The following is a 212524-nucleotide window of genomic DNA, read 5'->3' on the forward strand; positions in this document are numbered from 1 at the left end:
GTTTTAACAAAGTGTTTTAAAAGCTCATAATATTGAACAGGCACAATGTTCTGAAGGCACAGAAATTTCCACGGGTTTCTGAACATCCTCACCCCCACCGTCCCCATCCATTTACAAATGCAGCAAAAACTAGGTGTTCAGAGGGGGTTTTGTGTGTTCCCTTTCCTTGTTCTAAGCGGCTAAGTTAAGCAAGTATACGGAAGGCAAAGTAAACATGTGTCACGGCGGAAAGGCAAGATGAACTGTAAGCTATGATTCCCCTGCAGGACACTTCACAAACCCGGGTTCGTCCAGACTCACGGGAAGCCTCACCGCCCTCTGCCAGCACGGATGTCCGGCCGCAGCCGCACCTGCCCAGACCCGTCTGCATGGTCCCAGGGTGCCTGGCAGATGCTCGGTGCGGGCAGCCCGTTCTCATCAGGGAGCTTTTACCTGTGACTTTTCCTGGTTCTGGTCATGAGGTGTAGAGACATTACTCTGCTGTGAAGCACACACGAGCATAGTTTATCACACGATGGTCACCCCGTGTGCCAAACGAATTTTAAAACGTGCACCACCTGACTGTGCAGCCCAGGCACTGACCGCTTCTCCCGGAGACGGCCGAATAAAACGACGACAACAGCCAACACAACAGTCACCCAGCGTGAATGGACCAAAATTACACCTATTCTTTTTCTGGTCAAATTGTCAAGAAGCATGTTGTTTTTTGGTGTGCCGCAGAATTTTAGCAGTTGGTTTGTGCCACATGATGAAAAGGTTGAAGTCGCTGATCTATCACGATGCTGTGGACCGACCTGTGGCTTCAAAGAGCCGGTCCCTCCTGTCCCATGGACTCACTCCTCCCTGCCCTTAGCTCGTCCGAGCGACAGGATGTTCTGCACATTTCTGAGCCGTTGCCAGCTGGCCCGCTCCTGCGAGGGAGGAGGCGATCCTGTTCCGTCCGTGCACCCAGGCTCTGCTGCTCCCACTGGCCTCCTGGGCCTCGCCGACCCTGCGGGCGCCCTGGGAGCACGGTGGTGCGCGCCGGAGGTCACCCACGCATGGGGTAGAACTGGAAAGCGCCCGAAAGGGGCACGAGTCACCCTGTATCTTGATTGAACTGGGATTCAATACGTTGCACAGCACCTTCCCTCTTTACTCAAATAAAACCCTCAAGATCTCAGAATTTCATCAAGTTTTGTGGTAGAAGGTACTTGAAACACATAATTTAACCTCCCAATGCTTTAAGTAAGGACTCCCAAAAAAACCTGGACTTCCACATCTAAATTCTTTTGTTGATGTCTTATCAAGAGACACACGGATATAAATCTGCATTTAACTCCAGTGGAAGGTCTGTTAGCTTTTACAAAAATAACATCTGCAAACAAACTACTGCACATCGTTGGGTTGTAAAGTCAGAACTGTATCAGAAACCCAGCCTCGTGGCTCTGTAAGCCTGCACACTGATCGGCTGTGCAGCAGTGATCCGAGGGGACAGGGCCCGGCCGGCCGCCCCACAGAGAGGGGTCCCCGGCCACAGCCCTGCAGCCGCTTCCTCATTCATTCCACGTGGTCTCATCACTCACATGGCAACAGCCGTCACCCGTGGTGCTCCCCAAGCCAGACGCGGCCAGAGCAGCGTGCCCACACCCTCGCACCCTCTTTTTAAGGTACGCCCCCCTTCATTGTATTCAGAGCACACTCTGCCGGGGTGGGAGGGAGGGTCACGCGGGTGAACAGCCCACCGTCGCCCCACCAGAGCGACAGAAGCTCCTCGCCCTGGTAAGCACCGTGACAGTGCTCAGCTGGGGGCAGTTTGCTCTTCCCAGAGACGAGGCGGCCTGCCCGGGAGAGGGGGACGAGGAGCCAGCGGGCCTGGCAGCCGTGGCGGGGCACAGCCACGCCGAGGAGCCGAGACTAGAGGCAGAGGGAACCGTCTTTGAGGGAGACAGGAGGTGGGGGGCAGGCTCTGTGGGGCGTGGAGAGGCCAGGAGCTTGCTGGCCAGCTGCTCCCAACCTCCCAGCACAGCGGCCTCGGGGCGCAGGTCCGGGGAGGAAGGGGAGGGGGGGGGGGGGCTGCACACCGCTGGAACTGTGCCCGCAGGTGAGCACACCCCGTCTGCAGGCGTCACCTCAGTGGTCCCCTCCACTCCCAGAATGCTATGCTCTCTCCCCCCAGCAGCGAGCATGCCAGGCAGGGGAGCAGGAAGAGCCCTACCGCCCCGGGTCTGAAACCCCAATTCCCCACGCCCGTCTCTCCCACCCACTGGGCTGCTGTACACCAGCGGTTGCTTGGTAACGGTGCTCAGCAGATTTGAAATGGACCTCTTCCTCCCACAAAAACAAGTCTGAAGCAAACAGAACAGGCAGCGGCAGGAGAAACGCAGGGTTCCGGAAGGTCCTGGAAGGCAGGGCCACGCCCACGCTGCCCAAGGTCCTGACAGAAGTCGGAGCAAACTGGCCGCGGCCACAGAGGCGGGCAAAGCAGCTTTTCTGCGAGCGCCGCCGCCCCCTCCTGGTGGGATCCGCACAGACCCGAGGCCGGTCCGTGAACAATGCAGACGAGACCACCCCCGGGCGAGGCACTGTGACTATTAAATGACATCCGCATGCAACACCTGCAGGGCAGGCCCGTTGTACGGGGGGCCCGGCTTTTAGGTACGTGAATGGCCAGAGACATGCACCCTGTCACCTTCCACGGCCATCGGCGATTTCTGGGATTAAATAACGTTTACTGCGACCCACCACCACGCTGGACCCTGTCCTGCCACAGCCGGTGCGGATTTATTCCCGTTGGTTAAACGTGAGCAATCTGAGGGCCAGAGGTTAGGTGACTGGTTCGACATGGCATGGGACAGAGCCGCAATCCCACCCCGACGGGTCTGACATCAACGCCCACGCTCACTACCACCGTCTACACACCCTGGGGCAGCGTAAGGCAGTGCCGCGCCCTTCAGAGACCTGGACTCTCTCCAAGAGGCACCGGGACCCATAAAAGCCAGAGGGCATCGCTCAATGTCCCTTCCCGGCTGAAAGCAGGTTCGGCACCGCAGCCTCGTTCGGTCCTGTTAGGACCTCCCAGCGCAGAAGGCAAGGCTGGCCGGTCTGGGTCTCAGTGGCAGAGAGAGTCCGGCAACAGCCACAGCCGGGGACCACCACGGCCTCGGTGTGGAGGTGCCGAGCAAGGGCCCGCGTGGGCGGCTGGAGCTGGGCAAGGACAGAAAGCCCAGCAAGACTGCCAAGGTCCTTCAGGACGTTCTGATGGTCAGGCGGCCATGGCTCAAGGACACAGAGAACAGAGAGGCCACAGGTCAGGGCGCCTCCCAAAGGGGACAGGGCCAGAGCCACCGCAGTGGCAGAGATCGGCCTGCGGAGGGAAGCAGGGACCCAGGCCCAGGAGCACCCAGGGCCACCCCGGGAAACACGGGGTCCTGAGCGAGGCTGAGGCTGGGCGCCCGCTCTGGCTCGGCTCTGCCACCAGCCGTAGCTTTGGGTAGAACTGGTGACCTCTCTGACCCTCGGTTTCCTCAACTGCTCAGCCACGAGGCTTGTGAGGCCCAGACAAGGCCAGGGACACGAGAGCACGTGGGGGTGGCCATCCGGCTGGGCGGGGCCCGCCTGCAGCCCACGGCGCCTTCTCCAGCGTCTCCAGCGCGGCTCAAGCGCCAACGCTGGGAACGCCTGCCGGTCAGGGGCCCTAGGCTGTCTTCCCACCTTCTCCCCCCCCCCCCCCCCCCCCGGCTCCACTCCAGAGCGGAAATGAAGGAAGGAAAAATACAGCAGAGGACAGCAGACATGTTCACCTCCCGTCGGCTCTCCCAGAGGAAAAGCAGCGTTTTCTCCGGGGCCTTGTTCTCCATCTAGTTCCAGGAGGTCATGAGGAAAGGAAGCCAGAAACCCCAAGGGAAAAAGGCGTGCGCCGACGTTACAACCCATCCCAGCCGGGGCGGCCTCTGCAAGGGCCGACGTTCAGATTCAGAAACACCGCCTGTCACCAGAGGGCGAGGAAGACACAGAGCCCCCTCCCGCTGCGCTGCAGACACGGGGCTGGGACCCAGCTGCCTCCCAGCGCGTCCGTACACGGTCCGGTCGCGGGAACCCGCTGCCGCGGGAGGAAAGGCGGTGTCCGTGAGCGGGAGGTGCGCAGGTATTTACAAAGCGTCTGCGGCTTCCTTCCGCCGCGCTGTCCGAAGCTCTGGGAAGCTGGCCGCCTGTTACTCAAGACACGCAGAAAAACACTTCTTCACCGCGTCCCTAGGAGGAAAACACACAGGTGAAGGGAGATGGTCACCCGGCTCCTGTCCACCTCCTGGCACCCAGAGTAGCACCGTGCAGAGCAGCAAGCACCAGACTGGGGGGTCAGACCCCTTAGGCAGGTCGCTTGCCAAGTTTGAGTTGCAAATGTCTCATCTGTGAAAAGGGGTGTCCCCACTCACACTCCTGACCAGCGGTGGGGATGAGGGCGTGGAATGGAGTAGGAATTTGCTGAATGACAGCCAGCGATCATGACGATCAAAGGAAAAGACAGGAAGGAGGTAGAGACCATCAGGAACCAAGGGACACGCCAGGAGGGTGCCCTTTCTAGCACCCAGAATCACAGAATGCAGTCTGCCTTCAGCGAAACAGCCGCTCGGGTTCTTCGTTCTAAGCAAGCAGCCGACGCACCAAGGGACACCCGCCAGGGGCTCCTAGCACAGGGCGCCCTGCAGCGGGCGCTCCTCGATGCTCCCGGGACGCAGTGCGAGCCGCACCGGGAGACGGCACTCAACCAACCGACACTCAACCAACCGCCGCCCTCCTCGGCCGGCCGCGCGGGCTCGGGCTTCCCCAGCCCCGCCCGTTCCCAGCGGCACCTGCCCCGGCCCTGGGCGCCCGCTGCAGGGCGGTCAGGGCGTGGACTCCTGTGCGCTTTAACAGCAAGATGGTTCTAGAAGAACGTTTCCTAAGCTCTGCTCTGCCCTGTGGCCCCAGGAGGTGCTCTGTGTGAGAGAGGGCCCCTCACGGAAGCTCACGGGCACACGTCACATTGGGGATCTGGAAGGCAGAGCCCTTCTCAAAGCCACCACCGCCGTGAACACGGGGGGCTTCGAAGCTCTCGTCCAATCACTCCCAGCGGCCACATCACCGTCGGCAACAGACCTGGGAGGCGTCAGACTAAGCCTGCTGCCCCTGCTCACGCACCATTTTTCTTTTTCTCAACAGTTTAGGAAACACATGTTGGTTAAGAAGAGAAGAACGGAAATTAAATGGTGACATGAGACCAGAGTCAGAGGCAAAGACCACGGACCTCCAATTAGCTCCAATGTAAGGAGGTTTGGAGTCAGAATCTTGGCGCTGGAAGGGCCAACCCGCTCGAGTTGTCAGCGAGCCCTGAGGCCGGAGGGGCAGCGGGCTGCCAAGGTCGCCAAGGTCGCCCTGCTCCCAGGAACCCCGGCCCTGCTGACTTCCCTTTACAGACTCCTCCCTGAATCGTCCCCAGCTGATGCAGCAGGAAGTTAGCACGAGCTTCGATCCCTCCACCTCTGGCTCAGGGATAAGAGAAAATCTCCAAGCTGCCGGTTAATGGGTCGGCATGTGCACAGACACGACAGATCGCAGCAGAATGTGCAGGTGGCCTGGGCCGATGCCCATCGCTGCTTGTTTGGGGCCGGGGGTGACCTTAGCTCACTAACCTATACATAGGTATACAACACCTGCCTGCTTGTCTCAAAGGGCTCAGGAAAGATGAAAGAACAAGCAATCTCTGAAAACACTTCATACCAACAGTCGTGTGCAAACACATCAACATCCCCAGTGACTGTTACATCCTCATACAGCCGACTTACCTTGCAAACGGTATGAAGGAGAGGCTATACCTACAAGGAGAAACAAACAGAAGATCAAATTAAATGAAGGCGCAGACGATTACCGCGGGACAGGCTTCTGCACTCTAACAGCATCTGCAGTGACTGATGGGGTCCTGGGGTGAAGGGTGCGGCAACACACACACACACACACACACACACACGCACGCACGCACGTGCACACACACACACACACACACACACACACACGCACGCACGCACGTGCACACACACACACACACACACACACACACATAGTACTGTGCATGCACGTACACACGCTATGCCACCGTATACTGGGGAGGGAAGTGTCATCTGTGTCCAAAGGAGGAAGGCAACATGCCCAGGTGGAGACAAGCCGTGTGACCTCAGGCTCATGGGTGACCGATCTGACCAGCTGAGCCAGCAGGGTCACCTCAAACAGGCAGACCCAGAAATCCCGATGGCACAGAGCCCTGTCCGGGGAGAATGCCAAACAAGCCCCAGACCCACTGTCCTCGCATATTTTGTAAATCCTCAACAGAACACCACTTCCACCATTGGGAGGCATTGCCTGCTCTGCTCCAACTACTTCTGAAACAAGAAAGAATGGAAAAAATAAAACCCAGTACCAACTGCTCTATGGATGAAACTATAAACAAGCTCTGATTCTTCAAACCCAAGTCCAAAGACACCTGGTGGCCCCAGGCAGCCCAACGCCCTGCCCACAGGGAGCAGTGCCCGCCACCCTGAGGAAGGCCCGTGAGCGGGCGGGGCAGAAACCACAGCCCTAGGAAAAGCAAACCGTCGGAAAACGTCAGTGCCACGGGGATGGCGCCTGGCCTGAGCCCCTAGGGATGCGGGACCTCTGAAAACTGGCTTCAGAAGCAGTCTACAGCCGCCCTCCCTGCCCCGTGTCCAAAGTTTCGCTTTCCATGGTTTCAGTTATCCCTGGTCAACTGTGGTCCAAAAATACTAAATGGAAAATTCCAGAAATAATTGAGTTTTAAATTGTGTGTTGAGTCACATGATGAAATCTCACGCTGTCCCATTTGGGACATGAATCTTCACGCTGTCCAGCGCCTCCACGCTTCTACCCGACAGTCACTTAGTTACCAGCTCAACCTTCGGAACCACAAGGCTGGTGTTCGGGTCCTCTTACTTCCCTTAGTAACGGCCCGAGTGCAGGGGCAGTGGCCTGCACTTCGGATCTGCCATGGAGAAGCCGGGAAGGCTTCCTTTCAGCGAGGAGGGGCAGCCCCCGTCAGGCCCTTTACCGCCCCCCCACCCGGGGTCACAGGGAGGCCGGCACGGCAGTGAGGTATTTTGTACCCACAGAGAGAGAGACTACATTCACATAACGTTTACTGTACTAAACCGTGTAAGTTGATCTGTTTTATTAGTTACTGTTGTTAACCACTTGCTGTGCCTGATTACTGAGGACACCTCATCACGGGTGGGTATGTGTAGAAAAAGGCCTAGTATATACTGTATAGAGTTTGGTACTATCCCTGGTTTCAGGCATCCACGCGGGTCTTGGAACAAACATGTCCCCCTCGGATAAGGGGGACAACTACATAAGAAAGACATATGTATGTGGGTACACATTTCTGCCCCCAGAAAACAAAAATATAAACATAAGCGGTCACGCCAGGCCCGTGCAGCGCCTGCTACAAAACATGTGTCATGTCAAAACGGGGCCCTCATTCTCCTCCCTACCTGCACTCACCGGCCCGTCTACCCGTGAACACAGTGAGTCCCCGAAGGACCACAAGTACACTCATCCAAAACTGCCCCCGGGAGGGACGGCGCCACGCTTGCCGTCTCAAGGTCCACTCCACCACACCGGGTGGACCTGATCCTCGGGCGCTCGAACAGTCACAGTCCTCTAGTCTTTGCGTCAGAGCAAACATTTCCCCCCAAAGTACATCAGTCACCCCTGCACTGACACTGGCCGGCAAAGACCATCCCTCGGGAAGCCCCGAGTGGCTTACAGAAACGGCAGAAGCTACAGACGCCATACGTGCCCCCCACCCACCTCCCTTCGACGCTGGACCAGACTGAAAGGGCCACGAACCCACAGCCACAGTGGGTCCAGGTAACCACAGCTCCAGCAGCCCTTCCCCCGGCCTTGCCCCGGCCTCCGTGCGGGGGCTGAAACCGCCCACAGCCACGTGGCTGCCCGTCAGCGGCGCTCCTGGTCTCCTGCTGACAGCGCCCTCTTCGTCCTCCTGTTTAATGAGTCATCCCACCCCAAATGCAGTGCTCAGTACTCTTCTTACCACGTTCCTTCTCTTTAATGTCTTTTTGACTCACAGACTATTTTTACCAGCCCATCAGACTTCATTACCCTCCTCTTACTGGACGCGAGTGGTTAGTAACAGTAACATCTCGAAATCAAGCATGAGCCCAGCAGCCTCCCCGGGCCACCCCTGCCACCTGCTGGCAGCGGCCCGTCACGGGCCGCACCGCCCCGTCACAGGCCGCACCGCCCCGTCACAGGCCGCGCCGCCCCGTCACAGGCCGCACGGCCCCGTCACAGGCTGCACCGCATCACCGAGAACGCTGTGCTCTCCCAGCCCTCCTCCCTCTGCGCATTCACCCGAGGCCGTGGGCAGGGACTGCGAGCGAAGGGTACTCACCACGTCAAGGCCAAAGACTGCAAAATGCAGAAGATGAGGGCGAGCCCCTTGTTGTGCCACTGGAAGGAAAGCGACAGGTCCTGTGAACAGGGGTGCCGAGCGCACACAGAGGGGTTCAGGAGAATGCAAACACAAACTTACCCAAAAGGCAGAACACAGGGTGAGCGTGAAACACAGCTGGAGAGAGAAAGGAAACAATGCTGAGTTACTACGGCGACAATGACGACATGGGGGAAAACCATCAAGACTCACTGTTGGCAAACGTACACCAATACTGCCCGAGCTGCAGGATGCAGACCCGAGACGCGCTCGGCAGCAGATGCATCCTTCACGTCAGAGCATTTCACCGCCTGAGCACCCGCTTTTCGCAGAAAAGTTAAAATCGCCAATAAGGTCCCCAGTGGATTAAAAAGAGAAGGATCCTTTTCTAATTTCCCCCAAATCTCTGCCCAGCAAACAAAGATCACATTTCCAGTCCCGACCGTCTTTCCATTCAAACTGTAAAGAGGGCTTCACCCGTACCTGTACCCTAACTCCCGCCAACATCCGTCCTGAGAGTGGAAGAGCCACGTGAGGACAGAGGTTAACACGAGACGCCACGCTCACAGGCGACGAGCCGGGTATCTGTGTCCTTGCCACCTAGCACTTCCTCTAGGCCCCTTCTCAGAAGTTCTTTCTACAAGACACACCGGTCCAGGCCCCTCCACCCTCGACGGCCAAGGACGACGGGTGCTAGAGCGGCCATCACGCCTGTCGCCTCCTCCTTCCGTCACAGTGACTTCCAGAGAGGTAAGTCTAAGTATTTTCTGTGTGTCCGGCACTGGGCCCAGTGCTCTGGAAGGACACGAAGTGAACAGCCACGTGGGCGTGGCCTTAGAAAACTTAGCATCTGAACAAAGGCAAGCAACATAAACGAACCCAACAGCACAAGTGTGCTGCCCAGCTCCCAGTGCTACACGACTGACAATGGGCAGACAGAGTGGTCTGGGGTGATTCTGATGGAAGCGAACGGGCCAAAGAAATGACGGCCATTCTGGGTTAACAGACAGAGAGAGGACGCGACTGAAGGCACTGTCGTCAGAGCAGGAAACAGGGCGATGGCCGCGAGGAAGACCTATGGAAACAAACATGACCCCAAAGTCACAGGACGATGAAAGCCACCCCCGAGACTGAGCCCTCCTTCCCCGCCGGCCCCCCTCAGCCTCCCCGAGAATGAACCTGGTCTCTCCGAGCTATTCCCTCCGTTACCCCCGAGTGCGGCTTCACCCACCACCAGGAAGGAGGGTGTCGAGCTCACTCACTACCCTATCGCTTTGGCTAATTTGACAAGCAGCGCCCTCTGGAGGTGCTTTGCAGAACTGGCAGCACCTTAACACCCACAGAAACACAAAGTGGGGGTGATAATTAGGTGGAGCATGCTCCCTTCTGCCACAGGGTCACCGGCATCGGGAACTAAGTCAAGAGGAAAGGAAAAGGTTTTAGGAAAAAAATGCCCCGGAGCAGAAAGCCCAGCTGAAAGGCGAACTTACCAGCACCATGACGGTTGCGATCAAACGCGTGGGCTCCACCATTCTCTTCAGCTGTTTCATGGGCCCCATGAGGAAGACGGTGCTGCGGACACACACACAAGCATCAGCCCACGACAGTCCGCACCGGGCACCTTCCCACCGCCCCCAGGACGACCGCAACCATGGCAACGACGGCAGCGATGCCTAACGTTTGAAAGCTCTCACTTTGTGCCCAGCACTGCGCGGAAGGGCCTTGCCTGCACTATCCTCATTTAACCCATCAACACGAACGGGGCTGATCACGGAACACGCATCAGACATATTTTACAGATGAAGAAACTGCAGCCCAGGAGGGCTGGATCCGTGCACGCCACCCAACTAGTAGTGGGGAGAGGCTGTAGGTGCAGGCAGGGCTGACTCTGGGGCCACATTCACCTCCGCTGGGGGAGAGGACCCTCTCTGAGAGGTGCCACCTTGCCTCCTTCACCGTCTATCCTGGAAATGACCAACCAACCAAAAACACTCAAGTAATCTAACCATTTGTACGCCGTAAGCGTCTATAGATTGATGCTTTAATTAAATTCAAAATATCGTGGCAGTCCAGTGGTTAAGAAGGAAAAACCACATCTGACAGGCCTAGGTTATTTGTGTTAACAAGGAGAGCAGGTCCTTTTCCTTCCTTCTCTCCAGAGAATACTGCTGCTGCTGGTGGGAGCAGCTCTGAATTGCTGAACGCTCGCGAGACGCCAGCTACCACATACGTGACATCTTTCCCCCCCTCAACAGCTGTGGGAGTCGGGTGTTGGTACAGTTCTGTAGAGATGAGACAATGAAGCTCAGAAAGGTTAACTGACTTACCCACGGCCACACAGCTGGGAGCCCAAGGGGCTGCCATTCAAACCCGTGTGCCTTGTGTGCGAACGGAGCCTGCCTGGCGGCAGGCCAGAGAGAGCGGGCCTCACGCCTACCACACCAGGGCCAGAGCCAGGGCCAGAGCCAGAGCCAGAGCCAGAGCCAGAGCCAGAGCCAGCCTTAACTCATTTCCTGACTCCACAGCTGTGCCCGTGGCATCGCCCGAGGGGTAGCCTGCTGTAGCCAGGCTTCCACACACCGGCCAGCAGACAGCACTCGCCACTGAGTGCTCCATAAAGGCAGACATTCTAGGCCTAAGTCCACCTCTCTTGGAAACGCCATTTAGTTTCAGTGGAATTCAAGGCTGTGCTCTTGGGTCAAATATTTAGCCAACACTGAACAAGAAGCAACAGCCAAGGCTGGCCTTAAAAGTTAAATGCAGCACATACACCAACACCGAAGACTACAGGCAGAGCCACAAACTCCTCGACACAACCGGAAACAGCGACCCGCTCCCCGACTGTCCCCCTGCGCCAGTGATGGGCAACCTTTTGAGCTTGGGGTGTCAAACTTCGCCAAAAAACTGAGCATAACTCGGGTAGTGTGTCACTTTGAGGAAAAAACATTATTTCGCAAATGTTTCATCCTCGGCATGCGGCCGCCTCAGCGGCCGCGTGTCATCAGAAATGGCTACGCGTGTCAGTGCTGACACGCGTGTCATAGGTTCGCCATCACTGCCCTACGCACGGCTGCAGAGCTGGTCCCGATGGGATTTCTAACGGTTCTTCTGGACTAAACACCCGGCCTGCATCTTTTGCTCAGTCTAGACTCTACATTACAACCTGCGCTGTCTGCCCAAAGCAAAACCCCCGGAAGTTAGCACGTGAGGGCTTTGGAGGCACAGGAGACACGGCGCGCAGCGTTCGGGAAGGAAGCTCTGAGAAGGGGCCAGCGGCAGGCACAGCCACTTGTCAGCACTGCAGCTGGAACTGAGCGGGTGTGGGGATGTCAGGGACAAGCAGCCCAGAGGCGTACAGACTGGTGCCGAGGCAGTTAACGACGCACCGTGTGCGCCACCACGTACATACATGCGGGCATGCAGAGCCCGTGAGAAAGAGGGGGTGCTGATCTAGAGGGGAGGAGTCGTCTCTCCGAAGAGGTGACTTTGGAGCCAGGTCTGGCGAGTATCCACCCAATGGGGGGGCGGGGGGGGCGGGGCGGGCATGGAGAGGAGCGGCACGGGGCGGTGTCCCATGCAGGAAGGCGACCTGAGCAGAGGCTCGGAGTCGGGAAAGGCCGAGGCTCAGCCTCAGGCACAGGGGGCGAGGCGCAGGGGAAGGCAGCCCTCGAGGGCCTGGCCTGCACACAGCTGCTGGCTTGGACTCCACCTGCAGAGGGACCAGGAGCCACCGAGGAGCTCAGGGGGCAGTGAGGGGGTGGCCCGCAGGGGGCGATGGAGGAGGCAGAGGACAGGACAAGGGACTCCTGCCGCGTCAGGGGAGCCACAGGGCAGTGGGAGCAGCTGGCGCTCCACCTGCTCCAGGAAGCCTCCCCGGTCCCTGGTCGGGTCAGACCAGGTCAGCTCCCTCCCTGAGCATCTCTCCCCACAGCATCTTCAGTTATCAGTGTCTGTCTGTCTGTCTGTCTGCCTGGCCGGCCAGTGAGCTCCACCGTGGCAGGAACCGAGCCATACTGGCCTCCGAATGCTCACAGCCCAGCAGGGTATGATCAAGGCTCCTTGTATGAGGGGCAATGGCCACAGGGACAAAGGGGACGGAGCCTCTTGATGGGGAAGGGGTGGACCCCCGGATTGTGGGGAAGGCGAGGAGAGAGGACAGAGTCGGGCCAGCGCTCCCCCCGGCTGCAGGCGGGACTGGGGCTGTCAGCCCACGGGTGTGGCTGAGGCGTCAGAGTGAACACACTTGACCCGGAGTGTCTGTGCACGTGGCACGGCCGATGCCCCGCCCTCACGAGCAGGTCTGACAGGGTGTCGCTCTGAGTAACAAGTTTCACGTGTCGTGAAATCACGGCCTCAGCGCTGGCAGCAGGAAGACAAGAACAACGCAGAGGGCTGCGTCGTACCCGCACGGCCATCATTCAGGGCTCTGTGCCACGTCCCCCCACGTGTGAAATCACAGCACAACATGCCTCCTGTCTCCCCCCAGGGGTGTCTCAAAGGTGAACTTTGAAATATAAACGCATCTGGAAGGGACAGGACGTGGGGGATGTACCCTGACTACCTCTTTCCTTCCCCACCCCCCCTTAAGGCACCTCCTCACCCCCCAGGCAGGCACAGCCCTTTCCCACCGAATAACTGGCGGAGGGCAGACTGAAGACTTACCTCCCAATCGAAGCGATGTTACCAAAGGTGTAAAACACTGCAAAGAGGTACAGCCCCTTCCTCGGCACCCAGAGCAGAAGCGTGCCCTGGAAGACAAAGCGAGGTGCCTGCATCTCTGCCACAGCCTCGACCAGGGCCCCCCGAGAAACCTGCCCCCCCCCCCCCCCGCCAGTCCCCTCCCGCTCCCCCCCTCCTCCCGCTCCTCTTACCCATGCATTTCTGTGAAAAGCAACAGAGAAAAGGAGGTGGGTGGCCCAGAAGGACCAAGCTTCGGAGGGCAGGGGCAAAGGCGGGGGGGGGGGGGGAGGGGGGGGGGTCTCACCAGCAGAGAGCAGAGAATTCCTGCAACAAAACACGCAATGAAGCCTTTGATTCTGGTATTCCAGCTCAGTGAGGATGTCTCAGCCACCTGCCGTGTGAAAAACAGGTCACACACAGCCCCGAGACAAAGCACGCACGCCGTGTGGTTGGTGTGTGACTGCACTCAGGGCGCGGGAGCACAGAATCCCACACGCTGTGGCCGAAGAGCCCTCCGGAGCCGTGGGCCCAGCTCCTTCTCCACCCACGAGCCGCCTGTCCTGCGGCGGTGAGGCCGGGCACCTCCAGACGTGGGGCTCTGTCTCCAGCCCCAGCCGCTTCCAACAGCAGCAGGACGGCGGCCCGGGCAGGCGCAGGCCCACACGGGGAAGGCACGTGCCCGGCCAGGCAGGCCCCAGGAGATGGGGAAAAGCAGGGACAGCACCCAGCGGCTGTCACCGGGCACCGTCTCCGGCGTCCATTCAAGCTCAGCAGCTGCTGCTCCGCCAGCACCTCTGAGACTCGGGGCTAAGCCCCCCCCCCCCCCCCTCAGGACGCTCATTAAGTCCTTTGCTGCTGTCGGTGTTGTTGTCCAGGGCTGGCACCAGCCACGTCCCTCAAGTGGGAGGCAGAGCCTAGTTAATTAGTTACCTCGCTCCCCATCCTGACTCTCTGCCACCAAGATTAATCCCTCCCAAGAGCAAAGTCCAGAGGAGGCCACCGTTTCCAGAGCAACTCTGCCCAACAGGGAGCCGGGAGCAGCTCCAGGGTTCCTCCCCGTGCCAAAGGCGTCGGCCAAGCGTCCGCCCAGAGATCGTCCCCGTCCGTCCACCCGACAAGTGGCCCGGCAGCTCCAGGCCGGGCACAGGCGCTGCCACGGAGGCCAAAGGCCCCGCCCACTCAGCCAGGGCGGCCGGGCCGGGTCCGTTCGCCCAGGACCCCGCGTGTGGCCCACAGTCTCCACCTGGCAACGCGGCGGGAGCCGCTGACCACGCTCCCACCGGCTCAGGAGGAAGGGAGGTGGTGGCCGAGGCTGCGGGGTCACTGGACTGGCGACTCCCTCGGCCTTGGGTGTTCCAGCTCAGGGCCTGTTCCCAAACTTGTCTCCAAATTCCTGTCCAACCGGAGCGGGAGGAGAACCTGTGGCTGCCCCGGGGCGGCAGGCCTTGCTCCGGAACAGCGGCCCTCCGCCCAGGACACCGGCACTGAGGGCAGGTTACACAGGGGTCCTGCTTCCCAGGTGTCCACACGTAGTGAAAGCGGGCTAATGACACCACAATTCCACACACACACACACACACACACACACACAGCACCTGCAAGAGCGGGTGGCAACACAGGACCCTGCTCGGGGCTGGTGACATGCAGTGGGAGAAGGGGGTTAGGACCAGGGACACGGCCACCTGGTGCAGTGACAGGAAAACCTCTCCTCCCAAGGAGTCCGGTGATGCTCTGCTATCCGGGTGCACCCGGACAACCTGGCGAGACCCCCTCTGACAACCTGTTCAACTCCCACCAAGAACAGAATAAAATAAAAAACCACGACTCCTCCTACTCATGCAAGCACCAAACAACTTACCTTGCCAACGTCGAAAAAAGCACCGGGCTGCGTGTGGGAGAGAAGTGTGGGACAGGGTTGGGCTGGATCGGTTACCGGAACACTGTTTGCACCAACAGGGATACTTTATTTTATTCTTTAATATTTTTGTTGATTTCAGAGAAGAAGGGAGAAGGAGAGATAGAAAGATCAATGATAAGAGAGAATCACTGATCGGCCGCCTCCTGCACACCCCTCCTCTGGGGATGGATCGCTGACTGAGAATCGAACCGTGGACTCCTGGTTCATAGGTCAACGCTCAACCACTGAGCCACGCCGGCCGGGCCAACAGGGATATTTTAAAAGATTCAAACTTTTCCTTTTTTGTTAAGAGAATAAACCATAAGGTTAAGTATCCAACTTGAACTGACCCTGGCATGGAGGATATGAAATGGTCTCAACGGGCGGACGGCGGGAGGCCAGCCCCGGTAGAAATCAGAAGCACTGGCTCAGGAGGCAGCCGGCCTCCCACCTTCAGAAGGAAAGCGATACGTTGGTTCGACCAGTCTCTCAAGCTGAATTCCACCCACACGCCACCCTGCTCACCACGGCGGGCAGATAACTTTCCACCAGTTTCCACTCTGAGTGGTTGCAAGTTCTCGGTCAAGGGCAGGAGGAAGCCGCGGCCCACGGCTTCTAACTGGGCTCGGAAAACGAAACACGTGTATGAAAATACACTCCGCTGGTGTAAAACGTCTCTCTGAACTCATGGTGGCTGGGAACTGGCTAACACTCTTTGGAGATCAGAGCCGCTAAAACAGCACCCGCTCAGAATCTGGAGGCAATCCGTTCACACTCGGTCTGGCTGGCAGTTACGCACAAAGGTGCCTTTGACTCGGGGATGTGGACAGAAGAGCAGCTCTTGCCAAAAAGAAGTAAAACCAAGAACTGCTGGGGAAACAGGGCTGGTGAGGAGACGGTGAGGAAGGACTGCGGCCTCGTTCCTGCGCTGTCCGGCCAGGTAGCACTCAGCCCGTCCTTGTTCCTGGAACCCTTTGCAGGGACATAAAACCTAACCTTTTGAAAGCAGTCACTGACACCACACACTGACGGTCAGTTAGGAGGACGCGGCGTCAGCGAACCCACCGTGGGACCCCCTGTGTTTGGACATGGCCACACGACGTGTAGAACCCTCGTTTCCTACAGGAGAACAGACCCGGTCATCCTTCTATGGTTTGCGTTAAAAGAAGACGTTTTTAAAAGCACGTGCTGCCCTGGCCAGTGTGGCTCAGTTAGCGGAGCATGGACCCCGGCACCAAAAGGTCGCCTGTTGGATTCCTGGTCAAGGGCACAGGCCTGGGTTGCCAGCTCAATCCCCAGTAGGGGGCGTGCAAGAGGCAGCCCAACGATGTTTCTCCCTCTCCCTTCATCTCTCTTCAAAAACAATAAAAACGTACTTTTAAAAATTAAAAGTAAAAGCACTTGCTTCTGGTGACTTCTGACAGCTTATACGCTGACCTGGCAGAGACTGTAAGGCCACCTGTCCAACTGACCACAGCAGACAGACGTTACCCCACAGGAAACCCTGCAGCCTCGCCAGCCTTCAAGCCCTGGGAAATGCGAGGACAGTCGAGCCAGGACCGATGTTTTAAAGGAGACTCTCCGCTAACAGGAAAGAATAGAGCCAACAATAACTCTGAAGATGATTCGGCCGGCGCTGAAATGCTTCCCAGGAGTTCGGGCTCTGACACGAACCGGAATCTACGCTCCAAAGGAGGAGACTGACAGCGGTATTCTGGAACAAGAGGGCAGCACCTACTCTTTTTTACACTACACTCAACGCACGCCTGAGCTTCCAACTTAAAGCCCTTCACCGTGTCCAACACGCACAGCCACCGTTTTAGGCAAGAACAAACTCAGTCTGTAGTTTTCAATCTGTACTACAGCCCTCCCTCTGGGGGGGGGGGGGGGCTGTCCATTGATTCATGGTGATTTCTAAATATGTAACATTGGCATCATCCCACTGTCAACACTCCTTCCCCAGTCTTCAGGAAGAGAAAAGGTCGCCCTGCAGAAGCCCGCTGCTCACAAAGGCTGTTGACAGTCCACAGGGCATCAAGCTGGACACGCAGGACCTAAGTGTTCTGCCCTGTCCCGTCTGAGGTTTCACGGGAGAGTTCAGAAGAGAAGCCAGAAATCCGGAACAAAGAACTCGGGAAATGACTCCTGAGCCTCCGCCAATTAATAAAGGCAGCAACTTGAAAGGAACCCAGGGAGCTGTTCTGAAATGCCAGCGGGGAGTTAAATCTCAGTTCCTCCAACACTGGATTCCCAGTGTCACTTCAAGGTGGGGTGGGTGTGCCGTTCTGAGATTTCACGGAGGGTGGAGGTACTGGCATCACACAAAACTCAGTAAAGCCAGCAGTGAAAGAAGCGTGGGAGAAATCCATGGGAGACACTGATCAAAGTGAGAGGAAAAACAGGTTTGGCGTTGAAAGGAGATGGGGAAACTGAGGCCCTTGAAATACAGGCCCAAAAGTAAAGACATGATATTTTGTTATCCAGAAAGGAAAACAACAGGAGAAAGCACCCGAGAGAGGAAATCAGCATTCTGGAGGCGCTAGCAGGTGCCCAGCTCAGCCCTCCGGAGGGGTCCGCAGGGCCCGCGTGCGGGCTGCGTGGGCAGAGACAAGCTGTGGTCCCGGCCCCAGGAGCCCACGGTTTCGCGGCGGAGACAGTTACACAACACGCAGGTGTGCACGGGGCCGGGGGGCGTCACATCTACCCCTCTACTGGGCAGGAGGCGGCCGGAGCCCCCGGTGCGGCCACCGCACCCGCCGCGCGGAGCAGGGGGAGCCCCCGCCCGGCCGGTGCTCGGCCCAGCCGGACCCTAATGCCCCAGTCCGGTCTCCAGGGCCGGGCCGACCCACTCCTCTCGCAGACGGTTCTGGGTTCAGCTCCAGCGCCGCCCTCTGCGCGGGGGGATGGGGTGCAGGACCCAAGTAAACAGACGCGGACGGCCAGAGCCCAGCGCCCGGACCAGCCTTGGGGAGCGCGGAGTGGGGAGCAGGGGTCTGCACGGAGCCCGGCCGGAGGGGAGAAGGGGAGGGCGGGGCAGAGCTGCTTTCCAGGACACCCTGGAAGTCCTGCTCCTTCCCACCGCCCGCAGCCCGCACCATCCCCCCCCCCACCCGCCCCCACTCAGGCGCCTGCGAGCCCGCGCCACGGCCGGGCGGGGGGCGCACTCACCTCGGCCAGGCCGCCCCGGTCCTCGGCGTCCTGCCCACTCAGCACCTTCTTCAGCTTGTCCATCCCGGGCCGCTCCGCGCAGCAGCCCCTCGGCCGCCGCCTGTTGCGCTGCTCGGTCCCCGGCTCTTCCGGGTGCGCGCTCCGCCCAGGTGCCCGCCCACCTGGCCGCCACCGGCGCAGGCGCCCGGCGAGCCCCCCGCCCCCCGCCCGCAGCCCGCCTGCGCCCCGCCCGCTTTCACTGGCGTGCTTTGGTCGAGGGCTTCGGGAGGGTCCGGAAGAGTGGGAATTGAGGGCCACCGAGCCTGCCACGCGTCAGTCCACGTCCCCACCTTCCCGCCGCCCTCCCGCCTCGCAGGTTCAGCGAGCTGACGCCGAGTGCCCCGCGTGCGGGGCTGCGGGAACCCACAGGCGAGCCCGGCCCCTGCGCACGTTCCCGAGCCGGTGGGTTCGGGCTTGGGACCACGCTGTGCTCTACCCACGTTCTGATTGCACCTGCAATCGGTTCAGAACCCCGGGGGACCACCTGGAATAAGGTCCGTCTGTAACGAGCTTTGTGGAAACCTTGAAAGACGCCAATTCCAGGTGGAAATGCACCGAGTGTTGTTTTGGGCGAAGTCAGGTAGGACTTGGGTTTGAGGAAGGAATGTTCGTTTGTTGGTTCCTTTCACCGACTTCAAAGCGGAGCCCCGCGCTAATGAATGCATGTCGGAGAATCCCTAACTCAGGACCGGGGCTCACAGACTGCTCGCTGGGTAATGTCTGCAAAGCTAACTTCAAGATTAAATCGCTTTAAAAAACAAATCCACACACCGGTTCCGTGGAGCGTCCACTAGAGTCTCCCGCCGCCTCCGGGACACACGGAGACTGCCTGGACAGACATTGTTACCAATGTCAACAAAAGGTGGCTGCCACCCATCAATGCCAGCCGGAGTCCTCGGTCTGAGGTGCCCTTAAGAGAACCGTTTCCCAGGGAAAGTTTGCTAACCCGGGAGACACAGACCCTGCCAGAAATTCTAAGTGCACTCCTCTGACACCAAAGGGAGGCTGGCTTTTATAAAGTTCCCTCCCTCGTTACTAATTGGTCCATTGTCATGCAAATGAGGGACCCAGATTTACAATCTGATTGGTCTCCATAGTAACTGTCCCAAATGGTTGGTTATAGAGCTGCTCTGATTGGTCAGTATGTAAATGAGGGCAGAGCTGCACAGTTCCGATTGGACAGGGCAGGTCTCCGCCCATTGGCTGAAAGCCGATTCCAGGAACTCCTTTATAAAGGTGGGTTCCCCTGGCAGGAGCGCAGTGCAGGAGGCTCTCAGCCTTGTCTGGCTTTTCCCTGAGAAGCAGGCTGTGTGAGAGGCCTCTGTTGGCAATGGCTGCTAGGCTCTGGTTATGAATTTGTGCCCAGTTAGCCACCAGGAGTGGTTCTTGGTGGATATGTTTCTTCTTGAGGTCTACACCAAGAACTTGGGCCTGTTGGAAATTACTTAAAAACAACCAGGCAGAGGGGGTTACACAGGACCCTATTCAAGTCAGTCAAAAGGTTGTAATTACACTCATGTGACTGACTTCATCTTTATGGATATTCAAACATGTCTTGCTTCTATAATTTTAGTTTACACCTCAGAACTTGAGTAACAAATGCTTTTGCCTGGATGCCCTTGACCCCCCTTGTTCCTCTCAGGTAAATTCCTACACATCTTTCCAATGTGAGAACACAGTGGCAAGTCCACCCACCGTGGAGTTAGGAAGACCGGGGTTTTATAACTCTAGCACCAACTCTTACTGCTAGTTGTGTGGCATTGAGCAAGTTACGTAACCTTTCTGATCCTCAATTTTCCCATCTGTAAAAGGGACAGAAATTACCACCTCTGTAAGTTATTGTGGGAAGGAAACGTAACAGTGTATGGAGAGCCTAGGACATGGCAAGCATTCAGTTAGCATCTAATGGAAGCCAGTGTCACTCTGCTACCTTCTCTGAAGCCTTCCCTAAGCCGGTCCACACTGACATGGCAGGATGCAGCAGAATCTCACAGAACAATATACCATTTCCCATTTGTTCCAAGTGTCTATTTTCTCATTTCTCTACATGCTTTAATTGACTATTGCAGAGGTACTCACAGAATGATGCAGTATTTGCAGTTCACACAGAGGGTGAGGAATATTCTGCAATGTTAAACAATTCATATTACTCTTGATGTGTAAATATGTAGGTCTAGGCATTAAATACATGAAACATGATACTGATTCTAAGATATTGAACATTAGAATCACAAATAGCTTTTTAATAAAAATATTTAATAAGATTTCATTACATTTTCAGAGTCAAGTAGAAAGTTTCAACTTAAAAAATAAATAACCCTGACCACGTTCAATCCCGTTGGGTGCGAATGGAAGGCAACTGATCTGTTTCTCTCTCACATCGATGACTCTCTCTCCCTTCTTCTCTCTGATACCAATAAATAAATAAAGCATGTAATCAAACCCCCCCAAAAAAATTCAACTTTATTCAAATACCTGAAATTTAATTTATAAACATTTGTAAATTAATTATAGATTTCTTCCCTTTAATTTTTGCAGATGATTTTGAATACTTTTAAATAACTGTTGAAAACATAAAAAATTCCATTTATTTTGAAATTGAATTTATATTTTTATATTTTAATTTTGTGATCATTGAATTTAGGTGTTTGAATATCATCTTTTTAAAATTGATTTTAGAGAGAGGGCGAGAGAGAAATATCGATGGGAGAAACATCGATCGGGTGCCTCCCACATGTGCCCTGACCAGGGATCAAACGCGCACCTTGGGTATGTGTCCTGACGGGGAATCAAACCCACCACCTTTGGGTTTATGGGATGACACTCCAACCGAGTCAGACTGTCCAGAGCTGAATATCATCTTTGACATTTGGCCAATTTTCAGTCATATAAAAGCCATAACTACAAGTATTTGTCAATATAGGAGGGCCATACATAATTTAACAATTATTTTGCTTGATGTATAGCTACGAACTATTTAGACGTATGGCTAATGGCCTTCCATTTGCACTTTCCCAGGCCCCACAAATCATAGGGCAACCCTGCCTGTAAGTGGTTAGTCAAAGGCCTAACCGGATGCTAGATGGCTTCAACCTTGTAAGAACACAAGGATTTTCTGTTTTACAATAGGAGAGAAACAAGCTGCTACCAGAGCGTCAGCTCGGGAGCTTCACGTCCAAGTAGCGATGAAGTTACCTAAAGCAGCAGATGGCAAGCATGCAGCCCAGTGTCTACAGCAAGGCCCTTAATGCAGACTCAGCCTGAGCCCAAGGGAGAGGTGTCTGTGTCCAGGGGGATTGGGTTGCCTGGGTCTTCCCCCAGGGACACCTGGTACAGTCTCCTTGCCCTTGAAGGTCTCTAGACCCTCTCCAAGGCAGCATCCCTGCCTCCACTGACTCAGCCTCACAGGCATCCATTTCTTTGAGCACCTATTACACACCGTGCACAATGCCTGGTGCTTGACACAAATGCAGAATTAACCATTATCCCTGCCTTCAAGGAACTTTAGAGACCAAGCTCCTGTCCTGCTGGAAAGAGGGAATACTTCGAGTTGATTGCAGGTCCCTGAAGAAAGAGGGAGTGAGGCAGAGTATTAGAATTTGCACGGAGCCCAATTTCATTAGTTCTATCACTATGCAAGTAGTTATGTAAAGTCTGAGGAATATCTTAGAACTTTCTCCCCCAACACCTTTGTTCTCAGGGTTGCTGATTCATTCTTCTAATCCAGTGGTCGGCAAACTCATTAGTCAACAGAGCCAAATATCAACAGTACAACGATCGAAATTTCTTTTGAGAGCCAAATGTTTTAAACTTAAACTTCTTCTAACGCCACTTCTTCAAAATAGACTCGCCCAGGCCGTGGTATTTTGTGGAAGAGCCACACTCAAGGGGCCAAAGAGCCGCATGTGGCTCACGAGCCGCAGTTTGCCGACCACGGTTCTAATCAATCTCTTATTCACTCTTTTTTTTTTTTTTTTAATCTCTTATTCACTCTAAGCACATGTCTTGAGTACTATGTGCCAGTGAAGAGATACGCAGTTCCTGCTCTCCGAGTGGATCACTTCCGCAGGTCATCACTAAGACTGGTGACCCTTGTTACTTAGTGCGAGGCTGTGGTGGCCCAGGGAGGGCTTCTCAGTTGACTCTGATGCCTCAGTCTAAGGCAGTCTGTGTGCCTGGGCCTTGGAGGGTGGCTCTCTCAACACTCCTGCCCCGTCCCCTGTGGCAGCCAAATTCTGCCTTAAATCTGCTGCTGTTGTGTGTGTGAATTCCATGCCCATCCCTCAGGGGTAGCACATCTGTTATCCCGGTAGGACCCTGGGGCCAGGGTTTTCTGCCCCTGCTCCAAGGTCAAGGGTATTTGCTTGGCTTCCTCGAGCAGTGACTATGTCAGAGCATTTCTGACTTCTGCCCCAGAAGCTAAAGGGTTTTGCCTTTATTTTCCCCCCAGAAATCAAGGGTTTTTCCCTGGGTCTGAGGGTAATGTGATGTGTTGCTCCTCCCCGCCAGCAGCCTAAGACTTGAATCCCTCAAGGAAAGGGTCTGGGGGGAATCAGGCAGGGTTTCATACCTATGCCTCATACCTCCTGCCTGCCTGAGCCACTAACAGGGGTTCCCCCGACCCGCCCCAGCATCTGGTGAGTGCCTGGTGTAGACCCTTGAGAAGAACTGTGTGTTTCAAGTCCCTTATTTGAGACTCTCAGCTCTTCCAAACTGATGGGCTAGCCCAGTGGTCGGCAAACCACGGCTTGCGAGCCACATGCGGCTCTTTGGCCCCTTGAGTGTGGCTCTTCCACAAAATACCACGTACGGACGTGCACGTACAGTGTGATTGAAACTTCATGGCCCATGCGCAGAAGTCGGTTTTCGGCCTGGGCGAGTCTATTTTGAAGAAGTGGCGTTAGAACACTCAAGGGGCCAAAGAGCCGCATGTGGCTCGCGAACCGGTTTGCCGACCAGTGGGCTAGCCCATACTCAGCCTTTAAAAAACCTGTTAACATTTTAGCTTTTTTTTTTCTTACCTGCTTGTATAGTGGCCACCTGTCTCACGTTCTTCTTTAGACAAAGCAATTTGTATGTCGCATCTCGTCAGAGGGCTCATCCCTCTGGGATTCCGTTTACTCTGCCGTTTAACCTCAGCTCTGATAACCCAAAGGACGCTGGCATCCTGTCGCTTACACAGACTTTTCTCCTGGTTAAATTAGAAGTGACATTCTCCTGAGGCTTTCTATATTCTCTTCAGAAGCAGAACCTCTACTAACAGTGATTTGTTCTTCTCTTAAATCAGTGTTATTTCCATCATTGCACTTATTAAAATCTGTAATTATTTTTACTTTGTCTCTTCCATTAGACTTTAATCCCATGAAGACATAAACTCTATCTCTTACTGCAATCCCTTCTAGCACCATATGGGACACTCAAAACTACCTGGGGGTGGGGGGAACTACATGGAAGGAGGACCTATGAAATACTTTCAACAATGAAGATTAAAAAAAGAACTATATGGAAAGATGCACACAACAGGTATTCACATTTCCAAGAACAGAAAACGTTAACCCAACACACAGTCAACACTGGCTAGTTGCAACATCCAGAGAGTACTGGGGTACAGAAGGGAGAGAGAAAGAACCCAAAAGCAAAACTGGGATTATATCAGATTTTCATTTATAATCTGTCTGGAGATTCTGGCCATAATGTTGGCCAATTTCAAAACAAAAAGCACAATCAAGAAAGGTATACCAAACCATTCTTTAATTAAGCTTTAAGAAAAACTTAAGTAAATGAAATAGCAAAACAGATCAATAATTCCTTATTGTTTATTCTCCTCTTACAAAAAGACACTTGGGACAAATGAATGTAGAATGGTATATGTCTTATTTAGCAATGGGCAAATACAGGTTTTCTTGGTATTCTTTGCAGGAATAAACTCATGAATTTTCAGAAGTACATTTTCCTATGCACAACTCACCTTCTATAAACAAGGTCAGTTCTTTTAATTCCCTGCAATGTTTAAAATGAAACAAAATAGGCAATCTAAGAATGACTCAAGGAGCAAGACATCTGAATCAAGTTTTAAAATATATGATACTGCCCAGAAATTTCGACCAGTGAATATTCTTAGAGGTTTTTCATTTCTTACAATTTGTATGAAAAAAGAGGCTGTTCTGTTCAAATCTGCATGGCAAATAAAATAACACAGAAAGCTGAGTACAATGTTTACTTTCCTGGCCGAAGAGAAAACATGAAATTCAGGCATATTTAATACACAGTGAACATGCCATGTGTTTTTGTAAAGTCAACAAAATCTTGATTTCCTATATGTCACAGGTGATGCAATAGATGGCAAACAAATACCAAAACCATTTGAGACCAAAATTAGGTAATACAATTAGTGAAACCACAATACACACAAGAGTGCACCAGAGTTCGACCAATGAATGAATGTTCACTAAAACTTATCATCAGGCTAATAATACCTGAAGAGATTTGCTAATACTTTTATTTAAATGTTCTTATTTAATGATTTATCCATCAAGTGGAAATATGTACAACAGTTATTTCAAACCAGGAAAAAAGGGGATGATGTTTTTTCCCTTGCCCTGTAAAAAAGTCATTTTAAAAATCCATTTTAAGTAAGTCCTTACTTGGTGCTTTATAACCACTTTCCACTTTCGGAAGATCATTTAGAAAGGCAAGAACGGATATACAGTATGTTTAAAAGGTCATCATCAGAATAACCAAATGGACTTTAAATGTACTTGGGAGTACTTTCTGGACTGACTACCCAGGTCTGGTACTAATTACACTTTACTGGATTCCCTGTAATGTTAACAACATGAATCTTAAAACCGAAAAACTGGATTTGATACTTAAAAATTAGCCGCCGCCTCCTCCTCCACAGCTCCCTCTCAAATATTTTAAGCAGAAATTAATCTGGTTGGTAGGGGTTGATGTAATATGTGCTAACCACGATCCATATGGATTCTTTAAACTTTTAGGACTCATACCAACTTCAGAGTTCAGTGGATTCACCCACCGGCGGTGGCGTGGAGGATGAAGTGAAAATGTCAGTACCAGCAGACGCACAGGCAATAGCCCCCGAAGATGGACAGACAGCTCTGCGTTCTGCTGCTAACGCCAACCAGGCTGTGTTTCCAGGGGCAAACAGCTCACACTCTCCAAAAGACCAGGTTACTGGGTTCTATGTCTGAAATGTTTTTAAACTTCAAGAGTCACTTTAAATTTAGAGCGGAAATGTATATTTCTTTAATTTTGGGGTGAAGATCATTAAAGTATGAGGTCAATTTCCTGGGAGGCAAGCCATGACTATGCAGCAGGGGGAAAAAACGCCACCAAGCCCAGGTGGAAGGCTGACAACATGCTGACAGCAGCCCGTGTCGCAGTGCTGCGATCCAGGGATTTAGAGCGACCGCCTCCCAGGGGAAGACAGTGTTCCCCAATGGATACAGAGTATGCCCACTACTCATGAGACATGTACACATCCCTCCTGACGACATCCCACCGGGACAAGTTAGAAATGCAAGTTAACGCCAGGAAACAAATCTGGACTATGAACCTGAAGCTAGACAGTATAAACAGTAGTTGAGTGGAATCTATTTGCAACAATCTTTTTTTCTTTTCCTTTAAAGTCTACAGAAAATCTGCACATAGACAAGGCAATTAATTCTCATAATAAAAAACCCACATCCACATAGCCACGGTCTCCATCAGATTCCACGGTGAGGATCTGGTGTGTCACATTCTATTCCACAGGCGCGTTTGCTTGTGAGTCTGAGGGGTTCTGATCAATTCTTTCTGGAAATATTAGCTTCTCACAGACTGTCTCCTTGATCGGTAAGTACTGTGACATTTCATTAGGTTCCGTGAAGAGAGAAGGCGGGACATGCTGGGAAACACATAAATTATATCAGCAACGATTCGGTTATTGCGCTGACACTCTTTAGAAATGCTTGGATATAAAGCATGCCGGTTTAACGTGAAGTACATAAATGTAGGTAAGGAGCATCACCCAGTACCTGGTAATAACAGGTATCTTTGTTTCTGACTCTTCGACTCTGCTACTTACTGATCGCAGGAATCACAGGGATACGGTATTTACAACGCTGCCATCAATGTCCTAAGAATTCAATACCTCTTTTCTTTCTGCTGAAACCTTTTTATTCCTCTTTGAATTTAGGACCACTTGGCCCAGTCCCCTTTCTCTGTGGCTGCTGTACCGGGAGCCCAGTGTGCGCAGTAACTTCTCTAACCGTGTGCACTCTGTGCCCAGACAGAGGTACGCACAAAGGGTGAAAAAAGAATGTCAAGTCTGCAGGAAGGTATCACGTTTTAAGCAACTTATTGTAGAATTGTAAATCCCAAGGAAGGCCCTTACAAGTCCCAGGGGAGCAAAAATAGAGAGAAATTATGCCAAAAAGAACAAGTCATGGTGTGAAATTACCACACTTGAGGGGAAAGGGTGGCATGTGGAAAGAACATCCAGGTGGTGCCAACCAGCCAGAGGTGTGACTCCAGGTAATTCCCACCTCTGGATCTCAGGTTTTCCAGAATGAAATGTGGAAATTAGATTAGATGATGGCTATAGTACCCAGCAACTCTAACTGTTCTTGTATTTGAGGTAAGCTCAGTTATATAGAGTAGGATCCACCCTATTGAGCCCTTTGGGTGAATGAATAGATTTAAGGATGCAGATCTGGGTGGTTGGAGGGGGGGGGTGGAGGGGGGGGGGAATATGTATCTGGAAAGAAAAAAATTCTACATTTGAAAACTGATATTAAAATGCCATACCATTAAATTAGCAATTCTGCTCTCTCGTGATGTATATTCTCGTAACATGTAGGTCTTGTCGGCCTAGGTTTAAAAACAAAAAAGTTGCAACAAGTTTACTTATATTTATTTTATAATCCTTTCTATCAAACAAAGCTGCTTACATTTTAGTACAGGTTGTGATGGTGGCATGAACTCCAATGAGACTACCTTATTCTCCAGTGAAAGAACTGCTATTTAACTCTCACCAAGAATTCTGAATTGTTAATTCCAATCCCTATAAATCACAGTAACATCAGATACAAAAATACAAGCAGATTTAATAATTACCATGTAAGAGAAACACAAGCAAGGTTTTACCTTGAAAGTAAATATGTATATAAGTGAGATACGCAAGAGATTTTCCTGTCACAATATTATCATTACCTACATAACTGCAGCTACTTTTATGTTCCAGAAAGAAAAAAAACAAACTTCTCCAGTCAGGGCACATACAAGAATCAACCAATGAATGCATAAATAAGTGGGACAACAAATCAAGATATCTCTCTCTCTCTCTCTCTCTCTCTCTCTCTCACCAATCAATCAACAAAAAAGTTTTAAGTTTTTTAAAGTTAGGTTTTAAAACAGCAATTTATCATAATTTGTTTTTAGAGGTACTTTTCAATAAAAGAAAACCACAAGATTAAACTCCGTAAGGTTTCAGTCTTTCATATCAATAAAGACAGATTAGTGTTCATGTAAAACAATCTAATAACAAAGTATGCTATATAATAAAAGCCTAATACGCAAATCGACCGAACAGCGGAACAACCAATCGCTATGATGCGCACTGACCACCAGGGGGCAGACGCTCAACACAGGAGCTGCTCCCAGCCCACAGTCCCCAGGCTAGCCAAGGCGGGTGCCAGCGGGGACCCCCGATCATCCTGCCGATCACTCCACAGATTGGGCCTGATCGCCAGCCAGGCCTAGGGACCCTACCCATACATGAATTTCGTGCACTGGATCTCTAATCCTATATAAGAAAAGGCTAAAATGCAAATCGACCAAATCGCAGAATGACTAGTCGCTATGACACGCACTGACCACCAGGGGGCAGATGCTCAACACAGGAGCTGCCCCCTGGTGGTCAGTTCACTCCCACAGGGGGGGAGCACCGCTTAGCCAGAAGCTGGGCTCATGGCTGGTGAGCACAGCGGAGGTGGCAGGAGCCTCTCCCACCTCTGCGGCAGCACTAAGGATGTCCGACTGATGGCGTGGGCCTGCAGAGCGGGCACAGCCAGGCTGAGGGACACCCCCCCACCCTGAGTGCATGAATTTCATGCACCAGGCCTCTAGTATAAAGTATAAATCATCAGCATCACAGCTCATATAGATAACTATTCTTAACGTTTAGAAATCTCTACACAAAATCTTATGTAAGATTTTATGCACATCTTTCCAAAGCAGTTAAATATAACTCTCCGGCATTAATTTTAATGACTACATATTTTTCTACTATATGGATATAAAGTAAAAAATTTAATCAATGTCCATAAAATGGGAAGTGTCCTCCTTCCCTCCTGTTTGAATTATAAACAACATTGCCATATACATACTTGTGGATTCATATTTGTGGGTTATTGTATATTAAATCTTTTTTAGGGTAATTCCATAAAAACTCAATATTGTTGAGTTAAAACATAAGATTTTTAAATTTAGATTTATTTCACTCTTTCTGAAGGAAAAAAATACAGCCTATTTTTAGTATTTTGTTACCACTTTTAAAAAGAAAAAGGTCATCACAGCCACCGTATTATTTCAAGGGGAAAAAACCTTCCCTACGTGCAGGATTTGGGAAACGACCAATCCAATCCCATCCTGTGGGGCTCAGATCCCAGCTCTGCCACCATTAGCTGTCCGATGTGGTTGATATTAAAGTCAGTCAGTCGTTCTTTACCTCGGCTGCGTCAGCTATGAGACAGAGATCATACAGCCCATGTTTCTTTGGGTTGTTAGGAGAGGTAACCATTACCCAACAGCCCTAACTGATACTGGCAGTCTCTTCTCTAATTCATCACCCCACAAATCTGAAGTTAAAAATTCATTCACAAGGGGCAGGCCATGACGAAGCTACTGGAAGAGTTTCCATGACTCAATTTAAGCCTCCCCCATCCTTTTAAAAATCACTTTATCATTATTGTTTATAAACTTTGTTTGTTAACAGTTCCTTGACCTGGAGCACAAGCTTTCACACTTTAGAAGAACTTTCCAATATTAGGACATGATGAAAACCAGCAGTCGCCAACCTTTCAGACCTCACGGACCACCAGTGATCCACGGATCACCGGTTGGCAACCGCTAATGTAAACAATACATACTATAAACAAAGGTAATAGTTAAAGGACAGTTTTCTTAAACACAGATGAAGTACAAACACAATTTTTTAAGAAGCATCAGACCACAGTAGGGAGTGTCTTATAGAACAAAGTTTCAGCTGCCAAAACTTTTGGAAAAGATGGAATGTTTCAGTAACCATGGTCAACAGTGAATATGAAGCATGCCACCCTATCAAATAAAGAGGTACTATGCAAATTGACCATCACTCCAACACACAAGATGGCCGCCCCAATGTGGACACAAGATGGCCGGCAGGGGAGGGCAGCTGGGGGCGAACAGGCCTGCAGGGGAGGCCAGTTGGGGGCAACCAGGCCTGCAGGAGAGGACAGTTGAGGGAGACCAGGCCTGCAGGGAAGGGCAGTTGGGGGGGATCAGGCCAGCAGGGGAGGGCAATTGGGGGGGACCAGGCCTGCAGGGGAGGGCAGTTGGGGGCAACCAGGCCAACAGGGGAGAACAGTTAGGGGCAACCAGGCCGGCAGGGGAGGGCAGTTAGGGGTGACTGGGCCTGCAGGGGAGGGCAGTTGGGGGGGACCAGGCCAGCAGGGGAGGGCAATTGGGGGCGACCAGGCCAGCAGGGGAGAGCAGGCCGGCAGGGAGGGCAGTTAGAGGTGACCAGGCTGGCAAGGGAGGGCAGTTAGGGGTGACCAGGCCTGGAGGGGAGGGCAGTTAAGGGCATTCGGGCCGGCAGGCAGGCAAACGGTTGGGAACCAGCAGTCCTGGATTGTGAGAGGAATGTCCGTCCGACTGCCCTTGAGGGGTCCCAGATTGGAGAGGGAGCAGGCTGGCCTGAGCGACACACACACCCTATGCACAAATTTTCTGCAACGGGCCTCTAGTAGAATATAAAGCACTGTTCAATTTCAAATTCTCACACAGACATGAAACAACACAAACAGGCCCAATATCAGTTAGTACATTCGTCAAATGAGATTAGATACCTCGTGGTAAAGTCTCGTGTCATTCATTCTGATAAGCACTCCATCAATTCTCAAGAAAAACCGCAACAGCAGAAAAAAGCTGGAAGGCATTACTCTCTGAAAGAAAAAAAGTGCATTAATATTTTAATGAAAATTAAATATTGTTAATTTTTTTCATTTCAAAGAAAATGAATTTGTTAAAGCATGGGAGGAGGGCTGAATTAGCATTATATAGGAATCTCTGAACTAGAGGTTCTTTGTCCTAGCACCAACTAAGGCTCAAAAACTTGTGTATATTATTTAACATCCTGGTTTTAGTTTCGTACAATAGAAATATATTTTTTCTAAGTCAAAAGATATTTATCTTAAAAAGACAACACAGCTCGGGCCAGTGCTCTCAGTGGTCAGGACACCGGCCTGAGCACAGAAGTGTCTCAGGTTCAAGTCCTGGTCAAGGGCATATACCTGGCTTGCAGGTTGCATCCCTGGTCCCAATGTTTCTCTCTCACTCCTACCCAGCTTCCCTCCCTTCTACTCTCTAAAATCAATAGGGAAAAATATCCTCAGATGAGGATTAAAAAAAAAAAATTGGAAAAAAAAAAAGACAGCACATACCTAAATAATGAGAAAATTATAATGTTCACTTTTAAAAAATGGTAGTACAGCCCTAACCGGTTTGGCTCAGTGGATAGAGCATCGGCCTGTGGACTGAAGGGTCCCAGGTTCAATTCCAGTCAAGAGCATGTACCTTGGTTGCGGGCACGTCCCCAGTGGGGGGTATGCAGGAGGCAGCTGATTCATGTTTCTCTCTCATCGATATTTCTAACTCTCTATCCTTCTCCCTTCTTCTCTTTAAAAAAAAAAATCAATAAAATATATTTAAAAAAATAAAAAATGGTAGTACTTATAGTAAATGGTGACACCAGTAATACCAAAATGAAAGAAGAACCTAGCTCTGTTGCTGCTTGTCTTTTATTCACTTTATATAAAATAAAGACGCGAGACCTGAACTAGAATGCTCTAAGCAGCGCAGCCGATTAGGTACTGTGTCCTACTACCAAAGCCAAGTTCATCAGGTCATTATTCACATCCCTGACATCTTCCATCTGTGGCACATCTATAAATGTCTGTTTCCCAAATACAACCGGAAAGCCAGAGTTAGTGGAGAGTGAAAAGGTGGATTCTGGTGGCAAGGGGAGAGGGGTGTGGATCCTCAGGTCTTCAAAAACAATAATTTTGACCATTTACTAAATAGATTCTTACTGCCTACCACGTGTCAAATTCTTACTACAGCAGGTATTAGATTTATATAGATGCAAAGATACAACCCCAGTGTTTAAGGAGTTTATCCAGGAGGAAAACAGACATATCCAATGTGGTGGCTGCTGTACAGAGGTATGCACAAGGTTCAAAAGCACTCAGAGGAGCCCAGAGGGGTGGCTCAGTAGTTCAGCATCAACCCATTAACCAGGAGGCCACAGTTCGATTCCTGGTCAAGGCATATCCCTGGGTTGCAGCTTGATCACCAGTGGGGGGTATGTAGGAGGCAGCCAATCCATGATTCTCTCTTATCAATGACTAGTGGCCCAGTGCACGAAATTTGTGCACGGGGGATGGGGGTGTCCCTCAGCCGGGCCTGCACCCTCTCCAATTTGGGACCCCTCGAAGGATGTCCTACTGCCTGTTTACAGAAATCGGGCCTAAACCGGCAGTCGGACATCCCTCTCGCAATCCGGGACTGCAGGCTCCAAGCTGCTCACCTGCCTGCCTGATTGCCCCTAACCACTCTATCTGCCGGCCTGCTCACCCCCAACTGCCCCCTGCCCCCCGCTGTCCTGATCACCTCCAACTGACCCCTACTGACGTCCTGCTTGCCCCCAACAAGTCCCCCTGCTGGTCTGCTTACCCCCAACAGCCCCGCCCCCCACCAACCTGATCACTCACAACTGCTGTCCCATCCTGTCCTGATCACCCACAACTGCCCTCCCCTCCTGGCCTCTAACCACCTCTACCTCAGCACCGCCACCATGGCTTTGTCTAGAAGAACATCCGGAAGGTCTCCTGGAAGGTCTCCCAGTCTAATTAGTATAGATAGAGGCCTGGTGCACGGCTGGTTTGCCCTGAAGGGTGTCCCGGATCGGGGTGGGGGTTCCCCTGGGGGGTGGGGAGGCCTGGGCGAGGGGCCTGTGGTGGTTTGCACCCCGCTGGGGGGGATGTGGCCAGCCTGGGTGAGGGGCTGAGGGCTGTTTTCAGGCTGGCCACAGCCCCTTCATGGTGGGGGGGTCCCACTGGGGTGCCTAGTCATCCTGGGTGAGGGGCTGAAGGCCATTTTCAGGCTGGCCACACCCCTTTCAGGGTGGAGGTCCCCACTGGGGTGCCTGACCAGCCTGGGTGAGGGGCTGATGGCTGTTTGCAGGCTGGCCAAGCCTCCCAGCAGGGACCCTCACCCCATGGGGGTGTGACCAGCCTGGGTAAGGGGCTGAGGGCTGTTTTCAGGCTGACCACGCCCCATGTGGCCCAGGCTCCCAGCCCTTCCTTTTTGTTTTCAGCACCTCCTTGAGCAGAGGCCAGGGCCGCCTGGAAGCAGGTATCTGGGATTTATTTATCTTGTATAATTGAAACTTTGTAGCCTTGAGTGGAGGCCAGGGCTGGCCAGGGAGGGTGGGGAGCTTGGCTTCCTCCATCGCCGGGGGCAACCCAAGCCTCCTCCTCGCTCCAGCTCCATGGTCGCAGTCATCTTTGTTGGGTTAATTTGCATACTCTCTCCTGACTGGTGTGGTGGAGATACAGTCAATTTGCATGTTTCTCTTTTATTAGTGTAGCTATTTCTATCTCCCTCTCCTTTCCTCTCTGAAATCAATAATATACATACATATATATATATATATATATATATATATATATATATATATATTATATATATTTCTTTTTTTTTTTTAGGTGCTCAGAGGAAGTACCTGAGTCCACTGACAAAAGTCAACAGGAGTGACAGAGTGACACCTGAGCTGCCATGGAAGGAGAGCTGGGCTGGGAGTTCTGGCTGGAGAGAAGGTGGTGTGTATACAAGTACTGAGGCATGAAATAGGAAGCTATATTCAGGGAACTGCCTGGAATTCCATATAAGCACAGGGCAACATTAACCAAGAATAAAGAATAACAAGATAACCCCATGATGATAGTGGCTTAACTGCCTAAGAGTCCCCAGCCACAGGCCAAGCTCTTTCCTGCCCTTGACCTTTTCACACCCTGTTCCCTGACCTGGAGTGTTCTCCTGGCCAGCACTTCCTGTCCTTCAGAGCTCAATGCAAAAGAGACTTCTACATAGGGGCCTTTCCTACACTGCATGTCATTGCAGATTTCCCTTGTTATTCCCTCTCACAGTGCTCATTACGAATGAACAGGTCTATAACTACATCCATTTATGTGTTTACTTGCTTAAAGCCTCTATTTGACTACAGGTTCCACGGTGGTGGGAATACTGGCTTCGTTCAGCACCAGGTCCCCACTGCCTAGAAAAGGAGCCAGCACACAGCAGGTGGCCATTAACTGTGGGCTGAACAAAAGAGGCCAGATGCTCGCTGCTGGAGAAAGAACTGAGTCAGATGCACTGGGGTGGGCTAAGCAGCAAGGGACCCAAAGGAAAACGCAGTAACACAGAGGCAGCACTGACTATGACAATATGCAACAAGTCGATCTGAAAACACATCATTACCCAGCAGAGTGCTAGTTAAAATGTATGGGAAAGAATGACTGACAATATTTCTTCCAATTCAAAATTAGTAAACCTGACACAACGGGGAAGCAAACTAAAGTACCATTTCTGCACAGCACAGTGGGGAGACCAGGAATTAGGGGCCTGTGTTCTAGTCCCAATCCTACCACAATCCACGTATAGTATTTTAAGACAGTGGCTCTCTCCTAAGAGCGTCTGGAATGCTGTGGTGAGCAACAGTGATGAGCAACCAGCACCAACATTCAGAGACGGTCGCTGTTCTGTAGTGCACAGGACGACCTTATACAATGAAGCCCAACCCTGCATCTCACAGACTTCCATATCTCTCACCTGGCATCTGTCTAACCTTAGAACCTAATTCCATTTTACATATAAATAAAAAACCCACTCAATTATCCATAAAGGCAATGGCCTTGTAAATCAAGGAGAGATTATACTTCGTTTTGTTTGGAATTTTGTTATTTCACTACTTTGAAAAATGCATCAATGGAATGCCAACCTGTTATCTGAGTCACTGTCAGCATTTCTGTCAGCCTACATCTGTAACTGTCACACCCACAGTGACTCAATATGCACACATAAGCACCTGACAACTTTATCATGTCACTTAGTGGTCATATTATGCGCTTACCTAGTGAAATACATCTCATTTTATTCCAAGTCAATTTCTTTTTAATTTACAATTAAGACATTATGTTAATTTACTGAAAAGTAGTACCTTATCTATGAATTTCATTTCAGGGTAGTAAATGGAAGGAGGTACTTACAGTATTTGGTAAAAAAAAAAAAAAAAGGAAAAAGAAAAAATGGAGTGATGGGTCTGATGAGATGGCAAACCAGTATCTTAGAGCAAGACACTGAACCACCCAGGTCTCCTCCTCCATCTTAAAAGCGACCTCAGGCTCTCTCTGTAAAGTCCCCATGATGACATTTCTAACAAGGGCCCCTGCACCAGCACTGCGGAGTCCTCGGCGCCCTCCTCCATGAGACGTGTCCTCCCCCCGACTATCGGGCACCACATCCCTGCATTCTCTAGACACCCCTACTTCTCAGCTAGTCTCTGCTTCCATACAAGGGAACGCCATTGGTCCACCCTCATCACCTCCGAGTACACTAAGTGAGAAGAAAAACGTCTCACAATGATGATTACTCTTCAGTTTGAGACTTACTATTTACTCTGGTACACACATGTTCCATTTATGCCCACATCCTCTCCAACACTTTCACCCACACAAACACGTGTGCTCCCCACATGCCTACCCACTTGCATACATCACAGACATATCCACCCACTTGGTTACAAGTGCCCAATCAGATATGCACATCATAATGAACATTCAACACCATCAGCTCTGTGAGTGGGTAGACAAATGGAAAGGTACATGACTGAATGAGTCAGCATGAACAAATCTAAGTGACAAAGATAAATTGAGGGAGAATGATAGGTGAACAGGGAGTGGGGTGCTCAGAAAACAGTGATGTAATGCTAGAATAACAGAGATATTGGTTCAAAGAAAACAGTGCTAATTAGTTACCCCAACTTAGATAAACTAGTCTTTTGGGAAGTCATTTATAAAATACAGAGGCTAAACTAAATGATTCTGTAAAAATTCATCACAATTCCAAAATCCTAGGATTCTACAGAAATCTTGACTTTAAAACAAATTTACTGCTGCTTTTGATTTATTGTTTTCATTCTTAACTAGAAGCCTGATGCATGAATTTGTGCACGGGTGGGGTCTCTCGGCCTGGTCAGCAATCAAGGCTGATTGGAGCCGGTTGGCTTGGGGGAGTGGTGGGGGACCACGGGAGGTTGGCTGGTGGTGGGAGGTTGGCTGTGGGAGCGCACTGACCACCAGGGGGCAGCTCCTGCATTGAGCATCTGTCCCCTGGTGGTCAGTGCGTGTCATAGCTACCAGCCGATCGTCCGGTCCTAACGGTCGCTTAGGCTTTTATATATATAGATTATTGTTTAAACCACAATACTCACTATCATTGTGCTTCGAGAACAATGTTTGATGCTGGGGCCCATCTTTGATAGACCTTATGATAAGTGCTATAATGGAGGGGTTAAAAATAATGTATTTTTGGAGTATGGACAAGGGATATTTAACTCTGCTGTGGAGGACCTCATAGAGGAGCTGACATTTTAGCTAGGTGTTAAAGGATAGGGCATTTAATAAAAAGCTGTGGTTTTTCTGGAAAATGTTAAGAAACCCAATTACAACCTAATAATAAACAAATATGAGTAACTGCTGCAGCCTGTTTGTTTTCTTTTTACGCATGTTTCACCAACAGCATTGGTAATGGAAGCAGTCCATCCTCCAAAGGAACTGATACTTGTCATTCCTGTTTTCACTTGGATGCTAGAAACTGAAGTATAGTTTATGGGGCACTGAGTCCTGACACATGGTCACTTCCTTAAATAGTATCCACCTTGCTGTCTGCTCAGTCTCTCCACATTGTTTTTAATTCAAAATGTGAAAATTAAGTCATAGTTTTCATTCAAATTACATAATAAGCAAACAAAGTACAAAGTGACCAGGCAGGTCTTTAAAAAAAATGCTTTGCTAAAGTCTTAACAATATATTAAGATTTTGTGAATTTTATAACGGATATTAATTAGTAAGAAATACTCTAGAGCAGTGGTTCTCAATCTTTTTAATGCAGCGACCCTTTAATACAGTTCCTCATGTTGTGGTGACTCCCAACCATAAAATTATTTTCATTGCTACTTCATAACTGTAATTTTGCTACTGTTATGAATCGTAATGTAAATATCTGTGTTTTCCGATGGTCTTAGGCGACCCTGCTAGCGGTTCTCAACCTGTAGGTCGCGACCCACAGGTTGAGAACCGCTGCTGTAGAGCCTAAGACCATCGGAAAACACAGATATTTACATTACGATTCATAACAGTAGCAAAATTACAGTTATGAAGTAGCAATGAAAATAATTTTATGGTTGGGAGTCACCACAACATGAGGAACTATATTAAAGGGTCGCTGCATTAAAAAGGTTGAGAACCACTGCTCTAGACTCAAATGAAATTTTACATGATATCATATTAAGATGGTATAATTCAAAGTGAGTCTTATATTTCTGACCAATAGTAGAAACAGAAGAAATTTTAAACAAAAATCACAATACTCACAATTTTCACACTTAGGCTTGAAACTCCATGATCATGAAGTTCATCTTCAAACAGTAGAACTTCTTCAAAAAACTTAATCTGCTCTCTGGCTTTCAATTTCTCTGTATCTATATGATCTGTTGTAGGCACAACCTGAAAGAAAAATGTCCGAAGGAGCACATAAAATCTTTCTGAGGAGCTGGAGACATAGGAAAGTAGCTAATGCTACTCCACAGCCTCCAGGAGGCTTTTCCTAAGTCAGCCCACAGTCATCACCATCATTACTGCATCGGGTTAAAACAAGTTCCCGAAATTTCCTCACTCCTGGCAACCATGTGCCAGAGGGCGCCCCCCCGCCCCCCGCCAATTTACAGAGTTCTTCAATCAGGAGTGAGGAGAGAAGACATGAACCTATGAAGCATTATAAAAGTCAGACGAACCTTGCTTCCCATGAGACTGCAAAGGAGGGATTTTTGTCTGTCCCCTGTGTATCCAGGGTTCCTAGGATTACTGCCCAGCACATAGTAAGAGCTTAAGAATGAATGAATGAATACATGGGTTCTCAAAAACTGTGTTTTTGTCTTGGAAGCAGCACAAAATAGTTAATGCTTGGAATACAGGAATGGCAGCAACTGAAGACAAGAATTAAGTTGCTGCCATGAACTTCCAGCTTCCCAAGATTCTAACAATCTCCTCAGAGACAAGGAGCCCCCACTCCTTACATTTCTGCCTAAACACCCACATATGATATGGGGTCTCCAGTAACTATTATTTTTTAAAATATATTTTATTGATTTTTTACAGGAAGGAAGGGAGAAAGATAGAGAGTTAGAAACATCAATGATAGAGAAACATCAATCAGCTGCCTCCTGCACACTCCCTACTAGGTATGTGCCCGCAACCAAGGTACATGCCCTTGACTGAAATGGAACCTGGGACCCTTGAGTCCGCAGGCTGACACTCTATCCACTGAGCCAAACCGGTTAGGGCTCCAGTAACTACTTTTAATGAAAATAGTTACAGTGAAATACATTTTGTTCTCTATGACAAAGTGTGATATTTAGAAACTGCAACCTAAGCCAAATTTCCCTCATTTCAGTTACACTGGAAGATTTCAAAATAAATAATAAGCAAACAAAGCAAATAAATAATAAGCAGATAAAGCTCCCAATATGAGACCTACCTATTCTGCCTTCCTTGTGTATTTATCATGACGTAATCTACCCTAAGCAGGGCTTACACAGATGCAATTTAACATTCACATAGAGCTTCAGATTCTGTTGGGAGCTTTCCCATTGATGACCTCGTATCAAAACTCTGCTGTGAGGCAGACATTTCTGTTTACCCTATTTACTGATGAGACTAAGACTCAGATAAATAGATTAAGTAACTCCCCTAAGATCATACCAGTTCACACATAGTACAGGCAGGACAGAAGTCCCATCTGCCCACATCTCTATTCAACTGTACAACTGGGAGCTGCTGCTAGCAGGTCTGTCTAAAGCAGCGGTTGCCAACTGGTGGTCCGCAGACTACTGGTGGTCCGTGAGGTCTGAAAGGTTGGCGACCGCTGGTCTAAAGCACACGCCTGAACACCTCTCGACAGTGACAACATTAAGGCAGTAGTTCACGATCAAACCACATGTAATTAAAATCCCTCCACTTTATTTCCTGCTGATAATCAATAAGCAAAATCCCCTCATGTTAGGATCTGAAGCACCCACAACAGAAATAAACAGGTGAAAATAGTAGTAAAAAATAAGCCATTACTAGAAAGTTCTAATGCCAAGACAGTCCAAGATAATTGATGACTCATAAAAGCAAAAAATAACAGTTACCTTTAACTTGAGGGCTTCTCCAAGTAACGTTCCCTTATAGTCTGTTGTAAAGGTCCAATCGTATGGTTTAATGACTTCCTTGGAGTGCTCACCCTCCGTCCTCAAATACCAAAATGAGAAGGACCAGATTTAGTGATGCAGCATGCAGATCATCTGCATTCATTATCACACCAAACTACATTCCACACATCATGTAAAACATCCTACTACATACACTTGTCAGAATTCACTAACACAAGGTCTTTCTTTCTTCCTGCACACTTACTGCGGCTTAACTTGTCATGTGCTGTGTAGTCTTTCCAATTAGTCTCTACACTGCCTGAGGACCTTTGTTAAAGCCCATACTCCTTGTATCCTCCAAGGTACCTAGTACATAACAGGCACCAAGTAAATAATATCTGATTTGACTATCAAAGAAAATAAATTTTTCTTAATTTCAAAGGTCCTCAAATTTTCAATGCAAATCACAGCGTTTTTCTTGAAAAACAGGAACATTCAAGTACACAGTGTACTCTTCACTAAAGAACACTAAACACTCAAAAAAGAAACTCCACAGAGCTCAGCTCAAATGTTACGCAATTAACTCAACAAGCATTTAAGAGGTGGGGTAACTAATCTCCATGTTATAGATGAGAAAGATTAATTTTAGAATAATCCAATTACAAAGTTTAATAATAATACTAGCCCCTCATTCTAATATTGTGACTGAGTATTTCTTTCAACTCTCCTCTCGGTTTTACCCATAACTGCCCGGACTCTCACCTGCTCTCCTGCCACTCCTCCGCACAGGCTACTTTAAGCATTCCTTGGTAGTTGTTCACACATCTTAAAGCATCTGTAGCATTGAACTCAATCCCAAAGCCACAACCATGCTGGATTCTTAAAACGTTGTCTCCAAACATCATTTCGGGGAGGGATGGCATATGCAATTCATCAGCTAACCTACGCACAACCAGAAGTCAGGCAGGATTATTTTATACCACCATTGACACTTTGGTTTCCTTTTCTTCCCTACATTACTGAGTTAATTAACATGATACATTTTGTACAATCGGTAAATGCTTCAATCATCTATTCTCTCTATGTTTATCTTTTTTTTTAACCTTCACCTGAGGGGAGATTTTATATATATTTTAGAGACAGGAAGGGGGCGTAGAGAGAGAGAGAAACATCCATCAGTTGCCTCCCGTGTGTGCCCGTCTGGGGAGAGAACCTAGGTATGTGCCCTGACTGGGAACTGAACCCGAAACCTTTGTGGTGCACAGCACAATGCTCCAACCGACTGAGCCACCCGGCCAGGGCTGCGGACTTGGCAATGGGCTAAAAAACAGATAGTAAACTGAGAAGTAATAATATATTATCCGCTACTGGTAAGTGACATAAAAAATAAAGGAAGGCAATGGTGGGGGCCTATTTTAGGTAGGATGATCAGAGATTGCTTCTGAGATAGAATTTGAGCCTCAAAACTTCCTTGTGAGCTGAGAAACGCTGAGTTTAGGTACCTAATGACAGATTACAGAGCCAGTAAGTAGTAATACCAGGCCTCCTCCATTATGCCAGCTGCTTTATAAATACTTGTGCCTTGCCCTGCCTCACCCAGCCAGCATGGCTTAGTGGTGGAGAGTCAACCTGTGAACCAGGAGGTCACAGTTCAATTCCTAGTCAGGGCACATGCCTGGGTTGCAGGCTCAATCCCCATCTCCAGTGTGGGACATGCAGGAGGCAGCCAATCAATGATTCTCATCATTGATGTTTCTATCTCTCTCTCTTTCCTTCTCCCTTCCTCTCTGAAATCAATAAAAATATATTTAAAATAAATAAATACTTGCCCCTCATTTAGCCAACCTCATTAGAAAAGGAAGTTTTATTTGACACACTATGAAGCCAGGATCACAAATTATTAATCCACAGATGTGTTTTGATTTGCCTGAACAATATTTGAAATAGTTGCCAACAATGACGTGCTCGCTTCGGCAGCACATATACTAAACTTGGAACAATACAGAGAAGATTAGCATGGCCCCTGCGCAAGAATGATATGCAAATTTGTGAAGCATTCCATATTTTAAAAAAAAAACAACACACAGTGATTGAGAGATAGTTGTCAACAAAAATTGAGAGTCTTTTGAGGAATCTGGACTTCTGGTTTCTTCTTTTTTGTTCAAAAAAAAAAAAAAAAAAAGGAAGACTGGCAGTACTGGCCCTGGCAATCCACATAGCACCGACAGGCTGAAGCTGAGTAGAGGCTGCCCCCTTAACGGGGGCCCTGGTGGTGCACCAGTCCCCTTAACCCTTAAGAAAGTTGAGTTTATAAAGGTTTTTAAGTGGAAGCTACTCACTTCTGAAAAAAGCAGCTATATACAGTATATAAATCACTATGCCCATGACCCATCACCTCAGTCAAAACCAGGACTTTCAATTTAGAGATGCAAGTTCGGCTTCTCAACCAAAGGCAATTATCTATGGGCTGGCAGGAGCCCTTCAATTTTAGCCTGAGAACTCTTGCTGAATTGAACCATGGCCAAGGAAGTATACTCTGACCTTTCTTTTCATAAGTCTGAATGACAGCCAAAGGAAGCACAGACCAAAAGAGGTGACAGGAAAGAGCAGCATGAGGTGGAGAGAGTGAAAAGGTTAAACAATAGCAAGAGAAGCAGAGAGCAGAAAGCAGAGATGGAGAAATCCTATATAATAAAAGCCTAATATGCAAATTGTCGAATGGCAGAACGACCGGTCGCTATGATGCACACTGACCACCAGGGGGTAGATGCTCAATGCAGGACGCAGCGCTAAGGAGCAGCGAGCCAGGCTCATGGCTGACGAGCGCAGTGGTGGTGCCAGGAACCTCTCCCACCTCCACCGCAGGTGGGCTGTAAGGAGCGAGGGGTCCCAGACTGCGAGAGCCCCGGACTGCAAGAGGGATGTCTGACTGCCGGCTTAGGCCCGATCCCCCCAGGGGTTCTGGACTGTGAGAGGGTGCAGGCCGGGCTGAGGGACCCCCCCACACACACACACTCCCCAGTGCATGAATCTTGTACACTGGGCCTCTAGTAACAGTAATAAGAGTAGAGACTTGTATATAGTTATTGTTGGGGCCACAAGAACTGCTGCTCATTTTCTGAGATGATTCCTGTGTTTAATTTTCTCCTCACTTAATTTAAGTGATTAAATTCCCATCACTTAAGGCAACTTGGGTCTCTGATCCTTGTAACCTGAAAGCAGAGGTTCTATGGAAGTGAATTTTCCAGTTACCCCATGTACCAAATTTATTTTATGGAAAATTTTCAAAATGTGTTATAGACTTTTCTGTGTTCTTAAACAGAAAACATAAAATATTATTTAACTTTTTCTTGATTATCAGAGATCATCACATTTAAGATTCTTGAAAGATACCATGCTCAAGTTCGATTGAGTGTGCACACCCCTAGTAGTCCTATGAAATACTAGAAGCCCGGTGCACGAAATTCGTGCACGGCGGGGGGTTGTCCCTCAGCCCAGCCTGTACCCTCTCCAATCTGGGACATCCCTCTCACAATCCAGGACTGCTGGCTCCCAACTGCTTGCCTGCCTGCCAGCCTGATCACCCCTTAACCACTCCGCTGCCAGCCTGGTTGATGCTTAACTGCTCCCCTGCCAGCCTGTTTGCCCCCAACTTCCCTCCTCTGCCAGCCTGGTCACCCCTAACTGCCCTCTCCTGAAGGGTTGATCACCTCCAACTGCCCTCCCTTGCAAGCCTGGTCCCGCTCAACTGCCCTCCCTTGCAGGCCGGGTGCCTCCCAACTGCCCTCCCTTGCAGGCCGGGTGCCTCCCAACTGCCCTCTCCTGCTGGCCATCTTGTAGTGGCCATCTTGTGTCCACATGGGGGCAGGATCTTTGACCACATGGGGGCAGCTATATTATGTGTTGCAGTGATGATCAATCTGTATATTACTTTTTTATTAGATAGAATAGAGGCCTGGTGCACGGGTGGGGGCCAGCTGATTTGCCCTAAAGGGTGTCACAGATCAGGGTGGGGGTTCCCTTGGGGTGTGGGGCGGCCTGAGCGAGGGGCCTGTGGTGGTTTGCAGGCCGGTCACGCCCCCTGGCAACCCAAGTGGAGGCCCTGGTATCTGGAATTTATTTTCCTTCTACAATTGAAACTTTGTAGCCTGAAGCAGAGCCAAGCCTGCTGTTCCCTCTGGGGCGGCAGCCATTTCTGTGGCAGTTAATTCACCTTCTACAATTGAAACTTTGTAGCCTTAAGCGGGTGAGCCCGGCCAGGGTGTGAGGAAAGCTTTGCTTCCCCTGTTGCCGCCGGCAACCCTGGCCTGCTCTCTCAAGCTCCATTCTGCTGCCATTTGTTTGAATTTGTTTACCTTCTATAATTGAAACTTTGTAGCTTGAGTGGAGGCTTAGGCCTGCAACGGCTATGGAAAGCTTGGCTTCCTCTGTTACCTGGGAAACCTTGCTCTCTCTGGCTGTAGCCATCTTGGATTGGGGTTAATTTGCATACTCGCCCTGATTGGCTGGTGGGTGTGGCTTATGTAGCGGAGTGATGGTTAATTTGCATATTACCATTTTATTAGAGGATTCCACTCATATACGTAAAAGAATCACTGTCACTAACTTACACTGTCTCAAATGTTCTAAATTCAGACTATCTTAACCACTGGCCAAACATAGTATCTTAACACCATTTCTTTTCTTTTTCTTTTTTTTTTAATTTATTTGTATTGATTTCAGAGAGGAAGGGAGAGAGAAATACCAATGATGAGAGAGAATCATTGCTCGGCTGCCTCCTGCACGCCCCCTACTGGGGAATTGAGACTGAAACTCAGGCATGTGCCCCAACCAGGAATCCAAATATGACCTCCAGGTCATAGGTCGACACTCAAACACTGAGCCACACATGCTGGGTTTAATGCCATTTCTAAGGCCAAGATTCACTCTTAACAAATAGGTATTACCATTAACAAGGCAGGGAAGACAGGAAGCCTCTATGGGATTTAGATGTCTTAAATCATTAAAGAAAGCGTCCTTAATCCAATACTTCCCCTAATCCATTTACTTAGCACCCTAGAGGTTTTAACACCCTGGGTGATGCATCACAGAAAATTTAGAATAGGTGAAGGTCTAGCCTTTCTTTTGTCATAGGGAAGGACTAAGTAGTATACTCTGGCAGATCTATTTTAGAAATAACCAATAAAGAGATTAAAGACCTAGGATTTGAATGCCTTTAAAACTCACCATGCATCCAGCCCCTCTTAGAGAGTCTGGAAGTAAATTACATGTTAAACACCACTGGAAGCTGACTGCTTTATATATGCACAAGTTTACCTCTGTGGTGCGATACGTAACAGAGAACGTGATAGGGAGAGGAAAACCCAGACAGTAAATCAATGTGCGGTGGGATGAAGGGAATTATTTTTCCCTTTCTTTTCTGCATTTTCCTTATTTTTCTTAGTGAATCTGCAAGAATATTATCTTATTTAATGTATTTACATTCTTTTAAGACTCCCTCTCTCCTCCCCGCCGCCCCCCCCCCCACTTCCCTCTACCTCAATCTTAAAAGGCCAGTGCTCCCTAGGGTCCCATATCATGACCTTTTCCTTCTCTCCTAGAAGATGATTTTCACTCACTCTCAAGGCTCCAGGTTTCAATTACAAGGTGATGATTCCCAAACCTAGACCCACGGTCAAGCCTTTTTTTTTTTTTTTTTTAATTGATTTTTAGAGAGAAAGGATTCAGTCACACCGCAGGGCTATTGTTGTGTTGGTTGTTGTCATTTTTTTATTTGACAATCTAAGGGAGTGCCCCTGACTAAATAGTCAGGTATTGCATGTTTTAAAAATTCTTGCGGCACCCTGGTTGAAAATCCCTGTTTCGGAGTCTACAGCTGATAATGTCGCTCCTTTGCATAAAAGTACTCCCTGTGGTGGTCCGATCAAATTCGAAACTCTTTAGCCTGTGGCATAAAAGCTCTCTGGGTGCTGTCTCCCCTTCTCACTCCCGCCCCTCTGGACCTCCACGCTCCAACCACACAGAAGCGGTTCTCCCAACAAATCAGGGCTCTCCCTCTCCCGGACCGACGCTTGGTCAAGATCCAGTGCAGGCACCGCCAGCGCTCACAGCCGGCGCCCTCCCTGCTCTCCAGGAGCCCCCACCCCCGCCTCATCCCAACACCTGGATCAAGATTCGGTGCAGGCATCCCAGCTTCCCGGAGGCCTCGTCCGCCCGCAGGAGCTCACAAAACCTCTGAACCATTATCCACACCGGGTATCACCGTGTCTCTCGAAGACCCTGCATCCCTCAAGGCAGAGGCTCTTTCTCACCTTCCGTAGCTCCCTCCAGGGCCCTGCCCGGCGCAGCACCTGACGTGCCAAAAACCAAGCAAGCACATCATCCCCGTTACTGACGCCAAGAAAACAGGTCAGAACCCCTCAGGAAGGAGAGGTGCAAAGGTGACCGGGGCAGAGACGTGGGGCAGGTGGAGGCCAGGGCAGGCAGAGATCCTCCGAAACAGCCAGGCGCCACTCAAACCGGGTCGAGTGACAGAGTCACGCAGGCGAACCCAACCGAGGGACGGAGGGGTGATGCGAAGATTTACCGCGGCTGTCAGTCAGGGGCCCGGCCTCGGCCCGGCCTCCGCCCCGGGGAAGGGTCGGGGCTGCGCGGGGCCGCCCTGCTCTCGCCCAGCCCAGCCCTCGGCTCCCGACCCCCGACCCGCGCCCCGCGCCCCTATCCGGGCCCGGAGCCTCACTTCTCCACATCCGCCGACTTCATGATGTGGGTCTTGGTGGCCGTCAGCTTCCAGGGCCCGAAGGAGAAGTCCCGGTGGCTGCTCTGGAAGCCGTGGATCATCATGGCCGCGGCGGGGGCGGCGCGGAGCAGGCAGGAGCGGCGGCAGCGGACACCGGTTTCCGCGCCTCTGCGGCCCGGCCCTCTCGGCTTCCGAGCCGTTACCATGCCCCGCCCCGCCCCGCCGCCCACCCCGACGCCCGCCCTTCTTTCCGCCCTCTTCTCCGCCCTGCGCTTTTTGCTTCCGGGAGCAGGCGCCAATGTTGCGTGACCCACGCCTACGTCACGACGCACCGGAAAAGGGGAGGAGGAGAACCAGATGAGGGGCGGGGCTTCGTTTGAGAGGGGCGTGGTCAACGTCGTGCCGCCCCCGGAACTCCTTGGGTGACGTCATCTAGGGGTGTTTACTGAACGGGAGAACTAGGGCTTGGTAGGCGGTGGGAAGGCCAGACTGATGGACCCACTGGATCAAGGCCGGGCTTGGGAGGACCCCAGAGATGGTTGGCGGGAGGAAGCCCAGAGAGACGGGTGGACCCCTCGGGAGAACAGTAGGCAAGCAGAGACACTCCTGCTCCCGCGGGGAAGATAAACGTGAAGAGAGGGCAGGTGCTCTCCAGGCTTGAAGATCCAGCCACAGATCTGAGGACCCAGAGCAGGACTTGGGCAGGAAGAGAGGAAGGCAGAACCCCAGCCGCAGGAAGTTGTTGGGCAGGCAGGGGATGTGTCAAAGCATCAAGCAAAGGCTCGGTCATAGAGGAGCAGGCAAAGAGCTTAGACCCTGAGTTGGGAATGCACTTTCCTTTTTCTCATGCTTATGGTTAGATCAAGTTCCACCTCCACCCCCCCCACCCCCCCCACCCCGTTTAAAAAACCTTGGGGGTGCTCTGGCCGGGGAACTCAGTTGGTTAGACCTTTGTCCTGATACGCCAAGGTTGTGGGTTCGATGCCAGGTCAGGGCACATGCAAGAATCAACCAATGAATGCATAAATGAGTGGAACAACAAGTTGTTGTTTCTCTTTCTCACACACCAATAAATACATTTTTAAAAAGAAAAGAAAAACCTTAGTGGAGTCTCTGTTTGTGGGAAACCACCTATTGTTCTCACTAGCAGAGAGGTGTGGACAAGGAGCCCAGAATGATGGTGACCCTTGAGCCCTGGCAAGGGTCAGAGCTATACACCCACTGTTTAGTTGAAACAATGGTATACACCCACTGTTGAGTTGAAGCAACTTCCCCACCAGATAGTCATGTAAATCCTTACTGATAAGGTAGTCTGTCTGTTACTGGAAATTGCCTGCCTAAGGGCTATAGGTGTATCCCAAATTGAATAAAAGGATGGCAAGGCCTGAGCCCAAGCGGAGTCCTTCCTCTAGGGATGGGCTCCCGCCTGGCCCCCAATTTCCAAATTATTATTTCTTGTCTGGTCTCTTTCATTTGCCTGCAGCCCCTTCTCCAGATCCCGAACCCTGAACCACGTGGGACGTGGGTCCTTCGCATCTGTTCCTTACAATCAAAGAGCTCTGTGGAAACAGTGGGCTGCCTTCAACATCTCCTTGAGTCGCCCTATCCACAACCCTTCATCCCCCAAATATACACATAAAATATATAAGGGAGGCCACGTTCTGTGTGTGTGTGTGTGGGGGGGGGGGGGGGGGGAGGGAGGAGACAGAATAAGAATTCATGCTGTGGGGAACTTAAAAGGGGGAAAGGGCATGCTAGAGATGAGAATATAAATATTTCAGCAGTGTAATAGGGTAGGGAGACAGAGTGTAGAAGACCCATAGGATTTGAAGAGCTGAGAGAAGAGCAGAGTTGATTGCATCCAAATTTATTTTTAAAAAGGAAACATTGCCTACTCTCAACTTGTGGCATGACTTGGAGATGAAAGCAACCCATTAGTAAAGGAGAAATAAAAGCCAGCCATTGCAAACTCTCAGAGACTTCCAGAGAAATATATTAGCTGGCAAGTCCCTGAATAAATATACTTTTATAATATATCATTTTATACACTTCCAAAACATATATTTTTACCCATTGGTATATTTTCTTAACAATATACATGGTGAAAAATCCTTCCAGAGCAGTTTATACCACTTTAATGTTTTTTTGTTGTTGTTAAATCCTCACTCGAGGATATTTTTCCATTGAATTTTTAGAGAGAGTGGAAGAGAGAGGGAGAGAAAGAGAGAGAAAAACATCAATGTGTGAGAGAGCCCCGACGATTGAGCCTACAAGGGCCTGCAACTGAGGTACATGCCTTTGACCGGAATCAAACCCGGGACCCTTCAGGCCATGGGCCAACACTCTATCCACTCAGCCAAACTGGCCTGAGTGAACTCTTTTTATTTAATAATATAATCCCTAGTATGGCTATTCTAGTTTATTCAACCTTTCTTCTGTGGATGTGTGTTCACTTTGCTTATGTTTTTTTGCCACAACAGATAATGTGTCAATAAATATTCTTGTATATGTATAGTCTGTATTGGTGTTTTCCTTTCCATGGGATAGATTCCTGGGAGTAGGAGTTCTGAGTCAAAGGACATAGATTTATTTTAACTTAACAGATATTGTCAGATTGTTTTTTCAAATGGCTATATATATGCAGGATAGGGCAAAGTAGGCTTAGAGTTCTTTGTATGGAAAGAATACAATAATTAATAAATAATAATACAAGGACAAACTGTCTCTAGTACTCACAACTGTAAACCTACTTTTGCCCCACCCTGTATACACTTTTACCAGCAGTAAGTGAGAGTTCAGGACCCTAGTTCCAAATGCTGGTGTGAAGAAAACCCACCTCCGGGAACATTAATTAGCAGGTGTTGGGAGGGACTTGGGAATCTGAATTTTTTCAAGGCTCTCCATGTAATTTGATAGAAAGCAAGATTTGTGAGTCACAGGTTGACCTTGCTGCAGGATTTACCAAGAGGGGGAATAAGGGGCAGGGATCAGGAAAGTCATTTGATGGGACTCCCTTCTACAAATGGCCTCAAATGTAAACTTTCACATGATCACCAAGTAATATTATAAGTAACAGAGACACCCCAACAAGACTGAAAAAAGAAAATATTAATAATTCAACCATAAATGTATGTCTCAGTATCTGTCCATCCCATTGGTAATATTTATCATTTAATAAATTTTTGTTGCTATCACAGTTACATGGTAGAACATTGCCATCTGTGATGGAACATTTTAAATTCAGTTAAGTCTATAGCTTATGGATAGCATATGGCCATCATTCAAACAGTAATTGGAACAATTCTTTCAGCAATATTATTTTCCTGCCAAAATGTTATTTTTATATCAATCAAAAATACTTAAATGTTCTAATTTTTGGGGTAGACAAATTATTGTATTGTGTTGGATAAAGTTATTAGAGGTACTTATTTGCTAAAAGCAACTATTGAATATGCCATGTTTTATAATCCTAGGCTGGCATTTCTTCATTCTTGTCTTTCCTATTCTTCCCTCTCTCCTTCCTAATCTTTCCCAATCCTCTTTCCCTCCCAATCTCCTTCTCCCTCTCTCTCCCTCTCTCTCCCTTCATCCCTCTTCCCTCTCTCCCTCTCCCCCATCTCCCCTCCCTCTTCCCCCCTCTCTTTTGCACCTGATCCACCTCCCAGGCCCATCAAGTCATCCGCTGGGACTGTTGCAGCTCCAACATTGGCCACTAGGGGCCCTCTACTACCCTAGCCTGAGAGGAGAGAAAAAAGTCTTTTATCCAACTTTCTTAACAGAAATACCATTCATTCTCATGGGTATTTTCAAAAGAATATCCCCAAGTAAGCCAAGGGAAAATGAGAAGAAATAAAGAAGAGATGCGCCCAACAGCAAACAGTCGTTTCCAAGGTTAAGAGGAGTAAACCCTCCCAGCTTCTCCCTGAGAAAACTTCAGGGGAGCTAGCTCCCAGCCTGCTAACACCTTCCCCCGTCGCTCCAGCCCTGGGCGAGTCTCCACAGGTCACGGCCCTGGCTCCTTCCCTTAGCGCTGCCCATCCCTTCATTAGAGCCATGGGGAAGCGGATTTGATTCCTGCCAGGATCCAAAGTGTCACATGCCCCTTTGTGACACACTGCAAACAGCTTTTCTCTGTTTATTTGTTTGTTTGTTTTGGATTTTGCTCTGGTGATTTTTCATGAAATTATTATTATTATTTTAATATATTTTATTGATTTTTTTACAGAGAGGAAGAGAGAGGGATAGAGAGTTAGAAACATCGATGAGAGAGAAACATCGATCAGCTGCCTCTTGCACACCCCCTACTGGGGATGTGCCCGCAACCAAGGTACATGCCCTCGTCCGGAATCGAACCCGGGACCCTTGAATCCGCAGGCTGACGCTCTATCCACTGAGCCAAACTGGTTTCGGCGAAATTATTATTTTTTAGTTGTGTACTCAAATTTATCTTTTCTAGTATTGTTACTTCTGGATGTGGTTTCTAGTTAGGAAAAAAATTTCCCACCTTCAGATATAAAGGAATTTAACCTTTTTTTCTTCTAGAATTTATGTGGGTTTCCTTTTGACATTTAGATCTCTGACACATTTGGGATTTGTCTTTTACACAAATTCTTAAATCACCTCCTGGGCACAACTTTTATTGGTTTGGAATACGCCATTTTCTGGGCGGAGTCATAATAATGGTGAAATGATCATAATCACTTATTAGGACAGTACAGTTTAAGACAGATTCTAATAATAGCAATAATACTAAAATCAATAATAATAGCTAACTTTAACTAGAGCTTGCTAAATTCTAGGCATGTGTCAAGCATTATGTCATTTAATCCTCATAATTAATGTTAAAAACAAAATTCAACTGAGTAAGTTTGAAGATCTCATTGGCTTTATTAAGTGACTCATGAACCAGGGTTTGTACACATGGAAGATTTTTATAGAAAGAAGAGCAGGCAAGGGAGCTATTCACAAAGAAAACACAGGTTATGTGGGGACGAGGACGAGGACATCTTTTCTTTGGGGAGAAGAGAACACGAGGGATTTTATCATTCAGATTGCCTCTTCTTTCTATGGGGGATGGAGAGGCCCATGTAACAGATTGTCTTGCTGGTGGTTGGCCAGAGAGAATCCAGACTGGTTGATTAAAACTGTGTTTCTGGGAGAATGAGACAGAGTCCCCTAACTTGGTAAATCTGACACCATGAGTGCCACTGATCACAGTGATGAGATTTTCCAAAAGGATGAACAACTCTTTTTTTGTTTTGTTTTGTTTTTTTGTTAATCCTCACCCGAGAATATTCACTGAATTTTGGGGAGAGTGGAAGACAGAGGGAAAGACAGAGAAACATCAATGTGAGAGAAACACATAGATTGGTTGCCTCCTGCACGAGCCCTGACCAGGGCCCAGGCCGGGGAGGAGCTTGCAACCAAGGTACTTGCCCTTGACCGGAATCAAACCCGGGACCCTTTGGTCCACAGACCGACACTCTATCCACTGAGCCAAACCGGCGAGGGCAAAAAATGATGAACAACTCTTGATGAGCTTTGAACAAATCAAAGCACATGTTTTCCTCAGTTTACACAGGAATGGTATTCCTGGACAAACTGGTCTGTAACAAGACCATGCCAAAGAATTTCAGTTTTGGGGGATCCTTCAAAAGTCATGTGTGTTAATAATATGGATAACTTTCCTAACTCGACACCATGCCCAGAAGTAATAGTAACAGCAGAGTGGAATTGCTTTTAGTCTTGGACTGTCCCCTGCACTGCACAATGTCTGGTATCCGTGTCCCTACCCACTAAATGCCAGGAGTGTCCTCTAATCATTATGACAACCCAAAGCACCCCCAGGCTCCCAGAATGTCATATTCAGAAACACTGAATTAGATACTTTCTGTTCCAAATAACAGAAATAAACCCATATGCGCTTAATAGATAAATATTTATTGGCTTTCGTAACTGATTAGTCCAGGGGTACAACTTCAGGGAAGGTTTCATCCAGGGCCACACCGTTTAGCCTGCATCTAATTTTTCCTATTTCTCACCTCCCTCCCCTTTTTCTGTACTCTGCTTCCTAAATTTTGGTTCCACCCAGTATTCTCGGCAAAATGTCCTCAAGGCTTCGTCTGACCAGTCTCCATCTCTGAATTGACCACATGGCTGAAAAAGATGGGAGATGCCCACAATCAGAGCCCACCCCTGGAACTGGGGGGACGTCACTGCTATGCAAGCCCCATGGCTGACTCCCAGAGGGAAGCAATGTTTTTCCCAAAGGAAACTATGGATGCTGACAGACAGCAGCTACCCCAATTTCTGCAGACAGCGTCTCTGGGAATGGGTCCTGAAACTCAGCATTTTAACAAACTTCCCAAGCGTTTCTTTTCATTGTAAAACAGCTTTTGTGGAGACATCATTTAAATCCCCACAAGGGTTCTAATTTCTCACACCTTCCGCGGTACTTGTCATTGCCCTCTTTATTATGGCCGTCAATGAGGGTGTGAAGTGAAATTGTTTTTGTTTTACTGATTGATTGATTGATTGATTGATCATTAGAGAGAGAGGAAGGGAGAGAGAAAAGGAGTGAATTGTTGTTCCACTTATTTATGCATTCATTGGTTGCTTCTTGCATGTGCCCTGATCAGGGATTGAACCTGCAAACTTGGTGTATCAGGACGATGCTCTCACCAACGCAGCTACCAGGTCAGGGCTAAAAGACATGCATTTCCCTAATGACCAGTGATGTCCAGCAGTTTGTTCTGTGCTTAATGGCCATTGGTACATCTTCTTGGGAGAAACGTCTGCTCAGAGCCTTTGCCCATTTTTAAAGTGGGTTGTTTATCTTTTTATTATTGATTTGTAAGATTTCTTTTTTAAAAAATATTTTTATTGATTTTTTACTGAGAGGAAGGGAGAGGGATAGAGAGCTAGAAACATCGATGAGAGAGAAACATCGACCAGCTGCCTCCTGTACACCCCCTACCGGGGATGTGCCTGCAACCAATGTACATGCCCTTGACCGGAATCGAACCTGGGACCTTTCAGTCCGCAGGCAGACGCTCTATCCACTGAGCCAAACGGGTTTCGGCGAGAGTTCTTCATATATTCTGGATGCAAGTCCCTTATCAGATATGTGAATTGCAAATATTTTATCCCATTTTGTGAGCTGTTTTTTCATTTTCTTCATGGTCTCCTTGGAAGCATTAAAGCTTTTAATTTTAATAAAAATCCAAGATATCCAACTTCTCTTTAATTACTTGTGCCTTTGGTGTTGTATCTCAGAAAGTCCAAGAGATACTCATGTATCCAAAAGTTTGAGAACCAGAGGTCTTTGAAGACATGCTTTTATTTATTTCCATTTTTTCTTTAATTTATTTAAAATGTTTTATTGGTTTAGGCCCTGATTTTGCTTTGATTAGTTTTATGTGGATTGTGGGATTGAAAAGATATTTTATACCAAAGATGTCTCATCATATGTCGATTCCTCGTGAGCATTTAGGGTTCACTTGGGCAAAACCTCTCATTATTTTAGTTCAGAAATCTTTTTTTGGGGGGGGGGGGGGCGCGTTACTCCGAAGGGGAATGGCTTATGAAATTGATCTGGGAAAGGAGAATTATTTTAAATCTTTCCCTAACTTTTTTGAAAAAAAATTTTTTGCTCAAATCAATGTTGTTTTTCACACAACTGTCACCTGTACAGCGATGTATAGTGAAATCATTACTTACATAATTTTTGTTTTCTCTGCATTTGATTGAATATTGTTCATGGCTCAATATTAGCTCTAGAGGAAATAAAAACCAATCTTAAGAGCAACTGAAAAGATGCACTTGTTGGCAGCAATTTCTATCCTAGAATGTACAGCAAGTTCTGAGCTCTTGAGCGATGGGAAGAAAAACCTTTGTGATAAATAATATATTTGATAATGAGCAGCAGGAGAAACAAGTGTTTTCATCTGAAGAGTTCACAATGGAATCAAGTATGGGGTGGGCAGTTTTTGCATCATGGGTGGATATGGAGCCCAAGGAGCCATAATTGTGTTACAGAAAACTGGAGAAGAACCAAGCAATACTTAGAGATGGAGTTACACTTATTATGCGCGGGTCCAGAGGAAAATGTCTCTCAAATTCTGGGTCTCCACATGGAGGAACTTTTTTTATTTATATGTTTTTATCTTCTTTGTCTGCCAAATATGGGGTGTTTCCGGCCCCCTTTGCAAGTTCTTAAAGAGCCCCTATGTGATGGGGCCTTGAGACCTCAACCAAAGGCCTGGCCTGGCGCCAGCACTGATAATTTCATCCTGGGAAGGTTTAATGGCCTCTCTGAAGTGGGAGTAGTCTTATTTTCCTTATTATTTAAGCAAACAAGCATTTACAGAAGCCAAATAGCAGGGTTAAAATTTCAAACAGCCGTTTTTATATAAAATAGATGCTTCAATTGTAGATTTTCATTCTCGCCATGTTAGCTTATGGCATATATTTTCAGACCTTTCTCTAATTCCAATTTTCAAAGGGGCTCAGCTCTCAGGTTCTATGGCACTAGGGGATGTACTTACATTATCTCAATTCATCTTTTAAAGTCTACAGGTAGGCAGGCAGGAGTGTGCCTAGATTGTGTCTGACAAAGCGGAGGTTCAGAAAGGTTCAATAACTTCCCCCAAGGTCCCAAGTCGTTGCCAGTGTTGGAATCAGTGCACATTAAAAAATCATAATAACTAGGGATTTCAGAATAAAAGTACAAACTACTCTGGAGAGCAGACTGCTGGGATCCTTCAGCACCTGGCTCGCTGGTGACCTGGCCTCGGAGGAGGTTCGGCTCGGTTTCTGACCAAATGAAGCAGCTGTCCCACAGGAATGTTAAGCCACCCAGTCACTCTCTCTCTCCCCATTACCCCAGGTGTCCCTGAAGACAAGCGGGGTGCTTGGCAGGTGCTCCATAGTCAATTATCGTTCTAAACGCCGCCTCAGTGGTCTAATAATAACAAGAAAGCAGTTCCCACAGTGCCAGTCTGTAGACAAGGGAATAATCAATGCATTTATCAAAGGTGGATTTCTGGGGAATTTGAATCCTGCTCCAGGGGAAGCATTCATTTTCCCCGGCGTTTGAACTTAACTTCCCACCCGATTCCTTGCTGCCCTGTTGCTCTCTTCTCCCCTCCCCGCCTCCCTCCCTTTTTAAAGCAGTTTCACTGTTCGCTTGCACTTCTCGTCCTCTGGGTAAGTTGGCTGCATAGGAAACGCAGGAGAGGGGACAGAAACCCTCTAAGGGGGCTCCGTTCGGTCCTGCGACCTGGCAGCGCAGCCGGCGCGCATCGCGCTCTTGGCTCAGAGAGACGGGGGAGCAGGCTGGTAAACATCCACCCCGTCACCCCCAAGGGCTGTGGGTCCCCTCCGGCAGGCTTCGCGGCGGCTCCTGTGATACTCCCGGGCCGGGACATGCCTGGCACCAGGCAGACACTCACACTGTGGCCGGATGAATGAAAGGTGAGCAGGGAGGATGCCAGGAGTCCAGGCGAGACTGGAGGAGGCGATGGGGCTGCGCGGAGCCTCCCGGAAGAACCCGAAAGTCTGGGTGTGATGCCGAGAGGAATGGAGAGGGGACGTCCCAGAAGTGGAAGTGGGACGGAGGGACGGAGGGACGGAGGGACGGGCCCGGGAAGGCCGGGGCCTCAGGGGTTTGCGGGCGCCCAGGGGGGCGAGCCGAGAGGTAAGGGCGAGACAAAGAGCCGCCGCCGAGGCCGGTCTGGGGAAGAAATGGAAGAGGGGCGGCGCGGGGAGGGCGGACGCGCAGGAAGGGGCGTGAGGACCTGGAGGGGCAGCGCCGGGGGGAGGGCGCGGGGGGCGGAGGCGCGGGCGGCGCGAAGTTCCCGGCCTGCGCCCTGCGGGTCCGCGTGCTGGCGGCCGGGCGGGAGGAGCGAGCGGGATCGGGGCTGAAACCCGAAACCTCCGGCCCCGCGCGGCCCGGAGGAAGGAAGCGGCGGCGGCCAGGCGGGCGGTGGCCGGTCGGGCCCTGCGCTGCCGCGGCGGCGACCCCTCGGTGAGCAGGCGGGGCGCGGAGCCGGGCGCGGGCGGGATGGAGCGCGGCCGAGGTGGGGGTGCAGGGCGCGGGCGGGGCACGGGCCGGGGGTCTCCGCGCCCCTCCCCACGCCTCCCCGCCCCTCGGAGGTAGGACTGTCCCCTTGGCCGCACCCGCCTGGCTTTGGGAGCCCGAGTTCTTTGTGGAAGATCTGGGGGGCGCGCCCCTCCCGGCAGCCAGGGCTTCCCAGTGGCCCTGCTCGCAGCCTCGCTCCGCATCTCCGGCGCCGCTGAAGCCGCTGCCAGGACCCGGGCGAGAGAGGACGGCGGTGCGTGCCCCGGGACCGGCTAATTGGGGCCGTGCGCCCCCATCCGAGGGGCTCAGGCCCAGCTCGGGGACAGGTGTGCGGGGCAGAGCGGCCTCGCCCCTGCGCTGGAACCCGTGAGGACCAGGTGAGCAGCATCCGCCCGCGGGGTTCGGGGCGCTGTCTCACCGCGCCGGGCGGGGGGCGCGCCCAGAAGGCTCCGGGCTACCCTGGCGCCGCGGGGTGGCGCCTCTGCCCCTCAGATCTGCGAGAGGGCGATCCGGCTAGCTTTGGGGGGACTTGGCCAGCCTGCTGCTCCTCCTGGGTCAGAGCTTAACCCCGTGCCACCTTTGACAAAGGCCTGCGGGGCGAGGAAGCCTGGGGATGAGCGGGCCGCCGTCTGGGTGTGCTGCTCAGACATCTGCGCTCCAGCCCCGCAGCCGGGCGCGGGCACCACTTCGGGCGCAGCTCGGGGCTCAGTCTGTGCCGTGCTCTGCCTTCGGTCAGTGTTTGGGAAGTGCTTTCAAGATCAGGTCATTTGACGGGAGGTGGCGTGGTTTTGGAGGGAAAGGACCTCAATTCCTGGGTGAGCTCAGTGGGGATAAGGGTAAGTTACGTGGGCCAGGGTGTCCTGGGCCAGTGGGTGTCCTGGGCCGGCGGTGCCCTGGGCCGGCTGTGTCCTGGGCCGGGGTGTCCTGGGCCGGCGGTGTGCTGGGCCGGCGGTGCCCTGGGCCGGCGGTGTCCTGGGCCGGGGTGTCCTGGGCCGGCTGTGTCCTGGGCCGGGGTGTCCTGGGCCGGCGGTGTGCTGGGCCGGCGGTGTCCTGGGCCGGGGTGTCCTGGGCCGGCGGTGTGCTGGGCCGGCGGTGTCCTGGGCCGGGGTGTCCTGGGCCGGGGTGTCCTGGGCCGGCGGTGTGCTGGGCCGGCGGTGCCCTGGGCCGGCGGTGTCCTGGGCCAGTGGGTGTCCTGGGCCAGTGGGTGTCCTCGGCCGGGGTGTCCTGGGCCGGGGTGTCCTGGGCCGGCGGTGCCCTGGGCCGGCGGTGTCCTGGGCCAGTGGGTGTCCTGGGCCGGCGGTGTCCTGGGCCAGTGGGTGTCCTGGGCTGGCGGTGTCCTGGGCCGGCGGTGCCCTGGGCCGGCGGTGTCCTGGGCCGGCGGTGTCCTCGGCCGGGGTGTCCTGGGCCGGCGGTGTCCTGGGCTGGGGTGTCCTGGGCCGGCGGTGTCCTGGGCCAGTGGGTGTCCTGGGCCGGCGGTGTCCTGGGCCGGGGTGTCCTTGGCTGGAGGCCGGGAGAACCGGCCACACAGAGCCTCCTCCCATCCAGCCCGTCTCCTCCCCTGCGACCTCGTCCTGGACAGTCCTCGGGAGAGCTTAGCACCTGAGCATCACCTCCCCGCAGCCCCTGAGTGAGACAGGTGGGGAGAGGCCGGAAGCAGAAGGAGGGGGTGGGAGGGACCCAGGTCACAACGTCCAGACTCTTCACCCAACTCTCTTTACCTGGGATCCCCGCCACCCCTTTGGGCACTTCCTCCAGAGCACCCTTCTCTGTCCAGGGCCACACCCGTCTTATTTTACACTTGGAAGACGCTTACCAGCACTTTCATACACTTTTGTTTCTTCACCTGACAGCCCTGTGAAGCGTGTAGCCCCGTTTACAGGCGCGTTCACTGAGACCGGGGAGATGAAGTTCTCTGTCCAGCACACTGGGAGCCCACATGGAAGTCAGGTCTTCTGACGCGGCTCCATCACAGCTGGGGCCCTGGACTCAGGACCCGTCCCTGTCCTGCTCCACCACCGGCAGGGAGATTAGGCCCCTCATATGGAGGCCTGCTGAGCGCTTTAGAAACGAAATCCAAGGCCTCAGGCCCTCACATCCTCCCCTTTTGTTGCAACCCCGTGCAGTGGGAGTCTGAGAGGCGAAGGAGGGCGTGTGGTCAGAGGGGCTGAGGAAGGCAGAAATGGGCTGAACTGAAACTGGCCTAAATGTCAGCCAAAGGAGCTTTGGTTCTGTGTAGTGTAAACTCAGTGCTGGCTGGGGCTGGGCAGGAGGCTGCCTGCGGGAGGAGACCAGGCAGGGGGGCTGTGTGTGTGTGTGTGTGTGTGTGTGTGTGTGTGTTGTGGGGGGTATGCCTTCCCGTAAAGGGACGGGGGCAGGGGCAGGTGCATCAAGGCTCCAGCACAGTGTTGCCTGCCCTCAGGGGGAGCTGTGCATTTTAAAATACATTTTTATTGACTTTAAAGAGGAAGGGAGAGGGAGAGAGAGAGAGAAACATCAATGATGAGCAAGAATCATTTACCAGCTGCCTCCTGCATGCCCCCCACTGGGGATCGAGCCTGCAACCTGGGCAGGTGCCCTTGACCGGAATCGAACCCGGGACACTTCAGATAGAGCAGGCTGATGCGCTATCCAATGAGCCAAACCAGCTAGGGCGGGAGCTGTACATTTTTTATGGGGGAAAAGCTCCACGTTTTTTAAAGCTGACAACTAATTGAAAACACTTTCCCTAAGGTGCAGGCTTGCACCCTCTGCATCGGCCCTGAGGAGGCTCTTGCTGTCCTGGGAGGCACGATCAGACATCCCTGAGGTGAGAAGCGGTGCTTTCTCTTCTCGATGGTTTTCTTTGAGAACAACAACCACAGAAAACCATCCACAAAACTGGGGGTAGCGGTCAGCTCTCTGGAATTTGGAGGAAGGGCTGACTTTCTGACTCAATCACACCATTAAGTTCCCCCCCAGTTTTTCATTGAATTGTTTGCAATTCCATCAATTTGTGAGGCTCTTACTAAATTCTAGAGTTTAATCCTCTTCTTGTTAGTAAGTCAAATATCTTGCCTTTTATGTTTTCTCCATCTTTGTTTATTGTACCTTTGTGCAGGGTATTTATCTTTTAGGTGGTTAAATCTATATTGATTTTATTTTTTTTTAGTGGCTTCACATTTTCTTGATTAGGAAATCCTCTCTGTCTCAATATTAAATTTTCCCTTCTCCATTTTTCTTTGCTATTGTTTATTTAAATAGATTTTAAATTACTGTTTTTCTTATTTCTTTCCGTTTCTTTCCTCCCTGGCACCAGGCTTGACTTGGTCCGTGAGCCCCTTTAGCCAGTGTGGCATGTATAATTTCTTTCATTTTCATAGTGACTTTTTTACCAAGTTGCTTTTTTTTTTTTTAGTTCTGCATCCTTTCTTCAATTTAATGTTTAAAGACATGGCAGAGAGGTTATCTCTTACTACATAAATCACTAAAATGAGCAAAGGAGCAGCTACCCAAGTAACATAGGAAATCCACAGAAAAACCTTGTGATCACAGAAGTAATTACCAGGCCAGGGGGGTGCAATGCAAAGAAAATTCTCGCCTGATTTAAATTCCGGTCTGATGCACCACGTCTTAAGGATGAGCTCTTCTGCAGGTGGGAGAAGGGGCAGGAGGGACATCCGGGTGATGACAGCATCGTCATGTGCAAAGCCATGGACTTGGAGGATGGAGAGTGCCCCGGGGTAGCCGAAGGGGAGGGTCCCGCGAGCGAACACATCCTGCGGGTGCCAGAGAACGACATGGCACCGTCAGGCCTGCGTAGGGCACTGGCAGCCTGGCAGCAGAGTGGAGCGGGGGGCGAGATCAAAGATAAGACGAGATGGGAACGTCTGGCAGTCCTCGGGGGACGATGGGGGTGTTCTGGGCCGGGGCAGTGGCAGGGAGGATGCAGTTTTGAGTGAGAAGTTAGTGATGCACTCAGTGTCCGGGAAAGGAGTGGAACCAACCGACGCCTGACACACGTGACTTACCGAGAAGGTCAGTGTGGGAATCCAGGGCTCATTCATCGACCCGGCCACACGGGGAGTGTCAGTCCGGGCCTTCCACGGCAGGAATTCCTGGCAAGAGGAGTCTGGGGCCGTGGTCGGCAAACTGCGGCTCATGAGCCACATGCGGCTCTTTGGCCCCTTGAGTGTGGCTCTTCCACAAAATGCCACGGCCTGGGCGAGTCTATTTTGAAGAATTGACGTTAGAAGAAGTTTAAGTTTAAAAAATCTGGCTCTCAAAAGAAATTTCAGCCGTTGTCCTGTTGGTATTTGGCTCTGTTGACTAATGAGTTTGCCGACCACTGGTCTGGGGCATCCAAATTTCTGACTTGAGTGATCGAGCGGGCGGTGTTCTTTCGATGGCAGAGAGAAACGTGCAGAACGGCATGTTGAGATGGTCGGGCAGGGATGCTGGATTCCACCTGCACACGCATCCCAGGCGTCTGGGCGTGACATCCGGGAGAAGACATCCCCCAGGAGGTGGCTATGAGGCTGGAGCTCCAAAGAGTTGTCGGGGTTATAGATGGAGATTTGGGGATCATCTTTGTTTAAGTGGGTACAGAGAGGGAGCAGAAGAGAGAGAGATGCCATATCAAATCCGACTCTGTTTTCAGTTACAGTTTGCATTTGGTATTACTTCGTGTTCGTTTTGCGTGTATGCATACATGCATAGTGGTTAGACAATCATGTACTTTACACAGTGGAAATAGGATTCTTTTTTTTTTTTTTTTTTTGCAAGAGATACAAAATCCAGTTGAAATTGACTTAAGCAAAAAGGAAAGCTACTGGCTCATGCCACTGAGGAGCTCGGGGGTCTGTTTGGCTTCAGGCAGGGGTCCAGGTTGAAATCAGTTCATCGGGTCTCCTTTTCTGACGTCCTCTGTCTCAGGCTGTCCCCCGAGGAAGCTGTCTTTCTCCCATCTATCCCCGCAACAGCCTCCTTATATCTCATAAGCGGATGGGGTGGTGGGAGTTGGGATATGATTGAGAAGGCGCTAAGTGGAGTGTCATATCCACGAAGGCACAGGGACTCACACTGTGGCTGTGGTCGGCAAACTGCGGCTCGCAAGCCACATGCGGCTCTTTGGCCCCTTGAGTGTGGCTCTTCCACAAAATACCACGGCCTGGGTGAGTCTATTTTGAAGAAGTGGCATGAGAAGAAGTTTAAGTTTAAAAATGTGGCTCTCAAAAGAAATTTCAATCGTTGTCCTGTTGATATTTGGCTCTGTTGACTAATGAGTTTGCCGACCACTGAGCTATGGAAAGAGGGACCCCACAGAGGAAGCTCAGGCCAGCTACCGGAGCAGGGGGAAGGGATGTAGAGGAGGCAGACGGTTCATTTCCTAGATGAGAAAGGAGATGAGAAGGGAGGGCGTGCCCCAGAAGGGAGACAGTAACACTTACAGGGCGGGACGGTTGCCGGTAAATGGGGCTGGTCAGGAGCGGAGGAGGGAGCTGCCGGAGAGAGCAGGTCAGGGAGCCCAGCGACAGGGAGTCTCCGGCAGAAACGGAAGCAGTCGCAGGCGCCCCGCTGCAGAGAGCTCCAGGAAGGGCCGCTGGATTCGGCTGGGAGGTCACTGGCAGCCTTGCCCAAAGAGGAGATCACCACTTACTATACACTGTGACTGCGACTGTCTTCCAGAGGGGTCCTATCTTACCGCCGTGCGCATGCCCATCCAGCCCTGGGGATGGCCAGGTCAGGGCAGGGATGCAGTGACGGAATCAGGAAACCTGGGCTTTGTCAGTAAGGAGGTGCATGGCTGTAACTAACTCCCCTCCCCTCTTGGGCTTCAGTTCCAGCTGCAACATAGCACGACTAGAATGAATTACTTCTCAAGGTCTCTCTTAGGTTTCGAATGCTGGGGAGTCATGAATATGATCACTTCACACATTTTTAAAAAACGTTTTCCCTATTGAATATCAGATCTAAGTAGATGTTAATGAATAGGGGGATATAAAATATTTATTTTCTCTACATACAAAGTGCTGCTGGGAGGTCAAAGGGGCCACTGAGGAAGGATTTCTAAGCCATCTGCAGGGGAAAGCATCTTCTCCGAAAATAAAAACTCGTGCTAGGGCATGCGTGTCTGAAAGGATAACTAAAACAGAAAAGGAAGACGGTGGCTAGTAAGTGGTGCTCAGGGTCATCCTGGAGGTGGAAGGTTCCAGAAAGGGGTCTTCAGAATTTTGCTTTTAAGGTGGACCTTGAACTAGATGTTATTCCCATGAGCGGCACAGGGAGGTCAGAGGCTTGGGCATGGCTGACGCTGGTGATCGCCAGCTTTCCCAGGCTGTGTGAGTCCGCCTGCCTGTCGGGGTCCCCCCCCCCCCTGGAGAAAATGCTTCATTACAACAAGCAAAGGAGAGAATAACGAGGAGGCTTTTTAATCCAGAGGAGACATGGTGTAGCCTGGACCAGGATGGCGGTGGTGGGGATAGTGAGACATAGTTGAATTCGAGATACATTTCATGCGTATATGCATAGTGGTTAGACCAGTGGTCGGCCAACTGCGGGTCGCGAGCCACATGCAGCTCTTTGGCCCCTTGAGTGTGGCTCTTCTACAAAGTATCATGTGCGGGCGTGCATGTACAGTGTGATTGAAACTTCGTGGCCCCTGCGCAGAAGTCGGTTTTCGGCTCTCAAAAGAAATTTCCATCATTGTGCTGTTGAGATTTGGCTCTGTTGACTAATGAGTTTGCCGACCACTGGGTTAGACAATCAATCAGAGTGGCTGATGGACCAGTTAGGGGATGTGAGAGGAAGTGAGGAGTCAGGAGGCCCCGATGTTGAGGGTCTGTCTGGGCAACGGGAGGGATGGGGTAGCATCACATGAGGTGAAGAAGGGGGTGGAAAGGTTTGAGGCGAAAGATTGGAAGTCGGGTTTGGACACGTTAGGCCTGCGCACAGTGACATCCCAGTGCAGTGCTGAGCAGCTGCTGGATGGGCCGTCGGGAACTCCGGCGTGGCCTTGGCCTCGGCTGCTGCCAGCAGGGGCTCCGCGCCACGCCCTCGGTCCGGCCGCCTGTGAATCACCGCACTGGTGCTGGCAGAGCAGCAGGTGGGCTTGGAAGAGCCTGGGCAGCGCTGACCTGGTCTGACCCAGCTCTGCCTTCGGGATTGCGGGGATCCCGGATCCAGGCCGATGGCCACGGGCCAGTGCGGGAGGCTTTGAGGAGCCTCCTCTGGAGCGCTGGCGTGTCCGCCCTCTCCCACCCGGCAGCAGCCAGGTCAGACGGCCCGGGGCCGGAGTTGTTTCTGTGGGAAGGTCTTGCTGCACCTTCGATGGCTGAAGCCTCCCCCTCGCGCTGTGATCAAGCCGTCACTGGCTTTTCTCCTCTTTCCGGAAGCTTTCCCTCGGGGCCCAAGACTCTGCCTTGGGTGACTTGACTTCACCATGACGTCAGCTGCTGTTTGTGGAGTTTCCGGGAGGCTCGCGGGGACCTCCCCTGTCCGTGTTGGCCGGGAAACAGGAGGGCGATGATGGCAGCTCAGTTGCTGGGGGAGGCCTGGAGAGAGGCCAGTTGCCCTTTGAAGAAGTTCAGCTGACAGCCAGCCCGTGGCTCAGAGTCCAGCTGGGCTTAGTACTGAGTGTTCCTCTCGTTCCCCAGCACAGGAAACACTGCAGCAGAGGCCTTTGGTGACCAGAAAGTTGGGTTTTGGTTCAGTATGTGATCCAGGGGTGTGCAGGCCCATTACGAGCTGTATTCAGGGGCTCGGCCGTGGACTAGTCCCTCGTGAGGAATGATCCTTGCTCCACAAGGCCTGCGCGTCCTACCTGTTCCAGCAGGGGTTACTCTAGGGCCGTGGTCGGCAAACTGCGGCTTCGCGAGCCACATGCGGCTCTTTGGCCCCTTGAGTGTGGCTCTTCCACAAAATACCACGGCCTGGGCGAGTCTATGTTGAAGAAGTGGCGTTAGAAGAAGTTTAAGTTTAAAAAATTGGGCTCTCAAAAGAAATTTCAATTGTTGTGCTGTTGATATTTGGCTCTGTTTGCTAATGAGTTTGCCGACCACTGGGCTAGGGGCTTTCTGTGGTTCATCTCTGTCCGTGGGTGAGAGGCTGTGAGGATCACCCTGCCTTCATCGCATGGCCTTCCAAACCCTGTGGGGGGGGGGGGGAATTAAAGAGCAGGTACCCTGGGACTTTTTTTTTAATTTTAAAATTATGGTAAAATACATATAACATAAAATATAGCATTTTAGCCACTTTTAAGTGCACAGTTCAGTGGTACTTGGTACATTTCATATAGTGCAACCACCCCCACCCTCCGTGTCCAGAGCTTGTTTCATCTTGCAAAACTGAAAAATAGCTCCCCATTCCCTTCTCTGCCCAGCCCCAGGCAGCCGTTCTGCTTTCTCTATGATATCGACTAGTCTAAGTGCCTCGTGATAAGTGGAATCATACAGTATTTGTGTTTTTGTGGCTGGCTTATGTCACTCAGCATAATGTGCTCAGGATTCATCCATGTTGCAGCATGGGTCAGAATGTCTTGCCTTTTTAAGGCTGAATAGTATTCCATTACATGGATAGATCACATTTGGCTAATCCAGTCATTGGTTGATGGACACTTGGGTTGCTTCCACATTTTAGCTCTTGTGAATAATGCTATGAACGTGGGTGGGCAACTATGTCTTCAAGACCTTGCTGTCAGTTATCCGGGGTATATAACCAGAAATCGAATTGCTGAGTCAGATGGAAATTTTGTTTAATTTTTTGAGGACTGACCATGCTGTTTTCTACATTGGCTGCTCCATTTTACATTCCCACCAGCAGTGCACAAAAGCTCCAATTTCTCCACATTCTCACCGATACTTGTCATTTTCTATTTTCTTTATTTCTTCTTCTTCTTCTTCTTCTTCTTCTTCTTCTTCTTCTTCTTCTTCTTCTTCTTCTCCTCCTCCTCCTCCTCCTCCTCCTCCTCCTCCTCCTCCTCCTCCTCCTCCTCCTCCTTCTCCTTCTTTTGATAGTTGCCATCCCAATGGCTGTGAGGTGGTATCTTGTAATTTTGATTTGCTTTTCCTAATGATTAGTGACCTTGAGCATCTTTTCATGTGCTTATCAGCCAAGGGTTGTTGTTGTTTTGTTGTTGAATTTTAGTTCTCGATATGTTCTAAATATTAATTCCTAATTGGACATTTGATTTGCAAATATTTCCTACCATTCTGTGAGTTGCCTTTTTACTCTGTCAATAGTATCTTTTGATGTACAAAATTTTTAAATTTTCATAAAGTTCCATTTATCTATTTTTTTTCTTTGTTTGCTCTCAGTGGCACATCCAAGAACTCATTGCCAAGTCCAGCGTGTGACTTGGTATATTTTGAGTTATTCTCAAGCCCCTTTCTCCCCTCCCCCATTTGTTGGTTTGTTTCTTTCTCTCCTTCCATAAAGTTATTAGACCAACAGATCAATAAAGTAGTTAGACTTACGGCATCTTCATCCATTCTGCAAGCAGGGAGAGGACAGGCAGGAGCGAAGCAAATTAGAAATGGGAGCACGCAGCACCGCTGGCTGGAGCGGAAGGCACATGAAGGGGTTGGCGGTGAGAGTGGAGGAGGCCACAGCGGGCAGAATCTCACCTGCTCTGGGGATGGAGGGGTTGAAGGTGCATGGCAGCCCTCGGCCAGAGGACCAAACTGTGGAACGACTACTAACTGTTCTCTCGAACCAGGCACTCAACCTTTCTGAGCCTCAGTTTCTCCATTTTATTATTTAACAGACACTTGTGCAAATATTAACTCATTGATTCCTCCCACCAACCCTATGAGGAATATTCTCTGAGCGGGAATATTCTCTCCATTCACAAGTGCGAAGCCGACGCCCAGGGAGGTTGAGGAACGTGCCAAGGCCCAGAGCCTGGAAGCAGCGGAGCCAGGATTTGAACCCAGGCCCTTTAGCTCCTGAGTTCATGCTCTCCCTGAAGTGCGGAGAGGAGCCATTCCTACCTCTAACCGTCACGCACTAGGTCAAATGAGACGATGTTTATAAAGGTACGTTGCGTGCTGCACAGTGTTTTGCAAACACGGATAATAGTTACTAATAATTAAGCAGCACTCTGGAAATGGGTACGATTCCCCAAGGTGTGGGGAGAGGAATGGATCACGGGCCGAGCCTTGGGGAGTGTCCGTGCTGAGGAGCAGGAGCTTGTCTTGGGGAGACATTTGACAAGAGTCAGCGCTGACGTCCTTGCGGATGTGGTACCGTCCGTGGCAGGATCTGGGGGAACCTGGCCTCCAGGCTTCCAGCTCCCGCACAGGACGCAGAGCAGCCAGGGGCTCACACTGAGAGTGTCTGTGCAGAGGGACCACTGCCCTGCGTCTCCCACGGGCAAACTGAGAACGCAGACGGACCACAAGGCCCCTGGCCCGGACTCTCGCCTCCTTTCCCTCCTCTGGTGCATGGAGCTCAGGCCTGCTCCCGTCAGAAGTGAGAGGTTTTGAACCAAGACTTTACTGGGTCGGGTGCCTTCATGGGGACAAGAGCAAAGCACTGTGCACTGTCACAGACCCTGGGCTGGCTGGCTGGCCGTCCGTCTTCAGCTCAGCTGTCACGGGAGTGCCAGGGTCGAATGGAGGAGGGCAGAGAGGGGACCCAGGGTCCTGTGATCTCCTTCTGGCACTGAGCGAGCTGTGTGGCCTGGTTTGTGGGTGGAGTGGGGGCAGGGGTTTGCTCTTTATCTTAGTGCAAAAGAGGGTGGTTATTAGAACCTTCTTCCCAACTCTACCCGCCCCCGCAAGCTGGTGAGTGATGTGTATAAAGTGCTTTGAGGTGCTGAGATGAAGAGCCCCCAGAGTGCGACCAAAATAGCATCACAGTGACCTCACCTGGGCCCCTTTGAAGTGGTGCTGAGGAGTATTTCCTCGCCCCAGGGCTGTTTATTCAAACAGCTACGTACCTCCCTGCTGGCCCTGAGCTGGTTCCTCAAACACAGGTCCTTTGGCTTCTACACTTAACCCCCAGGCCTCACTGTGGCTCTGACACATGCAAGCGACGGCTCTGAGCAGAAAAGGAGTCCAGTGTAAGTCAAGGAAATCCAAGAGTTCTAGGTCAGATATGAGGTGAGCCGCAAAATATCAGACTGACACAATTAAATAAGAGGGGGAAAATCCACCCTTATGTTATAGTCATTTTGTCCTCACACACCAGGCTTTTCTAGAATTTTATCTTGGGAATTACCATGCTAACCAATTTATAAAGCAATGAATACCTGTCTCAGTATTCCATAGTGTTGCCTTGCGTTTTGTTTTTTGAACCCACACAATGGTATTAATCTCATTTGAGTGGCAGGTTTGGCTTTGATGACTGGAGGCTACTACCAGTCCTGGCTCCCGCAGACAGCTCACTCCCGGGGATTGGTCAAGAAGACTGGAGGCTTATATGCATGCACACAAGTCCTTTGGTTGATCTCTCCCCCTTACCCCCACCCTCCCCTACCTTCCCTCTGAGGTTTGACAGTCTGATCGATGCTTCCCTGTCTCCGGGTCTGTTTTTGTTCATCGGTTTATGTTGTTCATTATTTCCCATAGATGAGTGAGATCATGTGATACTAGAAATACGCATATAAGAACAGAAAATGAGACAAGCAATAATGGTTATGCTGAGAGGCAAATGAATCAGTCTGTAGTGAGTTTCTTTCTGGGCCAACAGTTCTTTTGAGTCCCAATTTCAATGTCAAACAGTTCCTTATGTGTACATGTCAGCAATGATATTTCAGTTCTGGATGGTGGACAAATGGTGGTAATGCAGGTCCGACCCTCTCTGGTTTGGTCCTGGGCAACCTGCAGTGACGCACAGCTGCTGACTGCTAGTATGGCAAGGCGTCGTCAGCGTCTTCCATCTCTGGACTGTTTCTCCTCCGTCTTCATGGCTGGAGTAGTCCTGTCAATTCCTCTCTGTTGCAGGAATCCACATGGTCTCGGAGTTGTTTTCTGAAAATATACAAACATATTCTTGACCAAAAGTTAATAAAGGAATATTTTCTATAAATTTGACTTGGGATCCTTTTTCATTTTTTGCCCAAACGATTTTCCTTTGGCTTGTTTTGACACCATGTGTGTTTTTCATGGGTGTCTTGCTGTTAGCATTACCAATGAAAGTTAATTTTCTAAAGTAAAAATTTTCTAGATGTAATTTACTTACAGGATATTTTTCCTTACATGATATTCTTCTACTATCCCCCCTTTTTTGATTTATATTAGGAGGCTTTTGGACATTTTATAATGCAGTCTTAATAACTTTTAAATTTTAATTTTTTACACTAAAATATGACTGCTTTAGGTTCATTGCATGTTACGCAATTTTACCATGAGATGAACTACCAATAAAAATTTTAGTTAACACTTTAGGAACAGCTTTTTGTCCAGTACAATTAATTTTTCTAGAATATTCACTTATTTCAATTAGCCAATTTAAATTAGTCTGAAAACTTGACTACTATTTTACTGTCTACCAGTGGTCACAGACAACAGGGGGGTGAGGGCATGCGTGGGGAGGGGTTTGGGATGGGAATGGGGGGATGAGGACAAATATGTAATACCTTATTCAGTAAAGAAATTTAAAAAAGAAAGAAAGAAAAAAAATTGCTGGGCATAATGCAAGGCACGGGAAAGATGCTTCTCCATTTATGGAACCAGAAACAACAAAAATGGCCAAACAGAAGAAAGGGAAATAAAATGTTTTCCTCATCCTCCTGAAAAGAGGTGCTTTTCCCCCTTCCCCCCACCCTCCCCTACCTTCCCTCTGAAGAAAACAAAGTGGAGCACCCAAGAAAGCAAATTTTAGAATTATTACTTTCAATGTAGGTTTATGCTTTGAAAGAGGCTGCATTTCTAATCTAAGAGTCAGCATGACCTCTGAGAGCCAAAACGAGGCCAAGTCACAAATAACAATCTTAATATCCAATCTTTCACTAGCTGCCTCCATTTCCCCAACAATTAGATATTCCAATCTCCACTTTACAATGTAGGTTTTCATAAGCATAAAACTGCTTCTTCACATGAACACAATTCTTATATGTTCCTCAATTTACTCTTTTATAAACTATATATTTACAAATAAAATTTTAATATATCATATTTGTAGTAAAAAAAAGAAGAAGAAGAAGAAGAAGACTGGAGGCAGTTCCAAGAGAGGAGGGGCCACAGTGCGTAGAGCCGGGACAGTGCTGACATGCCTGGCCTTCCTTGGAGGGAAGGAGTTCTGATGTTCGCATTAAACCTCAATCAAGTTCCAATCATGTTGTTTCTCCAAGCTGGAGCTGGGGGGGGGGGGGGGGGGGGAAGGGAGATTATCTGTTCAGGGCAGGACGGAGTGAGTGTGGGAGTGGAACACCCTTGTGTCTGGCAACAGAACTGGCCAGGAGAGGGGAAATGTGAGTCACTCTAGAGTTTGCTTCATTCGATGGGCCCTGGCTTGTCAGGCCCCTGGTACGCTGGCTGCCTGCCTGGGCGCCTTCATGGGCTGGGGCATTCCAAACCCGCTCTTGTTCGTTAAAAGTACACCCCCGAGGATTTGCTGGGGCTTGTGCCCTCCCCTCTCCAGGCTCCTGGCAGAGGCTGGGGTGTGGGTTTCCCTGGTGGGCAGGTCTTTGTCCCACCTCCCTCTCTGCCTCCTGCGAGGAGCCTAGGACTGCAGCCAGCCCGCGGCTGGGATTTCACAGTTCGGTGTGCCTGCTAATACGGCCCCCGGAGAGCAGCCGGGCCCAGGAGGACTTCATTCCTTCTTTAAAATAAAGGTTTGCACCCAATTTTTATTCCTTTCGTGTTTACTTTATAATGTTAACCATCATGTTTGACTTAACAATGACATGGTTTTGAAGGTTAGTCATTCATCAACTGGTAATTCTTGAGTTACACGTTGTGTGCCAGGCACTTGCCCAGGTGCTGGGGAAACAGCCATGGCCAAGGCTTCTGGACCAAGACTAACTTAGGATATTTTTACTGTAATCACACCTCTAAGGGCTCCCATCTTTCTTAGTGTTTTAATCTCATTTTGCTTTAAAAGCTCCTGTCAGTTTTTTGTTCCACCTTTTCATGCGTTCATTGGTTGATTCTTGTATGTGCCCTGACGGGGATCAAACCTGCAACCTTGGCACATGATGATGATGCTCCAACCATGTGAGCTACCCAGCCAGGGCTCTCAAAGTCTGTTTTCTTAGCCACTGTGTTATCACGTGTGCAGTTAAGAGTAACAGGCTTGTGTAGGGCCTTGTTTTGAGACAGCGATGAATAATTTACAGGTAAGAGTTAACAAAATCTACAACTCACAAAATAAAGACAAAACCCACAATGACCTCCCAAAGACAGATGTAGACATCCGAGGCTCATTTCTAAAGCGCAGTCGAGGCACGAAGCTGGAGGAACCTAGCACATTGCATCACTGAATCAAAAGTCAGAATGCTTTGGCAGCCCGGACATACGGGCCGAAGTGGACAAAATAAAATGTAATAGAAATAACTTTTTTAAATTTAGGCTTAAAAACATTAATTTCATAGGTTCACCATACCTTCCTTCACAGAAATTCGTATGTGTGTGAACGTTGGCTTTTAGTTGAGCTCACACTTATATGAGCTCATTAAAGCCCAACAGGCTGATACACTTGCTTAAGAAAACACTTCTTCCAGATTATCCTGATCGTGGAGGAAATTGCCCCTGTGTCCTCCACCCTCACCCGCCACATCCAGAATGGTGTGTGCAGGTTTGGGGACCACCAGTCGAGAGGGTCACAGACATCCATGAGCAGGTCCCCAGCAGGGAGTCTGAGGTAGGGGCGGCCTGGCCGGCATCTCACGATCGGGGAGACTTTATCTGGAGAAGGGAAGGAAGTAACTTGTGAAGTATTTCGAGGCTGTCAAATGCAGGAGAGACTAGAATTACTGGGTCCTGCTCAAGCGAGCGGGCCTAGGACCCGGGGTCATGACCCCCAGGGTGGGCTCCCTCTGCAGGGAATCTTGTCTTGAGGAGTGCCGGGGAGGCCAGGGCTGCCTCCCGTGCCAGCTGCTCCCTGTGGCCAGAGGTGTTTGGTGGAGGTGTGGGAGAGCCGAGGGGCCGCGGCCGTGCGAGGCACCGGCTCTTCCTGTCTGGCTCGTGCAAAGCAATCTCTCCTTCCTTTCTGGTGTCTTCTGTTTGTGGGGAGCCAGAGCAGGTGGGAAAGTGATTGTGGGATTTTTTGGCTGATCGTAGCAGACAGAAATTTTTGGAGAGACATTCATCGGCAGCATTTAATGCTAACATGTGTCAATGTTGAGTTTCAGCCAAGATCCCGAGCCAGTTTCCCGAGAGCAGGAACTGTGCCTCCCAGAGAATGGGGCCTGTGGGCCCAGACCCCTAACTGGTCCTCCACCTCCCACTGGTGATCAGTGCTGGGGGCCTTGTCCGGCCGGAGCGATAGGAACGTCCCCGTGGGAAGTGCATTGCTTCTGCCCTGCTCAGGGGCCTCAGAATAGCGCCCCCGGGAGTCCTGCTGCCGCCTCAGTGCACCCGGGTCAGCGGGGCGGGAGCAGCACCCAGGCCTGGCTCCTAGGGTCACAGGTGGAGCCTGAGAGGCTGCCTGTCGGGTAAGCTCCAGGGGCCGAGGCTGCTGCGGGTTCAGGGACCACCTGGAGTGGCACGAGCCGCCCGCAGTGTGCCCCCGGAAACCACTTGTTCCAGAACCACCTGCTCCAGCCCGTTTCACATGCAGATTCCTAGGCCGCGCCTCTGGTCTCTGGGGCCAGAATCTAGCAGGTGACCCTTGGAGCTGACGCTCAGGGTGACTCGTTGGTGCATTCAAGGTCGGAACTGCCGGCCTGGCGGAATGGATGGTCGTTTAGAACGGAGGAGGCCCCGTTCACGGGGCACAATGAGTGAGTGGCGCACAGCGTGGGCTGTAGAAAACAGGCCGTGTGTGCAGAGCTTGGCAGGGAGGCTGGCTGAGTCTCTGGACGAGCCTGGGGCTGCTCTCTGTGGAGGTCGGGTGGTCTGACCCGATGACCTCCTCCTGTCCCCCCGTCTTGCCCTGTCCCTCCAGTCATCCAGCATGCTGCGCCCACCCCACGCCCAGGCGCACTGACCATGAGCCTCAACTCCTCTCTGGGCCACTGGAAGGAGCTGAGCAACCGCACGGGGGCGGCCGCCGGTGAAGGGGGCGCCATCGTCACCGAGTTCATCGCCATCGTGGTCATCACCATTTTCGTCTGCCTGGGCAACCTGGTCATCGTGGTCACCTTGTACAAGAAGTCCTACCTCCTCACCCTCAGCAACAAGTTCGTCTTCAGCCTGACGCTGTCCAACTTCCTGCTGTCGGTGCTGGTGCTGCCCTTCGTGGTGACCAGCTCCATTCGGCGGGAATGGATCTTCGGGGTGGTCTGGTGCAACTTCTCCGCCCTCCTGTACCTGCTCATCAGCTCGGCCAGCATGCTCACCCTCGGGGTCATTGCCATCGACCGGTAAGCTTGCCGCAGGTCGGGGAACGGAGGAGGTAGGAAGGTGTGCAGAGGGACCTGGCAGGGTCACCTGGCCCTGGGATTGTCACGCTGCGTTTGCTGTTGCATTTTGTTTAGTGTCATGGAACATTGGAGCCCTTTCCAGCATTACGTCCCTGCCCCTGCCCAGGCCGAGAGAGAGGCTGCATCCTGGGAGGGCTGGCAGTGGGCATTTGAGCCCAGTGCCAGGTGTATGTAATCTGTAATGTTTGTATATGTTTGTATATCATTCTCGCTGTAGTTTTTTTTTTAAAAAAAGAGGTTCCAGGGCTTTTAAAAAGCATTCATAGACCCGTGATTCTTAGTGTATAGATGAGAAACAGCAGCTGCGGAAGCTGACGTGGCAGAGGAGGGATTAGACCCGCTGTCCACTGCCTGTTGCTTTGACCTGGGCCAGAGCTGGGCTCGGGGTGGGGACGCAAAGAGGAAACCCTGTCCCCGTCCACAGTGCAGGGACCTCTCCAACCTCCCCTCCGGGTGGAAGGAGAGCCGGGGAAGGAGGACAACCCCGGGACGAAGACGCGGGCGCCCGAGAGACGCAGCGCTCTCAGCAGGCTGGCTGCCCCGCGTGGTGTAGTGGCTCCGTGAGGAGGGCCCTGCGGTGCCCCTCGCTGCGTCCGACCGGCGCCCTCCGGTTCCCGCTGTGTGCTGTCCCGGGGGCTCGTGGCTTTGGCGGAGAGCCCCCACCCCGGGATTCAGCTTGGGGATTTGCATTTTGCTGATGGTCAGCTCATTCATCCCAGGCGAGGGGACTTCCTCAGGCAGGAGGGTAGACTCGGGCTCGGCGTGACGCATAGAATCGGGGAAGAAGCCGTCAGGGGAACACGGAGGGGACGAGCCCGTGACACTGTCAGTGGCTGACACAGTCCCCGGGTTCCCGTGGGACCATCAGGGTTTTAGCTGACAAATGGTCGCTGGATTGTCCATGCAGGGCTCAGGCCAGGCCCAGGGCCAAGGTCCTGTGGGCTGTCCGCACGGGGGAGGACGTGGAGGGAGGAAGCAGGCGGTCCTTCACCCCGGAGGGAACTCCAGCTCTCAGCAGTGTTCCAATCAGAGAAAGTAGCCGGAGCCACGGCCGGTCCGTTCCGGTGAGGAAAGCCACCGCTCAGCATGAGCGACTGTGTCCCCGGGGTGGCCGCAGGGTTGTTCTGACTGTAGGGGAGCCTCCTATGAAAGCCAGGGTCATAGCCAGGTCACTGGTCTCCTGGGAGGGGAGCTGAGCGTTGGAGCCCATATGTGCCTGGCGGCCTTTCAGCAACAGGTGACATCAGGAAGCCTCTGGGGACACGGCCCGCTTGGGCTCCGGTCGGAGAGGGAGCTGTTGGAGAACAGATGGAGGCCTTCAGAAGACAGCTGAGGGTACAGGGAGCAAAGGAACCCCCCACTTCCCCTGCGTTCCTCCGCGGGGGGAGCTGCCCTTGTCTCCATTTTCCTCTGAACCTGCTACGAGGCCTAAATGAGGCTTAAATTTCAAACATGAAGTTTCAAATCTACGAAATCCATCTTTTGTGGCAGACATGGAAACGATAGAGGTGTAGATTTGTGCGTTCCCATGTATATACAGTTCCTCCCCAAGCCCCCCGAAAACCGAATAGCCCCTGGCGGGTGTGGAGGTACGTGGCAGTGCTGTGGCCCGTCTGGGGGGGCTCCTCGGCTGGGCATGCCCACGGGGCTCGGACGCAGCTGGGAGAGCTCACTGTCACCCGGACTTGCTCCTGCCAGAACCTTAGTCAGCGAGGATATAAACACCATTTGTCACAATAAAGCTGAAGTCTTGCCATAAAGTGCTAACACTAACAGCGTCTTGAGAATAGCCAGAGGGCTGTGTTGCAGAGGACGGTTATTAATCGTGATTGTTTTTGCCACGGCCAGACGGGCTGGTCAGAGGAGCCAAGATAGCTGGCCTTCTCCAGGCGGGGCCTCCGCCCGCTGCCGGCCACCCTGGGGGCCCGCACGCATTTCAAAGGGCAGAGCAAAGGAGAAAGGAGCCTGGGTCCTTTGTGAGCGGGAAGGAAACGTTCCCAGAAGTGCCCTCGGCGAACTCCCCTCACCGCTCCTTTGCCAGGATGATGGGACCCAGGCCCGTGTCTCCACCCGTCGCCGGGCGAGGTGACCACCAGAACGGCCTGACTCGGTCCCCAGAATTCAGGCTGCTGTGACCACAGCAGCTTCACGGGAGCAGGAACGAGAGGGCGGCCCGTCCTCAGGAAGGAAGGGGAGCAGTTGGCGGCCAGGCAGAGACGAGCGGGGCCCCCGCTGCCCTCTGAAGGGTGGCGCGGTGCAGGCCCGGCCCGGCGGGCACACTCCGTCCTCGCACCGGTCGGTGGCGAGGTTCTGTGGGTCCGTGTCACAGACGGAGGAACAGAGCTCTGGGCGGCTGAGTCAGCTGGCCCGGCCACACAGCCTGCAGACGGCAGAGCCACCGTGAGCCAGCGCCCCTGCTCGGAGGCCTGTTCCTCTCTCTGCTGCACGCACGGCCTCAGTGCGATGTAAACCCAGATGCCAGGGTAACGGATGGCTGTGCCCGGGGCACATGCACGATTCTGTCCATATTTCCAGGCCAGATGTGAGATCGGCAGCCTCAGGCTGACCTCGGAGCTGTGTCCCCAGGGACTCCAGAAGGTCCTGGTGGATGAGGTGGCTTCACAGGGGATATGTGAGGCTCGCAGCCACAGTCCCTCCGCAAGTCCTGCCTGCACCAGGCGGCGTCTGCGTGGCCGCCCTCGCTTGCGTGCACCGCCCTCGGGGAAGTCCTCTCGCAGCCAGCATCTCCCTGTCAGGATCTGGGCGGGAGGTGCTCTCCACCCGGGAAACAGCAGGTGCCCAGCCTGGTGTTTCCTCTGTTTTGACTCCTCTCTCGCCTCCCATCCTTTCCAGCTACTATGCTGTCCTGTACCCCATGGTGTACCCCATGAAGATTACGGGGAACCGAGCCGTGATGGCTCTTGTCTACATCTGGCTCCACTCCCTCATCGGCTGCCTGCCACCGCTCTTTGGTTGGTCTTCCGTGGAGTTTGACGAGTTCAAGTGGATGTGCGTGGCCGCGTGGCACCGGGAGCCTGGCTACACGGCCTTCTGGCAGATCTGGTGTGCCCTGTTCCCCTTCCTGGTCATGCTCGTGTGCTACGGCTTCATCTTCCGCGTGGCCAGGGTCAAGGCCCGCAAGGTGCACTGCGGCACGGTGGTCCTGGGGCAGGAGGACGCCCAGGGGACCGGGCGCAAGAACTCCAGCACCTCCACCTCCTCCTCGGGCAGTCGGAGGAACGCCTTCCAGGGCGTCGTCTACTCCGCCAACCAGTGCAAAGCCCTCATCACCATCCTGGTGGTGCTGGGCGCCTTCATGGTCACCTGGGGCCCCTACATGGTGGTCATCACCTGCGAGGCCCTCTGGGGGAAGAACTGCGTCTCCCCGAGCCTGGAGACCTGGGCCACGTGGCTGAGCTTCACCAGCGCCGTCTGCCACCCCCTCATTTACGGACTCTGGAACAAGACGGTGCGCAGGGAGCTGCTGGGCATGTGCTTCGGGGACCGGTATTACCGGGAACCCTTCGTGCAGCGGCAGAGAACGTCCAGGCTCTTCAGCATTTCCAACAGGATCACAGGTAACGGGACTGGTCGGGACCGGACGCTCTCCCTCAGCCAGGGCAGCCCGCGGCCCTCTCCGCCGCTCTGGCGTGGTGCTGGCCGAGGTCTCACACTGACTGTGGCCTCCAGGCTCAAAGTACAGGTTTCCTTTTGGGGAGGGCCATCCCAGAGGGCCCACTGCGATGCCCGCAGCTTTCCTGAGCTGAGCAGCTCACGGCAGGGGGCGCCAGAGGCTCAGAAATCTGTTTGCTGTTCCCCTGGCCCCGTCCTGGCCTCCAGAGGACCGCTCCCCCGGCCTGGAGAGAAAACCCAGCACCCCCGGCTGCCTTCTCTCGGCCAATCTCTTCCTTCCAAACTTCTTTACAGCAGAGGCCGCCCTCCTCACTGCTCATGCTGAGCATGTCCTTGGCCTTTCGTCCCAGGTCACTGGTGTCCTAGATTGTCCCTCATAATTCAGCCTCCCCCCCCCTCACACACACACACACACACACACACACACACACACACACACACACACACACTGAAATGTCCCTGCGAGGCTCTCCTCAGTCAGACCATCGATTCAGGACAAACAAGGTTCTGGACACCATCCCGTCCCCTTTGAGGAGACCCACAGGAATACTCTAGCCAGGGACAGGCCTTTATAAACCTTTTTATTTTAAATAATTTAGACTTTGGAAGGGCTGGGAAAACCCAGCCTCCCCTCGAGTGAACATCTTGCCTAACCACAGGGGTCACCAGCCCCGACAGTAACACTGCCACCGACGACAGACTTGGTTCAGGTGCCGCCCCATTTCCCACTCACGTCTCTTCCCTTCCCACGTCGCCATCAGTCCCCCTTCGTCACCTCCACGTCTTTGTTCTCTCCTTGTCTCCCGTGACATGGGCACTTTGGTGCAGCGCTGGCCAGGGGATTGGTCCAGTCCCTCAGTTTGTGTTCTCAGGATGAGGAGGAGGTTATAGGCTTTTGGCGGGAAAGCCGGGGGTCACGTGCCCCTCTCAGTGATCGTATCAGGGGCACGTGTGGCACTGCCTTATTACCAGGGCACCCTTCATCTCTTGGGTGATGTCTCCGTCAGCGCGAGCCCCTGTCAGGGAACACCACAGCCTGGGTGGCTCACACAGCAGACGTGTGTTTTCTCACAGTTCAGGAGGCTGGGGTCGGGCAGGGCTCGGGTGCGGGTTCTCGCCCTGGCTGTCTTCTTGCCATGTCCTCTCGTGGGGGCAGGGGTGGGAGAGAACAAGCTCTCTGGTCTCTTCTTATGAGAATCCCAGCCTAACGACCTCCTCTGATTGCCTCCCAAAGGCCCCATCTCCAAATACCATCACATTGGGGGTGAGGGCTTCAGGGGGTGAGCGGTACCGACTCTCACTCCATACAGGGAAGGTGGTGCCGGCCAGGTTTCTCCACTTACAGCCACTATTTGTCTGTTGTCATTAATAAATACAACAGAGGAGATGCTTTGAGGCAACTGTTAAACGTCCTGTTGCTCCTTCCACTGTCCCCCGTTTTTCCCAGGCTTTGCGGGGCCTTGCCTCCTGCAGGTACTACTATGCTGTCCTAATGGAGAAGCAGCTGGATTTGTAGGATCCTGTTTGAGGGGGTCCTCACCTGGACGAGCTATGGGAAGAGAGATTTTGAGGGCACTTACGAGGTGTTTATGGAAAGAGCCCATGCAGGCTGCAGTTCTCATCTCTTGCTGGATGACTTTGGGCAACTCACACCACTCAAACGGAGTCTTCCTCTTCATGAAATGGAGAGGGTGGAGAGAAAGAACCACTCCTAATGATCACCAATACTCAATGCTAGGAGATCCTTTCCCTGAGGCAGTTACATAAACCAACATCACTGGTTTATTTCATGGGTTGATGGAGTGTTACTTCATGAGAGAGGAAGGCATTCTGGGACTTTTGACCAAAGGAGAAGCTAAACCTCCCCATATATCAGCCACTGGAATGCCACCCAGGACACTTGCGAGATCATGCTTTCAAGTGTGACGTGTGAGCCACGAGTACCTCCAGGGTTTGGTTATATTTCACTGGTTAACTTATTTGTTCAGATTTTGTAAAATCACTTATCTTCTAAGCAAAAAAAAAAAAAAATTAAGTTTTTTTTATGAAGTTAAGAATGAGGAAGGGGAAAAAAATGAGGAAAGCGAATGGAGGAGGAGAGGGTAGACAGAACGAAAAGAAACGTCTGCTTTTCCGGCCAAGATCCTCCATGCGAGTCACTGGTGATTATCCTGGAAGAGCTTGGGAGGCGTGAGAACGGGCGGGAAACACCAGCTGTGGTTGGGTTGGCAAGTTCAAGGCAGCTGGCGGTCGCCGCTCATTGAGGGAAAAGCAGTCTGGTGGGAGGACTTGGGGTTGAAGGGTGTGTGGGATACAAGTTGTTGGCCTTCTCCAGGAATGGGAGCTGGGGGTCCCTATTGCCTCTTCCCGGGAGCTTCCCAGGCCGAGGCCAGCAGCACCAGCACGAGCCTTGGAAACAGCAGGATACAGTGCCCACCAGCTCCGCACCCGGCCCCGTGCATGCTGGGAATGGCTTTCTGATGGGGAAACCCTGGCCTCCACCTCACCTCTGGCCCCTCTGGCTAAGCCAAGGCTGAGCACACCCTGGTCTGGTGCCCTCTGTGGCCACAACTTGGATCTGCAGGAGGCTCCTCAGCCTCTGTCCCAAGCTTGCTTCGGGCCCCCCCTCACCTTAGAGAGCGCACCCCTACTAGTTGTCATCAAGGGCCAAGAAGGACAATAAGGTCCATTCCAAAGGCAGCAGGAAACAACGTGGAGGCCCTGTCTTGCTCCTGTGCCTCTCCATCTGCCTGGGCACCTGCAAAGCTATAACCTACGGATGAGGACGTGGAGCGATTTTTCCTGACGGGGCTCCTGAGCAAAGGCAGAGTGGAATTCCAGAAATAGCCGGAGCTCCCAGCTGACTGGGAAGCCAGGAGTTTTATAAACACGGTGTCATGTCTGTTTCACACATAGATTTTAGCCACAATGAACGCATTTTGGTTTCTCATTCTGTTGCCCCAAGGAAGTGTCAAAGGTTAGGTTCTCCCTGGGGTGTCACCTGCCACTGAGCCACCCAGGTATCCTCTGCTCGTGCAGTGTCATTAGCGACTCCCCTGGGCTCCCCTAGGAATTTGGAGGGTGGCCTGGACATCGGGGAGGGCAGCCTATCCAAACGCCCCTCGCCTGATGCTCACGGCTCCTGAAACTGGGCATAGTGCCGTCCCAGTTCCTTCCGGGGACAAGGACACTGGCTCACGTGGACTCAGGACATGCTGGCTCCTGGGTCCTTTTTGAAAGGCGGGGCTGCAGGGAGGGGGGGGCCTTTGAATTTCCCACCCGCTTTCCCAAGTTCCTTTCCTGGTGCCACCTGGAGCCTTCGGGTTACTTCCAAATGCCCTCCCCCCTGCGCTGGCCTCGCGCAGGCACCGGTGACTCCCAGCTGCCCCAGGCTTCTGACTGACCCCTGGGGCCCCGCGTGTGCCTTTAAAATGATGTGTAAAAAGGCTGGATTGGGCTCAGCCCAGGAGGTCTGCTATTTCACGTGAAGAATCTCGGGGTGACTGCACCCGCTCCGGTGGGGAATGCTGGGTGAACGGACTGGAGGGCACCTGGCCGCACTGCCCCCAGACCTTCCAGCCCAGCACGCTGGTCTGGCCCCAGGGAGTCCCCCTGTGGAGGCCGGGACTCGTTCCTGGCTTTCACCGCAGCCTCAGAGTCAGTGTCCAAACCCACTGTGGCCTCAGCCTTCCCACTTGGCAGTGAATGGTCCCCGGCCTCCCTCCCGAGCCAGGCTTCCTGCTGAGACACAGTCCTATTCTGGGGTCAAGACCCTGGAGGGGGTGGTCATGTGGGGTCTCGTCCCAGCCGACCACACCAACCCTGGGCAAGAGGGCAACTCCCGGATGTCATGACGGGGAAGGTCTAGAGCCCGCCCGTCCCTCCACCATCGCATGTCGTCCTTGGCTCCAGAGAACAGAGGAGAGTGTGTCTGCACCTGTCCTCTCAGAAAACCAGGTTAAGCCCTGGCCGGTGTGGCTCAGGGTCGGAGGGTGGGCCCATGCACGGAGGGGTTGCAGGTTCGATTCCCAGTCAAGGGCATGAACCTGGGTTGCAGGTTCGATCTCCAGCCCCAGTCAGAGCCCATGCAGGAGGCAACCAATCAATGTCTCTCTCTCAGACTGATGTTTCTCTCTCTCTACCTTCCACTCTCTGAAAATCAATGGAAAAAATATCCTCAGGTGAGGATTAAAAAAAGAAAAACCAGGTTAAAGGCACAGACTGGAGTTCCCTCCTACGTGTGTTTGTGGGGAGCAGGGGTGGCCCCTCACAGGAGGTCCTGCCGTCTGCCAGGCCGTAGATCTTCCTCGTCACGTCAGGGTTTGGCTTTGGAGCTCAGGTTTTCATTCCTAAGAGCCCCTTTTTGTCGCCTCCCTGGTCACCACAGCCTCTTGTCCGTGGATTCATTGTTTTCTCCATTTTCAGAGAAAATTAGAACTCTTTTGTTTTCTTAAGCTCCCTGCATTGTCGCCTCTGAGACCCATTATTTTTCTTTCCTTGTTATCCCCCATCTCTGTCTTCCTAGCGCCTTTGCTCACAGGCCTGGTGGTCTGGGCCTCCCTATGTGGTTCATCACGTGGCCCTGGGGGGAGCGTCTGGGCTGCGGGTCCGGCTGAGCCGATGCACGGTGGCCAGCTCTCGGGGTCCACGGGGCTGTGTGTGGCGTCTCCCAGGCCAGGCTCGGTTCCTGTGCCCCCACTCTCCTGCTGACACTGGGCCCACTGCTTCCTGTAGAGACATCTGTCGGGCCCACCTGCCTGTGGAGGCGCCCGGGGCCTCCACTTCCTGACTTTGGGGGTGCAGGGTGAGAACTAGCCTCCTCCCACCGCCAACCCAGCTCCCTCCCGGGCCACACCCATTGCCTCACCCCCCCCCCCCCCCAACACACACACACACACACACACCCAGCTGACAAGCATTCTGCCCTGCTCTGGGGGGTAAACCTTTTTAAAAAGCCCTTTTTGGTATTCAGGTAGGATTTCAGGAGGTAACGTACACCCACGTCCCATGTTTCACCGGAAAATCACCCGGGATGGGTCCCCCCATTTCCTCTCCCACCTCCTTGTTGGTTTGAGTTGTCACGGAGCTCCCCTCCGGGGGCCCAGTCAGCGATGTCACAATGCAGGCTGCCCGGCGGGCACAGGGCCCCTGGGGAAGGGCAGCAGCCACGGCTTCCCGTCTGCCCATGGCTTGAGCGTGTTTTGCAGGGAGACCAGAGGGGACAGGAGAGGGGAGGTGAGGCGGAGGGGCTGCCGCGGGAGGGCCAGGCCGTGGGAGCGGACTCGGTGTGTGCAGTCAGTGCCGACTTTGCCTTTCAGACCTGGGCCTGTCCCCACACCTCACGGCGCTCATGGCCGGCGGACAGCCCCTGGGGCACAGCAGCAGCACGGGGGACACGGGCTTCAGCTGTTCCCAGGACTCAGGTAAGCCCCGGCGCGGCCTGCCTCCCGTGTCTCTGACGCGTGTGGGCCCCGGTGGGCGCGCATCCCCTGTGCGGTGGAAGGAGGGGGGGGGGGGCGGGGGCCGGAGGCAGGGCTCCCCGTCGTGCTTTTAGCTCGGCAGAGCCCGGGCCGCAGCTTCCTTCTCGCTAAAGCGGGGGTCTCACCCCGGCCGTGCGTGCTGTGAGGCCGCGGAGTCGGGCGGCCTGGTGTCAGTCCCCAACCTCTGAGTGTCCCCATCTGTGAATGAGGGACGGCAGCCCCGACGAGGCAGGTACCCTTTCTGTCACTACCGTCCCGTGCCCTGCGCCCCTGTCCCCGCAAGAGGCCCAGCGCCACCACAGATCCCCGTCTTCCCCGGGGCCGTGCACCCCAGGGCTGTGCGGTTAGGGCCTCTCCTGGCTGCCGGTGGGAAGCGGAGTGCCCCATCTGTGCCTGCCAGGCGTGTTCTCGGGCTCTCACAAGGCCCTGGGGTGGGGGGCAGGGGGCAGAGGCTGGCAGTGTCCCCCCCAGTCCGTGGCTCCACATGGCTGGAGAAGCACCAGGGTTTCCAGCCCAGGGCTCTGGCCGGAAGGGCGCCGCGCGGAGTCCTGGACGGAGCAGCAGCGGGCACCGTGCTGCTGGCGCCACTGCCGGCAGCTGTAGGTCTCTGCCTTGACCTGGGCTTCTCCTCCTGAGCCTGTGGCGTGGGCTCCGGGGGCAGGCCCAGCAGGCACTGAGACAGGCCTTCTGTCGCAGAATCTTCCCTGACACGTTCCCTCACCTGACAGCCCAGAGGGGAGCCACTGGCCACACCATCCCTTGTAGCCCCGGGTCCCTCGTGTGATTTGAAGGAAGGGAAGGTCTCTGCCCCCTTCTCAGACAACCAGCAGAGGTCCCGAGACTCTGTGACATTCGTTCATTCAACAAATGTTTGCCAAGCTCCTGCTTTGGCCAGACACGGTACTTGGCTCCAGAGAGCCGTGTGAGCCACCCTCCTGGAGTTTTCAGCCTGGTGGGGAGACAGACGGCCATGCACTGTGAATGGGTGAGTTGTGTGGGGTGGGAACTATACCTCAACAACTCTGCTGTTAAAAGACTGTGAGAGACTTCTGGTCAAGATAGCAGAGTAGGCAAACACTCTCCTACCTCCTCCCACAACCACACGAAAATTACAACTAAAGTATAAAAAAAAAAAAGACAACTAAAGTATAGAGCAACCATCATTAAGAACCAGCCGAAGACTAGCCGAACAGAACTCCTGGAACTAAGGATATACAGAAGAAGGCACAATGAGACTGGTAGGAGGGGCGGGGACGTGGAAGGGGCAGGCCCCACACCCACACGCTGTGGTTAAGAACCAGGAGGCATATCTCCACAGCAGAGGTGCCCACTGAGGCGTGAGGGGTCTCAGCCCCATGCTGGGCTCCTAGCTCGGAGCAGCTATACCAGGAAGAGGAGTCCACACAATGTCAGGCTGTGAACATCACCAGGGACTCTACCTGGGTGACGTGGAAGGCTGCTGTAGACCCAGGCATCCTCTTTAAGGACCCGAGGTCATGAATGCTTGCTCTGAGCTCCAGCAAAGGGAGGCCGTTCAGAGAGCACCGGGGACACAACCAGAGAAACTCAGTGGTCTGGTTTCTGGGTGAGGTCTGGAGGGGCGGCTCTCTCAGGGACAAACATGCCAGCAGGTGCCATTGTTCCTTTGTTGAGCCCTCACCCACCCAGCCTGCAGGCCAGGGCACCAAGTCTGAGTCTCCATCACCCTGGCTCACTCCCCTCACCACACCCAGGGGACGCCCTGAGACCCATCCCACACACCGTGCGCACCACCGGACCTCTTTCAGCGGCTGTTCCTCACAAGCAGCCAGGCTCTGCCCATGCTGCAGACTCTCCTAAAATCTCTCAAAGGCCCACAAACCCCCCAAAAGCAGCATCTGGCCACTGCATGCCCTGCACCTCTGGCTAAGTGGCCCCAAGCCCAGCAAGAGTGGCAGCCCGCCTCAGCTTGCAGCAGAGCCTCTCTCAGGTAGCTACCAACTGCAGATCACTTTGTAGCTCCTACAAGGTGGCCCCAGGCCAGGCACAGACAGGGCCAGCCTTGGCCCGCACTGGAGTCCCTCCCAAGAGGCCTCAGAAGCAAAACACACCCTGTGGTCAGCTTTGGGCCACACCAGAGCACCACCCAACCACTTCCACAGATGACCTTCCAAAAGGGTGGACTCTGCTGGGACCAGAGTCCCACTAAAGTAAATCCAGCTCCATGGGGTCAGCCCTGCACAATAGCTCATGTGCTGTAGTCATGTAGTCAGCCCCAGGCCAGTACCACCCACTAACATGCCAACAGCAATCAAGGCCCGACTACAACAGGAGGGTATGCACAGCCTACTCAAGAGACACCCCTGGAGCACCTGGCTCAGGTGACCAATGAGGCTGCACCATTGGGCCGCTCAGGACACCTACTACGTAAGGTTATCCTGCAAACACTGGGAGACATAGCAGCCTTAGCTAATATATAGAAACAAACACAGGGAGGCAGCCAAAATAGGAAGACGAAGAAACATGCCCCAAAGAACAGGGCAAAACTCCACAAAAGGAATGAAATGAAATGGAGGCAAAAAATCTCCCAGGTACAGAGTTCAAAACACTGGTTAAAAGGATGTAGTTCAGGAGAAGATTAGATGAACCCAGTGGGAACTCTAACAAAGATATAGAAAAACATAAAAAAAGGACCAGTCAGCCAGAAATCAGTGGCATTTTTAAACACCAATAATCTCTCAGAAAGAGAAACTAAAAAAAAAAATCCCATTTACCATTGCAAGAAAAAAAAATTAAGATACTTAGGAATAAACTTAACCAAGGAGGTAAAAGACCCATACTTGGAAAACTATAGGATATTGCAAAAAGAGATAGAAAAAGATATAAACAAGTAGAAGAATATACCGTGTTCATGGATTGATAGAATTAACATCAATAAAATAGCCATACTACCCAAAGCAATCTGTAGATTCAGTGCAGTTCCTATAAAATACCAATGGCTTATTTCACAAATCTAGAACAAACACTCCAAAAATTTATATGGACCAAAAAAGATCCTGAATAGCTGCAGCAATCTGGAGAAAGAACAACAAAGGTGGAGGGATCACAATACCGGATATCAAGCCATATTACAAAGCCACCATAATCAAAACAGCCTGGTACTGGCACAAGAACAGGCATATAGATCAATGGAACAGAACAGGGAACCCAGAAATCGACACAAGCCATATGCTCTATTAATATTTGACAATGGAGACAAGAGCATACAATGGGGTAAATACAGTATCTTTAATAATGGTGTTGGGAAAATTGAACAGGTGCATGCAAAAAAAGAGAAAGAAACTAGACCACTGACTTACACCGTACACAAGGATAAAATAAAAATGGGTAATGGACTTGACTTAAATGTAAGTTGTGAAATCATAAAAATCCTAGAAGAAAATATAGGCAGCGAAGTATCAGACATCTCGTGTAGAATTTTCACAGATACATCACGTAGGGTAAGAGAAACAAAGGACAGAATAAATGGGACTATACCAAACTAAAAAGCTTCTGTACAGCAAAGGAAACCAGCATCAAAATGAAAAGGGAACCCACTGTACAGGAGAACGTATTTTGCCAATGATATATCTGATAAGGAGTTAATTTCCAAAATATAAAGTACTCATACAGCTCAACAAAAGGAACACAAACAATCCAATTTAAAAAAAATGGGCAGAAGACTTGAATAGACAATTTCCCAAAGAGGACGTACAAATGGCCAAGAGACATATGAAAAAATGCTCAACGTCACTAATCATGAGAGAAATGTAAATTAAAACCACTATGAGACATCACCTCACACCTACCAGAATGACTATCAACAACAAACCAACAAACAAGTGCTGGGGAGCATGTGGAGAAAAGGGAACCCTAGTACTCTGCTGGTGGGAATGCAGACTGGTGCAGCCACCATGGAAAACAGTGTGGAGTTTCCTCAAAAAATTAAAAAATGGAACTGCCATTTGACCCAGTGATCCCACTTCTAGGAATATATCTACTAAGAAGTCTGAAACACCCATCAGAAAGAATATATGCACCCCTATGTTCATAGCAGCATTATTTACAATAGCTAAGATCTGGAAACAGCCCAAGTGCCCATCAGTAGATGAATGGATAAAAAAACTGTGGAACATATACACAATGGAATACTATGTAGCTGTGAAAAAGAAGGATCTATTACCCTTTGAGACAGCATGGAATGACCCAGAAAGTATTATGCTAAGTAAAATAAGCCAGCCAGAGAGAGACAAGTATCACATGATCTCACATGTGGAATCAAGTGAACAAAATAAACTGGTAAACAAAATAGAACCAGAGACATGGAAGCATGCAACAGACTGATATATTTCAGAGGGAAGGGTGGAAGAGATTAACCGAAGAACATATATGCATATATACATGACCCATGGACACAGACAATAGGGCAGTGAAGGTTTGCGGAGGAGGAGGGAGCGGGGTGGAGGGGTCAATGGAGGAAAAAAGGGGACATTTGCAATACTTTCAACAATAAAGATTAAAAAAAAGAACCAGTCAAAAATGAAGAATATAATAGCTGAAATGAAGAATACATTAGAGGGAATAATACCAGATTAGATGAAGCAAAGGATTGAATTAGTGATTTGGATGACAAGGTAGCAGAAAACACCTACTCAGAATAGCAAAAAAATAATTTATTATTTTTTAACTAATTAATTTATTTTTAAATACATTTTTAAAATATATTTTATTGATTTTTTTACAGAGAGGAAGAGAGAGGGATAGAGAGAAAGATCGATCAGCTGCCTCTTGCACACCCCCTACTGGGGATGTGCCCACAACCAAGATACATGCCCTTGACCGGAATCGAACCTGGGACCCTTGAGTCCGTAGGCCGACGCTCTATCTACTGAGCCAAACCGGTTTCAGCTTAAATACATTTTTTATTGATTTCAGAGAGGAAGGGAGAGGGAGAGATAGAAACATCAACGATGAGAGAGAATCATTGATCAGCTGCCTCCCTCCTGCCCCCTACTGGGTATTGAGCTCATAATACCGGGCTTGTGCTCTGACCAGGAATTGAACTGTGACCTCCTGGTTCATAGGTTGACACACAACTACTGATCCATGCTGCCAGGCAGAAATAACTTTTTAAAAAGAGGAAAATTTAAGGGACCTCTGGAACAACATCAAGTTGTAACAACATTTGCATCATAAAGGTACTAGAAGAAGAGAGAGAGAGAGAGATCAAGGAATTGAAAATCTATTTGATGAAATAATGACTGAAAACTCCTTAACCTGGTGAAGGAAATTGACGTATAAATCCATGAAGTGCCAAGAGTCCCAAACAAGATGAACCCAAAGAGGCCCACACCAAGACACATCATAATTAAAATGGCAAAGGTTAAAGACAAAGAACCTTAAAAGCAACAAGAGAAAAGCAGTTAGTTACCTACAAGGGAGCTCCCATAAGATTGTCAGCTGATTTCTCAACAGAAACACTACAGGCCAGAGGGAGTGGCATGAGAAATTTTCAAAGTGATGAAAAGCAAGGACCTACAAGCAAGATTATTTTACCCAGCAACGCTATCATTTAGGATTGAAGGTCAGATAAAGACCTTCACAGACAAGAAAAGCGAAAGGAATCCATTACTATCAAACCAATATTATAAGAAATGTTAAGAGGACTTCTTTAAGCAAAAGAAGAAAAAAGATGAAAACATGAATAATAAAAAATATGAATAATAAAATGACAATAACTACATTACCTATCAATAATTACTTTAAATGTAAATGGATTACACAATCTACAAGAGTAAACTCAAAATGGATTAAAGGCTTAAATGTAAGGCCTGAAACCATAAAACTAGAAGAAAAATAGGCAGTAAAAACTTTAACATTGCTCATAGTAATATCTTTTTGGATATGTCTCCTCTAGCAAGGGAAACTAACTAACTAAATAAATAAACAAATAAGACTACATAAAATTAAAAAGGTTTTGCACAGCCTAGCTAACGGGGAAATTATTCAGCAATGATACATCTGATAAGGGGTTAATAAGTAAAATATATAAGGAACTCATGTAACTTACCAAAAAATAATAACAACTACAAAAAAAAAAAATCCAATTAAAAACTGGGCAGAGGACTTGAATAGACATTTCTCCAAAGAGGACATATAGATGACCAACAGACATATGGGAAGATGCTTAACATTACTAATCATCAGAGAAATGCCAATTAAAACCCTAATGAGGTGTCACCTCACACCTGTCAGAATGGGTAGCATCAATAAATCAACAAACAAGTGTTGGGAAAGATGTGGAGAAAAGGGAACCCTCGTGCATTCTCGCTGGGATTATAAATTGTTGCAGCCACTATGGAAAACAGTATGGAGGTTTCTCAAAGATTAAAAGTAGAACTACCATATGAACCAGCAATTCCACTTCTGAGTATATATATATATATATTTTAAAATATATTTTGTTTATTTTTTACAGAGAGGAAGAGAGAGGGATAGAGAGTTAGAAACATCGATGAGAGAGAAACATTGATCAGCTGCCTCTTGCACACCCCCTACTGGGGATGTGCCCGCAACCAAGGTACATGCCCTTGACCGGAATCGAACCTGGGACCTTTCAGTCCGCAGGCTGACGCTCTATCCACTGAGCCAAACCGGTTTCGGCAGAGTATATATTTTAAAAAAACACACAAAAAAACCCAAAAATATTAACTTGAAAATATATATGCACCCCCATTTCCATTGCAGCATTATTTACAATTGCCAAGATATGGGCACAACCTAAGTATCCATTGATAGGAGATTGGTTAAAGAAGATGTGGTACATATATACAATGGAATATTACTCAGCCGAAGAAGAGGATGAAATCTTATCCTTTGTGACAACATGGATGGTCCTAGAGGGGATTGTGCTAAGTGAAATCAGTCAGACAGAGGAAAACAAATACCATATAATTTCACCTATATGGAATCTAAAAAAACAACCAACCAAAGCAAAAACAAACTCATAGAGACAGAGGACAAACTGGTGGTTTCTAGATGGGAGGGGGTTGGACTGGCTGAAAAAGGTGAGGAGATTAAGAAGTACAAATTGGCAGTCATAGCAGTAGTCGGAGCTGTGGTATGCAGCAAGAGGACATTCTATATAATAAAAGCCTAATATGCAAATCGACCGAACAGCAGAACGACTGGTCCTATGAGGCACACTGACTACCAGGGGGCAGACGCTCAATACAGGAGCTGACCCCTGGTGGTCAGTGCGTTCCTACAGGGGGAGCGCTGCTCAGCCAGAAGCCGGGCTCATGGATGGCAAGTGCAGCAGCAGTGGTAAGAGCCTCTCCTCAGTCAGCATCCCCAGAGGAGTCCCAGACTGCAAGAGGGTGCAGGTCGGGCTGAGAGACTCCCCCCCCCCCCCCAGCCCCCACCCTAGTGCACAAATGTCATGCACCGGGCCTCTAGTAGTCAGTAATATTGCAGTAACTGTGTGTGGGGGCAGGTAGGTGCAAGACTTATTGTAAGTTATGTAAATGTGTGCCGACTGTGCCGTAACACCTAAAACTAATATAACGTTGAATGTTAACTGTAATTGAAAAATAAAACGTATTTTTTAAATGTTTACTTAGCACAATGTATTTTAACCACAAAGTGTTTACTGCCTGTTTTTCTTCTAGTTTTATGGTTTCAGGCCTTACATTTAAGCTGTTAATCCATTTTGAGTTTATTCTTGTAGATTGTGTAATCCATTTACATTTAAAGTAATCTATCTTACCTTATAATAGACAAATATGCAAATTGACCGCACCTTCGCCACGCCCAAGCCATGCCCACCAACCAAGCCACGCCCACAACCACTCCCACCATGAAACCATTACAGGGACGCTGGGTGCGGCCGAGCCCAAGGCTGGGAAAGCCTCGGGCAGAGGCTTTCCCGGCCTTGGACACCAGTGGGCAGCCTGCACGGATCGCAGGAAACCACTGGGGGTCGGCTCCTGCGATCCTTAGCAGGGATGTTGGGTGCAGCCGAGCCTAAGGCCACCGCCCGGGGCCAAGCCCCGACCCTGAAAGAAGGCAGAAGGCGGTGGCCACAGCCAAGGCCTGGGTCCCTGGTGCCGGCAGAAAACTGGTGCAGGCAGCCAGGTGAATGAAGGTCTATTGCACGAATCTTCGTGCAAACGGGCTACTAGTATATATATAAAAGCCATGTGACCGGAACGCCTAAATGGCTGGAATGACTGATCGCTATGACATGCATTGTGGCTGGTTGGGCGGCCCCTCCCCCCGGCCAGCCCTGGCCAGATTGGAGGCAGGGCTGGCCAGCCAACTTCCCACAGCCCCTTCCCTCAGCTGTCCCGGTCCCCAATCGCCACCCCCCCTGATCGGGGGCGGGGCCGGCCGGCCAACTTCTCACAGCCCCTCTCTCCCATTGGCCAGGCCCAATGGCCTCCATTGGGGAGGGCCAGCCAGACCCTACCCGTGCACAAATTTGTGCACAAGGTCTCTAGTTATTGATAGAAATTCAAACTGTAAGAGGAATCACTCAGAACACAAAGCCCTCTTACTGGGGCGGTCTCTGCCACTTCTCCCCTCCCCGAGTCCAGGTCTGGCCCACTGGACACTGTGCCCGCTGTGGCCAGAACACCCAGCTCTGCATAGCACAGCTGTAACTTACGTGTCGGAAGAGGCCCAATGGCTGGCTGCCAGCTCCCTGAAATAGGATGGCACAGTGTTCACTTCTTGGGCAGCTCTTGCACAGGATTGTGGGTTGGAATAAATGGGGGAGAGGGATGCAAGGGGGTTGAAAGCGGGCGGGCAAGGAGGAGGCGGCGAGGAGGACTTGGGACGGCCGGTGCCATGTGCGCAACCTGCCCCTTGGTCTTAGGGACGGACGTGATGCTGCTTGAAGACTACACGTCTGATGACCAGCCTCCCCCCCACTCCACTTGCCCACCCAAGAGGAGGAGCTCGGTGACGTTCGAGGATGAAGTGGAACAGATCAAAGGTTGGTGTCTGTGCCTGACAGCTTCCGGACAACACAGGGAAAGGGAATGGTCTTAGGAAAATGCCTGGCTCATCCCCCTCCCCACCCCAGCACACCAGGCTCCCCCCTTTGCCCCCTCCCCTTACCCCTCCCCCACCCCGCCCCGTGCCCCTCCCAACCCTGCAGTCTCCCTCCAGTCCTTGGGCTTCCCAGCCATTGGATCTGGAAGCTTCTAAGCTGGGCAAACAGGCGCTGTCGAACTCTCCCTAGACACACAGTGCTCACACCGAATCTGTCCTCCCAGATGAGTGCAGGGAGGCAGAGCCCACGGCCCCTCCCCTCTCCCCCGCCCCCCCCCCCCCCGAGTGGGGTAGAGGTCGCCTGCTCCCGAACATGTGAGGAGTGGGGGTACTTGTTCCCGCGAAGTGTCAGGAGGAAAGTAGGCAGTGAGCTTCACAGTAAGAAGGCTCTGGGGGCGAGGGAGACCCACATCCCTCCCTCTTCTCCTGTTAGTCGTCGGGTCCTGTCCTGGGTGGGGCGCCCGAACCGTAGTATCCTGCCGACCCTGAGGCTGACCTGACTTGGGGGAATCTGAGCCAGTTCGGAGATGTGGCGTCCCTACGGGCTTAGCACTCAGCCTGTGGAAGTTTAGAACCACAGACATCACACACTCCAGGGAGCCAACGGCCAAAGACGTCTTCCAAAGGTGTAACATGTGAATGTGGTTCATGGGGAATATTGATCAAGCCTTTTCTGTGAGCCGGACCTCGGCCAAGCATCTTGGGAAGAATGGTTTATCAGACAAACCCTATGGAGTAAGAGGTGCACCATGACCCTCCCTTGGCAGAGGAGAACCTGAGGTCAGGCTAACTCCTGAGATTTCCTCGGCCCTAGGAGGGAACCTTGGAAACCCGCGCCCTCCACATGGATCTGGCCCCTCGCTAACCTTGTTCTGTGTTTCCCTCAGAAGCTGCCAAGAACCCCATCCTCCACGTGAAAGCCGACGTGCACACATCTTTGGACAGTTACGCAGACAGCCTGGCCAAAGCCATCGAGGCGGAAGCCAAAATCAACCTGTTTGGGGAGGAGGCATTGCCCGGGGTCTTGATGGTGGCGCGGACCATCCCGGGGGCTGGCTTTGGGGGCAGCGGAGGCAGCCGAGCCCTCGGGAGCCAGAGGCTCCAACTGCAGAGCATCGAGGAGGGCACCGTTCCAGCTGCGGAACAGAAATGAGGGCCTCGGGCTGGCCTGTGCCCCAGACAGATGCCCACAGCCCACCGAGCCGGGGCCCTGGGAACTCGGGTAGGAACGGCATCTGGGGTGCAGCCACCAGAAAAAACACCGAGGACTGCGTCCACGCCAGGAGCTCTGTGTCTGTGCCAGCCCACCCGTGGGCTTCTCCTAGATCCCAGTGATGGGACAGAGGCATCAAAAGCACAAAGAAAAGCAGATGGAGGTGTGGCTGTGGCTTTCTGGGAAGTGGGGCACAGGTGGGGCCAGAGACCAGGCCGTGGGGAACCACCGGGCAGGTCATGTTCTTTTGTTCACATCTGCTACTCACTGTCCCCCCAGGGAGGCTCAGGAGGGGGCTCTTCCAGTGCACTGGGGCGGAGGCACCCCAGGCTTCTGCAGGGTTGAAGCAGGCCGTGTGGGGTCCCTAGAGGAGAACCCAGGAGCAGGGCCCCCACGCAGTTCCCAGGCCTCTGTGCTGGTTACGACCTGGCCTCGGTGGAGCCACCTGCTGGTGCTCGCGGGGCAGCCCCAGGCCACCTCCCTCCTCACTGATTCTTGGCTATTTCGAAAGAAGGGAGAGAGAAACCACTATAGCAGACTGGAGGAAGGAGCCGATGGCAGATGCTTCATTTCCAAGAATTAAAACTGTTTGGCTAAGACATGCCTGGACGGCCGTGGAGCCCAACAGCAGGGGGAGACACTTGTTGCTGGAGGAACTCCCTTCACGGAGGAAAACTTCCTCCCAGGGACTCCGGACTCGGGACACCGTGTGTAGTTTGATTGACAGGAGATAAGGCAGAATAGAAAGCATGCGGGCCTGAGCCAGCACCTGCTCCACCACTTCCTCATCTCACCTGCGACTTCCTAGCACTCTGTGCCGCCGGGGGAGATGGGATGAGGGAGTGAGCTGTCAGACTGAATGGTCTCCAGGATCGTTGCCAGCTGCCATCTCTGATGTCCTCTGTAAGTCAGAGACAGGAGAAGAAAAGGGACCCACGCGCCCATGTTGGCACAGCTGCTGAGTGACTGCGGACAGACTGCAGGCCCGGGTGTGCGGGCTCCCCGGCTTGTCTGCTCAGAATGCCGCCTGCAAGGGGCCGGTGTGGAGGAGAGATGCCTCCTCGGAGGGGGAGTGGATTTGCGGTGTAGACACCAGTGGTTGGCTGGTCCTCAGTCTGCAGTTTGCAGAGACCTTTGCGAGACCTGGGGGCTTGCACCTTCGTGGTCATCAGCTCGTGGATAACGACTCCCAGCTGTGGTTCTGGGTGGGAGGGAAGGAGCAGGGTGGCGTCACCTGCGGGTTCTGCTAAGGAGATGGGCAAGTCAGGCTGCTCTCACTCCACGGCATTCCTCAATCAGAGCTTTACTCTTCTGTTATCTTCCTCGCACTTGTCGTTTGTAAAGGGACCATATTCCTGACAGCTGGCATGCCCAGAGGTGGAGCAGGGCGCTCGCTGGTGAGCCTGAGTGCAGCACATTTGGCTGGGAGCCCGGGGGTTGGAGTGCGCGTCCCTGGGCTGCACTGGGCCGGGCTCTAGGGGGAGTCCTGAGACCCCAAGTCCGCACTGGCTGGTTGCAGACTAGCTGGGATTTACTAGGATTAAATCTAAACTTATCTAGAAATGCCACGCATCATAGGACTCACTGTTTCACTTTTTTCTACTGAGGACCATTCGTTTCTTCATCTTCTGGGCCCTGCACGTCACCTGTGCAGAGCACCAAGCTCGGCCCGTGAGCAGTAGCATGGACGTGTTTGCACTCTCATTTAGGGACAGACCTGGGGGGTGCGGATGCTGATAAATAGCAGTGGAGTAATTATTATAGAGAGAACTGTGGGCTCCAGAGGGAGGTGACTACTTCCATGTAGCTCCGTGGAGGTGGCAGTCGAGCCAAGCCTTGGAGGATATCTGGCAGCTAGAACCATATTTTGCATAATCGAGAATTCAAAGTTGCCAATGAAGCCTGGGAGAAAGAGAAGGGGAGGGAGGGAGGAGGAGGGAGCAGGAGGTGGGTGGGGAGGAGTGGGGAGTCCCATACATTCTGAAGCTCCTGAGAGGCATTTTTGAGGACACCTGCCCTTAGTGCAGGCTGGAACCCAGGCCATAGCTTTATAGTTCTGTGCAATGGCTACATGGACAGTGGCAGGTGGCACTTTTGGCCACTTGTCCACAACCTCTGTCCTGCGCCTCTGGTTTTGACAGGACCGAGTTTAGGGCTGTTGCTCCTTTCATTGAGATCGCCACTTGATGGTCCCTGTGCTGTGCCTGCCCAGATTCCAGGCTTGGGGCTGTTATGACCCAAGCACTGGGATCCCCACACCCCAGCACTGGGCTCCCTGGCCTGGGAAGACGAGTTCAGCACCTTAGCCACGAGGTGGCAGCAGTGGGGAGCGCTAAGGAAACACCTGAAGGCTTGCCTCAGCTGAGCTCTGGCTTTGAACTTGTCTCCACCTTGGTCCTCAGCCTTGGAAGGACCACCCAGCTTGCTCACACGTGTGACCCCTTTTGGGGCGGCAGGTTCTGCCCCTGCTCAGCTATGAGGTCTTAAGCAACTGCCGTGAGGCAGGGCTGAGGACCAAGACCAGGGCCAATGGTGCTAATGTGCTTTGCCATCCCAGGAGCTGCTGCGACCTCTGTACACCTGAGCGACCAGTGAGACTAAGTATTTGCAGTCAGCCAGGAAGGGGGGCAGGAGGGGAAGATGCTTGCTCCAGCAAGAGATCTTAGCCTGTTGGGTTTCACTGCAGGAAAACGTTCCCACCGGACTTGCTGAGACACCTGCACGTGAGGCGTGTGTGTGGACAGAGCCCAGGATACTCTCCGGTGTCCAGCTCTGGCCCCCTGTCCTGTCTGGGAGGAACTGTGAGGGTGCGTGGCTATGAGTGTGGCCGGTGCTGAGCACCTACTTTGTGCCTGATGGTGGAGAATTCTGTGCCTGTTGTGCGGCTTCTGTTAGGCACTTGAGGGCTCTCATTCCGTGTCCGTGCACGTGAGCTCCATGGGAACGTGCAGACTTGGCTGGGCTGAGTTCTGGATTCAGACCCACGCGGCTGCGGGGCAGTTGGGTGTTCCTGGGTCAGTTCATTTTTCTGCATCGGTTTCTCATCTGTGAGGTTTCAGAACCTGTTTCCTGTGGGGATGTAGAATGCAGGCCCCCCCCACGGGAGGTCACGGGGATTAAAGCTCCCGGCACCACACGTGGGACGCAGTGGTGCTGAGCCACTGGGGTCTTGTCCATAACTAGGCGGGTGTCCTATTCTTGCCTCATAGGACCTCTTAAGGAGCTGTTACCCTAGATGAGAGGTGTTGAGGCTTTTGCTGTGGGAACTGTCCGGTTTGCTGAGCAGCACAAAAGGACCTGGGATTAAAGGGATGTGGTGAGGAAGGCGAGAGAGAGGAGGGGGAAGGTGTGTGGCGTTGGGAGCTGCAGAGGTCTGAGGGGCACAGTGTCTGTCCAAGATGATGGCCCGGGGCCTGGGGTAGATCCCGTGTCACGGCACCAGCGCAGCTTCCCAGCCCAGAAGAGACGCCCCGGAGACTTGACGGCCCTGCGGCCAGCTCCATCCCGCAGGACAGTGACTGCATGGCGGTGGCTCTGGGGTTCAGGTTCTCCTGTCCTCCGCCCTGAGGAAGTCAGTGCGGGGACAGGAGTCCATGCTGCTACCCCAGTGCGTGCAGAACCCCAAGGCGAACCATGGGGGCTGGAGGAAAAGCACCGTTTTCACCTGAAGCAAAGGAAAAGGGCTGAGTCATATATTGACAAGAGGAGGCAGAGTGGACACTCCTCCTGGTTGGGGACAGACACAGAATCCAGGGGGACCTAGAAAGTGAGGAAGTGCCCAAGGTCTTGAGGTCATGACACCAGCGTCAGGGCCCAGCGCCGGGTCTTGGCCACGTGACTGAGAGGAAGGAGCCAGCTGTGCAGCTCGAGGCCGAGGGACAGTGAAGTCCTTACCAGAAGGCAGGCCAGCGGGCTTTCTTGTGTAGAAAGAGCTGGCGACTGAGTGCCGGGGGCCTGGAGCACCCGCCTGCCGGGCCTGCAGAAACCACAGACCTGGGGGATGTGCTTGGACTCCCTGGAAAGATTCAAAGCACAGACTCACTCGTCTGCAGACCAGCATCGGTACCGTTTGCTCAGCGTTATTTTAGGACATCACACACAGCTCATTTCCCCAGGAAGCATGTTCCTGAGCAGTAGTAATAGCTTGGAATTCAAGGCCACTTGCTGTTCCTTTTGACACCACCATTTTGCAATGTCACCAATCACAGGCAAGTCAGCCCCTCCCAGGGGCAAGGACAGTCCCGGGGCCTGGGCTGGGCAGGCAGGGCCACACCAGGGCAGTGGGAGGAGCCCACTGGCGCAGGCGCAGGGGTCCAGCTGTGGACCTGCGGAGGGGAGTCCTGGGCTGTGTTCTGGTGATGGAACCCAGGATGCAAACGTGGTTAAAAACCAACCTTCAAACAAAACAATGACAAGCTAGTCCTGAAATACATTTCACTTGAAACTTTTTTTTAAAAACAAGAAAACGTTTAGGGTTATTATAAATCAATATTTATAAACAAGTAAGAGTGTATTTAGAATAGCTTTGTTTACCTGAGTAAATGTTTTTGGTACGTGTACAGATGTGGAAATTGTGAATTTGTACTTGGACTTGTGGACTGTGGGTTTTGGGTGTTCCCTCTTTACCCCGTATCCCCGTTTCCCACAGCCCCTTTCCTTTCTCCCTTCCCCCTTCCCAAGGGCTAAAAAGAGGAAGGAGACCGAGCAGGAAGGGCTGACTACTGCAGAATTGGGGGCGGGGGGTGATCCATACCACAGTCACCTGGGTACATCCATCCATGCGTTTTCAAAATACCCCAAGACAGTGAGATTCATGGAATATTGTCTAATACAGAACAAATACTCCTAACCCAGATTTTATAGGGTTTCTCCACACGTTCATCCCATAACCAGGTCAAGGGGGTGTGATGATCAGTGACTCAAAACCACCTCAGGGCATAAAACCCAGCACCTCCACCTGAGCCCTCACCGGCCGCAACTGAAGGCAGTTCCTTTTGCTGAGTGCGTGGGTGAGCTCCGGCTCCAGCTGCCTAACCTCCTGCCCCCAGCATGCATTGCACCATGGCCAGGACCTATTAACTCTGCTGGGAACATGTCCTCTTTCTGCCCCTGGACTGTGGTCTGGTCTGCCTTGTGCCTATGTAACACACCAAACTCTACAAAATCACCCAAAGTAGGAGAACTAATTCCTTTGACAAATACCATTAAAAAATAATAACAGCCCTTGCCAAAACCGGTTTGGCTCTGGATAGAGCGTCGGCCTGCGGACTGAAAGGTCCCAGGTTCGATTCCGGTCAAGGGCATGTACCTTGGTTGCAGGCACATCCCCAGTGGGGGGTGTGCAGGAGGCAACTGATCGATGATTCTCTCTCATCGATGTTTCTAACTCTCTATCCCTCTCTCTTCCTCTCTGTAAAAAATCAATAAAATATATATTTTTTAAAAAATCAAATAACAGCTCAGCCAGTGTTGCTCAGTGGTTGAGCATCGACCTATGAACCAGGAGGTCATGGTTCGATTCCCACTCGGCACATGCCCAAGGTTGTGAGCTCGATCCTCAGTGGGAGGCGTGCAGGAGGCAGCCAATCAATGATGTCCCTCTCTCATTGATGTCTCTCTCTCTATCCTTCTCCCTTCCTCTCTCTCTAAAAATCAATAAAAAATCACGTAAAAAACAAAAACAGCTTTACAGCAGTTTTGGGTTCTGAGCAAAACTGAGCAGAAAGGTCAGGTCCCATATACTTCTGCCCCTCCCCGCTGTCCCATCCTGCCCAGAGGGTACACAGACCATTTTGATTTTCCGTTGCTTTTCCTGCCAGTTACTCCTGACCCCACGGAGTCCTCCAGTAGCCTCTGTCCTGCCAGCTTTCCAACACTCTCTAAGAATCCCTGCAACTGCTTCATTTCAGTGAGAAATGATGTCCTGGCTGTGCTGCCAGTAGTGTTTTCAGTTACTCTGTAAAGCCCCTCACCTCTGGGTGTCATGGGGCCCTAACTCAGCCCCTGGGACATAGGTGTGCAAATCTGATCACCTCCACTTCACGGGAGATGCAGCAGGGGCCCAGACAAGTCAGGTGGCCCCAGCAGGTCACACAGCTAATTGGGAACCAGAAACTAAGACCCTGGCACTTTCCAGAAGTCACCTGTCGCCCAGTCAGCTGCCGTTTGGCTAAAACTCTAACTCCTTCTCTTCACCCACTGACCACGTTCTCTAATGTGGAGACACGTGTGCATCCAGGGCCAGGGCCAGGTGTGGGAGTCCAGCTCCAGTTACTGAGCCCCCGGAGGGGCTTTTCCTCTCCACAAAGCCAACCTGCCACTAGCAGCCGGGCCCCGGGTGTGCAGCCACCTGGGGAGAAGCGGCCCCGGCCTCCACACCTATGAGTCTCATGGCCCAGCCAGAGAAAAGGATGACAATTTAACAGTGGGAAGGGAGGGTGACTGAAGGGTTAAGTCTGCAGGAACAGATTCAGGTCATAACCTCTAAGATACAGGCCGGGGTGTCGATGGCTGGAGTGGAGGTGGACACTGGAGTTAAGGAAGGCCAGGATGTAGAAGACAGGATGGTCACGGCTTTCAGCTGAAATCTAGCAGCAGTCAGGAGGACCGGAAGCCAGGGCCCCCAGAACTAGCCTGTGCTGCTATATCATGTGAACCCCAGACACTCTGGTCTCTGCTGGCCCTGACTCCTGTCTGTGGGTAACGCAGTCTCACTGATCATTAAGATGATGACTGGTGGTGAAGATGAAGTACTTTGGAATGAGACATGAGTAATTCTCTTCTATGTGATTCTATCACACACAAGTCAAAACAGAAAAGATGATTACAACTAGAGAAGACTGGAGAAACAGTCTTATGTGACAGGAAAGACTGGAAAACATGGGCCAGGGTAACAAGGCATTAAATACAATGTCAAATTCAGGAGATCTTACAACAACCAGCTTCTTTAATTAGAAAGCAACAAACATGCAAATGGCAAGTGTAGAAATTTATTTGAACCAACATTGTCTCTACCATGAGAACTGCTCTTCAACATTGATCCAAGCTCCCCCGTGTGGAGGCTGGCAGTATTGCACTTTCGTTGCTAGCACTCCTCATACATGGCAACTAGGTTTTAAAACATTCTGCTAGTTTTATTTCACACACTCTCCCAAGTTCATGCACACAATCACTCCACACCAATGTCAGGTTATCCCCCCCAAAAGGGAAAACTCCAAAAACCATAACCTTAAAATTGCACTGAAGCTCTGTAAAGAAAAAAATATAAGTGTCTTATACAAATATCAAAACATTCTAAGTGCTGGCCACTCAGAGTTGCTTATTCCTCATCCTCGTTTTCATTCTCCTGACCGGAGCCTTCTGATCGGTCACCCTCCAACCGGTCTGGAAAACAGATATGAGACTCACTAAAAGAAATACTTTTAGGGTTATGATTAAGATAATCTTCAATGCCTTTTATTTAAAGCTGCTTAAAATGTATAGAACTCAACACACCATTATGTAAAATTCAGTTCACCACTGTGTGTACATACTTAATTTTTGCCTCTACAGAGAAATTTAAAAAAATAAAGGAAACACTATTAACTTTGAAAATGGATGTCATTCTAAACAAACATTTTTTAAAACACTACAGATGGCTTCACCATGTATCAGTGGTGTGGCCTGGGTAAGTCATTACAGAAAGCCCGCTGAGAAGGGCTGGAGCTCAATGAGGGTGGTCATTGTGTCATGAACTGACAGGTGATGCTCAGCATAGGGAGACATTTCATTCGTGAGGTCAGTGAACATACTCTTGTTTATAATGGATACTGGAACTTTTTCTTATGAGCACAGCTTTTGAATTCCTTCCTGAATAGTAGTTACAATATATGCATTTTGTGTTATCTGTGACACTGAGCCTCAGTTTATCACTTAAGACAAAACAATGATGAAGAAAACAGAGAGGTGCCTGTTCAGCCTTCCTAGCATGCTACCTTTCTTTCGTCTGGGCTCTGCCAACCTGGAGCCAATGGACCGCTGAAGGCATTTATGATGACAAGGCTGTGTAGGAGCCTCCACTCAGAGAAGCAGAGTGGGTACGTTTTCAGGGGACTGTCTTTCATTGTGATGCATTCCAATAAATCAGGTTCATGAGGACATGAGTTACTGCGCTAAGGAAGTTATATATATAAATGTTAAGTAATACCATGTTGTTGAGACATAATCCTAATTGGAACAGAGGCTGACTGTTCTTACCGGCCCGGATGTGGTTCAGGGAGGCCAGCATGCGGAGCATGAAGGAGGCAGGCACTGTGATGGTGTTCCTTGTCTCCTCCAGCATGAGCTCATTCCGAGTGATCACCTGGGGCAAGTGAAACCACCGTCAGAGACCAGAGAGTGCCCGCCCCGCCCCTGAAGATTAGGAGAATGGCACGAAAAAGAGTGGCCTTCCTTCCCTATGTGCCTGCCGTCACGTTTCCCTGTTAAGGCTTCTCAAGGCCAAGTAGTTACTTTGACTTGCATATGAGGAGTAAGATGAGAGAACATGCCTCATGCAATTGGCAGGAAGACAAAGGTCAACTCTAGTTGTTAAAACATCCAAGAATTCAATTTGTCTTTGCTTGTTCCCCAGAGCAGTCTACGCTGTGCCGCTCCTTATTTTCACCGAGAGGAGAACAGGTACTTTGGGACAAAGCAGTGTTAAATTATTGTCCCTGGGTCACGTGGATCCTTGGAGCGTTGTTACCTTCGCTGAGGCAAAGTAATCTTGAAAAATAAACCTTTGGACAAGAGCTACCAACGACTTGTGTCAGAGTATCAAGGAAAGGACTAACTGAATATCCGTGGCTCTGAGGGACCCAATGTATATCATGGGCAAAGGAAAGAAGGAAGAGGAAAAGCAGAGTGTGGGAAGGAAGAAAGGGAAGCCTGAGAGCAGGAGAAAGATGCCATCTGGGCAACAGTCCCCAGTGAAATGACCACTCTTTCAGCTCCTGGGGTCCCTCAGGGCCCTTTACGGTCCTAAATGAGCTTTTCAGTCTGACTGAGCAACTTTCCCTCGCACTGTAGGTTCCGCACACGGATGTTTCCTTTACCTTCTAACAACTTGGAACCTGCTGGCCCCATGTCTCCAGCGCCCCTTTGCTCCTGTCTGCCTGGTGAACGCAGTCCTAGTGACTTTTATAGCCTCTGTGAAGACGTTCCCACCCCATCGACTCCATTCACAAGCAGTTTTTCTTTTCTACAGGCTTCCAAACACTGAGCATACACCTCAGACACTCACTACACTACACTGTGCTGTCTTTCCCTCTTACCCATGCGCTCTGAGCGCAGGGCTGACACAGAGTGTTGTGTAAATGTCTATTAAATGAGTGAAAGCACCCATGGGAACTGTGCTGAGCTGTCAACCTCACTCTGAGGTGCTGCTTGACCCACTTACTAACATTATTAAGTGACAGATCCTTATTTACCTATTTGTGCCCTCATTTACCCATAGGAGTTCAGCAATTAGTAGCTGATTAATGCAACGGACCCTAATTATTATAAGAAACCTATGGAAATCAACAAATGAAAACACTGGCTGAAGCATAGAAATCAGCTTTCTTATCCTAATTTCATAAAAGACCTAGCCCTTCACTGAACTCAGTTGGAAAACTACTGATTTAACAAGAAGCTGAGGAAATCTTAAAACAGAATAAAGGAAAAGATTCTCATCATTTGTGCTGCTACCTCTTGGCCATGATGATGAAGACACTGCAGTGAAACCATTTTCTCAAAAGGACAGTGTTTTTAATGATTCTTTACTGCAGTAAGCATAGTCAACCTATTTTTCTTAAACTAGAAAACAATCTGTTATTACTAATACTCAGTCTTCTAATTAGCAAAATACTAGTTCAATTTTTACCTCTAGGCATGGTTTTATCTTCATTTTTCTTAAAACTGACTTCCTTACCTGCATGAAATTGTTTTATGTTACCAACTAAGGGAGGAGCTGCTTTGATATTTCTTAAGAAAGCATTTCAGGAACAAGGTAAACTATGGTCTAATAAGTGCAGTAAACATCTTACTTCATCAGCAAGTTTTCGGTTAAAAATCCTTGACTCCTCCAGTGGTGACCAGATCTTGATGTCATAATCTATGCCAGACGAGGCTAGAACTAGAAACAAAAAGTACGGTTAACATAAACTCAGAACACATGCATTTATTCAAGCTATGCACACAGACATGTGTGTGTGTGTGTGTGTGTGTGTGTGTGTATGTATAGAATATGTGTTTGTAGGGTACAGACGCAGGCATATGTACATATACATCAGGGCCTTGAATAAAGTTCTGTTCAACGTCTTTTCACTGTGCCACTGATGAGATGCTGAAGGAACTTAATCTTGTTTATAACCATTAGCTTATGATAGAATCGGTTTTGTTACATGTTGTTTCACTTAAAGTTGCAGATCCTATCTATGACGTTCAGTGAGGACTTCCTGTGTGTACATCATAGCAAAAGTGAGCTGCAATGGAAACTGTACTGATGCATATGTTAACTGAGAATATTATTTTGAAGATTTCCTAAAAGTCACTCTAGAATATAATTTCAAGACTATGGGCAATTTCCAATGGAAGGCAAGAGCACGCCAATGAGCCTTGCAGATTCTATTTGGATAAGTAGTGAGAAGTTCAATCAGCCAAACCTCTTACAGCTAATACAGCTTAGAAGAAATATTAGGAGAACACTCTTTAACCTACTTCACCATACTTTCTGCCCAAAGCAGGTTATAAGTGTGTTTTGGTTTTAAACCCAAGCAGAGCTAGAAGTGACTCCCGTGGCTGCCTACAGATAATTCGGATTATTTGTATGTTAACTAGAACACTGCTGGGGCTGATGAGCCACACTAATGATTTCTAGCCCTTGCCTTATGCACGGTCCTCTTACTTGGGTCAAATGGATGTGGCTGCAGGCAGTTCACCACGTGATTGTCAGCCTCCAGAAGCATTAAATGCTCAGCGGTGTGACGATCCCAGATGAATATATGGCCGCAGTCGGAACCACTCATCACAAAGTTAGCACCCCAGAAATTGGCTTCTTTTATCTAAGGGTTTAAGAAAAGGAAGTTATAAGGAAATTCAAATCAAAGTTATTAAAATAAAGTCTTATTCTATTCTTGTGTTAAAAAAATTAATTGGCTTAGAAAATAAAATACAAATTGAAGAGTGTCCTGGTCTTCTAGTATCTTCAAATGATAGATTTGCCAGCAAAGAGAACCCGGCCTTCAGTAATGAAGAGTCCCCCACAAGGACAGGGGTATGTTTTTGTTCAATACTGTGTTTATCGTGCTTGTAACGGCTCTTAGCACACAGTAAGTGCTGAATTAATTAACTGCTAAGTGAATGAAATTTCTGGGTTTTTGACAGTATAACAAAAAGTACCAATCTTTTTCTTAGTTATTTGAAGTTCTCATAATTAATAAGAAAAGATATAAACACATGTACTTTTATGAAGCAATGAGACAAAGGAATAGACAGTTGGAGTGGTTATGATGACATTTTTTTCAATGGATGCATACTAATGAACCATCAAATCTTTGTGCTTCAGATCGGATTTTCCAGTCATTTTATCTGCAGCTGTCACTCTGCTCTTTTGGGGAGAGCAAAAGAGGAGAACCTGTTCTGTTCTTACTTGGAGCTGTTATTTTAGTTGCTTATCTTCTTTTTTTCTTATTCCAGCCCCTAATTATTTTCCTCTAAAATTTTAACCAGCAAAATGCAAGAAATATAAATTGGTTACTTCTATTAATAATAGTATTATTTTTTGAATGATTAAATTGTTACTGCCACTGATTTCTATAGAGAGCTTATTATTTCCCTAAAGTAAGAAAGCAGTTTAAAACTGATTCTATAGATACGTTTTGAGAACTCAGTGAATGTGAGAACAGCACTTTCTAGACAGAAACGGTTCAGAATCACAGTTATGACACACTAGCCACCTCCCAATATTCCCTTAGTCGGTGACGGATGTAGCACTGGGTGCACAGATGTGGGGATTGTAAAAACTGGAAAAGACCTTAGAGATCATCAGATCTATTCTGTTCAATTCACAGATGAGGAACTTGAAGTTCAGGGAGCAAAGTGACTAAAACCAATCTTGACTTGTCCATCTTAACGGGGTGATGATGAAAGCAACCTGATTATATTTCTCAATGAATCTGAGTTTCATATATCCAAACCCTTCTCTCCAAAAACAATCTACTAGGAAAGTACACAGCAAGTGTGAGAGAGCAAAGAAGCAATGGTTACTTGTACAAGCTAAAAATTTAAACTCTATAATAATTCCTGGGTAGAGTTTCCTTATAAAAACTATTGGTCTTTCCTGATATATCACAGAACTAGAATGTATGTGGGTCTGGAGATAACCATGAAGGTGCCACCTATACTGGAGCCACACTGGCAACACAGGAGGATAACTGTTATGCAAAAACATTCACGCTATGAAAGTGCACATTCTGCAAAGAATGCCACGAGCACTTGGTACCATTGTCCTGGAGTTGCGATGGCCCTTATAAACCATCTTCACTAGTGGCCTTCTAATGTTCAGAGTGTCCAGTTCTTCCATTTCCTTCCTTTCTTTCCTCCGCCTGAAAAACTCCTGAATTCGGGCAACAGCAGAGCGTCTATGAGTTACATATGAAAAGAAAAGAACAGAAATAAATGAAAAACACTCACGGGCTACTGTGGAATGCGATGATGCACACTGAAGTCAGTAAGTCAGAAAATATGTAGACTAAATATTATCTCGGTAAGGCACCCCCACGGAAAGCATCAAAAGGCAGACACAACAGTGGGACTCCACGAGACTAGTTGAGTTACTAGAACAAGATGTTTAGTGAATAGGTCACTTAGAGATTCAGTCCTGGCTAGGACGGTAAGGGGAGTAGCATGCGGCACACTAGGGTTCAAAGGGCTGTTTTATAAAAATGTAATACAGACAAATTCATGTGCAGTTTACCACAAATAAAACAAGTCCTGGTCCATGCCATTTTCCCTCTCCACATTAGGAAATGTAAAGGCATAAATAGAAACCAAAAGAAATTAAGGGTAACATGTAATAGCAATAGATAAACATATGTTTTGAGATTTTGTTTAAAGATGTTCCCAGCAAACAACAGACGAGTCAAGAAAAAAAGAGAATAAATATTAACATACGTGCAATAAAAAAAGACCTTCCCAGAGCATCTAAGCTATATGGACTCCACGGTGGAGTGCAGATTTGGGGCAACTGAGGCAGATTTTACACTCCTAAGAGCTCAGCTGAAGACAGAGCTGGAGACTGAAGAATAATGGGCTCGTAAGACTGATTTACTTATTAGAAGAAACTTGTCCTAACACATGATACTACTTAATAAGTTTCTTAGTCTGAATATGTTATTTAAAACATTGTATTTCAACATGTAATAGACCAAAAATCTAAAATATGTAAAAAGTCTATTAAGTCAGTAAGAAAAATGAACATTATAACAGAAAAATAGGCAAAGGACATGAGTAGAAAAATTACAGAAGAAATGAATGGTTAGTAAATATATAAGAAGATGCTCAGCCTTACTAATAATGAGATAATGATAAAACAATCTGATCTCTCTGTCTATTAGATGAACAAGACTTCTGTCAGTGGCAAGAGTGCAGGAAAACAGGCACTGTTGCTGGGAGTTGAAAGCGGTTCTCTAGGTAAAAAGAGAGTGCACTCTTTTATTGTAAATTTTCCATTGAACACATATACATACATATGAAGAACACCAAGCAGCAAACAATATTCCTTAAAAGCCTACTGTTTGCAAAGTTGTTTTTGAGAATATTAGTTACCATTTCTTTTATGATTCATTATACTAACTTGGCGTATGATTTAAAATTCATAAAAGACAATATGTATGAAAAATTTCAGAAGTAAACTCTTGGGCAACCACTAAAAGAAGTAAAATAAAAGTATAATTGACATGCCAAGAAAGGAAAGAAAATGGACGCATATAAAATACTGAGTTAAAATCACAAAAGGCAGAAAATGAGTGGAAGACAAAAATAGGAACGAGGAACAAGGGCAGGAAGAGACTGCCTTGCCTGAGAAACTCCCCAGACCATCTCTCTGGAAGAAAGAAGCAACAGAGGCAGAGCAGAAGGAGGAGGTAAGGGTCACATTTCTGCTTATCACAGTTCACCAGTTCATAATAATCTCCATTTTGATGGTTAAATGTGACTCATTTAAAGCAACATGGTATTTTTTAGTTGCAATCTTCATCGTAAGAGCAGAAACTGGCTTTGAGTACTTGGGATAAAAGGTATAAACCAAAAATTCAAAAAAGCCCTGAAACAAATTCCATCTTACTGTTATTTAACTAGAAAGTGATAATTGGCAACAGACCAATTTGCTAAAAGTTACTTCAAACATACCTTAATGTGAAAACAGCCTAGAAACACCAGCATAAAAGCAAAACCAATTTGAGACACTAACAGGGGATTTCTTAGTTTTTGGCTTATTTTGGTATTCCCCATGGGGAACTCTACCATTGTTGTATTCCTGATTGTTGCTATATATTGTGTCATATTCCACTTTGTTTCAGAAACAAATGGTAAATAATAGGCATGTGCCACCAGAATAAGGTACCAGGTTGATTTAGTCAGTACACCAGGTTTTGTGTAGATAAATAATGGTTCCGAGGTTCACTTTAATGTCATATTTTAAAATGTACCCCCGTGTTAGTCTTCAGGTTGCAGAAGTGTTTGAGAGTTGTGTACTATCTTGATGTGTTGCCTTATTACGTTATTAAGGTATTTGTAAGAATACAGCTTTCTTTTTAAAAAATCAGAATCTTTAGGCACAGAATTAGACTCAAGTCCATTTTTTAGTTAATGATCTCAAGGAAAATGAGATAATGACAAAAGGTTGCTAACTGTTATCCCAAACAGCTTTTAAAAATACCCTAAGTTGCATTTCTCAACAACATAGTCCAAGCAGTTCACCAACATTTGAGGTACATCATTCCAGGTTGTAGTCGCTTTAGCATACGACACACTTGAGTGAGCATCCGTTAGGTGTGCACACAGGACATTTCCTTTCATTCTGTCCCCATGCAGTCATGCAGCTAAGACAGTTTGCGAAAAGCAACCTGCTTTACGATGCTTAGCACTGAAGAGTTCAGTACATTCCAGGAGTATTAACTGTTAATAGGAAAGGCGGTTAGCTGTGGAAAAGGACGACCTGGCAAATTCATCGTAAAAAAAAATAAAAGAATGAAGGAACATACTGAATTACCTCATTATTCTATCACCTATTGTTGTTCCTCTGATAATAAATCTAGTGAAGGGAACACAATAAAGTCACTCACAGACCTCAAAGAACCAGATATGTAAAGCATCAAGGTCACCACTTTCATCACCAAACATCTCAACCTGAAAAAACCTTTGCTTCCCTTTGTGATTTAGGGTATTATGTGAGAATCTGTCATTCAACTAAGTGGCTGAATGAATGGTTGAGGAAATGAAGGAAGCAGAAACACTCACTGAAGGCAGATTAGAAGGAAGACCCTGCACTTAACACCTTTGTCTTTTAAACAGGTTAGAACCCAGCCCTGTTCCAGTGGAGGGACCTGCCAGGACTCAGATCTTCCATACCATCCCCTGGGCACCTGGGAGACCCCTCAGGGCTGAGCTGCTCTTTTGGGAAATAACTAATTAAGCCCCGAGTTGACTCACTGTCCTAACCAGAAGACTATATAACAAGGGAGCGAAGAACAACACAGCTTTTAATGCCCTAGGAACCCTGTTTCTTCTCTATGATTATTCTTTTTTCTCTGCAATTTTCTTTAATAAAGAATAAACTTGAATCATTAGAAATACTGAAAGTGATTCTATGATGACTAAATAGATGATGGCAAATTTACAGTATGTGAAGAATTTTGGCTTCCAATAGGTAACTGGAACCAAATTTCTATGCAAATAAATACTTTTTAAAAGTCATTAACAGGCTTATAGGGTTAATGTCTTGAATTTTGGAGTCTGTAACCACAACCTATTCGCAGGAAGCTTACTTAGATGCCCCCAGTTCTGAGCAGAGAATTCCTGGACTTTGCAGGTGGAAGAGCTACTAGCTAGGCCTCTGCCCTCTACTCTAAATGGATTAGGCACCTTGAAAACACTTTACATAAAAACCCAGTTGCCATTCACCCCACTCCCAGGCATGTGTGTCTATTTCTAAATCTAGTACGTAAAATCACTACGGGACACACATACTATTTTTATGTATTGTTTTATCAATATCATTTTTATTTCTTCCTTCACTTTAGTTTCCATTTACTCTTCTATGTTCCTGCCCCAGACCAAGTTCACAGGGACCTAATATGTGGGAATCATAGACTTTTCGTTGTTCTAAACTCTGGGTATCTGCCAATCAAGGTGTTTTACCATACACTCTAGCCTGGTTTCTCTATCAGACTGACTGGCTACAAAGGGAAGAGCAGCAAACTATGGCTCTTGGACCTAACCCTGCAGCTAAGACAAGTTTTCGTATTTGTAAATGGTGACATTTTAAATGATTATACAAGGACCTACATAACAGCCTCCATTTTGCCTCTTGGCCAGCAAAGCCTAGGAGTTTCACTCTCTGGCCTTTGAGGGAAAAGTCTGTCGACCTCTGCTATAGGGTCCAGTTCTGTTTACACCGAGACTAGCTGTAGTTAATAAGAGCATTCCATTTTAAAATAGCCATGTTAGTTGTTAAGGTCTTTATTTTCTAAGACATTTCCTTCTCATGCTTAATCTCAGCCCAAAAGTAAAAACCAAGGTCGTATTTATTTAACCAAAATTTAAGAATACAAATCTTTAAAAAGATATCATTACTCTGCATTGCAAAGAACTGTTTTGATATTTTTATTAAATGTTTGTCCAAAATGGCTTGGCTATAAACTTTTTAGGTTTCATTTTAAAAAATTAAATTTGGGCTCTGGCCTGTGTTGCTCAGTTGGTTGGAGCATCATCTCATACAGTGAAAGGTTTCGAGTTCAATCCCCAGTCGGGGCATGTATGGGAGACAACCTATCGATGTTTCTCTCTCACATCAATGTTTCTCTGTTTCTCTTTCACATCGATGTTTCTCTCTCTCTCTCTCTCTCTCTCTCTCTCTCTCTCTCTCTGTGTGTGTGTGTGTGTGTGTGTGTCTGTGTGTGTGTGTGTGTGTGTCTTCCTCCTTTCCCTTCTTTCTAAAAAAAACAAAACAAGCCCTGGCTGGTTTGGCTCAGTGGATAGAGCGTCATCCTGCGGATTGAGGGGTCCCAGGTTCGATTCCGGTCAAGGGCATGTACCTTGGTTGCGGGCACATCCCCAGTAGGGGGTGTGCAGGAGGCAGCTGATCGATGTTTCTCTCTCATCGATGTTTCTGGCTCTCTATCTCTCTCCCTTCCTCTCTATAAAAAAATCAATAAAATATATTTTAAAAAATCAATAAGTATGTCTTCAGGTGAGGATTTAAAAAAAAAAACCACGTAATTTGGGACAAAAGAAATTATGAGCTCTACTATGTAATTCTTTATAGAAATTAAAGTACAGACCTAAATACACACTTTCACCATTTTTAATTTCGGACCATTTTTCTACCCTAACCAAACTAATCTTGATCAGCTTCTCTTTAAGACATGCATACTTTAATTGGGCATCCTATCCACGTGAGAAATGTATCCTGAGACCCCAAGAACTGAATGTTTTACAACAGAGCTTTGGATCCTTTGTCCCTTCAGAAATAAATTCTCAAAAATCATATGCCTACTTACAAGCTGGTAAATGATTCTTTTCCATGTTCCTAAGAAGCAAAGGGTCTTTTTTTTTTTTTAAAATATATTTTATTGATTTTTCACAGAGAGGAAGAGAGAGGGATAGAGAGTCAGAAACATCGATGATAGAGAAACATCGACCAGCTGCCTCCTGCACACCCCCCACCGGGGATGTGCCCGCAATCAAGGTACATGCCCTTGACCGGAATCAAACCTGGGACCCCTCAGTCCACAGGCCGATGCTCTATCCACTGAGCCAAACCGGTTTCGGCAGAAGCAAAGGGTCTTAAACTTTCTCACTTTAGAATAAAAATCAACATAGCTATTCCTCTGAATTCAGAAGATAAATAGGCAGCAGTCTCAGGATGAAGAGCCCATAGAAAGGGCAGAGATAGTAAAGTATATTTTATACAGGTAGCTCAAGACTTAAGATGGTGCTATGGAAGTTAGGAACCTTAAAAACTACTTAGATGAAAGTCAGAAGGAAGATTTTTCACCATTTACAAATTTTTGGTAATTAGCTAGGAAAGAATAATTCAAAGAAAATTCCTAAATATCAAAGAAAAATTGATGAAATTGTGAAGCAGTGATTATAAACAGTTTGGCATCACATTCATATGTACATCTTTGGAGAGCATGGTATTTAATTTCGTAAGTTTATTAAAACTGTTTTCCATGTTTTTATAAGTGGCTTGTGTACTGTCCTCTGTTCTTCAATTGAGTTTCTCTAAGGCCGTGGTCGGCAAACTGTGGCTCACGAGCCACATGCGGCTCTGTGGCCCCTTGAGTGTGGCTCTTCCACAAAATACCAAGGCCTGGGTGAGTCTATTTTGAAGAAGTGGCATTAGAAGAAGTTTAAGTTTTAAAAATTTGGCTCTCAAAAGAAATTTCAATCGTTGTACTGTTGATATTTGTCTCTGTTGACTAATGAGTTTGCCAACCACTGCTCTAAGGGTAAGGATTTTATCCTTCGGTGACTCTTCAGTAAGTTTACTACCGTGTCCTATAGAATAAAACAAAATAACACAGGGGACAAACTAAGGTTAAATACCTAAGATCAGTATACAGACTATCACATAAGTTCATCAGGAAAAGCAGGGAAGCAAATGCAGACCCAGAGGCGGTCTCAGATCTGGATGTGGGGAAGGAGAACATGAATTCAAGAGTGCACGCACCGCACAGCGTGGAGCCAGCATACACAATTCCTCCTTCTCCACTGATGTTATACTACTCTGTTTTAAAAAAATGCACCTTAGGTCTAGAATATAGAAAACCCATGCTTAGTACCTCAGATTCCTCAAGTATAAAGCACGCTTGGTAAAAAAAAAAAAAAAAAAAAAGTGTTGTAATTAGCCTGGACAGAAGCTGCTAAATAATTATGATTTTCTGCAAGTGTCTATTATCTATTAAAAATACAATTTCTTACTTAAGCAAACAAATCTGGAAAGTGATATAGTATGTTTTATTTAAAAGTGGATAATTTTATTTTTCATTAGACCTTAGTATTGTTTTTGTTACCTATGTACAGAAAAAAACAAGGACACGTCTCCCTTATACCACAGAGGCTTTAAACGTACAGACTTAAACACAACTCTCACTCTCCACCCTAGGTTTTAGAAACCATCAATTTGATTTCCTAAATGTGCTATGCCTGCTAACCTTGTGGGACTCCCTCTGGGTATGTAAAGTGTTAGCTGTCTAAAACATATAGTAAAAACGCTGAAGACTAATGTGTGCAGGTAGAGATGTATGATTAATCTCCAAGTACAAATATAGGGAAAAGTACCTGGCCATGTTAGGAATTCAATTCTTTAATATATTTTTTACTCGAGGCCCGGTGCATGAACTTGTGCACCAGTAAAGTCCCTCGGCCTGGCCTGTGGGATCAGGCCAAAACCGGCTCTCCGACATCCCCTGAGGGGTCCTGGATTGTAAGAGGGTGCAGGCCAGGCCAAGGGACCCCACCGGTGCACCATCAGGGCCGGGGAGGGATGCAGGAGGTTGGCCAGCCGAGGAGGGACTGTGGGAGGGACCGTGGGAGGGCTCCAGGGCATGTCCGGCCCATCTCGCTCAGTCCTGATCGGCCGGACCACAGTTGCAAGCTAACCTACCAGTTGGAGCATCTGCCCCCTGGTGGTAGTGCACGTCATAGTGACTGGTCAACTGGTCGACTGTCTGCCCCCTGGTGGTCAGTGCACATCATATCGACTGGTCAACCGGTTGACTGTCTGCCCCCAGGTGGTCAGTGCACGTCATAGTGAGCTGCTGAGCGGCCTTAGCATATCATTAGCATATTATACTTTGATTGTTTGAATGGATGACCGGACAACCAGACACTTAGCATATTAGGCTTTTATTATATAGGATTGATTTCAGAGAGGAAGGGAGAGGGAGAGATAGAAACATCAATCATTGATCGGCTGCCTCCTACATGCCCCACACTTGGGATCGAGCCCAAAACATGGGCATGTGCCCTGACCAGGAATCAAACCGTGACCTCCTGGTTCACAGGTCAATGCTCAACCACTGAGCTATGCTGGCTGGGTAGCAATTCAATTCTTTATCATGGTTATATTTGTTATTTGGTGTAATTTTTCAGTTTCTAAATTAAGTTACTAAAATTTAGTAGAAATTAGAAAAATAATGTTCTCAAAACAAGAACTGCTATCACACTACCTTATCCAGTGTCAACAGAAAAGCAGATAAACTGAAGAGTAAAAAGTATCCAAAAACCTGCTAAAGGACAGGATGTCCACAGGGCAATATGACTGCTAAATACACCCCACTTCACGACTAAGCTGCTGGGCGTTCCTCCCTCCCATCTGCCAGCTGAGGAGCAGCCTCAGTGTCAGAGAAACAGCGGGAGACTGTGCTCCCTCTTCATGCACACTCTGCTTAGAGAAGGTACCATGTGAAATGATTTCATTTGAAAAGTTCCATAAGTTTACATGACTAAGACATCCTTAGAGAAAGCAACTGTCCAAAATGGAGACTCCTTTATGTGACTTCAAAGAAAGACTTGTGAATTATACTTTTTACAGTTCATTTTAATTAAAAATTTACCAACCTGTCACCAGGTCCTGCTCGATACCTGGCACCTGGGATCAGGACTGGGTCATCGTCACTGTCATCGGTGTCCTGGAGAGCAGAGTCTGTGGCTGAGGTTTCCTCGGGAGGCACGGGCCCCACAGCTTCTGTCTGTGTCTTAGGCTCAGCATCAGGGCTACTGAGATGGGCAGTGCTGTCAGCACTGGTTTGATCCGAAGTCCCTGGTTCCCAGCCTTTCTCAGACAAAGCGGTGTCTTCTGGAACCCCACAAGGACTATCAGGATTGAAATCGTTCCTTTCTCCTGAGCTGGAATCCGACGGCTCAGATGAGAACTTGTCTGATTGTGCTGTTGGAAAATAAAGTAGTAACAGGTGGTCATGTCGGCAACCTTGACTATTTCATCTAACTTCAAAGCTGACAGAGACACTTTCTAATATAAAGTATCTATACATATAAAAGCCTAAGCGACTCTTCCACCGTTCGACCGTTCACTATGACACGAACTGACCACAAGGGGGGCAGATGCTCAACGCAAGAGCTGCCCCTGGTGGTCAGTGCGCTCCCACAGCGGGAGCGCCACTCAGCTGACCAACGGGCGCCAGACACCGGGCTCACAGTCGGCAAGTGCAGCTGTGGCGGCACAAGCCTCTCCAGCAGACACTCCCCGTGTGCGCCCCTCCCCCATCCGAATCAGGACCAGGATCGAGATTGGCATCAGGACTGACTGGGTGCAAGCCTGCGGCCGCTTCTCAATCATGGGCATGCCAGTATTGCCCTAGGGCAGGCACGTGGAGACTGCAGTGGAGCGGCAGCAAGTGTACCGAGCGGTGGCAGTGGCAGGTGCAGTGGGGCTGGGATGAGCGGGAGCAGCAAGGCACCTGGCCCGGGCTCGGGCTCCTCCCCAGCCAGCTGCCGCTTCACGCACTATTACATCCCTTGGGGGATACTGAACTGCCAGTTTCAGCCTGATGCCCGCAGGCCACGCCGAGGGACCCCACCGGTGCATGAATCTGTGCACCAGGCCTTTAGTTATATTTACTTTCTAATATAAACTAACATATTCCCTAAACAGAGGGGGAAATTCCACAACACATCTATTTGGAAATTACCTCTGACTCTAGGAGACTAACACCTGAAGCAACCAGAGAGAAGACAGCTCACCTGTGTCTACTTGGCTCTGAACTGTGCTTTCTGCAGATGCACCTTCCTGGGATGTGTTCACATCCTCTAAGGATTCTTCAGGAGCTTCTGGGAAGTAAACCAAATGATCACTAAATCCACATTATTTTTTGTTTTAATCCTCACCTGAGGATACTTTTTTCTTTGATTTTCAGAGGGAGAGTGGAAGGGAGGAAGGAGGGAGGGAGAGAGAGAGAAAGACATTGACGTGAGAGAGACACATGGATTGGTTGCCTCCCACATGCGCCCTGACTGGGGCTGGGGATCAAACCTGCAACCAAGGTACGTGCCCTTGACTGGGAATCAAACCCATGACCATTTTGTGTGTAGGCTGATGCTCTAATCACTGAACCAAACCGGCCAGGGCCCAAACTGTTTGTAGGAAAATAACCACCAACTTAATACATCAGCTCTCTTATGTAGAAGTAGTTCTTAACCCTTTGGGGGCCATGGAAACTTGAGATACTCAGATGAGCCTCCTTTCAGTATGACACAAATACAGACGTGCACAAATACGAACACCCTCAAGGAGGGGTGCCCAGCTGTGTCCTCAGCCCCTTCCAGAGACGCCGACCTTTGGGAACTAACTCTATGTGAGAATATCTGGTGACAATGATGCCTCATAGCCAAGATGACCTTACCTTGCTTGTTTCTAATCATCACAAAAGCTAAACTTAATACAGAGTATTTTTCAGCCCCTCAAACATTTGGCATAACCTGAACTTTCAAGAACCAATAGTACAGTTGAGCCTACTTTAAATTCTGTTTTGTCCATTGAAAACACTTAATTCTGGGATTTAACTCCAGGACCCATGAAGGATCCGTTTTTTATTCCTAACTGGACATCTGCTTACCTAACTGGACAGTTGTCTTACACATATTTAATTCTTGTAAACTCTGTTACACTTAAGTATCTGTTCACTTCTTAAGAAACAGAATTCATTTATTCCTTCATTCATCAAATAATTATTGAGAATCGACTGTTTCAAGCTCTTTGCTAGACTCTAACTTTCATATAATCCTGCAAATTGTCCCCTTGGACTGTCGTTTGACTGTGAGTTCAACTGCTTGCTATGACGTGCGCTGACTACCAGGGGGTGGCGCCGAACATGGCAGGCGGCATCAATGCGGCTCTGGAAGTGGGCAACAGTGGAGGCGCTGCCAACCCTGATGGGCCCCGACGAGAGCAGGACCGCAGCAGGATGGTGGAGCAGGTGAGCGGGTGGCACCAGGTCAAGGCGGGTGTGAGCAGGGGCCCAATCGCCCCACAGACGGCAACCAGTGGCGGCGGTGGGGGGCCCGGCCCTGACTGATCATCCTGCAGGCAGGAAGGTGGAGCAGGTGAGCGGGAGGTGCCAGGCCAAGGCGGGGTGCCAGGCAAGGCTGTGGGGCTGCGGGCGCGAGCTGGGGCTGCGAGGGTGAAGGTGCGAGCTGGGGCCCAATCTCCACAGGCTATCCTGAGGGACCCCACCCGTGCACAAATTCATGCACCGGGCCTCTAGTGTTACATAAAAATATTCTAGGAAAGGGTTCTGAAAAAGTCCCTAAATGGCACTTCTTGTATGAAACAAGATTCACTCATAACTCATTTAGATCACATTTCTTCTTTCTTTTCCTCCATAAACCACATACACACTGAAAAAAAAATCAAGACAGATACTCTGAATTCCACTGCTTGGCATAAAAAACGGCAGGTGATCCAAACTGACACCGACAGTGCACACACTGTCAGTGCGGTGACCACGTCTCCTGGCCATTTGTCCAGAGGGAAACTGGGCTGCACTGTGAGGCCCCATCTGAAATGCTGACAGTCCCTTCCTGGTGAACCTGTTACCTATTTGTCAACAGGAATAGCTAGACTAGAGGAAAAAGTAATTCATTAAAAACAAGAAACCAAAGGGTACCATTGAGGGATCAGAAAAATGGGTGGACGTCCATCATTGGGGATTGTGATGACAAAGCACGGTCACAGCTTACCTGTCTCGCTATCTCCTGCTGGAGGCGGCTCCGAGCTCTGTGGGACCAGGGACTCCTCCTGACCCTCTGGTTTGCTATGGGTCCCGTTCCCTCTAGAACTGGAGGATGTACTGCTCCTGTCATCAAAACAAAGGAAGTGATCCCACCAGTAAGTTAATAATAAACAAAAATTCAGGCTCAAATAAAATATAGGGTGTATTATTTTAATAGTACTTACAAAATATCACTTTTGATAATCAAGGTGACTACTCTAACCTACTTATCTTAAAAAGGAGACCTAGAAATACAAAAGGACCACTTCCACACTGTTTTAATGCTTCTATGATCGGCTTCACATTTCTACCCAGCTCTCTCTTGAACTTCATAACTTAATTACATTGTCTCCCTTCTTACCCTCACTAGGGATGGTTCACCCTAATCCTTACTGATTCTACAGACTTTGATCATATGCCCGATTTGTTGTTCTAGGCTACTTTTATTTTATTTTTTCCTAGGCTACTTTAAAATTAATACTTTAAAAAAGGCCTAGACATTGCTTTGGTCTTTGCACTGCCCTCTGTGGACCACTTCCAGTTCGGACTGTTGTTCAATATGGCAGGTGACTGGGCACCAGTTTGTAGAAGCCGAAGATGTTTTCTGGGTTAGTTTTACTACCCACCTGATGATGGCCATAATTCTGTTAGCATTTTTGGTGAGAGCAGAATGCTAGACCAATTTAAATAAACAATTTAAATGAATTTCTGCAACGACCAGTCATGGCATCACATATTATAGAGAGGGAATTGAGTGGGAAAGAAAATAGGGGAAAATGTATCTGACTCAGATTAAAATTAAATTAACAGAAATGTGGCAATTTCTCTAATTTAGAATGTGAACAAGGAAATGAAACTTAAGAGTTACGATAACCTAAAAACCATTAATTACAGATAAGTATCAGTGACTCAGTAAACAATACAAATTATCATGAAATTTTTGGCCAAGATTTTATAAAAAACGCTTTTGGGCTAATTACAAAAGTCAATTTGATTTTTTTAAAAAGGGCATCCATGTATAATATGGAATTTTTAAAAAAAGAATGTGTATCCATCTGGGTATATTCCCAGAGAAAAATGTCAGAAAGAACAGGCAGTGGTAAGTGTCATTTCAGTAGCATTATTGCCAGTGATTCTTTTGTGCTTTTCTGTAAATTTTGAATTCTTTTTTGCAATTAATATGTATTTCTTTTTAACCAGAAAAAAGTATATAGTCACTTGGGTAAAGAGAAACTAATGTCATATTCCACTGAGAAAGCTATGACACAGGCATAAATAAAATGCTTATGTATAATAGTTATGATGATTAAAACATCATGGCACTGATGTAGGAATTGAGAGCCATTAGTGGAAAAGACAAAGTAACAAAGTAAATAAATTTAGCATATGTTAATATGGCATTTTAAATCACAGAGAAATGAAGAGATTGCTCAATAATGGGACTAGGACAAAGGAACCACCGTGTGGAAAAATTAAGCTATAGCTCTATAGCACACTTTATGGAGAAATAAGTTATAGAAGCACTAAACATATAATTTTTGATATAATTAAGAGGAAAACAAGAGAAAGCTTTCTCCCTAATCCTGGGAAGGACAGGCTTTTCTAGGCATGAGCTCACAAGCTGTAACCTTAGAGCAAAACTACCATAAAACTGAAAGACACAACAAACTGGGGGAAATATCTGCAACAAAGGAAAGTCAATGGTATCACCCCCACTTACTCCTATAAACACCTCTTATAAATCAAGAAGAAAAAGGCAAACACCCCAGAAGGAAACTGTGCCAAGGATCTGAAAGGCAATTTACAAAAGATGGTACCTGCAGCTAACGATTCTTTAGGGCTCGTCAATGTGCTAAGTGCCATGTACTTTTTCTGCGTGCTCTCACTAACTCTACAAGCACCTCTGAAGGAGGTTCTATTAAATATGCCCATTTTCAGGTGAGAAAACTGGAGTCCAAGCTCTTAGTCCATGGGCTCGATTGCCTCATTTGTCCTCAAAGAAACTAAACTAAGAGTAGGATGCTCTGTGGCAGAGATGAAAAAAGATTGCATCCTTTCTTGAATTTCTTTTTACAATGGTACTGAATATTCTCATAATCAGAAAAAAAGCTAATTACTTCTTTGATAAATAAATAAGAAACTGGTGAGTAAGAGAATATAATTCACGGTCAGTTTTTAGAGACGGAAAAGTTCAAAAGAAGAGGGACTGAACCTTTTTTTCTAAAAAAAAAAAAAAAATGTGCTCAGGTGAGATTTTTTATAAGAAACCAGCCCCTTTGTCCAGAATTATGAGAATAGAAAAGACAAACAGAATAAGGATGATAATCTTCTGTGATGTTAAATTACATATTAAGAGAAAGGGCCATAGATATCCTAATTTTAAAAAGCAGAGGTCAAACGCTAGGGCTCATAAAGAAATTCTATTGACTGCACCTTCAAATACAAATCCAGAACCCAGTCTCCTCTTACTACCTGCCCAAGGCACCACCACCTCTCACCTTCCTAGTGCCATAGCCTGTTCTCTGATCTCCCATCTCTACCGATGGCCTCTGTCTACACAGCACCCAGATATCCTCTGTCTTTCAAATGTCCTCCTCACTTACTCGGCTGACTTTTTCTGCCATTGCTCTCTCCTTTGGTCACTCCCCTCTGGCTACACATGTATGCTTCCCTTACAGATCCTTACACATAGTAGGTCTGCTCCCACAGAGCCTTGTGCTGGCTTTCTCTCTGCTCTTCCCCAAGCTGTGCACAGCTCACTCCTCCTCATCCTCCCAATGATGCTGCCCACCCTGTCAACCACCCTCACCTGCTCTCTTTTCTTCCAGAGCACTTAGTACTCTAATGTATTATACAATTCACTTATTTATTATGTGTACTGTCTGTCTCCTCCACCTAGAATGTGAGTTCCTACAGGACAGAGGTTTTTCCCCCCTATTTTTTTCACTGATGCACTCCCCATGTCTACAATAGTGTTTGGAACATAGAAAGTATTCTATAATATTTGAAAATATTATTTAATCACAGATTTTAATGTAAAATACATACACATGTAAACACAAATAGAAACCAGTGAATTGGAATACATAAATATTAATATCATATGAACATATAATTAATTATATATTAATAAACAATATATGACATTATATATTTATGCATATTATATATTAATATGTGATTAAGTATGTTAATATATTAATTATACCAAGTAATTAATATATTGGTTATTAAATGATTAATACAATTACTATATATAATATGTAGTTATATTAATACATAATTAATGATATATTAGGAAAGATCATATTACTTTTTTATTAATATTAAATAGCAACAGTAATAAATTTAAATAAAAATGTTGGAGGCAATCTGAAGCAGAAGGCCATGAGACAGTGGGAAAGAATTTAAGAAGCCTACATAACTGGTTTTTTTAAAAGAGTAAGATTTAACTAGGTTAATGGGAACAAACATAATCAGAAATATCATTAAAGAGAACCTATACAACCATTAAATAAATATAAAGCTCAACCTTATTAGTAATCAATTAAATAGAAACAAATGTTATTTTAAAATCAAATATACAAGTTAAAAATAAATGAATATATTGAATATTTGCCCAGAGATAGCAAAATGTGTACTTTCATATGCTGCTAGTAAAATGGAATGATACAAGATTCTTTTGAAAGTAATTTGGCAATATCTTTGACCTAGATATAGTTCATTTCTGGAAACATATCTCAAATCAGTAATCTTAAAGGTAGGAAAAAAGCCTGTAAACAAAGATATTCATTATAGTCTTACTTAGTTAAATAAAAAAGGGATAAACAAATTCACTGCCCAATTAAAGAGAAATGGATAAGTGCACTGTAGTACATCTACTTGATGGGCTATATACAGGTAGTAAAATAACATTTATGAAAGCTAAGTAGTAACGTGAATATTTATTATAAAGTTAAGTCAAATAAATGCAGGGGAGAATAGAGTACATTCAACACGATTAAAATTATGATTTAAAACTCAAAACAAAAATCATACATATATATATATATATATATATATATATCTATATATATATATATAGAGATATATATATATATATATATATACACACACACACACATACATACACAGGACCAAGACTACAAAAAGCTCCAAAATGCTAGGTTCATTATTTTTACACAAATGGTCTATAGGTGATTAATTATTTTTATCTTCGGCATTTTCTATCAAAAGGAATATCCCAGAACTAGCAACATCAGCATCACCTGGGAAGTTTCTAGAAATGCAAATTCTCGGATCCCTCCTCAATCTGAATAAACTCTGAGTAGGACCCAGTCCTCTGTTTTAACGAGCTCTCCAAGTGATTCTGAAGCACACATTATAGCAAAGCAAGGCACAAAGATGATGAAGTGCTGCAAATAATATCTAACAAAATCCTACAAAATGGCTAAGAACATCTTTACAAAAATATGAACTTACCATTCATCTGTAAAGTTCAGTTTTATTGTGCTTGTAGTTGTTCCTTCTGTGCTGTAGTGCAAACTTAAAACTGGTTCACCTGTCCCTGGTTTGGGACTCAGCTTTTCATTATTGTTATCTGAAAATTGTGTTTAAAACATTTGAAAAAGTCTCTGAAACCAATAAAAGATGACATTTCCTAAAATTTATAAAACTTAAATTAGGTTGTCCTCATCATAACTCTCACATCTGTTATGGTTTTCACTTAAATTCAAGGGCAAGTGTCATAGAAACACTCATATTCCAAAGCGGCACTGCATCCTGTTCTAGCCTTGTGTGCATGACTACCTTGGATTCAGATGGAAGTCAGACACATTTGAGAACCGCGTTTCATCATTAGGGACTCAAAGAATATTAACATGCAATGACATACGTTATAAACTGGTACTTTTATTTAACAGAATGCTCATGATTTTCTACTTCAGTTGCTAAAGCATCAATCGTAACTACCATGGGCTCCTTCAGAAACTCTGAGAGGGATGCAAGGGCTCCAAAAGGAAATTCTTTCAAATTCACAGACATAATCTGGGGGAGGAGGGAGAAAATTTCTGAGGCTTTGTAATTTTCTAAAACTCTCTGTTATTAGAACATATGTTTTGGTATATTTCATCTCTTCCTCCTGGCTAATCTTGCAAGGAATTTGATCACTAAATTAGAGAAAAGGAAATTTCCCCTTAAAAATCTATAGGTGATTTCCATGACATATCTCTATTTCAAAGAACATAATATTTGTAAAGTGGCAAATAAAATCAAGAAACTCTACAGAAATTGATATAGACCACTTCAAAGCCACCCTCCCAAGTATAGATATTCAAGGGCAAAATTAAATAGGGCTTTAAAATTTTTCCTTTTTATGATGAATAGCAGCTTAGGGGAGCATTAAAATACATAGGGAATACAAACTGCTATGTAATCAAACATGTACCGTTTCTGCCAGTGCCTGCGGAAAGAGAACTCTTCTATGATATAATTGTTTTCTTGATACCAGTTCAAGGAGTGATATAATAGTATAAAAATAAGCTTTGTCTTATAAGATAACAACAAATCAATAACAACTTAACAAAACCCAAACTACTTAGGCTCTGTGGTCCTGAGGTCCACTTTACAATAAAGGACTTCCGTCTTTTCGAATTCTGCTGGGAGACACTGGCACACTTATTAAGAGAGAATCTCAGAGACCCTTTGTCTAGCTTTGATCATGAGAGAGAACAAGTCACAAGACTTCTAAACAGAACTGCAGAGGAAGGAAAGGGATTCTCTCCAAGAGCTGAGAAATCAAGCTGATAACACTATCTTTACCTTTGTCTCATGAGAAGTCCTCTCCGATTAACATCAATTACTATTTGAAAATAAACATGTAAATGAATTCTAAAGCCGATTTCCCAAATGGTAAAATCACTGTACTACTTGTGCTATGACTTATGTCCTTGATATAAACAGCACTGGAAATAAATTAGCAATCCCTTACAACATCCAAAGATTCGTTATCACACTATTTTATAGGAGGTATTTTGCCAAATGATATTCTGATAAAATAATTAACAGACCTTTAGCTTACATAAAATTACCAAGAATGGGACTTTTAAAACATCTATCCTGCCTTTGACCATCTCTGAAAATTTTGATGTTTGTTAGTCACTTGTCCACACAGTTTTCCTGTACTCTTTAGTTCTGTTGCTGAAATTTTGGTCTCACTGTTGCTGAAGTCATGGTCTTTAGGCATCTGGAGTTGGTGAGGACCGCGAAAGACTGCTGCTCAGGGAAACTAAGCGGCAGAACGGGACTTTTTTTTTTTCATTATCTCACAACGTTTTATAAAGTGCTTTGCTGTTTATTTTCATTTTAAAGTAAAGAAGGAATAAAAAGAAAACCATGCAGGTGTGAGAGAACTGCAGGACTAAATTTCCTAGATACACCTTGGTTAGGAAGCCTTGTGAAATTTAAATGCTACATTAAAGCTTCCCTTTAGAATTAGAAGGGGTTTTAGATTGCATGCTATGACTACAGGAACATAGTAAGCAAAGAGCTGTCAAGAGGTCAGAATGGTGTAAAAAATACCTTATTTAAATAGACAGGACCCACCACCACCCAAAAGTAAGAAGCTCTGAGATGGTCACTGTTAACTAAAACCTTCTTCCTTAGGGTATCTACTACAGAGTTACCCTTTACTCTCTCATGAATATAATCTATATACTGTAAATCATGTCACACACAGTAGTATTCATTTAATTTATAAAATGACTACAGTTATCATAAGTTGTTGGGAACTCAGCAGTTTGTATAAAATTGTCCCACTATCTAGGTAGAATGCACCCCTTTGTCAGCTACACAACTTCAGACTCCCGAGTCCAGGCACCTCCCTATAGACTGCACAAAATCAGGGTGTCTGGCCAAAACACTACGCAGCATAGAACCAATTTTCTCGAAGCGAGGTATGAGTGGGAGGGTCTCTCACAACCTCGCCTGTTCCATCCTGCTCTTTCCAGTTCAATGCTCCTCAGCTGGATCATTACAATCTATCAGGTTTAGTTCTCTCAGAAATAAAGTTCCCTGACTTACTAGTAAATTCATTCACAATTTGTTTCTGATAAAGTGCATATTTTAAGCTACAAATGTCTAAGAAAAATCTGCTTTAAAGAGCAAAAATAGCCGAAACCGGTTTGGCTCAGTGGATAGAGCGTCGGCCTGCGGACTCGAGGGTCCCAGGTTCAATTCCGGTCAGGGGCATGTGCCTTGGTTGTGGGCGCGTCCCCAGTGGGGGGTGTGCAGGAGGCAGCTGATGGATGTTTCTCTCTCATCGATGTTTCTATCTCTCTATCCCTCTCTCTTCCTCTCTGTAAAAAAATCAATAAAATATATATATTTTTTAAAAAAGAGCAAAAATATGCCCTGACCCGTTTGGCTCAGTGGATAGAGCGTCGGCCTGCAGACTGAAGGGTCCCGGGTTCGATTCCGGTCAAGGGCATGTACCTTGGTTGTGGGCACATCCCCAGTAGGGGGCATGCAGGAGGCAGCTGATCGATGTCTCTCTCTCATGGATGTTTCTAACTCTCTATCCCTCTCCCTCCTCTCTGTAAAAAAAATCAATAAAGCCCTGACCGGTTTGGCTCAGTGGATAGAGCGTCAGCGTGTGAACTGAAAGGTCCCAGGTTCGATTCCAGTCAAGGGCATGTGCCTTGGTTGCAGGCACATCCCCAGTGGGAGGTGTGCAAGAGGCAGCCGACCGATGTTTCTCTCTCATCGATGTTTCTGACTCTCTATCCCTCTCCCTTCCTCTCTGTAAAAAAATCAATAAAATATACTTTAAAAAAATCAATAAAGAGCAAAAATATTATATTTGTTTTATATCTACTGTATTTGAAAAAAGTATTTATAACCATTTTAGTTTCCCTAATTTGCTCTATTTGTTAGAGGTTGGATCAGCACATTCTAAAAATGTTATTCCTGAAAGCCTTGCTTACATAATGCAGATATATACTACTTAAGACTTCTGCTAAACAGGTAGAGATTTAATTTAAGAGACATAAGGTTAGAGCTTCACCTCAACACACAAACGACACTATACAAGGCACTATCATGACAGTAAGTGGACATGCTGAGTACTCATGTCTCGGGAGAAAGATGTGCTCTTTTTTCAACCTTTGTAGCACTTGTCACCCTCTCTACTTTCAGACGATGGAACTTTTCTCCAGTTACCTAGTTTCCTGCAACATGAAGTTCCTACTTACTAGACCGACGTGGAAATAGCTTGATCACAAAGTAGAAAATAAGAGTGCTTGTATAAATAACTATTTTGATTCAGAAATATCAACTGTTACTGCTGCTATTCCTCAGAGGGCTGTGTAACCCATTCATTCAGCAACACTACTATAACTGATCAACATCCTGGTAGCCACGCTGTGACTCTGGCGCGGGAGCACTGGGCAACTGAAACACCTTCTTCTGGGGCACTTAGAGACCGCACTGTTTCTTACTCCTCTAAAGACATCAGAGGAGACTAAAGTAACTTGAATGCACTCAGCACAAGGACAGTGCAGGGGGAAGTCACTTTGGCCTTGTCCGACACTGCTAAGACTTCAGGCGCCATGCTATATTGCTTAGTGACTACAATTATGAAAAACAACCTATGACGTTAGTAGCTCAGCATGCTCTCAATCAAGGCGAATGACACCTAATTAAAATACATGCTTCAGAAGCACAATAATCCTATATTATAAAAGGTTACCGGTCACTATGATGCGCACTGACCACCAGGGGACAGATGCTCAACGCAGGAGCTGCCCCCTGGTGGTCAGTGCACTCCCACAGGTGGAGCGCTGCTCAGCCAGAAGCTGGGCTCACAGCTGGCAAGCGCAGTGGCGGGAGCCTCTCCCACCTCCGCAGCAGTCCGACATCCCCCGAGGGCTCCTGGACTGCAAGAGGGCGCAGGCCGGGCTGAGGGACCCTCCCCCCACCCCCCGAGTGCATGAATTCTATGCACTGGGCCTCTAGTAACCACATAAAAATGACAATGTATGTCCTGGAAAGACTTCATTTTTCAGGGTTAGAAGTGAATAGTCAATAGCATAAGATTCTTGGCAAATTTAAAGATCCCTTCCAGAAATGGTACAAAAGCTCTTTTGTCAGGCAAATGAAGAAATTTCAATATGGGCTGGAATATAATTTAAAAGCAACTTACTTTAACTTTAATTTTTTAATTAGGTATCTTCCAAGCCTTTCACAGAAGAACCACAAACTAACTTTTTTTGGTAATGCATGTTTCAAACCACTTAATCTGTACATTTGTACTATGAAATTATATTCATTTGTGGTTCTAAACACACATGCTCAAAGACATACCAAAAAAATTAAGTGTGCTAATAGTAGTACAAAATATACTATTTAGAAACTAGGTTTATATATCCTGTTTATTCTACATCTTAAATATTTCGTCGTAATGATTACAGATGCCGGAGCCAAGCTGCTTGGGTCTGAATCATATCCCTAACACTTAGACCCATTTCCTGTGTGTGACCTTAGGCACACTTAGCATAGTTTCTTAACCTCTCTTTGCTTTAGTTTCTTCATCTGGAAAATGGGGATAACAACACTCCCTACTGTATGAGGTTTTAGTGAGGATTAAGTAAAGTAACCATACAAAAATTCCTCAAAGTAATATTTGGCACAAAAAAATGCTATATTCAGTATCTATGTTATTGTTATTATTACAGTTAATTGACTCTCTTATTGTTAATAATAGTATTATTGTTAATCAACTCTATGTTCTAAGCTCACGGAGCATTAGCTTTATTCACTTATGCATCCCAGTGCCGAGCCCAGTACTTGCCACGGGTAGACAGGCATTTAAATATCAGCTGAATTCATGAAATAGGCATTTACAAACATGGCCCACCACTTATTGCACTTGTCTTTACATATTTCTTCGCATTTTGGTTTCTTCACCAATAAGATGAAGGCAGTATTAGCATTTACCTCATTAAATGAGAACAAATGCGATAATGTATATAAAATTATTAAAACATTCAAAAATGCAAAAAATGTCAGTTATTTTTATCACAGACAATTCTGAGTTAGAACCATTTAACTGGCGATATACTGACTTGGTTAGCAGGCAAGTGGAGCAATAAGCATATGCAGAAAAACTCAATAGGGCTTAACCTCCAAAAGAACAAACGCAGGGAGCCTGCTCTCTGAAAGTGCACGTTCTGCCACTTCACTTGACAAAAGACCTACATTAGTACCTGTTTTCACCAAACCAAAAGAAATCCAAAGAGGGCTTTTGCTTTTATGAAGAGAGACACTGGTACTTTCTTTTGCATGAACCATGACAGAGGCAGCGTGCACCTAAGCAGCAAGTGGCCCCACGGTCCCGGAACCACACTGGGCATGTCTGGCACCAAGCCAAGCCGCCAGAGCTCTGCACTACCTGTGAGCATCTGGGCTTTATCTCCATTGATGAGTGCTCCCCGCTTTTACAGTATGTTGGTGTTATTTTAGGTTTTATGCGTTATTTGGTATGATTTGGTCTGGAAACGCTACAAAACTTTTCCATATTAATTAACGGTAATTGCATCTTCATTTTATGCTATTTCAGCTTACAAAGGTTTCATAGGAACCTCTTCTTTCAGAGAGCAGGAGACCTGTGTATCTCTACCTGGACGTACCAGACTTAGGAGCTGGGGAGAAGGGCCTGAATTACTTCATTCTAAGCACCTAAGTGATTATATCTATAAATTCCAGTGTGATGAACACTGAACTTATATTTACCATTAACACAGCAGGCTTCAATTATTAGATATTTATTTAATGAAGATGAGAATTGTCAGAGTGAATTTAATGGCTATCTAAAATATAATTTGATGCAATCTTGTCAAGATACTGCTAAAATAAAATTTCAATTTGGTGACAGGTCCAATTTTCCAATTTCCCAATCTACCTAATAAAACTAAGTAAATCTGTTTCACTGGGTTCTGATCATTCAAGTCTCTTTCTATAAGTAAATATTTATTAACATCAAAAGAAGTCTGGCCCAGCTGGCATGCTTCAGTGGTGGAGTGTCAACCTATGAACCAGGAGGTCATGGTTTGATTCCTGGTTAGGGCACATGCCTGGGTTGTGCAGGAGACAGCCAATCAATGATCATCTCTTATCACTGATATTTCTATCTCTCCCTTCCTCTCCCTTCCTCTCTGAAATCAATAAAAATATATTTTTAGAAAAGAAGTCTGCTTATGTAAAATAGTACCTAATGGATAGTTAACACTTATATTTTTAAACCTGTAAATTAGCATTCATATCTCTTTAAACCTGGAATAGAAAGTGAGTGTCTGCCTACAGGCTTAAATTGTACACTTCATAGCATCATTGACTTCCACTGAGGGATAGTCACCGTGATGAATAGTGGCTTTAGTCATGGCTGAAATGTAAAACTCAGGCAAGTTATTTTCTCATACCCTCTCAAAAGTTAAATGTGAAGATCACAGTTTTCTTTTGCTGTTGTTATTGTTTTAATAGAACAAGGAGAAATTGCTGGCATAAATATTTTTAAGAGGAAAAATTTGTTAGTTTCAATAATATAAATAGGCAAGATAAATAATATGTCAGAAGAGGACCTTTTTCCCGTAGGCATAATTAGAGATATAAATAAATAAAAACTACTTATTGAGGCATACTATTCAAACTAAAGAAAACACACAACAGATATCATTGTTACCAAATGGATTTTCTAATTAGCTCAGAAGGGCTGATTGTGTGTACACACAACCCTAACTTTGGAGAATATAGAAAATATTTTACAACAGGATTGAAACAATCTGCATGTTGTACACTTATTTTGTTTCTTAAAAAGTATTTTGATAAAAGAAAATAAGAACTATGGAGAAAGTATGACTCTCAATGTTTAGACTAAATATATTTGTTTCTAAAATGTTGTACTTTTGTTAAAAATTCAAGATAAATAAGCAAAAACACTATTTGCAAACAACCAGTTCAATAATGTGTACATAATTAATGAAAAAAACACATTTTTTTCAGTGAAGTAAGCCATTAAAATGAAAAAAAATTAAGAACATTTTTATCCTTGGTAATCACCTCAAATAAATAATCTGATATATATATATATTTTTTCAAGTGTCAGCTTATTCCTTAGTGTGGGTCTGCCAAGTAGAAGGATATAGAAACCTAGTATCATTTAGGAGAAGTGTTACTGCATCCTTGGGTAAAGTCTAGGGAGTCTGCAAGCCCCTCAGAGAAAGAAGCCTCCTAGTCAGCATGAGTCTATAATCCACTCTAGTGAGGATTAGTGGGGAAGCCAAGCGCTGACTGAGGCTACCTCTCACGCCCCACTGCCCAGTGCAGAGAGAGTCACAGTGCATTGATGTCACCAGCCCCCGGAGGACACAGAGGTCCTGAGCCTCAAATAAATATATTCAATACTATGGAAAATTAAATTAAAACATGTAAAAGCACCTGGGCTGAATTATCAATTAAAAATACATTAGTGTTTCTTTAAAAGTATGGCAATCTAAAATATGCTTAAACAACCACTAGTTAGAGATATATTCAGAAAGAAAACTTATTAAATCTACAACTTGTTCCATTCTACAGTTTTGAAACTACACCCCCCCCCCCCAAAAAAAATTACATTTCCTCTATCTTTTCATTCCTAATTGAGCTTACTGAAAGAGTCACCTACAGGCCAATGTCTCCACTTAAAAAAAAAATCTTTCCACCACCTCACTGGGACTACAATGCCAAAGCAATCGATAACCAGCCAACTGCCAACGCCGGTGTTTCCCATGGCACCACTGACCAGATCCCCCAACTTTGGAAATGGCACCCTTTCTGCCCCTCCTGTCTCTCTGATCACTCCTTCCCATCTCCGAGCTAGACTCTTTCTCTGCTTCCTCCTGTATAGACTTCTTTTCCCTCACCCTCTTATCCTCAACAATCTCACCACTCCCACCTGGAAAGTGGCGATTACTAGTTTTTATCTCCTCCTCAGACCTCTCTGGTGATGTCCAGAATCACATATCCATCCAACTGTCTATGAGATTGCTCCATGTGGACATCCCGAGATACTTCAAACTCAACATATGGAATTGTCCTTTGTCTCTTTCCATATCCCATACCTTATGTAAATTAAGTACCAACTTAAATTGAATATGATATTTAATACAATTCCATGGAAATTATTCCATGTGATTTTATAAACTATGAAGCTGGCTACAAACTCCCTGGTAGTAACATATTCTTCACATTCAGATATACTTACCAAAAAAATTACTTGATTAGAGAGCAGTTTTAAACAGTAGTAAAATATAAAATGTAATGCCACTATAATTGTATTTAACCTCAAAGTAATTATTCTTCACTGTTAATACCACTACAATAAATATATAAAGTTAAAGTATGCTTAATGTCTTAGTTTTAAAATTAATTTACCAATTCATTCATTCATTTGTTCTCAAGAACAGAAAAACTGCCCGGCCAGGTCAGGGAACATGCCCAGGTTGTGGGCTTGATCCCAGTGTGGGGCATGCAGGAGGCAGCCAATTAACAATTCTCTCTCATCACTGATGTATCTCTCTCTCTCCCCCTTCCTCTCTGAAATCAATAAAAATATTGAAAAAAAATAAAAATCAGAACAGAAAATCCTGTAGCATAAAACCTACTTGTATAAACAATAATTTAAGATTAGAAGTACAGGAGTTTTCCAATTTGCTTTAAAATTAGTTTCTGAATATTTCTCCAAGAAGATAATTAAAATTAGATTTCACACCAAATAGGTTCTTCAGCAATATTTCACTTTCCCAATACTGCTTATGAGTGAGGCATCCTGCGTATGGAAACCCTGAGCCAATAAGCTTATGGCTTTCGAGCTGTTTTTTATATGACTGTTTGAAAAATGTTTGTAATGACGATCTCATCAGGCTCTGCTCCGGGCTCTGAGGCGGACTCTGCACCTCTCTTGCTTCCGAAGTGTCGGCAGGAGATGGAGTCCTTTTCTTTCTGACTGTGGCTTTGGAGCCTCAGGACTGTAGCTCATAGCTGTATTCCTTACAGTTCCAGCTATCCAGAGCTTCCCCACCAGAAAAGTGAGACATAAAGCCAAGTATCATGACTATAGCAATGTAGTAATATAGAGTACTACCATGTTCAAATAACCTTTTCTAAATTACCCACTAGGTAATATGCTAACCTCACATCCACAGTTCTACACAATTTTATGATAGATACCTAGAATAAAAAATGGATATACTTTATATCCATTACAGTACTGGTATAGGAAGAGAATTCAATTTGGCATAAAGGGCCAAAGGTAGAAATTACCTTAGTTTACATAGAACATAATTTGTATAGGTCAAGAAGGCGCCTTGCACAGTACCACCCAGGGCAATTTAGCCCACAAATACTGACTCTTAAACTGTAATGGAAATGGAACCTTCTGGAAAAGGAGAGAGGTTGGCCTATGCACTGCAATAGAACTATGGATGGCGGGCATAGCACATCTCCTGTTGCACGCACCCTGTTGCTCGTCAAGTGACATGGATCCGAGCTGTTTGTTAACCACAGAAGAAGGAGAATCTGAAACAAAAATGAGATTTCCACTTAAAAGTAAGCAGCAGACAACTGCACAGCAAGGTCATGATCATATCTAAGCTTAAGAAACAAATGACCAGGGTGGGGACAGAAGTAAGACTGCGGTGTGTTCCCCAGGCAGTGAGTAAGCAGGGCATGTGCTTAGGATATGTTATTCCAGGCAAGCAGGCAGCAACTTTAAGAATGAGCTGAGAAAGTATCCTTCCACTTCCATGCATATACCTTTAATTAATGAAATTCACTCAGCGCAGGCAGAAGGGGCAAGGGAGATAAAACAGAAATGGCTAACTCTTCCACTAAACAGTAGACTTCTTGTCCTTCTTAACCCCTTTGCCAGCTCCTTAAGGTGAGTTTATTCTGGATTGGAGGATTCAAGCATGAAATGAGGTGCTCACTACACTTTGCTAGATGTTATTCGTTATACCCTGAGCTGAAAGAAGCTCAAGTGAGGACGTTAGACAAGAAAATGTTTATGTAAGAAATATTCAGTGAGGTCATTACCACTACAGAAATAGGTAACTTTAAAACTCTGGGATGTGTTGTGGATAGTACATTTGTACTCTGTAAAATCAGGCTTCTTTGGGTGCCTGGTGGGGAAAGAAAGAAGGCTTAATGGTCTGGCTTCATGCTGATGTTCACCTTGGCTCCAAAAAGAATATTTTATTTTTTCTTTGATACACTGAGTTTCTATGGAAGAATTTACTTTATAAATGGGCTCTATTGTTTGAAAAACACTGGTATAGAGGGGAGGCAGCATGATAAAATGGAAGAGCAGTCGCTGGAGTTAGTCATTTTTTATTCTATTCTGATTCTGATAATGAGCTCTGTGACACAGAACAAGTCACAACATTTTTAGGCCTAAGCTTCGCCTTTCTTCCTGGCCATCCTGGGGACCTGGTAACCTAAACAAGGCACTGGGAATAGTGGGAGGTGGCTACTATTCCTGGCTTGGGTTCCAGTGTTCCAGGTGAGCTATAGGAAAAGGAAAAATTTGGATAATAAGCACAGTTCTCCCTTAAATGTAAGAATCGTTCCTAGTTTCTAATCTCTTAAGCTCTAGTTCTTAGCAAGTTCTGTTAAAAAAACAAAGATCTAGCATTGTGGCTGATCACCAGTTCCTGTTCATAATGGCATCTGATGCCCCCTAAAGTAGATCTTCTGAGTTAAGAGTGTCCTTAACACGATAGCAAAGAGTTTTCCAATATATCCTGGATTCTCAGCAACTTTATATCACTTGAATATCTGTACATTTAATAGTCTGAATCCTGCTGCTAGGACCACTTGTATCAACTTTAAATTGTCCACTTTCTGATATAATCAGTTTGCTCATAGGTTTTTGTATTGCTAGATTTTGATAGAGCATGGCCATCATTTGAATAACAGCTTTACTTATCCTTACTTATCACCTCTTCATCAGAACATTCTGTTCAACAAATCTGTACCACACACACAAAAAAGAAAGTAGGAATGACAGAACTTCAATTGGTTCCCTAACTCTTCATGCTTTCCTCTCCTTTACAAGACTGCTTCTCAATTATCCATTGCAGAGTTGGATACAATCCTATGTTGTTTTTGAAGAACAGATAAGTTGATTTTTACAGAAAAACAAAATTCTATTCTTTGAAGAAAAACATAATAAAAATGAGAGTCAGAGTGAAATAAATATTGGAAAATCCTCCTAGAATGTCTCCTATGAGATATTTTCCATCCCTTTGATTTAGTATACATTTTATTGTGCTCTCATTTCATGATGAAGATCTTAATAAACTCTCCAAGCAATCTTTTTACAAATCTTTAATTTTTCCATAAACTTACAGAACGGACAAATGTTAAGAAGTGTGTCTTATTTAATTATTAAAATAAAATTTAGGAAGGAATAAATTTCTAAAAAACCCCACAACTTTGATAAAGGATCTAGAATGCTGTCATTTCCATAAAATTGTATATTCTGAACTGTTAAAAGGGTTTAAAATATGAACAAAGTTTATGTTAAGACAGATACTATTAAACTAAAAGAGTTTCCTTTTCGTCTCCCAGTCACGGATATTGCGTATATTCAGGGAACTTTTGTTGTTCCTCCCATCCTGAAGACCAGCATTTAACAAGCAATCCTTCTTGTCCATTGCTTCCCTTCTATTTCTAATCCTAGTGCCCTGCAGCTGTTATTGTAAAGATTATTTGCCTAGCATGTAAACATTTGAAGTGATATGTTTTTATACCACTAGGTATTCATAAATATCATACCCATGACTTCTACTTAGAAATATTTCTAAAAATTAACTCAATAACCATCAGAATAGCTTATATTTCAAAAATCCACTTATTCGCTCAATGCTGCTTGCTTTAGTTTCCGCACTCTACTCCATCTCTCTGTGCAACACCTTCTGGAAGGCACCATCACAAAATAATTATCTAACCATATGGTGCAGCAGTAATTTACTACAAAGCACAATATGGCCTGTCAGCTTATTGTGCCTAGAATGATATTATTATTTTTAAGGTCAAGATAAACTTTAAGCAAAAGCTCATTCAATAATAACTCAAGGTGTCTCATGTCAATTACTGTATGTTTCTAAAAAGTTTGTGCTTTGGTCTTGAGAAAGTTCTTTAGCCCTTTGATGTCAGAATCTTCTCAACTACAGAAAAAAAATAATGAATTGAAGTCTGACAGGTAAATAACAGGGACTTTTCAGCAGCCAGGCTCCCTGGGTTCAAATCTGGCTTTTCTCCTCAGTAGTACTGTAATGCTGGGCAAGTTATTTAACTCCTCTAAGTCTCAGTTTCCCCATCTGTAAAATGGACATGGTAGCTACCACACACTATTCTTAGAAGATTTAATGAGATAATCCACATAAACTACTTAGGTGGCTCACAGAAAAGGGTTAATTCATGGTATTATCACTTGCCTGTGCTTCAGGAACATAGTATTAAATGAAAACTGATGACAGGAAGCTGTTCTGAAAACTATGGAGCATAGCCCCATATTTAAAGTTCTAGGAGAATCATCACCGTTTTGCTTGGACTCTCATTCAAGGTCATTAAGGAGTGCTTGCAGGGCTAGGTCAATATTGTATCAAATTTACTGTGGCCTCTGCTATAAACACTAAAATGTGGATGGAGTGCATCCACCTGAGAAGTGCCACACGTGACTGTGATCACGGACACTGGGGATCTAGTGATGGAAAGAGCCTGCTTGCCCAGGATCGAGTAAGTGCTGATTTTTTCCAATATGGCTCAGTTTTGAAAAGCTTTTTTTGAAAATAATCACCAATGTTCTACACCCTTTGGGGGGGTATAAAAATTACTTTTTTCCAGTCAGCAAAACCGTGCCATAGAGTGAAAAAACAGTTCCTACCTGACCCTCTCTAGGCTGGCTCCCTGCTCCAGTGGGGCTCTGTGGTGGTCGGGCCAGTACCAGCAGACTCCACAGGGTGCTGTCACTCTGAGCAGGAGCCAGCAACCCATGACTTCAGGGGACCTGAAATGGAAAAAAAGAGCTGGGTTTAAAATCAGCCATATGCCGAAGGCCTTTGCCATAGCTATTTGCGGCATTCGTCTGAGAAATATACACACAGCTCATTCAAAAGCCCAGATGCTATCAGCCTTATGGGGCCCTGATAAAAGCATGTTTGAGGTAGTAAGTGAAACATACTATGATTAGGATAATACATTATCACGTATACTGTTCTACTTAGTATAAAACTTTTTCATATTATCTAACCCATCCTTATGCTATCTCTGTAAATTATGGCCAGTCACACTATCTAAATACAGCAATAATTGGGAAACTGAGGCATAAAGCAGCCAAATGACCTGCCCAAGGTCATCTAGTCATAGAGCCAGGGACAAGATCTCAGCCAAGTCTAATACCCAGGCAGTAATCTGATGAAGGTAAATTCATTTCTGTATGATTTTTAAAAATCACTGAAGGCTAGAAATGAGTTATGGTGTATTTCCTAAAGTGTAGGGGGGAAAATGCTGTTTTTTAAAACACGAAATAAAGTAAAAATATATTGACTGAAAAATAAAATGTTTGAAAATCAGCCATGTAGAACTGTCATTTATAGGTGTCAAAATTCTTTAAGAGTAGTGGTTTCAAATGCGCTTCAGGGAGCAGCAGTGCCTTGGGAGAGGCACGAGGGGCAAGCAGGTGAGTAACCTTCCTTATCTTCTTTTATGCTGAAATCACAACGATGTCACTTTTGTGTATTTTGTCTTAGAACTTCTATATGAGACTGGTACAAGGGTTCACAGTTGAAAAGAGAGAGAGAGAGAGAGAGAAAAGAGGAAAATAACTGTTTAAATATATTTTAACATCTTCCAGAGCTCATTTAAAACAGCAATTTGAAACTGAAGGTGATGCCATTTGGTGCCTTCGAATGATGTTTTAGTTTTTACTTGCCAAGAAATACTGGCAACTAAATATATATATTCTATTTGGGATTATCTTTTACTAGCATGAGGCCCCATCCCATTAAAACGTAGATGATTTCTACCAAATGATTTAATCCCACTCTCATACAGAAATTAGGTACTGTAGATTCATCTTTAACTTAGCCTTTTATAAAAGATTCTCATCAATCCTATATTTTAAAAAGAGAATAAACTGTTTGCTAGACAATGTAATAATTCAGAAATTCTACAGTTGTGAAAATTGTTTGGTTTCCATATTACATTAATGTCTCCTTTGAGCATCTTATATTGATAAGATTTAAATAGGTGAGAAGACAATAGAAATATCATTTACTGACAGTATTATCACTCACTGATACTCTAAAGATATCAAGGTATAATGAGAAAATACAGGTTTTATATATGAGAATTGCATATTGCTTATTGTTAATATGTTAAAATCTAGATACTTTCTCTACTGATAGAAGACTTTAGTAGTAACATCTAGAATGAAAGAATGGACTACTTAATGCCCATAATATACATACAAAAAATTGTATTTAATCACTAAGTATAACAAAATGTTTTAATAATAGTTTTTCAATAAAACCCATCTCCCTGTTTAATTTCATAAATTTCATTCCTATTCTTTATTTCTATAATTTATGTGTTCTATAATGAAGAATTTTGTATTTTCCAGAATTTATTAACTGGATAAAATATATAGATTTTATTAGTTGTCCTTTAGAATAAAGTGACAACCCATAGTTTAACAGTTCTTGTAATTACCTACGTGTTCCTGTGACATGTGGAAGGAGCACTGTTGAGGAGCCCAGGGCATGTGCAGAGTAGACATATGCTATGTCAAAAGCATTTGAAATAGATGAAGACCCCACCTTTAAGTGAGGGGAGTGGCACACCTGGAGTGGCAATACCAAGGGTCTCTGATACTGTGCATGTGGGCAGCCTTGGGGCCCAAGTACTTTGTTTAATAACAAAGAAAAGATAACACGTTTTTCAGCTTCAAAACTGGAAAGGTGTCTACTCAGCTTCAGCTTCTTAAAGTTACCACCAATATATTGATTACCAAACTAGATACTATTTTCTAAAATGATACTTAAGAGTTGGGAAAATAGCATCTAATTTCACAGAGACTATATAATCACCCTAAAGTTTTCTGATTCAAAAAAGAACCTACTTCCATTTAAATTGCTTTCCTGCTAATGTAGACAGCTTTGTTTTATACTCAAACTCACTTAAGTTTCTGTATTTTTAAGATACACACACACACACACACACACACACACACACACACGGACATTTTGTCTTCTTATTGGTTTCTATGTTGCCTATTTTTTACTTCTGAAATAATTTAGCTAAAGTCTTATACAAACACAAAGTCATAGCAAATGTTTTATTAAATGCCATGATTGTAACCTAATCAAATTTTTTTTTTGGTTAGTTTCAAGTATAGGAAAAGATTTCTCTATAGTAAAAACAAATCAGAGACATCTTTGCCTGACCCCATTAAAAATCAGGCCCAGAATGTGTTCCAAAGAGCACACCTATATAAGTTATTTAAATCTGTTTTATTCCACCATGGCATTATATAATGTGCTTTTGTTATCAGAGCATATACTGGAACAAATAAACAGAGAGGTTGTCCAATTCTACCAATACTGAAATTAACTCCAAGTAATTAAATCAGAGTTCTCAAAGCAATTAATGCACAAACTCACCACCCTTTATGGTAGTAAAATAAAGTATAATAATCTCTTAGTATGAGAATGCAGACACACTTTAGTTCCTAAGCAGAGATTTATGGAACCTAAGACAATACCTACAACACAGGATATGCAGTACCTGTGATCCATCTGGAAAGAGTTGACAAATTATTTTATGCTCTATCTTTCATCAATTCTCCCAACAAATGCTTATTGAGCATCAAAAGCTTTCTTGCCATAAAAGAACTGGGCCAGTAAAATACTCCAAGAAAAAGAGAGGTACAGATAATTACTATCTCAGAGTTTTAGAGCATCAGAACAGGAACATAAAACTGTGGAATACTTCTGCTGTCCTACATATCAGAAAGCTGATTATGTGTAGAAGAGATAAATCAGCAGATATTGAAAATTTCAAATAATTACAGAAGGGGATGACTGAGTCAGTATGGACAAACAATACTATAATTCTAAAATCCAGCATAACTACATTTATATGGGAATAGGAATACTGGTTAACTTTTAAAGCAATAAAAAAAAAAAGCAAAAAAGAAAGAAAGAAAAAGAGGAGGAGCAGCTAGGAGCCGTAAGCATAGATACCATTTAAGGGTATAGGAAATTTCAATAGAAATATCAATGGAGGCTCAAAATTCAATAGATAATTATTAGAAAGTAGTTCATTGACTATAAAAGCAAAAAACATTAGCCCCTCTCCAAATATAAATAAAACAATGCATTATTTTATATTCCCTTCAGGCAAATACTGCTGCCAGTGTGTCCCTCTAGCTATGGGATGACCACCACCCCGATGGGCAAGAAAGAGGAGAGGCTGCAAGCGCATCAGCTTTTGTTTCCAGGGGAAGGGAAGCGTCTTACTACACAGTAGCAGTGTTAAACACCAACTCCACCAGCTACTTAAGGACACTGTATGCTAATAACCTGCAGCATGAGGGTCTTGGGCGGGGCCCTCATGGGAAGCCTGACCGGAAGTGGAAGGCGCAGCCAGCTCCTGCTGCCTCTGCTGCTCAGCCTTCTTAAGCCTCAGTTGCTGCAGCCGCTTACGGAGCAAAGCTATCTCAGGCCCCCTTAAAAATTCTGACACAGATAGGAAAAGAAAGGTGAAAAGATAGTAATAAAATAGAAAATAGCAAGAATCTGATTATACACGAAAATAGTAATCTGATTATACAAGAGATAAGGATATAAATTAAACACATGTATCATGGAGGAATACTAAAAACAAATTACTCATATAAAAAGAAATTACCAGTCATTAAGAGATAAAGTATACACTCTCATTAGCCCTAATGCTTCTGTTTAACTTGATGATTAAGACACATATAGTTCACTAAGAATATTTAATTAAACAGAATGAAAATAAAGTCCTCCAGATGAAAACATTTTAAAACAAACATTCCTTTCCTCACTCCTCACTAATGTCATTTATTTTTACAACAAAATGATACTAAGAAATTAAAAACTAAAAAGTATCAGTTATCTCATCTAATCTACAAAGTGTTACTAATTTTATTCAAATAATAATTAAAATTCAATTAAAATGATGAAAAAGTTAGACATTTGGAAACAATTCTTGGAATGTATTAGTGGAGAGCTCTTTAAAAAGTAAAAATTCCGTATTTTTTAGCTAAAATATTTCTTTTTATGTTAGAATTGTCATTTGCTTTTGCTTTTTTAATGCTCAAATATATGTACATAATCTTTAATATTTTCTTAAACTTTCTCTGAAGCTTTGATCATAGATAAAAAAAAGTATACAAAATTCTGCAGATACTTACTGAGTGCCTACTATGTGTGAAGCACTGCTTTAGGCTCTGGAGTTAAATGAAATAGTGAACAAAATAAAATAGTCTCTATGCATGTGGAGTTTATGTTCTGAGAAGAAAACAGACATCACTGAACACACATGTATATAGCACACATGTATGTGTCTGTATGTGTCAAGCGGGATAATGCGATGATTGAGCAGGACATGGAATGGGGACAGACAGTGGGAGGGTTGTTTTGTAATTGGTCATGAGGAAGGGCTTCTCTCCTAAGATGGTTTTTGAACAAAGACCTCAAGGACGCACTGTGTGGCGGAAGGGCATTCCCGATGGAGGGAACAGCAAGTGCAAATGCTGGGAGGCGAGTGCACTGGGATGTGGGATTACCTTACAGGCAATGGAAGCACAGTTTGCTGATGGCCTAGGTAACAGGAAAAAGAGAATGCCATTTATTGTAACACTGAAGAACAGAGAAGGAGCAAGCGGTATTAGAAGAAAGAAAAGAACTGACATATCCAAGTAGAGAAGCTGAGCAGGGACTGAATATGACAATCTAGAATTCCCCAAGTTATCTGGATGTCACTGGTGATGTGACTAGAGAGTAAGTGATGATAGAGGAGAAGTCTACGAACTGAACTCTGGGACACTCCAGTGTTTAAGAGGAGGAGTGAGAAAGAGAAGCCCGCAAGGAGCACAGGGAACTGAGTGAGGGACTTCTATAGGCTGAGTGACAGAATGTGTTGAGTTTGGAGTAAGCCCTGACTGATTTGGCTCAGTGGATAGAGCGTCGGCCTGTGGACTGAAGGATCCCAGGTTCGATTCCGGTCAAGGGCATGTACCTTGGTTGCGGGCACATCCCCAGTGGGGGGTGTGCAGGAGGCAGCTGATTGATGTCTCTCTCTCATCGATGTTTCTAACTCTCGATCCCTCTCCCTTCCTCTCTGTAAAAAAAAAAATAAATAAATAAGCAGTTGTGTCAAAGCTGCTGATATAATGAAAAACATACTGAGAACTTCCCATCGGATTCTGCACTTTGGAATCACTGCTGACCTTGACTAAAGGTGTTGGAGTGAAATCACAGGGGCCAAACCTACTGGAACAGGTTCAAGACAAAGGTGAGGTAATGATATAGAATCAAGGCACATATGCCTGGAAGGTGTAGCTCAGTGGTTCACCTATGAGCCAGGAGCTCATGGTTCAATTCCCAGTTAGGGTACATGCCCGGATGACAGGCTCAATCTCCAGTGGGGAGCATGCAGGAAGCAGCTGATCAATGATTCTCTCTCATCATTGATGTTTCTATCTCTCCCTCACTCTCCCTTACTTTCTGAAATCAATAAAAATACTTTTTTAAAAAAAAATGCACTTACATTCCAAGTCTTGCTAATGGGGAACAAAGAAATCGGGTGAATGGTTTGTGTTAGTTTGGAAGATAATCCGTTTGTATGTTAACAAACAATGCTGAATTGGGAGCAGAAAGAAAGACGATGTATGAAAAGAAGTGGCAAACACAAGAAGGATACCCTTGAGTCCACCAAAGGGGATGGGCTGCACTGAGAAGAAGAGGAACTGGTATTGGACAGGTGCATAAAACTTCACTCACCAGAACCAAAGGGCCAGCGGGGCGCAAGGTAAGAGTCAATAGTTGTTGATTTGATGGTGGGAGCACACACAATTTCTTGTGACACTGGCTGCAAATTATACAAACTGCCATAACAGCTTTCAGCCTCTTGTACATACATTATAAGGCTGCCAACACTGGTGTATTACTTCGGGAATTCATTATGCCAGAGATACTAACCTCTCATTACTATGTCATCTATGTATAAAGAGTTTTATTCAATTAGCCAATTGGCAGCTAAGATTTCACAAGCCATTCAAGTACCATCATAGTCTCTCACTGCTAGTTCTTCCTGGAGAATTCTGCAGTACTCAGGAGGGTAGTATTCATTGAGAAATGAACTGTTTGCTCAATGGCACAGTGCTTTCCTTTTAGGTTGACACATATACCTTACTAGAGATCCAGTGCCTGAAATTCGTGCACTAGAGGTGGAGGGTAGGGGTCCCTCAGCCCCGCCTGTGCCCTCTCACAGTCCAGGACCCCTCGGGGGATGTCTGACTGCTGGCTTAGGCCCAATCCCCCCGGGCCTAAGCCGGCAGTCGGACATCCCTCTGGCAGTCCGAGACTCCTGGCTCCTTACCACCCGCCTGCTTGCTGCTCCTTACCACTCGGCTCGCTGTTTCTTAGCGCTGCTACTGAGGCGGGAAAGGCTCCTGCCACCACCACTGCACTTGCCAACTGTGAGCCTGGCTTCTGGCTGAGCGGTGCTCCCCCTGTGGGAGCGCACTGACCACCAGAGGGCAGCTCCTGAGCGTCTGCCCCCTAGTGGTCAGTGTGCATCATAGTGACCAGTTGTTCCGCAGTTCAGTCAATTTGCATATTAGGCTTTATTATATAGGACTGACTGTCAGCATAATAACAATGCTTTTTACAATATAAAATAGAGCATCATTATAAAGGCATAAAGTCTATCTTTTTATACTTCAAAAGAAATTGCTATAAGAAGTGAGATTATCTGTCAAATTTTGCTATGAAAACAGAAAAAAATCACCAAAAAATTCACCCAATTTCATGGTTGTTCTAACCCTATCTCTTGTACTGCCAAATCTTTGTGGGAATATAAGAGTCTCCATCCTAGACCACTAGGTGATGTAGCAAAGAGCAGCCCTAAGAGCAAGCAGTGATGGTTTCTAACCTAGAAAATCAAGATTTAGCCAATGCTTCCAGTGCTCTGGGAAGAAGAATTTGTTTGTCTGCTTTTAAGGCTGATTGTATGGTGGCTCTTTTCCCCCTTGGGTTAAAAAAAAAATGAGCCTAGAAAAAGAAGTCAACACATAGCCACCTGGGAAAAGCAAAAATTGAATTAAAAATTTCAACCACATATACAAATAGTTCTGCTAGTGGGTTTGACATATTAAAGACAGGTAAAACACACACATATTATACCTTTGTAAAAGTGCACGCACAAACATATATAATTTATAATGCAAATAAATGCTTAGAATTAGTTTTGCTAAGATAAGCCAAAATAGAAAGTGATTAAAATGAATACCTTTGGGTTGAATTAAAAAATAATAACAAACAAAACCCTGAACAATGTGTCAGGAAATGCTAAAGGAAAATCTGTACTTCCATCTCTAAAACTACTAACTTTATTCTTGTGTTCTTCTCAAAGATGCCAGGCTAGTCTCCTTAATGCCTTAATTCCCACTGAGACAGGAGAACAAAGGCCAGCTTGGTTCTAACCTCAGGTCCTGCCTCTCCAATACACAGGGTCTTTGGTCGTGAACACTGGGCTATGTTTATGTCTGACTCCATGGTGCTTTCTCTGCCTGCTCTCAATGTGTGTCTTGTCCAGGTGGTCCTTGTGAATTCTTTCTCCTAGAACTGGTCACTCCTTTACTTAAGACTTCCAAGTTCCTCTAGCCTCTTCTTTAGTTTCCCCAAAGTGGCCGTTAACCTAACATTTACACTTGTTTATAATCTATAAATGGCCTTACCTAGTCTGAGTAGACCCTGATCCCCTTTAAGGAAACTAAAATCTGGATGTTTATGCTTTAAAATGTGTGCTTTGATAATAGAGTTCTTATCTCCCCAGACATTTTTCTACAGAGCTCAATTCAGCTATAATGATTCTGGATAGATCTAAATAAATGTGTAAATCTGAGTAGACACAGTTGTTTGTAAATAAGCAGGAATCCACACATAGTCCAAATCATATATTATCTTAACAAAATGAAATCCTACTGGTCTAAGTGATCCATTTAATTCAAAACAGGGGCCCTTGATGTGACTCACTTCTCAAAGGGAGCCTCCCAAACTGAATTTTGTATGTACTGAGATACCCATCCTATCCAAAACCACCTTTTCTAATCATATTCTTTGATTTAGATTACAATGCAACAGAAGGAAAAAAGCTATAACATGCTGGAATGATGGCCTCATGTAACACTCTCTCATTACCATGGGAAAAAATTACAAATAACACACAAAATGAAGACATTTCCGGGCTTAGTTTAGAAATGACTAAAAGTGATGTTTGATTGGCATTACCAAGAAAAGAAGAAAATATCTTATAATTGCCTTGAAATACATAAAACAGTGAAGATTTCATTTTAACCTACATAGTTTCAACTCATAGTCAGACCTTTCTGGTTTTTAGCTAATCATATAACCAGCCTTTTGTTAAATATTCAAGAAAAGACCACATGTAATATGAGAATCAAAATGTCTCTTTAAATTCTGGGTTATGTATATAGAGTATGGTTTCAAATGGTCTGACTACTCGAAATAAAATTCAAGTATACAAAGAGTAAAGAAGTCAAACAAAAAGTACTACCAGCTGATTTCAAATTACACTTGAGTGTACTTATTTTCCTAATTAACAATGGTTCACTCGGGTCCCCTAGATAGACTCTTCCTTGGTAATGCATTTGGTATGTTCACCTCACTCATGGCTTCATTTTATTTTTTTCCTACTTATATTTGTTTGTTCTAATTCCATCATTTATAAAAATGATTTTAAAAGTATTTCTGTAAGTTACCTTAAGATATTTTTGAACAAAGTAGGAAAGAATGTAGTCTTATATGTTCTGAATAGTTGAGGGCAAACAGTGGATCCAAAAATGATGAATGACTGGATACCCATTCACAGCATCTCCCCTAGATGACATCACATTGGGGAGCCTATGGGAAACATCCAGAATGAATGGAGTGGGCTGACACTATACAGACTAACATACTGTAGAGCTAAGTATACCCTATCTATCTATCTATCTATCTATCTATCTATCTATCTATCTATCTATATAAAAGGCTAATATGCTAAGTGTCCGACAGTCCGACTGGTTGCTATGACACACACTGATCACCAGGGGCAGAAGCTCAATGCAGGAGCTGCCGAGCAGCGGTGGTTCTTGGGTGACGCACCCTGAAACCAGAGAGGAGGGAGCCTGATTCCTCACGGGGCTGCGTGACTTCACCTTCAGCCGTGGGTTATGTTGTTGCTGGTTTACTGCACACTTGTGTTTGCGTTCCACACCCTATACAACAGCAACTTTGCAGAGTGCCCTCTCACACTCCGGGACCCCTCGGGGGATGATCGAGCCTGTTTTGGCCCGATCCCCGCAGGCCAGAGCAAGGGACCCCACCTGCTGGAGGGACCCTCACTCACTCTGCAGATGCCGGGGAGAGACTGCGGGAGATTGGCTCCAGGGCGTGTCCGGCCCATCTCACCCAGTCTCGCCCCGCCAGCCACCTTCTAATTAATTTCCTTTCAATGTGCATGAATCCATGTACTGTGTCACTAGTATAGCTATACTAGCTTAAAGATAACAATCTTAAAAGTACCTTTAGAGAGTGACTATATTTTTGGGGGGAGGCTTATATAGAACAAGGTAGATAATGTCTCTGTCATCATGAGAATATATTCTAGTAAGAGACAATAAGTTATATACCAATCAAAAATGAGCAAGAAAATTACAAAATTTTATAAGAACTTCTCAGGAAATAAACAGAACTATTTATAAGGGAGAATAAAATTTTAGGGAGGGTAGGAAAAGAAGATGAATCTAGCTAGGGGAGTTATGAAAGACCTCCCTTGGGAGACATTTGAGCTGAGACCCAAGAAACAAGGGCTTGACTCTATGATTAAGTCAGGGGAAGAGCTTCTCAGCTCAGGTTCTTACTGTTCTCCAACTCTACGTACAGAGGCTCAGAGTCAGAAAGAAAGTGGCACATTTGGGAAACTGAAAGGAACCCAGGACAGCTAGAGCGCAGTCATCATTAGGGACTGAGAACGCGGTGTGAGACAAAGCTGGAGCAGGAGGCTAGGGTCAGGCCAAGTCAGTTCCTACAAGTCCACAGTAAGGAGTTTGATTTTCTTCTTTTGTAGTTGTATTTCCAATTGCAATTAGAAGTCTTTGAAGGTTATGTTTTGTGTGTGTGTTTTGTTTGTTTTGTTTTTGTTAATTCTCACCTGAGGATATTTTTTCCATTGCTTTCAGAGAGAATGGGAAGGAGGGAGGGAGAGGGAGAGAGAGAGAAATATCGATGTGAGAGGGAAATATCAATTGGTTGCCTCCGAAAAAGCCCTAACCGGGGGGCGGGAGCAAATCTGCAACCTAGGTACCTGTCCTTGACCAGGAATCAAACCTGTGACCCTTTGGTGTGCAGGCTGATTCTCTAACAACTGAACCACACAGGCCAGGTCTCTTTGGAGGGTTTTAAATAGTAAAGTTATATAATCTGAGTTAACATTTTAAAAAACTTTAAAAATACAAGGCTGCTGCCTGGAGAATAAATGATAAGGGAGCAAAAACAGCTGCAGGAAGAGCAATCAACAGACAAGAAAGGTGGTGAGAGGGAAAGAAGTAGAAACAACGGGACTTGATAGTGGACTGGGCCTGGGACGTGAGGGAAAGTGAACAATCAGGAATAAGTCATAGGCTGTTAAAACAAGCAAATGGGCAGTGGTATTATAATTTACTAAGATGTAAAACAACTAAGATGGAATAGATTAGGGGACTGGAAGGGTGGGGGGCTAAATTAAGTTTTAGTCTGGACACACTAAACTAAAGATGTTCAAAGACAGTCAGAAAGCAGTGTCCTATAAGCCACTGCACGTAGGAGTCTGGGGCTCATCAACTTGGAGGAGATACTAAAAAAGCTATGGGAACTGACACAGTCGTCCAGGGATAGATCACTGATAGAGAAGAGAAGCCGGACTACGGGGTTCTACAGAAGAAGAAACATCAGCAGTGGTCACTGAAAACCATCGAGAGAGTTGGTAGTCAGGGTACATAGGCAAAAGGTGTGACAAAATGCCAAGAAAGGAAAGTTCCAAGAAAGAAAGGAGCAGCAGACTTAAATGCAACTGGCTCAAAAGTTCGAGTAAGGTACTAACAGAGAAGTAGACTTTAAATTTGGCAAAATGGAAGTCACTGGTGACTCTGACAAAGGTTTCCGTGGAAAAGGGGGCTGAAAGGCAGATTGGAATTAGTGGATACATAAGTGGAAGATGGTAAGAAAATAGAGATAATATGTGTGAGTGACTATTTTGAAGACTCTGATTTAAAAGAAGCAAAGTTATAAGGCTGGAGGGGAATTGGGATAATTAAGAGAAAAATTTTAAAGACAGGGGATAATAACAGAGCATGCTTGAGGCCAAAAGGAATAATTCAGGAGAAAAGGCAATAATGATGCAGGAGAGGGAGAAAAGTCCTGGAGGTTCTGGGAAAGAATGGGAGCGTCCTTTCATAGGAGCAGACACTTCTCCCATCACATCAATGGGAGTGTCGATGCTGGAAGGTGGTCAGCTGGGGGTGGGATGAGGGCAAAGGGGAGGGTGAAAAGTTTGAGAGATAGGAAGGTGTAGAATGAGCAGCAGTGTTGAAGGACTACCCTGACGTGTGGAGCACACACTGACGTGTGTGGTCATGACCTTCCTCACTATCGCTCAAGAACTCAGCTCAGTCTAAGAGAGAGCAAATAATTAGGTTCAATCAGAGAAGGAATTTTGCCAGGCAAGTTTTCACATTCTCAATGTCCCTTTCCCTCACTTCAGCAAAAGTGACAGGAAATGCAAGGGACATGAAGGAATAGCATAAACCTTTACAGAAAGAGGTATCCGCAGCAAGGCAAAAAGCACACTTTTCGTTTTCTCTATTTCTATGCAGGGCAGTAAGAGAAATTATGGCTCGAAGACGATGCTCCTACCCACTCCATGGACAAGTCCCACCATCACAAACCTTGGTTCTGGACTTAAACGTCCATAGAGATTGGGAAACAAAGGAAGACATTAAGTCCTTATTGTTAAAATGTTGGGTTCTGGGGTAATGAAAGGCCTACTGTCAAAACAATTATAAACATAATCCTTAGATGTTACATCTAACATCAAACACTTTCCTCAATAGCAAAACTATCTTGATAACATAGAAATATTCCAATTTTCCATGGTGTAGTCAACCAAAATTCTTTCAATAATCTACCAGTTAAAAGTATTTCCTTACTTTTCTTTGAAAAATTTATAGGCAAACTGCCACGTGATCACATGGTCATCACAAAGTTTTTCTATTTCAATGATTCACATGACTGCAGTATTTAATATATTTAATATAAAAGGGATTTAGCAATTTGAAATGTAGTATTAAGATGTGTTAAATAACTATAAAAATAAAAAATAAAAAGAAACTCCACACTCAGTACTTTTCTCAGAAATAACTGTAATGAGTTGAGATGCACTGGAATGTGAACGTGACCTAAGGAGTCTTCTTGTTAAGTTTTTCTGATAACTTATAAATGACTACAATACTGAAGAATATTTCCAAGAATGCTATCACTTTAAAAATTCTTGTTTTTACCGATTTTACCTGCTTTGAAAAGCAAACTTTTAACTGATCCCTACTTCCCAAACTCTCCAAAATATTTTATTTTCCCATATGTTGGAATGCTATGTTGATTAGAGAATGAAAAACCAGATTTTATAGCTTAGCTTTATCTTACTACTATAGATAAATTGAGCATAGTGTTAACAGTTACATAATTGGCTCTGGCTTCCATTCCCATAGAAACCTAAAACGAATTCATAAAAATGGGAAATATTGATTTAAAAAGTGCTTAATTTTAAAACACCCCATATTTGGTGATCTGGCATCCAATTTCAGAGAACAAGAATACAGTGACAGCTTGGCAGTTAGACTGTTAGGAAATTTTATCAGTTTCAGCTTAGGCCTGCCAGTTGTACCTCCAGGTTCTAATATTTTGGTTACATGTCAAGTAAAATGGTTCCTTAGAAAAACCCAAGGAAAAACATCTTAGCAGTTATTATAATTACATATATACACTTAAGATGCCAAGTAACTACAGACATAGCTGCTAACAATTACTGTTATAAATAGTACAGGCCACAGTTTGAGAGAAAAATAAATTGAACACATGGAGTTATAATACTGAGGAAATAGTATTTTAACAGAATTTAGAAGTTAATTTTTCCCCTAATATCAAGCACCAAAAAGACAAGGAATAGTTTAAACAACTCTTTTTTAAGTAAATATAGAATAATTCTTTTAGTGACTGTACTGTATATGTTGCTGACAACAGACCACATCAAATGCACTATACAGAATTATTAAAAGTGCTTCATGATTTGAGAAAAAATAAGAAAAAATATAAATACAATGGAAACAATAATAATCAGTGCTATATTTTTACCATTACTTTAATAAAGACTTACAACCAAACAGGTTTAGAAAGATTTTGGTCTATAATGGCCTATAAAAATAATCTTTAAGAGAGGTGTATTAAACTAAGTGCATTAAACTGTACCCATATTTTTATAAAACTCTCTTATGTAAATGGAAGATTCCTGCTACTTATTAAAATTCATGCAGGTTAGGCACATTTGAATTTCATGTTTTGGTTATATGTTCACATATTACGTGTCATTTAGATCATTTGCTCCAGCAGGAACAAGTCGATGTGACTTAGTATCTTTCCAAACAGTCCCTAGAGAATGATCATGATCATAAACCATCAGATGACCCTCCGCCTATTTAAAGAGTAACATCCTCACCAGACTGATGGTGTGTGTGCTGTCCAGACGCTTCGGCAGATGGCCTGTGTTCACTGTCTGGAGAGGACAGCAGAGAAGTAGAAGGTGGGCTTCCTGTAGGAGATGCTGTGGAGTGGGCCATGGAGGACGTGGAAGGTTGTAGAAACTGCTCAGCTGGAGTGTCTACTTCCATCACAGTGTCACCCCCTTCCAAACCAGTGCCTGATGGGACCGTAGGAAGAGTCGAAACATCTGACTGACTCGTCCCACCTTCAAAAAGCACATGTTAATGAAAGTTCAAATACTAAATGCTTTCCAAAACCAACCACTCAGAAGAAGTATGTTCAGGCACACTTGCTTGCACACACACACACACACACACACACACACACACACAGAAATATATAATATACAGGAAAATCAAAAGCACCCACTGTAGTTTGGTCCATTTGACTAGGCTAGTCAATAGGGGTAAACATCTATCTATAGCACATTCTTATTAAAAATAATCATTCTTTTAAGCAAAATGCTCCATATGGCAGCTTCATTTAGACAAAGCTACTAGTAAATAACTTGTGAGATGCCTAGAAGCACTGCCTAGTTCCTCAAATTTAAAGGTGATGATTCCTTATGGAATCTAATGAACAAAATGAATTGACCAACAAAATAAGACCCAAGGCAGGGAGGCACTGAACAGACTGACATACCTCGATATAGGGTTGGGAGACAAGAAGAGATAAACCAAAGAACTTATATACTTATATGCATAAAACATGGACATGGGCAATAGGGTAGTGAAGATCTGAGGGAGAAAGTAGGGGCTGGAAGGGGGGGCGAAGGAGGAAATGGGAGATATCTGTAATACTGTCAACAATAAAAAATATATTATAAATAAATAAATAAGGCGATAATTCCGATGCAAGAGTTGGATAGAATGGATTTATACTGAGATATTTCCACTCTATAACATCATGTCCTTGGTAAAACATCTAATAAAAATTTTATTAGCAAGAGTAAAACAACAAATAGGCCAGAATAGGATTAAGTTCTTCATTCCCATTTCATTAGCCATAATGTTTTAACCACTAAACTAACATGATGAAGGCATGATTTTAAAGGGCTTAAGTGTCCATTATGTGCCATGCTAGGCTTCCTGCTATCTGCAAAGGAATAATTAATACTCAATAAATATTTAAAATTTTCCTGATTTTGCTTCAAATCTAGATTTTATTAAAAATGGAGTGGACAAACCAAGTTCATGCTTTGCAAGATACAACTACCACAGAATGTCAAGTTTTTTTTCCAATCACCATGATTTGAATATTTCTTAAATTTAAGCACAAATTTAGCAAATCCACAGTCCAATGAATTTTTTTTAATGTATTTTTATTGATTTCAGAGAGGAAGAGAAAGGAAGAGAAAGGAAGAGAAAGAAAGAAACATTAATAAGAGAGAATCATTGATTGGGTGCCTCCTGCACGCCCCCTACTGGGGATCGAGCCCACAACCCGGGCATGTGTCCTTGACCAGAATTGAACCTGGGATCCTTCAGTCCATGGGCCCATGCTCTATCCACTGAGCCAAACCAGCTAGGGCCCAAGGAATTTTTTTGAAAGTTAATTGATCTGCATGACTTAACAAAATCCACTTACAGATAAAATTCAATAGAAATCTTTAATTTGGGGATTTAAAATGTTCAGGAGTTAACTTTTATATGCTCACTTTTGATAAAGATAAGTAACTTGCCAAAGACCACAAAGCTGGAAAGTAGTGAACAAAGATATGAAAACAGGTCAGCTAACACCAGAAACGTAATTAATAACCAATGTATATAAGTAACCAAAAGTAGAAACTATTCAATTATATAAAATTTATTTATCTACAGAGTTTTATATACTTCTACTTTAATTTAAAAAAAGGGCTTAAATGGGGACTATCAGCTGCTCTTACTTTTTTTTGAGAAAAGCAAAAAATAAGGGCTAGAACTAGTGGACCCTGAAGGGACCAGTTGTACCTAATGCCCTCTCTCTCTCCTGCTTCACACAACAGTAAGAACCTTGTGTTATTGTAGATCTAAAACATGGTGGAAATCAGATGGCAAAAATAAACCCCACTCAGGAGTTTTTACCAGCTTTCTGGTGACTGTAATTAATAAGAGCACTTACCTGTGGGTCGAGATCTTCCTCGTCCTCTATTACTTTGTGCAACCTCACTTGCTTCTTCAAACCACCTTGATAACATGTCAGACATTCTCTGCATCAATGACACATTGGGACTTTGCTCTCCTATGAAAACACAGGTCGTATCCGTGAATTAGTAATAAGTCAGCAGCTTTCATTAATGCAAAAACCCAGATTTCAGGGCCTTAAAAATGAACATAACTTAAAAAAATCAAATTGCCCAAATAATTCTATGAATGTACACAGATCCACAAGAGCCATCATCACATTTCACAGTAAAAGTTTAAATGAGTGGCTCTCCATGTGTATTTGAGTTCCTCAAGAATAGGACTTAGCTCCTACATCTTTGCCTAGTCTTAGGGTCTCCCCACCCCTACCCAACCCACCTCTTTAGTTCCAAGAGTGCACAGCTAGGAAGGGCTTGTGCATTGTACACTGTTCAGATTAAAAGAAAAGTTTGCCCTCTCACTTAAATTTTCTTAAACTGAATTTGTTTTCATCATTTACTGAAAGCAAATTCCACATACTTGAAATTAACTGAAACTAGAAGTGTTTCGTCTCTTCCCTCCCTGCTTTTCCTCCTTCAAATACACAAGTTTTCTTGAGCATTTTCAAATTACGTATGACATCAAAACTGACAATTCATTTCTATTCTACAATCATATAATTAAAAATGGAAATCATTTGTTCTTCAATTTTTTGTGAAAATAGAATTTATTGTATACTTCATTGCTTTTATATTATGTAGCTTTATATTTAGGTATTATAATACAAAAGATAATATACTGGGAAATATGCCTTTGATCTTGAAAGATTTCAGAAGTCATTAGAGTAACATTTTCGCTAAAGACCCACTTATTAAAATTAATTCTATTTAAAGTGCCGTCTTAAAGCTTCTGAGGTAGTTTCTCACACTTGTCAAAGGCACCTGAGAGAAGGGTAAAAAAATTTATGTGCTATTATAAAACTCTCTGGTTGGAAACTGAGGGTTCTCATTCCATTTATATCTAAGAGAAAGGGAAAAATTAAGAAGTTTGATGACACCTGATGTTTTATGAGGCACGAGCATTCTTACACTTTCAGTGGGAATGTAAAGGAGTGCTTTTTGGGCACTAATCCAGTGGCCCCGCCATGCCATTTGTGGAAATTTAGCTGCACCCACTTGCACAGGTGTGCTAAGAGATGTTCCAGAATGCTTGCTGCAACATCACTTGTAACAGTGAAAACAATGGAAACCAGTGAAATACTCATTTTTAAACACCATAGAAAAAGAAAAAAGCTGACCAAAGTATAGTTACCATCTCGCTCTCGTTCACTCTCTGGCCTGGCTCGGGGTCCAGTATCTGACCAGTCACCACGAAGCCTCAAGCGCTTCACCGGAGGCTGCCGTAACTAAAAGGTGAGGAGAACACTCGTTTGCTCACCTCTAAAGCACACTTCAAATCTAATAGCTTCTCTCCACCCCCCTACTTTCTGTACTGAGGATGCACATAGACTGAAGAGTGAGAGACGCAAAGGAAATATTGCAGAGGAAGCCAAGGGCCCTCAGGTAGAGGCCTGCTTAGCTGCCCGAGTGAGCAGATGTGCTAGAGCAGAGAAGCAGGGAGAGCAGAGGAGTATGAGAACCAATGATGTAGGTCTTGAAACTACACTACTAAGGACCTCAGTCTGGCTCTGAAAGAAGTGGGAGCCCCTTGGAGAGCTGATCAGAAGAGCAGCATGACCTGAGGAGAGGATTATGGGAAGAGTGGCAGGGGGACTGGTTAGAAAGCCCCATAACATAAGAGGAGAGAGATGCTGACACCTTGCACCAAGTAGCAGTGGTAGCCAGGGTGGTGAGTAGTGCTACAGATTTGGGATGTATATTTTAGAGACAAACTATGGGGACCAGGAAAAAATGAGAGATTGTATTCAATGCAGCAGTTCAATAATGAAGTGGGGCAGGCGTCACCCCAATAAATTCAATTTAAAAATTAGAGGAAAAGGAAAAGAAAGAAAAGACAATAAAGGAAAATGAGAAGTGAGAAACAACTGAAGAAGACAAAAGAATATTCTTTTGTCTTCTTCAGTTGTTTCTCACTTCTCATTTTCCTTTATTATTATTTTTTTATATATATACTAGCGTTCCCATTGCAGGAAAAATCCTGCAATAGGGTTTCCTGCTGCACTCTACCCCGCCCCGCCTGCTCTCCTCCCTTGTCCCCTGGCCTGCCTTCTCCGCCAGCCCGCCCCACTCTCCTTCCTTCTCCCCTGGCCCCGCCTCCGCTCCTCCCTTCTCCCCCGGCCCGCCTTCTCCACCAGCCCGCCTGCTTTTCCCTTCTCCCCCGGCCCCGCCTCCGCTCCTCCCTTCTCCCCCAGCCCCGCCGCCGCTCCTCCCTTCTCCCCCGCCCCGCCTTCTCCGCCAGCCCGCTCTCTTTCCTTCTCCCCCGGCCCCGCCTCCACTCCTCCCTTCTCCGCCGGCCCCGCCTGCTCAACTTCCTTCTCCCCCGGCCCCGCCTCCGCTCCTCCCTTCTCCTCCCCCTGGCTTGCTTGCTTCTCCGCAGCTTTGCTCCCTTCTGCAGCTCTTGGCTTCTTTCTATGCTGTCCTGATATGCAAATTAGCCGCCATCTTTGTTGGGGGTAATTTGCATATTCGGCATGATTGGTTGGTGGGCGTGGCTTGGGCGTAGCGAAGGTGCGGTCAATTTGCATATTTGTCTATTATTAGATAGGATAAATGTGCACTGACCACCAGGGGGCAGACACTCAATGCAGGAGCTGCCCCCTGGTGGTCAGTGTGCTCCCACAGGGGAAGCGCCACTCAGCCAGAAGCTGGGCTCATGGCTGGCAAGGGCAGTGGCAGTGGCAGTGGTGGGAGCCTCTCCCACCTCCATGGCAGGGCTAAGGACTCCTCGGGGGATGTCCGACTGCCGGCTTGGGCCCACTCCCTGCGGGCCTAAGCCAGCAGGCAGACAACCCCCAGGGGGTCCTGGATGGCGAGAGGGCACAGGCTGGGCTGAGGGACACCCCCCTCCCCCAGTGCATGAATGTTGTGCACCGGGCCTCTAAGTAGGTTATAATTGTGAAAGAGAGGCAGTCTTTGGAGCAGAGGGGACTGCTGGCCACATATGAATAGTAAATGGTAACTGGTAAAACTCCTATTAGTGCATGACCATAAACATTTAGTCTCCTGGAAATCTGTACATCACATTTTTTATTTTAACTACCTTTTCTGTAACTGTTAGACCTGTGGCTATTTCTTGCTGATATTGTGCAACCTCATAGTGAAGCATTTTGTTATTAAATATTTTCTCTTTAAAAATATTTTATAATACTTCTCTCTAGAGCAGTGGTTCTCAACCTTTCTAATGCTGCGGCCCTTTAATACAGTTCCTCATTTTGTGGTGACCCCCAACCATAAAATTATTTTCGTTGCTACTTCATAACTGTAATTTTGCTACTGTTATGAATCATAATGTAAATATCTGTGTTTTCTGATGGTCTTAGGCTCTACAGCAGCGGTTTTCAACCTGTGGGTCGCGACAGCAGTGGTTCTCAACCTGTGGGTCATGACCCACAGGTTGAGAACCACTAGCAGGGTCATCTAAGACCATTGGAAAACACAGATATTTACATTACGATTCATTAACAGTAGCAAAATTACAGTTATGAAGTAGCAACGAAAATAATTTTATGGTTGGGGGTCACCACAACATGAGGAACTGTATTCAAGGGTCACAGCATTAAAAAGGTTGAGAACCACTGCTCTAGAGCCTTTCCTTAATTATTAGCTCCTGTTCTTTCATGTATGTTTTGTGTCCTTGTTTCCTAGACTGTAAGTACCTTGAAAATTAGCTCTATTTTTTGAAGCGCTTCAGGCCCCAGAAGTCACTGAATTAGTATTTTCTGAGTAAAATAAAGAAGATGGTTTTGAATAAACTTACCTCTTCCCTTCTCTCTTCTGCAGAAGGAGTTCGAAGTTCTCGTGCGGTGTCATCTTTGGGGTCAAAAAGGTAGATATAATCTGAAGAGTAGCTAACGAGAATCTCCTGACCGTCTTCACTGTAACACAGAGATGTCACCCTGCAGGACTTGTTGTTAAGATGAGAAGGGAGAAAACGGGCAACCATTCCAGCAGTCCCCCGGCCTGCATAATTCCCTAGAATAAAAAAACAGGAAGGTGTTTAAAATTCATGTTTTTGAAGAAAAACATTTTAAAAACTCTTAATCTGCACGAGGAGATACGTGATTTAATGTAGCAATAGAAATCAAAGTTATCATTCTATTTCTAGAAGAGGCTCTTTGTTCAATGTACCTTTAAAAAAATTCAGAATCATCTGGAATGCCAGATTACATATTTTATTGGAAATATGAGTTATTTAACCAATTAAATAATTTACGATTATAGTCATACTAAATCATCTTCTAAAAATTCTCCCCAAATTAATATACTTTTTATAATATAAACTAGAGGCCCGGTGCATGAAAACTCATGCACTGGAGGGGGGGATCCCTCAGTCTGGCCTGCCCCCTTTCACAGTCTGGGAGCCCTCAGGGGTGGGAGGCGACCCGGTGATCAGGGGAAGGTGACACCCCATTACACTCTGCTGCTGCCACTGCCGGCAGCGCAAGCCTCAGCCAGCCCTGGTTACCTGAGCCTCAGGCGGCCCTGGGCAGCTTGGCAGCCACCAGCCGAGGCTTGCCTGCACCTCGGGCCGGCCCTTGGCGGCTGGGCAGCTGACATCTGAGGCTTGCCTGCGCCTCGGGCAGGCCCTGGGCGGAGAGGACTGGGGGACTTCGGAGGCGGGGCTGAGGGGGCTGGGCGCCGCCATCTTGTGGCTGTGGGCACCTCCATCTTTAAGGGTGGGGCAGTCAATTTGCATATTCCCTCCTTATTGGCTGTAGGGGCTGCCATCTTTTGTGATGGTGTGAGGGTCAATTAGCATATCCCTTCTTTATTAGATAGGATAGGAAAGCTTATATTTATTAGTATACTAGATAAAAGAGTGCAGTATCCTTTTAAACTGATTTACCTTCTATTTTATATTTTTTAAAAATTTGACTGTCGTGAAATTTTTTCCTTCTAAGACTACAGAGTGGCAATACTATGCCAGTTTTAATTCATTGTAGTAGTCATTAATATAATACAATATGACAGAGAGGTACAATGGGCACTTTGTGTCCTGGGGACTCAGGAATGCTCAATTCTAAGAATCTAAATTATACACCAAGTTGTACAATTCTGCACAATGAGGTCTTACGCCCAAAATGTCACCTGGGTCCCACCTGTTGAGAAACAATAATGAAGCCTGTAATTCCATATTTAATACTGTTTCCCTAAATGTGCATATTCAAATAGACAAGACTCCTGAATCAGTTGAGAAAAAAATAATTTCCTCTCACCTTCCCATTTCAATAACCATTTTTAATGACATAAATTGACAATGAGATTGACACTGTGTTCGTTTCTGGCCAAGTCCACTTTTATTTTTAGCAATAGAATTTATGTGAATATATATTTGATATTTGGGTATGTGAGTGTTTAAGTATTCCTGGCTTCCTTTACTGAGAAAATACTAATGGAGGCTGGCTTTGAATTGGGAATTTCAGAAGTGGTTTGATCCCATAATGCATGAGGAGTTGAAGGCAGATTCAAGTTCAGTGCTGTAGCATCACTGATAACAGCACTTCAAATCAGCTAAGCAGGCAGAAACATATGCTATACATTAACGCACACCCAAGTTACTGTTCTTTCCTGACTTTTCTCTCCACCATGCTTACCGTTGACCTCTGAATTTAAAAATTGGCAAAGAGAAATTAGGAAAACCAAGTGTTGTGTGCTGAATAGTGTCCCCCCTCCACACACACACAAATTCATGTCCACTAGAACCTCAGAATATGACCCTATTTGGAAATAAGGTCTTTGTAGATGTAATTAGTACAATGAGATCATACTGGCTTAGGGTCCTAAACCCAGTATGACCGGTGTTCTCAGAAGAGAGAAATACAGACAAAGACACACCCAGGGCAGAAGGCAGGTAAATATGGAAACAGAGACTGAAGTAATACACTTAAAAGCCAAGGAATGCTAAGGATTGCCAGCGGCAACCATAAGGAAGCAAGGAGAGCCCTGGCTGGGTAGCTCAGTTGGTTAGAGCATCGTCCCCATACGCCAAAGTTGCAGGTTCAATTCCTGGTCAGGGCACATACAAGAATCAACCAATGAATGCATAAATGAGTGGAACAAATCAATCTTCCTTTCCTTCTTCCTCCCTTCCTCCTCCCCACCCCCCTTCCTCTTTCTCTCTAAAATCAATTTTAAAACTTTAAAATAAAAAAAGCAAGAAGAGAAGCATGTAATAGATTTTCTCTGAGAGCCTCCAGCACAAAACGACCCTGCAAAACCCTTGCTTTAGCCTCTGAATTATGAGATAATAAATCTGTTATTTTAAGCCACCTAGTATACAGCCTTAGGAAACTAATATAGTTGGCCCTTGATATTTGCAGGTTTTAAACCTACAGATTCAACCACCCGTGAAGGAAAACAGTACTTTCCACCAGTGGAGGGCTGAATTTTTCTAAGCCATTTTATAAAGGACTTGGGCATCTGGGGATTTGGGTACCCAAGGGCTCCTGGAACCATCCCCTGGAGATAGTAAAGGACAACTATACATCAAGTGCTACAACTTTTTAAAGTGATAAACTGCTAAAGTACCACCCCAACAGGATCATAAAAACTTAGTGAAACGCTGTTTTTATAATACATATTATTTAAACACATTCTACATACTAAATTGTAATAAAATTTTAAAAATTTAAGTATCATATTTATTTTCTGAACAGACAGAATCTTGTATTTGCATTAATATATATCTTTGTACCTGTAGCTCGTGTGCCCAGCATTCTCCGATCATATATTCGAACTGAGCTATCAGAACAACCCACAGCAAGGTAATATGGTATTGGTGGACAAATCGCTACAGAAGTAGCAGCACGTCGGCAGTTAATTAGAATATCCTACAAAACATAAAATAGCAGTAGTTACATAGAGCTTTACAGTAGAGATGATACTATATTGAAAAAGGTTCTCTTCAATTAGAAGAAAATAATCTTTCTCAGAAATCCTAATTCAATAAGTATGACATTGAAAGGGGAAAAATGCGGTTTCCTTTCATTTTTCAGATTTCTATCAGTAAGTTTCTAACACATTCAGCTTATGTGAAAGGAAGATAAATACATGCAGTCAATATTCCTCCTCAGCAGTTTACCACTCTAAGAAAAACTTTCTTGACAGTTTGCTATACAACTCCAAAACTGACTTCTAATACAAATTTTATGCTTTCCTTATGGATCAGACAAAATAAGAAAACATATATGGAAAACTACATTTAATTAAAGGAGAGATTTAAAAACAACCAACATCTGAGTAATGCAAAATACATTCTGAAGAGGAAAAAAATAAAAATTGTTCCCTGATATAAGACTCAAACAGCAGCTAAATCAACAGCAGCTACAAAAGAGCTGGTAATAATTCAAGAAACTCATCATTAATCATGGTTTAAATCCTTTCTCAAAACTAGCTGCACTTCAGATAATGATATAATACAACTTGAATTATTTCTCAGAAATGCCCCCTAAATATCCTCATGCTTATGACTAATGAACATCTTTATAAATGTAAAACACTCACATATGTAATGTATCAATAAGTTGTTAACCACATTAGAAATGCCGCTGTTTTTGGTCCACTGGACAGTAAAGATGGAGGTATAATCTACCTTTGTCTATTATAAGTACTAATTATTTTATATGGTACTTAAAATATTTTAGTTCTTTTACTACTAAAATATAACAAAAGTATTATTAACTGATCTTAAACTTTTCTTAACTTGTAAAATCTTTCTCCTTATCAGTTCATATACAAAGTACAATCTCTCTCTCTCTCTCTCTCTCTCTCTCTCTCTCTCACACACACACACACACACACACACACACACACACACACAGCCTATAAAAGACAGATTTTACTATAATGTCACTATTTACCCCTCTATAAGCATTAGAAAATGTAACAGTTATGACCCGGAACACATATCTTTAAGGTGTTCTGTTAATTTTATACTATTTTGTCTGTGATGCAAGCTCCTCACTCTTCTCAGTACAACTGTGTATTTAGAATACATTCACCTTATGTTTTATTTATTTAACTAGAGGCCCAGTGCACAAAATTCGTGCACTGGGAAGGGTGTCCTTCAGCCCAGCCTGCACCCTCTCCTATCTGGGACCCCTCAAGGGATGTCCGACTGCAGGTTTAGTCCCAATCCCTAGATGTCCTGCAGTCAGACATCCCTCTCACAATCCGGGACTGCTGGCTCCCAAATGCTCGCGGGCCTGCCAGCCTGATCACCCTCTAACCACTCCCCTGCCAGCCTGATCGATGCCTAACTGCTCCCCTGCCGGCCTGATTGCCCCCAACAGCCCTCCCCTGCAGGCCTGGTCCCCTCCCGCAACTGTCCTCCCCTGCAGGTCTGGTCCCCCCCAATTGCCCTCCCCCACCAGCCTGGTCACCCCTAACTGCCCTCTCCTGCAGGCCTGGTCACCCCCAACTGCCCTCCCCTGCCGGCATGGCCACCCCTAACTGCCCTCCCATACCAGCCTGGTTGCCCCCGACTGCCCTCCTCTGCTGGCCTGATGGCCCACAACTACCCTCCCTTGCTGGCCATCTTTGCCTATATGGGGGCAGCCATCTTATATGAGGCTGTGAGGGTCAATTTGCATATGGGTTATTGACCTCAGAACATTATTCCTATTACACAGAATTTGTTCACCAAATGCCTTCTATAATTCTGTTTTAGTAGTTAAGGATTACTTTAGGTGCCAGTTTTTCTTCATACTTTGGCCTCTATTCATTTTTATATATAAAGAAATAAAAAGTTTAATTAAGGAAAATTTTAATAATGTTTTCACTTATTAGCTTTGCTTTCATCTTTATTTTTACCGTATTTTTTGTTATAAAAGGACAACTAATTCTTACTATGTGCACACTAAAATATGTCTTAAAAGAATTTGACATAACGAATTTTAGTATCTAACATTTACTGAGAAACAGGAATACCAAATACCCTAGTAAACAATCTGATATTTTAAACTTATTCTGCCTTTTATATATTAGTTCAATGCTTTCCTAGTTGTGTGTGTGTACATATATGTAAATAAAAACAGACTTAAAAATTATACATTTAAAATTTCTTAATTTCTATTTTTTTGTTTCAATATAGAAAATAATCCCCCCCCCCAAGAATGTTAATAATAGTAACTGGTTTAATTAGCAAGCATTTAACCTCGTTACTAGTAATTCTTCTTTGAGGGGGGTGGAGACTTTCAATAAAAATATATTTAGCAATACTTTCTTATTTCATTTGGTACTTCAAAATGATCTGAGAAAAAAGCCACTGTTTCTAAATAACATTTGGGGTTAGCTGTCCGGGGCCATTACATGATTTCTCAGGCCTTTTTCAAGTTTAAAATAGTATTAAAAATACAAAATTGATAGTGAAGCTATGCCTATAGAGAAGTGTGCTAAATCTGAATGAACACATTGATAGAATGGTATCTTGTTATTTAAAAAAAAATATATATATATATGTGTGTGTGTGTGTGTGTATATATATATATATATATATATATATATATATATATATATATATATATAATTGTTGGTTTAAAATCTAGGGTAAAAACAAAGAGAAAACACTAAACTACCACACACTTTCATCATGGCTATTGGTTAGCCAAAATTATCTCCATAAGTGGGATATATTGATAAATGCTCTAGTTTTTATAATACTAGAGCATATACTGAACAATTCTCTCATATATATAATTTGAAATGTACAATAAAAATACAAGTTCCCTAACTTCACTATTAACCTTTTGCACTCGGATGTCGAGTGTGACTCGACATGGTTAGCATCGGTAGCAGAAATCGAGAAAAAAGCAAGCGAGTGCAAAGGGTTAACATTTTAACGTAAAAAATTTGATTATAAAATATATGCTATTGAAGATTTTTGCTACACAACTGACCCATAATCTCGATAATCCAGAGATAACTTACTGGTACTATTCATTTTTTTTTTTTAAATCCTCACCCGAGGATATTTTTAACATTGATTTTCTGGAGAGAGTGGGAGGGAGGGAAGGAGGGAGGGAGGGAGGGAAGGAGGGAGAGAGAGAGAGAGAGAGAGAGAGAAACATCAATGTGAGAGAGACATAGATTGGTTGCCTTACGCATGTGCCTGACCCTCAAGGATCGAACCTGCAACCCAGGTACATGCCCTTGAACAGGAATCAAACCCGCAACCCTATAGGGCATGGGCCGGTGCTCTAACCACCAAGAAACACCGGTCACGGCTTACTGTTTCAATTTTAATTATACTCTTAAATATTTTGCATCATTTATACAAAAATTTGATTCTTACATCTTTGCAATCTTCTTTTGTGCAGCTAGTTTTGATGCGCGTATCAAACCACCTAACAGTTCCGTCTTCACCACAAGAGAGGAAAGTATGCGGGTCATTGGGTACAGTCATAATCTGAAGATGAGAGCAAAAGTCCAGGTATTCTTATTGAACACTTAAACAGATGGCTTTGAGAAGCATTGCTACTTTTTTATAAAATGATTAAGGCAAAAGCAACTAAGTCAAAACAGTAAAATACATATAGAAGTATGCAAGAATAGTTAAATTAATATGACTCATTACTTTGAAGTTTGAAACGAATGTTCCTGCAGATAGGAAGTTGTTTAAAATTATAAACTTCTAACAACTTTGACAAGAAAATTTTTTCCCTTAGGAAACCTGTTCGAACTATTCAAAGACTAATTTTTATGATTTCTGGATATAAATTTGTAATTATACTATAAACACATTACAGTTTTCTTATAAGATAACTAGTAGCCCATTTGCAGAAAGAATCCTGCAAGTGGCCGCGTGCGCTGCCGCTGCCGCCGCCATTGCGGCTGCCGTGCCTGCACCTGCGTGCTGCTGCCACCCGCTCCGCTCTGCCCCGCTCGGACTTTCCCTCTGGCAGCCACCTTGCTTTCCACTTTTCCTCCCTCTTCCTTCTAAGTTGTCTTCAGTCTTCACTCCTCCCTCCCTCAGCGTATGCAAATTAACCGCCATCTTTGTTGGGTAATTTGCATACTCGCCTGGATTGGCTGATGGGCGTGGCTCTGGTTGGTGGGCGTGGCTTGGGCATAGCGAAGGTGCGGTCAATTTGCATATTACTATTTTATTAGGTAGGATGCTTAAAAAAACTATAAGATGCTGAATTGATTAAGGCATTTAAATTGACGTCTCAAAAATTTTGACAAAATTTCATGATTAAGACACTCAACAAGCTAGGAAAGGGAGGAAATTACCTCAACATAAACACCATATATGAGAAGCTCATGGCTATCATATTCAACTAGAGGCCCGGTGCATGAATTCGTGCATGGGTAGGGTCCAGCCAGCCTGCCCTGATTGGGGCAATAGGCCTAGCTGGCTGGGGGGAGGGGATGCAGAACGTTGGCCGGCTGGCCCTGCCCCCTGGTCGAACTCCCGGTCAAACTCCTGGCCAAGGGGACAGTTTGCATATTAGCCTTTTATTATATAGGATGGTGAAAAACTGAAAGCTTTCCCTTTCAGATCAGAGAGAAGACATGAATGCCTACTCTCATTACTTCTATTCAATACAGTATTGAAAGTTCTAGCTAAAGCAAGAAAAAAGAAATAAAAGTAATCGAAATTGAAAAAGAAATAAAACTATCTCTGATTGAAGATGACATAGTTTTATATGTACACTATTCTAAAGATTCCACACCAAAAAACCCCATTAAAACTAATAAATGAATACAGAAAAGTCACACGTTAACAAATCAACACAAAAATCAGTTGTGTTTCTTCTAAGCACTAACAATAAACAATCTGGAAATGAAATTAAGAAAACAACCTCATTATATTACAAGCAAAAAGAATAAAATACTTAGGCATAAACTTATTCAAGGAGGTGAAAGTCTTATATACAAAAAACTACAAGACATTGTGAAAGAAATTAAAGGAGACATGCACAAATGAAAAGACATCTATGTTCATGAATTGGAAGACTTAATATTGTTTAAATGTCCATACTACTCAAGGTGATCTAGATTTAATGCAATTTCTATCAAAATCCCTGTGGCATTTTTTTTTTTCACAGAACCAGAAAAAAAATCTTAAAATTCATATGGAACTCAAAGGACACAAATAGCCAACACAATCTGGACAAAGAAAAACAAAGCTGGAGGCCTCATACTTGCTGCTTTCAAAAAATATTACAAAGCTATTATAGTTAAAACATCACCAGTATTATAGTACTGACATGAAGACAGTGATAATGTAAGAGGTGAAAGCCCAGTAGAGAGCCCTGAAGCACAACATAGGAGCCTCTCTTAAAGGCTGACACCTGCTTGCCAAGAGTATGGCTGCTCACATAATTACTATTACTCACAGCTTATTTCTTATTACTATTACTCATAGCTTATTTCTTAACTTTATTCCCAAGCGTAACAAGACCCATTCTCTCAAATACTTTACTGAAATCTAGATATTCTGTCAATAATATCTTTGCCTACAAATTCACGAAGGAGTGTATATACACATACACAAATCTCACATATGTACTATGTACATACATGCACCATACATACACTTACACAAAAACATACACATATGTATCACATATATAATCATAATAATACTGCACCTCATAGGTAGTTCCATAATGGCACGTAAATTGGCATTGTCTGTTAGTTTCTGCATCTTGCTCAACATTGGTATAATATATTACTCCATCTCCAGAGCAGGAGACAATCTGCTTATCATTTGTGCATGGTAAGAACTTTGCACTGAAGATATTTGCTCGGTGCCCTGAACGAATTGTCGTCAAAACCTGAAACATACAAAGAAGGTAATTCTTGGCAATTTATTACTTCCTAGAAATAAAAATTCTTATTTAACATAAGCATAGCCAGGAATAAATTCTCATTAACATTTTTATCTCAATGAATATTATCATTTGATTTGAAATATTATAATTAGGAAAAAAAGAAATCAAAATCACTCATATTTTCTTTTTTCCCTCTGAGATGTGAAGAATTTTGATGATCATTTTGGACTGAACGCCTCACTATCAAGGCAGTTATCTGTTACTTTTAGGACTATTTTAAAAGTTATTTGTTATTTTTAGGACTATTTAATCAAGCATTTTTTCATTGTCTTCAGTGGGAGGATTGGTCCAAATAAACTAGCCCATAATTTTTGAAAAACAAAACTTCTCTTTTTAATATATTTGAGATTTATTATACATACTAGACGCCTGGTGCACGAAAATTTGTGCACTGGAAGGGGGTCCCTCAGCCCAGCCTGCCCCCTCTCAAAGTCCGGGAGCCCTCAGGAGATGTCCCATGGGGAGCGGGCCTAAGCCACAGTCTGGCCTCCCTCTGCGGGAGGTGACCAGCCAATCAGGGGAAGGCAACACCCCCCTCACCCCCTCGCTGCTGCTGCCTCTGGCCTCCCTCTGTGGGAGGCGACCGGGCGGATCAGGGGAAGGCAACGCCCCACTGCTAGCCGCCGTGGCTTGCCTGAGCCTCGGCCTGGTCCTCACAGCAGCAGCCACTGTGGCTTTGTCTGGAAGGATGTCTGGAAGACATCTGCTCTAATTAACATATTACCCTTTTATTAGTATAGATGATTAATATATACCATTAATAAGAAACACCTCTGATCTCTTAACTCTATAGGTAGTGTTTTGAAACTTTCATTAGCCATAAATTAATCTTCCCATGAATTCACAGGATCTAAAAATAGAGTGAAACTATAAGAAAAGATTTAACTCAGGATAAAAAAACTATTTTCCTATGTAATGAATCATTAGTCTTTTACAATAAAAATAAAAATATTTGTATGATATCAAATTTGGAACTATTAAAACCACTATGTGAAAAAGATAGTCTTCTTATACCTAAAATCTCTGAAAGTATTATCTGATTAATCATTTATCAAATTGGAAATGAGGATGGGTAATGAGCAATTGCTTTTCAAATCCTATCTGATAAAAGAGCAATATGCAGATTGACCATCACTCCAACACACAAGATGGCTGCCCCCATGTGGACACAAGATGGTCTCCACAAGATGGCCAGCAAGGGAGGGCAGTTGGGAGGGACCAGGCCTGCAGAGGAGGGAAGTTGGGGGTGACCAGGCCTGCAGGGGAGGGCAGTTAGGGGTGATCAGGCCTACAAGGGAGGGCAGTTAGGGGCAATCAGGCTGGCAGGGGAGCAGTTAGGCATCAATCAGGCTGGCAGTGGAGTGGTTAGGGGGTGATCAGGCTGGCAGGCAGAAGCGGTTAGGGGCAATCAGGAAGGCAGGCAGGTGAGCAGTTGGGAGCCAGCAGTCCTGGATTGTGAGAGGGATGTCCAGCTGCCCGTTTAGGCCCGATTCTACTGGGATCGGGCCTAAACAGGCAGCTGGACATCCCTCGAGGGGTCCCAGATTGGAGAGGGTGCAGGCTTGGCTGAGGGACAACCTCCCCCGCCCCATGCACGAATTTCGTGCACCGGACCTCTAGTATATATATATAATCTACTAGGAACCATGCATAAAACAAATATCATTTAAAAAAAACAATTAAAAGAGAAACACCTGATCTTTTAAAAATTATGCCATTGGGCTTTTTAAAATATATATATATTTTTATTGATTTCAGAGAGAAAGGGAGAGGGGGAGAGAGGTAGAAACATCAATGATGAGAGAGAATCATTGATCGGCTGCTTCTTGCACGCCCCCTACTGGGGATCTAGCCCGAAACCTGAGCATGTGCCCTTGGCCAGATTCGAACCCAGGACCCTTCAGTCCGCAGGCCGACACTCTATCCACTGAGCCAAACCAGGTAGGGCCCATTGGGCATTTTCACAAAATAACTGAAAGCAGGAATTTGCAGAGATATTTATATACTTACATTCATGGCAACATTATTTACAACAGACAAAAGCAAAAGCAACCCAAGTGTCCACTGACAGATAAATGGATAAATAAAAAGTGGTCTATCCACACAATGGAATATTATTCAGCTTTAAAAAGGATGGAAAATCTGACACATGCTGTAATGTGGGTGAACCTTGAGAAAATTATGCCGAGTAAAATTAGCCAGTCATAACAGGACAAATACTGCATAAACATATGTGAAGTTCATTAACATCAAACTACGGCCAGCAGCACCAGCTGTTGTACCTAGAAGTAGATGCAGTACCTAGAGTAGTGAAATTCGTAGAGACAGAAAGTAGAATGGTGGTTGTGGGGGGGTTGCCGGGAGGGGAGAATGGGAGCTCCGGTTTAATGGGCGGAGTCTGAGTTCTGCAAGATGCAGAGTTCTGTAGCTGGATGGGGACGATGGTATCACAATAAGGTGAATGTATATAATGTCACTGAACTGAACTCCTAAAAATGGTTAATTTTATGTTATGTGCATATTATCACAATTTAAAAAAAAATAAAGCTCTGCATTTTTTAAAGAAATTTCGTCGGTACCTAGATGAGTGCTTTGTATATTATAAGCACTGAAATTCTAATGATCAGGAAATTTCTCCACCGTAAGAAAAAGGTAGTCCTAGTAATTACAGACCTACAAGAAGTAGAGCTTGAAAACATCAAGTTTCCCTCTCCTAAGCCAGTACAATTAAGCAAAGCTGTCTCTGAAATAAAATTATGACCTATCTTTTCCATCAAGGACAGCATCAATGTGAACTTCTTTTTAGGCTGAAGGACCACAAACATTTATTTAAATATCTTAACTGTTTGTAGGAAAATAAGAAATACATGAAGTATTGATCCTGTAAGATTGATAATATTAAAAAAGGGTGCCTATTTACCATGTTCTCACTGACATAAAAATGGTTGCATACTCCTTCTATATAAGAAGTCAGAGGAAGAGCCAGTAAAAACCAGAACACAATTCTAGTTCCTAGCCCAGCTTATTGAACTGAAGAAACATGTCACTAGAACCCAGCCACTGTTTTTAAACTGATAAAATACCGTTTCTTATACAGTTTGGCTGAAAATTAGTTTCTCTGAGCAGAAAGGAAAAAAACATCACATTGCTTCCCTGGCCCCCAAAGAATGGTTTATTGAGATAATATCACTTTTGGCAACGTTATCCACTTGGATAACATGAAGCATGCTTAACCTTTTGCACTCAGATGTCGAGATTAAAATTACTCTTTGAATGTATCAATAATTTGAAATATAAAAAAATCCAAATAAATAAGTTTGTATGAAAAGAAACTCCAGTTTTTTATTCTACTGCCGCGCTTTGTAAAATCTGGGGTATTTAAAAAATTAAATCCCGAGTAGAATAAAGGAATCGAGAAAAAAGCGAGTGCAAAGGGTTAAATATTCTAGAATCAAAAAGCAGAATGAAACCTAACGTTTTGCTAAGGAAACTAGGAGACCCGGCTGTAATAACTTATAAATTATATAACAAACGTGAACAAAATAAGAATATTCTATTACAAATGCCCAGTCCATAATTATTATAATTTCTTAATTTCTAGTTTTTTTATTTTTCTCTCTCCCATGAAATTGTAGATTTTATAAACTACTTACCTTTCTGCTGTAAGGATTACTAATTACTAACTTGGTGTCATCTGAGCCAGATAAAATATATTCTCCAGTCTCATTCCAACAGATTGTATTAACCTAAAAAGAAAGCAAAAAAGGGATTGCAGCAAACTTAACATAAAAACAAGTATGAATCTTTTACTTAACTGATGGTTCAAAATTTATATCACTAATGAGGTTGTATGTACAAAAAATAGTATTTACCAATTTACTTCCTGAAAGTACATGCTGACTACTATTTAGCAAACACAATATTCTGAAAATTCACAATGAAATGTCTGTCTCTCTTAAATTTTATTATTTAAATTATTTTTAATGAATTCATTTTATATCCAGAGACATAAAACTGGGTCACCTAAAAAGGAATTAGAAAAACTTACTACAAAGCTGCAGTGGTCAAGGCTGTGTGGTGCTATCATAACCATAAACACACATCAACAGAATGGAATTGATAGTCAGAAATAAACCCTTACATTCATGGTCAAGTAATTTTTATCAAGGAGTCTAAGACTACTCAATGGAGAAAGAACAGTTTTTTCAACAAATGGTGCTGGGACAACTGGATATACACAGGCAAAAGAATGAATTTAGACTCCTACTTCACACCATATATGAAAACTAACTGAGAATGATCAAACATTGAAATGTAATAGCCAAAACGATGAAACTCTTAGAAGAAAACATAGGTATAAATCTTCATGAAAACTAAAACCACAATGAGTTACTATTTCACTCCTACTAGGGTGGCTATAATAACTAAAAAAACAAAAACACAGAAAATAAGAGTTGGTGAGGATGTCAAGAAACTGGAGGCCTTATACATTGCTGAAAGAATGCAAAATAGCACAGCTCTTTGGAAAAAAGTTTGGCAGCACCTCAAAAACTGACACAGAGTTATGCTGTGACCCATTAATTCCACAACAAGGTCTATATGCAAGAGAAAAGAAAACATGTCACACAAAAACTTGTACACAAAAGTCCATAGATGCATCATTCATAAGAGCCCAAAGGGAAACCAACCCAAATATTATAAACAAAATGTGACTGCCCGTTTGCTTATAACAAAATATGTGCACAATGAAATATTATTCAACCACATTACCCATATTGTGACATGGACAAACCCTGAAAACGTTAATGATAGTGAAAGAAGCCAGTCTGAAAAGCCACACATGTTATTCCATTTACATAAAAAGTCCAGAAGAGGCATATCTACAGAGACAGAAAGTAAACTAGTGAAGGCCAACAGCTAGGTGGGGAGGGCATGGGAATGACTGATAAATGGTACAAACTTATATTTCAGATGCTGAAAATATACTGGAATTAGATAGTGGTGACGACGGTACCACATTATGATTATATTTTAAAAACCGCTAAATAATATTTTAAAAACCACTAAATTATAGGGGGGATAAAAGGTGATGGAAGGAGACTTGACTTGGGGTGGTGAACACACAATACAATATACAGTGTATTAGAGAACTGTACACCTGAAACTTATATAATTTTATTAACCAATGTCACCCCAATACAGTCAATAAAAGATACATAAATAATATAAAAAATATAAAACATAAAAAAACGCTGGATTACACATGAAGATGGGTGAATTTTATGGTATATGAACTATATCTAAATTTTAAAAAACTAATTAGACTTCCACTTTTAGTCAAGATGGAGTAGCATGGACCATCTCTACTTTAAAAAACACATACCATATACTTTTCTAAATTCAAAATCACTTCAATGTAAAACTTTATTCTCCCAATTTATTGGTCAGTCACAATCTCTTCAGGGAATACTGGGGAATTTTTTTAAAGATTTTAAAATTGATTTTTAGAGAGAGAGGAGGGAGGAGGAGGAGAAGGAGGAGAGAGAGAGAGAGAGAGAGAGAGAGAGAGAGAGAGAGAGAGAGAGAGAGAAACATCAATGGGCTGCTTCCTGCATGAACCAGCAACCTTTCAGTGTGCAAGACTGAGGCATTTTATGAAACATTTGAATACTCAGTTTTAAAGTCCTTCACGGTTGAAAAACAACTGTTACTTACACAGCCATCATGCACATTCAGGGTTGCTTCAAGTTTTAATCTTTGGATAAATTCTCTTCTTCCTGTTTCAAAAGAAAGAAAGAACTAAATATATCCTACCATTTATTGCTGCGGAAAGTAGAACACTGAAGTTAAGAGCCTAGGATCTGGCATAAGTAGATTCAAGCTCTAATTTCAACTCTTCCACTTATAAACTGAGTGACATTGGGCAAATTAACCCCATCCTATGCCCTAGTTTCCTCATTAGAGTACCTACCTACCTCTTGTAGTTATTGTAAGGATTGGGTGATTTCAAGGACATAAAGGGCTTACTTAGCACAGTGTCTGGACCACAGTAAACACTCAAGGTTCCCTTCATTCACTCATTCATCCAACAAATACATTGAGTACTCAGTGTACTTACTCTGTTGCAAGTAGTATTCTAAGAGCTAGGAATATGGTGGTAAAACAAAACAGAAAAAGATCCCTGTCCTCTAGTGAGGGATGAAAGACAATAAACAATATATACTTCAAGGTGAAGGTGCTACATGGAAAAGTAAAGTAAAGAAAGGGGTGAGAGAGGCCTGGAGGTGGAGGACGGGGTTTTCCATTTAAATAGGGTGGCGCACAGCATTTGCTAGATGCCACCTCTACTTAAACACATCTCAATTTGAGAAATGTTAAAATATTTCAAAGCTCATTTTACAATGATGAAATGTGGCAGCAAAAAATTAAAATCAACCTAACTGTCCATCAGTTAAAATACTACAAAAATAGAATATGTTCCTTCCTTGAAAAAGAGAAATATGTTTCCCTTTAAGACATGAATCATCTTTACCAAAGATGGACCAAAAAGCTTCATGTTTATTCAGAAACTGTAATGAAAGGAAGCTGAGTATGTGACAAAGAGCGATAATTAGCTAAGTAATCAGGCTGATGAAATCTCGGATAAAATTAAATTTGACTATGCTCTCCGTATGCTGTCACAGGGACAGATTTCTTTATTATGTTTTCTTGCCATTCTACATAAAGATCAGCATCTTCTTTGAAGCCAAATTGTTTTCTTTCTCCTTCCTTATAACCGGCAAGATGGCTAGGTAGAGGATGAACATATGGATTAAAAAATAATTTCTTTTTGTGTGTGGGGAATGCTCTACGGTTCCAAAACTTATTAGAATAAAACAATTGACAGAAATTCAGTAAGGTATTTTCCTGAACAGGGTTGTACTTTAACTTTTCAAATCTGATTTTCAGTTATAAAACATTATTAATAGCAAATTTTTAAAAAATATTTTTTTTATTGATTTCAGAGAGGAAGGGAGAGAGCGATAGAAACATCAATGAGAGAGAATCATTCATTGGCTGCCTCCTGCATGCCCCACCCTAGGGATTGATCCCAAAACTTGGGCATGTGCCCTGCGGAGAACTGAACTATGACCTCCTGGTTCATAAGTCGACACTCAACCACTGAGCCACATCAGCTGGGCGCAAATAGATAACTTTTTAAAAAATTCTTTTCTCTTTGGCCAATGGCAGGCTTGGTAATTCTACGGAGTAACCAATTCACAGTTAAGAAATAAAGTACTGAGAACCCAAGATGGTGGCATAGGTAAACACACCTAAACTGCGGCCGTGCACAACAATTTCAAAACCACAACTAAAAGACAAAACGTTTATCACCCAGAGCCACGGGAGGGCTGGCCGAGTGGAAGTTCTACAACTAGAGGGAGAGAGGGGAGCATTCAGTGCACAAACGCTGAAAAGCTGAGGTACGGGGGCACGCGCGATACAGGCTAGCGGCGGATCCTGGCTGGCGGTGGGCGTTGCTTTCTTCAACCCGAAGGGGAGACGAGCGAAACCCAAACTCCTTCGGGGAGAAGCTGGACGGTCGGAAAGTGAGGGTGGCTTGCTTGCAGAGCTGCGTGGAGGAATAATTGTTTGCTGTGCTGGCGCGCGAGATGCGGTCGAAGGCCCGGGGGCTGGCTGCCAGCCATTGCTGTTTGCCAAGCCCTAGCCTAGTGATGCCCTGAGACTCCGCCCCGCACAACCTACAAACTCACCCAAGCTCCAAGCAGCGGCTTTTGCATATGAATGGCCTTCACTATTGCTGCTAACTTGCAAATCTGTTCAGACAGCTCCATAATCTACAAATCCCAAGCAGGGAGGAGAGGACTGTAGTTCTTGCTGTAGCTCCTGCAGGGTGACCTCAGACAGTAGCTGACCTGCACCCCATTGGAGATCCAGAAGCCAGTGTACCTAGTGGTCAGTGTGAGACACAGATTTCAACTCCTCACATCCATAAGTGACACATTCAAGAGGCAGACTCAGTGAGCACCAAAGCCCCACTGAAACAAGTCCTGCACCATAAGCGTGTCTCCAGCACAGCAGTTCTTCCATTATAAACACAGCAGGTCCTCACAGCCAATTGGCCTGGAGGACAATTCCTCCCAGGGTACCAACAGCAATCAAGGTTTAACTACACCAAGACTTTGCACTCAGCCCACAAAGGGGTGTACCAAGACTGTCCACCTCGGGTGATTGGGGAAGCTGAGCTACTGGCCCCTGTGGGTCACCTACCACACAAAGCCGCTCCATCGACACAGGGAAGCAGCCAAAATGCGGAGACACAGAGGCATGTTGCGAAAGGGGGCAATGGAGGAAAGCAAACTACGGGACGATATGGAATTCAGGACCACATTTATAAGGTTACTCAAGAATCTTCTAAAAACTGCTGAGAAACTTGATGAGACCTTCAAGGACCTTAATGAGAATGCCAAAAAAATGGAAAAGGACCAGTTGGAAATTAAGCATACACTGTCTGAAATAAAGAATATACAGAAACTCAACTGTAGACCAATGTACCCCAAGAATCAAACCAAAGATCTGAAATATGAGGAAACAAAAAACACCCAACCAGAAAAACAAAAAGAAAAAAGGATCAAAAAATATGAAGATAATGTAAGGAGCCTCTGGGACAACGTTAAGCATACCAACATCTGAATTTTTGGGGTGCCAGAAGAAGAGAGAGAGCAAAATATTGAAAACCTATTATAAGAAATAATGACAGAAAACTTTCCCTACCTGGTGAAAGAAATAGACTTACAAGTTCAGGAAGCACACAGAACCCCAAACAAGAGGAATCCAAAGAGGACCACACCAAGACACACAATAATTAAAATGCCAAGGGCAAAAGACAAAGAGATAATCTTGAAAGCAGCAAGAGAAAAACAGTTAGTTACCTACAAGGGAGTACCCATACAACTGTCAGCTGATTTCTCAACAGAAACTATGCAGGCCAGAAGGGAGTGGCAAGAAATATTCAAAGTGATGAATAGCAAGAACCTACAACCAAGATTGCTCTACCCAGCAAAGCTATCATTCAGAATTGAAGGTCAGACAAAGAGCTTCACAGACAAGAAAAAGCTAAAGGAGTTCATCACCACCAAACCAGGATTACATGAAATGCTGAAGGGTATTCTTTAAGAAGAGGAAGAAGAAGAAAAAGGTAAAGATAAAAATTATGAACAACAAAAAGACATCAAATACATACCTACCAACAAGTGAATCTAAAAATCAAGTGAATAAAAAGTCTGAAGAACAGAATGGACTGGTGAATATAATGGAATCAGGGACATAAAAAGGGAGTGGACTGACAATTCTCAGGGGGAAAGGGGTTTGAGGGGTGTGGGAAGAGATTGGACAAAAGTCTTACACCTATGGACGAAGACAGTAGTGGAGGGTAAGGGCATGGGGTGGGGTGGGGAATCGGGTGGAGGGGAGCTATGGGGGGTGGGGGGAAGAGGAACACCTGTAATAATCTGAACAATAAAGATTTATTTAAAAAAAAAAAGAAATAAAGTACTACTCAAATTAACAACATGACAACAATTCATTAAATATTTTTATAAATGTACTAGAAACTTTTCCAAACTTTAAAAATCTGGTTTTGAAAACACAGCTCTAGCCATTTCTGTCTACTTAAAATAATGATGGCACATGAGACAAATGAAGACAAAGTGAGTTCCAGCAAGAATGCTCATCTACGAAATTTGTACATAAAACACACGCTGAAGTACAATAGTTAAGTAGATAGCTCCTGAGTATTTTTTAACTTGACTTTGGAGATCAAAATGGTTGTACGTACACAGATCCCATAAAATGTGCTTCTAGAAATAACAAGTGTCAACACCCTCTACCCTTTCAGCCAATTAAATGTGCTTCCAAGAAATGGGAACTGAAAGCCATCAGAAAATAAGAACTGTAAGTTAAAGAAACTCAACCCCCCTCAAATAAAAGTAAAAATAAACTCATGCCTGCAAAGAGTCTGGCCTACTTGCAAGCTAACAAGTTACCTGCCATTTCATGGGAGCTGGCAGAAGAAAAAGACTCTCAAGCCAGAAGCAAAGATTTTACTACTCATGGCACAGCAAAGGGTATCGGCTTCAGGTTAACACTTTACCCCTCAGCCCCCAATTCCCACTGGGCAATGCGGAGCAGTCTGGATGCAACAATGTGCAAGCATTGGATCTGAATCACAGCCAGAGACCTCTGAACTGCGGGGATCCAAATCTTGAATCAAATAAACCTGCCTGATAAAAGGGACACATTATCTTCATTATGCTGGACAATAAATAAATCTGTCCTCTGCCCCAGAGGGAGACACTATGTAAACATTGTTGGAAAGATAGTCCAGAACAAAGCAGCCAGTGCCTCTGCTCACAAGATGTGCAGAAATGTAACAAAGCCAGGAAAACTCTTCCAACAATTACACTCTTGTTACGGATGAATTTACCTATCATTGTGGCTTCCTACTCCAGTCTTTCTGCAACCCAAAATGCCTCATAATTCCATTTCCATCTCAGCATTCCATTCAATATTAATAGATTATAAACTCCATAAAAAAGAGGAACAAATGCCTAGAACAGTTCCTAGCACAAAGCAGGCAATCTGAATCAATGAATCAATGAATGGGATCAAAATCTTCACTCTGTTCTATAATGTGTTTCACTCAATAATTTGGGAGGAACATCTTTCAATGACAATAAATATTGAGCCAATACTCATTTTAATGGCTGTGAAACTTATTAAATAGCTTTATAACTTGTTTATCTGCATAACTAGCTCTCTTATTACAATATCAGATGCTTGAGACAAGGAAGGTCAGAACTGGGTTTAAATATCTAACTTGGAACATACTACACATACTCTGGGCAAAACCTAAACTCTAAGAGCCTCAGTTTTCACATTGGTAAAAGTTTTACATCTGATGAGAACAATACCATCACCTTTACAGGTTTAATGCTGAGAGTAAACAATTAGCATATGGGAAACTCATAGATGTGCCTGATATACTGTAGACACTCAATGATTAGTAGTCTCCTTATGCACATGTGGGATTGTTCTAAGTTAATATTGTCTGAAAAGAGAAAGAATTATTTAAAAAAAGACTTTATTGAAGGGGCTGAGGTAACTTCAAGTGGTTAAGAGAAAAGAATAAGGCTAGTGATACTGAGAAGGAAAGCGCCTGAGCAGAAACGTTCACTTTTCTTGATCCTATTGTCTCTTTCAATAACTTCTTAATGCCAAATTTCCCATCATCTACATTTGCTGCCCTCCCTAGCTCATGGTCAGGTCTTCCTTTTCTGACATTGTGCCTTTGGTCCCCTCCTCTTTATTGGTTTTGTTCTTGGAAATCATGGGTTATCAGTGAATCCAATGGTCTTTTTTCAAGACATATTTTTCATGACCTCCCAGAATTATCTGTCACTACTGACTGCTGTCTTCCTGAAGTAACAACCCCCATGGCGTTGTACCACATAGCTGGAAATGAAAATCAAAGGGTGACAAAACTCTGGAGAGACAAAACAAAATATAGGGGGGAAAAAGAACAAAATATGTGTAGATTTGTACACTGTAAAAAATAAAAATATAAGACACTGCTGAGGGAAAAGAAAGAACACCTAAAAAAATAGAAAGAAAACCATGTTCATGGTCCATTGATTTCCAACAAAGGGAAAAGGACTGCCTTTTTCCAAATGGTGTTGAATCAATGCACATTCATAGGCAAAGAACTGAAACTTGACCCTTACCTCATAGCATAAGTAATTCAAAATTGTTCATAAACCTAAATGTAAGAGTTAAAAGTAGAAAATGTTTAGAAAAAAAAAGCAAAGTAGAAATCATTTTGATCTTGGATTAGGTAGAGTCTTAAATAGGACACCAAAAGTATGAACTACAAAAGACACTGTTAAGAAAAATAAAGGACAAGACAAACTGGGAGAAAATACTGCAAAATGCATATCTAATTAAGGACCTGCATCAAGAATATGTAAAGAATTCTTAAATTATTAAGAAGGTAAATCTGAACATTTAATCAAAGTGTATGGGTGGCAAAAAAACAATGAAAAGATACTCAACATCATTAATCATGGGAATTAAATCAAATGCAAATTAAAATGATAATAATGGCCCTAGCTGGTTTGGCTCAGTGGATAGAGTGTCCTCCTTTGGACTGAAGGGTCCAGGGTTCAATTCCGGTCAAGGGCACATGCCTAGATTGCAGGCTTGATCCCCAGTAGGAGGTGTGCAGGAGGCAGCCGATCAATGGTTCTCTCTCATCATTGATGTTTCTCTCTCTCCCTCTCCCTTCCTCTCAGAATCAATAAAAATATATTCTTTCTTTCTTTTTTTAAAAATATATTTTATTGATTTTTCACAGAGAGGAAGAGAGAGGGATAAAGAGTTAGAAACATCAATCAGCTGCCTTCTGCACACCCCCTACTGGGGATGTGCCTGCAACCAAGGTACATGCCCTTGACCGGAATCAAACCTGGGACCCTTGAGTCCGCAGGCCGATGCTCTATCCAATGAGCCAAACCGGTTTCGGCAATAAAAATATATTTTCTTAAAAAGATAATAATGTACCTCTACAAACTTACTAGAAAGGCTAAAATTAAGAGGACTCACAATGCCAAGTGTTGATGAAAATGTGGAACAACAGTGCGCTCAAACACCGCAGTATGGTACAATTACTGGAAAATAGTCTGGCGGTTTCTTGAGAAGTTAAACACACTTATACAACTCAGAAATCTCCCTGTAGGTCTTTACCCAATAAATGAGGATTTTAAAGAATCCTGCTCTAGTTTTATTTTCCAAGGTGTAAATAAAAAGTTTCATTATTTATATCTTCCATATTAGACATCAGCAGTGTTTTAAACATTTTTTAAAAATCTGCTGTACTTGGAAACCCCGGCCACTCTAACCCTGAAGTCAACAACATTCAATTACAGTTATATATAAAAAAAATACACATCATCTAGAATAGTTTTGCAGACCTCAAGCAGAAACTCATTAGTGGATATTCTACTGGGTCAACACCAACATTTTCAATATGATAAAGAACCTAAATTAAAATGTACCCCACCTAGTAAGGCTAAATCCCGCTCATAGAACTTTTTATTTCAGTGTGTGTGTGGATCTCAAGTTGCCATGTATATGCATTTTCACTGTGGATCATGGTCAAAACATTTGCAAACACTGACCTAATACCTAACTGTAACACAAGTTCTGCGCTACCAGAAGCTCTTATCCCTCCTAAATACTGTACGTTCATCCAATACCAGGGAAGGATGAAGTCCTCAGCAGAGCGATCCTATCCTGCTATCTACATTTATGGCTGAAAATATGCCTCTGGTGGTCTTATATTCAAGAATTAGCATATTCTATTTGATATATTTTCATATTTGACATTTTCACTACTAAAATCAGACATTTTCCAATTTTCAGAGATTTCAAGACTAAAGAAACACTAACTTTTCCCCAGTAGCTAACAAGGAGGTAAAGTCAGAATTTACTGACCCTCATATAATATATTGTAACTTGGCAACACATTATGGATTTGGTAAATCTGAATATAGATATAATTCAGGATGTGCCAAAAATGGGGGACATCTGTAATACTCTCAAAAATAAAAGTTAATTAAAAGAAAGAGTAAATGGAAAATTATCCATTTCAATACATATTGACTTTAATAATATTCAGACATTGTCTTCCTAATCCCTTTACAAAAAGATTACTATCTCCACTATAAAGTTGTCACAGGCTGCCTGCTATATACTTCCCCTCCCCAAACTCCTCTACTGAAATCCTGACGCCCAAAGTGATAGTATAGGCGGGGGGATCGTTGGGAGGCGAGCGGGATTGGATTGGGCTTTTCTAAGAGACCCCAGAGAAGCGGCTAGCCCTTCAGCCACATGAGGTGATGGCGAAAAGATGGCCATGCACCACCAGGAAGCAGGCTCACCACACAGAGTCTGACCCTGTGGACACCCGATCTCAGCCTTCCAACCTCCAGATTTGTTACAAATCAATTTCTCTTGTTTGTAAGGCACCCAGTTTACGGCAATTCGTTACAGCAGCCTACACTGACCAAGACACTACTTAATCGTAACTTAAACACTTTATATTAAATATTTTAAGCATTATTAGCAAACAGCTCCCTCAAAAAGTTCCTTAAAATTACTTTTGTCAACTACCATCCTTTAGAGGCATTAGAAAGTGTTAATTCAAGTAGTAGACAAGTCTGTCTAAAATGAAAGATATATGGAAAGAGGAAATGTACAGAAATGAGTTTATTTTATAAGCAATGCTTATCTTTACAAAACAAATATACACTAAAATGTGTGGCTAATAATTTGTAATAATCACTGAATTCCAAAGAACCACCCAATGTGCTCAGTGGATAGAGCGTATACAACATATTGAGAAAATCTGAATACTTAAACTTATAGGTGTCTCTAACTCAGGACTTTGACAATTAGTGTTTAAAAAAAATAAATCCTACACTGAAATTTTTATCAGGCTCATAGAGAAGACATCCCTGGCCTACTGTCTCAATTCAGGCTCTATTGGTTTAGGTGAATTTGGGGGCTACTGGTATAAGTAAATATACTTTTTCTCCTAAATAACGTATGACAAATTATTATCTTCATTCCCACAATGTAAAAGTACATTTTGTGAATTGTAACTTTCTCTCATGAGAGGAAAAGAGATAATTAACCAAATTTAAAGAAAATAAACAACAAAGTTTGAATACCACCATTGAAAAGATACGTTCTATGGTGAAATAATTTGAAATGCAAATGTCACAAGAAAGATCGGTCACTTCATTTTATCCCAATTTCACTGTTATTTAGTAGTAATTGATGATCAGAAATACAAATAATGGAAATAAATTAGAAATGCAATTAACCTACAATACTATAAATAATCAAAACGTTTAAATGTTAAAATCTCAAAAATGGGATCTAGCCTGGACGGTGTGGTTTCGTGGTTGACCCTCAACCTATGAAGCAGGAGGAAACAGTTCTATTTCCTAACTTCAACACAAACTCCACTCCATTAGAGAGTTGGAATAGGAAGGGGGGAAAATATAGGGTTTTAATTTTAATAGATTCTATTGTAGACACAGCTGAACCAGAAGAATATGTAAATATATATATATATATATATATATATATATATATATATATATATGTATATGTATATATATATATAAAATGTTTCTATAGAAAGAACAAATCTATTTTTACTGCCATGTTAAGATTTCTAAGATGTAGTGTAGAAAAAGAAAGTTGCAAAGCAATGTTTACAGCATAACACATATATGCTGGTCACACACACACACCCACACGCACACACACACACTACAGCATCTCCATGTATACATATGTGCTGGTAAGAATGCAAAGAAAAAAGTCTGGACAAATATTCAGGAAACAGGTAATATTGTTACCGCCAAGGATGTGTGTGTGAAATTGGAATGGGAAGGATCACAGGGATTTTTGCTTCGTTTTTATTAAATTTTTACAAGGAGAATGTATTCATATGTCACTTGCAACACTAAAAAAACATCAAGAATAAGAAAAAAAAATGCTTCCAACTTCTCTGTTGACTTGAAGTTGAAAACAAATGACATCAAAAAAGATTTGGCCAGTAAAAGTGACAAAATTGGAAAGAAAAAAATTTTAATGTTATCCTCAAATAAAAAAATGAAGAATAAAGAGAAATGATAAGATTGCACAAGAAGAAAACAACAAAAAGACCCATACTCAGTGTGTCCACTTTTAAGACCGTGGACGTTTTGGTTAGCCCAGGCGTGACCCAGAATCCCCACAGAACCACTTCCTCCCAAACGGAAAGAGGTGGAAGACGGTTCCCTCCAGCACTGGCGGCTGTTTTTAGAAAGCTGAACTAAGAAACTGGAAATGCCAAGTGTGTTCTGCAGCGGTGGGAACGGGAACGGGAAACCCGACACCTCCCCTGGCGGTCGGAGCCAACCGCACGGCGGGGCGCGGACAGCGCGGTGGGACAGCTCAGCGACCCCGTTCGGGCGCCGGCTCGGAGCCGGGGGTCTCCGCGGAGCCCGTTCGGGGCGGGACATTCCCGAGGGCGGTCACCGCGTCGCGGGCGACACCTCCACCCTCCCGAGACCGAAGGGGCGGGGGTGTCAGCCAAAGGCCAGGTCCTCGGCGGAGCGGGGACCGCGCTGGAGAAGAGCAGGAGCGCCAACTTCGGCCCCAAACGCCCCGGGAGGCCCGACACGTCGTGTCCCGAGTCCCACTCCAGAAGCCGCCCCAACACCTTCCCCGGCCGGTACCGTCCGGCCCCGCGAGGGACACCCGGCCGGGGCGGCAGCTGGCAGCACGCAAGGGGGCTTGGCCGTGGAGGGCAGGGCTCGGGGTCCGTCGGTCGGGGTCCACCCAGCGCCCCCCGAGTCTCCGGGGCGCCCCGGCCGAGGCGCCGTCCCGCCGCCAACAGCCCTGACCGCGGCCCCCTCCCCCACTCCTGGGCGGCACCCAGCGCCTCCGCCCCGCGGCCCCCGCTCACCCAGGTAGCGGCTCCGCAGCCGGGCCGGGTCCTCCAGCCCGAGGGACCTTTTCCTCACGTCCCACAACAGGTGTGGGCAGGAGCCACCCCGAGACATGGCTCCGCCACCGGGTGGGAGGGGAGCCCACCGCGTGGGGAGGGGCCGGGATAGGGGACGTGCGCTCAGCCCCCGAGCCGCACCGGCACCATCCGCGCGCCGGACCTTGCGGGCGGTCGCAGCGACTCAGAAGGCGGCGGCGCCTTCGCCCCCGAAGCCCGGGCGTGCTGCGGCCGGAGCTCGCCTCATACTCTCCTCAGACTGCCCAGAACGTCCAGTTCAGCAACAGTCCCTCCCTCGGCCTCCAGCAGGGGGCGGGGGAGGAGGCGGAGGCGGCCGCGACTCCGCCCTCTCCCCGCTCTCGACCCCGCCCTGCAGGCTTTCTCGCGAGATGACGACCATCCGGGGGACTGAAGCCGCTCTGTCCGGCCCCACGAGGAAGAGCCGCCTTCATCCCTAGAAAAGCAGGTTCACGTCCCTGCAGCCACATCCTTCATTCTGCCAGGATAAACGAGAAAGCGGAGATGTGAAGTGTCTCGCTTGCGAGTTTCATTCCAAAAGGAAACCAGAGAGTTGTGCGCCGTCATCTTTAGTTGGGGCACGGCAGGCCCAACAAGCCCATCTTAACTATGGGCCTCCTTCATCAAAATGAAAGGGGCTCAGAGCAACTTCACTTTCCCTTCTCCAACATGGCCTCGAGGGCAGGAAGGAGAAATAGGAGGTTCGCGCTGGGCCACGCCCACTCCGCGGGGCAGGCCAATCACCGTGGGCAAGTCCGCTTTGCGCACGCGCGCTGCGCCGGGCTCCGGAGGAATCGCGGAGGTAATTCTTCTGACCCCGGTTGCCATGCCTCCCCTCCCCGTTGGCGGCGGGCGGGCGGAGGGCCGACCCAGGGCGGGCCGTCGCGGAGCCTCCGCCTCCTCCGCCTTCTCCGGGCCCCTGCCCCACGGTGATTCGCAAGGGGAACTGGCTGAGCGGCGGCGGGGAGAGCACCCCAGGGGAGTGTAAGACGCGAGGCCCCGAGGCAGGGAAAGTGACAAGCTGCCCTTCGTCGTCAGCCAGGGACGAGTACGCGGCCACCCTCCCGCCCGCCTGGCCACGATCCCTCGTCCGCAGAGATGTCAGCCGCCGGCGTCCGGGGCCTGAGGGCCACCTACCACCGGGTCCTCGATAAAGTGGAGCTCATGCTGCCTGAGAAGTTGAGGCCGCTGTACAACCACCCGGCAGGTAATGCCCTGGCCTGGCTCCCGCCGAGACCTCGCCTCCGAGGCCCGCGGCCACCTCCGTCGCCGGAGGCGTCACCTACACCCTCGAGTGAATGCGTCTACTTTCTCGCCTTCCCTGCTGTTCCCTTTGGTTCGTCCACCATCTTTCACCAACCTTGACGACTTTTGTCGCACCCCCTCCCTTAGGCGCGACTCAAACCCGGCCTGGCTCCTGGGCCGGAGCCGGCTCCATTTCCACCGGCCCCGAGCGCCTGTGGCCTCGGAGGGTTTGGCGGAAAGGTCACGCCGCCTTCTCGTCCAGCTGGCAGAGCCGAGCTCCAGAGTCTGTCATTCCCCGGCCCGTGGGTCTAGCTTGTTTAAGTCTGTCCTTCCTGAAACTCCTGGGTGAACCACCCCTGCACCGTTTTGCGTGCACACACCTGGATCTCATCCAGATGTGCCCCTCACTGCAGGTGTGACCTTGGGTGAAACCCTCGGTCTTGTGGTTTTGTAAAATGGTCAAGGTGAGAGTTAAATATAACATGCGTGTTTGTTCATTCATGCTCAGTAAATGTTTGCGCTCTCTCTTGTCCTGTTGGAACACAGTGTTGTGGTTGAAAAAAAAAATCTATCTATCTATCTATCTATCTATCTATCTATCTTTAGGAAACGGGAAGATCCCAGTCCCTCCCACTCTGTATTTATGATCCGGAATCCAGTGGGCAGTAATAGTACTTAGTTGTCTGAGAACGAAAAGCAGATCTCTTTCAAGCCTAAGAGTTTGCAAAGGAGAAAAATCTGCTATAAACTGAAATATTGAAGTGCAACCCTCAAAGGAGCCCTTTTAGCTGACTCTTCTCTGCACTTGGCCTCATTAGGAGAGTTGACTACCCCCCCTTCTCCCCGCCCCCCCTCCCCCCAAGTGGCTGGCTGGAGTCTGAACTGGTTATCACTAAATCTGATTTTCAGTTTGATAATGGAATGAACTGTATTTGCGGGTTATACTGAGTATAGTGTTGTTTACTGCAGTACATATTGAACCCATTATAAAATTGATCTTTAAGGAGAGGTTTTTCATTGCTGAAGTTTATTTAGTTTGCCTTTTAGTTCTTTTAATACTCAAATGTTTAGAATTGTGCTGCATTTTGTGCTAAGATATCAGGAGGGAGGTTGGGCAAGGCTTCTGTAATAATCTGGGCTTTAGAGTCAACTGAATTCCTTAGTCAATTCTGACCCTTTCAGCTTTGTGTCTGGGCGGTAGGACAAGGACAGGGTGGAGCAGGAGCAATTTTAAACCGTTAATAACAGGGTCGTTTTCTAGTGATCTTTTCCAAGGCCTTGGCTGTAACCACCCACCTTCCTTGCTTATAATACTTTGTTCAACTCTCAGAATGAAGAGGAGTACCTTTCATTTGTAGATTGTACATTTCATCTGGGTATTCCTGAATTAGATGAGTTGTCATCCCTTGTCTGTACAGTGGAAGGAGCATAAGCTTAGAAGCCAGACAGACCAGGTTTGAATCTTAACTGTGTGACCTTGGCCTTAAATCCCCAAAGCCTTAGTTTTCTAATCTATAAAATAGGGAAAATAATTATCACCATTTAAGGATTGTTATGAAAATTAAATGACAGTGTCAGTAAAACATGTAGCAGAGTGTTTGCACTTAGACTTTCAAGGGATGTTTGTTCTGTCCCTCCTAAGCTTTTAACCAGTAGGCAGGGAAAGAATACCTATCACTGCAAAACGATTTGATTAGAAAGTTGTAGGCACACCAATGTAGGAATGGAGAAGCATGAAAAACATAACTGTCGATGTATTACTATTGAATAAAATCTAAGGTAACACTGATTATGTTCCAAGAGTTACTAGATTGAATCTTCAAGCTTTTTTGTACTGTTTTGCATAATAGCATGTTATTGATACATTCCCATTTAAATATTAAGCCTTCAGTTAGAAACTTTATTTTTCACATTGGGACTTACTGAGCACCTCAGCTCAATATGCTTGTTTGTAAAGTTACTTACTGGTACTCTGTTCCAAGAAGAAAGTATTTGCTTAGGGAGAAAACCATACATACAATAAATGACGTAGTTTCTTGGTAGAATTAATTTGTTTGTTTTTATTTTTTGTTAATTCTTACCCAAGGATATTTTCCCATTGATTTTTAGAGAGCCGACGGGGAGAGACAGAGAGAGAGAGAAATACCAATGTGAGAGATACACATCGATTGGTTGCCTCCCAGACACGCCCTAACCAGGGCCAGGGATCTAGCCTGCAACTGAGGTATGTGCCCTTGACCAGAATCGAACCTGGGACTTTTCAGTCTGAGAGCTGACGCTCTTATCCACGGAGCCAAACCGGCTAGCGCTAGAATTTATATATTTCATTAACAGTGATTCCTCTCAGATAAGGAAATTGGGAGGTAAATTTATGTCATTTTATCAACAGGTTCATCAAAGTTCATCAAGGCAGCTAGATTGGTTAATTTGTTGGAAAATGTATGTCACAGATTTGGTTATGATATTCCCTTGCAGAGTTTCTCAAATTCTTCTATGAAAATTTGAACTCTGAAAAAGTTTCACTTTAAAAATAAGACAAACCCATAACAACACAAAAGAAAATGACCATTATATTATCCTCTGCATTTTCTGTTATGCCTGAAAATAGTTTATAGTTTTAAATGTATATATACTTTTTGAATACTTGTTTGATATTTTCAGATTGTCAGCATTTGAGACCTTTTTCAACTTCTAAGAATGGACTTCTATGAAACAAGATGAAAATAAATTGTTATTTAACTCTTTGTCTAAAAGAATGTATGTTTATATCTGATGGGGACACATTTCCCTCATTTTGGACTCCAAATTAAATATATGAGATGATTTTTATTCAGTATATTTCACCCGATCAAGTTTTTTCATGCCTCATAATGAATATTAGCTATGTACCCTATTAGTTTACACTTCTGCCTATCTTGATCTTAAGGTATTATAATCATTTCAGGCATCATAATTATTTAATTGTCTCATATTTTTAATGAATTGCTGTTTTTAATGAACAGCTGTGAGAATATTTGTGTCATTCTGTAGACTATAAAGCTGGTTTTCCCAGGTCTAGAATGACACTCAGATCTAATGTGACATTGTGTTGTCACTGTATGAGCATATCTATTTTTAAATGTTTTGTTTTATCAAAACTTTGCTTTAGAAATTTGAAGTAAGTTGGAATCTTTTCTGATTACCATGTCCACTATTGGTTAATTGCTTTTTTCAGGAAGACAACCTTTGTACTTGAATTCTTACACGTTTAAATTTATTTGGCTTATTTACTCTTAAGGTAGAAAATGATTAGATAAGATAAATTGGAAGAGTGAGCTAAAATTAGTTTTGAAATTTTTGTATGATCACAGAGAGTGATAGCCATATTCCCTTTTTTTAAACAATGAAGAAAACACTACTGATTTGCATTTATAGATATCTAACTCTGATTTTTATTTGCTACTGATATTTTTAAATTCAGTACTTATGTAGGGTTTGTTGTTAAACTAATGTAGGGTTTGTTGTGTAGTTTTAAATTATTCACTAAAATATTCATATCGCTCCTAGTCCAGGCTCTAGTAACTGTGGTCATATTTGAAGTTTTTTTGTTTGGTTTGGTTGGCGGGACAGGGGCAGTTAGTTAATATTTTAAGACTATCACCCAGCTCGGAGCATTTATCAGTTACCAGGAAAACCTACTGAAAAGCCTGCCTGTTCATTAACCCTGAAGTATCAATCACTTAAGCTGGTCAAGAACCAGAATCTAGAGGCTTTGCTCGGGAAAGCACAAGAGGAAACATGAGTTTTGAAAATAGAAAGAGAGGAGTTTGCTGAAAAATTCAAAGCCAGAGACTAAAACATGGGCTGAATTACCCTTAGTGATGAAGCCAGGCTTCATGCAGGGATAAAAGATGAACTTAGTAATTGATCCTGCTTATGACCAGAGACTTTGTATACGACAAAGAAAAATGAACCAGGTGTGATGATAGGAATCCCAGAAACTCAAGCTAAATAAAATAACCAGACAGTTTGCAAAATTGCCTTATGGGATCCGTACATCATGGTATCAGACTCATGGGAAGCATTTTCAGGAGCCAGATAGGGGAGTGGCATGGTCTAAGAGAGGAGTAGTGAGTGAAAGTCTAAAGCAACCCTGATGTAAACGGATCCTGATGTCCCTGAAGATGAATAAATACCAAACTCTAGCCTTGGGTATGAAACATCGACAAGGCAAATCTGTAATTTCCCCAACTTGAAGTTATCCATGAGTGAACAAACATTAAGTTCTATGTTTTCCAAAACCATCTCCGTTACACTTTAGTTACTTTTTAACAGGTCACAAAAATACAAATAATTGATAGGGAGATCAAAAGAACTTGTATGAAAGATTGATATTGTGGCAACTTTCTAAAGTTAGCTTATGAACAAAATATGCAGAAAACAGTAAAAAAATTAGAAATGGAAAAATGATTAGAAATAGATTCAAATAGGTTTTTGAAATGTGATAGCTATTAAAAGACATATGTGGAATGGTTGAATAATTGATATATTCCTAAATTTTTTGTTGTTGTTGTTTCAGGTCCCAGAACAGTTTTTTTCTGGGCTCCAATTATGAAATGGGTAAGTTTTGAGTTTTTATAGAAGCTACTGAAAAAAATTATCTGATAAGAACTTACTAATTTGAAGTAACTTTTATGAAGGATGTACTTTGAAATGTTCATGGTATGCCTCTAAATGATGTCATGCCAAGATTCTCAAATGTATCGTTTTCACTAGTTTTTTTCTGAACACCATTGATCAGGAGGCCTGGGAACATATTTGTTATCAAAACACAATCGTGGCCCTAACTGGTTTGGCTCGGTGGATAGAGCATCGGCCTGTGGACTGAAGGGTCCCAGGTTCGGTTCCGGTCAAGGGCATGTACCTTGGTTGTGGGCACATCCCCATTTGGGGGTGTGCAGGAGGCAGCTGATCGATGTTTCTCTCTCATTGATGTTTCTAATTCTATCCCTCTCCCATCCTCTCTGTAAAAAAAAATCAATAAAATATATTTTTAAAAGAAAAAAACATAATTGTGAGCCCTTTAAACATGAAACTTCATTTTAAAATTTTATGACTAAGAAAAACATTAAACTAGTTAGAACCCTCCTCCCCAAATTAACTGTTACTGTTAATTTAGTATGAGAACTAAAGATACACCAAAACAGAGACAAGGAAAGGTAGTCTCAAAAAGTAGTGGGGTTTAGCCAAGGGTGTATGTTAACATTTGGTTAGTGATGGAGTCTAGGACTTCTGACTCCAAATGCTGCTGTCAACAATGGTGGACAAATGTCTGTTCCAGTCCCTGCTTTCAGTTTTTTTGGGTTATACTAGAAGTGGGATTATTGGATCATATGGTAATTCTATATTTAATATTTTTAAAAATACATTTTTATTGATTTTTAGAGAGAGAAGAAGGGAGAGGGATAGAGAGAGAGAAACATCAATGAGAGAAGAAGTCATTGATTGGATGCCTCCTGCATGGCCCCCACTGGGAATTGAGCCCACAACCCAGGCATGTGCCCTGACCGGGAATCTAACCAGCAACCTCTTGGTTCCTGGGTGGACACTCAACTGCTGAGCCACACCAGCAGGGCTATATTTAAATTTTGAGGAATGCCATTTTACATACTCAGCTATAAAATGGCAAGATTAGATGAGTGGTTGGGAGCTGTATTTTAGAGAGAACTAGAGAGCAGTTGTTTTTTATACTTATATATTGAGAAAAGATCCCATTAGTTTTTTTAAAAGTTTCAATATATGACCTTTGGTGATTATGCTCACACTCTAAGCATTCAAATATAGTGATATGCCCCCCCCCCCAAAAAAAAAAAAACTAGACTAATGGAAGGTATATTATTATTTCCTTCTTCTCCTCTCCCTACCACACTTAAAATTATATAGTAATAACATATCTATAAAGTGGAATTGATTACTGAAGTATTGTTTCTACACCATTATTAAAAGAATAAGAATGATTTAATTTGTTTACCATAAATTTGGGGTCCTCTTTGACCTCAAATTTGCCACAATTTGGGAGTTTATTTATTTTATTAATAGCTTTTGTGTTTCTTTGATCTGTTCCACCAGTGTTTTGAAACACTGGCAGTATCAGATACGCCTGAGTGCCTTCTGTCTCCTTTAAAAACATCTATTTTAAGTTCGTGTTGAAATCAACATAGTCTCCTGATGACTGCATAGCAATAGAAACTTCTGTGTCTTGTTCGCTGGTGCAGAGACTTCTTTTGCTGGTTATTTACTTTATGTACAATGTGTGTTCTCCCAGAGCATTTGGTAATTAATCTGTGGTAGTCTGTACATGACATAAAAATTGCTGCTGCCAGCCATATGTGTTCTATCTGAAGAATTTCAGACTATACTTCTTCAGACATTTAACTATGGTGGAGATCTTAGCCACTTTAATTGGAACCAAATAATCATAAAGATTATACCTTAAATATTTTATTTTAACTCAAATTATATAAATATGTATTCATTTGCGAGTCATCTACTATGAGGCCAAAGCTTTTATTTATGTATGGATCCATTGATTTTGAGTTCCACATCTTCTGTCTTGGATGAATTATATCATAGTGCATCCCATATAATTTCCAGTTTAGTTTTCTTTAAAGCAGAGCAAGTTCATAGATACTTTCATAATAGTATGACAACAGAAGCCTGCTAGATTTGTATGGCTTTCCCTCAGATTTTTGTGTATCTGTCTTATGCCAAATTTGACAGTAAGTTTTAACAACTTGCCGTTATTAAGTCTTTTCAAAATAGTTGCTTGAGTTTTCATAGAAAGAGCAACCCACTTTGTGGTTCCCCTGTTTCCCCGATAGTGCATTAAATTATGTAACAAGTAAAACTGGCATAGATAGGTTTGAGGACACACACAGTGATTGATAAAAATACAGCTCAACTAATGTAATACAGAGTAAGCAGCCCACTAGCCATGAGTATTTAGCATGTCATGGGCGTCTGTTGGCCTGTTTACAGAAGGAATGGAGATCATTGACCAGACTAGGGAGATTATTATGTGAAGATCAGTTAAGAGAGCTTCTTTATTTTTGTTCAAAATCTTTTTGTACAGACTGAGTTATATTAATTCTTGAACAATATGCCATTTGGTATAGCTTTATTTTCTATTTTCTTTCCTCCTTAGGAATAAATCAAACTTTCAGATAAACTATACATATTTTTAATACCTGTCTGTTTGTTCTTTCAGCTGGAACTACTTCTATAGATTAATTCACAGTTTAAAATCTTGAGGGCTTTGCTATCTATGAGCATTTTGGAATTGGAATATTCAATAGTGGTATTTCATATTTTAAACACTAGCGTTCCCGTTGCAGGAAAAATCCTGCAATAGGGTTTCCTGCTGCACTCTACCCCGCCCCGCCTCCGCTCCTCCCTTGTCCCCCGGCCCGCCTTCTCCGCCAGCCCGCCCCACTCTCCTTCCTTCTCCCCCGTCCCCGCCTCCACTCCTCCCTTGTCCCCCAGCCCGCCTTCTCCGGCAGCCCGCCCCGCTCTCCTTCCTTCTCCCCTGGCCCCGCCTCCGCTCCTCCCTTCTCCTCCCCCTGGCTTGCTTGCTTCTCCGCAGCTTTGCTCCCGTCAGCATCTCTTGGCTTCTTTCTACGCTGTCTTGATATGCAAATTAGCCGCCATCTTTGTTGGGGTAATTTGCATACCCATCCTGATTGGTTGGTGGGCGTGGCTTGGGCGTAGCGAAGGTGCGGTCGATTTGCATATTTGTCTGTTATAAGGTAGGATTCCTCTAAAAGTGTTATATGACCTTCTTTAACAAATGAAAAAAATATTGAAGCTGTAGCTGGTTTGCTCAGTGGTTAGAGCATCAGCCCAAGGACTAAAGGGTCCTGGGCTCGATTCTGGTCAAGGGAACATACCTCAGTTGCAGGCTCAATTCCCAACCCCGGTCTGCACATGTGCAGGAGGCAACCAATCCATGTGTGTCTCTCACATCAAAGTTTTTCTGTCTTTCCCCATCCCTTCCACTTGCTCTAAAAAATCAATGGAAAAAAATAGCTTCGGGTAAGGATTATCTATCTATATAATCTATACTAGAGGCCCAGTGCACAAAATTCGTACATGGGTAGGGTCCCTAGGCCTAGCCGGCTGACAATCAGAGCTTATGTGTAGTGCAACCGGCGGGGTGATCGGGGACCCCTCTCGCACTCATCTTAGCTGGCCTGGCACCGCCTGCTTGGCCACACACCCCGCCGCCACCACTGGTCGCCTCCCTCTGTGGGGCAACCAGTGGGGCAATTGGGGGGCCCCTGCTCGCACCCTCTTTGGCTGGCCTAGCACCACCCACTTGCCAGCCCTGCCCATCACCACTGCCACTCAGGGCCTGTAGGCTGATGGCAGCTCCTGCATTGAGCATCTGCCCCTTGGTGGTCATTGCACGTCATAGCAACGATCGTTCCACCCATCATTCCACTGTTTGGTCAATTTGCATATTAGGGTTTTATATAGATCCTATATAATAAAAGGGTAACATGCAAATACTAGTAGACCAAACAGCAGAACAACTGAACAACCAATCAAAGCGTAATATGCTAATGATATGCTAAGGCTGCTCAACTGCTCGCTATGACTTGCACTGACCACCAGGGGGCAGATAATCAACTGGTCAAACAGTTGCTATGATGTGCACTGACCACCAGGGGCAGATGCTCTGACCAGTAGGTTAGCTTGCTGCTGGGGTCCAGTTGATCAGGACTGAGCAAGATGGGCTGGACACACCCTGGAGCCCTCCTGAGGTCCCTCCCTGGCCCAATTGTGCACCATGGGATCTCTCAGCCTGGCCTGCGCGTGCTCGCAAACTGGGACCCCTTGGGATGTTGGAGAGCTGGTTTCAGCCCAATCCCTGCAGGCCACCCACAGGGACCCCACCTGTGCACAAATTCGTGCACCGAGCCTCTAGTCCTGTATAATAAAAGGCTAATATGCAAATTGACCAAACAGCGGAACAACCAGTTGCTATGACGTACACTGACCAGGGGGCAGACGCCTAACACAGGAGCTGTCCCATGGTGGTCAGTGTGCTCCCACTGGGGGATCGCTGCTCAATCAGAAGCCAGGCTCATGGCTGGCAAGCACAGTGGCAGTGGTGGGAGCCTCTCCCACCTCCGCAGCAGCTCTAAGGATATCCGACTGACGGCTCCCAGACTGTGAGAGGGAGCAGGCCAGGCTGGAGAACTCCCAAGTGCTCTTGTAGTCTGGGACCCCCTTGGGGGATGTCCGCCTGCCAACTTAGGCCTGTTCCCCGCTGGCAGTCGGACATCCCTCCAGCAGTCCAGAACTCCTCACTCCTTACCACCCACCTGCTCGCTGCCCCTTACTGGTTGGCTTGTTGCTCCTTAGCGCTGCTGCGGAGGCGGTAGAGGCTACCGCCACCACCACTGCATTCACCAGCCATGAGCCTGGCTTCTGGCTGAGTGGCACTCCCCCTGTGGGAGCACACTGACCACCAGGGGGCAGATCCTGCATTGAGCATGGTCAGTGCGCATCAAAGTGACCGGTCGTTCTGGTCTTTCCACCCATAATGGTCGCTTAGGCTTTTATTATGTAAACTAGAGGCCCGGTGCACGAAATTCGTGCACGGGGGGTGTCCCTCAGCCCAGCCTGCACCCTCTCCAATCTGGGACCTCTCGAGGGATGTCCGACTGCCCGTTTAGGCCCGATCCTTCTCACAATCCAGGACTGCTGGCTCCCAACTGCTCACTTGCCTGCCTTCCTAATTGCCCCTAACCGCTTCTGCCTGCCAGTCTGATCACCCCCTAACCACTCCCCTGTCAGCCTGATTGATGCCTAACTGCTCCCCTGCCAGCCTGTTTGCCCCTAACGGCCCTTCCCTGCAGGCCTGGTTGCCCACAACTGCCCTCCTCTGCCGGCTTGGTCACCCCTAACTGCCCTCCCCTGCAGGCTTGATCACCCCCAACTGCCCTCGCAGGCCTGGTCCCTCCCAACTTCCCTCCCCGGCTGGCTATCTTGTGGCAGCAATCTTGTGTCCACATGGGGGCAGCCATCTTGTGTGTTGGAGTGATGGTCAATCTGCATATTACTCTTTTATTAGATAGGATGGCAAGTAGCAATATTAAAATATTTCTTCTAATTAATTTTCTTTCAATGTGCATGAATCCGTGCACTGGGCTACTAGTAGATAATAAAAGCTTAAGCGACCATTACGGCAGAACGACCGGTCGCTATGATGTGCACTGACCACCAGGGGGCAGACACTCAATACAGGAGCTGCCCCCTGGTGGTCAGTGCACTCAACCAGAAGCTGGGCTCATGACTGGTGAGCACAGTGGTAGCCTCTCCTGCCTCCATGGCAGTGCTAAGGAGCAGTGAGCCAAGCAGTAAGGAGCCAGCAGGCGAGCAGTAAGGAGTGAGGTGTTCTGGACTGCGAGTGGTGCGAGAGGGATGTCCGCCTGCCAGCTTAGGCCCAATCCCACAGGGGAGTCCCGGACTGCAAGAGGGCACAGGCCAAGCTGAGGGACTCCCCCCTGCCAAGTACATGTATGTCATGCACCGGGCCTCTAATCCTCTCTAATAAAATGGTAATATGCAAATTAACCATCACTCCGCTACATAAGCCACACCGACCAGCCAATCAGGGCGAGTATGCAAATTAACCCCAATCCAAGATGGCTACAGCCACAGAGAGAAAGGTTTCCCAGGTAACAGAGCAAGCCAAGCTTTCCACAGCTGTTGCAGGCCTAAGCCTCCACTCAAGCTACAAAGTTTCAATTATAGAAGGTAAACAAATTCAAACAAATGGCGGCAGAATGGAGCTTGAGAGAGCAGGCCAGGGTTGCTGGCGGCAACAGGGGAAGCAAAGCTTTCCGCACACCCTGGCCGGGCTCACCCGCTTAAGGCTACAAAGTTTCAATTGTAGAAGGTGAATTAACTGTCACAGAAATGGCTGCCGGAGCCCCAGGCTTGGCTCTGCTCCAGGCTACAAAGTTTCAATTGTAGAAGGAAAATAAATTCCAGATACCAGGGCCTCCCCTTGGTTTGCCAGGGGGCGTGGCCTGCCTGCAAACCACCACAGGCCCCTCGCTCAGGCTGCCACACACCCCAAGGGAACCCCCACCCTTATCTGTGACACCCTTCAGGGCAAACCAGCTGGCCCCCACCCGTGCACCAGGCCTCTATCCTATCTAATAAAAGAGTAATATACAGATTGATCATCACTGCAACACACAATATAGCTGCCCCCATGTGGTCAAAGATCCTGCCCCCATGTGGACACAAGATGGCCACTACAAGATAGCCAGAAGGAGAGGGCAATTGGGAGGCACCCGGCCTGTAAGGAAGGGCAGTTGGAGGTGATCAACCCTGCAGAAGAGGGCAGTTAGGTGTGACCAGGCTGGCAGAGGAGGGAAGTTGGGGGCAAACAGGCTGGCAGGGGAGCAGTTAAGAATCAACCAGGCTGGCAGCAGAGTGGTTAGGGGGTGATCAGGCTGGCAGGCAGAAGCGGTTAGGGGCAATCAGGAAGGCAGGCAGGCAAGCAGTTGGGAGCCAACAGTCCTGGATTATGAGAGGGATGTCCGACTGCCCGTTTAGGCCCGATCCCACCAGGATCGGGCCTAAACGGGCAGTTGGACATCCCTCCAGGAGTCCCAGATTGGAGAGGGTACAGGCTGGGCTGAGGGACAACCCCCTGCCGTGCACGAATTTCGTGCATTGGGCTTCTAGTATATATATAATAAAAGGAAGGAAGGAGAGAGAAAGAAAGAAGAAAGGAAGAAAGTTAGTTTTATACTATCTACTAGAGGCCTGATGCACGAATTCATGCACCAGTGGGGTCCCTTGGCCTGGCCTGCGGGATTGGGCTGAAACTGGCTCTCCGACATCCCCTGAGGGGTCCCAGATTGTGAGAGGGCACAGGCCAGGCCGAGGGACCCCCACCAGTGCACAATCGGGGCCGGGGAGGGATGTGGGAGATTGGCCACCTGGGGAGGAACTACAGGAGGGCTCCAGGGCATGTCTGGCCCATCTTGCTCGGTCCCGATTGGCTGGACCCCAGCAGCAAGGTAACCTACCGGTCAGAACGTCTGCCCCCTGGTGGTCGGTGCATGTCATAGCGACTGGTCGACTGGCCAACTGTCTGTCCCCTGGTGTTAGTGCACATCACAGCGAGTGGTTGAGCAGCCTTAGCATATCATTAGCATATTATGCTTTGTTTGGTTGAATGGACCACTGGACACTTAGCGTGTTAGGCTTTTATTATGTAGGATGAGCATCCCACCTAGTGGAGATAATGAGATGCCTGAAAGCATCATAAATCTGGGCTTCAGATATTTAAAAAACATTTTTAAATTTGTTTACTGATGCCAAGCCTTCTGTATTAGGATTTTAAAATACATTATCTCATATTTAATCTTCACCAAAAAATATCAGAGAAATAAATAGAATCAGTATTTTTCAGAGACAGGTACTGAGGTTCAGAGAACTGGCTGCACATGTTGTTGTAGTGGCAGACTCAGGATTGGAAGCTCCAGGTCTGTTTGACTCAAGTCTGTGCTCTTAAACACTAACATGACTGCCTTCACACAAGTCACTGTGGATCTACGTATGGTCAGGGAGTATTTTATATAATCTTGTGGTATACTCTAAGCACTCTCTGAATATACAGTTCTATTATCTGAATGAACAAAGTTCAGAATAAAGATGAAAAGGAACATGGACCTTCTGCCCCTGATCCTGAGACTATATGAGTGGGTAATTCCATCAAAGACAGTGTCAAAAACACAGCAGAGACGAAATGACCAGCTGTCCTCTGACATTAAAGAAAAACTGTCTAACCAGGACACTAAAATTCTAACAGAGCTTTGCTGATACTTCCACTTTAAAAAAAAAAAAGAATAACATTGACAAAAAACTGAAAGGAGCCGAAACCGGTTTGGCTCAGTGGATAGAGCGTCGGCCTGCGGACTGAAGGGTCCCGGGTTCGATTCCGGTCAAGGGCATGTACATTGGTTGCGGGCACATCCCTGGTAGGGGGTGTGCAGGAGGCAGCTGGTCAATGTTTCTCTCTCATTGATGTTTCTAGCTCTCTATCCCTCTCCCTTCCTCTCTCTAAAAAATCAATAAAACATATTTAAAAAAAAAAAAAACTGAAAGGAGGAATCTATACAAATTACCTTAGTTTTCAGGCATCCTCCATGTCAGTGGTTCCTGACCTGTATAAAGAATATATAAATTCATATGTGAAAAAAGTATCATTTGTGGAACAAATATATATATATACAACACACACACTACTGATTTTCAAATATATCAGGTTTCTTAATGTGATTAACAAAATACAGATTAATTGTGAAATTATTTCGAATTCACTGTAGCTTTTGTCATGATACACATTTTCTTAAGGCATGGATACTAAAATTACCGCTGTTATCATGTGGAAATCTCTGAAGCAGTTCTGTGTTTTATTTAAAATGAAGAACCATTACTTGACACTCAGGATGCTTTTTCCTTTTTCTGTGTATTTCAGGGGTTGGTGTGTGCTGGATTGGCTGACATGGCCAGACCTGCAGAAAAACTCAGCACAGCTCAGTCTGCTGTTTTGATGGCTACAGGTAAATTAAAGAATACCCTTCAAGTTCCATATGGACATTCAATATTTGTATATTGTTTTACCTCACTTTACTTAACAATTTAATGTTTAGAACACATTACACATACACACACAAAGGAATTCAGGGCTCATCTCTAGGAAGTTATTAGATGGAGAAGGCAGAGGAGGGTTGCAGTGAATAGGTATCTGCATGGGTTTTTATTTTTCACGTTTTGTCATCAGCATAATTTTATGAGTTGGAAAAATATTCCAGTAAATATTCACTTGCCCTATAAAGATTGCCTACCTTTGATATAAGAACTGAATATTTTATGTAACAATGAATTATAGCAGCTTAATAAAGACTTAGAATATAGTTTTTCTTTATCCTCTGTCCTACATTATGTTGTCATAGCTTATTTAGAAGTATTTTACTGTAATATTAAATATTCAGATAAGATATTGCAACAGTACCTATACTTTAAAAATATATATATTTTGTTTCAACAGGGCTTATTTGGTCAAGATACTCACTTGTAATTATTCCAAAAAACTGGAGTCTGTTTGCTGTTAATTTCTTCGTCGGGGCAGCAGGAGCCTCTCAGCTCTTTCGTATTTGGAGGTAAGCCCACCAAGGGTATAAAACATGTGTCTCAGAAGCCACACAGGTGGCAATACTTTTTTTTTTGTAAGGTTCATGTATAATACTAAGATGGGATGTGTATGAAGCAAAAATTTAGCACTTCTAGGAAAGTCGGGTTTTAAGCTAAAAAGTGTTAAGCAGTATGTTACCTAGGTTTTAAATTTGGATATTATCTGGATGTATAGCTCTTTCATAGAATCTATTTCATTAAGATAACGTATATACTAGTTTTCTGAATGAACTCTCGATTATATATAATAAAGTGGAACTGAAACATATACTTATGTAGTATTGGGAATGATGTTTCCAGTGAGGCTTCTGGTTTCATTAGAAAATGTTCCATGAGCTTTGGGAATTTTTTAAACTGTTTACTCCATCAGTAACATTATTGGTCACCGATCAACTAATATTCTGCAATGAGCTCATCCTAGATGAAGGCTCTGGTTTTGTTTGGACCATAGAACCTTTCTAAATTACAAAACAGTGTTATGAATAACAGTTTTCTTTAGCTAAAAAAAAAAAAAAATTGAATGATCTCAATAAGGAGAAATATCTATAATAATAAAAGCCTAAGTGACCATCGCAACTGAAGGATGACTGAACAGGCTGCGTGGGGCGACTAGGCCGGCAGTGGGGTTAGTGAGGGGCGACCAAATGACTGAGCAGCAGGCTTCGTGGGGCCACCAGGCCCACAGGGGGGTCAGTTGGGGGCAACCAGGCTGGCAGAAGGGGGCAGTGAGGGGCGATCAGGCTGGGTTGGGGGGGGCAGTTGGGGGTGACCAGGCCGGGAGGGAGGGCAGTTGGGGGCGACCAGGCCAGCAGTGGGGGGGGGCAGTAAGGGGCGATTAGGCTGGTGGGGGGCACAGTAAGGGGCAACCAGGCCAGCAGGGGCGGGCAGTTAGGGGCGACCAGGCCAGCAGGGGGGTGCAGTTGAGGGTGACCAGGCCAGCAGGGGGAGGCAGTTAGGGGCGATCAGACACTCAGGCAGGTGAGCAGTTAGGAGCCAGTGGTCCCGGATTGTGAGAGGGATATCCAACTGCCGGTTTAGGCCCGATCCTCAGGATTGGGCCTAAACTGGCAGTTGGACATCCCCCGAGGGGTCCCGGATTGGAGAGGGTGCAGGCTGGGCTAAGGGGAACCCCCCTCCCCACTGTGCACGAATTTCATGCACCGGGCCTCTAGTTAAGTTATAATTTACATTCCTTTCAGAAGGCATTCTATTCCATAGAGTAGAGTACATTTCATTCATCTTTACCACCCCTAGGTTAATGATTAACTCTATAATTTAATCATTTCATAATCATCTAGCATATAATGGATGGGTGAATAAACAACTCATAGGGTATGCCTCACAATATTTTTAAGACTTATCCTCTCTAATAAAATGGTAATATGCAAATTAACCATCACTCTGCTACATAAGCCACGCCCACCAGCCAAGCCACGCCCACCAGCCAATCAGGATGAGTATGCAAATTAACCCAAACCAAGATGGCTACAGCCACAGAGAGCAAGGTTTCCCTGGTAACAGAGCAAGCCAAGCTTTCAATAGCCATTGCAGGCCTAAGCCTCCACTCAAGCTACAAAGTTTCAATTATAGAAGGTAAACAAATTCAAACAAATGGCGGCAGAATGGAGCTTGAGAGAGCAGGCCAGGGTTGCCGGCGGCAACAGGGGAAGCAAAGCTTTCCGCACACCCTGGCCGGGCTCACCCACTTAAGGCTACAAAGTTTCAATTGTAGAAGGAAAATAAATCCCAGATACCAGGGCCTCTGCTTTGGATGCCAGGGGGCGTGGCCTGCCTGCAAACCACCACAGGCCCCTTGCTCAGGCCGCCCCACGCCCCAAGGGAACCCCACCCTGATCCGGGACACCCTTTAGGGCAAACCAGCTGGCCCCCACCTGTGCACCAGGCCTCTATCTTATCTAATAAAAGAGTAATATACAGATTGATCATCACTGCAACACACAATATAGCTGCCCCCATGTGGTCAAAGATCCTGCCCCCATGTGGACACAAGATGGCCACTACAAGATGGCCAGCAGGGGAGGACAGTTGGGAGGCACCCGGCCTGCAAGGGAGGGCAGTTGTGAGGGACCAGGCCTGCAAGGGAGGGCAGTTGAGAGGGACCTGGGTTGCAAGGGAGGGCAGTTGGAGGAGATTAACCCTGCAGGAGAGGGCAGTTAGGGGTGACCAGGCCGGCAGAGGAGCGCAGTTGGAGGTGATCAACCCTGCAGGAGAGGGCAGTTGGGAGACACCCGGCCTACAAGGGAGGGCAGTTGAGAGGGACCAGGCTTGCAAGGGAGGGCAGTTGGAGGTGATCAACCCTGCAGAAGAGGGCAGTTAGGGGTGACCAGGCTGGCAGAGGAGGGAAGTTGGGGGCAAACAGGCTGGCAGGGGAGCAGTTAAGCATCAACCAGGCTGGCAGCGGAGTGGTTAGGGGGTGATCAGGCTGGCAGGCAGAAGCGGTTAGGGGCAATCAGGAAGGCAGGCAGGCAAGCAGTTGGGAGCCAGCTGTCCTGGATTGTGAGAGGGATGTCCCAGATTGGAGAGGGTACAGGCTGGGCTGAGGGACAACCCCTCGCGTGCACGAATTTCGTGCACCGGGCTTCTAGTTTAATATAAACTTTAATTTGTACAGTGATTTTATTTATATTTTTCTCATATACCGTCCCATTTTAACATTAACTCATTATAGATAATAGAGCTAAGATAATGCTAAGTGCCATATTATTTTTAATATCAGAAATTAAAATACAGTTTGACAAAAGAATTTTTGGCACCTTTTGGTACAATAGCAGATTGAGAGATTTCGTTAGAGATGCAGATGTTGGGCTCTGGAGCATTTAGGAAAAGACTATCGAATATTTGCATCGGGGCCTTTTGAGAGACCTGGGAGGTATGCTTAGCATCATGGAGTAAGTTCCTTCCTGTGCGTGTCCTGTCCTCCACTCTGAGTCAGTGAAGCAGTCCACACGTTTTGTCATGCTCTTGTATAGTTCAAGAATGAAAATAGTCATTAAGATAATACTTCTGTACAGGAAACTGCATGTCAGTTAAATTATTAAAACTTTCTGGCAGCTGGAAGCCAGATGCAAATAAAGTCTGGGTCACTTTGCCTTCTGCCTGTTTGTACCCACAAGGCCTTGGGAAGATTTTATTTACAAATAGATAGCCTCTCAACTAGTGAGAGGGAAGAGATGGAATATGCTTCTCATTCCCTTCTTATTGTATCCTTATCTGTTATGATTCATGATTATTTTTCTTTCTGTTTTCTCCGTAGATATAATCAAGAACTAAAAGCTAATGCAAACAAATAAAAGAGTTCCTGACCATCCCAACAACCTAGATGTAGCCATAACCACTGGGACCTAGTTTGATTTATTATTTGTTATTGGTAAGGTGATGCTCTCTATGCTAATAATTGGAACGCATTTTAAAAATCTAACTTAAATAGGAGCTAGTGCTCAATTCAGCAGAAAAATAAAGCAAATTTTTAATAACAGTGTCTCTCTCTAATATGACTTATCTATGGGTATTAGTAACATTTTTTTCCTACTCTTTTCCCATAATAAATCATACTTGCTCATTCATACCTCTGGCCTCCTCCTGTTCTAGTTCACCAAAGTATGTGTGTTTAAGAGTGCACACGTTCAAGTGAGTCGAAAGATAGTTGAAAGGTCAAGTAATCTATTTTCAGTGAAGGATGGTGAATTTGCTAAAAGTGGAAGGAAATAGAGCTAAAGAAGGTGAGAAATGGGTATAATGGCTAGCAAAATGACTTAAAACTATCTTAAGTGATTTTAACTTGAAAAATCTTGAAAAATTATATTTTGCGTATTATGTGAAATTATTTTAGAGCTACAAGAGTAATGAAGGATTTCTAAATGTTAGGCTTTCTGTAAATGTCTGGGACCTTCATCCCCATTATGAGGAAAGACTGGGCATAGATTGCTGCATACTAGAAATAATTAACAGTCTATTGGATGTGAGCTCCAATTTGGCGTATGGAGCTTTTTTCTAAAAATTGTAGTAAAGCCAGTCCTAGTTAGGACTGCCGTTAGAGGAATCAGCAAGCAAATTATTTCTAAATATGAAGCAAATAAAAAAAGAACTTGTTGAATAATAATATACTATAACAATCAAAATTTGGCAATTAGCCATTGAAAACCCTGCACTTTTTCATGTATCCCTTCACTGTATGTAGTCCATCTTTGAGAAGGAATTTGACATTGGCACTGCTTTCTTTTTATAAGCTACACTGTTAAATTTGTTTGGCATGTGTGTGTGTTTCCTAGAGTTAAGCATTTAGGAAAAACATCTATTATGAAATACGGCATAGACGCACAAAAATAATTAAAATATATTTTGAAATGGTGTTTAGGTTTCTTTTTTCATTTAATCCGGCTTTTATATGGGCTCCCTTGAGCCCCACTGGCCAGTCAGATGACTTGTAGCATTTAGATGCAGTCATAGGCCATCCTCTTGGTTCTCAGAAGTTCCACTGATAGACAAATCACCTCATATTTCCTTTCTTTCCCAAAACTCGCATCCATCTATTATTGAATCTTACAGATTAAATGACTAATACGTGTCCAATCAAAAACTCGCACTGCCACTTAGAACACAGTGGTCAGTTTCACAGCTATTTTTAAAAACTTAGGAAGAAGAATGGATATACTAGGAGTTCTTACTACCAATGTAAGTAGTGTACGCTGTAAAAATACCTTTCGTAATGGTACAGATCACTTGATCAGACCAGTTGAGTTGAATTCTATATCAGAATGTTCTACTGAGCCCTTGTTTGGGGGCTTCATGAGGTGTGTTTTCTCAGTGTGAATCTGCCAGGCCTGGGTTTCAGCCAGGTCTTCCCCACATCAACAGACCTTGGTCTGAGCTTTAGTCTTTTCAAGAATCAAATGGGGATAATAATAGTACTTACTGTATAGGATTGTTGTCTAGATGAATCGAGATAATGTTTTAACACAGTGCCTGGGCCATGATGGGTGTTAAATAGAAAGTTTCAGAAAACGGTAAGTTTATTGATTGAAGATCAACTTGAAAAGTACTTTGTTACACAAAGGAATTTTTAATGTAGCTGCAAAATATATATACCGTGTGAACCTATTTGCACACTTTCTGAGGTAATAACTGTTGGAACTCTTGAAACTTTCACAGGTTCAAGCAGAAAACAAGTGCTTGGGATGGGGGACAGAGGCAGGGTGGAGAATGCTCAGTAGGAGGTAGATTCTTACCCTCATCTTTGTGGTTAGGCGTTGGTCTCAAGGAAACATTGGTCCTAAGTACATCAATGCTGTTGTTTCTCCATAGTAAACAGATTTTTTTTTTCCTGTTGTTAAAATGATGGTAAAAAGTTGAATCTTAACAGGATTGACCTCAAAGCCCAGGTTCCTCTCTATAAAGCAAAACTGTTGCTATAGGAGTTAGTTTATATAATGACAGAAGTAGAAAGCACTGGTACTTACTCAGACTGGCTTTGCCCCTCAGGGGTCTGTTTAATTATAGGAGATGTGAGTCCAGTTATGTTAAGACTGTTTTCCACACACCAGAAAATTCACTTGAGAAACAATTAAATGAGCCCCCTTTTTCCTTCCCTTAAGACAACTGTGTTTTACAACATTTTGAAATACAGTAAATTTAAATACAGGGTTGGGCTTTATTTGAGAATGTTTGCTTGCTTTTCTAGTTCAGTGTTTCTAAATTCCAGTTTTACATGTGTCAGTAAGTGTAATTGTAGTTGTGCTATACATATGAACTGTTAGAAAGTCAAACCATAATTTCAACTGTTAGGAAATATGTCTTAAAACATTTCGCCAGTGTCACATTGAGTTAAGAAACTCCATTCCAGTGCCACATGGGACTGCAGATTCTCTTAGGGGTGAATTTGGTTAAAAGTATCCACATGACCAGTCAGAAAGGATAAGTCAGAAATTTACCACACAAAAGCCCCTGAAAATAAGTACTGAATGCACTGTAACTGGTAAAGTCCATTGGCCTGGTAAAAGCCATAATCAATATTGACCAAAACGTCATGTTTGCTTACTCAGGAGATACTCGCCTTTATGATGGTCACCTACCAACTGTTGCCTCATTTCACTGACCCTTAACCCACGTGTCTAGACCAGAGAACCTGAGAGCCAGGCCAGGTCTGAGCATTAGCCCCCTGGGCTGTCGGGGGAGGGGAGGCAGGGCAGTGCCAGCCAATCAGAAGCATAGTCAGTGCACATGAAACAATGAGCTTCTGATGAGGGTGTGGCCAGGAAAACGGCTTTTAGACAAAACTGTCGTTTTACTGGTCAGCTATCGGCAGACATGGCACTTCCGCAGTCTTGAGAATAATGCCACCCGGGCCCCTTTCCTGGCTTCTACTCTCCTGAAAGATCTAGTCCCTAATCTAGGCTCTGGCTTCCTCAGCCTTGGAGAAGGAGGAGGTATGTGGACCTGGGAGTCTCGGCAGCAAGACTGGCTGAGGGTGACCCTCTGGGAAGATGACAGGTGTTGGGAAGGCCTTGGGCTAGGAGTCAAGGTTCCACTTCTGTCTGTGTCTGTCTGAAGTGAGGTTAGAAGCTTGAGGGCATCAGTGTTGCCTGTGCTGTTTAGCCTGGATGTGCCATTGTTCTGACTTGTCTTTACCTCTCTCTTCTGCAACTTTTCACGTGATATCCCCTCATCAGCCATCAAATGGCAAATACCTACCCTGTGAAGGGGACGCTAGGAAGATGCTATGGAGGAAACACAGGTGTAGAACCCGATCTGTACAAGAGAAGCTTACAATGCAGAGGAAGACACACAGATCAATAGATAATTAAGGATATTTAAATAGGAAATAAGGCACATGAATTTATAGCTAAGTGCCTAAGAGCTCAGAGGAAAAGCTGTGTTGGCTGGAGTGGTCTGGCGAGGTTTCCTGAGCAGTAAGATGATTCCTTAAGATCACCTGCTTTTTTGGACTCATAAAACTTTATTTTACATATTAATGTAAAATTGGATGAAACTGAAATCTGTTGGAAATTTCTAGAAGAGCTATTTACAAAAACAATAATGGATATAATTGATCTTTAATTTCATGTTTACTTTTGGGTACTGCTGAGTTCTCTTTATGCAAAAAAATTGCCCACACTCCCTCATCCCGGAAACTCTGTTGGCACAACTTTGGGGCCTCGCTCACCTGCTTGCTCTTTCACTCTTTCAGGATCCTCATTCTTAGGTGCATCCATGTTTTCTCAGATCCCACTCTGTTCTTGCTCTGTCCTTGACTATGAATGAGTTGGCCAAATGATTGATGAGGGTACCATCAACATGCATTGAGAGTGCTCTAAAATTAAATATGTATTGTCTCTGGGAAAGATCCCCAAAGTGTTATAAAACATACAAATGGGTTATAGCATGGTACAGTAGAAAGCACATAGACTTCCAAATCTGAAGACCTAGCTTTCCAACCGTGTGACCTAATGGTTCTGAGCTTCAGGGTCTGTGTCTATGGGATGAACAGATAGCCATTCAGCCAGCATAGGCCGCCTCAGTGCTGTTTTGAGGATTAAATGAGGCAAACTAGGTAATATGCTTCACACAAAAAGGTCTTAATAAATTACAATTACCACGTGGAATGTGCCACATCACTATTTCCTGATGTTGTAGAATTTAAAGCAGAAGACTATCTTCTAAAATAGAAAACTTGTATTATCTTATGTGTGTTCCTAAGAAAAACTCTCAGGTACTCGCTTTAGAGGTCTTTGCCTCTTCAGCCCATAACAAATCATTTTGTTGTTCTAGTTTCCCATCTTCATTTGTCTTCATAATTTCCAAATGCATCTACTTTTCTTGCCTAGTAATCATAAGCTCAGAAGAAGCTGTCCAGGTTCTCAGGTCACCCTTTAAACCCATGGAATCAGCAATCGTTTAATTCACCTTTCCACTAATCACCTCGACAGCCTTACATTCAGGCAGATAGACAGCCTCCCACCAGGAAACCCAATACTTCCTAAGACCCCAGTTCAAACATTCTAAGTTTGCCTCCTAGTGACTGATAGCCATCGATCCTAGTCAATCCTAGAGAAAAATCGAACCCACTCTCCACACGGTGTTAAAACTAAAGCAAAACAGTCCATACTGTGCATGTGAGGAGGGTGTGGTATTGCGGAGACCGAAGTGGCTGCTAGTAGGGTTGCTAGATAAAATGCAATACTTGAGAGGGTATATTTATACTAAATTATTTATTTAAAATTCAAATTTAATTAGATGTCATATATTTTTATTTGCTAACTCTGGGAGTCTTGCAAGTGGTAGGCAAAGAGAACAAGTTGAGGTAGTGAGCAGGGCAGGAGAGGAAGAATGGAACTCTGCCCTGCTCAGTTCTGCTCAGTCCTGTCCCTGCTGTGGCCCCTCAGCATCTCTGTGGGAACTTCAGAGGATCATTTCCTACAGAAACTACTGTTTAAGGTCACGTGTTTGATAAGTTAGCTCCCCCCACCAAGGAAAAAAACAACTTTCCTTTCCCTCTTCAACCCTCCCTTGAGCCTTATTTTTGCTTAGCCAAATGCAATCCCTACTGGAGGGAGAAAGTAGGGGAGTTCTTTTGTTGAATGTGGGGGCCCACATTAGACCTTGCACCCCACATTAGACTTTGCACAGGGAACTTTGTCTCCTAACTTTCACATTTCAGTTCAAATATGTGAGGACAACTCCTGTTTTCACCTAAATGTCATCATGTCCTGACAACATTCCCAAACTCTCCCATCATTCTTTATGTTTGATAGTCAATGAACTTAAAATAAAACGAGCAGAACTAACACAGTGCTTTGGATCAGATTTGAACACTGCTTATGTGCCTTAATATTGCTGCAAAAGGGCCAATAAACATGAAACAGTGCTTAATTTCATTAGTACCACCAGGGAAACAAAACCAGAGACCGATCAAGATGGCTAAAATGGAAAAAGACTGACATTAGCAAGTGCTAGCTGGGATATAGGGCTCTGAATTCATATCTTGGTTTAAATTGGTACAACCTCTTGAGAAAACTGGCAGGCTCTACTGCAGTTCAATATCCTTTGCCCCAGCAATTCCACTCAGGTATGTGCCCAAGTGAAATGCATACATATGTTCACCAAAACACAGGTATAAGAAAGTTCTCTTTTTTCTTAAAGCTTAATGTATTTAAAATAAAAAATGCTTTAACTTATGATTATGGTGTTATTTCCTCAATTATCTCTTTCAATAAAGTAATTCTTGACATTCCCCCCCGCCCCTGAAACTGCAAAACAGCCCAGTGCTTTTTGTTTTGTCAGCTTTTTCTTATATGTTACCGTGTGCTCGTCACTTAGTCCTCACCAATCTGTGAGGCAGGTGTCATCATCACTTTACCGATGAGGAAACTGAGTCTCAGAGCAGTTCTTCACACAGTCAAAAACAGTATATATAGAGCTGGGGCTCAGTAGCCTCAAACCCTGTTTTTTTTCTCTCTTCATTAAGCTGCTTCCCTTAGCTCTGGTTCTTCATTTCATTTGGGCACAGAGCCATTTGTCCATCAACTTCCTCCTCTTCTCACCCATCCAGTGGAATGCACATTTGTGTAAGTGTTCACATTCATACACACAGTGCTGTGTTCTTCAGGTATATCATCATGAATTTCCTTACCGCCCATCCATGCTCTCTGCAGGATAGCCGATTGGGAAATGTGGTGAATAGTGGTAAAAGCGAACCAGCTTGTTGGAGTTTTAAGGACGTGTAAACTGTCAAACCAATGTAATTTCTTAGTTTTTCATACAAAGCATTTCATTTTTTACTTACATGTTGAAGTGTCCAATTCTTTGGGGTTTTTTTGTCTTAGTTTTGTGGTGATATTACCAAAAATATTGAGTTTACTTCATTTCCTGACTAATATTAAACAATTAGATGATTCCCTGCCTGGTATAGAAAAATAGATAATTTATTCAGCCTCCCAGTCACTCCTGAGCATCTCTTCTCTGCATCAGCTCTTCAGATGGACTGCTGACTGAGCCAACTGACAAGAATATGTTTCATACCTCAGAGATTCGTCAGAAATAGATTCTAGGAACAGGACACGGACTTTTTGCCTTCCTCACCATTTTGACATTTGTTCTCTATTTCAGTGCTTGTTACTATTCCAATATCACAAAAGTTCTGCCTAGCAACTCTGTCCTCTCAGGGTCTCTGTCCTCTTAGGGTTTCTGGTTGGGCCTCTGATGAGTCTCGAGTCCCGGGAGCGTGTTCCACGGCCCTGAAGAGACCAGATGTCTCCACAGGCGACTTAGCCACCAACCACCCTTGGAGCCTGATAACACTTCAAGAATGTTCTTAACAGCATTAATCCTGATACCCCAAGACTAGAAACAATTCGTGGGTCAGTAGTGGAATAGATACTTGGTTATAATGCAGTGGAGGAATATTCTACAGCACTGAAAATGAACAAGCATTGATGAATGCACAACAACATTGATGATGAGTGTCACAAACTCTAGAGAAAAAAACAAAGGAATATATACAGTATAATCCTATTTACATAACATTTAAAAAACAAAGTAGTCTATAGTGTTAGAAATCAGGACAGAAGTTACCTTTGGGAACAAGTGAGGTGGTGACGGGAGATGGCGTGAAGGAGCTTCTGTGGTGCTGGGAATGGTCTCATTTTTGAGATGAGTAGGGATGACATGGTTCTGTTCACTTTAAAAAATTCAAGCTATACACTTGTGGATTGTGCATTTTCTGCACATGTTATGCTTCAACATAAAAGATTTTTTAAAGATAGCATTGAATTTGCAGTAAATCTAGTTTTTCACACCATATGCTTATGTGTTTGATTTTAAATACAGCACTTTGCATTTATTCTTCTGAAATTTGATTATTTTAGTCAGTTAAGATATTTGGAGATCCTGACTGTGTCATTCAATACATTAGCTCTCCTTCCAGTTTTATCTTCGTTTTCATCCCAGGCATGACCAGGAAGAATAGTGGACAGTAGACAAACAAACCAATACCCTCCAGGTATGATTGTTAACCAGCCAACTACATTTCTATCACTCTTATAATTTTGTATCTTACCCACAAGGATATAAGAAATTTAGCTAAATGCCTTGTTAAAGTCAAGTTACAGACTCTGGCGCTGCGCTCTGCGGCGGGAGACTCGGAGGAGAAAGGGCAGCTGGAGGCGCCCAGATTGTGCGGAACCTTGGCGAGGCCAGGAACCGCGCTGCAGGCCAGGGGGCTGTCGCCGAGAAAGACCAGAGGGGATTTTAGCTTCTTAAAAAGGAAGCGGCAGGCTCCCGGCCAAGATGGCGGCGGAGGTGAACGGCTGATCTGCTGCCTCGCATGGCAGTTTTGGAAAAACAACTAAAAGATGGACTGGTGAGCGCGGCGACTCCTGCTCGCGTCTCCCCAGACCGGGCGGCGGCTCCTCTCAGCCAGCACCGCAGCCGGGGCCATGAGCTCGTGGGCGCCGCGGCAGCTGCTGTGGCGGCGACCGCGGACTCGGCGCAGCGGCTCTCGGTGAAGGAAGAGACCATCTTTCTGCGAGACTGGCCCACCCGCGTCACCGACCTGGCCCAGCTCCCCACTGAGATCCTCGGGGCCCCGGAGACCGCCAACACCGACTTAGAGGATTCTTAAGACTTCCTGTCTTACACTCAAGTCCTCTAGCCATTTTGAGAGAGGAGAACTAAGAAGGCAGCGAAGTCAAACAAAGGAACTTCGCGCACAGCAATTTCAAAGTTAAACAAAGGAACTTCGCCGCACACAGAGCGTCTGCCACCCAGAACCACAGGAGAACTGGCTGAATGGTGGATTTACAGCTAAGAGAGAAGAGGAAAGAGCGAACTCTGGAGAAGCTGAGGTGCGGAGGCGCGTGGGTCGGGGGAAGGGACTTGTGGCTTTTGTTCCAACCCTAGGGGAGATTAGCTCCCCAGACGCCTGCGGGAAGAGGCTGGACTCTCAGCCTTCCTGTCGGAGAGTGGGAGTGACTTCCTTGTGGAGGTGCGCCCAGCAATCAGTGTTTGCTGCGCTGGAGTGCGGAATGAGGGGGCTTGGAAACGTGGAAAACAGAAAAAGCAGACTTGCAGCCAGTGCGGCTCGCCTCGCCATGGCCTGGTGGCGCCCTGAGGCCCCGCCCCGCCCTGAGACCCGCCCCGCCCTGGGACCCGCCCCGCTCGTTTTGCAGACCCGCCCCGCACGTCTTGCAGGCACACCTGGGCTCCAAGCAACGGCTTTTGCATGTGGGTGGCCTGCCCTATGGCAGCTTGACCAGATAAACTGCGGTTCTAGTCGGACTGCTCTAGGGACGCTCAGACAGGAGGAGGAAACTGCAGTTTCTGCCGTAAGTCCTGCTGAGTGGTCTCAGGTAGTAGCTGACCTACACACCATTGGAGACCCAGAAACGAGGGCATCTAGTGGTCGGTGTGAGATAACACCAGATTTCAACCACTCGCATAAAGGACACATTCCAGAGGCAGAATCAATGAGCGCCAAAGCCTTGCTGCACCAAGACCCGGCCCATAAATCTGTCTCCTACACAGCAACTCTTCCTTTATAGACACAGAGGATCTGCACGGCCAATTGGCCTGGAGGACAATTCCTCCCAGCGACACCAACAACAATCAAGACTTAACTATACAAAGGAAGACCAAGACGGAGGCATAGGGCGGAAGCCTGATTGCTGCCCACCACAACAATTTTGAGTCTACGATGGGAGAGCGGAGCAGACACCATCCAGAACCACCGGAGGGCTGACTGAGCAGACGCTCTACAACTAGAATAAAAGAGAGGGATACTCGGGATGATGCTGATGCCGGCGACCCAAAGATCACACTTTAAGAACTACGGCTCAGACGACACAGTGGCGGCCTGGAACGTGCTCGGCGCAGTTCCCCCGGCGGTCTCCGGCTGAGGGGAAGGCCCCACTCTCTGCCGAGCACGGACAGACGAGCCCCTGGGAGTCATGGGGTGGGAGACCCCGCGCTTGCTGACCTCCGAGTCCTTCAAGAATCTCAACGCCCCGGAAGCGGCCAGGTGAGCACGCTCAGTGACTGGCCACCGCTGCAGACCCAAGGGCCGACGCAGCCACCCCGGACCAGCCCGCTGCCGCGCACCGGGCACACCGGAGCTTCGCCGAGCCCGCTGCCCAACGAGTTCTGCGGCGGCTGCCCTGGAGCTCTGAGAAAATGGCCGAAGGAATTACTGAGATGGAATTGACCAACAGGAAATGGGATCAAGAAGACGAAACCCCGCTGGGTCCTGGATCCGGGTGAAGCCGCGTGCCCCTGGGTCCGGGCGAGGCCATGCGCCCCTGGGTCCGGGTGAGGCTGAATCCTGGGTCTGGGCGAGGCCGTGCGCCCCTGGGTCCGGTTGAGGCTGAATCCTGGGTCTGGGCGAGGCCATGCGCCCCTGGATCCGGGTGAGCCCTGGGCCCCGGGTCCGGGCGAGGCCGTGCGCCCCTGGATCCGGGTGAGCCCTGGGCCCCGGGTCCGGGCGAGGCCGCGGGCCCCTGGATCCGGGTGAGCCCTGGGCCCCGGGTCCGGGCGAGGCCGCGGGCCCCTGGAGCCGGGTGAGCCCTGGGCCCCGGGTCCGGGCGAGGCCGCGGGCCCCTGGATCCGGGTGAGCCCTGGGCCCCGGGTCCGGGCGAGGCCGCGGGCCCCTGGATCCGGGTGAGCCTGGCCCCGGGTCCAGGTGAGGCCGTGGGCCCCTGGATCCGGGTGAAGCAGTGCCCCTGGGTCCAGCCGAGACCAAACCAGAGGGAGTCGGACCTGCATTACCACCATTGGTCCACCATCCAGAGCTGAGGGGTCAGTGCCGACATGTACTCATAGGGAACCGGTGGACATTGATATTGGGTCTCAAAAGAACTGTTGGTCCAGAAAGAAACTCACTACAGACTGATTCATTTGCCTGTCAGCATAACTATTATTGCTCGTCGCACATTCAATTCTTATAAGTATATCTATAGTGACACATGATTTCGCTCATCTAGGGGAAATGATGAACAACATAGACTGATGAACAAGAACAGAACCAGAAACAAGGAGGCATCGATCGGACTATCGGGCCTCAGAGGGAGGATAGGGGAGGGTGGGGGGAGGGGGGAGAGATCAACCAAAGGTCTTGTGTGCATGCATATGAGCCTAACCAATGCTTAAGTTCAACAGAGGGTTGGGGCATCCAAGGGGAGGGGTGTGGGATGGGAATGGGGGGATGAGGACAAATATGTGACACCTTAATCAATAAAGAAATTAAAAAAAAAAAAAGTCAAGTTACATAGCATTCTCTATTTAAAAGTGTAATAACCCTTCAAAAAAGGAAGTTAGGCTAATTTGCTCTTGGCTCTGAATCCATTTTGACCCCTTTTAACCAACCTCTTGTTGATCTAAGCGCTCACCTATTGTTGGGTATGGTAACGAGGCTGCTCACAGAGATTCCAGCTCTTTCCCACTGCTCACATGGTAGGCTAGCACTTCCACACCTACTTGAAATTAGACATGTCTGCATAACTTGCTTTGGTCAATGTCACGTGAGTGGCAGTGAAATATGTCACTTCTGGAAGAATACTTTAGGAATGAGTCTGCCCCACTGACTCTTTCCCCTCACTGTCTTGGCAGCCAGGATGTCCCAGGTTGGGTCCAAAAGTGAAGGCAACAATAGAGCAGAGCCTGAGCCAACCTGCAATGGGCACGTATCATGAGCAAAAGATGAACAAGGAATAAGCCTTTGTTATTTCAAGTCACTGGGATTTTGTAATTACTTGTTAATGAAGCAAAACCTAACCTATACTGACTGGCTTGATACATTATGTTTACCAGTCTGTTTCCTGGAGTCTGCAGATAGCCTCATCTTTCAAAATTCAGAACATCTCCAGTTTTTCAGCCCATCTTTTTTTTTTTTTTTTAATATATTTTATTGATTTTTTACAGAGAGGAAGAGAGAGGGATAGAGAGTTAGAAACATCGATGAGAGAGAAACATCGATCAGCTGCCTCTTTCACCCCCCCCCCCCCCCCACTGGGGATGTGCCCGCAACCAAGGTACATGCCCTTGACTGGAATCGAACCTGGGACCCTTGAGTCCGCAGGCCGACGCTCTATCCACTGAGCCAAACCGGTTTCGGCCCATCTTTTGTTCTCCATTATTTTTTGAGATTATAGACATTATATCTGTCAGAGCTTTCAATATCTGTGGATATAGGTTATCTGGGGCTGGCTACTTGAACTTATTTTAAATGACTGGGGGCTTTATCACCACTTTCTTATCTTGGACTTCAATTCTTTCTCAGCAATATTTGTTATACTTTTCAATTCTCCATAGTGGAGAAGGCAGAAATAAAAGAATTGTGTAGTCCATCCTATTTAAGCTTTGTCCTTATTCTGCTTTTATTAATAACCTTGCTTTCAATAAACCTAAAAAAGCCCCTTTAGTTTCTCTTAACGTCAGCATTTTTCTTAGATCTCAGGTTTTTCTTGGCATTCTGTTTTCTCACACCTTTCCTTATCAAATGCACTATCAGAAATTGTTTTATTTACTCATATTCTATTGATTGTTCCTCGTACATGCTGTGGCTTAATGCTGCTCTTCAAAAACAAAAAACAGAACAAAAACCTTAGCTACATGCTTCTTTTTCTATCTTTTGTTAACTTCTTAACATTTAAGTTCACCATGGCTTTTCCTTTTATTTTTTATTGATTTCAGAGAGGAAGGGAGAGGGAAAGAGAGATAGAAACACCAATGATGAAACAGGATCATTGAATGGCTGCCTTTTGCCCGCCCCCTAATGGGGATCGAGCCCACAACCACAGGCATGTGCCCTTGACTGAAATCAAACCCAGGACCCTTCAGTCCACAGGTCGATGCTCTATCCACTGAGTCAAACCAGCTAGGGCACGGCTTTTACTTTTAAAGATTGTCTAATACCTAATCCTATATAATAAAAGCCTAATATGCTAAGTGTCTGGTCATCCGTTCAAACAATCAAAGCGTAATATGCTAATGATATGCTAAGGCTGCTCAACCGCTCGCTATGATGTGCAATGACCACCAGGGGGCAGACAGTTGACCGGTCGACCAATCAGGACTGAGCAAGATGGTCTGGACATGCCCTGGAGCCCTCCCACAATCCCTCCCCAGCTGGCCAACCTCCCGCATCCCTCCCTGACCCCGATTGTGTACCGGTGGGGTCCCTCGGCCTGGCCTGCGCCCTCTCACAATCTGGGACCCCTCAGGGGATGTCAAAGAGCCAGTTTCGGCCCAATCCTTCAGGCCAGGCCGAGGGACCCTACTGGTACACGAATTCATGCAAGAGACCTCTAGTATTTAATACTCATTTTTAGAGATTGCTATATATTTTAAAGTTTGTTAAATATACTAATGTTTTCCCTGATTTTAAAAGAATGCTTTTCTTACTCTAAGATACATGTTAACTGTCTCACTTTTTCCTTGTAATACTTTTATGTACCCCAATATGACCTACCTCTGGTTGGAATTTCTAACCAGTTCCTCCCTGTTGCTCAATAATAGTTCCTCCTTTTAAAAAAATTCTCTTATTTTCTGTATCACCTATTCTAGGAACTTGGATTACTCTGAAAAGGTCGGGGGTACAATTCCTGTTTAAGGTGGTAGAGTGTGATCATTTAATTTGCCCCAGTAGCTAACAAAAGGCCTTAGGAAGTCCTCGTTTTCTCAGAACTAACAAACAAATTAAAATATCTACATTTCCTCCCACTTACAGTTTAAAGCCATACACATGCACACACGCATGCACACATGCACACACACAAGCTTTAAATTTTCCCCTCTAAGGCTGTACCTTAATACACTTAATTTCTTGTTTATATATAATTCTCCACTTCCCTAGTCACCTTTATAGAGCCACACACATAAACTCACGTCTACACTATTTCTTTTTATTTTCTAACAAGGAGAGAGAAAAGATGGCAGACCAAAAGGGAGAGGGAGCCCGCCGGCGTGGCTCAGGGGTTGAGTGTCGACCTACCAACCAGGAGGTCACAGTTTGATTCCTGGTCAGGGCACATGCCTGGGGTTGCAGGCTCTAGCCCCAGTATGGGGCATGCAGGAGGCAGCCAATCAATGATTCTCTCTCATCATTGATATTTCTATCTCTCTCCCACTCCTTTCCTCTCTGAAATCAATAAAAATAAAAAAATAAAAAAGTAACATTTTAAAAAATAGAAGGGAGGGGGAAGGAAAGAGGAAACACGAGGACAGAGGAAAGGGGGCCTAGATGAGTGAACAGTGCCCGGCCA

The 212524-nt window shown here is 45.9% G+C and overlaps 5 protein-coding genes across 15 annotated transcripts; 2 read left to right on the forward strand and 3 right to left on the reverse strand.

Moving 5' to 3' along the window:
• Positions 1-4093: 4093 nt before the first annotated feature.
• On the reverse strand, positions 4094-18361 carry SFT2D2 (SFT2 domain containing 2). Its single transcript, XM_079761963.1, has 8 exons — positions 18228-18361; positions 13467-13553; positions 13145-13230; positions 9973-10054; positions 8585-8620; positions 8444-8502; positions 5805-5834; positions 4094-4233 (listed from the first exon to the last, which is right to left on the reverse strand). The coding sequence occupies exons 1-8, from the start codon at positions 18288-18290 to the stop codon at positions 4194-4196; spliced, it is 483 nt and encodes a 160-aa protein (XP_079618089.1). The 5' UTR covers positions 18291-18361; the 3' UTR covers positions 4094-4193.
• A 5634-nt stretch (positions 18362-23995) lies between these two features.
• TIPRL (TOR signaling pathway regulator) lies at positions 23996-46031 on the reverse strand. Of its 2 annotated transcripts, none has more exons than XM_079760855.1 (7): positions 45794-46031; positions 39817-39996; positions 39055-39154; positions 37238-37369; positions 30374-30469; positions 27075-27137; positions 23996-26172 (listed from the first exon to the last, which is right to left on the reverse strand). In XM_079760855.1, the coding sequence occupies exons 1-7, from the start codon at positions 45997-45999 to the stop codon at positions 26029-26031; spliced, it is 921 nt and encodes a 306-aa protein (XP_079616981.1). In that variant the 5' UTR covers positions 46000-46031; the 3' UTR covers positions 23996-26028. The 2 variants fall into 2 exon arrangements, with proteins under 2 accessions (XP_079616981.1, XP_079616982.1); XM_079760856.1 differs by lacking the exon at positions 45794-46031 and adding an exon at positions 45366-45733.
• Positions 46032-55440: 9409 nt separating this feature from the next.
• Positions 55441-93682, forward strand: GPR161 (G protein-coupled receptor 161). Of its 6 annotated transcripts, XM_079760710.1 has the most exons (7): positions 55868-56251; positions 58611-58680; positions 71901-72318; positions 75232-75956; positions 81330-81434; positions 90388-90507; positions 91454-93682. In XM_079760710.1, exons 3-7 carry the CDS (start codon positions 71945-71947, stop codon positions 91717-91719), a joined length of 1590 nt encoding a protein of 529 aa, XP_079616836.1. In that variant the 5' UTR covers positions 55868-56251; positions 58611-58680; positions 71901-71944; the 3' UTR covers positions 91720-93682. The 6 variants fall into 6 exon arrangements, with proteins under 6 accessions (XP_079616832.1, XP_079616833.1, XP_079616836.1 ...); XM_079760706.1 differs by lacking the exons at positions 55868-56251; positions 58611-58680 and adding an exon at positions 55441-55490; XM_079760707.1 differs by lacking the exons at positions 55868-56251; positions 58611-58680 and adding an exon at positions 55662-55820.
• Positions 93683-93722: 40 nt separating this feature from the next.
• Positions 93723-180019, reverse strand: DCAF6 (DDB1 and CUL4 associated factor 6). 5 transcript variants are annotated; one of them, XM_079760704.1, is made up of 21 exons: positions 179694-180019; positions 168827-168888; positions 166765-166857; positions 162869-163054; positions 160564-160677; positions 156967-157102; positions 154030-154244; positions 151405-151498; positions 150092-150211; positions 147948-148196; positions 137471-137626; positions 130344-130403; positions 120279-120396; positions 115765-115880; positions 113770-113856; positions 112627-112954; positions 104282-104420; positions 102686-102842; positions 101826-101914; positions 100015-100120; positions 93723-99162 (listed from the first exon to the last, which is right to left on the reverse strand). In XM_079760704.1, exons 1-21 carry the CDS (start codon positions 179788-179790, stop codon positions 99098-99100), a joined length of 2787 nt encoding a protein of 928 aa, XP_079616830.1. In that variant the 5' UTR covers positions 179791-180019; the 3' UTR covers positions 93723-99097. The 5 variants fall into 5 exon arrangements, with proteins under 5 accessions (XP_079616830.1, XP_079616828.1, XP_079616827.1 ...); XM_079760702.1 differs by lacking the exon at positions 137471-137626 and having other exon boundaries at positions 147948-148148; XM_079760701.1 differs by lacking the exon at positions 137471-137626 and having other exon boundaries at positions 113770-113853; positions 179694-180018.
• Positions 180020-180536: 517 nt separating this feature from the next.
• Positions 180537-198753, forward strand: MPC2 (mitochondrial pyruvate carrier 2). The gene is made up of 5 exons (XM_079760585.1): positions 180537-180957; positions 185554-185594; positions 194542-194626; positions 195115-195226; positions 198532-198753. Exons 1-5 carry the CDS (start codon positions 180849-180851, stop codon positions 198566-198568), a joined length of 384 nt encoding a protein of 127 aa, XP_079616711.1. The 5' UTR covers positions 180537-180848; the 3' UTR covers positions 198569-198753.
• The last annotated feature ends 13771 nt before the right edge of the window (positions 198754-212524 follow it).

The sequence above is a fragment of the Cnephaeus nilssonii genome (genome assembly GCF_951640355.1).
Source record: "Cnephaeus nilssonii genome assembly, chromosome: 21".
NCBI classification, from domain to species: domain Eukaryota; kingdom Metazoa; phylum Chordata; class Mammalia; order Chiroptera; family Vespertilionidae; genus Cnephaeus; species Cnephaeus nilssonii.

What these genes read in the sequence shown, in the direction of transcription:
- TIPRL (XM_079760855.1), bottom strand. Translation starts at nt 45,999, where the DNA reads ATGGTAACGGCTCGGAAGCCGAGAGGGCCGGGCCGCAGAGGCGCGGAA. An exon ending in GAGGAGTGGCAGGAGAGCAG is followed by an intron (nt 39,155 to 39,816) that starts GTGAGAGTCCGG and finishes TTGGTATTTGAG; the next exon opens with GACGGAGGGTGAGCACTCCA. An exon ending in GAGAAGCCCTCAAGTTAAAG is followed by an intron (nt 37,370 to 39,054) that starts GTAACTGTTATT and finishes TTTTTCTTTCAG; the next exon opens with GTTGTGCCTACAACAGATCA.
- GPR161 (XM_079760706.1), top strand. Translation starts at nt 71,945, where the DNA reads ATGAGCCTCAACTCCTCTCTGGGCCACTGGAAGGAGCTGAGCAACCGC. An exon ending in GGGGTCATTGCCATCGACCG is followed by an intron (nt 72,319 to 75,231) that starts GTAAGCTTGCCG and finishes CATCCTTTCCAG; the next exon opens with CTACTATGCTGTCCTGTACC. An exon ending in TGAAGTGGAACAGATCAAAG is followed by an intron (nt 90,508 to 91,453) that starts GTTGGTGTCTGT and finishes TGTTTCCCTCAG; the next exon opens with AAGCTGCCAAGAACCCCATC.
- SFT2D2 (XM_079761963.1), bottom strand. Translation starts at nt 18,290, where the DNA reads ATGGACAAGCTGAAGAAGGTGCTGAGTGGGCAGGACGCCGAGGACCGG. An exon ending in AACATCGCTTCGATTGGGAG is followed by an intron (nt 10,055 to 13,144) that starts GTAAGTCTTCAG and finishes GTGTGTCCGCAG; the next exon opens with CACCGTCTTCCTCATGGGGC. An exon ending in CCCTGTGTTCTGCCTTTTGG is followed by an intron (nt 8,503 to 8,584) that starts GTAAGTTTGTGT and finishes CTTTCCTTCCAG; the next exon opens with TGGCACAACAAGGGGCTCGC.
- DCAF6 (XM_079760704.1), bottom strand. Translation starts at nt 179,790, where the DNA reads ATGTCTCGGGGTGGCTCCTGCCCACACCTGTTGTGGGACGTGAGGAAA. An exon ending in GAGTGAACGAGAGCGAGATG is followed by an intron (nt 150,212 to 151,404) that starts GTAACTATACTT and finishes GTGTTTTCATAG; the next exon opens with GAGAGCAAAGTCCCAATGTG. An exon ending in ACCGAAAACTTGCTGATGAA is followed by an intron (nt 100,121 to 101,825) that starts GTAAGATGTTTA and finishes CACTTGCCCCAG; the next exon opens with GTGATCACTCGGAATGAGCT.
- MPC2 (XM_079760585.1), top strand. Translation starts at nt 180,849, where the DNA reads ATGTCAGCCGCCGGCGTCCGGGGCCTGAGGGCCACCTACCACCGGGTC. An exon ending in TGCTGTTTTGATGGCTACAG is followed by an intron (nt 194,627 to 195,114) that starts GTAAATTAAAGA and finishes TTGTTTCAACAG; the next exon opens with GGCTTATTTGGTCAAGATAC. An exon ending in CAGCTCTTTCGTATTTGGAG is followed by an intron (nt 195,227 to 198,531) that starts GTAAGCCCACCA and finishes TTTTCTCCGTAG; the next exon opens with ATATAATCAAGAACTAAAAG.